Source organism: Cetorhinus maximus, chromosome 4 (genome assembly GCF_964194155.1).
Source record: "Cetorhinus maximus chromosome 4, sCetMax3.hap1.1, whole genome shotgun sequence".
Lineage (NCBI taxonomy): Eukaryota > Metazoa > Chordata > Chondrichthyes > Lamniformes > Cetorhinidae > Cetorhinus > Cetorhinus maximus.
The window spans coordinates 13,910,302-14,189,688 of record NC_135882.1 but is presented as its reverse complement, the minus strand read 5'-3'; the positions used below and the strand labels follow the sequence as shown (position 1 = coordinate 14,189,688).

The 279,387-nt window shown below is 41.0% G+C and overlaps 2 protein-coding genes across 9 annotated transcripts; one reads left to right on the top strand and one right to left on the bottom strand.

Moving 5' to 3' along the window:
- The first annotated feature begins 56,137 nt into the window (after positions 1–56,137).
- LOC144679511 (protein MTSS 1-like) lies at positions 56,138–232,502 on the top strand. 8 transcript variants are annotated; one of them, XM_078539955.1, is made up of 15 exons: positions 56,138–56,914; positions 69,751–69,812; positions 74,082–74,155; positions 173,518–173,602; positions 174,906–174,997; positions 177,121–177,195; positions 192,486–192,643; positions 206,374–206,481; positions 206,793–206,890; positions 208,664–208,871; positions 214,373–214,492; positions 215,498–215,692; positions 217,388–217,558; positions 224,293–224,455; positions 229,083–232,502. In XM_078539955.1, exons 1-15 carry the CDS (start codon positions 56,843–56,845, stop codon positions 229,823–229,825), a joined length of 2,424 nt encoding a protein of 807 aa, XP_078396081.1. In that variant the 5' UTR covers positions 56,138–56,842; the 3' UTR covers positions 229,826–232,502. The 8 variants fall into 8 exon arrangements, with proteins under 8 accessions (XP_078396081.1, XP_078396082.1, XP_078396083.1 ...); XM_078539956.1 differs by having other exon boundaries at positions 208,661–208,871; positions 214,373–214,420; XM_078539957.1 differs by having other exon boundaries at positions 208,661–208,871; positions 215,582–215,692.
- A 12,066-nt stretch (positions 232,503–244,568) lies between these two features.
- ndufb9 (NADH:ubiquinone oxidoreductase subunit B9) lies at positions 244,569–257,073 on the bottom strand. The gene is made up of 4 exons (XM_078539951.1): positions 256,864–257,073; positions 249,468–249,660; positions 248,000–248,113; positions 244,569–244,834 (listed from the first exon to the last, which is right to left on the bottom strand). The coding sequence occupies exons 1-4, from the start codon at positions 256,947–256,949 to the stop codon at positions 244,706–244,708; spliced, it is 522 nt and encodes a 173-aa protein (XP_078396077.1). The 5' UTR covers positions 256,950–257,073; the 3' UTR covers positions 244,569–244,705.
- Positions 257,074–279,387: the final 22,314 nt, after the last annotated feature.

The window sequence follows — 279,387 nt, the reverse complement described above, 5'->3', positions numbered from 1 at the left end:
ATTGGAAGTATACAGGGAATTCAGGAGCATAAGACCAACTTGTCTAATACAATTTTCTGCCAATAAATTTGTGAAGCTTTGTGCCAGAAACACAAATATATCAAATTGACTTCATTGCGACAATCCAAATTATACAATAGGCTTTGTCTGTAGAAATTCCAGTTAATTTCATCATGGTCAACATTTGCTTTCAACCAATACCACCAAAACAGACCATCGGGTAATTTATTTAATTGATAATTTGTAAAAATAAATTGTAGGTCATTGCAGTGAGAAAATTATTTGCTGCATTTTCCTACATTGATGCAATTACTGCTGTTCAAAAGCACATCAATAGCTGTAAGATGCCTTCGAGTATCTTGATGCTATATAAATGCACGGTTCTTCTTTCATTGGAGAGGAGCTTAACATGGTTGTTTTGTAAAGGTGGGACAACCTTCCAATAATGGACCTAACACTTTCATTCTTTATGTTAATTATTCATTGCCGCATTTCCTTTAGGGATCTGCACTTGGGATATGGGCAGCCCAAGCAAGGCAGCATTTATGTCCATTTCAATTTGTCCTGAAGGCATTAAGAAACAACCACAAAGTGTGGGATGGAGTCACATGTAGGCCACATCTGGTCCCTCCCTGAAGGATGCTGGTGACACAGTCTTGATGTTTGCTATTGCGACAATTTACATCTTTATTTTTTTGGTGCCAGCCCACAAATTACTGGAATATTTTATAATTTGCCACTGTGAGATATAAACTCATGACCTCTCGGTTGCTAGTCCAGTATGATCACAACTTGGCTACTACCTTGAACCCTCCCATTGTTGGCTATTTACTTTAATTGGAGAAAAGAAAATGTGAGGGCATGCAATCTTTAAAATGTGGAGAGGCATAGATAATATTAGATGTAAGGAAGCTACTTGGTCTGTGAGTACAAAAGTAGGGCACAGGTACAGATTTAGCAAACCAGAAAGGATGTTAAACATTATAAAGGATTTACATTCCCAACAGACTAGGGGGTCTGTAAAATTTGTTACAGAAACAGGAAGTAAAACCAATTAACTCCTTGAAGATTCGTGTCTTTGATCATCTGTCTTTATTATCTAAATACAGGCAGATAATTATCTAAATACAGAGCTGAGGAGAAACTTCTTTAGCCAGAGAGTGGTGAATCGATGGAATTCATTGCCACAGAAGGCTGTGGAGGCCAGGTCATTGAGTGTATTTAAGACCGAGATAGATAGGTTCTTGATTGGTAAGGGGATCAAAGGTTATGGGGAGAAGGCGGGAGAATGGAGTTGAGAAACTTATCAGCCATGATTGAATGGCAGAGCAGACTCGATGGGCCGAATGGCCTAATTTCTGTTCCTATGTCTTATGGTCTTATAAATGATCAAATACCCTATAAAACTAAGATAAAAGCAAAAAACTGCAGATGCTGGAAATCCAAAACAAAAATAAAAATACCTGGAAAAACTCAGCAGGTCTGGCAGCATCTGCAGAGAGGAATACAGTTAACGTTTCGAGTCCGTATGACTCTTCAACAGAACTAAGTAAAAATAGAAAAGGGGTGAAATATAAGTTGATTTAAGGTGGTGGGGGGGGTCGAGCTAGATAGAAGGCCAGTGATAGGTGGAGAAAGCCAAAAGATGTCATAGACAAAAGGACAAAGAGGTGTTGAAGGTGGTGATATCTAAGGAATGTGCTAATTAAGGGTAGAAAGCAGGACAAGCAAGGTACAGATAGCCCTAGTGGGGGTGGGGTGGGGTGAAGGAATCGAAAAAGGCTAAAAGGTAGAGATAAAACAATGGATGGAAATACATTTAAAAATAATCGAAATAGGTGGGAAAAGAAAAATCTATATAAATTATTGGAAAAAAAAGGTGGGGATCGGCAAGGGGGTGGGGATGGAGGAGAGAGTTCATGATCCAAAATTGTTGAACTCAATATTCAGTCCGGAAGGCTGTAAAGTGCCTAGTCGGAAGATGAGGTGCTGTTCCTCCAGTTTGCGTTGAGCTTCACTGGAACAATGCAGCAAGCCAAGGACAGACGTGGGCATGAGAGCAGGGTGGAATGTTGAAATGGCAAGTGACAGGGAGGTCTGGGACATGCGTGCGGACAGATCGAAGGTGTTCTGCAAAGCGGTCACCCAGTCTGCATTTGGTTTCTCCAATGTAGAGGAAACCGCATTGGGAGCAATGAATGCAGTAGACTAAATTGAGGGAAGTGCAAGTGAAATGCTTCTTCACTTGAAAGGAGTGTTTGGGCCCTTGGACAGTGAGGTGAGGGGAAGTAAAGGGGCAGGTGTTGCACCTTCTGCGATTGCATGGGAAGGTGCCGTGGGAGGGGGTTGAGGTGTAGGGGGTGATGGAGGAGTGGACCAGGGTGTCCCGGAGGGAACGATCCCTGCAGAATGCCGCCAGGGTGGGTGAAGGGAAGATGTGTTTGGTAGTGGAATCATGCTGGAGTTGGCAGAAATGGCTTTTAGCCTATTTCGATCCCTTCCCTTCACCCCACCCCTCCCCCACTAGGGCTATTTGTACCTTGCTTGTCCTGCTTACTGCCCTTAATTAGCACATTCCTTAGATAATATCACTACCTTCAACACCTCTTTGTCCTTTTGTCTATGACATCTTTTGGTTATCTCCACCTATCACTGGCCCTCTATCCAGCTCTACCTGTCCCACCCCTCCCCCCCTTAAACCAGCTTATATTTCACCTCTTTTCTATTTTCACTTAGTTCTGTTGAAGGGCCATATGGACTCGAAACGTTAACTGTGTTCCTCTCCGCAGATGCTGTCAGACCTGCTGAGTTTTTCCAGGTATTTTTATTTTTGTTTTACTCTATAAAACTAGATGATTCCTGTACTTCTGGGACCAAAGTGGTACACGGTAGAAGGTGAGGGGCAATTTTAAAAATTTGCCCTCTTGGCACAGTACTTTATCCGAGTAATAAATATTGGGAATTCAAGCGACAGACCTCGACCCCCCCCCCACCACACCACCACCCACCACCCCGCCCTCACCACCCCCTCAACAATTTAGCGTCTATTCATTTTAAGGGATGGAAAAATTTTGGGCAGTGCACAGCGAAATTCCTAATGTGTCCCCCTAGCAGGCCAAACACTGTATGGGGAGTGGCAATTCATAAAATTACTTCTATGATTTAAATAGAGATGTCAGAATATTGTGGAGATTTGCTTGACTATCTTTTGAGATCAAGGTAGAAATTTTGCACAACTCTATTTAAGCTGATTAAATAGATGATGAGGTCGAATCCATGAGAAATCAGAATGGCCTTGTTAGGTGTTAACAAGCCTAATTTTAAAAGGTAACTAAAGCATTTACATCTATGGAATGAAAATTGGATAGGTTCTGTAAACAGCAGATGAACTGCTCTGCCAGGTAACCACCGAGTTGGTGAAATTGCAAATTATTCCCATGAGGAGTGACATTGGGCTTGGGTAGCACCTGTTTTTTGGGCATTTCAATCTCCTTAAAGTTCGAAAATGACATCCACAGTGTGTGCACACATCTGTTGCAAAACGCACCAGATGTCTTATTAGGAAAGGAGTTACACATGCACATATATTGCATGCCAGAAGTAAGCAGAGTGGGCAGATCACAATATCAATGAGTTCATTTTGGAGTTCCTCACTCTAGCCTATGCCTTCTCTTAAACTCCCAGAGCTGAACACACATTCACCAGTGACATTTAAAGGAGTCATCAACTACTTACAGGTTAGGGGTCTGTGTTATTTCTTTCTAGCAGTTGCTACAATTTTACATGTATTGAATGCTTTTCCATACTTGTTAAATGTTTTAATAATCTCTAGGGAGTGGTCTGTCTGAGGTTGAAGTACTTTTTTGTTGACTCGAAGGCTTGTGCACAAAGCAGTTGCCTCCTGTCATGGGAGGCCTGGTAGGGCATTGCTGGCATTTAGCATGACTGGGAAAATGAGCAGAGACCACACAGAGCAGAACAAACTGCTAGAAGAGGAAGGAGGAGGAGGAGGAGGAGGGAAGAAGGGCACCTAGCCAGAAACAATATCCACAGAGGTTCATTAGAGAGCAGATTTGTTGATAATAGATTATAGGAGTCCTGTGATGTATTGGAAGCACCATTGCACACTGGTATCCAGAGTTACTTCCATGGCAGTAAGCTGAGATTACATGACATCTGTCTGAGCTTCCACTGGAGCACTCATTTGCTGGGTAGATGCTGCATGTGCTATAATGGAAGTTGCAACATCAGCTATCAGATATTGCATCATTGTTGACACCACCAGGTGTGTTGATGGAGGTGGTTGACCACATGTTCCACATCAGGGCGGGCTCCAAGCTCTGCACAAAGCCCTGTGTTAATTTGGTGCCAGGCTCCTCCATGTTCCTTCACTTTGAACACAAATTTTCTGGAAGGTATTCCAGTGCGCCAAGCCTTCTTCTGTAGCCTGCCCATAAATCATCATCTTGTTCCTCTGCACAGAACTAGTGTGTGAGCTCACCCTCCAGTGGGCTGGGGCCTGAGCTATCCTTTCTCCTGCCCTGCTGTAGAAAATTGGGCCGTGTGTCTCACCTCATGCAGATTCCACCTCTATTCTATTCTCCAAATTATGTGCAGTGTTAGTATCTGAGCTAGTGGCTGCAACTGTACAATCAAATGATGGTGTGTCTTCATCTAGAAGGACAAGGGCAGCAGATACATGGGAACGCCACCACCTGGAAGTACCCCTCCAAGACACACACCATCCTAACTTGGAAATATATTGCTGTTCGTTCAAAGTCATACCTAGTCTAGAGGCTGTGTGCATGGTCACCTACAGAGGAGCCCCCCACCACCGCCTATGAAAGCTTCACACACCACCCCCCATTATGTTTTCCCCAAATATAGGTTGAGACGCCTCCCATAACCATTACCATCCCATCTGCAGAGCAGTACAAAGCCAGACAAGCCAATGGACGTGAACTGTGAAAATGCCCTGTAGACCAAGCTGTGCATTAGTCTAATTGAGTACCCAATCCTTGTCCCTCTCTGGAGCAGGAGTACAGCGTGTGTGCCATGCATAGCCCTGTAGGATGGCCTGCTGTGCCCCAGAACTGTCTCTACTCTCTGACTCTTGACTGTGAGGTCCACAGAGTCCCAGGACTGTCACTACTCTCTCACTCCTGACTATGACCCAAGGAACATCTCTACCCTCTGACTCTTGACTGTGAGCGCAAGGAGTGTCTCTACTCTCTGACTCTGCCCTGCTGGCCCCGGACCAAGGACTTTGACTTTCAGTGAGTTCCCATTGCCCTCATGACTGAACACTACACTGTCCCCCCCATCCATTCATGAGTCTCAGTGCGATCCATCCTTCTTGTGTCATGCTAACACACAGACCTCCTTTCCTGTTCTGGAGTCTTCATGCATCCCCTCCCATTCATATGTGGTATCCCATCCACCTCCCTTGTTTGCTAGCCTTTCAGTTTCCCTTGTCGGGCTTCAGATTCCCACCCCTCGGGCTCCCCTCTGCCTGCCATTGTACCTCCTCCTCCACCCCCTTGCAAAGACTTCCTGCCATCTGCCTTCCAGCGTTCCCCCTCCCCCTCCAACCCCTTGCAATGCCTTCCTGCCCCTTTGTCCCCCATGTGTTCCAACACCTCCCCAACCCCTTGCAATGCCATTCTGCCTCTTTGTCCCTTGTGTCCATTATCCTTCCCTGCACCCCACCCCCATCCCCAACCCTGGTCAAAATGCTGGTCTCTGAATGTTCAGCTTTGCCTGAGTACTGCTGCACAGTGCTGTCCTTCAGGACATCAGAGACACCTGCCAGGAGCAGATCAACCCTACCCCAACAATCCCTAGTCCAAATACTGGTCTCTGTCTGCTGAATGTTGAGCCCTGCTTGAGTACTGCTGCACAGTGGTGTCCTTCTGGACGATGGAGGCACCCACTGGGAACAGACGAACCCGACAGCCCCAGCGATGTGACATTCCACTGCCATCACAATGAGATTGGTGCAGCACCATGGCAGGTAGGAATGTTGCACTCACCTTGTAGCCACGAGCGAAGTGAGGTCTGACCGCTGCATGCCACTCATTTTCAAATGTGATTCAGACCAGCGTGATTTCCTGCTGGCGTGACACAAGAGTGGAAGGCACCACAAAATCCCCGTGAGCAGCATATTTAATGAGCAGTCATGAGATGGTAATTAATGCAAATAGCTTTCATGCCACTAGTCAGCGGGATAATTGACCCACCATTAACCCACCATCAGGAGAATTGCAAACTGTTTTCACGCCATGGGGTTCTGATTTTCTGGCTCCCGCTAGATTCTCCACTCCCACCGGTCACGAAAACCACCGCAGGCATGATGGGAAAATTCTGCCCATAGTTGTCATGACAGAATATCTGCTATTGTGTGCAACCTGTGGGTTTGAGCCTTGTAACAGTGCAAAATGTGTGAAGGTGAGATGAAGCCTATGAATGTTAGGTCTGAGTCCTGATTGATACAGATTGTTGGTAGGTGAGTAATGGGGTGTGGGGAACTATGTAGTAGCTGAGGCTTGTGGTGCAGTGGTTAGGATATGGCATTTGAAGATGCATTCACTGGCCTTTACCATTCATAAGAGATCATTAAAATTCTTCCAGCACATATCCAGGTCCTATGCACCTTGCATTGGCCTCCATGATTACCTGTTCCCATTGCCTTCTCATCATGTTTTGGGAAGGCCACTTGCTCTCCCTGAGGATACAGAACATCTCTTCACTTTTCTACTTCATCCACCAAGGCCTCCAGTGCAGCATCCAAAAATCTAGGGGGCCAGCTCCCTGCCATGGTCACCTATTGATCTCTTCCACAGGTTAATTCAACTGCAGAATGACTCCCAGAGTCTGCAGCAGCCAGAATGCATCTCCATTCAATGAGGGCTAACCAATTTACAGTCCACGGTCTCTCAGTCTGGTGAGTTTTCCAGTGTGTTTTGTCCAGTGATAGAACTAATTATTTGTTCTGTGGCAGGCTATTACACAAAACATTAGGTTTCGAATCACAGAATGTCTTGTTGAACAACAACAACTTGCATTTACATAGCACCTTTAACATAATAAGACATCCCAAGGTGCTTCACAAAAGTGTTATCAAACAACGTATAACACTAAGCCATATAAGGAGATATTAGGGCAGGTGACCAAAGGTTTGGTTAGAGACATCGCTTTGAAGAAGCATATTAGAGGAGTAGGGGCAATGTTTAGGGAGAGTGCATCGGGCCCAGGTGGTTGAAGGCCTGCCTGCCAAAGGAGGGTCAAAGGAAATCAGGACATGATGCAAATACTGGTCAAGATTGTTGGAGAAAGGACTGAATTAAAACAATAATGTAAAGAAAACTCATTGTGCATTATGAAGGCCATGAGCATGAATTGTAGCTTTAATTCGATTTACAGTTTTGTTGTCACCATGAGACACCGAGTTGAAATTTTGCCTTATGATGTCTTGCCATTCTGCATTATCTTATATCCTAGATCCCAAGTAAGGATCTTCACCTATAAACACTATATTTGCTTCTGCTAATTCAAAGTTGTTTTCTGCATTAAAATTCTGAATCATGCAGTGATTCAAATCAAGATACTGGAATACTGCAGTGGTTTAAAAAAAGGCTCATCATCACTTTGTTCAAGGGCAACTCAGGATGGGCAATAAATGCCTGACTTGCCAATGATTCCTACATTCTGAGAATTAATATAAAAATGCAACAAAGCTTTTCAGTGCATTTTGAATTTGAATTAGCAAGTCATTCAAATGAAGCAACTTCAAATTACTAGGAATACATTGCGCTGCAGTTATCCATATGCAGTGCATTTGCCAGCATATCTGTTCCGGCTGTATAGTGGTTAAAATCACGTGGAAAGAAATCTTGTGCTTAAACATAGTTTTGTAACCCTGATGGAGATCAGCTTCCATATTGCAGACTTATTATTTTTCTCCTTGACCGGCTTGCAACTGATTCATTTGAGAACAAAGTCAGCCATTTGCAAATACACCAGCTCCAAATGCAATTACAACTCAGCATGGATTCTCCTAGGCAATGTGAAAGTGGCACTAGAATCTGGCTGGGAATCCTGGCACCCTTCCATATGACAATGTGATGAGCTTGGTCTCTACCGGTATACAATCTGTGACTGTGGAGACATGAGACAAATATTTTAACCTCTTCAAGGATTGTAGCAGCTCTTGCCCACAGTGATAAAAAAAACCTTCTTTGCAAGAAAGCCATTTTATAATGCAGTACTTTCAAAGGTGTCACCATTATGCTTACTCCAAATTGGCCCTGAACTCAAATGCAGAAGTTTCTTGCAAAGCAGAAATTGTTGCTGATGGTACCTCCCATAATATTTGGCACCAGTTACTGGCATGCATGTGATTCTGCAATGATGCTAAAATAATGATATACTGTGTTATTTTTTCTAGTTACCATCTACAGACAATCACTTGGCAAACTTGCAGCAATCACATTAGAATCAATATTCTTTCATTGAGGATACAAGGGCTCTGCAACAAAACTGAGCATCTTGGCCGCAGATGTCTGCTATGATATTCACAGAAATAAAACTCCTATCAATTCTACTGGATATAAAATGTAATCATTATAGATATATTGGAGTGATTTCCCAGAGGTAATTTCATTGCAAGGGCCCAGATGAGCATTATCTTGACCCATCAATGAAATCACAGCCTTATATTCATTATCCATAATTTTCTCTGTAAATCAGCAGACTACAGCTTGGCGATCATTTCTGGTACATTTTCCTCCAGAGAAGCGCCAACTGGAATGCACTAGGAAAAATATAAGAGTAAATAGCTATTCAAATGTTTAAATCCAAGATGCACATGTATATAAAAAAGATGTTAGGATGGAAGCACAGGCTAAATTAATTCCATTCAGCTGACAAGAACAGATTTTCAACATTTTGATGAATTCCAATTCCCTAGATTTCCTTTTCTTACTTATATTTTTGCTTCCTTTCACATCTTGGCCTCCTTTCATTCTGATTTTTTTTTTTGTCTTCTTTGACTCTGCCGATCTCCTCCTCCTACCCAATGTTAAAATCTAGACAGTGGCACAAAGGCACAAGCCAGTCAACCTAGAAACACAGAAAGTGGCCTGGTTTATCAGTAAACCTCGGTCACTTTATGAGTTTTCAGCCATACTGACTCTTTCCTTTAACTTGAAACTCAGAGATGAAAAGCCACAGCACACAAACCCATAGATTAGCAGGGTATGCTGTTTTACCTGCCTATTCATAATTCCTGTCAAATACGTTAAAAATAAGAACACTGATTAATTAAAAAGCAAAATACTGCAGATGTTGGGAATCTGAAACTAAAACAGAAAATGCAGGAAGTACCCAGTAGGTCAGGCAGCTTCTGGGGGAGCAGAGAAACAGAGTTAACGTTTCAGGTCACTTATCTTTCATCAGAACTTTCATCAAGCTGAATCATTGGGCTGAATTTTATCAGCTGAGTAGGGGACCCCGAGGTTGAGGGGAAAAGCGGGACCCGCCTGGCAATTTTACCTCAGACTGCCCCCTAATTAGCTGCCTGTGGTCCCACCACCTAATTGGGGACTGAAGGAAGGCGCTCCATGCTGCCGGCCCAATTACAGGGCCTGCAGCTCTGAAGACTCCGCAGCACCAATAGGAGAGATGGTCACTGCTGAGGAATGTAGGAGACCTCAGGATCACGGACAGATAAGTGCAAAAATGTTTAAATTCACAGGATCAAGGGTTGGAGGGGAAAGGCCTCGGGGGAAGTTTTTGGGGCTGCCTTCCCACCCATTGCCCTTTCTGTGGCCCGCGAGGCTGCCCCCCACTCTCTAGCAGCAGCCATGATTTAGCTGGCGGCCTCCCCACATGGCAGGAAGGCTGATGGCACAGTAAAATGGCCCTTAACAGGGCCTTTGGTTATGGAAATTGGCTGTCCAGTTGCTGGTGGAAGGTATTGGTTCTGTGGTTCACCAGTTCCCATTATCCTTCCCTAGTCAATCAGTTCCCTTGACGGAGAGACTAGGGGAGCAAAAAAAGACAAAATCCCAGGTTAATCAGTTGTCCCCCTAAGAGTGTTGGTTATTGAGTTTCCCTTCAACTGGTGGCTGCACTTGGCTTTAATGAGTGTCAGTGGGCTTAATAGTTGCCAAGGGGGTGCATTTGGGGGCCATAGCTGGCTTAGGGGTTGCCATTCCCGGCATGTATTTGCAGGTTGAGTCGGTGTTGAGGGAAGGGCTTCTTTTAAAGGCACTGGTTCTCTGGTTAACCAGTTCCCACTTTCCCTGCCACTTCTGGTCTCCCAGTGGCTGGTAAAATTCATCCCAATAACTCTGGCCTGAATTTCACGCTCCTCTGTCGGTGGGGGGTAGTGTAAAATAGGATGAATGGGCTTCCCGCTGGGTTCCTGCCTGCCCGACCTCTAGCAATTTTACATTGGGACGGGCAAGGCCTCGGACAAGCTGCCGGAGCTTGCCCCAATTGAGGCCCTTAAGTGACCACTTAATGGCCGTTACCCACCCAGCTTCAATTAGTAGGTTGGCAGGAGGATTTCCTAGGTGTGGGGGAATCCCAAAATTGATAAGTTTTAGATCAGGCTGGAAGGTGGGGGGGGGGGGAAAGCTTCCATCAGAAGCCCCTTTCTGACTTTGGGTACCCCACCCCTTTAAGGTCCGGTGGCCGCTGGACTCCCTTCATGCCCCCCGCCTCCCTGGCCTCTTCCCCGACACCCTAATGGACCACTATTCAGCACCCCCCCAAGGCCTTCCCTACCCTTCCTGTCCTGAGACCCTGAAAACTACCCTTTCCGTCCAGTCCTGAGACTTAGGCTCCGTCATCTTCATGAACTTCCTCTTCTGTCCACTGCAGCTACTGTCACTGCAGGGACTAGAGACCCGCTGGCCAACCAGATTGGCTGGCAGCTCTCTAAGGCGGCACTTACTCCCGAGTGAGGCATGGAAGTGCTTCTGTAGCCAATTGATGCTCATTCAACGTGAAATGGCTGTAGGGCAGGTAGAGCCGGCAGGGGTGTGTTCCCTGCCGACTCTTTGGATGTCGGGACGGGAAACCCCATCATCTGAAATATCCTGGGCTCTGTTTCTCTCTCCGCTGATGCTGCTTGACTTGCTGAGTGTTTCCAGCATTTTATGTTTTTATGCTGACTTAGTGTTGTAATTGCAGTAACAACGATGGATATCTTAAAAGAAGTGTACGACACAGTGTGAAGACAGAATGAACACAGTGAAAACTTACTCTAACTAGGTAGTGTTATACTTCTGCCATATTTTGAGGATATTCCCCGCTGTATCATGGTTTAATGGGAGAGTTCACTAGACAAGATATCAGAAGGTGCTTCAGCCCAGAGTCCAAATCCCTTAGTCCTGAAATTCCAGGAGCATAGTTGAACTGGAATTGTAGCAAACCAGTCTTGTAAAGGAGGCCTCAAACAGACATTATACACCTTTTTGCATGGGCATACTACCCTCGGCTTCTACCAAGCATCATTATGTATTCTGGCCTGAGAGCCCAGGCATCCATTAGGCTTTGAAACGCCTGAGCCCCAGGGAAAACATTGCTTGATTGACAGCTCTGATTCTTTGATCTCTTCTGTCAATTGCACAATGTTTATTTACACGAGATAAAGAGAGTTCAAGTGCTTACAGTTTCAGCTATTAAACTTTAAAGGGTTTGGATGATTGACACTTTCATCAGACGTAATAAAAATAAGTTTCTTTAAGAAAGTGGAAAGTTACCAATGATTGTATTTTTAAAGCTTTTTGTTTACAGGTACAATTGTCACTATAGCATTCATTGCTTCCATACCGTGTATAGTGGGTGAATGGGCGTGGAGGTGCCAAATCTGGGCATGGGGGACATGAGGGACAATAGGGAGTGGTTGGGGGGCATACCTTGGTATGGGAGCATGAGGGGCCATAGGGGTTGTTTGGGAGGCATATGTTAACATGGGGGCATAAGGGGACATAGCGGGTAGGTGGGGGGCATAAGGTGGCATGGAAGGGGAATAGGGAGTGTGTGGGGAATGAGTGGGTGTGAAGGATGACGCCTGGAGGGCACTTCTGTTTTTATTATAACTGGGACAAAGTCCCACAGCATTGAGGTGGGCCTTCTAAACAGCCCTCCTCTGCACCCTGGCTGCCTCTGGACTTTTCCCCCGGTCAGTTGGCCCGACTGCCGTCCGTACCTGACCCTCCAAAATGAGAACACCATCCTTGAGGGCACTTTCTCCCGAGGGGTGGGACAAGCTTGGAATTTCCTGCTTGCCAGCCACCTCAAGGATGAAAATTCAGCCCATTGAGTCCAATTCTGATCACTGCTCTTTGATGTGGATGAGAAGGCTTTCCGCAGAGCGTAGACAAAATTCATGAGAATGGTTCCGGGGATGAGGAACTTCCGTTACTGGGTAAATTGGAGAAGTTAGTGTATTCTCCTTAGAGAAGACTGAGGATAGATTTGATACAGGCGCTCAAAATCATGGGTTTAGATATAGATAATCTGTTTCCATTGGTGGAGGGTCAAGAATCAGAGGACACAGATTTAAAATGATTGGCAAAAGAGCCAAAGGCAACATGAGGAAAAGCCTTTTTACACAGCATGTGGTTATGGTCTGGAATGCGTTAGCTAAAAAGGCGGAGGTGGAAGATTCAATTGAGCCTTTCAAATAGGAATTGGGTGAGCACCTGAGGGTGAATGACTTGCAGGGCAATATGCAAAGGGCAGGGCTGTGGGACTAACTAAATTACTCATGGATGGGCTGAATAACCTTGTGCCTGCAACCATTCTATGGGTGAAATCAGGGAAGCTCCCGGGAGCAAGAAACGAGGCAGGAGAGGGCACTTAATTGTGCAGGCGGCAAAATATCAGCTTCTTGATGGCAGTTGAAAGTAGGGAAGTAAGTTGGCAGCAAATTAAAGGTGGATTGTCGTTCCCTGCGGCAAGCATCGGGAACCTATTTTTAATACATTGGCATGTCATGTATTCTCATTAAAACATAGGGTCACCAGATCAAATTGTACCTTTGTGATTAAGTTAGTAGCAAATGTGAAACATGTGCCTTCAGATTCACAACTGGTCAAAGGTGGCGTGCAGCAGGTGAAGTAGTCTTCTTGGTGGATTTGGAGTGGATAGAAGCTTGAATGGGGAACTTGGTTGGACCAGGGGAGAAGAGACTGAGCGGTTGCATTAAGCTTGGGTGGCGGCTGTCCAGGGAGGTTGGGTTGTGGAGGCCCAAAGAAGGGTCGTGGGGGACAGAGGGAGGAAGTTGGGCAACGGGGGGGGAAATGTCAATCTCTTCCGAAGGCGGTTCAAGCATGATAGAGGTGAGGTCAAGGGTGAGGCTGGCAGAGTCGAGGGTAACAGAGGGCAGGTCAAGGCTGATTGAGGGAGAGTCAAGGGTGATAGTTGGCAGGATCATGGTAATGGGGGCAGAGCCTGGATACTGGGGGGGACAGCTCGATGGTGACAGTAGTGGGGTTGTGGGTTGGGGGGGGGGGGGGGGGGTAGTGCGGGCAGCTTTAGTGAACAGAGAGTTGATCAATGGTAATGATGAGTGGCCCAAGGGTCACAGAAGACAGGGCTAGGGTGATGGAGGAAAAGTCAAAGGTGACTGAGGGAGGGTGCAGGATGCTGGCTTGCAGATCCAGGGATCCAAGTGTGGAAGACGGGGAGAGGATGGCAGCAGTTCAAATTCAAAATCCTCCTCTCAGACAAGCAGAATGATGCTACAGGTTTGCAGGGAGTGGATGCCTATCCAAGTGCTGTTTAAATATGGCACACAGGCCTTCGGCCACCATGAGGTAACGGCAGGGTTGGCAACATCTTGCCTGTTCCTGCCACACAATTGGCCATGCCCCTTAACAGTGCGTAGTAAATGGCTGGTCACCATGTGATTGCGCGTGACCAGCCGTCTCGCTTCCATGTGGAGATCCCAGTCACTCCTGGTTCCGCTGTTGGAAGACTCACTTTTGCAACAAGATTCTGCCCTATAATTCTAGTCCAAACCTGTCTCCTGCAAGCCATATTGGTACTTTGTAAGCTGGTTATTGCTGCATGGCTGAATTTATAGGTCAGAGTTCCTGCAATGCATCTTTACTGGACCACAGCCTCCTTAGGTAGAGCTCTCTGATGTATTCTCAATTGAGTGGATGCTTTGAAGACAATGGTGGAAGGATACCTCTACGTGGTTTTCTCCTTCAGTGCAGCCTTTTGTTGTCTGCCTCTCTCATTTCCTCTTCATTCTTGCTCCTCTTTATTTTACTGACATGTTGCGGTCCACTGTCTACACTGAAGGATTAACAAAGGAATGAAACGATGGCAAGCTTATTGAGCGACAAACTTCAATTGTTTATCGAAGTATAATGTAGTCAATAATTATTATAAATCGCTACATTTATTCTGCCAACAATAATTTTTGAGCAATAGAGTGGATCTGTTATTTGGCTTCAATTGAGGGGTAGGTTTGGACAATCATAAAGATGCACTGTTTAATTATTGCTATTGTGCCAGCATGCTAATTCTATCAGCACTTATACTGTCCTCTTGATAATAATATATTGGTATGTCATCATTCTCAATAACCATCAATTTAAGAAATGTTAAATATCCCGAGAGCTTGTTTGAGTGTTCAGGAGTAAGTAAAAATTAAAGTTCTATCCAAAAGAGAGCAAAGTTGCAAAAAATAGATCAGCTAGAAAAAAAACGCTGAAGAACTAACTTATACATAAAGTTAAGCTGTTTTTCTCCATAGCTTATTAATTTTACTTTCTTGCTTTTGTTTTTTACTCTTCTGTAAAAGATTCTTCCAACTACCACCATCAAATACACATTGACGAAATTCAAAGATTTTCTCAGCTAGACCTAAAGGGCCCAAAACACCTGACATCTTGGCAGAAGTGCCCAAATCTGCCTACCTATGGTGCTGATCCCACCTCTTCCCTACTGTTTGCAGGGCCAGGGTAAGGTCACTTCATTTGAATGAAGCAGGAGGGCACCTACATCACAAAGGTGCACCTCAACAGTTGTATACTGTGGCAAAGTGTGCTAGTTTGGGTGGGTGCTGACCCTTTCCCACAAACATATAATCTGTGCACCAATGGCCTCACTTGCAAGGGGGCTAAGAAATATTGAAAACATTTCCTGAGAACATAGGGACAGGACGGGTCATTCATTCCTTCGAGCTGTTCTGTTGCCATTCAATAAGATCAAGGCTGATTTGTACCATTACCCTTTCTGCTTGTCTTGTTTCTGTGACCCTAAATACCTAACAAACGTTCAGTTTTGAGATTTTCAATTGACCTAAACCAAACAGCTTTTTGGAGAAGGGAGTCCCAGATTTCCACTACCCTCTCTGTGAAGAATGGCTTCCTAATCTCATCCCTGAATGGCCAAGCTCTAATTTTAAGGTTATGTCCCATTATTCTGTATACTCCCACCTAAGGAAATAATTCCTTTCTATCTACCCTATTGATAGTGATCAAGGTTAGAACACAGGCCTGGACCAAAACAACCACAACTCAGCAGCTGATTATGCTTGCTTTCAATCAGCATAGTAGCTTATTGATGTCCCACCAGGCCTATCCTGGGAATGTCAATCCATACTCCCTCTTAGGTTATTGGACAGGTTTTGTGCCAGGCTGAGGTTCTGCCTCACAGAAGCTCTCAGGGAAGATCAAGTTAAAGTGTACCTGGGTCTCTGTCTAAGTTGTGGCATTTCCAACGCACTCCCATCAGAAATGCAATAGTACAGTCACAGATTTTCATCCACTAGATGTTCTTCTATTGCATTGTTACTCCATACTAGATTGCTAACACTGAATGCCACTGAGTGGGGAGGTTGCAGTATTGAACCTCATTGGGTATACACATCTTCAATCTTGCACTAATGTTGGAAAAGCAGGAACTACTAGCACAGGAAGTCAGTGTCCCCAGTACTACTGCCATGACGCAACATTGAGTGTGTCGTCTCCCAGGCGAGGCACCACAAGCTTCCAGCAAAAACTGGAATTAGGTGGATCCAAGGCCTGCACTCTGTTGTCAGCTGCACTCCCTTTGGGTGTAGGATGCAAGGCCTGTGCAGTTTCAGAGCCAGCAGGAAATATGGTGCATCATAAATTGGGTGAGAAGATATCCACACTCTATTCTGCCACTCACATTCCTAGCCAGCGAATATCTGAATATTACTATTTTATGTCAGAATTCAGAAAGTCAAAAGATTGATTCACTTAATATGGAGCCATACCACGCTGAGTTAATCTTCTGCTAATGCTGCCATATAATCAAAAACGCCATACTTTTATAATTTCACATTACCGACAAGGTCCACATATTGGAAATTTCATCACATGCTGTGCTCATGTTTCGAACTATTTAAGAGTTAAATAGAGATTACAATATGGAAGCAGACCGTTCAGCCCAACCAATCCTTGATGATTTATCCTTCACAGACGCTGTAGTCCTAATCGTGGATGCCCATCTTGTGCCTATATCCCTTTAATTCTTTCTCTTTCAAACTTCTAGTTAATGGGTTCAATTTTAACTCCCGGACAGGAAATTTGGAAAGGCAAGTATCATACCTGGCCAGGGGTGGCAGCAAGCAGCCTTGGTCAGTTTTAATGACCAAGCTTCATTTGCATGTCGCTTGCTAGCCAAAATATCTAGGTGGGTGGCAGGAAGCAGCGGTTTGGCCTTTAAAATCATGGGGACAGACACCTGGGGACCCATGCGAAGGGCTTCTCGTAGAAAGTGAGTGGACTGGTGGGGCTCAGCAGAGGACACATGAACATAAGAAAGAGGAGCAGGAGTAAGCCATACTCCTGAGCATTTAGACTGGACAGGACAGGCTCCTGCCATTTTCTGTCTTGGGCTTTAATGGTATATGTGCTCCCAATTGGAGTGACCAACATTTATGCAATTTATTTGCAATTTTGCGACCAATGATATACAGCTCCTCTAGCCTAGTCCACCATTCAGTAAGATCTTGGTTGATCATCTACCTCAACTCCCCTGTGACCACTATCCCATGAGCTCCCCCCACCCCCACCCCCACCCCACCATCATTCACCTGTGGTCAGAATCCAACGATGATACCAGGCCTTGGGTGGATGTCATACTGGCAGCAGCCACAGCCTTGGCGTTGCCATTCAATAGATCTGCTGGCCTCTGATTGGCTGGCAAATCTCGGCAGGAGGGCTTTTTCACCCAGAGGGTGGTGGGAGTCTGGAACTCGCTGCCTGAAAGGGTGGTTGAGTCAGAAACTCTTGTAACATTTAAGAAGTATTTAGACATGCACTTGCGTTGCCATAGCCTCCAGGGCTATGGGCCAAGCGCTGGAAAATGGGATTAGTGTAGTCAGATCTTTGTTGACCGGCACAGACATGATGGGCTGAATGGCCTCCTTTTGTGCTGTAGATGTCTATGAGCCTATGAGACTTCTGCCCTGGGGTCTTTGGCCCCAGGAAGGCGTACCGCTGTCCAGTTAAATGCCTGTGTGCGCTTAGTACAGCTGGCCTTCCCTAAAAGAGGTGACGCGGGGCTCTCACAAGCTCTCTAGCCGGCTGCAAGATCCTCGTCGCCTCCATTAAATACCACCCACAATGGCAAAGATCTGCATAAAGAATTGCAGCCTCCATAGATACAGAAACAGAGACCGATTTTTGGAAACATTGTACAGCATAGTTAAATGCAAATTTCAGACTCAACCCCAAAAGCTAAAGAAACTGCTTATGCATTTTTAAATTTCAAAACATTTTATCATACCCCTTCAAGTATCTAAAGCTCTGCCAAGGCAAATTCTGATCCAGATGGTAGAAGGTGTGTGGAAGCAATTCTAAATAGACTCACCTGCCAATTTTTTCCTCTCGCACCATGTGGGAAAGTGCCTGGGTTCTGCTAAGCAGCTGTTCCCAATGGCACAACTGATATTGTAAGTCCACCATGTTGAAAACTTGTTGGCATGAACAAGTGTTGTACCAAAGTTGGAAACTGGGATTGCATTCGTACTTCAACATGGTGCAGATGAGATATGGATCTGCGGCCAATATGTCACATATGTCAAGTTCCTGAACTGGTCTATGCAGTCCAGGTAAGTTACTGAATGCTAGGTATACCCCACAGGGTGAGGAGAAAGTATTGGGGCAATAACCTTGGGCAAGTCTTGTACATTTTCTCTAGGTGTCAGCGTGGATTAGGTGATAGCACTCTCGCCTCTGAAGGTTCAGGTTCCATCCCAGAGACTGACACTTCAGTGCAATACTAAGAGTGCTGCATTGTCGGCAGTGCCATCTTTCAGATGAAATATTAAACTAAAGCTACGCTTTCGGACAGATTTAAAATATTTCATAGCATTATTTCAAAAAAAGAGCAAGGGATTTTTCCCTGTTGTCCTTGGCCAATATTTATCCCTCGATCAATAAAAATGATTACCTGATCATTATCACATTGCTGTTTGCGTGCAGATTGGTTGCCACATTTCTTACATTATAACAATGACTATGCTTCAAAAATACAACATTGGATGTAAAGCTCTTTGGGACGTCCTAAGGTCATGAGAGGTGCTATATAAACGCAAGTCCATCTTTTGCTCTTCTTTCTACATAGATACAGCACTCCATTGGCAAAAGACTGAGAGAAAATTGCCTGTGCAGAATAGTATTCATAGAGAAATTTCTGACTTTTGCTCTGGGATCAATGTGTCTATCAATAAGATGTGTATAATAAAAAAATCTCAAGGGTTTATATAAAGGACAGCTGTATTAGATGGCATATATCCTAAAATTTTAAGAAAAATGTTAAGGATTTGATCAATATTAGAGTTTAGAAGCTGCACCTGATAACTGACATTGAAATGTTCAATAACAATTTACAGAATGTGAGCAGTGTTTATCTACAAAGCACAAAGAAGAGGGATAATCAGTTCGGACTTAGAAACAACAAGTCTTGTCTTACAAACCTACGGGAGTTCTTTGAAAAGAACAAAATTGTTTGACAAGGGCAATCCAGTGAATATAATTTATGTGGATTTCGAGGAGACATTTAACAATGTTCCACGTATAATGCTCATGGAGCTTTATGCTCATGGACATAATGGTAAGTTAACTAATTGGATGGAAAGCTTGACAAAAGGAAGCAGGTGGTGAAAAAGTTGAAAATAGACAGCTGTAACTGTTTTCTACAATAATCTTTTCTGAGTCACTTATTGTACTTGTTATTAATAAATGATACAGAAGATAATAATTGTTCTGTTACTACAAAAACCTGGAATTCCCGACCAAATAGAATCACCTTCTGAGGACATAGAGAGATAGACCAGCATCGGCCACATCCTGTCATTTAGAACTGTTACGGGCCCAGACTCATCACTGCACAGGCAGGGAATGGCCCAAATGAGATGACCCAGATAAGCCTGAAATTGACCTCTGACATTATTAACATATTGTGTATGAGCTGCCTATGCATGTTGTGCCTCCCCAGGATGCCCCTGCTTTGAAGATGCTCCTCCTGGCTCCACAGAAAGGTTTATTCGAAGATTTAAATTTAAGAAAACTTGCCTTCTTTTGGATATTGCATGGGCACCTGGAAAATCTGGGCAAAGCAGGCACATGCACATCCACTCAGAGTAGCCCAATTCGGCAGGTATCAGGCTCCATATCAACATATGCAAGGAGCCTAACTATTGGGTCCATGAATTTATTGGTGGCCTGATCACTTGTGTAGATTGGGGGCCTGCCACCCCACTGCTTAATTTGTCAGCGTTGCGCCCCTTTTATACCAGAAATATGGGTTCAATGCATACCAATTTCTTCCTCCCTTCATTCACACTTCTGTCTCTTTCCTCCTCAATTTCTGTCTCTTTCTTCTCTGCTACCCCTGCTTCTCTCCTGCTTTGCTCACTTTGTTGTGTTCTCCTGATTCACTTCTCAGTCTCCTGTTCCCTGGTTTTCCTATTTGCTCTCTCATTCTCCTCATTTGCTTTTTCCTCTATTGGAACCAATTTAATTTTGGCAAAGCCAATTCTGTTACACAATGAGGATAGTCTTTCCCTTCACCCTTAGTATGTAATCTGTGAGCTGTTCGCAAACTATGGGCAGGATTTTTCGTTTGACATGCGGGGCGGCGGTAAAATAACATGCGGTGAAATCAGGCGAGTGTCCCGGCATCACCGTGTGCCATCGCGATATTTCATAGGGCAGGCACGCAATGAAGTCCGACGCACGCCCGCCATTAACTAATGGGCCACTTAAAGCCCTTTAATCTTCAATTTATGCCGATTTTCCGGCGCCCGTGCGATCGTCGGGTTGGCAGTTGGATAGGAGTCATTTCTATTAACTTCATCCACGGATGGGATAACAGGGCTCTGTGGGGTCGTGAATCTGCTCTGTGAAGTATTTATTGGAGAAAGTTTTTAAAACTTGCCTGTGTGACCTGTAGTACTTCAGAACGCACCCCAGCAGCTTTTTCTGGACTCTTAACCTTCAGATCAGCGCCCTGCAGTTAGGAATCTTTTCCAGGCCTGCAGGTTTCAGGAAGCCTTTCCTTAGCCTGGTATGGGATCTGATCTGGCCACTGGAGGCAGCTCCTCTGAGGAGGAAGGGAGGGCTAGAAGGAGGAGGAGGACAGGAGTGCACATTCAGCCACCACGGGAGCCACCTTTGGGAGTGCAGGCACAAGGGGTGCAGGGCCAAGAGGTAGTCCAAGGCAGAAGGGGCCGCAGAAGAAGCCACTATCCTGCTGCCAGGGTATGCAGGCGGCGAAGCAGCTAGCTCAATATGTCTGAGGTGCAGTGCCGAAGGAGGCTCCGACTATCAAGGGAGACAGTGAACTATATCTGTCAGATGATTGGGCCTGAGATCTCCCCTAACTGTGTGGGCGGACACCCCATGCCAGTGGTTCTGAAAGTCACAGCTGTCCTCAACTTCTATGACTCTAGCTTCTTCTAGGGCTCGGTGGGTGATCTTTGTGGTATCTCCCAATCAGCTGTACACACTTGTGTCAAGCAAGTCACAGATGTTCTGTTCAGGCATGCATTGACCTTCATCCACTTCCGTTGGGACCAGACAAGCCAGACAGAGCAAGCAGAGGCTTCGCGGCGATTGCTGGCTTCCCCCGCGTCAAGGGTGCAATAGACTGCACAAATGTGGCCATCAAGGCGCCAGGAGAGCCCGGTGCCTTCATCAACAGGAACGGCTTCCGCTCCTTGAGCCTGCAGATAGTGTGTGATCACAGAATGCTGATTCCACAAGTCTGTGCAAGGTACCCAGTCGCCACTCTCTCCGTGGAGGACGCATCGCGCTTGGACATGTGGCTCATTGCTTCTGCGATCGTCCACGTAGACTCCTCCACCACGGAGACCAAGCCAAGCATAGCCTCATGTTTCTGCCCCAGATGCTCCAGCGCACCTGGCCGCATTTTCTGCACCTGCTGCGTCGCGGACGACTCCAGAGGCACATCATCAGGCACCGACTGAGCATGTGCTTCGTCCCCTGCAGTCCTCCGACTGTTGGCGCCATGGGCACTCTCTGTCTCTGCCAGCTCCTGCAGTGACTGTGAAGTGCCCTCACTGTGCCCCGGGACACTAGCCGATGTTCGAATTCCCACCAAGGTGCTAGTATCTGCGCTGGTGCCTGCCTCGTAGAAATGGTGTGATGCTGGTGAGACTTCAGGGCCCTCAGGTGTGAGAGGGGCCCTCTGCCGCTCCTCCTCCTGGCCCTGCTCTGATGATGCTGAAAGGAAGAACAAGGACAGTGGATCAGTTAGCGTGCACACACTGACAAACTTCATCCCTGTACCCCCGGCTCATTATGCACTCAACCTTCCATAACCAATGGCCCAGCAATGTTGCAACAATAACTACTTTAACAATTATCGGTGCAATGGCTGTTGGGAGGACACTGCGGACCTCACTGTTGGCCTTAAATACCTGGCCGTGCCACCCCAGCCTCACAGACACCAGTAGACCTGGGTGCCTGATGTCTCTCCAGCTCAAGGGCCTCTTGCTCAAAGCAGCTTAACATGGAGAGCTGTGCCTGGCCGGCTCCGGTCCTCACACACTCGGCCACATTATGAGCATTCTTCTCCTGAAAAAGAGAGAAGACCATTGATTAGGGCAAATTGCACATGGACTCTGCTCACGCACGCCACACCCCAGAGAGAGTGGGGTCTCCAGTGCCTCCTCTCCCCACTGCTGCTGATCACTCAGACAAAGATGCTAGGCCTGCTCCCCAGCCCCCCAACACCCCCTTGGACACATGCTACCTACATCACATTAGAAACCACACGGTATTTCCTCCCATAGCAAGGAGGCGCAACCACGTGCAGCATAGAGGGCATAAGATGGTTTGTTGCCACGACACCTTCAGGCTCCCCTTCCACCATCTCATCGCCCTGAATAGGACATGTCCTGGAGTTCTGAGTATGTGCCTAGATGCAGCTCCTCCAGGTTGCCCCAAAACTAGTCACGTGGGACTAAGATCAGCACATGGTGCGGGGGAGAAGATATCTCCTCCTGATCCACTCAGGCTGACCTCAGCATGGGCACTATCTGCTTGCCCACCCAGCAAAGGAAAAATGCCCTAACTGATTCAATGCAGTCACTACAGTAAGACTTGTTGGGGGGGGGCATCAGAGGGTAAGGCTACCTGCTGGGTTAAATGCCCAATGCCAACATGGTGCTCACCCTTCCAGAGCGCAACAAATCGTTGAAGTGCCTGCAGCACTGGGTCCAGGTGCACCGCACCATGTTGCGGGAGCTCACCACCTCCTCTCAGGCAAGTTTGGCCATGTGGGGGGGCCTCCTCCTCCCATCCGGGGGGAACAACAACTCCCACTGTGCTGCCACCTCAAGGAGGGCAGCAAGGCAGTCATCAGAAAAATGAGGGGCGTATTGGCTCCCTGCTGCCCTACCCTGCAGCCTGCCCTGCTCCTCTGCCCTACCCTGCAGCCTGCCCTGCTCCTCTGGCCTACCCTGCAGCCTGTCCTGCTCACCTGAACCCCTCTGCTCTGGCCTGGAACTGGCTATTGTGAGCAGCCGACAAAAGGCTGCCAGACCTTCTTTCAAACAGAGTTCCGGGTCACCATTGGACCCAGCGGTCTGTGCACGCCTGCTACCGCCTGCACACTCCCACTATCCCCGGGAGTCGGCAAATACGCTGGGAGGGCCTTAATTGGCCCGCCCTCGTAAAATGGCGGAATGGACCCGATCGCGAGCGGCAATCGGGTCCGTGCCCACTCCCACTCCCTCCTCCCCCGCCAAATGGAAAATCCTGGCCTATGTTTCACGCTAACAACAGCTTGAGAGTGAAAGATGTACAAATGTTTATAATTATCAGTTGTGATTTTAATTATCTCATGAGGTCAAAAATGGTCAACATACTTGTGAGAATACTTAACTTTTATGTTAATCAAAGCCAGTATTTGAGAACTGAAAATATTTTGATAAATTTGATGTGGTACAGGTTGGATGTGGAGTAAAATTTCCACTATTTTTCTCAAAAGAATGTCCTTTAGCCCCAACCTCAGATGTATACTCTTCATTGTCCTCTTTTCATTTCCTATGCTTATTATACGATTGAGAATCCTGGACCAAATGTTGTTAAATTGTTGATATTATTGTTGGTGTGCCCACCAAAGGCTGAATTGAGATCGACCTTTATGCTATCCACCATGGCAAGATTAAAAACACAGAGCTATACGAGCAGTGTATAATCTCATACTCAGTCCAATATATTTTAAACATTATCCCTGGTTCAGGTCAGCACAAACCCCTCAAGATGAGCAGGTGGGTGGTGGGGTGTTTGGGGTAGGGAGGTGGCTTTCTTTTAGGGTCCTACTAATTTCCCCGATTAGTTAATTACTGGGAGCTGTTCGAGAAGAGGCCAGGCGATGCTTTCATACTGTTACATCTTCTTCATTCTGTCAGGGAACCCAGAATCTCTTAATTGGTTTGAAACATTCATAGTTAGTGGTCTGGTGATATAGCACATAATGTACCACTACATTATGTCATGAAGTTGTAGGCTGTGAGTCCAGGCTGCATCTGTAATTTCTTACTTGGTAAGTTCTCACTCTCAGTCAGCCCATCTGAGCAAAGTGCTCCTCCACAGGGAAGGATAACAAATCAGATGGTGAGTCATCCCATGCATTCTCATTATACCAATGCTTCTGTTTATCTGTCCTTTTTCACATTAAAGCATCTCAACGTGTCCTACAAAGGAATTGCTTGCAGAAATTCTGTGGTTCATGTTCTGAAGACAAATGCACTAGAAAACTCAATGCGAGCAACATGCCACTAACAACGATAAAATGAATGACTGACAAAATGCATTTTGCTGGTATTAAATATTGAAGAATGAATATTGGCCAGGACTCCTCGCTGTTCTTTGAATATGACCATGAGTTTTATAATATCTCACTGAACTATTGGAATAGGTATATCAATTTAACATCACATCTAAGCGACAGTAACCCAGACAGTGCAATATTTCCTGGATACTTCACAAATTGTTGAAGGGATGGAAGATCCACAGTTGACATTAATGCAAGTTTCATAAATGAACCTTAAAATTGTAAATGTAGACCTAGAAATTTGATTGTGTCACATCCGTTTGTCAACTGATAAAAGATGTACAATCCTCCAATATGGTGGACAGGGAGCACACTCTTTGAGGGAGCAGGCATGTTATCGCTGAAGTTGATGGTATGGCTACACCCCTGCCATCCATTCTGCCAGTACCATTGTTAGTGTCACACAGCTGGCTCACTCAGGTTGCCGGCCCAAGCCCAAAAAATGCAGTCTGGAGCCAGGCTCTTGAGGCCTCAAGCTGCTTGAGGTTACTGTTATGACCAAGCCCAGAGGGATGAGTAAATTCCTCTTTCCCACTCCTGAGGTTGGCGATAACAGAGTTCGAATTTTTTTAAAAGTTGTGATTTTTCAATTCGGTATGTACTTGACCATATGTAAAGCAATATGAAGAAATAAGCCAGCCAAATCTCTTGAGTTAACAAGTAAAGGGGTAGTTTCATTGTTAAAACACATTCAGGTAAAATTAAAATACTTATTAAAAAGGTAAAAACATGACATACAAATATATATTAGCATACAAAACAAAACAAGTTACAGGGTGAAGGAGGTGTCCATAAGAAAAAAAGAAATATGCATCCTGACGTTCTTTTGGCGGTCTCGAAATTCCAGGAGTGTTGCAGCCAATGCAAGCTGGTTGTTTTTCTGGAGACAGTCTCTTTTTAATCTGTAACCCATCTTTTTCCAAAGTGGATGCTATGGTACTTGAAGCTCCTTCCAATTGAAATTCTCTATCTCTGTGATGTATTTCAAAATGTAACAGAGATAAGGTTCGAACTTGAGAATAGTAGGAAACGAGAGATGATGTTAAATTCCTCAGTCTTCTTCTGAATGTTACTGATGCCTTCTGCATATTCTTCTGCTGTAACAAAACAGATAAGCTTATAATCATAGCTTTTCACAAGTGGGGGTTCTGATATTACAACACTGGCTATCAGCACACAATGGAGGGCAATTCATATTAATGAAGGAGCTTCTATCTCCCATTGTCAGAGCTATCAATATGCCATTGAAACAGATAGGGGGTCCTTAGCATCCTCCTTGCATAATGAGCTTCGTTAGTCCTTCTTTGTTCCTGGTATCTTTTGGAGTCAGGAAGTCTGGTAGGCTATTGTCATTATGTTTTATAGAGAATCTGACAATATCAGTTGTGAAGTCCATCAGGGGAACTTCCTAGACATGTCACCTGGTAATTTGCTTTCAGAGGCTTCTAGAAACTTAGCCAATATGTAGGTCAGGTGACTTCTGCATCCATTTTAAAATACTGTCTTTGTAGTTCTAGATGTTTATTTCCTTTTTAAAAAACAATCCAAGGCATCACACCAGCCAGTGAAACTAATGATTAATATTCCACATTGCACACAACATATCGTCGCGACAGTTATCCACCATGGTTATCTAAAGTGTCATCAATAGGTCATCACATGACCAACTCCTCGGCTACAGCATCAGGAGAAATATTTTATTCCTAGGCTAGGGGAAGGCACTTGCAAGATGGCCAACCATGAACTTGTAAAAGGGTGATTCATAACTATTTCTGTTAACTCTTAGAAAGAGTTGGAATTGAGTTGTTTGATAAATTTGTTTTTTGTTCTGAATTTGGTGTTGGTGTTGGCGTTTATATTTGTAGTGAAGTGAAAAAAAAACTCAAACCAGCTGGTGTGAAGGAAGGTATTCAAATATTGGTAGCTAGGAACATGGTGATATGGATCGGAGGACAGTTGGTATATTGGGGATAGAATGGATGATTTAAGTGAAGACCTCTTTGCTCAATTGTTCTCCAAGAGTTCTGGCAGCTCGGGGCACTGATAGTCAATGCCGCTCCTGCTTCCCCCTGCCTCTGCTAAAGTTTTCATTGTTCAGGTGATGGTAAAGACAGGTCTCTCATGATGGCAAGGCGATGGAGCATGTAGCAGATGACCAAAATCTGGATACATTTTCAGGAGTGCAGCACAAAACTCTTTTGGAATGATCCAGGTAGTTGAAGTGTCGCTTCAGCACTATGACTGTTTGCTTAATCATATTTCTTGTGCCAGCATGGATTTCATTGTAGGTCTGCTCTACAGCTGTGTCCAAATTTCTGGCAGAAGTCATGACCCATGTTCAGAGGGGATTCCCTTATTGTCCAGTGGAAAGCCTATAACTTGCTGGCCTGTTTGGAATCAAGGCAGCACAGAGGACTGGTACAACATGAAATAGTCATGATTGCTTCCAGGAAACCAGGCACAGGTCCACCAGATGTACTGCCTGTGTTCACAAGCCAATTAATCTCCTTCTTTAGCCTGGCCTCCATTTTCCTTGCACCTTGGAACAATTTTCTACTTTCAAGTTGCTATTTAAATGCATGTCATTGGTGGACAAAAAATGTTTACACACAGTATCTAAAACAAAGAATTTAGCCATTTATTATACATCATAGACTAAAACTTGGATTTTCCAATATGTCCGTACTATGTCTATTTCTCATGACAGTAAATGTCATTTTAGGCACTTGCTAAGTTTTTTTTCTGGCAACTGATCATTTGCCATTCTAGTCAGCTGCTTTACCAATAATTTCCATTCAGAAATTCAGTAAATGTTCAAAGTGAATGTGAACACTTTGGTTTCTACTGCTTAGCTTGTTTCAAAGTCATTTCCTATCATCTGCTCACACTTCAGCTCATGATGATAATAATCCTGGTTAATTTTTTTCCAACTGTAATCATGCACTGGGCACAAATGCCCCTTAGCACCACACAATTACCACACGCTCCCCATCCCCAATGACCACACGAGTAGAGATCCATTAACTCAGCACACAGCTGTGGTCTGGCTTTATCAAAGGTTGTGTGAAAAATACAGTTTCAATTTTTTTCTCTCAAAAGTTTTTGACCTTTCCTAAAATAACTTGCATATTTGCAGCAAAATTAGAAATGTGTTCCTTAAAAGGTTCTTCCACATTTTGTTACATATAACATGTAAAGAAACATTTCCTTTGCTTTGTATACAGAGCATGAATTTCATAATTAACGCCAATGGTACTGCAAAACTCATAACATCTTACAAATCTGCAAACTTTAATTGAAGCTTAACATAAAGGTAAGGGTAACTGCCCTTGACATCAATGCAGCATTTGACCCAGTGTGGTATCAAGGAGCCCTAGCAAAACTGGAGTCAATGGGAATTAGGGAGAAAACTCTCCGCTGGTTGGAATCATACCTAGCATAAATGAAGATGGCTGTGGTTATTGGAGGTCAATCATCTCAGCTCCAGGACATCACTGCAGGAGTTCATCAGGGTAGTGTCCAACCATTTCAGTTGCTTCATCAATGACCTTCCCTCCATCGAAAGGTCAGAAATGGAGATGTTCGCTGATGATTGCACAATGTTCGGTACCATTCGTGACTCCTCAAATACTGAAGCAGTCCATGTCCAAATGCAGCAAGACCTGGACAATATCGAGGCTTGGGCTGACAAACAGCAAGGAACTTTCATGACACAGAAGCGATGGCCAATGATCATCTCTAACAAGAAATAATCTAGCCATCACCCCATGATATTCAATGGAATTACCATCGCTGAATCCCCCACTATCAACATCCTGGAGGTTACCATTGACCAGGAACTGAACTGGACTAGCCATATAAATACTGTGGCTACAAGAGCAAGTCATAGGCTAGGAGTCCTGCAGCGAGTAACTCACTTCCTGACTCCCCAAAGCCTGTCCACCATCTACGAGGCACAAGTCAGGAGTGTGATGGAATATTCTCCACTTGCCTGTATGTGTGCAGCTCCAACAACACTCAAGAAGTTTAACACCATCCAGGACAAAACTCCCCCCTTGATTGGCACCCCTTCCAAAAACACTCCCTCTAGCACATGTGCACAGTGGCAGCAGTGTGTACCATCTACAAGGTGCAATGCATAAACTCAACAAGGCTCCTTAGGCAGCATCTTCCAAACCCATGGCTGCTACCATCTAGAAGGACAAGGGCTGCAAATACATGGGAATGCCACCACCTGGAAGTTCCCCTCCAAGTCAGTCACCATCTGGGCTTGGAAATATATTGCCGTTCCTTCACTGTCGCTGGGTCAAAATCCTGGAACTCCCTCCCTAACAGCACTGTGGGTGTACCTACACTACAGGGACTCCAGCAGCTCAAGAAGGCAACTCACCACCACCTTCTCAAGGGCAATTAGGGATGGGCAATAAATGCTGGCCTAGCCAGCGATGCCCAGATCCCGTAAATGAATTTTTAAAATTCTAGCTGCACATAATCTTAGCACAGTGATGAACATGCTGGAGTTTCAGCACAATTTTTGCTGGAGGCTGCATTAGCTGTTTCAGGAACTTAAAGTCAGAACTGCCCAAAATGGTAAAACAATTATTTCTGGGCAATAAAGCTAAAATGATTTGTATGCAGTTTGTGGTGTTTTTGATTTGCAGTGTGATACAATATCTGACACTTGTTGAGTGTCCTTACTTATTCCCAGATTATGGCAGGCAGATGGTAAATGCCAAGCTGCTCAAATCCCAAAGGGAAACTTGAAACAACTGCCACAACTGTTTTGCAATTTGTATAAATTTCGAGATGCGTGCCTTGAATTCAGCAGCAATAAGACCACCAAGTCTTATAGGTTTCTTACAAAACTAAATTAAATCTTTATTAATAGAAGAAATAATTTTAAGTACACACATAGATCTACAAATTGCAACTATGATAATTTCAAAATCCCTTAATTAATCTAACTTCCAGTTACAATTTCATTAAGGCAACAGTAAGACACATTGATTTAAAATACCCAGGCAAAGAAATACAATACCCTGAACAATCCAATTGGAAGTGAGTTTTCTTAACTTCAGTTGTTTGTAAACAGCAGCTTGAGGCTTAGATGCTGGAGGGTTTCACACTTGTTAGATCTTAGAGTGCCTGCCCACACAACCTTCGCTCCTTTACACATATTTTCCCCTTTGAATGCAAATTCCCATTGTTTCACTATGCCTTTGGACTTTTACCTCTCTAATAATAATATCTATCATAGTACCAATTTTACCAGTAATCTTTGGGAAAAATAAATATACTGGGCAGAAATTTGCGCTGAGCAGGCAGGCGCGCACCTGACCTGCTTGAGCGTAAAATGATGCGCGATGACGTCAGACAAGCATCCTGACTTCATTGCACACTCGCACTATATTTCAGTCGAGGGTATGCGTGGGATTCGGCAGCATGGCTCGCCGACATTTAACAGGCCTATTAAGGCCATTAAAGTTATAATTGAATGACATTTTTCGCTGCCTGTTCAATCTTACGGTTGGTGGGCAGGTGAAAAGGCCAAGCGGCCTATGGATATTTTAGGAAACCCCATCCATGGGCGGGATAAGGTTTCCAACAGCAATTAAAAATTAAATAAAAATTCTAAAATTTCATTTATAACATGTCCCTGCTCATGACAGAGTCACATGAGGGGGCATGTTTTTAACATTGCTAAGTTTTTTTACTTCTGATTTTTAAAATCTTCAGCTCCCTGAGGCAGCTCTATGCCTCAGGAAGCTTTAATTATGCGCACTCACGCTCATGTGCGAACTTCCGCCCTCCTCCTGTCCCCACCCCAGCAGCGCTGAGCTTCTCAGCGCGTGTTTCATGCTGGTGGCCTGCTAACTGGCCAGCCTGCATGAAATCGATGTCGGGGCCTGATCGCAGGCAGCGGTCAGCTTCACGACTGTTGCCGGACAGGCCCATCGCGCTCGCCCAACAAGGTAAAAATCCTGGCCACTGTTTCTTAACTTCTCCTGGCTAGGTATAATATTTCACTCCCTCTTTTGAATTCAATCTAGTTTGGTTTATTTACACCTTACACCCTAAAACTTACCCCACGTTTACCTACTTAACATTTCAAACCTAGCTTATCTTCTGTTACATCAAAGCCTTCAGACCAGCTGCCTTAATTCAATTAACACACACAGGCCTCCCCCGCCCACAATAGACACAGACCCCACTATTACTCTACTTTATAATAAATTCCAACAACATTATGAAAATTATATCTTCCTGACACCAGCTCTAGACCTGTTGAAAAAATAACAATCAATCCCCACAATTTGATATTTATTGGATGAAGATTTTTCTTCTGGAGCCATTTGGCACAAAAATAGAAATCATTAATATATTTCGCAAATGAAATGTTGTCAAATCCAATTTGCGCAAGGGTGTATAATACTGTTATGTGTTATTAAGTGATTAATGAATTGTGTGGGCTTCAGGGCTTAGTGATTGCCTAAGATTTCAGCGTGACTTGGTCAATAGCCTCAATGCCACAAATCCTGTTCTTGCTTGATAATCACATTTTGTAACCATGAGACTCGCTACATGCTAATTTAAGAACTATAATACACTAACACAATCAGTTTTTGTTCCTTTTTTGATTCTGATTATTTTTAAAACATTTACTAAATTGCTTCCTATGCAATTCTTTCAACCAGAAGTGATGGTGATGTGCTATATTGCCTTAGAGTGCTCACAATTACCTATAAGGGTGATGTCATCATCTAGCAACCATGCTTCTATTGTGAACAGCCTGATGTGAACGCCCCAAATCGCCTGCAAAATGATACAGTGCAGTTTTTGAGGGTTGTCCAAAGCAGGTTGTTTGTCTTGTACCGATGTGCTCATCTTATGGCGATAAAGATGATAATGGAAATGTGAGAGCAATGTTTTTTTTTAGGGCCCGTGCAGCAGTGGGGCTCTGCATACAGCCAATGTGTACCAGAAAGTTAAAAGCAAAATACTGCGGATACTGGAAATCTGAAACAAAAACAAAAATTGCTGGAAAAACTCAGCAGGTCTGACAGCATCTGTGGAGAGGAAGACAGAGTTAACGTTTCGAGTCCGTATGACTCTTCATCAGAACTGTGTACCAGAAAGTGATGGTCTGAAATTAACTAATACATCTACCTTCCCATGTAAAATGGGTGGACAGGGTTATTGGGAGAAGTAAGATTAAAAAGAAAGTAAATTTAAAAAGCTCTGCAGGATGATTGATGAAATCATTTGATGACAATTTTTGCAAGCTTTTTTTTCCCTAGTTCTGCTTAAGTGTTCATGAATAGCTGTAGGAGTTGCTGAGACATTGTTTTTTTTTACATATGACCCAGAGTAGAATTTTCAATGAGTATTTCTCTGCCCTTCAGCTTTTCAGAGAAACAGGAGGACAATGGAGAGATGTCAGGGAGATCAGGTGCACCAGAGGTAGCCTACACACACCCACTCGGATCATTATGCCCTCATTTATAAACAGAGGTGCACATATCACAATGCTGTATTGGATGAACAGCGTCTGTGGAGGCTAAAATTAACAAGGGAAAAGACCGGGTTGTGCCACATGCTCCAAGTTGACCCAAAGACAAACTCTTTGTATGGAAAATAAGACTAGCATATGTTCAGTTACCATTATTGAATTAAATTTATTTACACCTTCCCAACAGAGCGGGCAGTAGAGAGGGCAGTCTAACAAAATGCTCAGATCTGCAATATACTACACTATTCCAATGACAGAGCACTGTTAGTGATATACAAAATCACACCAGCCCTTAAAACAAGTGAGTTGTTTAATACACCTATGGATAGCTAATGCTGTTGATGTCTCCTGTGGTGCTCTGGAATGGTCCTGAAGCAGTGTTTCCATATAAAATCAGGGAGTCAAACATGCAGCCAAAGCTACCTGCACTATTCATTGGCTGTTTGGGGGAGAATTGGCCTTCAATGACACCACTTAAAGGCAGCTGGTGTAGTTTCAGGGTCTGGCACATATAGGGTTAATGAGGGACTAAGTACAGTACTGCCCGCACAGTGATGTAAGACAGCACATGAACCACACCCAGGGTCAGCCTAGTGTTGAACAGAGCCCTGTGTACCAGCAAGAATGGAGACAGGTCCTAGCTTGTACCCTTTACTGTATATTTGTAAATAGGTCTAAGAGTCAATAAATACTTACAGTTAACCTATGTATGACTACAAAGACTTCTTCAGACCTACTTAACTGAAACCAACACCCTACAACATGGTGCCAGCTTGTGGAAAAACCCAAGACCTTGCAGAAAATGTAGAGAAAAACTAAAATGCTGGAAGCCTAAGAAAAAATTCAGGAAAGCAGTGTGACCTGAAAAGAAGTTCCAGAAGCAGAGGTGCAGAGGAAAAGTCACCGTGATAAAACTCCAAAGAAAAGTTTGGAAGCTGGAGGGAGAACTTTAAAATTCCTTACTGCAGCAGAAGACTCCACTGAATCTCCTTTGGAAGTCCAGCTTCTAGTCTCATAGTGCAGAGTTAGCAGGCGCGAGCTAAATCTTTTAAAACTTCAGATTACAGCAAGTCCTGGGCATTCTTTAAATAATTCAGAGTCAGAAGTGCAGTTTGAAAAAACCCATCGTGAAAACCTGATCCCTGAATCGGCGCCTGAACACATGGCATCCGAGCTCATTCCGAAATGGAAAAAAACAATTAATTAAATAATCCGGGAGAATCAAGATTTCTAAACTCTGCCGGGAGAAAGCAAAAACCAGGATTCAACAAATTTGTGACTTTAAAGTAAAACGCTGAGTAAGAGAACTCTGCAGCCAGTCGATCCAGGCAGCCATTGTTGGTTTTTTATTTTGTTGAGCGCAATTGCTGTTGTAGTGGAGCCCACTATAACTGGCAAGCAGGGGAATTCCTTTTGTCTCCAAGTGAACGGCAACGCCATCTTGAAATTCAAAAAGCTTTCTTAAAGCTGAACCTACACTTTTAAAAATTTAACCACGGATCAGAATTCCACACTTCCAAATCAATTCAGACTAATCCAAGGCCTAGATTAGTCACATAATTGGGGACTTTGGAGAAAAATTTCCTAATTGCAGCATCCTTGCAGGTTTAAACAAAAAGTCAGAAGCAGAGCAGGTTAACATACTGCTTTGCTCGGTAGCCCTGATTGCAGATGACATTATTTTAAGACAGGGTATCTGTGAATCATCTGCTAAATTTGAAGAAGTACTAAATTCTTTCAAACCTTATTTCAATCCCAGAAGCAATAAAATACTCAAAAGAGCTAAATTTAACAAGCGGGTCCAGGAGCCAGGAGAACCTGTCGATTCATTCATCAATGATCTGTACAGGATGGCAGAAGCTTGTGAATATGGAGGCTTAAAATCTGAACTCATCGGAGACAGAATAGTGGTAGGAGTGGTGAACGATGCACTCTCTGACCTCATGCAAGCAAAGGAAGATCTAACCCTGGAAAAGGCAATCCATCTAATTAGGCATCAGAACTCTGTGAGCAGCACAGAACCATTTTAAACAGAGAAAATAAACCATGGTGCAGAGGCCAACCCACAGTTCAGTAAGTTAAGCGACAAAGGTGCAGGGACATGCCAGGCCAGAGAAAGCAATACCCAAACTGGCCAGCAGAGCGACCATGCCAATGCTGTAGAGCAAAGTGCCCCCAGAGGTGAGATCAATGTCCTGCAATTTCAGCCCAATGCTTTCAGAGCAACAGGATTGGACATACTGCAAACTGTGCAAGATAAAAGGTCTGAATCGCACTGAAGGCCCAAAGTTCATTCAAGAGGTCGAGACTGCAAGCTCATTCTTCTTGGGTGAGGTCAAAGATCTTGGTTTCTCATTTTGGAATTCGGACATTTCAGTCAATGGCCATTTAACAAATTTTAAGTTAGACTGAGGAGGTGGTGGCATAGTGGTATTGTCACTGGACTGGTATTCTAGAGACCTAGGGTAATAATGTTCTGGGGACCTGTGTTCGAATCCCACCATGGCAGATGGTGAAATTTGAATTCAATAAAAGTCTGATGATGCTCACCAAACCATTGTTGATTTGTTATAGAAACCCATCTGGTTCACTAATGTTCTTTAGGGAAGGAAATCTGCTGTCCTTACCTGGTCTGGCCTACATGTGGTTCCAGACCCACAGCAATGTATTTGACTCTTAAAACGCCGTCTGAACAAGGACAATTAGGGATGGGCAATAAATGCTGGCCTAGCTAGCGACACCCACATCCCACGACTGAATAAAAAGAACACAGGAGCCAGTGTAACAGTCCTGTTGGACAAAGAACCATGGCTAAAAGTCTTCTGGCTATGAACAACAGACACACCAGAATCCGGAGGATTTCCAGTCATAGGTATGATTCTGGAATCACTAAGGTATGGCATGGCGGTAAACAAATCTTCGAGTTGATGTACTTCATCCATAACCAGCCTTTCTCTCCCTTCAGCAGAGATGCCTGTGTAGCTCTAGATCCTCTCAAAATGGCAGATGTCAAGACAACCACTGTCATTAATTATACAGAACTGCAAGTTCCCAAGTACTCAAACTACGAGTATCCTAACTGGGACTTGAGCTCTGAAATTACTTGTCTCTTTGCAGAGCAGGTTTGTCCACTCTCATTGCAGGTGCTGGAAAATGTTGAATGGTTGGACCAGCCAACCATCCAGGAGGTAACCATGACGCCTCCAGTGGAGGGTGTAAAAGAGAGCAACCAGCAGTCCGATGAGCCTCAACCTTTGACTCCAACGATGGAAAGCAGGACAACACTGCACCCACCAAATGTATGCTGCAACTTCCAGCCAGCATGTCAAAGCCACAAAAGATGCTGGAAGCTGGTAGATAACATACCCAGATGCCAGAACAACCTCCAAACCTACAGGAAGAACCAGCAATGTCAGAGCCTACCACTCCTTCAACATTAGTGCGAATGAGATATGCAAGACTTATAAGGCTGCCCGAATGCCTGAATCTTTGGATTCAAGGACTTGAAGGTGGGGGAGATGGGGTAGTGATAATGTAGTAATGACAATGTAAATGCATAATAGTGACAACAATGTAAGACATAAGGTAAACTATAATCACTTAAAATGCATTGGATAAAGACTTGGGGAGGTGTGGTATAAGGGTCTGGAACATATAGGCTTAATGTAGTACAGTACCATCCACACAGTGATGTAAGAGACATGACTTGCACCCGGGTCAGCCTAGCGTTGGACAGAGCCGTCTGTAGCAGCAAGCATGGAGACAGCTCCTAGCTTGTACCCCTTACTGTATATTTGTAAATAGTTCTAGGGGTCAATAAAGACTTATAGTTAACCTACAAAGATTTCTTCAGACCTACCGAACTGTAGGGTACTAAAGGTGGTGGCTATGGAAATAGTGGATGTCTTGGTTGTCATCTTCCAAATTCTGTAGATTCTGGAACAGTCCCGGCAGATTGGAGGGTGGTAAATGTAACCCCACTATTTCAAAATGGAGGGAGGGAGAAAACAGCGAATTGTAGATCGGTTAGCCTAACCTCAATAGTAGGGACAATGCTAGAGTCTATTATAAAGAATGTGATAACAGGACACTTAGGGCGGAATCTTCTGCCTGTTGAGCAGGTTGGTTGGGAGCAGAGCCAATCACCGCCCGCAATCCACTGCGTGCCGCCATTTTACGTGGGCGGGCCAATTAAGGCTCGCCCAGTGTGATGCGCGCCTGGTAGCGCTCAGCACTGTCTGTGCGGGCATGGGCGCGAAAGAGCACAGAAATCTCCCTGAGGCAGCTCCGTGCCTCAGGGAGATTAAGTTCACTTTTAATGATTGAAAAAGGGAAAGATTAAAATTATTCAGACATGTCCCCTCATGTGACAGTGTCATGTTTATGAATTGTCAAAAAAAATGTTATTTATTTAATAAAGCCTTCATGAAACTTCATCCCGCCCGTTGATGAGGTTTCATGAGAAACGTGAAGGCCGCTTGGGCTCTTTGCTTGCCCGCCAACCTTAAGGTTGGATGGGCAGCCCTGTCAATTAGTTTAACTGGTGTATTAATGGCCTTAACAGGCCTTTGACAGTTAGGTGGGCTTGCAGATTGGAATGATGCGTGGTGATGTTGGGACGCACGCCCGATGTCACCGCACGTCATTTTACACATCTGTGTGAGGGGCCCTTCCCCGCACGCCAAAGAGAAAATTCTGCCCTTAGAAAATATCATTAGACAAAGTCAACATGGATTTATGAAAGGGAAATCATGTTTGACAAACCTCCTGGAGTTCTTTGAGGCTGTAACTAGCAGGATAGATAGTGGATGTGGTGTATTTGGATTTTCAGAAAGCTTTTGATAAAATCCCACATAAGAGATTAGTGTGTAAAATTAAAGCACATGGAATTGGGGGTAATATACTGGCATGGATTGAGAATTGGTTAGCAGACAGGAAACAGAGAGTAGGAATAAATGGGTCTTTTTTGGAGTAGCAGACAGTGGCTAGTGGGGTACCGCAGAAATCAGTGCTTGGGTCCCAGCTATTAACAATATATATCAATGATTTGGGTGAGGGAGCCAAGTGTAATATTTCCAAGTTTGCTGACGACACAAAACTTGGTGGGAATGTGAGCGATGAGAAGGATGTTAAGAGGCTTCAAGACGATTGAGACAGGTTGAGTGAGTGGGCAAATACATGGCAAATGCAATATAATGTGGATATGTTGAAGTTATCCACATTGGTAGGAAAAACAGAATGGCAGAGTATTATTTAAACGGTGATAGATTGGGAAATGTTGATGTACAAAGGGACCTGGGTGTCCTTGTACACCAGTCACTGAAACCAAGCACGCAGGTGCAACAAGCAGTTCAGAAGGCAAATGGTATGCTGGTCTTCATTGCAGGAGGTCGAGTACAGGAGCAAGGATGTCTTACTACAGCCGTACAGGGCCTTGGGAAGACCACACCTGGAGTATTGTGTGTAGTTTTGGTCTCTTACCTAAGAAAAGATATACTTATCATAGAGGGAGTGCAGTGAAGGTTAATCAGACTGATTCCTGGGATGGCAGGATTGTCGTATGAGGAAAGATTGAGCCGATGAGGCCTGTATTCACTGCAGTTTAGGAGAATGAGAGATCATCTCATTGAAACATATAAAATTCTGACAAGGATGGACAGACTGGATGCAGGGATGGCATTTCCTTTGGCTGGGAGGTCTAGAACAAGGGTCACAGTCTCAGGATACAGGGTAGACCATTTAGGACTGAGATGAGAAGAAACTTCTTCACTCAGAGGGTGGTGAACCTATGGAATTCTTTACCACAGAAAGCTGTGGAGGCCAAGTCACAGAATATATTTAAGAAGGAAATAGATAGATTTCTGGACTCTAAAGGTGTCAAGGGGTATGGGGAGAATGCAGGAGTATGGCGTTGAGATACAGAATCAGCCATGACCAAATTGAATGGCGGAGCAGGCTTGAAGGGCCAAAAGACCTACTCCTGCTCCTATTTTCTGTATTTCTATGTAGCCAATACCTTACAACAGCTGGAATCTCTTAAAGAGGTGTACTCTGACTGAAAACAGAAAGGAATACTTTTGATGAAATAAATTGTTACAAAACTTGCAACCATTTCCCGATTTGTTTCTTAACACGTTAGAGGCTTTGGTCCAGGTGATGAACAGGAGAAAGGTGAACCTGTGCCTCCCCTCCAGAGATGGAGGTTGAAAGCCATCTTGGTAATAATTCTGTAATCAATGGGAAGAGGTTGCAGAGGAGATTAATGCCAAAAGTTTAGTTCCAAAATAGAAGATATTTAATCCTCATCAAACCTATCAAGGTAGGAATCCTAACTCAGCTCTCTTAGTTTCTGCTCACACTCCACCCCCTGCAGCCTCACTACTCACAATAATGCCCTGTCCTTTCACCATCTTACAAACACTGTACCATAATTTCCCTCCACCTCCTTCTCCTTACACTCCCACACTTTCCATTCTCAAAACTATTGCAACCGTCACTTTCTCACACCACACATCGTACACACAACAAACTATTTGACCATGTCAGTCAAATTCTTTAAACAACTCACAAGGTATATCATGAATTTAGAAGGATATCACCTTAGAAGGATACCTCCTTTCTTGCCAGAGAAGATCATGCACATATTGCAGCAGAGTCCTAGGGCAGGAGGAGGCTGTGACCACAGGATGTTGCACTTATCTGTACATCAACTTCCCTATGGTAGAAATATCCTGGTCATTGTGAGCTGTGAAGAGTCTTTGCCGAGGAAAGTGGCAGTGTTGGAGATGATATCACAAAAGGTTTCTTCATATCTTAAATATTGACTAAAAATGGAATTGATGATTGCGGGACTGTTGCTGTATTGAGATAGTTTATACAAAGTGCACTTGAATGACCAGTTGTCTGGGAACAATATGGCAGTGAGGAGTATTGATGATTGCTGTTGCTCCAGCTCTTTCTCCTCCCTGTGCTGCTCTTCATTCTGCTTCTGGTTTTCTTGCTGCCTGTGTGCTGATAAGAGCTGGTCCCTCAAGATAGCAAAGTTATCAAACATGCAGCAAACAACTACAAATTGCTGTGGGTATAATGCTCGACATCATGCTCATAGGGAGGATGATGTACAGATAAGTGCTACATCCTGTGGTCACAGCCTCTTCCTGCCCTAGGACTCTGTTGCAATATGTGCATGATTTTCCCTGGCAAGAAAGAAGGAGGTAACCTTCTAAGGTGATATCCTTCTAAATTCGTGATAACCTTATGAGTTGTTTAAAGAATTTTACTGACATGGTTTCCGCATCAAACCTATCAAGGTAAGAATCCTAACTCAGCTCTCTTAGTTTCTACTCACACTTCACCACCTGCCAAAACATTTTAACAGAAATCATAAATTAGTTGTAGAAGGTAGAAGCCAGGCAAGAAAAAGTGAATATCTTGACCGGTAGCCCAAAGAACAAACCAGCAGCTAACCTAGATGGAGTTGGTGAGCCCTTTAAATAGTGATGCTGACGTGGTTTTCTTACCTCTGTTAGAGTGATGAGTTATGGAGTGATTTATCATGCACTGAGGCAGGTGTGAGGGCAGCCCAATTTCAGGAGAGAGTTCTACAACAAGCTTAGGACAATTATTTAGATATTTTACAGTTTTTTAATACTTACATCTTGGATACCTACAAGTGAGCTGAATCTAATATGGTAGATGGTGCACTTTCAATATGAATAAGCATGTGCACCTACTGTGCTGGACCCGTTGATGCCCATTTTTTGTCCGTGAGAAAATAGGCAAGGCACGCTCAAATTTCTATGCCAATGTGCCTGAGAAAAATGCATTGTGGAAGATGTCTTTACCTTGTACCTGTGGAATGATAATACCCAGGATACTTCGGTGCAATCTATATCATTTGCCAACTAGGTAAAAAGCCAAAGAGACCTTTTAGTGTCATTGGAAATATTCTTTGTGTGACAGAGAGAATGTCACAGTTATCACTTTGTTTGTGGGGAATTGCAATGTCAACATGTGTCGTGACAGCCAGGCTGAAAATTTATAAATGTCAACTGTGACAATTCACTTTCTGTAGCTTTTTGTGCCACTTCCTGTGTTGTTTGATATGAGAGGGACTGATGTGCCATGGTGCTTTATTGATGCAGTAAGCCATTTCCCACGCACTCTGGGAGTGGATTTCAGAAAAATATGCATCACCAGCCTGTGATGTTCCAATCATTAATTTTAATAAATGGAAAACCACGAACTGAGGATGTGCCACATCCTGATATGCATTTAGGATATCTGCCAGAAACCACAAGACAGATAATTTCCCCTCATGAGCTATGAGGAAAACATAATAAAAAGACCAGAAACAAATCCATTGTGGTTGCTTATAATAGTTTCTGAAACACCTTCTGTCTGCCATTTGTCTTTCTGACATACTCAAAACATCCAGAGGTCAAAAATAAGATTGATGCTATTCTAACAACCACTAAAGTAAAAATATTTTTTTACAATAATATGTGGAACTTAACCTAAAAATATTCTCATTCCTGAAAACATTCCTTGATGTTTTTTTTATCTGTGTTTGTAGCTTTGACAGCATAAGCTGAGTTGGGTGTTTATTGTATATTAAGTGTATTTAACTGTATGCAGGTAACTGGGGATTCATTTGTGTCCCTATAAATAGGAACAGACTGAAAATGTGTTTGTTGGGTGAGGAGGAGCATGCTTATCTCTATAAGTAAATGCTTATTGTTGCTGAAAAGTGAAGTTTGGAGACTGAGGAAAAACATTTTCAGAGTGAAAACTATAAATCCTAATGACCATTGTGGAAATGGCAGAAAGCAAGTGTAAATTGTTGGGGTGAGTATGGTTACCCTCTGATGTTCCCCGAGTCTGTACCCTGTTGTTACCACATGGCAGATGATGTGTGCCAGGTGGATCAAATCCATGAGGGAAGCTTGATCGCGCTATCACAACCGTTTTGCAATTTGTATTTATTTCAAGATGCATGCACTGAATTCAGAAGTAACAAGTCCACCAAGACTTTGAGATTTAAAAAATAAAATTAAATTAAAATATTTATTAACAAAAAAGATTTCAAGCACATAAATAGAACTACAAATTACTACTACAATAACTCATAAAATCCCTAATTAACCTGACCCTCAGTTACACACCTTTTATGACAATGGTCCAAAAATAGATTTTAGATTTTAAACACATCCAGCAAATTAACACAATACTCTGGACAGTGGATTTCCAAATGACTTTCTCCTCCAGCTTCAGTTTCAGTAGACAGCAGGCTAATGCACAAATATTGGAGGCTTCATTAAGGCTATTTCACACACTTCCATTAGATCTCACAATGCCTTCCCCTGACACATAGCCTCATTCTCCTTTATATATGTTTTTCTTCTTTTAATGTAAATTCTATTGTTTCATAAGTCTTTGAAACTATATCTCCCACATAACAAAAACTTTCATGTTGCTACTATCAGTAAACCTTGGGAAAAGTAAACACATTCCTTAGCCTTGCTTGTCTGGTTATTTGTAAACAAATTAAAATCTCTTTCATCTATCTAAAAATGCAACTTCTCTTCACACCTTACATGCTAAGCCAGCATCCATGTTTACTCATTAGCACAACAAGCACCTAGCTTCTTTTTGTGAGTCAAAACCTGCAGTCTACCTGACTTCAAATGTAATTAAATCACACATAGACAGACCCAACTACTTACCTCCATAAACCTACTTTACAATAAACCAGAAAAATATGATGAAAATTATTATACTTTCATGACACATGTGACCAGTGGAAGAATGAACTACAGCTTTTGTGTTGTCACAAGTAAAATCAGATGTAAAGTATTTTGTGAGCTGGATGCCGATCAGTTGGATAGTGATGAAAGCTTGGACCTTCTACTAGAGTTCTTGAATGGAATCTGCAAGAAAGATGATCTATCTAAATGCCTTTTGAGGTCTGGTCAAGATTTGATAGATATTGAAACAGATGGTTATTCCATGAAAGATTGTGTAAAAGGTTGATGAAATTCAAGTTGGGGATGCCTGAATCAGTATTAGTGTTCAAATTACCTGATTGTGCTTAAGGTGTCTCATATGGACTGGCTACTGGTGCAAAATGCCGTTTTGGTGCTCAGAGAAGGAGACCTTGTTGGATCAGATGCCTCCTGCCTTAAAACAATTCCTGGGGAGAGAGTCATTTCCTTTTCATTTTACGGACCAAACGAGACATTGTGCAGTGATAAAAATAAGAGACTCAATGATTACTAGATTTTGAAGTGATTTTGAAGATACTAGACACAGGTGTCAATAGAATGGAAAGGTTAAAAGATGGGCAGAATGAAGATGAAAGTCCTTTCCTGTCAGAGTCCATGGCTGAATCATGTGGTGATAGATTTTAAATGCTGCATAAAATTTTAGCTGATCAACCAGACTACAAGTTGACAATTGCCCTTGCATTAGAAGGTCATGCAAAGAATTCACTCCAGATGGTTGAAGGGTATAGTCTCTATCAAACAGTCCATACCTGAAATTTCCAAATTGCCTTTTGTTCTGTTAGATAGACCTCCTGCTCTAGAAGCTATTACAATTAGTTCAATTTTTCTGCACATTTGAATGCTTTACATGCAGCGAGACAGGCTTTCATCAATGTTGAGGCCTTGGAAAAAGTTTGGACAGTATTGAGGCATTGTATAAGACCATTCAAGACCGGAATTTAATTCAGGAGGTTTGGTGCGTTATGAGAGAAGGTCAATGGAATGTAAAGGCCCTGGTAAGGTTGTAATGACGGTAAAACAGTAATTATCAAACATTGCAATCAAACTGTTAAGGTTCGTTCCTTACAATTAATCACAAAATCTCAGACTCTAAGCAGTTGATAGAATTAAAGAAGTCACCTTGTACCTCAAATGCTCGTGGGTGTTGTGATAAAGGTCTTGAGAACCTGAACGTGGTAGATCAATGGCTGGAAACTGGAAATGTAAATGGTTCGTTGATTCTGATACACATGACAGAGTTAACACATCCACTGACCAGCTACCCACACTGTGTACTTGGGTAACATGCATTCCAGAGGGGTTTAATGAATGGAGCGATGTGCCAAATGCAGGATGTGCAGGAAAAGTTACTGGGATGTTTAAATATTAGTTGAATGCTCAGAATGATGGCCAAGTAGTGAGGTCAATGGGGTGGAAGAGTGGAGAGTAACAGAGCACACTGCAAGTACTGATAATGAGTCGGGTCATGGCTCGTGTCAGAAAACAATCACTTACTGGAGAAAGAGCCTTCGATAGTGCAAGAGGAAGATCCCACAGTTGTACTCCTGGTACACTTATGTGCTCGTGGAGGTTATAACTTGGAATAGATTAAGTGATGAAATAAAGCCCACAGAACTGTCTTGCAAAACTAGAAGCATATGTCCTCATGACTGAAGTTTTAATGACTGTCAATTAACTTGAGGTTGAACCTATGAGACAAAACAAGAGGAATTAGATAATTGGAAAGAGATTGGAGTTTTATTGAGGTACCAGATAATGGTTAACCAGCTTTGTCACATAAATGGGTTTGTACTGAAAAGGTGCTGCATATGGAACTTGTAACGCTAAAACAAGGCTATTTGCTAGGGCTTTTGAAAAATGACTGGGTAATACAGATGTTCGTGGATTCTCCCACAGGTGAAAAGTTAATATTAAAAATCTTCTTGGTTCTATTGACCACATGTTCATGGGAGTGTAGATAAATTGGCATGAAAGCTGCCTTTTTGCAGGGCAATACTATTCAGAGAGAGAAGTGTTTCTGAAACTGCTTAGAGGCAGCAGATGCAGAAAGAAAACTATGGAAACTGAACAAATGCATCTGTGGCCTGAATGATGTGTCCAGGGTGTTTTTTTTTTTGGTGAGATCTGATTTGCTGAAAATAAGTTGTTCAGCTAAAAGCAGATCCTGTAATGTTTTATTTGTATCATAAGGAAAACTTTCAACTATCTTCATGATGCATGTTGATGATTTTTTGCAGAGTGGTAATGCAGAATTTGAGAAATATTACTGCTAATGTTAAGAGTAGAATTTATAATTGGGACTCAAGCTTGTGGAGTTGTTAAGTAAAATAGATTTGGAAGAACTTTGAACCAACAATCTTAGTTAGTGTTACTTCCACCCCAGTTAATCATCATACTAGGCCATCACAGAAAGATGAGGTTATATCTAAAAGAGGAGACGACACAATTGCTAAACTTCACTGGTCATTTTAACTAGATGTACACTAGATCAGATACTAGTTTTGATGTAGAGTTAAGTTCGGTACTACAATGAAACATCCTGAAGAAGAGAATGTTTTAAGGACAAATAAAACATAAGTATGCATTTATCCAGTTTTTTTTTAAATAAGTTCCCATCCTTGGGTGACCCGGAAGTACAGTGGGTTGAGACTTCTGGCTGTCGGTCTTCCCCAACCTTGAACCTGCCTCAAATTCCAGGGTTGGGATGATTTGCATAGAAGGGGTAAGCATGTCTGCAATTTTGGGCATTCCTGAGGCAATCTCTACTCTGGATCTCTAAAGCAATGGCCTCCTTCTGCGCCATACTATTGTCATTAATGCCTAGCTCAGGTTTGGATGCACAAAGATCAGGAATGTAAAAGAAAAATCAATTTTAATGTTGTCTTTCATAAACTGGCATTTACAGCTTTCTTGAAGTGCCCATTTCTCCAGTATTTAATCCTGGCATTTGAGCATTGTGCCAATGTACTTTGTTTTGGGGGCACTGGAGTTGGAACTGACAGGATCTCTACTGGTTGACATCAATTCCTTTTTTCCTGAAGATGTCCACTTGGAGGAATTGCACCATGTAGGAAGAAAGAGCTGGTGATTCTGTGGAACTACTTAACAAGATGCAATTCTGTAATAGACTTGGTTCTTAGGACTGTGTAATCTGCCCTCTCTTGCATGGTGGAACAGATTGTACAGTGCCAGTGCAGCAGTCAAATAATCACTTCCATGTAATTAAAAACATAAGAAATAGGAACAAGAGTAGCTATTTGGCCTCTCAAGCATGCTCCACCATTTAATAGAACCATGCTGATCTTCTACCTCAACTTTACTTTCCTGCTCACTCCCCATATCCCTTGGTTCCATGAGAGGTCAAAAATCTATCAATCTCTGTCTTAAATATAATCAATGATGGAGCTTCCACAATCTTCTAGGGCAGACAATTCCAAAGATTCACAACCCTCTGAATGCAGAGGTGTCTCCTCATCTTAATCCTAAATGATTGACCCCTTATTCTGATGCTGTGCTCTCATGTTCTAGATTCTCTAGCCAGAGGACTAAATTCTGTCAAGGCCTTTCAGAATACTGTATGTTTCAGTGAGATCCTCTCATTCTTACAAACTCTAGATACTAAAGACCTAATTTACTCACATTCTCATCATAGGACAACCCTCTCATCCCAGGAACCAATTGAGTTATCCTTTGCTATCCCACCTCCAAGACCAGTATATCTTTTCTTAGATACGGAGACCAAACTGTGCACGGTACTCCAGGTACTCACCAAATTGCTGTATAATTATAACAAAACTTTATTTTTGCACTCCAATCCCCTTGCAATAAAGGCCAATAAGCAATCTGCCTTCCTAATTGCTTGCAGGACCTGCATGCTGTGTTCTTTGTACACATACTTCCAAGTCTCTCTGAACATCAGCATTTAAAAGTTTAATGCCTTTTTGAAAAAAATTTTTTTTTTCTATTCTGATTAAGAAAGTAAATAAAGTCACACCTTCCCATATGTGCCACCTTATTGTCTGCTCACTTAGCCTTTTTACATCTCTTTTCAGCTTCTTTGTGTCCTCCTCAGAGGTTACATTCCCACCTAATTTTGTATTGTCAGCAATCTCTTCAATCAAGTCATTTAATATAGATAGTAAATAGCTGAGGACCCAGCACTAATCCATTTCTGCCATCTACTAGTCACAGTGTGACAAGTTGTAAATTTTATCCTGAGTCTCTGCTTCCTGTCTGGCAACTAATCCTCCATGCCATTACACCCCTGCCCCACCAATCCCTCACCACCGCCCCAGGCTATATGAACTCTTATCTTGCATGTTAACCTTTTTATATGGCACTTTTCAAACGGCTTTTGGAAAATCCAAGTATACTACATATACTGGTTCCCCTTTATCTACCCTACTAGTTACATCTAATTTATTACAATGTAATAAGTTTGTCAAACATGATTTCTCTTTAATAAAGCCATGTTGACTTTGATAACACAGTACATTGTTAGACTTTCTTAATAGTAGATTCCAGCGTTTTCCCAATGGTTGATGTCAGGCTAACTGGTCTATGGTTCCTTTTTTATTTTCTTTCTTCATTCTTTCCTGAATAGTGGTGTTACAGTTGCAAACTTACATCAGTTGGGGCCATTCTAGAATGTAGAAAATTTTGAAAAACCATAACCAGTTTATCCACCTTCTCTGCAGCTATCTCTTTTGGGAACCTAGGATACAGGCCATTAGGTCCTGGGTGTTTGTCAACTTTTAGTCCCTTAAGTTTCTTTAAAACCTTTTCTCTGCTGATATTAATTACTTTAAGTTTGTCACTCTATTAGCCAATTGGTAGCCTTCTATTTCTGGTACGTAATTTAGATCTTATACTGTACAGAAGTACACAATATTTGTTCAACGTCTCTGCAATTTTCTCATTCCCCAAGATAATTTCTCCTGTCTCTGCCTCTCAAGGCCCAGTGTTTAATTTAGCTACTCGCCTCCTTTTGTATGTGAGGTTTTAGAAGTATATAAAATCTGTTTTCTATATTCCTGAGTAGCTTACTAGTTTGAGAATCACCAATCACCAGCTTTTCACTTGAGAATAGCAAGTTGCCTATGGTGGTGTTGCCTGTTGCATGAGATTTGCCTGACAGCTGCCAGAAGAACTAAAATATAGAAGTAGATTTTACCCTGTTGCCATGCTTTTGCTGACTGGAGGTGCACGAGAGAGCCATCTGTTTAGATGGCAGTAGCAGCATCGTCTCATTTGCCCTACAGCACTTTGACAAAGTCAAGAGGTTCCAACAATACTAGAGTTGTATAGTGCAAGTGTAAAAAATTGCTAACCAGTTACTTAAAATGTTGCTAGATTTGGAAAATGTTTTTCTATTAAAATTCCATTGCTTAAATTTACATTGTGTAACTTTCTGAAATAGTCTGTATACATTATCTAGTTTGAAAGCAGCATACCATATATTCTCTTTATTAATCAGATTTTTGCCTCTCCTTAAACCTCCCGTTTTGTCAGGTTATGCCCTACACACCATCCAACCTGCAATTGGAGGAAATGTAGCAGTGCCATGAAAGAGTCGTAATAATCTCTCCTATTCAACTTTACATGTCTGGCAAGCATGAAGCAACTAAATAAGGTGAAAACTGGAAGTAGGAAGAAATAGCATTCCAAGCAGAGAACTTGCATGTGACAGATATTCACTTTGCTATATTTGTAAATTTGGCAACATGGGCAAAATCAACTGGGCACATGAGACTGCACCTTTCTTTGTTTATCTGTCGGTGTGTTGGTGAAGCAGAAATATAAAGTTAATGGAGGTATCATTTAAAAGAGTTCAGCTGCAAATCTGTTGTGTACCTCTGTTCCATTGGCTCATTGGGAAAATGCACCACATAGCATGATACTAAACTAATCAAACTAGAAAGGTGTTGGGTACATTACTTGGCCTCAGTTGAACTAATGGATCTCAGAAGGAATGGTGGTAAGAAACTGCAATTTGATTCGGTATCCCTGAGTTGGAAAGAAGAATATCAACCAGGGATTCCACTCCAGCTAAGTGTTGCATGATCATACTAAAAAAAAAGTTGCATTTATTTGGCATTGTATCACACATTTCAGTCTCAGAAACATCCCACATCACTTCACATACGATGAATTATTGTTTTGTTGTGTTATAATAAAGAACTTTCATTCTGTTGATTTTTGTCCTTGTTTTCAAAAGCAGTGGTTGTGAATATCTGGCACCTGGACACTTTCTGTATGGCTGTTATGTGGACAAATACAACTGCCATTTTGTACGTAGCAAAGCCCCATCAACTGTGAAATAAATGAGTTCATTTATTTTTTGACTGCAAGAGAAGGACATTGATCAGAAAATAGGGAGAACTCACCTTCCTTTAGAATACAGCCATGAGATTTTTTGCCCCTGGGACTGCAGGCATTGAAGGGGTCTCTGGCAGTGGGGTACTCTCACAGTACTGCATTAGTATGCAGAGATCTTACAGGGATTCTGTGATGCAGGACCCTTCATAGATGGTCAACCTGGCTGAATGCCCAAAGCGCTGTGGTCACAAGTAAGCCAGTGACCAGCAACTAGAGGCATTCCCTGTGTTCAAGCTCTTCTCCACTCCTCGAATGCACTCTCCATGTTCCTGCTTTCTCGGTGCTCTACTTTCATCATGTGGTTTCTCCCCTTGCTTTTGCTTTCCCCTGGCTCTCCTAAGGCATTTCCATGTTCTCTCTCTGGAATCCTGTTAAGGATGGACAGGTACTGCAGTGTGAAGTAGGCACACCCATCTCACTGATATTCTTTATATGCAACACTTTCATTATGCATATTATAATTTAGATGGGGATCTGTGATTACTAATCCACTTGAAAAGGGGTCATTTAAACAAAAATGTTTGTGAACCACTATTTTAGATTATGTGGCTGAGTCCTTAGTGGATCTTGAACTGAAATTGTTTTGGCTCCAAAATGAGTGCCTACTATTCAGCCAAGTTAACACTTGAAAATATGTTTGCAGCCATCAAATGAAGGGAAGATCAGGCTCAAATTTGATTAAGTCTATTCAGCTGTGAGGATAATATTCACAGTCTCACAGAACTTCAAATTGTCACGGGTACAAATAACCATGCAGTACATCAAACTGTATCTCGAGCATGAGTCACTACCTTTGAGAAGAGGGCGGAAACTGGAAGCAAAATGAAACAAGATTAGCTATTAAAACTATGTAGTGAAACAGGTCAGGGGTTTGACTACATCACCCATATTACATCTTTAGATTAGGTTAACCATGGTGGCTAGAACTGGGGGCTTGGCAAAATCCAGAGTGCTTGTTTTGCATTTGCACCAGGAGCCATGCCATTAGAGCTCGGACCAAATCTCCTGTGCATTGTTTCCTCCACATCCTGTAAACTACTTTCAATTCTATACACAATGTGAAGGGACAGAAAAAGAGACTTTTTTCTTTTTTTTTAAATTCCAATTTCCTGTTATGGGATACCCATCAATAAATAAAATGCATTACCTTATAAACTGGAAACTTGGGAGATTGTAGATGTATGTTGGAAAAACTCAGCAGGTCTAGCAGCATCTGTGGAGAGAGAAACAGTTAACGTTTCGAGTCCGTATCACCCTTCTTCAGAGCTCTGAAGAAGGGTCATACGGACTCGAATGTTAACTCTGTTTCTCTCTCCACAGATGCTGCTAAACCTGCTGAGTTTTTCCAGCATTTTCTGTTTTTGTTTCAGATTTCCAGCATTCGCAGTATTTTGCTTTTATCATAGATGTATGTTTCTACTTGCTCCTCACCTCCCTGAGGTAGTGTTACATCTCATTAAATTTGCCAATGAACACATTTGTGGTTGAATGATAGCTGTCCCTGAGTTAGAAAATTGCTGTGCTAGGACAAGTATTAAAACAACTTCAGCTCCTGGATTACACTGTTTTATTTCTGTCCCATCTTTAGTGTAAGAAGGTTGTTTTTGTTTAACCTGTGGGAAAATTAGGCCTCGAATGTGTGTTCAAAATAATATGTCTTCCTATTTAAAAGCCTGCTTAAAAATGTGGATGTGTAATTATTTGAAAACATCAGCCAAATTTTTCATAATTTTTAAATGCAAGGTATTAATTTCTTGAATACATGTTGGGAAAAATTGTCATTTTGTATTGTACATAGATGAAAGTGCAAAAATGGCCAAACGCAGTTATTACTGAATATTCAGATTAGGTTCTAATTTTGACTAACAATAGTTATATTTACTGTTTAAGTGCAAATTTAGAACCATATATTATCAAGAAAAATAATGTGAGAGAAATACAAGATGTGATCCCAACTTGACATAACCAAACTGTCAGTGTGTAACTGGAACAGATCACACAACTATGAAATGGCAATGAGAAGTGACAATCAATGTCATGAAAATGCATCCTGATAAATGTCATTCAGTGGTTGTGTAATCATATTTTGTGTGCTAGAAAGCATATGTGATGTCTTCATATCTAATTGATTCTTATGGGTCATAAGGTCATATGCAGTGAATTGTACTGAAAAAGATGATGTACACATGTGCATGCGTGGGAGTGTTGTCCTGAGGGGAAGAAGTCCATCTGTGGCTTCATCTTATTTTGAAAGCTTGACTTGATATATTGAGAATGGAAGTTTTATAGAAAATAAATTTTAAAAGGGCATAGTACCAAGCCATTATTGAACAGTCTGAAAGAAAGGATGCAGTGTTCAGTTCTCTTGACAGTTATGGAGCCAGTATTTCAACTGTAAAATCTACATTTCTGCATGGTGTAGATAAACAAACATGCTTTTTCTATAAATAGCAAAAACTACACAATTAAATGAAGCACACCAAAATAAAGTCTGGTAGCATGGTGATTGTTACTGAACTAATAATGCACTTGAGTACATTGTTCAAATCTCATCTTGGCAATTTCAATTTGAATTTAGTTTACAAAGTCTGTATATAAAAGGCTGATACCAGAATAAGTAACCTTAAAGTTGTGAGCGTTGTAAAAACATGACCGGTTCGTTCGTCACCTATAGGTAAGGAAACCTCCAACCCTTATCCAGTTTGGCTCGTATGTAATTCCAGCCATATATCAAAGTTGAACTGCTCTTTGAAGTGGCTGACCAAACTAGTCACTCATATCAAACTTCTCCCAGCAATAAATGCCAGTGGCATCCTCATCCCAAAAATGAATTTTAAAAACTGAACAAGCTTTCCATCCAGAGACTTCAGCTGCATTGTAAACAGTTTTTTTTTTGCTATCATTTTCTCCATCCAGGTGGACAAACAATATCTTCTTACCAATGGATTGAAATTGCCAAAGTATAGAACCATTTTTAAATGTGGTTCTGTACGATAAACGAAGGGTTAGAGGAGCAGTGCTGATCTAGCTACACAATGGATGTATCACAACCCATTTGGTCTCATCCTTGCAGAATATACAAACATACGAATTAGGAGCAGGAGTAGGCCACTTGGCCCCTCAAGCCTGCTCCGCTCCTCAATAAGATCATGGCTGATCTGAATGTAACCTCAACCCCACATTCCTACCTACCCCCAATAAACTTTCACCCCCTTGTTAATCAAGAATCTATCCAGTTCTGCCTTAAAAATATTCAAAGACTCTGCTTCCACTGCCTTTTTTAATTCATTCATGGGATGTGAGCTTCGCTGGCTGGGCTAGCATTTATTGCCCATCCCTAGTTTCCCTTGAGAAGGTGGTGGTGAGCTGCTTTCTTGAACCGCTGCAGTCCATGTGGTGTAGGTACATCCACAGTGCTGTTAGGAGCGGAGTACCAGAATTTTGACCCAAAGACAATGAAGGAACGGCAATTTATTTCCAAGTTAGGATGGTGAGTGACTTGGGGGTGAAATTCTAGGTGGTGGAGTTTCCATCTATCTGCTGCCCTTGGCCTTCCAGATGGTAGTGGTCGTGGGTTTGGAAGGTGCTGTCTAAGGACCCTAAGTGAATTCCTGCAGTGCATCTTGTAGATGGCACACAATGCTGCTACAGTGCGTACTGTGATGGAGGGGGTGAATGTTTGTGGATGTGGTGCCAATCAAGTGGGCTGCTTTGTTCTGGATGGTGTCAAGCTTCTTGAGTGTTGTGGGAGCTGCACTCATCCGGGCAAGTGGAGAGTATTCCATCACGCTCCCAACTTGTGCCTTGTAGATGGTAGACAGGTTTTGGGGAGTCAGGAGGTGAGTTACTCGTCGTAGGATTCCTAGCCTGTGACCTACTATTGTAGCTACAGTATTTATATGGCTATTCCAGTTCAGTTTCTGGTCAATGGTAACACCCAGGATGTTGATAGTGGGGAATTCAGTGACGGTCAAGGGCAATGGTTAGATTCTTTCTTGTTGGAGATAGTCAGTGCCTGACACTTGTGTGGCATGAATGTTACTTGCCACTTGTCAGCCCAAGCCTGGATACTGTCCTGGATATTTGAGGAAGAGTACCATCTTCATATTGCAGCCTCTTGTTTCTTAAATGAATTTGAGTGTTGTGGGTTTAACCACTCTTCTTGGCAATACATTCCAGTCATTGACCACCCACTTTAAAATGTACTTCCTGAGATCTGTCCTAAATTTGCTCTTTACAATCCTGAGTCTGAACATTCTTGTTCCTGCTATCCTGTTGTATTTGAAAGTATTGTTTTGAGTTTACTTTAGATATGCGATTACAATGATCTGTTGGTTTATGTTCTCTATTAGATAAATGCTTTCTATCCATTGTTTTGCATGCCGTTTGGATGTCCATTTCTCTCTTTATTCCAATCTATCGTTCATATTTTTCCTGATGTGTGCATGCTGTATCTTTAAAATTATTTTCAATAAACCTTTATCATGAATTTACCATGTTTAATTTATATCTCAATGCAATAAAAAGATACATGCATCGGAGAGGAAGCAGAAAAGAGCAGCAAAATTGATTTGATGTGTAAAGGGGAATCAGTAATGAGGAGACGTTAAAGGCAAAGTTACACAATATGTAGTAAGATGACATTATTGCTTAAAATTAAGACAGTGGGAAAAGGAGACAAAGTTAAGTTGGTGAAAAGTAGATTTAAAACCAATATTAGCAAGAACTTCTTTACTAGTAATAAATGATTGAAATAATCTGCTCAGGATCCTTTAAAATGCAGCTGAATGCCACAATTGGAAAACTAGATTTCTAGAATGGGCTTCAGTGGGCTGAGTCGCCTTTACTTTGTTTATTATGTTCATAAAAAGCAAACCCTCAGCCTTTGAATTATTTAGTTTTACTTTTATATGCAGGAGTCCAAGTATAATGCATACAAGCTTAAGAAACTAAATTTTCTGGGATTATATAGACAAGTTTCTGGCACTGTACCATAGCTCCAAGAATTCCCCTACTAACAGGCTGAAGACTGAACCAGAGAAAATCCCTGATCAAAATGGCAGCAGCTAAGAATATCGTATTAAAATGGCCATCAGTAAGCTGATCTGAGTCTCCCAGATACACAAACAAATGGAATTATGTAGATGTCTAGCTTCTGTGCAGAGTCAAGACAGCTGAGTATTGGGATTCCAGCCGTGAACTGTATAGATACTGGGTGCAAGGTAAACATGGTGTGGATGGTGAGGTCTGAGTCAGAAGAAACTTTAGAGGCTGACATAGTTGAATTGCAAAAATCAGAGAAAGGAAGAAGGGTGCTAAAGGCACTATATAAATGTAAATTAGTATAATTGCTATCTATTCTCTATTTGGTAGCTTCCCACAGTAGCATGTTTGAGATTGGGGAACTCACAGGTGCAGTCCCATTCTACCACTGTATCGCACAATACAACACATTGCATTGCCATCCAGATACTTTCTCCCAAAGTGTTGGCAGGTATATATGATTCCCAGGATGAAGAACTGGAGCCATGAGGATAGATGGGAGAGGTTGGGACTGTTTTCCTTGGATAAAAGAAGGCTGAGAGGAAACTTGATAGATGTGTTCAAGGTCCTGAGGGGTATGGACAGGGTAAATAGTGAGAAACTGTTCCCACTCAAGAGAACATCAAGAACTAGAGGGCAGAGATTCAAAATAATTGGCAAAAGGAGTAAATGTGGAGGAAATTTTTTTTCACCCAGATGGCGGTTGAAGTCTGGACCAAACTTCCTGAAAGGGTGGTGGAGGCAGGTTTGATTGAGGTATTCAAAAGGGAATTGGATTGCTACTTGAAAAGAGAGAATGTACAAGATTACAGGGATAAGGCAAGGAAGTGGGACTAGGTGAAATGCTCTTTCAGAGAGCCAGTGCAGACTCAATGGGCTGAATGGCCTCCTTCTGTACTGTAAAGATACTGTAATATACATACACAGATGAAAGAGATCAGTGAACTGCAGTATAACAATTTGATCAAAGGCTTCATAAACTGCAAGCGGGCCACCTAAACCCTTAGATTGCAGTTCTGGTGAAGGAAAATTGGCATGAAACTGTAACTCTCTCCAAAGATGCTGCTTTATTGGCTGAGTGTTTCCATTGTTCTGTTTCTCGTTTGATTTCCAGCATCCACATTTATTGCTTTTGCCAAAGTCTACTCTAGTTTAAATTCAGAGGCAAGTCAATTATTATACACAATGATACACGAACATTCTTTTATTTTCTTCAAGAATTTACCACCTTCTCATAAAAGATGTTGACCATTTCCTCGAGTACAATATCAAAGACACCCTTCTCCATCTCGTACTTTGGCCAAGTGTCCATTACTCAAACACTGATGCCAAGTTTTAATGGGCTCATTGACTAACTGGTTGAGAGATCAATCTCTACAATGTTTATATTTAAGTTGCCATTGCTTTATAATAATTAACAGAAGGAATCCTTAGCAATTTTATCCTCCCTAACCCAAGATAATTTTAGGCCAATATGCCAACTAACCCTTGAACCCAAAGTAACTCAGATCAGACTGATCATGGGACTTCCCTGGGCCATATGCTCAGCTGCTCACAAGGTAAACTTACTGATCCATCTGTTGAGCTTCTAAAGAATTTTATTTATAATGATTTATGAAGTTTAGCTGAAATTATGAACTTTAGAACCTGAAGCAATATGTTGGTCATCGGACTAAAAGGTGTATTGAATCTATGTTCTAGGGCTTGCAGTATTGCCCTTTTAAAATTATGAACATGATAAAACCTTGCTGTTTTGAATAGAAATATGCAAAACTGACCTTTCCAATAAATTTTCATTCTAGAATACTTAATGATACTTCACATCCTCTTACTAAATTAGATGTTAAGGTCTTTTGTCATAAATATATTCATCCAACTCTTTTATAACAGATTTGATGATAGCCTTTAACTCAGGTCAATACTTTCATGTTTCAAACAGCAAAGGGAATCTTTCTCATAAAACAGGAGGCATCAATTGATTTATTTTCCCCTAAAGAATATACATAAATGTTCACACATAATAATGGATAATCAAATAAGTAATAATGAAGCCACTAAATGAATTTGAGGCATTAATGTAATCATGTGGTATCAGATGCCATTCAGAAACCAGTTGTGAGCTTTACTTCGCAGTATTTACTGTCACCTGAACCCCTCCATTGGATTATTGCTTGGTAATTCATTTAGGGACAACCATTACAGGCTGTGGAACACTGACGTGTTGTAATAACATTAAATAAAACAGGAACAATTCTTTGCCATTCACAATATATAAACTCTACCATTTCATTAACTTATGTCCTAAGAGAGTGACCCAACTTCATTGCCTGATCGGCTAACACAAACAGGTTGCAAGTGAAATTATAAGGATATCCAATAATGGACAGTTTGTTTTTCCCCCCTTCTTGCTTGGTGTGGAATCACTTAATTGTTTTTGTTCTGCTTTCCACCACCACCAATACTGCCATTCAATGCATGGACGTTTAAAAAACAAAATCTACCACTAACTGTCAAGATTATATATAAATGCGCATATAATACACTACATATGCAAGGGATAGGTGAAGTGAATAACATAGATGCTAGGTAAACACATGGGGGAGAACGGAATAGGACATGTCGCTGAGGTTAAGTGAAGTTCGGGTGGGAGAAAGCTCGTGTGGAGAATAAACCCCGCATTTGGACAGACTGCTGTAAATTCAACGTAAACATATCCACATTTGATAACACAAAGCATCTGATGTGCCAGAGGACCCGTTAAGCTTACTCATTAAAGAAGGAGCAAACAGCCTTCGCCAACACTGCCCCGCCAGCCTCGCGGTGCAAGCACGAGCTTCCAAACCCACGGCTTCCTCAACGGTTTCTCCCCCCACCCACCACTCGCGCGCTCGCTCTCTCCGCCTCGCGCGGGTGGAGGCGGGGCCTCACCGTCACTCTCGCACGCGCGCACCGCAGGCTTCCCAGGAGAAGAGAGCACGCGTCACAAAGGAGCGGAGGGCAGGCGCGGGTGCTGTTGACGTCACCCCGGTGTCGCGCGCCGCCGGCGAGCGCGTGCGCGTGGCGTGGCGGGCCGAGTCGAGTCGAACCGAGCCGAGTCCAGAAGTGGCGTTTAGTCAGCCGAGGCCGCTTGGCTGGGCTCGGTGGTGGTGCTGTGGCTGTTATTTATTTTCTCTCTGTTTTAGGGGCCCCTTCTTTCTTTTCATTCCTCCCTGGTTGGCGGGTGTTTTCTTTTGTTCTTTGGTGCTCCCACCCGCTGCAGAAAGCAGCCTGTTTCCCCCGCCCCCGGGCCACCCCCTCTTCGGTGTGTTTTTTCCGCCCCCTTTTTTCTTTGCAACCTGCCGCATAATGTCGACATGATTCGTGCGGAGAACAATGGCAATTCTCGGCATTGCGAAAAGAGCAGCGGGTCTCACTCACTTCGGGGATAAACGCTGACTGTAGGGAGCAATAGTGCGTATTTTTTTTGTGTGTATTTTGCAATCGTCCAACAAACACCTTCGTAGCATTGATTTCCCTCATCATCAGCCGCCCACCCCCTTTTTTTATTCCAGATAAGGAAGGCTTTTTATTTCTAATCAGGAGGACGAACGCAACTGTTGGGTGGATTGTGAGGGAATTGTTTTGCTCTCCCTCTCCTCCCCCCCCCACCCCCCTTTCTCTCTCTCTCTCTATCGGAGCAGAGACTGTAAAGGTATTTTCATCCTCTTCGTTTGTGGAGACCAAGCTGTGTATTTTTTTTGTTTTATTCGGAAAAATGGAGGCTGTTATAGAGAAGGAATGCAGTGCGCTTGGTGGACTCTTTCAAACCATCATCGGCGACATGAAGGTTGGTGACTTTTAAAAGCAAAAATTATCCCGATCTTTGCACAGAATAGATTAAACAAGGAGTAGCGTTTGCACTTTTTTTTGCAGAAACCTGTTCTCCCTCCCCCATCCATAAGTAGGGGTTTGTGACACTGGCCAGAATATACAGAAAGTTAATTGGGGAACATTAGGCTGTTGTGATGGAGACAGCGGCATGTCCTTTCCTTTATAGGTTTCCGAGGAAATAAATGAGTTGATGAAATTTAAAAAAAATAAATTCAACAGCTATTCCTCTGAATTCGCTGTTGTCCTGGTTGCAAATGTTTTTCAACGTAAACCGTTTTGAAGACTATAATGACCAGTTTGGAAACTGCACCTGTCAAGTTTCTAATAATATAAATATACGTTGTTGGTTTTCCTTGGTACAATTAGATTTTTGCACATTCCATACATCTATAGGCAGTTCACGAATTGCTTATTTTTCGTAAACTGTTAAGGACAAGTATGTTCTAATCCGTACTGGGAGCTGGTCGGTCCTCAACGAGCATATAAACTGCAATTCTGCAAATGAATCTCACTTAGTGGCAGAGTTTGAGGGATGTGAAATTGTTTCTGCCGACCTGAGTTAACGAATTTTTATTTATGTTCAGTATTCATGTTCAGAAGTCTGGCACTTGGACTTAAACAAAATACGTATTTTATCGAAAAGAGCAGTAGTTCTTACACATTTTCAGTTAACCTCTTGTAGCTCCTAAATAAAAACCTATTTTAACTTCAAATGACTTTATGTAGCTTTGCCCAATTGATTTTAAGCAGGTTATATGTTTTGCTTTAATTCGCTTCTCAAATGAATGCTTTTTCGTAAAATCTAGTTCAACAATTTGTCGTCTTGTAGCATTCCTCTCCAGTACATGCTTTAAGCTGTTATAATTTTTAATCGATTATTTTTTCGCCGGGGTATGTGTACTCGAATAATTTTCCAATTACATTGTATACGCTGGTGCCCATGTGAAAGGAGGATGTTGTCAGTTCCTATCAAAGTGCGCCATTAGATACTGAGTTTATACAGATTTTATTGTGACCTGTTCATCTGGAATCATTTCCTGAAAAGAGGTGTATTTTTTAGCATAAAACCTTGTATTGCATAATGCAAGTTATTTTGCTGGCTTTTCAAGTGACTGTAACTAGGTTCAAATCCAGTGCAATATAATTAGTTTCATCCTTATACAAACAGTAAATTAGATACTTTTTTTTTGCGTTTTCCCCATCTTAAAAATATTGACTCCTGTTAGGTTACAAAGGTGCTGATTGCCCTTCAATACATTACTATCCTTTTGAGCCTAGAACATGCATAATTAATTAGACACTGGAGGCATCTCAAACAAATCCAGTTCATCCAGTTCTTGGTGGGTGGAGTGCATTGATGGGTGTAAGTATGTGGATGTGTAGGTGTCGACTAATTTCCCCGTCTCTAAGCAAGGAGTGCCAAGGCCAATTGTGCCACCCCTTTTACACCCTGACCGAAATCAGCTAATAGAGAGAGAGTTCAATCTGGAATCATGTCCGTATGGCACAGCTACATGGCACCTTTAGCATTTGAGTCATAGGGAGAGCAAGTACCTCTAATGAAAAGCAAACCCTCAAGATATTTTTGTTTAATAAAAAAGTTTATTTTTTACTAATTTGCTGCCTGCCGCCTCACTTGAAGGTGGTTACATCTGGTGGGGTACAGATCCAGAATACAAGAAATATGAGCAGGAGTAGATCATTTGGCCCATCGAACCTGTTCGACCATTCAACATGATAATGGCTGATCTTGGACTTCAATTCCATTTTTCCACCCGCTCCCCATATCCCAAGATTCCCTGCGAGACCAAAAATCTGTCCATCCCAGCCTTAAATGTATTCAGCAATGGAGCATCCACAACCCTCTGTCACACTCCCAACTCTTTGTACACCAATCTAGATGTTAAGTGCTAACTATTTCACCAAGCAAGACATTGCAACTAACCCAAATGCTGTCTTCATCTGTAATGCGCTTTCCAAGAGGAATCCCTTGATAAGTGGGAACCTTGATGGAATTGACTTCCTCTTGCTTAGGAATGTTGGAGCTAACAGTAGCACCTCTACTTTCATCCTCCACCCCTAACTGAGATTGTATGATCTGTAAATTGAATCTGAAGTCACCTGATCAGTATTTTGTCAATTTTAATTCCATGCACATTGAATTGGCATGGGTACCGTTTTGTGAAGCCTCTCTTGGTTGATGAGGTGTTGTTCTTGGTTCTGTCATTTTATGAAATACTGAAGCCAAAAAAGATGAAAAGATTTGAGGAATGGCATTGATTTGTACTGCCATACATTTTCTTGTGGGCAGATCAGGAAAGGTACCAATAGATGCAGTATTGCAGGTTGTCATGGAGCATCAACATGAAGTGGTGCAGTATGCATTTATGCCCTCTGTCACTCACCAATTTAATGTGTTAGCCCAGCAGCGCAGCCACATGCTGTCCCTTAAATTTGAATGGAGGAATTTTATCCACTTCCTTGGTTGTGCTGAATGAATTTTGAGCAGTTAATCTTGAGTGATGGGTGTGGAATCCTGGAACAGTTGGTGCCCTGGGTTAGACTGAACAACATGGGAATGTGAAGATTCTACTGCTGCCGGTGATGCTGTAGTGTTCCTTCTGAAAAAAAAAAACTTGCATTTAATAAATGAGGATGTTGAATTACATAAATAAGTCAATGTCTCTTTCCAGTTTTTCTTCTACTGGTCTTCAGATTGTATACCAATAGGGAGGGGTTACCTTGCTTCCAACCTGCCTCCAATATCACTCTTGAATCACCAAATAGGAGGTATGAGTCATCGCAGACGACTGCAGTCAGGATGTTTAACTTTTGCCCTCCCCTCCCTGCCCCCTGGGAGGCCACACCTTACCAACTAACTAAGTAACCAAATTCCAAGATCAGAAGTTATTGTGTATGAACTAGAATCTGCATCCTGATCCTGCTGGGTGTTGCATTTTGGAATCCTGCACAAAATTGGTTTATTTAGTGGCTTGCAGTAATGCTGGCATTTTTTAGTTTTGATGCAAAGTGGTTGTCGATGCATATCAGCGCAAAAATGGCTGTGAATCAGTAAGCTAAAAAGCAAAGTAAAGCTGTGAGGATGCTTCCAGGAGCGTGACTCTTTTTTTTTGAATTTGCAGAGAGTGGTGTATCGCTCCAGCCTTAATCTGCATTAGCTTTTGATTAAAATTAAAGTGTAGCTGTGCATGGGTGGTCTCCTGATGTGGTATGTTGTTCCCTGCAATCACTGAATGGCAGGTGGATTCACATGCGAGAGCCTGAAAATTATCAGGAAGTGCTGAATGGATATTGGGTGACTGCACAGCAGGGAGGCGAAATCAGAAGGCAGGAGGACCACCATTTATGTACTTTGTAGTGATTAGTTAGGGTGGCCTCAGAACAACAGGCTATCTGCCTGTGTCAGAAACTTAAGATAGAAAATATCAGTGCTGTTGGTGGAGGTGAGATATGAAGACACGTTTACACACAGCAAGGAACAGCCTGTTTTGGATTTGGTTTTAATTTTGAAGCCTGACCTTTCATCTGTGTTTTGAAGTGAAACTGATTTAAATGGATGAAGAACCAACCCAGATTGAAGGCACAAAACCTTGTTTGTCATTCTGTATTTGTTGTAAGTTGACTATGAAGGACTGTCATTCCATGATTTGCCAATAAGGAGAGCAGTGACCTCTAAAGTTGACCTGAATCTAATTGGATTCCATTTGTAAAATAAAATTTTGAGTTGCAAATTCTTGCAAGCCAAATGGAAGTTTCACTTAAGAATTATGGAAAAAGTTGTAATAATAAAAAAAGGGCTACTGAATAATATAAAAGCCCATGGTGTTAGTATATTAGCATGGATAGAGGATTGGCTAACTAATAGACAGAGTTGGGATAAGGGGTGGCATTTTCAGGATGGCAATCTGTAACTAGTGGAGTGCCACAGGGATCAGTGCTGGGGCCACAATTATTTACATTATATATTAATGATTTGGATGAGGGAAGCAAATGTACTCTCGCCAAGTTTGCGGATGACACAAAAATAGGTGGGAAGGCAAGTGGCAAGGATGACAGAGTCTACAGAGGAATATAGACAAGTTAAGTGAGTGGGCAAAAACTTGACAGATGGAATATAATGTAGGAAAATGTGAGGTTATACATTCTGGCAGGAAGAATAGAGGAGCTGAATATTATTTAAATGGAGAAAGACTGCAGCAAGCTGCAGCACAGAGGGATTTGGGAGTCTTTGTGCATGAATCCCAAAAAGCTAACATACAAGTTCAGCAGGTAATAGGGAAAGCAAATGGAATGTTGATCTTTATTTCAAAGGGAATGGAGTATAAAAATAGGGAAGTCTTTCTAAAAGTATAGAAGGCACGAGTTAGACAATACCTAGAATACTGTGAACAGTTTTAGTCCCATTATCTAAGGAAAGATATACTGGCATTGGAGGCGTCCAGAGGAGGTTCACTGGGTTGATCCCAGGTACGGAGGGACATTCTTATGAGAAGAGGTTGAGTAGGTTGGGCCTGTACTCATTGGAGTTTAGAAGAATGAAAGGCAACCTTATTGAAATATATAAGAATCTTAGGGGGCTTGGCAGGGAAGATGCTGAGAGGCTATTTCCCCTTGTGGGAGAGCCTAGGACCAGAGGGCACAATCTCAGAGTAAGGAGATGCCCATTTAAGACAGATTGAGAAATTTCTTCTCTGAGGGTAGTGAATCTATGGAATTCTTTACCGCAGAGGGCAGTAAAGGCTGGGTCATTAAGTATATTCAAGGCTGAGATAGACAGATTTTTAATTAGAAACAAAAACAGAATTACCTGGAAAAACTCAGCAAGTCTGGCAGCATCGGCGGAGAAGAAATCAGTTAACGTTTCGAGCCTTCATGGCCCTTCGGCAGAACTGGAGCATAGTTAGAAGAAGGGAGAAATATGTAAGGGAATCAAGGGTTATGGGGAAAAGGCAGGAAAGTAGAGTTGAGGATTATCAGATCAGCCATGATCTCATTGAATGGCAGAGCAGACTTGATGGGCCGAATGGCCTACTTCTGCTCCTATGTCTTATGGACTATAGCTTCAAACTATATTATTCAAGCTTTTGATTTGTGAAATCTTGAATTTTCCTTGCCCTTCATGGAGTTTTTCTTGTTCAATGAGCAATAGCTTTGAAAGAAATGCAGCTTTCCAAACAAATTATATTTCTTTATGCCGCTTTAGGTAAACTAATGGAATAATTAATCAGTTGCTGTCAGATGTGAAATGTATTGACTTCTTTTAAAGTAGTTTGCAAAGTTGCAGCAGTAATATTTTGTATAGTGTGGCAAATTACTAACTTTTTGTTCAATCTGGCACATTATTTGAGGGCAGGTTTTTTTTGATACTTGAGCTCCACTTACAAGTATATTTCATTCTCATGTCAAGAAGGTTTAAAGGAGGTTGTGGAATAATATTGTTTTAAGATGCCTTTTGCTGGTTCTGCAGCTGCAACTTTGAGAAGTATTCATGTATGTGTTTCCAACATTTATTTTAAAGTTCTAAATCATAGTAATTTTGATATAAGGTACTGTTTTGGGAGAGTTTTCCCCCATCTTAAACCCATGGGGGGATGTGACAGTAAAAAAATCTGTCACTCAGTGGAGTAGTGTTTTATGTGGCCCCCTAATTTTGTTTTCTGCCATTTTAATTCGACTGCAGTTAATGTGAAGAGTTTCACTTGCCAACTGGATAAACACTTGAAGGTTAAAAAAAACTGCTGTCTATGGATATGGGGAAAGAGCAGGGGAGTGGAACCACATCTCCTTTGAAGAGCAAATCTAGTTGTAGACTTCAGAGGTAGAATAATCTCTCCTATGCGCCACAGAATATTCTGTGATATATATTCTTGAAATATATTCCAATCTAATTCGGATCAATTTGTTTGGCGCTGTATATATTATGTATAGGCCATTAAACCAAGAAGACGATTTTGACAGGCAGCATGCATGTTTTCGCTGCACAAGTTGAGAAAATAACTTTCAAAATAGAGAAAGAAGTTGAATAGCTTCTGTCAGGCTTGTGGAGAATTCTAGGTCTAAGGCGGAATTAAATAAGTCTGCAACTACCAACACGCTTTGCCATCTGACCTCCTAAGTCGTGTGTTTTGAATCCAACTTGGTTATTTGAACACCCTGTGGCTTTTTTGGATGTGTTACACCATTTCAGAGTGACACTGTTAAACTGAGCACAGTAGGTTGGTGAAAACTGCTAAAAGCAGCCTGCTTACATTGAAGGGTCTCTAATTGGCAGACCTGTGACCGATATACTGCTTTGATCCACCAGATGTTGGGGAGCTCCTATAATTTAAACATAGTACAAAGCTCTGGAAAAGAGCAGCAAGCCTAAACAACCAAAACTATTTGTTCTTCAGTGTGATAACCTATTTCTGTTAGATCCATGGATAGTAACAACATTCGAGTTTCAGTAGTTTGGAGAGTTGCTGCTAGGATTTTAGCAAAATGTTATGAGCATGGAGTTTCTGTGCTCTATTTATTGTGAAAACACTGAAAAATACCGTTACAGAATATGCCATATGAAACCTTAGTTATGGCCGCAGAGGGAAATTCCAGCTAATTGTTGCATGTCCCTCACTGATTGTAGTGGCTAGAACAATGTGAGGTGATTAATTCAGGGTATTTCACAACATAGAACATAGGGGTTTTAAGTGTGTTTTTTATTTTCCTCCACAGAGTACTGATATGATAAATCTGGTTGACAAATTTGTTATTACAAATTTATGTGATAGCAAGAATAATTTCTTCTTGTGATTTGGGGAGATTAGTTCAATAATTCTTTGCAAAATAGTCCATTTTAGATCTTGTGTAATGAGGCAAAGCTAATTAGCAATTTGATAGGAATCCTCTGGGGAAGAGTGATCAGATAAGATAAAATTCACATTGAATTTGAGAGTAATATAGAAAATTTGAAACTAGAGTCTAAACTTACACTCATGTCTACGTAATGGGATGTGTTAGTTAAGGTAGGTTGGGAAATTAGATTATAAGTATGAAGTTAGAGACACGATTTTAAAAAATACTTCATAATTCTCAAATATGCAGTTCACTGGGAAACAAAATCAAGAGGAAAAGTGATTATTCATGGCTAACTTAAAAGGTTTAAGGGTAATATTCGATTAAAAGGGGTGTAATTATATATTGTCACGGTCAGAGTTTGACAATGCTTTTCTTTATGTCTATGTTCAAAAATTTTTAGTGTGTGCATTTTCTTACCCTCTGAGTGGCTCGTCCCAATTTAAATAATTTCCATCAGCAAGCTTTTGTGAATTTAAAAATAAAGTTTCTTGCCCCAGAGGTTTTAACGCGACACCTCATACATACTATCACACGCACATACGCAGTAGATACAGATGAGGGGAAAAAACAATACAATTACAAGTTGAAATGATTTCTGTTTCATAGCAGGCCTGTAGTTTGTTAGCTGAACTGGTGCTGTGGCTGGAGTGGAGGTCAGTTAAAAGCAGAGCATTCTCAGTACGCTGTGAGGTTCCTTGTAGTTGGAATGCAAGAAGGTCGGTTTTCAGGTGAACTTGAAGGTGTAACCGGTTGAGGGGAAGATTCTGCCTTTCTCTTTCAAAGCATAGTTGTTTTACCTTAGGTGTGTTGTCTTGCAACTGATTCGTTGGTTTTTCAGTTGGAATCTCATGCTATTGCTCTGGTCAGAATATCTTCTGCTTGAACTTTTTGAAAGCAGTTACAAACATGGCTGCCTAACCATGTGACCTCTACAAGTCCAGAGACCTTTTCCAAATAAGGTGGTGGGTACACATTCTGTGTTGTGGCCTTTCACACTTCTGAGCGTTTTTGAAATGAGGTACCATCACAATACAGTGAAAGGTCGATGAGACTCATTTCATTTGTCTAACTCCCATTTAATTTTGGCATCTCTGTTGTCCATGGTGAGGCAGGATGATGAATCGGCTGGTTTCATAACCCTGGTTGTTTACAGTTCATCCTGCGCAAAAGGACTTGAGTTTCACAAGTGGTTGATATTGCTCATATTTTAGTGAAACATTTGCTTGAGTTTCAAGTCTTGTCCAGAGCCGCTATTACTAAGGTCACATGATGTGTTCTCAGCTATCTTAAAGCTGTTGTGCCCATTTTAAAAAAAATATAGTTTTAAAATTTGTAATATCTTCATGCCTGTACTGGGCTTGACAATATTAAAATAATATTGCCAAGAAAAGGAGTACGCCTGAGGATTGGAAGAGTTTTAAAAACCACCAAAGAATGACCAAGAAGTTGATAGAAGGAGAAAATAGAATGAGAGTAAATTAGCAAGAAATATAAAAAAAAATTGGAAGAGCTTAAACAAGTATGTAAAAAGGGAGAGTAGCGAAAGTAAACATGGGTCCCTTAAAGGTTGAGATAGGAGAAATTATAATGGGGCGTAAGGAAATAACAGAGATGATAAATATTTTGTCTTAGTCTTCACATTAGAAAACACAAAAAACATTGCAGAAATAACAGGGAACTAAGGTTTGATGAGAGTGAGGAGTAATTAATATTAACTTAAATTTATATTAATAAAGAAAATGTTCTAGAGAAATTAATGGGACTCAAAGCCTACAAATTCCCTAGGCCTGATAGCCTTTATCTTGGGGTTCTAAAGAGGTGGCTGTAGAGATGCTGGATGCATTGTCTTTAATCCTAAAAAAAAAATCCCTAGATTACAGGCACTGTCCCATTGGATTGGAAGTTGCTTTTAAAGAAAGGGAGGAAAAAAATGGAACCAGAGGCCAGTTAACCTGTTGTCATGAAAATGCTGGAATCTATTTTTAAGATCATGTTAACAGGGCACTTAAATCCTAATATGATTAGGCAGAGTCAACATGATTTTATGGAAGGGAACTTGTGTTTCAAAACCTATTAAGAGGTTTTGAGGATATAAGTAGCAGAGTAGATAAAGGGGAACTAGTGGATGTACTATACATAGATTTCCCAAAAAATTTGATAATGTACTTGAAAGGTGTTTGCACAAAATAAGGACTTGTGGTATGTTGGCCTTTATTGAAAGGGGGCTGGAGTACAAAATTGAGGGAGTCTTGCTGCAATTGTACAGGTTTTTAGTGAGACAACACCTTGTGTATTGTGTACAGTTTTGGCCTCCATATCTTAGGAAGGATATACTTGCTTTGGAAGGAGTGAAATGCAAGTTCACTAGATTGATTCCTGAAATGAAAGGGTTGTCCTATGAGGAAGGATTGAGTCAAATGGGCTTATCATTGCTGAAACTCAAAGAATGACATGATCTCAATGAAACATACAATATCCTGAGGAGGCTTGGCAAGTGAAGATGCTGAGAGGCTGTTTCCCCTGACTGAGAGTCTAGAATTAGGACAGATGAAAAATTTCTTTACTTGGAGTGTTGTGAATCTTTGGAATTTTCTTCCCCAGTGGGCTGTAGATGTTCGGTCATTGAGGGTATTCAGGGCTGAGAATGATAGATCTTTGGACTCTAAGGGAATTGAAGGAAATAAGGTTAGGGTGGGAAAGTGGATTTGAGGAGCAACCATGATGATCTTGAAAAGGCGGAGCAGGCTTGATTGGCAGTTTGGTCCTGCTCCTTAAGCTCTTAAAACTCTGAAATAAAAGTATGAAAGAGTAATATGCTTAAATGCGTTTTAATATCCATTTGTGTTGAAGGAGATTTATTGAATGCAGGAATATGCCATGGATTCCTGATGCAGTCAGTTTTTAACTTGGATGTGGTATCAAGTGATGTTGAGCAGAGGCCAGATGGTTGCTGCTTGCTGACGTTGATAAGGAAAAAAAAATTATGGATGAATTACCACTAGAATGAGTTCATAGGAATAAGCTATTCGCCCCCTCAAACCTGTTGTAGCATTGAATTAGATTATGACTGATCTGTACCTAGACTCCATTTTGCTGGCCTTTGCTCTGTATTCCATGATATCCCTACCTAACAAAAATCTGTTGATGTCCCTAAATTCTTGTATTAGATGATATCCACAACGAGTTAACTCCTTCAAAGGGGAAAATGGATTTGTTGGCAGCATCTTTGTTGCTGTGGAAACTGGTGCTAAGGTACCAGTAAGAGTTTTTATGCTGCCATAATGCTTTAATATGGTGAAAAATAATGGTGTGAAGTTTAGAAGTTTAGGGCTGTGTATTGTTTCCCTGCCATTTTTCATATTAAAGTTTGATATGCTATCTTTTTGAACCATTGTGCTTGAATTTAGTATCAGCTGAGCATTTGAGTTCTGTTTCAATTGGGTATTAAGAATTAAATATAATTGTGAGCTTGCAATTGCACCCCCCCCCCCCCACCAATATAGCATCTCAAAGAAATCTTACATGTTCAATCCACAATGCAATGGCTTTACTAACACAAGATTAAAGCATTCACTGATGATGAACATAAACAATGAACGTTATTCAGCCTTAGTGTAGCAAAAAATGTTGTAGAGCATCAATGATGAATTCTGATTAACTGCTACCTGATCTGCACATAACAGAAGGAGGCATGTTTTATGGCAATTTGTGCTTCTCATAGTATACCTCAGATCTGCCATCCACATTTAATGAATAACTTGAGAATATAGCCTACTCTTCTGAATTAAAAGTTGCTTAATTCAAATTATCTGATCATTTGCATTTTTACCATTACATTTTCATTTGGCTCAATGTTTTGGATAATTTAACTTTTTTATGGATGGGGAAGACATTTACATTATCAGGGATAGATCTTTAGACTCTTCAGGGGTTGGTGATAGAAGAGCTTTAGGAGGCTTCCTTTGGAATTGAGTTGGTCCAAGAAGGTTTTGTCCAGAATTGTAATATAGAAACTCAGTGAACCCTTTGTTAGAGATTTGGTAATCTGATGCTTGAGCCAGGCTTCAGTATGCCTGAATAGTTAACCTGACTCATTTAATGGAACTTGGAGGTGTAGACTGTCATTCAGGACTAGGAGACCTCCCACTTAGCTCCAGGTAACCCTGCAAACTAATATCCAGTGTGAGCAATTGTACAACTACAGCTCCGGACCCTTTATCTGGCATCCCAAAATCTGGAAGCCTCGAAAACTGGCTACATTTGAAGGTGGCATTTGTTTAATAGGTGGATATCTATATACCGAATCAGGCAGCTGGAGACATTCTGTGAATCATAACTGTTTTATCGTTAAACTATAGTTCAGTACAAATGCTAGTTTCCACTCTTCCCTTCTGGATTTTCTCCCTGTCCAGAAGCAAACTCGACTACTGCGGAAAAACCCAGGTCTTAAGTACAGGCTTCAATGAGCATCACCTGCTCCAGATTTACTCTGAAGCTTGTCCTGGTTTACTCTTAAAGGGACCTGCTATTCTAATATTGTCAGCGTCCTGCGTAGCAGTTTGAATAAAACCCTTTTATTCTTTATTTTTCATTCATTATTTTATGTATTATAAGTACATGCTAGGCCAAGGACCCAAAACCCATAAAACCCCCAAATCTGGCACACATCCAGGAAGCTTATGACTGGATATGGGGCCCTGTACCTATAATTGGGAATTTGCTCGTGCTCTGCACTGGTAAACCTTGGTTAAGACTCCCTTGCACATGTTGCTTAGCTTTGACTCTTGCCAGCTTGCACCTAAGCATTCTTGGTGCGAGTTATAGAAGTGTTCCTGCAGGTGGAGAGTGTTTACTATCTCTAGATTTCTTGATTTGAAGGCTCTTGAACATGCTATTGGGCTTGTGTGTGTATACATCAAATATGGGGTGTTTTCAGAACTTTATACAACTGTGACAAAAGTCCAGACCCCTGCGATTAACAGCCAATATTCCATTAGCCTTTTTAATTATCTTTTCTACTTGTCCACTACTTGCAGTGATTACATGGGCCCCTAAAGCTCTTTGATCTTCCACAGTTCCTAGCTTCTTATCACTGAGGAACTGACTTTTTAAATAGAAGTGGAACGGCTTGCCTGAACACTCAGGATGCTGTTGAGCAGATTAGAGTAATTGGCTAATCTGTTGGTGAATGCATTTGTTGTCAGGGCCCAGTGCTAATTCAGGATCATGGGTATGTTAGAGATGTTGTATTAAAATGATTGCCATACCAATATTGAAGTGGATCCGTTCATTGTGTAGCAACAAGACCAACCATCTCCAAATCCTGAATAAACGAGATTCTTAATGTACATTAAGAAACGTAGTTTTAATTAAGCACCAGTGATTTTTGTTTAAATTTCCAGTTTATAGCTGATGATTCACTTCTGTTGCTATATAAGAACCCCAAATCCTACGAAAAAAAGTGGGAGTATTTGTGCAATAATATATGTTGATGAAGAACTCCCATTTACACTGGATGTCAAAAGTGTGCTTGCTCCCAGGTCAGGAATTGTACAGGCCAAATTTCTATTTTGTGAAAACATTGTTATTACATCAATCTTGTGCTTCAATTAGCAACGTTTTATATTAACTCAGGTGGTGCACATGCTTTTGGAGAGAGATCAAAATGGCTGACATAAATAATCAGGGCAGATATTTTCTTCAGGCCTCAGGCAGGCAGACATTTTTATTGGCTAATGTTCTGCCATGCACTTCTTTTGACACCTGCTTAATTTCGAGTTCAAGGTAATCTGACAGCAGAAAAAGCACACCTGGTTGGAAAATGCAGAAAAATCATCAGTTTGCATCATGTGTGAGAGAAGTTTAACCTCATTGGTTTACATGTAACATATAAATTGGCAGGTGTTATAAAATGCTGTTTTTTCTTTTTTCCCATAGGGGAGCTACCCAATCTGGGAAGATTTTATTAACAAAGCGGGTAAGCTACAGTCCCAACTCAGGTAAGTTAACATTTTTAAAAAAAATCTCTTCCTGCTTCCACATTAGTATTTAGAGACTAGTAGATTGAAGGTAACGCTTCTGCTTTGAATTAAAAGGCACTTGAGGGAAGGGATAGAGGGAAATTTGTGCTGTAAAATGTTTTTAAAAATATCCTGATGTTACCAGGAGATCCTCTGAGAGCTTCATGTTGTCAGAATGACAGGCTGTCAAGTTACCAACAAAGGTCAGGAACTTTGGACTTGAACTTGTAACAAAGGATTGTATTGGGAATTAGGAGTGGTCTGGCTCAAGCCTGCAGCATGTGGATGATGATCAAAAAGGCTAAAGGGGCAAACTGCATTCATGAAGACAGATGGTTTTTCCCTTAAAATTGCGGCTTGCCACAGAAAATTGATTAGAATGATAATTGCGCCAAGTCCCCCGACATTAACAAGTCATTTGGAAGGTATTATAACAGTTTAATAAAGAAAGAACTGCTTTTGTTGATTTTTTAAAGTCTTTACTTTATTCTGATGTAATTGAACTAAAGGGACTGACTTTGATTACTTTTACTATTTTTTTGGATTTTAACATAAAGTTGAGGTTTACATTGAGTGATGCAGAACTGAAATAAAACTAGTTTCACTGATTTACTGGGTGTTGTTTGATATCAGTGTTTAATATCAGTCCCTTCAAAAAAAAATTTAACTGCAGGCTTGACTGAAGACAGTCGTGGTGTGGTATTCTGTCCATTCACTTACGTTAACAATTTTTGCATCAAATCTAAATTGTTGGAATCAAAGTATTTCTGCACAGATTGTCATTTTCTAAATAAGATGAGTTTGGCTACTGCTGTTTGAATCTGTAGCAAGCCTAAACCTATTCACAATTTACATTATATGGCCCATATCGCTCTACAGCCACAATAGTTAATGGCCAACGTGTGGGAGATAGAAATGTTCGACCTGATCTGATAACGGGTTCATTCACGTACAGAATAGAAAAAGGTTTATATTCAGCACCATGGAATGTTTGTTCACATTGTATAACAAAAAGTAGGAAAGGTTAGCCAGGCTTCCTTATTTGTTCAACTCCATACAAATACAAAATTGCTGTCATCCCGTGGGGATGAAACAACAGGGATAGAATGTGTAAGAACATTATGATTGCATCAGGTACTTTGAGTTTTTCCCCATTCCCTATATATACTTCCCAAAATTTTTTGTCAGTCCTTTTTGACCCTTCCCTTCAATAACAGCATATGTTTGGACACAGTCCTTCATAGTTTTTAAGCACTGAGCCTTTTGCTTTAAATATACTCTGTGGGCGCTCTCCCGAATACTTTGCAGTTAGCATGGCGAAACTTGTCAGATGTTCCAGCAGAAGTAGAAAGTAAACTATTCAAGTTTACTTATTTTCAGGGACCGATGTTTCGGGTGACCAAGTAGATCACTTCTAGGGTTTCGCAGTGCACTAGCAGAGATTAAAGTTTTCCGAAGTAAGGCCTCAAAACTGAGTCTTGCTAGGCCCTTGCTTCTGGCTTTCAAAGTTGTGGAGGCTGGATATAGGGTGGGGGAAAAAAAGGAAGGAAAGACATTTCAGGTCAGGGGAAACTTTGGTTAGGTTTGAGGAGGAGGCTAGCTGGAATTTGGGCAGAAGAAGCTGCCCTCCTCTTTTGAATTCTGATCATTGCTCAGCTGCAGAATTTCATTTGGGAACTTCAGCTAGGTGGACAGACTTTGTTGATTTGGAAATATGTGGAATGAGGAGGAGGTACTTACCTCCTCTTCAGAGGGATTCTCACTGCTGACATTTTTTGGAGCAACTTTGGGAGCATCAGAGTGCTCAACCCAAAGAGCCCTGAGCTCTATATAAATGCAGATATTTCTGCTTCTTCCCCACCACAGAGATCAGGGATATTCCTGTTCCTATTAATTTTGTGACTTCCTAGTCTTTCTAGGACTACAAAACAATATACATGTAATGCTCAAAAATTCTGAGTTCCCCTCTAGTGAAAGCAAAGTTCAAGATTTAATATTACACTTGGATCACTTGGATTAAAGAGATGGGCTTGCATTTCTGTCCGTATCCATTCTTGGATAGAGTTATTTATATGCCTTTTTCTGTAACAACGGGCACCTCTTTGCCGAATGGGTGGGACTTGTGGAGCGGAGTATGGATCCAAGGCATTGAAACGCAGTTTCAACACTTGAGGAATTCTGCTTGATATTGGCCAACTTTTCTCTGCTTATTTCCTTACCCAATACAGTAGCAGACATTGGTGTATGCTAAGGCCAAAGTATGGCCAGCTTTACAAATGGGCTTCCATCACAAATATGTTCAATTTGAGCCATTTCTGCCTAGCCTGCCTATGTGTGACAGGTGCACAGAATTGCTGCTACCTCCAGCATTCCATACCAGAAGGGAGGAGATGTAGCCCCCCCCACCTCTGGCAGTTATAGTGTCTTGGTTTGTGAAGGAATTAACCTGACCAGATGGATTTACCTGCATCTGAAATTCACACTGTCAAATAATTGCACAAAGTTTAAATTGTGAAGGCTTAAAATGCTAATCTGCACTTTTTTATTGGCATCAAGATCATAAGCATGCCCCTTGGTATGCAATACTGTGGTATTCTGAAGCGTTTGCAGATCTTATTCTTCAGGTCTAGCTAACTATCTCATTTGAATGGAATTAACTGAGTCAGGAACTCCTTGACCCTCTTGGCAAGGTGACTCAGTTGGACAGCACTCTGGTGAGGATTCTAAAGAATACTTGGAAAGCATAAAAAAAATCACTTGGCAGTTGAATCTTCCTGAGTAAATGAATGTCAGAACAGTTTAATTCAGTTTTCTTGTGTAATTTACACTTAAAACTGTTTGTACTTGCTTCTGTACCTATCACAGATGCCACTTAGCTTGGGCATGCAGACAGAATAGTGAAAACCAAACTTTAAAGTATTTGTATCTGAAATGCTTTTGTTTCAAAAATTACCATATTGAATCTTAATATAACCTTAATCACCATACACAAGCTTTCTGCTGATAAGAAATATTAACTAGGTGAACATGTGAATAATAATTGACAGGATAAGACCTTTGGCTGATACGGCCTGTTCCATACAATTGTGATGCAATTGCAAATTACAATGCATACATTCTCCATTCCATCCAAAAGCCATGTAATCCACTGGGGGAGGTGGAAAAACAGATTAAAAACCCGGGCCCCTTAGGAAAAGAAATTTGAAAAGTTTCTCTCTGACACCCCGCCCCCCCCAACCTTTCCGATGACTGCAGTTAGTCTGGGTGACCTCTAGCTCTGATTAATGTTGCACAATACAGTGTTACTGTACAAGGTGATTTCTACCTCCATCAGAAAGAGGTCTAGCTCTTGCTTGAAGGAATTCAATGAACTGGCTTTTGCCTTAGGAACAGGCAGCCTGATCCACAGGCCTACTATTATCTGGGAAAATATGTGATTCACGCAATTCTTGGTGAACCTAAAAAGAGGTTAGTGAGTTTGACAATAGTGTGTATCTCCATGTTTTCCAGCGCAGAAATACAGCCAGGGAAAATTTTAGTGTATTTTCTTGCTGTAGCAATCTGATGAGCCTTCCCTAAACTTACCAAGGTTCTTAATCTTGCTTTGAGCAAACAAAAATGTAATTTTTTCCCCTGTGGACTTTACACTTCGAACAACTACTTAGTTATCACTCAACATTATAAGGCAGCTAATTGAACCAACTTCTATTTTTTTGCTGAACAGTTTTGATTTGAACTTCCAGTTTAGGATGACCAACTGTATATAGCTGAGTGGATTGGGATTAACTGAGAAATAGTGCAGAAATTCTTATGGATGGATGTTTCAGGTTGCTTTCTCAATTAAGATATTTAGTATCTCTATTTGTGTAAGTGGGCATTGAACTACAAACCAAAGATTGGGTGTTATATTTAGTAGCAATGATCTTCCAGCATTTCTCAAACTGGCAACTCTCTTTTAAAACTGGATTAGATGGATTACTCTGCAGTACTGGATTGGAGAACTTGGCAAGTTAGAAGCTTTTATCACAAAATTGGGTGCATGGTATATATGATTTTTCATCCATTCCTTTTAATTGATTTTGCCAAGCTCTTGTGCCCCAGCACTAAAGAGGAAAATCTAACCCCTCATATTTACTAATAATATAGAGCTGTTATTATCTTAAAAGAAGGAATCAAATAAATAAATCTCTTGGAGGCTTCATTTATTAGATAAAAAAGCAGTGTTCACGGTTATTATTTCTGTTCCAGGACAACGGTGATGGCTGCTGCTGCCTTTTTGGATGCCTTTCAGAAAGTGGCAGACATGGCTACGAATACCCGTGGTAAGTTGTCCTATGTTTAGTGGCTCCTGCAAGACTTGAAATGGCTGACTTGCTTTCCAGCTAGATTGTATTTGTATAATACTTTCAATGTGTAACCCATGAATTTAATGGTTAGGCACTGCCCTATGTCGACCTTTAAATTATAAGCTTAAAGGGCAACTAGTATAAGAATTTAATATTCTTCATATAAATTGATGTTCTGTTTTGCTTCGTTTCTGCAGCTACAGCATGGATTATTTTCTCATGATTTGCTCCAAGAAATGAACAGAACGTGTTGTAGAATAGCTGTGGTATTCAAATTATGGTTCAAAAAGACTAATATGTTATTGAAATGAAAACCAAGTACTGGAAATAATCAGCAGGCCTAGCAGCATCTGTGCAGAAAGAAACAGAGTTAATGTTTCAAATCAAATATGACACTCAGAACTGAAGGAAGATAGAAATGTGATGGGTTTTATGCTGTTGAAAGGGGGAGGGGGAAGGAAGAACTAAAGGGAAGGTCCAGGATAGGGTAGAGGGCAGGAGAAATTAAATGACAAAGATGTCATGGAACAAAGGGAGTGATAAAGGTTGTAGCTTTTTAAAAGAAACGCTTGTCCAGAGTGAGTGTGAATGGCATAATAATGAGCAGCTTTGTCCGAAAGCAAAACATGATAAACAAGATTGAGATTGGCAGGTGGCAAGAAAACAGAATCAAAATGAGGGACAGAGTTCATGGTCTGAAATTTGAACTCAATGTTACATCCAGAAGGCTGTAAAGTAAAATGTCCTCCAAAATCAGTTTATTCATAAAGTAAAACCACCTTGTGTTGTGCATAATAATAGATATTTTAACCAAAATCTATTTTCAAGCCCTCCCTGGTCTCTTCTAGACTGAAGAGCTCATTGTTTGAGCACCTGCAGTGGGTGATATTGGCAGAGGGACAACCTTGGCATATTTCTTTGTGTTGGTGTCGAAAATGAGAGTGTAATTAATGCAGTCAGTCATTTGGAGGCACTTGTTGTGGGGGGCTGGTGGTGGCAAATTGCTTGTACAGTTTTACACGGACTCATGGACCAGTGTGCTGTTTTTATTTAGCCTAGGGCTATAGGAAATTTAGATTCATGTGTAGACTTAAACTACAAAGCCAAAATTCAATATGGCAGCTTATTTCTTTCATAAAAAGACTTGGAAATTTATATTGTAGCAAAAATAATGCTGCAATTATCTAGATCCACATGGAAGATAATGGGATTTCAACATAAATACTTTCTGTTTACCCACTATAACTATGTGAGACAAATGAGTGAATGATCCTACATGGCCTCTCCTCAAAGTTACTGCTTTTACAGATAGCAATGTCCAGTCAATTAGGTTCACTGAACACAACATTAAGAAGTGACCGCACAGGCCACAAAAGCTGTTGGCCCTGATAATATCCCAGGTGTAGTGTCGAAGACCACTGTATCAGCTAGTCACTCTCCAGACAAACTATTCAGACAGAGCTGTCATAGTTGCATTCATCATGTGTGGAAGATAGCCCAGTTATATCACATCCACAAAAGACAGGATTATTCTAAGCCAGCCAAGTTATGCCTTCACCTTCTCCTGATTGTCAGTAAAGTGTGCGAAGTCATAGTAATTGTCAAGCATCATCTACACACCAATATTTTGCTATTGGCACTCCGTTTGGGTTCTTCCAGAACCAGTTGACTCCAGACCTCAGCACAGCCTTGATCCGGACATCGATGCAAGAGCTGAATACCTGGTGAAAGTAGCTGCATTCTGTCAAGGTGGCATTTAACTGAATTATATTACCATGGCACCTGGCAAAACTGAGCTCTATGGCTGTCAAAGGAAAGATTCTAATGACTGGTATCATACGTGACAAAGGAAGATGATTGTAGTAGACTTGCACTATTCATTGGAGCCCAGAACATCCAGTGCAGAGGTTTTTCAGAGAAGTGTTCTTAGTTCACTTGTTTTCAGCTGCTTCACAGGTTCTGGAGTGGAGCTATTTGCTGATAATTCTACAGTTTTCAGCTCCATTCGTAACTCCTCTAACATTGAAGCAGCCTATGTTAGCCTACAAGAGACCATAATAACATCCACACTTGGGCAGAGAACAAGCTGGAAATATTTGCACCATGTGGCATTTAGTCCACAAGTGTCTGCTACTTATAATCCAATACAACAGAGAGCCCAGCCATCTCCCTGATCTTCAATAACTCTACCAATGCTTAGTCTTCCCAATTAGTATCTTGGGAGTCACCAATAACCGGCGGTTTAACTCATAGTAACATTGTGGTTCCAAGAGCAGGGAACAGGCTGGGTACTCTGCAACAAGTGTCTCAACTCATACAAGAACACAAGAACATGAGGTAGGAGCAGGAGTCGACCATATGGCTTGTCCAGCCTATTCCTCCATTCAATACAATCATGGCTTATCTTGGGCTTCAACCCCACTTTCCTGATTGCTCCCCATATTCTTTGATTCCGAGACACCAAAAATCTGTTTACCTCAGCCTTAAAGGTAGTCAATGATGGAGCATCCACAACCATATGTGGTAGAGAATTCCAAAGGTTCACAAGCTTTTGAGTGAAGAAATTTCTCCTCATCTCAGCCCTAAATGATCAGTCCTTATCCTGAGACTGTGTCCATGTGTTCCAGATTCCCCAGCTAGCCCCTTAAGAATCTGTATGTTTCAAAGAGATCACCTTTTATTTTCCTAAACTTCAGAGAATTTTGTCTCAATGTATTTATCATTCGACAATCCTCTCATCCCAGGAACCAATCCTGTGAACCTTCGCTGTACAACCTCCAGTGCAAGTATATCCTTCCTCAAATATGGAGACCAAAACTGTGCGCACACTCCATGTGGTCTCACCAAAACCCTGTACAACTGTAACAAGACTTCTTTATCCCTGTACTCCAACCCCTTGCAAAAAGACCAACATGCCATTTGCCTTCCTAACTGCTTGCTGAACCTGCATGTGAACTGTTCCTTGTATAAGCATACCCAGGTCTCTTTGAAACTTGTGAATGTTGATATTCAAGCCTTTATTAAAAAAAAATTCTGCTTTTCAACCTCTCGCTTCCCCATATTATACTCCATCTGCCATCTCGTTGCCCCCTCACTTAACTTACCTATATCGCGTTGCAGCCTCTGTACCCTCTTCAGAACTTAAGTCTCCACCTAGCTCTTGTGTTATCAGCAAACTTGGATACATTACTCTCTCTCACTTTGTCTAAGTAATTAATATAGATTATAAATAGTCAAGGCCACAGCACTGACCCTTGTGACATTCCACTAATCACATATACTGGTTCCTTTTTATCTACCCTAATAGTTACATCCCCAAAAAACTCTTAATAAACCTGTCAAACATGATTTGCTTTCATAAAACCATGTTGACTTTGTCTGATCACATGATGATTTTCTAAGTGCATTGTTAAGACTTCCTTGACAATAGATTCCAGCACTTGCCCAACAACTGATGTCAGGCTAACTGGCCTGTGATTCCCAGTTTTCTCTCTCCCACTTTTCTTGAACAATGGTGTCATATTTGCTAACTCCCAATATCTGCTGGGACTGTTGCAGAATCTCAGGAGTTTTGGAAAATCATAGCCAGAGCATCCTCTATCTCTGCAGCTATCTCTTTTTGAACCCTCTGATGTAGGCCATCAGGCCCTAGGGGATTTGTTTATTTTAGTTCATAAGTTTCTCCAGTACTTTTTGTCTGCTGATATTAGTTTCCTCACCTCTTCTTTAACACCTTGGTTGCTCTCTTGGTATGCAGATTGTGCCTGTGAAGACAGACACAAAATATTTGTCAATATATGTGCCATTTCCTCATTCCCCATAATAATTTCCTCTGTAGCAGTTTTTAAAGCATCAGCTCTATTTAGCTGCTCTCTTTTTCATATACTTGAAAAACTCTTATTCTGTTTTTATATTTCTCATGATTTTGCTCTCATTCTATTTTTTTCCCTTGCTATCAACTTTTTGGTGGCCCTTTGCTGGTTTCTAAAACATGCTCAATTCTCAGACATGCTGCTATTTTTTAAATTTAATTCTATCCTCAGCTTCCCCAGTAAGCCACAGATGGATCTATCTTGCTGAGTTTTTGTTTTTCAATGGCATGTATTTTTGAACATTTTAAAGCGTGTCTTTAAATGTTTCTCACTGTTTATTTATGGCTATACCTTTCAGTCTATTTACCCAGTCAACCTTGGCCAGTTCTCCACTCATACCTATGCAATTGGCTTTGTTTAAGTTTAAGGTTTTTGTTTATGATTGGAGTATGTTGCTTTCAAACATAACATGGAATTCAGTTGTATTATGATCACTCGTTCCCAGTGGATCTTTTACAATGAGATTACTAATTAACTCTGCCTCATAACATGATAGTAGATCCAAAATGGCTTTATCCCTAGTTGGTTCCACAACATTTTGCTCCATGAAACTATCAAAAACATTCTGCAACTCATCTTCGAGACCAGCCTCGTCAATTTGATTGGTCCTGTCTATATGAAGATTCAAGTCCTACACAATTATTACATTGCCTTTGTTACACATTCGAACGTTTTTTGTTTAATGCTCTGTTCAACGGTATGACTACTATAAGAGGCCCTTTCAACTACTCAGTGTTTTCTGACCCTTGCTATTCTTAATCTTCACCCATACTGATGGTACTTCATGATCATCTGAGCCAGGAATTTTCCTCCGTAATGTCCTTTGATTATCCTTTACTATCAGGCTACCTTTCCACCTTTTTCATTTTGCCTGTGTTTTTGAAATGTTGTTTACCCTGGAATATTTATTTTCCAGCCTTGGTCACCGTGTAACCATGTTTCTGAAACGCCAATTAGATTTGAACCATTTATGTCAATCGTTCACCTATCTTATTGCCGATGCTTTGTGCATTCAGATAAAGAACCTTTTTAATTTAAATTTCTTACTATTATTCCTTCCATGGACCTTACCTCATGACCCCTGGAAAATTCTCCATCATCTACAAGGCTCAATTTAGGACTGTAATAGAATACTCAGTGCTCATCTAGGTGAGTACAGCTGCAACAGTACTGAAGGAGCTTGACATCATCCAAGATAAAAAAAAGTTCACTTATTTGGCCCCAGAGCCGCTGAACTCAGTATCCACCCTCCCCAGCATGTACTATTTACAGTATGCACTGCTGTAATTCACCAAACTAAATTTGACAGCACATTTCCTGCAACCATAACCGCTGATAAGGTTTAGAACGTAATGCCAATAGGAACACAGTCACCTGCAATTTCCCTTCCAAGTTGCACACCATCCTAGTGTGGATATATATTGCTGTTTATTAATTGTTGCTGGACCATAATTCTGAAAATCCCTACTGAACATCATCAGTACAGAGACTGCAGTAGTTCAAGGGGATAGCTCATTGCCACCTTGAGGCAGTTAGAAAGGAGCAATAAAATGGCTTTTCCAGCGTCGCTCAGTTCCTGAGAGCAAGTTTATTTTATTTTAAATGGACACTTGCTTCTGTATCTCTGTTGTAGCTTGTCCTTATATAATGGGTGCAGGAGCAGAAGGGCCTGGGTGTATATGTGCATAAATCATTGAAGGTGGCAGGACAGGTTGAGAAAGCGGTTAATACAACATATGGCATACTGGCCTTTATCAGTAGAGGCATAGAGTACAAAAGCAACAAAGTTATGTTAAACCTGTATGAAACACTGTTTTGGCTTCAGTTGGAACATTGTGTCCAGTTCTGGCCATGGCATTTTACAAAGGGTGTGAAGGCATTTGAGAGAGTACAGAAAAGATTCATGGGAATGGTTCCAGGGATGAGGAACTTCAGTAACGTAGAAAGATTGGAGAAATTGGAACTGTTCCTCTTGGAGAAAAGAAGGTTGAGCAGAGATGTGAGAGAGGTATTCAAAATGAGTGGTCTGGATAGAGTGGATAGGAAGAAACTGTGCCCATTGGTGGAAGATTCGAGAACCAGAAAGCACAGATTTAAGGTATTTGGCAAAAGAAGCAATGGTGACATGAAAAACTTGTTCATGCAATGAGAAGTTAGGATCTGGAAGGCACTGTTTTAGAGTGTGGTGGATGCAGGGTCAATTGAGCCTTTCAAAAAAGAATATCTGAAAACTAATTGCAGGGCAATGGAGAAAAGGCAAGATCGTGGCCCTAGGTAAATTGCTCCTTTAGAGCCAACATCGACATGATGGGTTGAATGGCCTCCTGCGCTGTAACTATTCTACAATTCTATGACGATAATGCATAGAGATGATTTTGTCACACCTACTCGCCAATATTTTGTTTGCTGACGCTCAATATAGATTTCACCAGAAATGATTTGCTTCAGATCTCATCACAGCCACAATCCAGATGTAGTTGCAAGAGTGGAGTGCAGAGGAAAGGTCAGGGTAGTTGCCATCAACAAGACATCATTTGACCACTGAAACCTAGCAAAACTGAACAGGGGTGGTCATGGGGTTTGGGGCTGTTGAGGGATTAAAGTTCAGTAGATGGAGATTTAACTGACACAAGGGAAGGTGACTGGTTGTCATTAATATTATCAACCAGTACTCACTTGGCAATAACCTGCTTACTGCTTAGTTTGGGTTCTGCCAGGATCACTGAGCTCCTGAACTCATTACAGCCTTGGTTCAAACATGGACAACAGCGCTGAACTCCAGAGGTGAGTGTGATTGTCCTTGGCATAAAGGCAACATCTGACTGAATATGGCATCAAGGAGCCTGAGCAAAACGGGAGTGAATGGGAATTGGGGGTGGGGGGGGCTCTCCACTGGTTGGAGTCATAACTAGCACAAAGGAAGATGGTTGTGGTTGTTAGAGATCAATCATCTCGGTTCCAGGACTTCACTGCAGGATTTCCTCAAGGTAGTGCCCCAGGACCAACCATCTTCAGCTGCTTCATCAATGTCCTTCCTTCCATCATAAGATCAGAAGTGGGGAAGTTTGCTTATGATTGCACAATGTTCACCATTCGCAACTCATCAGATACTGAAGCAGTCCATGCCCAAATACAGCAAGACTTAGACAATACCCAGGCTTGTGCTGACAAGTGGCAAGTAACATTTGTGCCACATAAGTGCCAGGCAATGACCATTTCCAACAAAAGAGAATCTAACCATCGCCCCTTGACATTTAGTGGCATTACCATTGCTGAATCCCCCACTATCAACATCCGGTGGTGGGGGTTACCATTGACCAGAAACTGAACTGGACTAGCCATATAAATACTGTGGCTACAAGAGCAGGTCAGAGGCTAGGAATCCTGCGGCGAGTAACTCACTTCCTAACTCCCCAAAGCCTGTCCACCATCTACAAGGCACAAGTCAAGAGTGTGATGGAATATTCTCCACTTGCCTGGATGAGTGCAGCTCCAACACTCAGGAAGGTCGACACCATTCAGGACAGAGCAGCCCACTTGATTGGTACCCCATCCACAAGCATTCACTCCCTCCACCGCTGGCACACAGTGGCAGCAGTGTGTACCATTTTACAAGATGAACTGCAGGAACTCACCAAGGCTCCTTGGACAGCTCCTTCCAAACCCACGCCTACGACCATCTAGAAGACAAGGACAGCAGGTGCATGGGAACACCACAACCTGAAAGTTCCCCTCCAAGCCACTCACTATCCTCACTTGGAAATATATCACTGTTTCTTCACTGTCAGTGGGTCAAAATCCTGGAACTCCCTTGCCAACAGCACTGGGTGTAGCCTACGTGTACTGCAGTGGTTTAAAAAGGAAGCTCACTACCACCTTCTCAAGGGTAATTAGGGATGGGCATTAAATGCTGGCCTAGTCAGTGATGCCCGCATCCCATAAATGAATATTTAAGAAAAACATTTACAGCCCCAGGGGATTATTGCCAGAGTTCCACGGGGAAGCACACTCAGGCCAATTATCTTAAGCTGCTTTAGCAATCTGTCTGCTGATAATTCCACAGTAAACTCCAGGCAAAAATACTCCAATGATGAAACAGCTCATGCCAAGCTACAACAGCACCTGGATTGCATTCAGGTTTGGGTTGATGATTGGCAGTAGCATACACACCACAAGTGCAACCTTCAGTAAGGCAGGCCTAACAGTCCTACTCAGCTCTTCAATATGACTAATATCATGCGGTTATCATTGACCAGAAGCTTAATGAGATCAGCTGTTTCAACAATGTGGCTACGGAGGTTAGCTACTGCATCGTGAGTTGCTTATCACCTAACCCTTCAAAGCTTTTCCACCATCCGTAGACTTATGTCAGGAGTTTGATGGAATATTTGTGACTCATTTGGATGGGTACAACTGCAGGATGTTCACTACCATCCAAGGTACAGCATTCTGCTTGATAAGCAACCCTGCCATTGGAGCCTATTTAGCCCCTTTGCCTGGTACACTGGCTGTAGTAGGTGTGTGAGTTCCCCCATGAATTGTAGTAACTCACCAAGCAGCATCTCCCAGCCTGAGTCCTCTATCACAAAAAGACAGAAAAGAGCAATAATATGGGAGCATAATTGCCTCCAAGTCCCACGCCGTTCTGACTTATGCTACCATTACAGCTTAGCCTTCTACAAAAGCCATGCATTCAGATGAATTTGTGATGTTTCAATTGTGTCTCGTGAATACATTGATGCCACCATTGATCTGGATCAGTTCAAGGAGAACACCACCTCAGTAACTGGTGATGGGCAGCGGCAATGTAACTTTGGCAGCATTGTTCACATCCTAAGAATTAAAATAAAATATAGTTTATATGGCCTTTTCAGTTTAGGAAAGTAATTGATTTTGGAGAATGCTACTGCAACGGACAATGTCAAATGGTTTAGGATGATTTCCTTTTTGTTTGCTTATATTTTTCGTGATGCTTGAGAATTTGTTTGACTGCCTATAAAATGAAACATAAAATGGGGATCAAAGCAAAGTCCATTGCAAGCAAAATGGTAACAGTCTAATAATTATTGTTCTGTATGTAATTTCAGTTGAAATATTCTTGTGTGCATTATAGATCTTATTGAGTGAAATATTTTCTTCTCTTCCCCTAAATAATTTGCCAGCTGAGCATACTTCAGTTGATGTGTGAGCAATTCCTTTTTTCCTTTTTAAAGATTCTGAATTTATTTTTAAGTGACATTTCCAGTCATGAGCTACAGTTAGCTAATTTTCTCCAAAAACTGCTTATGTTGTGGTTGAAACAGGTGCTAAAATTGGCCACGGTGGTTGTGGCAGCTGGATTTTTTTTGCCACCAGATTTAAAAAAAAAAATCTCTTGTGGAAGTGCTGTACTACAAAGGAGTAGCGAGCGAAAGAGGATTAATTTGAAGTATAGGATAAAGTAATAGGCAAGATCAGCAATATTAAGGGATTTCAAAGATGAGCTCGTGAAGTTTTTTTTTACTTACTTCCATTATTATCCAAAATTGAAATGAGTATTGACTGTCAAAGCTAATTGTAGTCTTTGTAGAACTTGAGCCATGGAGATCCTGACTTAGGAAAGCAAAGCTCACTGTAGATTTTTTTGACTCGCTCTATCTTGCTTAGCAAAGAACTTATTACCAAAATCCAATGTGTTGAGAGTCACTTGGGAAACAAAATAAGGTCGCAAATGGAGTAATGCAGCTGCACAAGAAGCTGTCTGCATTTGCCAGCATCCTGATTCTTTCCTTTCTGATGATTTGATAGAATCAACAGTGTACAAAACCAGGCATATGTTTCAGTGGGAGACAGTGAACCTGCGAACTGTAAGGAGACCAGTTGGAATGCACACAATTGAATTGAGTTGTGATTTGTAACCAAATTATCTGGTGCTGGCATCTATTGGCCTGATGCGTGGTATTGCATTGTATGAATACATTAAATCGTAACTGAATGGCAGTTTCAGAAATAACTGCAAAATCTTCCATATTCTGCAGTGGCTTGTTGGAGCTAATAGCCTGCCAGCCTTAGTGCTGAGAATGTTCAATACATGTGCAGTGGGATTTAAGGATTTGGTTGCTATGGGAACATGATCATGTGCCAGATTGTGGTGTTGCTGTGGGACTTGCCTTTTTTCAGTTTTTTTGTTTCTTTTGTTAGTGGTGGATTTAATTCATGTCTACAAAATTGTACAATAAGGGCCCATTCAGGGATGATGCAGAATAAACCTTTTAACTTGTAAAGCTTTTAATTGCTTTTAATTTTTTAGTTGTTGAACACCTGCATTTGGCAATCTAAGGTACTCTTGTGCCTGTAAATCAGAGTAAGGTGTGCATCAACTTCAAAATTACAAGCTGAAAGCAAATTATCATTTTGTACGCTTGAAGCTAAATGATTTGTGTTCCTATGTTTGGGCTGGAGAAAAAAGTAGAAGGCATGTGACTCTGTGATTAATTCTGTTTTCCTTGACCTTTGATAACCTGATGCTTAATCCTGGCTTACAAAATAAGGAAGTGTTATATCCTGAAGCATTGCCATTCCTTATCTTGGTGGAAAAGAAAATGCCCAAAACTAGAAACATTTGTCTTCGATTTTTTCCCCCCCTGTGACTAAGATAATTCATGTGCTCCTAGCTGAAAGGACTGATAATTTTCCAGACTTCTGTTATGCTACTCTGTAACTTAAGAGGTATACATTGACTCCTGTGATGCTTGTATGTTGGACTTCTTCAGTGGCTCCTCTCATACGGTCCCCCATAGCTGGCAGTCAAGCTCCCATAATTCTGTCACTTTTTTATGCTGCTGTTAAGGCAGACCTGTTATAAGGCCATAAGAAATAAGAGTAAGCCATTCGGCCCTTCAAGCTTGCTCTGCCATTCAGTAAGATCATGGCTGATCTGATTGTGGGCTTGCTCACCATAACCCTTGATTCCCTTGTAGATCAAAAATCTGTCTAATTCAGCCTTGAATATATTCAGTAGCACAGCCTCTAGTGTTCTCTGTGCAAGAGAATTCCAAAGACTAACAATCATCTGAAAGAAAAAATTCCTCCTCACCTCCATTTTAAATGGGTGGCCCCTTAGTTACTTACTTTGAAACTGTGCCCCCAGTTCTAGATTCCTCCTTGAGGGGAACATGCTTTCAGCATCTACCATATCAAACCCCTCAGAATCTTACATATTGCAATAAGACCACCTCTCATTCTTCTAAACTCCAATGAGCACAGGCCCAATCTGCTCAACCTTTCCTCACAAGACAACCCCTTCATCCCAGGAATCAGCCTGGCGATTGCTTCTGAACTGCTAATGAAAGTATGTCCTTCCTTAAGTAAGGAGACCAAAACTGTACACAGTATTCTAGGTGCAGTCTCCCCAGTGTCCTGTACAGTTGTAGCAGGATTTCCCTAAGTGTATACTCCAACCCCCTTGCATCCCCTCTTTGTTGAATCTTTGGGGTGGAGTGGTAAAAATGGCTTATCCTTTACAGCTCCTTAATGCACCTTTCAGAAACAATTCAAATCTCGTGTAATTAATTAATTTGAAGCTTAATAACTTTTATGTAGGAAAATGTGGTAAACATCTTGTACATAGCAAGATTCCACTAACTGGAATTAGATGAATAGTGAGTCTACCATGACTGAAGCAGTGTTGTGGGACATTTGTCTGCCAAAATGGACTTTTAGTTTAATGTACCAACAAAGAATGTCGCTTCTAAAACTATTTAGTGTCTGCTTAGTGCTCATCTTCAGTAAGACTCAATCCTTCATTTACGTGGACCCACTGTAACCTGTTGGAAAGTAAAAAAAAATTGAGTTCCAATATTGTTTCTAAAAGCTTCAATCCACAATGAAAATTTAAGTGTTTAGATCTATGAAAGGTTAGTGTTCTACAGAAGTAACATAGGCCAAATGCCTGCTCCACCATTCAGTAAGGTAATGGCTCATGTTCTACCTTAACACTACTTTCTCACTCTGTATCCCTTCATTCCCTTAGTGTCCAAAAAATGTTCTTGTGTTCTGGTAACAAAGGACTTGTACCTCATTTGCAGTGTAAATCTGAGCAGCTTCCACTGAATATCTTACCAGAAAGGCAGACATGGAGGCAGAACAGAATATCGGTAGGATATTAAGGTGTTGATTACTAAGATGTATTTTAGTGCTCAAACTACCCACGCAGTCCTCAATATATATTTATGTATTTAGTGCATCAGCATTCACTTCACCTAGATCTCCGCAGCTTCCTTTTGCTTCCTCCTGGCAAGTTGACCCAGCCAGTGGGCAATTGATCTTGTTCGAGCTGCAGGCTTGCAATTGTGGTCATACTCAGTGATAAGTGCATCAAAGCAAATTTGTAGAGCCGGTTTAAAAATAACATAGCTTGAAATACCTGGCAAATTTATTTCAATATTGCCACTAGCTATGCAATGCTTAATTCAAGAGCTGACTGCAATAGCACAGTTTAAAAGAGGCTTATTACGTGAATGCAGGCCATTTAGTCTGGGAGCATGTCTAAAACATCAAGAATCAAAACAATTGTATTTAACAAGCAGCCCCAGAAAGGCTAAAAATTACATTGGTAAATGGCTGTTTGTTGACCCTAATGGTAAAATGCTTTACTCCATTTAGTTAGTTGCGGGCATTGATCCCTGGTTTGCATTTTGGTTAATTTAACCAACCAAAGTGTCTAGTCATAAGTTGTTAGTTACAGTATTGGGATGTCTTATGTTTCATATGACAGACAAACAAATTAGTCTCACTAATTAACACCTTTTTTTGCTGCCCGTGGAGTAACACTGTTCTGTCTGGAAGAAGCTGCTTTGATATAAAAGAGAAACCCACATTTGTGCACAGGAGAAGAGAAATTATTTCTAATATTTTCAATATTTGACTTCTCAGCTTAGAATAAAAGGTAGTGGCATGATGTCAAACTGGTTTTGTTTTGAGAATTGTTGTCATTTGCACACAGTCTGTAATTTGCGCACAGTATCTAGACAGGTGTGTACTCTGGGGTCTTCCTGGTATATAAAGCCTCCTGTGTTGGGATTTGGCCCACGGCTGAAAACCTGTTTGTTCCAAGCTAGCCAAATTTACAAATGTTGAATAAAGCCTGCCATTGTCAGGTTGTAATTCTTGATTGAAAGACTGTTTGTCATGTTAAGCACACATGTGCCAGCAGCTGATCCAGCATCATGTTGGCAAAGGTTAGTATACATCAATGTAACCATTCTGTTTGGGTAAATCAGTTTACCGAAAATAAGAAAACTCTGTTTCATACTGCCACTGCTTTAATCAGATTCAGGGACCCTATTGGCCCTCTCTTAGTGGTTACACTTTTAAATCTAACTCTTAATTGAATAGCAGACTCTTCAACCCTCTCAAAATTGTCTCTTAATCTGCAGCGAGAATAAGGAACAGCAAAGATACTGGAAGTATTTCGTGCCAGTTTAATGGAATCCAGATTAAAATAGTACCAGTGTAGAAGTGCTGTAAATTATTTTTAAATTCCTGTCTGGGGATGAACATCACCATATTTCATTGTTGCTTTTTGACTTTTGCAGCACCGAAACTTAATCACGATGATAGAAAAGCAAAGTACAGCAGATGCTGGAAATCTGAAAGAAAAACTTACAATGTTGGAAATACTTAGCAGGTCACATAGTATCTGTGGAGAGAGCGTGTTCATGTTTCAGGTTAAAGAAGTTTCCTCTGAAGCATTAGTTCTGGTGATGGATATTACCCAGACATCCAATGAAGGATATTTTTTTTTAGGAGTTTTGGAGCTTCCTTAAATGAAGACAAAATGAAAATAATACCTTCTCCAAAATTAAATAAACCAAAGTATGCCTGAGTTTCTATGTCTGAAATGAAGGCTGCCATCTAACTGAAGTAGAAGTGAAATTATGTAATTTGCAAAAACACATGCAAATTGGCACAATATTTTTCATTTCATGTTTAAACGGGAAGCTAACCAGATGGTAGGTTCTGTGACTTTTGTTTCCTGTATGCTTAGAAATACAGCAGAGGGAGGAGAACGGTGTATCTGCTGCACTGATGATGTAACAATGTGCACGAGGTTCATTTTTGTGCAAGTGACATCTAAATGGATGGTGACAACCTTATCCTGAATCCTGCTGAGGCGATGGTGATTTTTGAACTTGTTTGTTTATCCCACTGATTTGTACTTATTTGAATTAGATTAAACATTTACCTGGCACTGATGCAGAGCTTGCACTGTTGTGACCTTTTTCGTATCTGCCTGCCAGGCAAGGATCACTTTAGGAAATTATTATTGTAATACCAGTTCATTGGCCAATTTTTTATATTGGATGATGGAGAACATTGTTCGCTGTACCAGAAAAGCAGCTGGCTGTGTGGAGGGCTGAGCTGCATGGACAGATACCATGGCTTCTTCTGACAAGCTACTTTGCTGTCAAAAACTGCACTGCCTTTTGAAGCCCCTGCTTTCCTGTTGCTCATGGTCTTTAGTGGCAACAGTTTGTTTAAATTATAGGCTATATGAATAAAATCTGCTTTCGTTCTGTGCAGGGTTACATTCGGGAATGGTTCTGTAAATGTCTGTACTGTTAAGGATTTCAGAAGATTGTTAAGCCCGTATCAACTTTGGTTCACTATTAACACCCTTTCCTCTGAGTCATAACGTTATGGGGTCAAGCCCCACTACAGAGATTTGAGCTGTAATTTTAGGCTGACAGTTCAGTTCAGTACTGATTGAGTGCTGCACTGTTAGCTGTGCCGTTTTTCCTAGACGTTAGATGAAATGTTGAACCTCTCATCCACAGGCAGATGCAATAGATCCCATGGCACTATTTTCAAGAAGAGCAAGGCAATTTTAACTGCTGTTTTTCTTCAAGGAACACCTAATTACCTGGTCAGCATCCCATTGTTTTTTAGGATCTGTCTCTGTGCAGTTGACTGCTGAGTTACGTTATAATAGTGATTACATTTCAAAACACATCATCGATTGTAAAGTGCTTTGGGATATTCTGAGGTTGTGAAATATACTATAGAAATGCAAGTGATATAGAATCATTTAGCTTCACCTTAGGTTAACATTTCTGAAAAACTCTTTTTTTTGATAGTGCAGCGCTTTTTCGGTACTGCACTGAAGCCTCATATTAAATTATGTGATCAAATACATGATTGGGGCTCGATTCCACTTTGGTAATGTGCTATCACTGAGCCAAGTCTGCCTGAGCAGTTACACTTTTGTCACATTGCACCCAATTCATTTTATTTTCTTCAATATGGTTCAATGTATAAAACTTTGTCACAGTTTTGTGATGCTGCTATATCTTTACTGAATATCACTGACACTTATTTTTCTGTTAAATAATGGAAGAGTGCCTTAGTAAGAGCCAACATTTTATATGGACTTTCAAGTGGGATTATCATCCCCTGAATTTTAATTGGGAGGATGAGAGCATGAAGAACAAAAGAGACAGTATCTGTGTTACATGTTCAACTTTGACTTGCGTTATGAAGTATGAAAAACCAGCTGGCTGCACACAACTAAAATGCTTCAGTCTCGTCCCTTAAATAGAAAAGGGGAGTAAATGCTCAGAGGACAGCTTTCTTTCCAAGCTGATGAGTACCATCTGTTGTGGGTTTGGAGAAATGTCTTTGGAATCTTGGCATAAGTTAAACTTGGGATAGCAAAATGCAAGCTAACACCTGCAGCCTGAAAGTGTTTTGTAATAATGTGATCGGAATCACTCAGTATTGAGATCCAAAAAGTCATCAAAAACTAGTTGTAAGATTTTTTCCTCTTGCCTTGCCAGGGCTTTGAGACATTGAATATTCAAACCACGTAGATCATGAATGCCGTAAGTTTGATCTATTATTGCTGCCCTTAGCTAATCTTTGCTGGATCTATGATCTCTATGCCCTTGGTTAGGGAAGGGGTCCCAGATTTGCATTCTTCCAAAAGCACGAGTATGTGGATGTCAAGTGAGAACGAAGTTGGGCTCATCCGTGTTTGTCATGACAGTACCTTCCAAACCTCTACCACCTGGAAGGACAAGGCCACCAGATGCATGGGAGCATCTCCATCTGCAAGTTCCCCTCCAACCACACTCCATCCTGACTTGGAACTATATTGCCCTTCCTTCACTGTCACTAGGTCAAAATCCTGGAACTCTTTTCCTAACGGCAGCACGGGTGTACCTACACCACGTGGGACTGCAGCAGTTCAAGAAGGTGGCTCACCAATACCATCTCAAGGGCAATTAGGGATGGGCAACAAATGTTGGCCTAGCCAGCGACCCCCATCTTGTGAAAGAATTATGAAAAAACAGTTAGTTTAGGTTTATGCTTAGTAGTGGCCACTTGATCAAGATATTGGAGGGTGACTGACACCCATGGAACCGTACCCCAACAGAGAATCAGTGCATTCAGGAGAGAAAAGGAGAAGAACCAGCACAATTTTAAGATAAAAACAGAATTACCTGGAAAAACTCAGCAGGTCTGGCAGCATCGGCGGAGAAGAAAAGAGTTGACGTTTCGAGTCCTCATGACCCTTCTGTTTTTGTTTTGGATTTCCAGCATCCGCAGTAGTTTTTTGTTTTTATACAATTTTAAGATATGCATCCATGAGCTCTAGTGCACAGTGGACAAGTGCATACTTAGAGGAATTCCATGTTTGTTTTCTGCCTCTTTTTAAAAAATCTAACTTTGCATGTACACTGTTGGCTTCTATTCAGTTTAAAACAAAAGTTTGTAAGCTGGGGTTGGGGGTGGGGTGGTGTGTTTCACTATATAAATATTCAGTTAGCCTCACCTGGTAAAACAGGACAATCTGCTTGAGGACTATAAGACATTCACTTTATGTAGAGGTTTTCATTTTGGTTAGTGGATTGTTTGAAACATTGAATTCCCCCTCAAAATGTTAAATTATTGTAAGCTCCTTTTATGCAGCAGTAGGTTATACCAATTTGCTACTCCACAGCTGTACTTTGGTATAGGTTCACACATATTTGGATTATCCTCCTTCCCCTTCCCTGTGCCCAATCGTAACCTGGATAAGCCATTTCTTGGGAGGCAATTTGCCCAGCCATTCTGATGCAGAGTACAGTGGGGACATTTTATTATAATATTTCTACATGAACACGGTTTCAAAACTGTACTTGGGGAAAGCCAATTATTCTGTGAGTAAGGACCTTGGAACACTTTGAAAGACCCCCCAGTTATTGAAAGTTCTATTTAGATGTTCTAACTTGTTGGGATATGGCCATAGTTATTTTGAGAACGATCATGATGGAATAAAAAGGAGAAAAACCCCAATATAGTAGTGGAGCATTTTGTAACGCAATGTACAAAGTGCTTTGTAAAGTGCAAAGTATTGGCTCCAATGGGGTACTGAAGTATAAATGCCCAGCTGTATGTTTAGCTGTGAAGTGTTATGAATATGAACTGTGGAATTTACCAATGGTAAATGATGAGCTGTTTACTACATTAATAATTTTTTCCATGTATTAACTTGGTGTCGAAATCTCGTTGGAATTCATCAATTTTGGTCATTCTGACCTGAACTCAGTGCGTTTATTTATGATTCTAAAGTTTGGTACTGATCAAGGAAATTATGCCCCTTTTATGCCCTGTTTTGATTTAAAGGGAAATGGCACCCAAACCAATAGCAAGCTAGGAAAAATGGGTGTTAAAATTGCAGTGCCTACAGGAAGTGTTTGTATGTATAATGTATCGTTAACATTCAAAATTTGGTTGGACTAGAGTGGCTAAAAATTCAATGATTTCTATGTAGGGCATGGTGGGCATCATTCAAATGTATAAGATGGTTATCCAGAAAATTTATTTATCTTGTCCACACCCACAGTAGAACAAAGCAAATTGTTTAAAGAAAATGTTTGATGTAAAGTACTTCTCTTTGCGTACCTGTTTTGTGAAACTTTCAGTGCCTCAAACGAGAAGTTAATTGATTTACTGGAATCTTTATGGTGAGACCATAACAGAAGTAGCTGTTTATAGTATTTAATTTGAAGGATTTATAACAGAAGCTTTTATCAGGTGTCATGTTTAGATTGAGGATGGCAACAGTTGAATTTGGTAGTAGCCAAAGCATAGTTCATAGTTGCATAGGCCTTGCCCTTGCCCTTATTTTGATTTGTTACTGATGTTTGTTCATTGCCACATGTTTCAACCTGGAAGGGTTGAATGGAGTGGGAGAAAGAAATCTGCCTTTCTTGTGACAGTGATTGTTAATAAGAACAATTTGGGTAGTGGGGGAAGGTAGGGTATGGTGGAAGAGAAACAGCTCAACATTTTTATATCTTCAGTCTAGTTTGGAGATGAGAGTAATGCTTACCTGCAGTTTTTTCTCCAGCTTTACAATATATTGTCCTTCAACATAAGTGGTACGTGCAGGACTGGAGTGTGTGGTGCATGTGTTGTTGCCAACTTGTGGTGGTGGCGGCAGCAGCAGCAGGGTGAAGAGGGGTTTGGTAGAGAAAAAGAACAAAGTAAGGTTGAGGGGAACCCAAAAACAAAGTTATCATGTCTTGGGGGGTGGGGTGTGTGGGGAGGGGGCTTATGGTTGGGGTTGGGTGGAGGGGAGAGGATGGCTTGGGAAGGGTTGGGGACCATGGCATGGGGGTGGAGAGGAGCCACAGCATAGGAGGGGTTGGAGGAGGAGAATGGGATGGAGGGGTGGTGGGATGTGGATGGCATAAGGAGGAAGAGTGGGATGGGTGTGGCTTGGGAATGGTAGAATGCATGGGATGGAAATTTAAAGCACTATTGCAATGCCAACGGTGGGGGTGTTGCTGTTCCCGAGCAAAGATGGAGTGTCTGTGATTTATTTTCTAAAGCTGGTGGCATTAATGTCCAGAAGTTGGAAAAAGTGTGTGTGTGCGTGGGTTACTAGAATCACTTAAGCGACTGCCAGCTCGGTCAACAGTCCAGCATTGGTTGCCTACAACAGTCAGGATTACAGCAGGACTGAACTGCAAAATTACCCCTGGAAACGTATTTAGTGAAGCCGAGATTCTCTGTGACTGCTGGTGACTTTGTGAATCACCGCTGCCTTGTGTTTAGTTCGGGCGTAACTGATCCTGTTGAATTTTAATCAGACAATTTTCAATATGTCAGCTGAGGGACTGCTGCCGGGAGGGTGGGGTGGCCAGGGTTAGTATTGAAATATGGTGAGATAGGGGTGGTGTGGGAGGGAGGGGATGATATAGGAAGGATGGAATGGCATGATTTGCAGATGGCATGGCTGGTGTGGGAGGGAGGAGGTGGCATTAAAACAAATAAAAATAAATTTTTAAAAATTAGGTATAAAAAAAAAGTGGTAAAGATGGAAAAGAGTGCTCATGGTCTGAAGTTGAACTCAATACTAAGCCCGGAAGGCTGTAAAGTACCTAACTGGAAGAAGAGGAGCTGTTCTTCCACTTTTCTTTGGGCTTCATTGGAACATTGCAGCAGACCAAGGGCGGACCTGCGGGCATGAGCGCAAGATGGTGTGTTGAAATGGCAAGTGACAGGAAGGTCTGGGTCATGCTTGTGGACTGAGCGAACGTGTTCCGCAAAGCGCTCACCTGGTCTGTTTTTAGTCTCCCCAATGTAGGGGAGACTGTACTGGGATCAGCAAATACAGTAGATTAAATTGAAGGAGGATCAAGTGAAGCACTGCTTCACCTGAAAGGAGTATTTGGGCCCTTGGACGATGAGGGGGCAGGTGTTGAACCTTCTGCGATTGCGTGTGAAGGGGATGAGGAGTTGGGGGTGATGGAGGAGTGAACTGGGGTGTTTCTTTTATTATTCTTTCATAGGATGTGGGTGTCGCTGGCAAAGCCAGCATTTATTGCCCATCCCAAATTGCCCTTGTTCAGAGGGCAGTTAAGAGTCAACCATGTTGCTGTGGATCTGGAGTCACATGTAGGCCAGACCAGGTAAGGATGGCAGATTTCCTCCCCTAAAGGACATTAGTGAACCAGATGGGTTTTTACAACAATCAGCAATGGTTTTGTGGTCATCATCAGACTTTTAGTTCCAGATTTTTAGTGAATTCAAATTTCACCACCTGCCATGGTGGGATCTGAACCTGGGTCCCTGGAGCAATGCCCTGGGTCTCTGAAATATTAGCCCAGTGATAATACCACTATGCCTCCACCTCCCCATGTCACAGAGGGAGCGGTCCCTATGGAATGCTGACAGAAGCAGTGGGGGGGCACGGCGAGGGGAAGATGTGTTTGGTGGTGGCAGCATGCTGGAGTTGGTGCAAATGGCAGAGGATGATCCTTTGAATGCAGTAGCTGGTGGGGTGAAAAGTGAGGACAAGGGGAACCCTATCATGGTTCTGGGAGGGTGGGGAAGGGGTGAGGGCAGAGGTGTGGAAGATGGACAGGACACTGTTGAGGGCTCTGCCAACCACAGTGGATGGGGGGTCCCCTCAGTTAAGGAAAAAGGAAGACATGTCAGAAGTGCCGTTTTGGAAGATAGCATAATCGGAACAGATGCGACAGAGGCGGAGGAACTGAGAGAATGGGATGGAGTCCTTAAAGGAAGTAGGGTGTGAGGAGCTGTAGTTGACGTAGCTGTGGGAGTTAATGGGTTTGTAATGAATATTGGTGGATAGTTATCAGCAGAAATGGAGACAGAGTTCAAGGAAGGGAAGGGGAGTGTCAGAGATATGGACCATGTGAAAGTGAAAAGGGGGTGGAAATTGGAAGTGCAATTGATAAATGTTTCTAGGTCCAGGCGAGAGCATGAAGCGGCACCGATACACTCGTCAATGTACCGAAAAGAGTTGTGGGAAGGGGTCCTGAGTAAGGCTGGAACAAGGAATGTTCCACATACCCCACAAAAAGACCGGCATAACTGGGGCCCATGCGGGTACCGTATTACTACTTCAGAGCTAAAGAGAAGTACGAATGTCGATATTACACTGTAAGGGAGGTGGAGCAAAATTGAAGGCCAGGGATAGTTGGGAGCACAGGAGAGATTGACAAATGTCATGGACACAAGAACAAGGGAGTGTTAATGGTAGTGGTAAGGGCTGAAGACGGTGCTGATAGTGGCATAAAGGTAAGATAGCAGAATGTGTTAATAGCCGAACAAGGGCCAGCGCTCTGAAAGCTTGAGACAAGTTAAAGGAGAAATTGTTCAGTGAGAGAACAATTCAGCCAGACAGAAGAGAGTGGCGGTGGATGGGGATTGTTCGGGTCTCTGTTCAAGGAAGAAGTGGAGAGCCCTCAAACCGTTCTGATGGGGGATGGAGGTGTAGAGGGACTGGACGTCCATAGTGAAGAGGAGGTGGTTAGGGCCAGGAAACTGGAAATTGTTGATACGATGTGGGGCATCAGAGGAATTGTGTAGTTATCTATTTTTATTTATTTATTTTTCTTGTTATTTTTATATAATAATTTTTTAAAATCCTTTTTAAAATCCCGTTGCACTTTCAGAGTGCTGATAACCTTGTTCGGCCATGAACTCTTTCTGCTATCTTAGCTTTATACCGCTATCAGTACCACCTTTGGTCTTTACCACTACCATTAACACTCCCTCTGCCTTGTGCTCATGACACCTTTATCAATCTCTCCTGAACTCCTACCTATCCCTGAACTTATATTTTGCTCCACCTGCACCCTCTGTCAAACAGTATAAAATCCATCACATTTCTACTTCTCTCTAGCTCTGAAGAAGAGTCATACGGACTTAAAACGTTAACTTTGTTTCTCTCTCCACAGGTGCTGCCAGACCTGCTGAGTTTTTCCAGCATTTTCTGTTTTATTTCAGATTTCCAGCATCCAGTGTTTTGTTTTTAGCTTTATTTTTTTCCTTTTTGTTATGTACAATTTCAATATAATGATGGTGGTAACATCAGATATGAATGGCAATGATCAATTTCAAACAGACTCTTTTAAAAAAAAAAGGACTAAACGATATTACAAAGATGCCTAGAATGGGGAAGATGCCTAGAAGGGGGGGAATGTTGTAGCTGCAAGAATGTAATTTTCTATTCCAGGTTTGAATGAAGCCCTGACAATTAAACTGGTGTAATATTGTCCTTACAGCATGTTTTTGGGCATTGCTGGTTGTTTGTGTTCCTCCCTTCATGCATTCAACCTTGATAATCCTCGCCCCCGCACCCCATGCAGTTAACTCTTCCACTGAGTTAGCAAAATTACTCATACAGCAACTGTTGGGGCAGCTGGAATGCTCTTTTTTTACTCAACACCATAAACCAATTCTGCAATTTTTAAGCCAGTTTGTAAATAGTCCTGTGTCTGGGAATATGTTGATGATATAACGATGATGGCTGTGAAATTTGTTCCTCCAAGTTTCTTTGTAACAGCTCTTCTTCCAGTGTGGAGCAGCAAAAAAAAAAATTATCGTGGTAGGAAATAACATGAGTTACTGGGAGGCCATCATAATTAAACAGCTGTTTGAACAGTCACCCTGTTATGACAGTACAGCACCATATTCAGATGTTCATCATAGACATTAACTCAATCATGGACCCTTCAGCTGTGGTAGTCACTGCAGTGTCACACCACTTCATACAAAAATAACTGTCATAATAAAAATATATATAGCTATGTTATTTGACGCCCGCTTGTCTTTGCATCATGTATTGCATGCTGCTGCTATAACTGCATTTATTAATATAAAAGCAAAATGTACTTAGATGACAGTCGAAGATGCTCACATTTATAATGTATCAAATGGTTGTAATGTTAATCCCACATATGATGATGCCTGAATGTTATTGTTGAATCATGCTGTAGTAATTATGGTTTTATTTAGTGTGCAATATATCTTTAAGAATAATACGTGTTGGGCAAGATCACATGATCTGTAGTAACCAATCGGAGAGTAGCATGGGCCACCTCAGCAGCCAGTGTAGAGATAGAGTTGCTGCTGAGTGTATTGTAAATAAACTTAATGTTTCCATCCAAGAAGTGTCTGCAGATCAACTCTATCATTAATAGTACAACTTGGCCACCCTACATGTAATCAAAATAACTTGACAATCTGGTTAACAAGATTTAGGATGTGTTTTGGCCTTCAGGGTAACAAGGTTGCATCATAGGAAACTTGGCTGCTCACAAAGTATGAGGGCTTTCTCAACATGGGCGAATAGGGGACTGAAAACTTTGTTATTCTATGTTACTTTTTTATTGTTGAAGACTTGAAGGTAGTTTAGGTACAGAAAATATGGGACTGGCAGATACAGTCTGGTTCATAGAGGATCATTGGGATGCAGACTACTTGGGCAGCAGTTATCCAAATAGCACCCTGCAGCAGATTGCATGAGTGGCACAAAATTAATTATTTGAACATCCTGATCTGCCTCCAGAATTGGAGTCAGCAACCTTCTTAAGATGCTGAAGGAACTCTGTGAATAGGGGAGCGTACGACCCTAAGAATGAGGAGAAATAATTGGGAAATTCTCACTCAAAGGCACAACCTCTTTCTTTTTTTTCCTCCTAAACTCAGGAAATTGAGTAAAACTCCAAAACAGCATCTGACTTTTGCTGAATTACTCAACTTCTAATTTGAATATTGTTATCTTTAACAATATCCCATTCCTAATCAGCTGTTTACCCTGGAACACACATTCCTGATAACACAGTACATAACTGCAGAAATATCCAAGGCTAACCACGTAGTGCAAAGCTTAAGCTCAAGGCTGTGCGTCACATGTTGTATGCTGTAGCTGTATTAATTAATGTAAAAGATCACTGTTGAGATATGAGTGTCAAAATTGCTTACATATCATATTGTAATCTTTTGATGTGCGAATATGCCGATTTGGAGCAAGATACTCACCAATTTGCTATAGCTTAGAAGATCCAAAAAATATTATTTGCCTGAACTCTGACTGAATTTTTCCAACTTGTGGCAGATACTTTTGGTACAAGACTATATCACATTCCTCTTTCCACTTAATGAAAGACTTGTTAGAAAAGGATGTGCTTAAACAGCCCGAAAGAGGTGTCTGGTAACGGACATTACCAGTTAGCTAATATAGATTTTCCTTCAAGCACTCTTTTAATATGTATCCTTGATTTGCCTAATTCATATTGTTGTTCTTGGTGCAGTACAAACTTTGTGGTATTCGCATCTGTAAATCTTCAACTTAGTTAACTTTATTTACGTAAACTTGGATTTACACAAATTGCTGTTTGATGTAAATGGTAATGTTTCCCTTTCTTGCTCACTTTTTCACTCCATTACTTTGCAATTCTTTTAACATAGTATCCTAACTTTAAATATAGAAAAATTTGTTTTCAGTATAGGAAATAGTGCATCAGAATAGGTGAAACTCTTGCTGTAGAGTTCAATAAATTTGCAAAGATGAGAGAGAAACTGCCTAGCTTTGCTTCATGTTTTCTTCTGCTGAGATATAATTCATGGGTGTCAGCAGCATTTCAGTATTTCACCCAAATAGTTGTTCAGTGTCTTAGGTGAACCTAAACTGAGTTGTGTTTTGGCAAGCTATCCAGTCTGACTATTATCTGGAGCTACAGTTAACATATGCGCATATTGCAAAGAGGCATACAATCAAGAACAGGAGCCTTAACTTTTCCCCCCTCCTCTGTAGCCCAGCTGCGTCAGCCTGTCACGAGATCAACAAGTTCAGCACACTGGGATTAACCTCAAACTTTCTTGGTCTGTGCGACTGTGTGCATTGTGCAATTATGGGTAAATCATCCGAACTGAAGTGGTTTGCATAATAATGCAAGTTTTTTGTGAGTGCTTTATGTCAACAGGTGCACTTGTTGCAACACTCTCCTGTTTGAAGATGCAAGAGAGGGGATGAAATTTGAAATTAATGTGAGCCTCCAACTAATGCAGGGCTGCAATGAACAAAACCAATAGAATGTTGAACTATCCAGCTAGAGGAGTAGAGTATATGAGATCTTGGATGGTATGGTAAAGATGGATGGTCAGGAAAATTATTCTAAATTGAGTGAGATGGGGGCTTGTACTCAAACTCAAAGTTTCTGATTGCAAATCTTTTCAACATGTGGGATTAACTTGTGGTTAGAGGAGTAGAAGCAAAAACCTTGGAACCACTTCAGAAATGATGGTTAGCTGCAGCAGTGGGGAGCAGGGAGATTTTTGGCTCTTTCTAAATTTGATTCACTGTGACTTGATTAGAAAATTGAGATTGAGAGGGATCAGTACACATCTGCAATTGGCTTCTACTGTGGACCATACACTTACTTTCTTTGCTGTTTATACCATAAGTGCCATTTCAAATGGAGGTCAATTACAAATAATTTGCAATGCATAGCTTAACCAGGAAGTTCCCAGGTTGAACCCCGGAATGCATTGCATTAGGTCAGGGTGGAGCTTTCAAATTTACCTCAGTGCCTTTCAAGTGAAAGGGGGAAGGGGATAACCTGACCATTCCCAACACTGCTGCTGGATATGGACCTTTGCAAATGTTGGGTGGGGATGTGATCAACTTTTGCTCTGATGGCACGAATAATCTCCCAGCGTACACTGTTCACTAAGAATGGTCATTTGGGTAAAATAACCAGAATACAACTCCATTTGTGCAACCCTATCCCAGCCAAGTATCCATGCCTTCAACAATAGGGAGGGATGAAAAATTCTCAGTGCCATAAAACAGCAGGTGGGCTTACTTAATTGGAAAGGTGATGTGTACACTGCTTGCAAAAGAATGCAGTCCAGAGAGATGTTTTGTTTTGGGCTAGAGCTAAATTAGTAAAAGCATTCAGTGAACCCTGAAAGGCTGTGTCGTCACGGAGATGGGTGGAGCTTAAGGTTCTCTGATTTCAATTTGTCTGTTCGCTTTGAGAGAAGGTTAGTTGCAGTTTGGACCTGATCTGGTTTGCACCTGAGAAATCCTGGGGGCTGTTGGCAGGCGCCGGGCAGTTAGGGGTCAGAGAAGTCCTGGTGAGCTCACAATGTGGCGGGAGGTATTTTTTCTATTCATTCACGGGATGTGGGCTTTGTTAGCTGGGCCAGCTTTTATTTCCCATCCTTAGTTGTCTTTGAGAAGGTGGTGGTGAGTTGCCTTATTGAACCGCTGCAGCCCATGTTAGGTCTCAGAAGAAGCCCTGGGAGCCATTTATAGCTCGGTGCAGCTGGGAGACTGAATTTCAGGGAAACGCAGGAGTTGTGCCAGCTTAGTGAAGCTAGTGGTCTGCAAAAGAGTTCCAAGTGTGCTGGTAATTAGAGGCGAGAATGCAGCTTTGTGAATACCATGGAACGCAGTCTCAGGAAGAGAGATTGAACCATTGGGAGGTGAACAGGCACTGAGGCAGTCCAAGTTGGAGCTGCTTTTGAGGAAATTCAGAGACTAGGTTTTTGGAAGCGAGTTGAAATCCTTCATGAGGGAGATAGTTTTAACAATAGTGTGACTCTGTGTTCACTGACGCCTGTGTGGGTTGCTGAGAAATTCATGGGATCTGTTTTGGTCGCATGTGTCATTTAATGTGTAGTGTGATGTGTTCGACCATAGTTTGCCTGCTAATTCATATTTAACCTCGTTAATTCTGAATGAAGATAGTTATTGTAAATTTTTATTTTGCTTGCTTCATGCAGTAAAGTTTGTTTTTGTTTAAAACAGTGGAATCTTATAGCTTTATTCTTCTAGCGGGTAACTGGGCTTTCAACCTTTGTCTACTTTTAACAAAAAGTCACTGGTCCTTAACCGGATTGTGACATATAACACTGAGTTGCATAATTATGATGAAGCTCAGAAGAACATGCAGCACCTTCAAATTGCAATAAATGCAAAATCTAATCCACTGATCTTGCTTTTTCACTTAGATATATCAATTTTCTAACAAATATCGTAAAAACACAAACTTTGTGGTTTATCTGAAAAGAAAGGCGTACATTTATATAGTACCTGGGGCACCTCAAAGCACTTCACAGCCAATGATCTACTTTTGAAATGTCGTCACTGCTGTAATGTCGGAAGCATGGAAGTGGATTTATGCACAGCAGGATCCCACAAATGGCAATGAAATGAAGGATCATATATCTGTTTTACTTGTTGAGTGAGGGCATAAATATTGGCTGGGACACGGGGGATATTCCACTGCTTTTCAGAATACTGCAGTGGGATATTTTGCAACCACCTGTAAGGACAGGCGGGGCTTCAGTTTAACACCTCATCTGAAAGATGGTGCCTCTGACAGTGCATCACTCCATACTGTACAAGAGCACAAGCCTAGAGTATGTGCTCAGGTGTCTGGAGGGGGCTTGAACCCACAACCTTCGGACCAGGTTGAGAGTGGTATCACTGAATCCAGTCTTGGCACAACTCAAGACGATTGTGATGTGACCCCAGAGATGAATTACACTCCCTGCCCGTGGGTTGGATTTTTTTATTTGCTGAATTATGAATATCTGGAGACTCTTGTCCTAAGGGGATCATATTAAGATTGTATAAACTGTCATGGGGGAGAACTTCCCTTATCAGTCGTCTGAGTTAGATTTAAACACTTTCCCCAGATGTTAAGGAGCTGTCTGCTGATGTATTGTGCGATTTAGTCTCCGACTAAGATTAGGACTTTCAGATTTGCACAAAACTTTGCAAAGTAACTGCTTTCACGCAGGTGAGCACAGCGGATGCTTTCAGTTTTTCTTGCAATTTGCTAAGTATGCTTAAAATCAAAAGTTAGTGCCAGTGCAAGAAAGGATGTGCTACTGCACATAATACCTGAAATCTATTGTGGTCAAACACAATTGTGAGATTGCCAGGTCATTTAGAAATGAGACAATCTTAGATTTCCAGTAATATTTACACATTTGTGTACTCATGTGACACTCTTCTTAAACTAATTTCTCTCAATCTCCTTTATCAACCTGGACAGTGTGAGACCGTGAACTGTAAACTATCTTAAGTTTCACGGCTCACATAATCTGTTGTCTAAAAACAACTCTATGTATTGAACACAAAAACAAAAATACCTGGAAAAACTCAGCAGGTCTGGCAGCATCTGCAGAGAGGAGCACAGTTAACGTTTCGAGTCCGAATGACCCTTCAACAGAACTAAGTAAAAATAGAAGAGAGGTGAAATATAAGCTGGTTTAAGGGGGGGGTGGGACAAGTAGAGTTGGATAAAGGGCCAGTGCCTTTATCCAGCTCTACTTGTGCCAACCCCCCCCCCCCCCCCCCCCCCCCCCCAAAACCAGTTTATATTTCACCTCTCTTCTATTTTTACTTAGTTCTGTTGAAGGGTCATTCGGACTCGAAACGTTAACTGTGCTCCTCTCTGCAGATGCTACCAGACCTGCTGAGTTTTTCCAGGTGTTTTTGTTTTGGATTTCCAGCATCCGCAGTTTTTTGCTTTTATCTATTTATTGAACAGTTTGGGGGAAAAAAACTTTATTTTTGACATCACATTTGCTTCCATATATTCACATCACATTTGATGACAATTTATCATTTCCAAACCCACCTAACATTTTTCTTCTGTAAAATATAAGTAATATTCATGAAAGATGTTTGCTCCACTCTGGACAGTTTCTGAAAAGTTAATTGGACAGGATTCATAGAATAGTTAGTGTTGAAAGAGACCATTCGGCCTGTCATTGCGCTGGATGAATGTATTTTGGATTATGGGCTAAAGTGCCTTGCCTTAAGTGTATGCCTGCCACATTTATGAAAACTGAATTTAACCATGGAATATTTATTAACTTTCAGGCTACTACACAGGCTATTATTGTTGGGGGTATTAGGTGACTTTCAGTTTCAAAATGTTTCTTCAACTAGTTCTGAAGTTCTTAAGCCCGTTATTTATTGCTATTGTTTGGAGCTGTACAGTATTGCTTCTGTATAAATGTAACCACATTGTAATCATTGTACTGTGCAGTCTTTTAAATTAGAGTTAAAGTGTAGAGGCCTCCATATATTAAAATTGCCTTTAAAAACACTATTTGGTTAAAATGCAACCAAAATGTGGCATTTTGGCAAAAATGCACTATGTATCAACATTCAGTTTTAATAGGCAAAATTGCTTTTGCCTAAACAAACAACTTTAGCACATTTTTACCGTGTGTGTGCATTCTGTTTGTGTTAGTGAGTGCCAACTTCACACCTCATTTGGTGTGTAGCAATGATGATTCAAGATAGCAAAATCAGTACATGGACAACTAGGTAAAATCAGCATTTTTTTCTCATGTTGAAATGTTGAAATCATTGAAACACAAAATAAATTTGTAACTATTCATCTGAGTGCTTTTAAATTGGCTGAGCTGATGTGAATTTTCACACAATTATGTGACTCCTTTACAAGATCACAAAGCCGGCTTAAATCCTTTCAGCAGCCAGGACTCCCTCTGGTGTGAGTTCATCTAGGAAGGACCGCATTTAAAGATCTCTCCCTTGACCTGCATTACCAAGCAACACCAAAAAACGTGTATTTATGTAAGGGCCTTATGTGTAGTAAAATATCCCAAGGCACTTCACAGGAACATTATCAATTGAGATCTTATACCTAGCACATTGGGGGTTTTTAGGAAGGTGACCAAAAGCTCAGACAGGTGGGTTTTGCCATGGAAAAAAACTAGAAATTGAAAAGGGAGAGTGCAAATAATGGCCTTTGTTAGCTAACCTGGCAGTTGATATGCCTGTTGGAGTTGGGTAAACTGAACAGATAATGATTTTCCAAGAATTGAAAGTTGTGTTAGCAGGAGTTGGTGGATAGTTATCAGGAGGACCAAGGACTTCGGCCAATTTTGATTCTCCTTTCTAGGGAAGCTGAGGCCAGATCGGAGAGACAGTAGCAGAGTGGTAATGCCACTAGACTAGTAATCTAGAAGCCCGGGTATGGGTTTAAATCCCATCACGGCAGCTGGTGGAAATTAAATTCAATTAATAAATCTTGAAAGTAAAGCTAGTTTCAGCAGTGGTAACCATGAAAGCTATTGTCTTTTCATTGCCTGTTGTAAAACCCATCTGTTTCACGAATGTCCTTTCGAGAAGGAAATCTGCCGTCCTTACCTGGTCTGGCCTATATGTGATTCCAGACCCACAAATGTGGTTGATTCGTAACTGCCCTCTGCAATGGCCTAGCAAGTCACTTAGTTCTAGGTCAATTAAGGATGAGCAACAAATGCTGGCCTTGCCAGCGACACCCGCATCCCATGAAAAAATAAAGGGTTTAAAGCATTTTGTAGTTGCACCTATATTGTTGCTTCGTACAAATAATTGTTGTTCTAGTCTAATAGGGTATTTCAGTAGCATTTCTATACAATTTATGCATGTGTAAGGAGAAACTGGAGTTGGTAATTTCAGATGAGACTGATGAAAACAGTATTCTGAAGCTAAATATCTTTATACGTCACGTGCATTTAATGACCTTGTCTTCGGTGATTTAAAAAAAAAATAAGTTTGTCTGTGTGCCAAGAAATTGGTGCATAGTTGAACAGTGGTATTTGCATTCAGAGAGAAGACAGGTGCTGCACCCCAGGAGCCAGCATTTCTGAAGAGCAAATCATTAACCATCTGCTCATAACTAGAGCTGTGAACCAAGCAATAAAAGTACTACACATTATTGATGGAGTGCAGCATCTTTATTTTTTTTAGACTGCGTTATCCATGCAGCATGTTTCTTTTATGCCCAGACTACAGTATGTCAACATAGAGAACGTAAAGCACTTTTATGTTGTTTAGTTCCCTAGAGAGCTGCATTCAGACAGTCACAACCTCTGGGCACCAGTCTCCCATATTTTGTTCCTTAATACTGCTGTCATGCTTGTTGGAGGTTGCTTCTCAATGTGACTGGCATGTGAGAACTGGGAAATGTCATGACTACTATTCCAGCGAGCTATTTTGCAACAAAACCCCAATTTCAGTTTTCTCAAATTTGTACTGAACCAGATTACGTCTGTCAATGATTTTTTTAAAAATTGTGTATAATAGACTCATAACTATATAGCAAATGTGTTTTCACTTCCCATTGGTCAAACAGTAGCTTTTTTGCTCTGCATAAATATGTGCCTCTGGTTTAAGCACTGAAATTACTGGAAAATAGTCACTAAGTATTTCATCAGAACTTTTAAACATTTTGGCATTGGCCGTGTTAATAATTTAGTAGCTTAGAACATAAACCAACTTTAAACATAATCAATCCAACAGTACTATGTGAGGCTAGGTATTGAGAGACAAAATCACTGATGATCTCACATGTTGGCGCGCACACATTTGCAAGGAATCTGAAAATTTACAGTATCTGTGAAATTGTCAATGCCTGATAACATCTGCATCTCGAGAATCAAGTTACTTTTATGTTTGAGTACCGTCAAATGCAGGAATTCAATGGACCTGCCTTTGGCTGCATCCTATAAATGCAAAAATACCTATAGTATTTTTGTGGTTCATTGAAGTTGGGGTTGGGAATAGGAGAAAACACATTATTGGTAATTGCACAAACTAATCATTTTATTTCCCTCAGGTAGAGCGAGAAAGGAAGCCTAGACTGCTTTTGGAAAGGGTTTTTTTAAAAAAAAGTGTTTAATGCAATATTTTACATGAAAATAAGCTGCAGCGTAACAGCTTTATAGGGATGTTGCCCTAATTGTATAGGTCAGCAAATGAGAATGATTACGTTTAATACAGAACTTAGCAGTTTTGCTTATCGTAATGCTCCCCTGAAGTTTGCAGAAGAAATTGGTGATCCAACGATTTGTTTACTTTCAAAATGTATGGGCACGAATCTCAATAATCCAATAAGCAATTAACTGGAAATTAAATCGCAGAATTGTTATGGCACTGAAGGAGGCCATTTGGCCCATTGTGTCTGCACCAGCTCTCTAAATTAGCATTATAACTCAGTGCAGTTCTCCTGCCTTTTCCCAGTACCCTTGCACATTGTTTCTATTCAAATAATCATCTAATGCCCTCTTGAATGCCTCGATTGAACCTGCCTCCACCAGACTCCTAGGCAGTTCATTCCAGACTCAAACCATGTACTGTGCGAGAAAGTTTTTTTCCCTCAAATCACATGTGCTTTTACAAATCACTTTTTAAATCTGTGCCCTCTCGTTCTTGATCATTTTATGAGTGGGAACAGTTTCTCCCTATCCAGCCCCCTCATGATTTTGAACGCCTCTATCAAATCTCCTCTTAGTCTTCTCCCCTTCAAGGAGAACAGTCCCAACCCCTCGAATCTGTCTTCATAACTGAAATTTCTCATCCCTGGAACAATTCTTGTAAACCTCTTCTGCGCACTCTCCAATGCATTCGCATCTTTCCTGGATGTGGTGCGCAGAACTATACACACTACTCCAGCTGAGGTCTAACTAGTGTCTTATATAAGCTCAGCATAACCTCCTTGCTCTTGTACTCTATGCTCCTCTTGATAAAGCCCAGGATACTGTATGCTTTATTAACTGCTCTCTCCACCTGCCCTGCTACCTTCAGTGATCTATGCACATATACACCCAGGTCCCTCTGCTCCTGCACCCCTTAAGAATTGTACCTCTTATTTTATATTGTTCTTTATGTTCGTCCTACCAAAATGCATCACCTCACACTTCTCCGCATTGAACTTCATTTGCCTCCTATCTGTCCACTCCACCAACTTGTCTATGTTCTTTTGAAGTTCTACATTGCCCTCCTCACAGTTTATAATGCTTCCAAGTTTCGTATTGTCTGCAAACTTTGAAATTGTCCCCTGCGCACCAAGATCTAGATCATTACTATATATCAGGAAAAGCAAGGGTCCCAATACTGATTCCTGGAGAACTCCACTACAAACCTCCTTCAGCCCAAAAAATATCCATTGGTCATTACTCTGTTTCCTATTACTCAGCCAATTTTGTATCCACATTGCTACTGTCCCTTTTGTTCCATGAGCTATAACTTGTCCCTCAAGTCTGTGTGGCATTGTATTGAATGCCTTCTGAAAGTCCATGTACACGACATCAACAGCATTACTCTCATCTAACCTACCTCTTCAAAAAAACTCCATGTTAGTTCAACATAATTTCCCCTTTAGAAATCCATGCTGGCACTTCCTAATCAACCTATATTTTTCCATGCGACTACTAATTCTATCTCAAATAATTCTTTCTAGAAGCTTCCCCACCACTGAAGCTAAACTGACAGGTTGTAATTGCTTATTCTTGCAACCTCTTTTGAACAAGGGCGTAATGTTTGCAATTCTCCAGTCCTCTTGCACCTCCCCAGAGTCTAGGGAAGACTGAAAGATTATGGCCAGTGCCCCTATTATTTCCACTCGTTCTTTCTTCAGTATCCTTGGACGCATCCACTCCTGGTGCCTTGTCAACCTTAAGTACTGAGAGTTTATCTAACACTTCCTCCTTATCAATTTTGAACCCTTCTAGTGACAGAGTTTCCTCCTCTGTCACTGGTCTTGGAAGCATCTGCTGTCTTGGTAGACAGATGCAAAGTATTCATTTAACACCTCAGCCATGCCCCTTTCCTCCATGTGTAAATCTCCCCATTGGCCTCTAATTGGCCCTACTCCTTTTACCATGCTCTTACTACTTATGTGTCGATAGAAGACTTTGGGATTCCCCTTTTATGTTGGCTGCCAGCCTTTTCTCATAATTCCTCTTTGCTTCTCTTATTTGCTTCTTCAACCTCCCCCCCGGCCTCCCTCTGAGCCTTCTGTATTCTGCTTGGTTCTCAGTTGTATTTTCTACCTGACACCTGTCATAAGCATGCTTTTTCTTCTTCTTCTTAATTTCTATCTCCCTTTTCATCCAGGGAGCTCTGGATTTGTTTGCTCTACCTTTCCCTTTTGAGGGAATATACCTTGACAGTGCCTGAACCATTCCTTCTTTTGAAGGTAGCCCATTGTTCAGCTACAGTTTTCCCACCAACCTTTGGTTCCAGCCTATCCGGTCCAACTCCGTTCTTGCTCCTATTGAAGTCTGCTCCCCCTCAGTTAATTATTCTTACTCTGGATTGCATATTGTCCTTTTCTACCATTATCCTAAACCTTATGATACAATGACCATTGTCTCCTAAATGTTCCCCCACTAATTCATGATCTACTTGGCCCACTTCATTTCCAAGAACCAGGTTCAACATTGCATCCTTTCTTGTTGGACTGGACACATGCTGCTGTAGAAAATTCTCCTGATCACAATCTGGGAACTCTTGCTCCTCTCCACCCTTTACACTACCACTGTCCCAGTCTACATTCTGGTAATCCCCCATTATAAGTACTCTACAATGTTTTCATCTTTCTAATTTCCCTGCAGATTTGTTCCTCCACATCTGCATCTACATAGTATTAAAGAATTATGGAAACCACTGACGCCCAGTTTGAGTTCTGCCAGGACCATTCTGCTCAGACCTTGTTACAGCCTTGGACCAAGCATGTACAAAGGAGGTGAAAGTGACAGCACTTGACCAAGTGTGACATCAAGCAGTCCTAATAAAATTGAAATCAGGGAGAAAACTCTTCACTGTCTGGAGTCATAGGAACACAAAGGAAGATGGTTGTCGGAAACTAATCCAGTTAGCCCTTAGACTACAATGCATGAGTTTCTCGGGCAGTGTACTCAACCCAGCCATCTTTAGCTGCATCAGTAATGACCGTCTCACTGTCAGAAGGTCAGATATGGGGATGCTCGCTGATGATTGCATGTTCAGTTACATTAGCACCTCCTTGGGTACTAATCTAGTCTGCTTGTATGCAACAAGACCTGGATAGTATTCACCTTGGGCTGATAAGTGACAAGTAACTTTTGTGCCACACAAGTGCCAGGCAGTGACCATCTCCAACAAGAGAGAGTCTAACCACTTCTCTTTTGACATTCAACAGCATTATCATCATCGGATGCCCTCCTGGTCATGTGTAGGCCCATTATCAACATTCTGGGGGTGGGGAATGGTCACCATTGACCAGAAACTTTACTGGAGCAGCCTCATAAATACTGTGGCTACAGGAGCTGGTCAAAGGTTGCATATCCTGTAGCAGGTAACTCCCCTCCTGACTCCCTGAAGCCTGTCCACCATTCACAAGGGACAAATGAGGAGTGTGGTGGAATAGTCTCCACTATCCTGGGGCCTGGATGACTATTTCAATGCATTACTGGCTGGTCTGTCACAATCTATGTAAACCTGAGGTCATCCAAAACTCTGCTCGTGCCAGTTCCATTCCCCTGTCACTCTTGTGCTCATTTGCCTACATTGGCTCCTGGGCAAGCAACATTTGGATTTTATAAACTTATCCTTGTTTTCAGATCCCTCTATGACCTTGTACCTCCCTACCTCTGTTTTCTCTTCCGACCCCACAACCCTCTTGAGATATCTGCACTGCTCTAATTTGGGCCTCTTGAGTATCCCCTCTTTCAATTGTTCTACCGTTGGCGGCTACATATTCATTTGCTTTGGTCCCAAGCTCTGGAATACCTTTCCTGCTCCTTTCTGCCTCACTTCCTTTGTTTAAGACGCTCCTTAAAACCTATCTCTTGGGTCAGATGACCAAAACCGTGTTGAAATATCTCCTTACATGGCTCGATGTTGTACTTTTTTATTAATGCACTTCTAAGCGCCTTGGGACGTTTCATTACATTAAAGGCACTGTATAACTATGTGCTGTTGTTGAGTCTTCAACAACACTCAGCTTGACACCATTTTGGACAATGCAGCCCACTTGATTGGCAGCTTTTTGAACATTCACTCCCTCCACCACCGCACAATGTGCCTGCAGTGTGTTCCAATTACAAGTTGCACTGCAGCAGCTTGCCAAGGCTTCTTTGACCACACCTCCCAAACCCTTGACCTCTACCACCTAGAACGACAAGGGCAGCTGGCTCATGGGAACACCACTACCTGCAAGTTCCCTTTCAAACCACACACCGTTCTGACTCAGGGAACTATCATCATTCCTTCATTGTGACTGGCTAACAGTACTGTGAGAGTATCTACACCATGTGGACTGCAGTAATTCACTACCATTTTCCAAGGACAGTTAGGAAGACAAGACTTGCCAGTGCCACCCACATCCTGTGAATGAATTTTTAAACAAAGTGTGGCATTACTTAATCATTACTTTCAGATTTACTTATCCTTCCCTCTTAATGTTTTCAACCAGAGTATTCTCCTGAACTAAGGCATAGGTCCTGCTAACTAGGTGCCCCAATTTAAGAAAAAGAACTGTGGTAGGAGGGAAATGAGATTGAGGCCAGAACATGGGCTTAAAGGGTCTTCCCTACTAATTTGAGCTGAAACCATTTGAAAGATGGTTTAGCAAATGGAAACTGCAACGCCTTGGTAACCTGTCATGGCATCTTATTAGTATCTGGTGAGGCATGAAGTGTATGTTACATTTGACCTAGAAATCAATGGTGCTGTTAACAGAGCTACCCAAAAGAAAATGGCTGTTGAACTACTATTCCATACCAACAGATGCTGATACTTAGATCTTTAACCTAAATAATCCTCTCAGTGAATACTTGACTGTTGCAAATTTAAATTTCCTATTTTGAATATTCACAGTTGTTGCTTCTATAAATTGAGAGAATCAGCATTCCTTTTATAAGTAATCTAAGGAAAGGAAATTTATTTCCTGTTCAGATTGAGATGTAATGGAAGGGGGTGGGGGAGAACTGCATAATTTGCAGTATACTAATGATGACTTTGAAGCCTTAAGCCCTTAAAGGCATTTGATTAACTGTAGGAATAATGAAGGAGCTGCTTCCCCTCTTCCCTCCGTTGGGAGAGCTGCTTTGAGCGCAGTTTGGAAGTACCGCTCAACATATATGTGATGGTGTTATATTTCCATTTAACAAATCGTATGTTTTTTCACAAATGGCATGTTTATAGATTTAAGACCAATGTGGAATAAAATATCTTGGTAAAATGTGGTAAATTGGGTCAATACTTTTTAAGAACTTTTTCATTACATATTATGAATATTATATAAATATATTTTTATATATATGTAAATCTCAATATCTAGAGCTGATAAATCAGTTATGCAGCTACGATAGTCGGTCAGCTATACATTTGATTGGTTATAACTGTTGATAAGACTGTGATGGCCCAACTTATGTTAAGAAAACATCAAGTACAGGAAACGACCAGCAAGTCAGTCCGCATCTATGGAAAGAACAAAAGTTTGCATTTCATGTTCAGGAAAAGGGTCTGGATCGTAATATAGACTTATCTGTTCTCATCATAAATGCTGACTGATCCGGTCTCTATTTCTCAACATGTCAGATTTCTGCTTCAGACCAGCACCTGCAGTGTTTTGCTTTATACAGCTGTATTCGGTTGCATTCAGTTTAGACTTTTGGAGCCGAATTTTTGCCTGGATGCAGAGGTGCATTTGGCTACAGGAATGGCCACACTTTTTTTGGGAGGAAATCCAATTTTCCTCTGGCCTTTTTGCGGGCTAGGAATGGCTAGTATGCAGGACGCACACCCACCCCTGCTGAGATCTGGTTCCCCATTTTAAATGAGCGACGAAAATCAGATTTCCTCTCACATACCATTTTTGCCTGATGTTATGGGGTTTTGGAAGCCCAATAAAAGCAAGCTAGACTTGAGAGTTTGTGAAGAAAATGGAAAACCTGCTGAGCAGTTGGCAACATCCCGAAAGGTAAGTGTACAATGTTTTCACACTGTCAAATGTCACACTTCGGTGCTATATTGTAATGTAGATGTGTTTTTAATGCAATGATTCATCATAAGGATCTGTCCTGCAAAGGTAGCCTTTACATTAATCCTGTGGTGAGTAACTTGCCACTTGACTCCCCAAAGCCTGTCTACAATCTTCAAGGCACAAGTCAGGAGTGTGATGGAATACTTTCCACTCGCTTGGATGAGTGCAGCTCCAACAACCCTCAAGAAGCTTGACGCCATCCAGGACAAAGCAGCCTGCTTGATTGGCACCCCATCCACAAACATTCACTCCCTCCAGTACAGATGCACAGTAGCAGCACTGTGCACCATCTACAAGATGCATTGCAGGAACTCACCAAGGTTGCTTAGACAGCACCTTCCAAACCCATGACCACTACCATCTAGAAGGGCAAGTGCAGCAGACACAAGCCACTCACCTTCCTGACTTGGAAATATATTGTCGCTGGGTCAAAATGCTGGAACTCTCTCCCTAACATCACTGTGGGTGTACCTACACCACATGGACCGCAATGGTTTTAGAAGGCAGCTCACCACCACCTTCTTGAGGGCAATTAGGGATGAGCAATAAATGCTGACCTAGGCACCGAAGCGCTCATCCCTTGAATGAATAAAAAAAAATCGGCATTATGTAATTGTTCACATGCATGATGCTACTTTCTCCATTTAAAAGGTACTGTAATACAGTGAAAAATGTTACAAAATTCCCTGTCAGCCTGTGCTGTCATCTTTTGTACTGTGATTTATGTGGAGTGACAGCTTTGGCTGATTTTTTTTAAGAAGCCCTGCTTTTAACACTTGAAAAAATCGATCTACCAGTTCCCATAAATTGATTGACAGGGACTCTGCTTTGAAATTGAAATGAGCACTTTCTGTTCTTTCCATCTTGGAGTACTCTATTATTTGGACAGCTGTAAGCATTATGAATGCTTGGCTGAGCTTCAAGTAGGGATGTGTTTCAGCACATTAAATGTTCCATTCATCTGAAGTTTTTCAGACTTTAACAGATTGTGGCGTTGATATTATTTTGAGTTTGTTTAAACTTAAAAATGCAAGCTAATGGGATTACAAGTATTACAAGGTTTTTTTTCCACATGAATGGAATGCATTTATTTTTTCTCTGGATCAATGATAGTATGTTTGATGGAGGCTTTTATTATTTGGTGAGAAGTTTAATTTTTCCAAGGGCTGTAAAATATTTTCCATTGATATTGCATGGAATCTATATATACGTAGTGGACACTGGGTGAGTGGTTATGAAGGACAAATGGGAGCGCGTGTGGGGGGTGTATGGGATGGCTGGGGATCGGTGGGTGAGTGAGGTTTAGGAGGTCTTAACCATGCTAAAGCAAATAAATTCCACAATAATTTAAAATATCTTAGGTGGTAGCAATTAATTGGAAGTACTGGAGCCATGCTGCTGTCACTGAGAAACAAAGCAGGACTTTTCAGCAGCCTACCTCGACTCCTCCAGCGCTGGTTCACGGCTCGCAAACTGCGCTGCGAACCCAAACCCTGCAGAAAAGAGACAAAAATCTCAAAGTCGCACATCAGTCGGGAGTGCAGTTTGCGAACCACAAAATGGCCAGAGTCGCAAAATGTGCACAAGGAGAAATTATAGCCCTTGCTCTGTACTCTCAACCAGGCATACAAGCTTTTCAAAGTCATTTTTGGTTTTTTTGGGGATACACTAAACTTATTATCTGGTACTGTGTTTAATACAGTTTTAAAAAAATACTTTTTGCTCATTGCATGTAGATTTCCATGTACCATAATACAGGAAGATGTTTGGTTTCATTAATTTGCGCTCTCCCTAGTGTAGTGCTCTGCAGGCTGCTGCTTTGTTTAAATGTGTGACCTACATACTGGAAAATTGGCTGGTTGCTAGATGCTCTCACTGTTTCTTCAGAGACTAACTTGGGGAAAAATATCTAATGGGCAATTTTATCCATTTCAAGCTATATTTAAATACTTCCAATTAATTGCTTCTATCTAAGATATTTTAAATTATTGTGACATTGATTTGCTTTAGCATGATCTGAAAATTTTGAGATCAAAAGCTTGCATTTTGGCCCTGAGCTGTTAAATATTGCCAAAGTATGTAGTGGTCTTGCTTTTTTCTGCTGCCTGATGCCAGCACCTGTGTTTTTTCTCTTGCACTCTTCTCCCCCTACATGCACCCACCATTTCCAATACTGTCAAAAGCACAAATCTAGTCTAATTTTGTTTTGTGAAGCTTTGAATGCAAGAAGCATGAAACATGTATACAGAATTAACCCTCCTCAAGCTCAGCTGTTTTTTTTAAACCTGTTCCATTTTTACTTTAGTTTACCCCTCTGAGGTGTATTGTTTTTATGAGCAGTGCAAATTTAATTGCAGAACACTTTTTTTTCTGTTAAAATGAGTGGCAACCAGAGTACATATCCAATTGCACACTTCAAAGATTACAGGATAGTAATTGTGGCCAGAGGGCTGTGGGGCGTTGAAGCCATTTGGATCACACCACTTGCAGTCAGCTGAAATTAACTAATAGACCTGGAATTGAACCTCATTTCTTGGTGTATAAGGTTAAAGATCACAGCAGGATTGAATCAATGTATCCATTGCTCCATTAGGGAGTTGGAGAAAAGTACTCTTTGGAATCTATAGATTAACATGTGTAAATTAAACTTCCTTCGTAACATGTATTATTAGAATTTTATATGCATTGGACAGTTGAGCTGTTTGTCAGTGAGGGTTTTCTTCTTTGGGTAAATGTTTAGATCTCTTGGCTAGTTGTGGATGATAGAATTGGTATAGCCCATGAGGGGCCATAGGCACTTCTTTGTTCACTGCAATTCTGCGCACTGCTGTTGTTCTTCGCTCTCCAGTTTCTGATCAAATCCAGTCGTCCTCCGTGGCCTGATGTTTCTTAATGTTTCACCTTCTTTTGTCACCAACACTGGACTCTCACCTCTCCTCCTCCAGTGGTCTTACTTTCTCATTTTCAGTTTCTCCAGTTCAGCTAAATGACAATGAGATGCTTTACTCTGATTTTCCTGTGGACAAATTCATTGGCTTTTCATCTTGTCCAGCTGATTCTAAGGATCCTTCGCCAGCTGTAATCCTGTTCTCATCAGTCTTACTGAGGGTTGAGTTGCTTTTCAGATTCTGAAAATCAGATCAGATTCAGATGAATAAAAGCAATAAAAGTTAAGAGTAACCATTCATTCTCCATTTTAAATTTTCTTCTTGATCACATGTCAGCAAAAATAATTTAGAGATAACTGCTGCCACAACAGTTTATTGCTAATACCCTCAAAAATGAGATCTAGAACTTAATACAAATACAATTTTAAAAAAAAGTCACAAATATAGCCACCCCATTTCTGATCGCTCCAATTCCAATAATTCTTGCTCTTTGCTTTTCTCCTCCCCTCAAGGTCTAGTAAACCCAAGAATGGATGTGAATGACCTGCTTCCTAACGTTCATAACCAGACAACTATAGCACAGAATCACTCATGCTGTTATGTGGCTCAGCCTCCAGCATGACACATGCAATGAGTGCAATTGTACTGTGAAGACAATCTGGCTGAACAAACCACTTGCATTTGTATAGTGTTTTCAACATAGAAAACATCCCAAAAAAATGCAAGCATACTGGCTGGGACCCCAGCAGCTATATGGTAAAAGCATCAATCTCCCTGCACCTCATTGTTCCCCCTCCCACTCTACAGTAGCCCAAAGCCACGTAACTTACTGATCATCAACTCCAGCCTTCATTCCAACTGTGCTGCCTCCTGCTCACAAGCATGTTCTTTTTTGTTCCCCGTAAAAACGGTAATGATCCCTTCCAATTTCCTGCCTTCAACCTTGAGGCCTGTTGACATCCCTATCTGTTGCTGCCTGCTGCAGTCTGAATGTTTTTGCTGGCTTCTCTCAGTCCCACTAACATGGACAAATGTCTGTGTGAACGTAGTCCTGTAATTATGCAGAATCTTTGTTCAGATAGAACCACTGACCCCTCAAATCAAATCAGAGAACCATATAACCACAGAGTAATCATATTATCTCTGATGTCATTTTGAATGGCAAGTCACAGAAATTCCCCCCTCATTCTGCCAAAAGAAAATTGTGATTTGCAACAATTACTCAAGTGTATTTTACAGCCCTTAAAAATTAGTTGTGAAAAGCAATTTGGGAAATTTGTCCATAAACCTGACTGCAACAATACATTCTATTCTCCCCCCACCCCACAAAGAATGCAATAAGCTACATGATCCTCTGAGCATTCTTAAATTCTGAATAAAACCTCATCTTCAAAGCCCTCATTACCCACTCTGATCGCTGGTTCTCCATATTTGGAGGTTGAATGATCTGGCCTGTGGTTAGGAAGGAAAATAAATACGTGCAGGATTCAGTTACTGCTGTCAAGGGCTGCGTTTCCCAGGAACCGGCTAGAACCAGTAAGTTTGTTCAGCATGTGAACATTCTTCTCGATACTGCTAATGGCGACCCCAATCTGTGTTTATAGGAGTGTGTTCTGATGAAGGGCTATTTTAGCGATGCCATGTTTCTGCACATCCTTTCCATCCTCCTGCCCCCCCGCCCCTGGGCAGCCCCCTGCGTCTGCTGCCGCAAAGCTTCTGCAGTCACCAATAACCCATAGACTCTAGAAATGTGGCCTAAGGTACCTGCTGGGATTGCATTGGTGAGTGGACTGCTGGTTGAAAATACTAATAATGGTACAAATTTCAATGCTTGTTTTGTTCATGAATACCGCAGCCTACTTCAACAGACATTCTTGATTTTGAGGTTAATAGCTCCACAGATCAATGCTATGAGCTCTGTCAACAGGATCTCTTGAAGTGAGCACATATACCATACTCTTACATAGCTAGACATGGTATTGTTGGTGAGCATATTTGGCTAGATTCATGGAAGACTTGCAGTTGGCAAATCAATGTGTAAATGGGCTGTTTTAGTTCCAGGTGATCTTGCCTTTGAGGGCAGCATGTCTGAGACAAATTATGTAAAAAGAAAAAAGCTTCCTTGGGTCCCACAGGTCTCCGATTATCAGTGGAAAGTCTTGTGAATATGCAAGAAAACTGCTAACTGCAACGTGGATAATTGATCCCCCACTGCATATTCATCTATAAGGTAATTGGTAAAAGAACCAGAGGGGAGATGAGAAATTTAGATGCGCTGAGTTCTTATGATCTGGAATGCATTGCCTGCAAAATGGTGGAAGCAGATTCAGTAGCAAGTTTCAAAAGGGAAATAGATAAATACTAGGAAAGCAAAAAATTGCAAGGCTATGTGTGAAGATGTGGGGAGAGGGACTAACATGACAGCTCTTGCAAAGAGGTATGATGGGGGAGAATGACTTCCTTCTGTGCTAAACATTCTGTGTAATTGACTACTGTAGATTTAGCATTACCAAGTATAACTTTAAATTCTTCTTTGTACTCTTCAAATTTCATTTAGTATCTTCAAATGTGCCTATTACATTACTCACTATTTGAAAGATTTGATTTAAACAGTGGAAAACAGAAATGCTGAGAAGTTTATGGGACATTTTTGGTTCAAAATTATGGGTAAATACTACCTCCGATAACCTAAAACTTAAGTTATTTCCAAGTCTAGAAGGAGAACTAAATATATCTGGAACTGCGATATAATTAACTTACCATTATCAAGTTAGTGTCATTTTCAAGCATTCATCTATTTCAGTGTTTCCCAGGTGGACAAGCACCCATTAATGTCGAGCCCTCATGATGTACTATAATTTCGATGGTCACAAGACTTTGTTTTATATGTATTTGTCATTGAAAGTTACAGTAAGAATTCTTACACACTTAGTTGTATTTTGGAGGCTGTACAGTGCAAGGGCACTGCACCCTAAAATTTGTTTTTGAGCAGTCTGTCGATTCCACCAAAATAAAAAATACCTAGTGTTGTCATTAATATTAGGAATTTTCTATTCCAGAAAGCAGTGGAGGCTGAGTCATTGAACATATTGTTGGAGAATTTTTTGATCTACAAGGGAGTCCAGGGTTATGGGGTCAGACAGGAAAGTGAAGTTTAGACCATGATCAGATCAGCCATGATCTTATTGAATAGTGGAGCAGGCCTACTGTTGCTCTTATTTCTTATGTTCTTAAGTTACTAGAGTTGATTTGTGCAAGATGTGATTGTGTTGAGCAGATGACTGAGCATTCTTCTGCCTGGCTGCAAATGATGTGCCAATAATTGCAGTGAAATGAACATGGCTGCCTTTCAGGCAAATATAACATAATTTATCATGGCTGTCAGAATGATCAAATCATTGTTTTTTTCCCCTGTGTTGAGAGATATTTCAGCCTTAAACTTGGCTTGTCAAATTGGTGAAGATTTGTCATAAACATGCACCACAAACCTCAAATGCAGTTGAATTTTGCTTAAGTGTCACATTTACAAGAGTTTCTACATTTTTGGTTGGGAAATGTTTGGAGTACTTAGCAATAAATGCATATGTTTTTATCAATCCCATTTTTGTCTTTTTTTGTGATGACCGAGGACTTAATTCACATGACAGATGAAGTAGACTAATTTTGTATTTATGTTGACTGCCCATGTGGCAGCCTTTTATATGCATTTGGCATTTGAAATTCCTTATTTTTGACATTAGGGATGAAGGGAAATTTGATGCAGAAATTTGTACTTAAAAAAAAATGCTTTTGAGTGTTTTATGCATCAATGATCCTGTTATTTTCAATGTGTGCTATTGATTTTGAACCTTTATTATCCTTGCAAAAGGTTGAAAAAGATGGGGGAATGTTCTCTATGGTTTTTTCTACCTTATCCCTTCCCCAAACACCATCAAGCGCATTACCAAATCCCAAGAGACCACATTTTGGGATGGGGTGATATGGACCACAAATCAGTCTATCTAATCAGTTGTCGCTGTGATTGATGTGGCCTAAAGTCAGATAACGCTATCCAAATCTGAATCGTCCTTCTACAGCAGCAAATTAGACCGATGCCTGTCATGTAGCACTCCTAAAATAGAGTGCAGGAGCTGTGTGAGATTGATATTTTCAGTATCATGCTGGTGGATTTGTATATTTAACTTGAAGAGCAAGAATGTAAGGCCCGTACAAAATTCCTGATGATCACACAGGATGAATTTTGGTTACCATCTGGGGTCCATTCTAATGACGCAGAAGTCTATGTTTGAATTGTATTGCTGTGTGGAAAAAACTGTCGGTTCTGTTTGGGAGCTTTTATTGCAAGAGACCTGTTGCTTTCTGCCATTAAACGAGCATCCAGAGACTTTGTGCAGTGGCTCTGCACCATGAACCCAGTCTGGTTTAGTAGAGCAGTACTTTCTACATGTGGAGTAGCCTGCAGTCCATTTACATTTAGCATAGTTGACAAATGGGATCGGTGTAATTCTGGTCGTATTGGTGATATACTCTCAGGAACCGGTGCTGGCTACTGCAACATGTCAAAATGTAAAAGATTAAACCATTTGTTTATGTAAATTCTGATGGTAGCAATTATATGTTCATTGTATGAAGGTCACCATTACATAAATTGTATATATGTATAAAATAGAAAACAATTTTTTTCTTCCAAACAAATTCATGATTGTTGCTAATTTCACATGGTAAGGTGGCACAGGGCTTGGGTTTGAAATCCTGCAGGTTGCAAGAGGGTGATAAAGAATTCTACAGTCTCAAAATCTTGGAGGTTGGTGTGTTTGGTAGGGTTGAACAGAGGATAAATTAGCACCAGAGATTCTGTGGAGTGTTGATTTCCGTGCAGGGAGGAGAAAGTGTGTGATTGCATATTTGCAGCTTAACAAAAGAGTAAAATTCAAAGGAGCTCTAAACTTGGTAGTAAATGGAGCCAAGGAGGTTGCAGTGGAGAGAGAGCGAGCACACAAATTGGAAAAGCCTTTTCGTGTGTCCTATCCAGGAGTGTAAGAAATGACCCTGCAGTTAAGGAGAACTAATTAAGTGTTGGATGGATTTGGCCTCATTGTCAGCATTTGTTGAGGAAAAAATTAATCTTTGTGATGAAGGGGGAACATAAGCTTCTTTACCACCTAATAGAACTCTCATTTATCCTCTATTAGGGGTCAGTGGAAGTGGCCACGGATGTCAATAAATAAGGTCAGAGAGCATTTACATATTGTCCTTGTGATCTGAAGTACAGAAATGGCAGTGTTTGTGCACCAGCTCCCAGCATTTATATGGTTAAAAAAGAATCCTTTGTCTTTTTGGCAAATTCTTGAACCTATAAAAATTGGTTCAGCCTGTGGTTTCACTTTGACTAGAACTGCCGAAGCACTAAACATAAAACTGTAGGGTGGAGACATCACAGGTAAGAGATGGTAACTGCACATCAGACTTAAAATAGTGTGAAATCGTTGTGCATCTGAAGACTTGGAATTCAGTGTCCTACAGAAGGGCATTGAATAAGATCAAGATGTTGTAATTCAGCCATTGCATTGCACAAAATGTGTATTGAGAAAGCACTTTATGGATGTTGAATGAATGATGAGCAAAAGAATGGTGAAGGATTAGATTGTGACTGGAATTTTTAAAAAAAACAATTAAGTGCACCCAAAGTGTGCATTTTTCTCCACCCAAAGTGTTTGGTGAACTACTCAAGGTGAGGATTATTAATGTTAAAGAATGAAACATTTATTTCACTTTTGGCATCCAGTGACTGAACAGGCATAACGTGAGCAGCTGCTAAGTTGAGCTTTCTTTGTTCTGATTGAACTATGATTTTCAGCCTCCTGCCTGACCTCAAGAGGCCCTTACTATACCAATGTGTCGTTTCTACTTTTCACAAAATTCATCCTTTGCCTCTGAGATTTAGTTTGTGCCCAACTTAATTTTGTGTTTTAGACCCCTGTCCAAGGCTGCCAAAACTATTTTCGCATGGGATCCTCCTGGTCAATTAGCCAGAATTAGCAACAATCATGAATTTGTTTGGAAGAAAAAAATTTTCTATTTTATACATATATACAGTTTATGTAATGGTGACCTTCATACAATGAACATATACTTGCTACCATCAGAATTTACATAAACAAAGAATTTGCATATCTTCCATAAATTGTCTTGAATGTGGTTGTGATTGGAAGGATTCTATTCCAAGCACTGCTGGGGGAGAGGACAAAGATAAGAGAAAGTAGGACAGTAACAAAACGTAACATTTCTGGAGCAAAGTAGAAGCTTACTTCTCCAACAGCATTTGAAAAGTGGCAAACTGATGGCTGTTGTTCTTTCCCCTGGTTTCCACTTATTTGTCCAATCAGAAAGTCATAATGTTTTTTAAAGCAGCAGAATTGACAAGATGATCAGCCATTGAGAATGTGCTTAATGGCTAATTGAAGTTCCACATAAGTTACATTTCTCCTGCTCCATAGAGGTTTCCTACTCCATAGAGGTTTATTGTGCCATTTCAATTGCAGATTATAGTGTTTGACGTAATATGTACAAAACTTTGTGTATAACCAGATTGAAATCTGGACACTGTGCAGGCATAACTGCTGTTTGTTGTGGCTTAGGCACAACCGCACTTACTGGAAAATATTATGAATGACCCAGAAAATGACATTTCAGCATAGGTGACCAGACTGTTCGCAACCAGGGTATTTGACCCTGAACTGAGCTTCCAACCATGTATTTGCATTATCACTTATTTTCACCTCTAACAATGCCCAACTTCACCCAGTGTTGGCTTATCTGATCCTGAAACCCTTGGTTCATGCCTTTGTTACGTTCAGACTTGACTATCACAATGCACACCTGGTCTCCCCCATTCTAACCTTCATAAACTTGGTCATCAAAAACTTTGCTGCTCGTGTCCTAACTTGCACCAAACTCATTCACCTATTGCCTTTGAGCTCACTGACCTACATTGGCTCCTTGGCAAGCAATGTCTTGATGTTAAAATTGTCATCCTTCCTTTGGAATTCCTCCATGGCCTCTCGCTTTCTTATTGCTAATAGCCTCCAGCCCCACAACCCTCAAGATATCAGCATTCGTATAATTCTGGTCTGTTGAGCGTCCCTGATTTTAATATCTCACCAATGGTAGTCATGCCTTCAGTTGCCTCTTCGACCTTTTAGGAGAATTTCCTTTTATAAGCTTCCACAAATTCTTTCCACATTACTAAGTCATGTGTGTAGCAGCTTCTGGACATAGGGAGCATTATTTAGATATTTTGCTGTCTTAATGATCCAAAGTAACTGAAGATTATGAACCAGTAAGCATTATAAGAAATGGCATTTCAGTACTTTTAGATTACTTTGGATCTCGGAGGTGTTCAGAGCATATGAGTCCAATTTGCTTCTCCCGCCACCCTGGAAAAATGGTTTATTTTTTTAAATTATAGATATAAGGTCAAGAATTAATATCTGAACATTGTATTCTACAAATTATGTAGTTTGGGTTTAAATTTAATCCTGATAATTGGGTTTTAAGCCTAAAGTCCTACTGTGGCTAATATTTGCATAATAATAGCACTTGACGAAGGTGGACCAATATAACTGTTTAAGATTACATTTATACTTAGCTACAGAATCAATTCCACTATGGCACAACTTGAAACTATGTACCCTGGCTATAAATCAGGTGCTCAGGATCCTCAGAGTTCTGTTAATTTGTACTTAAATACTTTGTTAGCTCAGGCAGTAACATCCAGACTCCTGAAACATTTTTTTAAAAGTGCACTTGTGTTTACAAGGAACATGCTGATACTTCTTAAGCCAGGCATGATATGACTCAAGAATATAGTCCTGCAGTGTCAAGACAGGTGGAGTTAGTTGGCCCCTCTAAGGAGGTCTTGCACTGTTGTGCTAGAATCAAGTTGGGGTCTACTTTCAAATTATTATTTCAATTGTCATTTTAAAAGTGAAATTGCTTTATAGCAGCAGAAGTTACCAAACTCCCATTTTTTTTGCTGCTGGCAAACCATTACATGTGCCAAGCACATCTTGTCCTGTTGCTTTCTTGGCGCCTCTGGTAAGAAATATGTACTTTTAACCCAAGTCAGTGCTTTACTGAGGTGCTGACTCAGTGGCAGGAATGTGCAAGGTGGGGATAAAGTGGAATTTGCCTAAAGGCAGCCAGGTCCAGATATGCTCTTGCTGCAGGCTTCACTGCTGTGCTGCTGCATAAGAAACCTAACTCTACATTCTTTTTGCCAAGTGTGCAGGCATTGTACAGAACTGGCTAGAGGGTACCACCATCCTGAGATTGCAGTACTGTCTGTCTCCCTTTTTGCCATGCCACTGGTTCTGGGCACTGATTCTGCATGGCCACTTATCAGGAGAGTGAACTTAATGGTAGCAGTGAGACTAGGGAAGCCCGAATCAATCCTTTTCTGCACCCAGCTTGCTTCTGTGGTATGAATCTTAAGATTTGCTTGTCTTATGAGGAGAGATTGAGCACTTTAGGCCTATTCTTGCTAGAGTTTAGAAGGATGAGAGGAGATCTAATTGAGGTATATAAGATGCTAAAGGGGATAGACAAAGTAGACGTGGAGCAGATGTTTCCCCTTGTGGGGCATTCTAGAACGAGAGGCCATAGTTTTAGGCTAAGGGGTGGTAGATTTAAGTCAGAGATGAGGAGGAATTACTTTTCTCAAAGGGTTGTGAATCTGTGGAATTCACTATCTCAGAGTGCAGTGGATGCCAGGACGCTGAATAAATTTAAGGAGGAGATAAACAGATTTTTAGTTTGTAACGGGTTGAAAGGTTATGGGGAGAGGGTGGGAAATTGGAGTTGAGGCCAAAATGAGATCAGCCATGATCGTAATGAATGGCGGGGCAGGCTTGAGGGGCTGAATTGCCTACTCCTGCTCCTAGTTCTTATGTTCTTACGTTATGTTCTTATTACTTGGAAGAAGCACAGTCTACATGGAAATTTCCAGTGGAGGCTTCCATTACCAGATGCCCCAGTAATTTGCCAGAGCTTTCAGGGTGCATTATGTGGTTGTAAACCATCCCCTATGTATTGCACATGTTGCTGGTATAATCCTCCACCCAAACTGCCATCTGCAAGCTCTGTTATACATGGCACCCAATGTCTGACCTAAGACATGATGCTCTACAGGCATCAGCTTGCAAAATCCAGACTCAGGAGGCCCTTATTCCCAGCCTATTTAGCCAAACTGTACAGTACTCTTATGATTCACCCAGTGCATTTCTTTCTGGTTAATTCTTTTGTTGCCCTTGGGTAGACATCTTTAATCAGTTCCTTGAGAAGGACAAAGTGGTGTGTGCTGTGAAATATTGGTAAGGGTTGCATGTTCTCTCTCAAGTACATCTAGAGGATGAAAGTGCAATGGTTTCCTTTTGGCAAATTCCTAAGTCATGCATGCTTTAAGTTGCATGTGTGCTCTGCTCCATTTGCTTTAAGTAACTGTATTTTGCATCAAGCTCACTATCAAGCAGCTCTTGTTTAATGCAAGTATTTTAAACATTTGTGGATCATACAGAAATCTTGTTTTTACATGTGCTGTTCAGTCACTTCATTCATAGCCTAATGACTGAAGCAGATAGTTGTTCAGTGTTTACTTATATAGATTGATTTTGTTCTTGCTAAGTACAAACTATTGAGGTACCCAGGAATGTGGACTCCCAACTAATAGCCCTGCATTGATGCTGATGTCAAGTGTTTTGGTCTTGTTTGCCACAAAGGTTTGGTTTGCTATTCTGTCAGTAGGGACTTTCCTAGATCATGTGAGCATTCCTGGCAAGTTGTCTAGTGACATTAACAAATGGTGATGTCCACTGCCTCAGCTGCATTAATGTATGCAAAGATGATATGCGAATTTCTGGCTAATGTGTTGGGATGGGAAATGACTGGTGTTTTTGGAACATCCTGAGGTCGTGAAAGGTGCTATCTGAAATGGGAGACCTTGTAGCTTGAACTAAATGCTTATTTACTAGTTGCTGCAATTGGACACTTTTGATTAAGTGATAGTTGTGCCAACAAATCTTAATTGTCGAAAGTATCCTTTTAGTTGGCAACTGCAGCTACAAGTACTATTTTTAGTTAATGAAATAGGAATCTTCTAGGAATGCTTATTACACAAACTGCAGCTGTTGAGCATTCTCAAGTCCCCAAGGCATCCATGAAATCTATGGTAATGCACTTTCAAGTCTCTGTTGCTGAATGCTATGTACAAAATTTTCAGTATGAGAGTTATATACAAAGTGAAGCTGATTTTAAAAATGATATTGATTCTCAAACTTTGTTCCCCCCCAGATTTAAGGTGTACTGAAACATAAGACTTAACTGCACTAATAGTTGTCTTCTAACATGCTGCTTTCTACCTTCGATCTCGCTGCTGTACACCATTTCAATGTAATTCATTACTTTATGCTTTGACTTAATTTGAGGCAAATCTCTTTTGTTATTTTGTTGTTTCGCTTTTGTCTTGCTCTTTTCCACTTCTCTTTCCTTCTATCCGAGGTCAGTACTTAATTCTTCAGCAGTACATGTGTAATTTTAATTGAGGTTTTAGTTCAGATTTTTAAAAAATTGTTCATGGGATGTGGGTGACATTTGCTAGGCCAGCATTTATTGCCCACCCTCAATTGCTCTTGAAGGGCATGTTCACGTGAACTTTGATTAGTATTCCCAGCAGCAATTTCATATTTGTGGCCATGCACTTTTGAAGCATTCCTAACATGGAATCTCCATATGAAGCTTTTGTGCCTTTTTATATGGTGTTTCTTTGTTGGGACAAGCATTGTGACACACATTCGACCAAACTATTGATTGTGCTTTGTATGTTTTGTAAAACAGCAGCAGACCATAAACTCATATTTTGGTTCTAAATTTTCTTAAAGGATCTGACAATGACCAATTTTGCTGGCTTATCCTTTTTTGGGAGATAAAAATGTTTAATATCTTTATGATCAATACTTCCGTATTATCCATGATTAGGAACATTTTTGTTGCAGAGTAGAGAGCAGCTAGAGTTGTAAACCAATCTTTTTCCTTGCTGTGGGTTAGATGGTGTAACAGAGTGCATGCAGTCACAACCAAAACAAGAATAGACGTTTCACAACACGATAGTTGGTAAGAGCAAAGAAAGATTTGGAGAAATGTGTTTAAAGTGTAATGTTCAGGTGCCTGCATCAGCAACACTGGTCCAACGATTGGTGGGCTAATTTTAATGGGCAGGCATTCTTTGAATGGCAAGTACCTGAAAAATCACTGTAGCCATCCCATCGAAATTTCATTTTGATAGGTAGATAGTAAATTTTGAACTGTTAATTGTGTAAAATTAAAATACCTAATTTTTAAGTTACAAGGTTCTGTTTTTACAAGTCTTTTACAAGTATTTACAAGCCTTCGATAGGAGCTATACAAAGTTGAAAGTTGCACTAATTGTACTGTACCATGCTCCAGAGAGAGACATTTTTAAGAGCAGTTGGTAACGTTGTAGAAAATATATAGCATTGCTTATTTAGAAATAAAAAAACCTTGCATTTTAAATTATCCCCAGAACATCACCTTCACTTCAAGTTTCTAACCTTGACTGCACTACTATGGGGAAATATTCAGTGGAGGTCAGATGGCTTCCTGCAGAGAAGTGGGGGGAAAAAAAGGACCAAGTATGCTGTTGGCCATTTCAAAATTTATTCTTCCATCAATATTATCTCATTGCTATTTATGGAACAAATTGGCTGCTGCATTTTCCTACATTGTGACACTGATTACACTGTAAAAGTACTTCACTGGCTGTGAAGTGTTTTGAGTGTCCTAAAAGTGGTAAAAGCACTAAATAAATACAGGTGCATTTATCAGTGCATAAATGGGAATGGAGTTTAGTGCCCTTGACTTTTTTTTCCCAAGGAGCAGCCCCAAGGTTTTTATTTCAAAAGCACCCAAACCCCTACAAAATCCAGCAATTTGTATTACACAAAGATATGTACTTTTAAGTATATTGGTGCCATTTTATACATGTACTGTAGTTTGACACAATGAAAAAGGGGCAAAATACTTGACGTCTGTACAGAAAATAAGCTATTGCTGTAGAAAATGCCTCATACAAGGGTATTACAATGTCTGGGATCAGCAATGTTGAGCATCATGGAGTTATCACACTTGGCTATTTCACTCGTGGAAGTGTGAAGAAGTGGCGCAAACTGTTTCATAAAAAAAGTGAAATGTTTCCCTTGGCTGCAGGAGATGTGGTTACAGGATTTTGAAAGGAATAATTTAGTACTTGATGCATAAGCATGCTTTCCATTTGTGCTTTTCATTGTCACATGGAGGGCAAAATAGTCATGAGTATTATAAGTTCTGTAAGCACAGGGTGTATATATAGAATTCTATTTCCCTCATCTCCAAAGCTGTTGATGGAGTTAATGTGGCACACTGGGTAGCATCCCTGCCTCGGAGCCAGAAGCTCCAGGTCCGAGTCCCATTTCAAGACTTGATGGCCACGAGAGGTGCGTTCATAACACGGCCAAATAGGTTAATTATCGATCTGTAAATCCTTCCAATGCACCTATGGCAGATGGTAAATGGGAGAGTCTTCTGGTCAGCCAGGCTTGATGGAGAGTAGCGCCCCTAAAGCTATAGCCTCTGGTGGTGACAGGCTAGCGACTTGTTGAGGAAAAACTAGCTATAGAAACAGACGTGAGTTCGTGCTTTGTCTGCCTCCTGCATCACTAGATGCAGGAAAGCCTCGAAATAAGGTTGTTTTAATTTGGTGTTAAAGGTAATGCTGTCCAACAAATTGTGTGCTGCACTAGCTCTCGAGTAGTTGATCCTTCTGGCATTCAAAGCAGATTGGGAACTGGCAGGATTTAAAAATAAAATTGCGGTCTTAAACTCATTTGCAGGTCACACTGTGGACATTTAAATTTGGTGCAGGTGTTACTGTGAAATTTAAGATTTTTCATTAAAGCTTTTACAACAACCATAAAAGTTATTTGAATATCAGATTAGTGATGGGAAATTTAAAAATCCATCCTTGCCCATGCCTGAATTCAGTTCTGAGATAATCTTGTTTCTGTCCTTCAGCTTGCATTATTTATTTTTTATTTTTTTATTTTTAAAATTTTTTTATTTTTATCTATTTTTTTTTGGCCAATGATAAGCTTGTAATGACACCTGAACTAAAGCTCACGGTTCCTCCAGTAATGATCTTTATACAAATATTCCGACTGTACAACTTCAGATGGTCATGCTGAGCGCGGTTACCATGGCAGCCATGTCCCATAATGCAGCTGCCTGAAACATAGAAAACACATCTCCAACCCTGCCCGATTGTTAATTAAAAAAAAACATGCACTTTTGTTATGCTTACTGCCAACTCAAATATTGTGTATCCTTGAAGTTTTTGGTGAAATTGATTTGCATCTCAAGGTTTGTTTAGGGGAAGAAGAGTGATAACTAAAGTGGCAATTCTCTGGTCTTTTACTACAACTAACTAGTTAGCAAACTGCTGTGTCATACACTTGAGATTTCTTTTAAAAAATCCCTTCACCCAGGAGCATCAGCAGTAATTTCCAAACAGGCAATTTTGATCTTGTTTGGTTTCAGTTCACAAGAATAGCAAAGAATGTTTTTGAAACCTCCCCACACTTGGGGAGTTGCAGGTTTCTTTGTTGATGTTACGTTGGATACCCCATTATTGGCCTCATGTCTACGTGCAGAAATCCTATTGTAATACATTCCTAATTATAATTCAGCTTCAGTATGGAGCCTTTTACCAAAGCAACTTTTCCAGACAGCCAATCTCTTAATGGTTCTGATAAATCATAATCAGAAGTTTATTTGTACAGTTAGTGAGGTTCCTAATGTGTATCTGGTGCATCACTGATGTGCAGCACACTTGTCAAGAGTTCGAATAAAGGGAGAAAATTCATTCTGTATCTTCCGCACAGTGTGAGATAGCTTAGAGGATTCTGTTGTGATGCGATGCATGGTGTAAAACCCATAGGATCAGTGCCATTGTGCCAGTCCATTTAAATCCAGCTCATGGTGTTTTGCTCCTCATGTCAGAGTCCTTATGGTCAATGTTTGAGACAGCAGGTTAGATTCTGAGATAGGGCTACTAGTGCAAACCCAAACACACAAGAAGGTTGGATGAAAGAATCCTTTGTAGAGGTCATTGTGCTCAATTTTCCAGTCATTAGAATTAATGACTAGAAAATCAGGAGCGGCACAAATCAGGCACGTTGACCTCCAAAACCAAGTTTTTCAATCATCTGTTCCCTGGTGAGGAAGCTCTATGCCAGTTTCCCCATCCTGCAAAATTATCTCTGCTATATTTAGCCCCTACATGGTACTAAATTTGACTGACATTCTGTTGTCTAAGCGGTCTGTCAGGGTTCTTGTTCTCCTATTTAGGTTCCCAGAAAATATATCGGCCTGACCATTTCAGGGCAACAATTCACAAAATGTATGATATCTTTTTGTTAAAAAAACCTTAATGCCAGCACATGGATTATCAGGGTAATGGAAATAATTTACTCCAAAAGAGGGGGCAGGTGTCCACTCAGACATTTTGTAGTTTCCCAAAAGACAGAAGGATGATGCCTAAATTTATCAAGTAATAAATTTAAGATGGTTATGTTACCACAAATTATCCCAGCCTAGGGAATTGGTTGGCTGTCATAGGCATAAAGGATGGGTGCTCCTATGTTGCCGTATGGAAACAACATAGAAAAGTTATTAAAGGTTAGTTTCATGTAGCAAAATGTTCAAAGCACTCTTGTTCAACTTCTCAAAAATTGTTATTTTCATAAAGTAACTGCCTGGCATGTTTGACAATGTAACATTATCTAGAATTGCCCAAACAGACAGACATAGAAATTAGAAGCAGGAGGACACAATTCGGCCTCGAGAGCCTGCTCTGCCACATGATAAGATCATGGCTGATCTGATTATGGCCTCTACTTTCCTGTCTACTCCCTTTGACTCCCTTGTCAATTAAGAATCTACCTAACTCTGCCTTAAATATACTCAGTGACCCTGCCTTCCACTGTTCAGTGGGGAAGAGAATTCCATAGACTAATGATCCTCAGAAGAATTTTCTCCTCATCTCAGTCTTAAAAGGGAGACCCCTTATATTTAAACTGTGCCCCCAAGTTATGGTCACTCCCATAAGGGGAAACATCCTTTCAGCACCCACCCCCTGTCAAGTCTTCTCAGGATCTTGTGTTTCAATAAGATCACCTCTCATTCTTCTAAACTCCAATGGATACAGGCCCCCAACCAGTCCAACTTTTCCTCATAAAACAACCCCTTCATCCTGAAACAGTCAAGTGAATCTTCTCTTAACTGCTAATGCAATTATATCCTTTTTAAGTAAGGAGACCAAAACTGTGTACACTACTCTAGGTGTGGTCTCACCAACATCCTGTGCAACTGTAGCAAAACTTCTCTACTTCAATATTCCAGTCCCCTTGCAATAAAGAACAACATTCCATTTGCCTGTCTAATCACTTGTTGCACCTGCGTACTAACTTTTTCTGATTGATAAATTAGGGCACCCAGATCCCTCTTTACGGGAGAGTTCCGCAATCTCGTATCCATATCTGGATGGTTAGTTCACCAGAGACCCTTGCCTGACAACTGCTAGCGTGGCTGTGTGCAAGTCCTCAGAGTTTAAGGAGAGAAATTTGGTTAATTACAAGAGGTACAGCTACAACCCAAGTAGGAGCTAATATTCTTAGGGACATTGTTTTGGAGGATCTGATACTAACCCTTTCAGCCTTCAGCCCAGTTGCTACTAATTGGCATCTGACATTCCCTGTGCAGGAAGGGATGTTATTCTCAGTTTAAAAATTATTGAAGAATTTTATGTCTTTGTAGTTTAAATAGCAAGCTTATATGGCCACTTCAGCTAAATGTGCACTGCATGTGGTTTTCCAAACCTGTAGGAATTGGCATTAGTCCTGGTGCTGCAATATACAGCAGATTCTCTTGTTAGTCTAAGATAACACCAGGAGGTGGATAGGGCAGAGGAAGAGAGGACCATGGTGGATAGCTTTAAAAAAAGCTACAAGAAGTCCATTTAATTTTGTTCTGCTTTCTCTTGCTGAAAATACTGGCTCAAATTGGGGTCATTACATTGGTCATCTAATATGCGCAGGTGATACTCTTGATGTACAAGCCTAGCAAGTAATGGAAAGTTTAATTAGTTGTGTGTATTGTATTGAAGGCATATATCTTGGCCCAAACTCTGCACAATTTCCAGCAAGAGTCTGGCTAACTTCTGTTAACTTCTTTATTCTCTAAACTACAGGCCAGTTGTAATTGAGCTGCTGCCCCAGCTGACCAGGGTTTAAGCCTGAATGGATTAGGGTTTCCTAATCTGTGTGCGCCAGTTCCACACTGTACAGTGTAGTTACTAACAGAGCCAGTTGGGGGAATGATGGGGCTGACAACCCCCGCCGCCAACCTGTGGAAGCAAAGTCGGTGTGGAACCACCAACCCACTCCATGCTGGGCCGCTCTCGCAGCTGAGGGCGGGCTAAACAAGGGCTGCGTGGAACTTCTGCCCTTCACTGGGGAGGATGTCCCGCCCTCAGGAGCTGCCAGCCAATCGGATTGTCCATCAGTCCCAGTTGTGCCAAGAGCATGTTAGTGGCTGCTGCCAGGACTGCAAGAGGAGGAGGAAGGAGGCCCATGGATTTCCGGAAACAGGTAAGTCCGGGGTCTTGGTCAAGGAGGGTTAGGTCAGGGAGGCGGGTGGGGCGTGGGTTTAAGGTGGCGGGTGGGTAGGAAGGAAGGGGAGGTTCCATCCTGTGGGGCCGTTGCCTGATGGGCCAAGGGCAGCCCCCAAAGATAGAACCCCTACTTTCTTCCTGCCCTTTTGAAAAGATTATTTTTAAAAATCCGGCTGCCACCCGTCTGACTGCCCTTGCTAAATGTTTTATGGTGTGGGCAGCAAATTATCGGGGTCAAACAGGCTTGGTAACAAGCCTAATTGCCCCTTGATTAGCTACTTCAATACAGTGGGTAAGCCATTAATTTTGGCACCTGCCAACCCCCCCGACATTATGGGCATGAGCTTGGGACATGGGTGGGGGAGGTGGTGGGATGGGCACCCATCCTATTTTACATGCCCCTCCCCTGCTGAAAACACATCTGGCGGGGGCATGTAAAACGCAGCCCATGGTGTGTAATTGGGGATTTTAATTTTCCAAGCATTCATTGGTCAAATGGTGATGCACCTGGTATTGAGAACAGCACACCCGAGAGATTTGTAATAAATGATTGATCTACCTTTCTATTTATTCGTGTGACATACATGCCTTACTTTTGTGTTGGGGAAAAAAATCAAATTGGGTAAGGGTCACAGGCAAGGACAAATCCAACCTGAGAGAAAAAAATTATTTACTGACTTAAAGATGATGGTTCTCAGAAGAACAGGGATACACAACAAGCTCAACTAAAGGCAGTGCAAGCTGCAAAGAGAGCAGCAAAAATGTCTTTGAAGCAGAAGGTAGTTGATAACTAGCAGCAATAATAAAATAGCCTTTTTAGCCATGTTAGGAGCCAGATGAAACATAAGGATTTTATAAGGCCATTGGTGTATTTCACGGGGCAGATTTGGGTAGCATCTCAGTAGATGGCAGAGGTTGTCCTGACGTCATGAAAGGCACAACATAAATGCAAACCTCTTTCCTGTCTGCCTGCGTAAATGATGTGTTATGCATGTGTGTCAGGTGAACACCAATCTGGTTTGCACAATTGAGTATTTAAGGTTGTAGTATATGAATCTTAAGGTTTCCAACCAAAACTGTGACTCTATATCAAAATCAAGTAGAGTATTGGAATATATAGCCAGGACAATCCAAAACAAAGCAAAAAGCATGATGCTGTTTTTGTACAGATCTGTACTGGAATGTTGTGTCTAGTTTTGGTCCCCTCATGGTCGGTGATGTAGAGTTCCAGGAAAATGCTTGGAAGAAGGCCACTAAATTAATACCTAGCTTAAAGGTCCTTGGTTGACACTATAACTGCTTGAGAGCTGAGATTTTTACACAAGACTTGCTGGTCTTTTCCTATTTGTTGCTTTATATTCATATAGCTCCTTCAAGCCTCTTGCAGTCAAGTGTGGAAAAGCCCTGGTTTAATTTTTAATTCATTTTATGGTGCTTGTTTGTAACACTTAGAGAGTCCTCAAACAGAGCCAATTCAGTATGGGTGAGCGTTATACATTTTGTCAAATAATAGCTTGTGATCATGGTGACAAGTCTACTGGAAGACGAGTGCCAGTGGTTTTTTTTTTAAAAATTCATTTGTGGATAAATGTTGAGTATACTTAAGACTCCTGGAACTTTAAATTTTGATGTTTAAAGTAGTCAGCTAGAGCTAAGAACTGATTAAACCCTGAATGAATTTGGGGGAATGCGGTTAAAAGGAGGGTTGTTTAAAGCCAAGCAGCACTTTAAAAAAAGAATATTTGCCATTAGCTAACAATTGACCACAAAAATGTACAATTTTTAACCATAAATGCAAGATTTTTTAAAATCCCTATTTGATTTGAACTACTGTACTGTAAAGTCCTTTAGGAAAGGCTTATTGTATGATAAAATGTTGTAGCGTTGTTGTATGGCTGTTATCCACAATTGTCTTAAGTTACAGAAAAACTGAAGTTCAGTCTTCTGTTTTACATAATTGACATAATACCAAAAAGCAGCATTAAATAAGGTTAATTATTGTTTGACACTGTTAACGGGCTTCATTTGTTGAGCAGAAAAAAATGGTTTTAACTCGCAAGAATGAATTGTCAAGTCTCTGAAGGACATGTGAGAGCATCTGTTTGTCACATTTGAAGTACTTAATCATTTGCCCTCTTTGGGTTTTTGTTCAGGGTCAAATTGCTGCATATTTAATGTTTTAAATAGAGCGAGAAAATACTACCCCAAACATAGAGAAATTGACTTAAATATGTTTGCAATTCAATGTCTCAAGTCTTTCCATGGTACTTGAATGTTTTGTGGGGTAGTTTATTCACAGGCTGAACTGCCACCAGCATAGTTTATTTTAATGTTGTCAGTCTGCAAATAGATCTTGTACTTAAGTGTGCTGTTATAACACTCCAGTCATGAAGGTTTATTTTTTTAAAAACATGACCAAACAATGTTTCAAGGATAGAACAAAAAGGACTTTTAGGCTCCATCTTCGAGCAACAAATGAAGATGACCTTGTGCTTTGCAAAGCTAACTCCTGGCTGTGATTGGTGTCACATTACGATGGAAATGCCTCCTCAGTGGTATCGGGTCAAACAGGGTAGCATTTAAATAATAGTGTTAGCAAGGAACGGTGATTGTACTGCCCACTCATATCTGGCTGGCTGTCTTTGAAGGGCAATGACTTGATGAGAGAAAAGAAGCTTGCGTTCAGTCAATTGGAAATTCGAGGCCAATGAAGTTGTCCTGCATTTTTTAAGAACTGGCTGTGATATGCAATGCAAGCAACGTAGGACCATCTTTGCCAGGTGGTCATGATGTGCAGCACTTGAGGTGCAAGACCACCTTTACTTGGTGGATATGATCAGTACCATTGATTTCTGCAAAATCTCTCAAGTTGTGCTGGAGGTTATGGATTGGGGTAGTGTAAAAATCAGGTCATGCTGATGCCAAATTTAGTGCAGTACAAGACTATTATAATATCTGTGCTGACCTGATTTGTCTAATTTTTAATAGATTTAAATTATAACCAGGGAAAGAAGTATCAATGGTAGTAATTCTAAACCTATAAAGTTCCATCCGTGTTAGCCAGTTTTTTTGGGTAGATTAGTTAAATAACTGCAGAAACCACAGATTATTGGCAAAAGACTGCCCATGTGGTCTAATTCTGGAAGAAATTAAGTGTATCCTTTGATTAGCACTAGAAAGCAAAGTGATTCCTGACGCACTTGATCATTTACATGGATTTCTTACATCGAATGAGCTTAGAAGAAGTCCTATTAAGTGGGCATTCCTGTCTCTCAACTGATGAAACATTGAATACTTTTGATATTTTTGGCTTGGGAAATTTTAGTCTGGCTCACCTCATTGCATGGACATATTGCAACCATCCAAATTGCTTATAACTAGTGAATATTATGTTAGGTGGAGCAAAGGAACATAACAGTTACGCAATGGTGTAACTCTGAAACGGGTGTTTTATCCTTCCTATTCAAGCAATTCTTGCTCTTGGGCATCTTCATAAGCAAAACATTAATAACCTGCTGCTTTCAGGATTTGAGGTAGTATTCAACCCATTGTTTGCGTTGGAAACCACACTGAAAGACACTGAAGCCTTTTGGTGAAACAGATCTGTGATATACTGCAGGCTAGTTTGACCAACAGGAGGGAAGAAAACAGAGCAGCAGCAAATTAGCTTAGCTGCCACCAACCTGCCTCTCTTATCAAGGCATGCTTTTCCATATGCCTTATGGATGGTTTTAACAAGACTTGCCAACAATCTTTAACATTTTTAATAAGTTGCTTCTTTCTTTAAGGTCAGTATTAGAAAAGTGAGGACAAGAGTAATTTTGGTCTTGTTAAAAATACTAAAGTTGAAAGATAAGGATGGATGTGTTCGATTGCCACTGTCATAAGATTGTGGAATTTTCCAGCTATCTGCACTGGGTAGGAACTCCGCTTAGGGAAAGAATAGAAAATAAATATTTCACCAAAAAGTTGGCTTATTAGTTTGATGGTGGTAAACCATAGAAAAGTTACAGCACAGAAGGAGGCCATTCGGCCCATCTTGTCCATGCCAGCCTGAGGACACCCAGGTGCCCTTTCTAATCCCACCTTCCTGCACCCGGCTCATAGCCCTGCAGCTTACAGTTCTTCCTCATGTCCTCCCTACACCTTCTGCCACTTACCTTGAATCTATGTCCCCTGGTTCTAGAATTCTCCATCAAGGGAAACAATTTTATCCTGTCCACTCTATCTATTCCCCTCATAATTTTGTACACCTCAATCAAGTCACCTCTCAGCCGCCTTTGTTCTAAGGAGAATAACCCCAACCTATCCAATCTCTCCTCGTAGCTACACTTTTCTAACCCTGGCCACATTCTTGTAAACCTCCTCTGCACTCTCTCCAGAGCTATTACGTCCTTCCTGTAATGTGGTGACCAGAACTGCACACAATACTTCAGTTGTGGCCTCACCAGTGTTTTATACAATTCCAACATTATATCCTTACTTTTATACTCTATACCTCTGCCAGTGAAGGAGAGCATTCCATATGCCTTCTTTACAACCATGCCTACTTGAACTGCTGCCTTCAGGGACCTGTGTACTTGTACGCCAAGATCTCTCACTTCATCTACCCCTCTTAGTATATTCCCATTTATTGTGTAATCCCTGTAACTGTTTGACCTCCCTAAATGTATGACCTCACACTTCTCTATGTAAAAATCTATCTGCCACTTTATCGCCCACTCCACCAACCCATCTATATCGTTTTGGAGATTTTGGCTATCCTCGACACTATCCACTATTCGGCCAATCTTTGTGTCATCTGCAAATTTCCCAATCGTGCCCCCCACGTTCACACCCAAATTGTTAATATATAACACAAACAGCAAGGGTACCAATGCCGAGCCCTGTGGAACACCACTTGAGACAACTTTCACTCGCGAGGACATCCATCGACCATTACCCTTTGTTTCCTGTTACAAAGCCAACCTTTTATCCAGTTTGCCACATTACCCTGAATCCCATGGGCTTTTACTTTCCTGACCAATCTGCCATGTGGGACCTTGTCAAATGCCTTGTTAAAATCCATGTACACAACATCAACTAGCTTCATCAACCCTTCTTGTCACTTCCTCAAAGAATTCAATCAAATTTGTGAGGCAAGACCTTCCCTTAACAAATCCATGCTGACCATCCCTGACTAGTCCATGCCTTTCCACATGACAGTTAATCCTATCTCTCAAGATTGATTTTACTAATTTGCTCACCGCCGATGTAAGACTAACTGGCCTATAATTGTTTGGCAGAATTACTTTCTTCTCACCTGATGACCGCATGTAGGTAAATGAGATTAATGATGATTTGTTCATTCTCAACAGAACTTTACTACAAATTGTAATTATAGAGTGCCTTTAAAGTTTAGAAAGATGTCCAAGGTCTTTCACAATTGAAATAGATAGGAAAATGGATCTTGAGATATGAAAGAGAGGTTAGGAAGCATAAAAGGCTAGTTGAAAATAAGTTGTCTTTCTATAGTGCCTTATGTGTGTTAGATCTCCCAAAAGTGCATCAGAGCAAATAAATTACCTTTTGAAATGTAGTCACTTGTTATGTATGCAAATACATCAGCCGAATCCCGCAAACAGTGAGATGAATGATCAATATAACTGATTTTGAGTTAAATGCTCACAATAAATCATTTTGTTCCAAATAATATTGTGGGATCTTCTACATCCACTTGAAAACTCAGGCCATTGGTTTACTGCCTTATCCAACAGATGGCACCTCCAACAATGCATTAATCCCTCAATTCTGCACTAAAGTGTCATCATAGATTATATGATCAAGTGCTGGACTGGGGCTTGAATTCATGACCTCACTAAGGTGTGTGTGCTGCTGTTGACCCAAGTTGGAATTTGCGGGGATTGTTTTTAAGAAATCTTTTAAAAAAGTTGAGAAAAGTGCAGCTTGGGGGTAGGTGTTCTAGAGAGTGAGGGTCATGGTAACAAAGCTATGCTGCCAGTGGTAGTGTGAAGTGAACACTGAGGACTGAAAAGTATGGGGTAGGAGGTGAGCTGTCATTAAAGATAGAGTGGGGCAATGATAGAGTTGGGCAATACAGTGGATTTTGAAGATGAGAATAAGGACTTGGGGTGTAAGGAGCTAATGTAGGTCAGTGAGCGTGGGGGTGTTTGGCACCTGGAGCTTAATACAGGATAGCATATGGCAGTGAATCTTTAACAATTTGGAGTTTGCACAGGCTGGTTGGCCAGAAAGGCCAGAATTGAAATAATCAAGATATGACAAAAACAAGGATCAAGATTTTAGCCATGGCAGTGCTGAAGGTTGGTGGTAGGCGGTGTTGTGAAGCTGGTAGCATGCAGTTGGTGATTGATGGAACGTTGCATTTGAAGCTGAGCTAAGGTTCAAACAGGACACCAAGATTTTATATGGTCTGTTTTAGCTTTGGCTTTGAGGATGGAATCAGTGGAATCAGAGGCAACAGTGTGATTTTTTGGTCCCTGCCATAAGTTCGACTACTGTATTCTATTGAGGTGAAGGATGAATGACATGTTAATCACAGAGACATCAGTGATTTTGACCAGGGCCAACTTGATGCTGTAGGCAGAGGGGAAGCTGGTCAGCAGTGATTTTAGAGAGTTTTGCAGAGATATGCACAGAGTCACAAGATGCTATTGAGAACCTTGGAGAGGAAAGGGAGTTCAGACAATGGAATGGTTAGAGCATATGTTAAATCACTTTTACACTGATAATTGGGCTCACAGAGAACTGCAGTCTGAGCATTACTCTTTTAGTGCTGCACATGCGCTGTCAGTCCTTGTTAGAGGTTCTGGAGAAAAGATTCCATGCTGCTGACCTGTTAGGAACCTGGTATTCTGTTGGAAGGAATTTGGCTCATTTTCTATTAGAATGTTGCTGGGCAAATCTGCAAATGATAATTTAGGAATATGAAAGGTTTCTCTTTCCTAGCCCCTTTTCATCTTTACTACAGTAAGATAACTGAGTTTTTTAAAAATTCATTTATGGGATGTGGGTGTCGCTGGCTAGGCCAGCATTTATTGCCCATCCTTAGTTACCCTTGAGAAGGCTATGGTGAGATGTTGTCTTGAACCGCTGCTGTCCATATGGTATAGGTACACCTACAGTGCTGTTAGGGAAAGAGCTCCAGGATTTTGACTCAGCAACAGTGAAGGAATGGTAATATATTTCCCAGTCAGGATGACGATGGCTTGGAGGGAAACTTCCAGGTGGTGGTGTTCCCATGTATCTGCTGTCCTTGTCCTTCTAGATAGTAGTGGTTGTGGGTTTGGAAGGTGCTGTCTAAGGAGCCTTGGAGAGTTCCTACAGTGCATCTTGTTGCTTCTGTGCGTCGGTGGTGGAGGGAGTGAATGTTTGTGGATGTGGTGCCTATCAAGTGGACTGCTTTGTCCTGGATGGTGTCAAGCTTTGTGTTGGAGCTGCACTCATCCAGGCAAGTGGGAGAGCATTCCATCACGCTCATGACTTGTGCATTGAAGATTATAGACAGGCTTTGGGGAGTTAGGAGGTGAATTACTCGCAGCAGGATTCCTAGCCTTTGACCTGTGGCACAGTTATTGCTTCAGAGTATTGCATTATGGAGTGATTGGGTTCATCTCAAATTCTTAACACAGGAGCTTCTAATCTGAGTTGAAGCAGTGGAAAAATATAGATTGGAACCCAGATGCTTCCTCACAGGCAAGGTGGGAAGATTTCAAAGTTCTTTATGCTGGTGGTCCTATCGCTGACATTTATGCTTATGATTGGCAGAGTTAGGAAATAGTCCACTTATTTTTCAGTCTAAAAATCACATGGTAATACTTTATGAATGCTTAATGTATTCACAGTTGCTCTGTGATATTAACCTTCTGTGATGTAACCTATCCAAGAGTTAACCCCCTTCTTTAAACATGCAAAGGAATTTAGTATAAAAGGATTATCTGTTCATATAATAAAACTGTTCTGTATAACTTCCAATCTCTCAGAACTAACATTGGACCATCCATAGCAGAAGTGGATAAAACAAATATTTAATTCCCCATAATTTATTTGCATACTTCAAAGAGTCAGTTTACATGCAGGTCAATTATTTCTGCCTGCCATTAGAAAAACTCTTTTTGTAAAAAGCTAGGATGCCAGAGCATATACACACAAGGAGTTTTATTGTCTGATGTTGACATTAAGGATTTGGTGGTACCAGATGAAGCTCATTTTTCACTACCTCTGAATTATTGAAGAGGTTTCACTACATCGGCAATCTCCCTTTTCCATTCTAAGTTCCCAAATGAGGTATCTTTTACATGACCACTTGAAGATATAGGTTAAAAAAATGTATTTCTATCCTCTTTAGATTTGTTGCAATTTTAATCTCCTAATGAGCAGCTCCTCCAAAGGTGTTTTAATGATGACGTGGACGTTATAAGCCAGCTTTATATTTGGCCTAAAAAACCATTTCAGAATCCTGGCAGGTAGTAATGAGTCATAAAAAGAACCTTTACAGTTACTGCATGTTCAAGTGAGCTTCACATTAATTAGTGATTGAATAGCTTGAAGGATATCTTCAACAGTGAATGGCATTCATTTCATATTACAAGCTTGTTTTCTTCCCATTGCGTGCATCTACAAAATAATGTTGAAAAACCATTCAGGCTTAAGCTGAAAATTGTTTTTTTCCTTAACCACAATAAAAGAGTTAGAGATTATGGGGTGAAGGGAGAGCACAAAGGCTTATGGTCCTAACTGTTAACTCTTCTCTTAGGATCAGGAAACAACATTTTGGATTTAGAATGGATACAACATAGAAGGAGGCCATTCAACCTGTCATGTCTATGTTGGCTCCATTTAAGAGCAACTGAGCTAGTCTCACTTCTCCCACACCATTTTCCTGCACCGCTGCAAACCTTTTCTATTCAGATAATTATCCAGTTCCCTTTTGAAAGCCATGATTGAATATGCCCCCACCACACTCTTGGGCAATGCGTTCCAGATCCTAACCACTCGCTGCACAAGAGGTTACTCAGCATGTTGACTCTGGTTCTTTTGCTACTCACCTTAAATCTGTGCCCTGTGGTTCTCATCTCTTCCAATGGAAACAGTTTATCCCCTGTGCAGGCTCTTCATGATTTTGAACACATCTGTCAAATCTCCTCTCAACCTTCTTTAAGGAGAACAGCCCCAGCTTTACCAACCTATTCACTTAACTAAAGTCTCATCCCTAGCACCATTCTCACACACATTTTCTGCACCCTCTCCAAAGCCTTCACATCCTTCCTAAAGTGTGCTCAGAATTTGACATAATGCTCCAGTGTTTTATAAAAGTTCACCATAACTTCCATGCTTTAGCATTTTATGCCCCTATCTACAAAGCCCAAGAACCAGTATGCTTTACTAGCCATTTTTTCAACCTGATTTGCCACCTTCAGCGATCAGTGCACATATACGTCAGGTCTCTCTGCTCCTGCATCCCCTTGAGAATTGTATCCTTTATATTGTCTGTCCTTGTTCTTCCTACCAAATGTATCTCTTCATGACCACCGCCATGCCCTCATCAACCCACCCTGTTACCTCATCAAAAAAATCAAATCAAATTAGTTGAAAACATTTGTCCTTAACAAATCCGTGCTGGATTAATTAATCCACATTTGTTCAAGTGACATAAATTTTCCCTTTACTATTGTTTCTAAAAGGCACCCCACCACAAACTAGCTGAGTTGCTCTTGGAGCTGATTTGGATACTATAGGCTGAATGGCCTCCATCTATATTGCATCCATTCTATAATTCTGTGGTACTTCAGTAGGTTAAGTCTATTATGGATATTTCTGTTGTCCATTTGTCTTAGCCCTTTTTCCACAAAGTTCCAGAAGGAGACATTTAATCAATCTATTGTTTCTTGTGCACCAGACAGGTGAGTGCCACTTTTAGCTCGGCTTCGAAGAAATGCTTATGAAAAGTTAATTCAATTGGGTATGCTCCTTTAATTTATCTGAGGCAAAATGTATTCACTTGTTCAGTTATTGCCTATGAAGGAGGGGAAGAATTTGTTGGCTCCAGTGTTCCCACTTTGCTTGTCAGTGAGCCTGCTTTAGGTTGTGGCTGTCGGTGCTAAAGGGCTCTATAGTACTTTGCCAACTCAGTATTTCTTTCCCATCTCATTCTACAGTATGATGGGGCACTACCATGACTCTGCGTGTCCTTCCTCTCTCCATTTACATTATCGTTTGCTCATTTTCCTCAGTAGTTTATTGCTCCAAGGTGTCCATTTGATCTGCCCCAAACACATGCTCCCAACTAATCCTTAAGAGCCCTGAAAAACCAGCATAAAGAACTTCTAGTGCAATTTCTCTCACTTTCTATCCTAGTCATAATCACTTTTGTGAATACCAACCCTGAATTAGACCTCATAATTCTTTGCTGCTTTGATGTTCTGATCATAGTATGTCATTTCTCACTTTCTGATTTTTTTTCAAGTTCATGGCTGATTAGCTAATTGTTCCTGAGGCACTTTTTGAGGTACTAGTTTGCTGTAACATTGCTTATTTTATTGTGTTAGTAGGTGCCGTTTTTAAAATTTTCCTTTATTTGCTTGGATTTTTCTCTCCTGGATTTTGAGCTATTGCTATCTAACTTCAAAAATAAAGTTTTTATAAATGATTTCCTGGAAAGATGAGGATTTGTGAATGTTACAACATCATTTATCAAAAGGTTTAATGAAAAGTATCAGAAATCGTGGTGGTGTTTCCAGGCATTGAAGAGTCATGTGGGATTACATTCACTCACTGTTGCACATCTTTTGGTCTGTAGCAACACAATACTGAGGCAGTTTTCAATTTTAATTTGAAGCGGAACTGATTAACTTTGATGCCACCTTGTGTACAGGTTAGTTTTACATTTATAATTGAAGTTTACAGTGCTGATTTACATATTTTTGCTAATTCACTGGCCATGTCACATCTTAATTAGCCACATGGGAAGTGGCTGCAGGTTGTGTAGAAAGTGACAGTGTTGCGACATCAAAGCCAGAAAGAGCTAATCACAGAAGCTTCCTGCTGCATTGCAGTGTGTCTGCGTCATAACTATGAATAGCAATACAGTGCAGCTCACTAAAATACACATTGATTTTTTGAGTTGGAAATACACACTAAACTAAGATGTGCATTTAACTGATTTTTTTTGACTGCAACCATTTTATTATTGTGCTTTGTGCTGTCTCTAATCTTCACAGTTATCTTACTTCCTTAATTGTTCTCTGCTTTGCAGTGTATTAAGTGATGTTTTATGCCTGACACAATTAGGGATTTAAATAAGCTGCTGAGCAGAATCTGTGATGAGTGTACAGTAACCAGCTGGAGTGAAAGGAGAGAGAGAGAGTAATGTTGACATAATTTACTTGATGTGGGGAGAGTTTTGGCATGCATAATCAGGTCCACTTTGTGAAACCATAGCAGCTAATGCTATTATCTGCTGTTTAACCAAGTGGCTTTCATTTCATTAGAGTGGGATTTGATAATCAACAAGAATGATACATGCAAGTTCAATTAATATATATTTTTAAAATGCTTTTGCATGGTTCCAAACCTGTAGAAGTAAGTGATGAGAGCATTAAGGTTTAGAATTGACAAACTAAGTTATGAGGAAATTAATACAAAGCAGAATGTTCTGTAGTCATTCAGCGTGTATCTGCTCTTGGCAGTTACTCATTTGAGTTTAAAAATATTGACCAATTTTAAGTTCAACCGCTATTGCAAATAAACACAAACCCATGGAGGAAGGTTTCCTTTGTTTGCTTTTAGTAATTGCACAAGAACTAACGGAAGAAATTCCCTCTTTGCCAACCTGGTAAACTTAAATGGATTTGCAATCTGCAATGGTAAATGTAATTCATAACTTTTCTGATTTTTGACAACTTCTGCTAAATGTATCCATTGCATGCTGTGTGATTTTAATTTACTTGTGTGACTTGTTACAATGCACAGGATATTAAAATTACAAGGTAATGCTTGTTTATGTTATCTTTAATATCACAAAAGAATATCAGATTTTAACACTCATCTGTTGAATGCACCTTGCTTTTGGAAAGCAATCTGAACTCAGTTGCCCAAACAGGCGCCTCTCTGAGCGTTTAAGGTCTCTGGCTGTCAAGTAAGTGTACAAGGTTGATGCAAGAATTTTGCGTATCAAAAAATGTTAAGAAATCAGCTCCCTGGTCCGTTTCTCCGTCCTGTCAACCACTGTGTATGTGTGTGCTTTTTGAAAATTCAATTGATTACCCTTCAAAATCTTTTCCAGCAGCTGGCCTTTGTGTAATAACCGAAGTTTGATGTTAACTGTTGTGTGGAAGTGAAAATGATGTGAGATGGAAATAACCGGGAGTGGCTGTGCTTTTGACATGCCTGCTGTGAAAAGGCACCTTTAGTTTGTGGAAATAGGATTAGATTTAAAAGAAAATTTACCTGATTTTAATCCAAATGAACCGAGCACAAGCAGTTGAATGAAGGTGACCTTTGCCCCTGAGAATGGTTTTGAGACCGGACAATTCAGATTGTATTGGTTTAAACTTGGTGTTTTCAGTAGTTAAATTGAAGAAGAATTTACCATAAGTAAACAACTGCACTCGATGACTAAAACAAAAACAAAAATACCTGGAAAAACTCAGCAGTTCTGGCAGCATCTGTGGAGAGGAGTCCGCATGACTCTTCAACAGAACTAAGGAAAAATAGAAAAGGGGTGAAATATAAGCTGGTTTGGGGGAGGGGGGCGGGGGGGGGCATGCGGTCTTGAAACGTTAACTGTGCTCCTCTCCACAGATGCTGCCAGACCTGCTGAGTTTTTCCAGGTATTTTTGTTTTTGATTTCCAGCATCCGCAGTTTTTTGCTTTTATTTTGTACTCGATGATTGTTCTGCTTTCCTTCAGTGTTGGTCATCCATATCAGACTGCCTCTTTGAGTCCACATAAAGCAGAAACTAGTAAGCAGAGCACGTATTGCTGAATATAGCATGAGCAACATGCATGTTTTTATTCAACATCCCTCTGTTTACGAGTGCTTTAAGCATGCTCCTGTTTAAAATTAGAGTTCTGGATGTTTAAAGTGTCTCTGGGTGGAGCATCTGTTGAATGTGCAATAACATGGATTTGCCAAAGTAATGTTTCATTTAACGATAAACACTTTGCCCACTTGCAATACAAATATTTAGAACTCATATTTTAAGCCAGACCACACCAAGTGCTAGTGAGAATAATGCGTGTTGAAAATAGCACTAACCATTTTTTATATATTCAATGCACGATCCACTCATTGGACAGCAAGCACATTTTATGAGCGCTTTGCATAATCGCGGGCAGCCAACATTGAGGCTTGGGTGGGTGGAGCAAGGTAGAGCATCAGCAATTAATCTAGCATGAGTACAGCTATAATCCCACTAATCTGATAAATACAACCAAACACCCTATTGCCTATCGTTATGACAACAGCCGGTGTTAATTACTACGCAAACCAAATCCCAGAGGGAAACGTGGCCTAAAGGCAGGCCGTAACCTTTTCTTTGTATTCTGAAACTGAGAAGTAGACATACCGATCTCAGCAGTCAGAGGTCTAGTAACACTTTTGGGATTTTAAAATTTAAAAGTAGAAATTTTATTAACAAAAATAAAAGAAAACTTAAAGACACAAGATTACAATTACACAATTAAGCTTAAGCTTACAAAACATTCCCCCATCAAAACGTTCTACCTGGTTAAACCCACAAGTAAACACCTTCCAGGTAACACTCCATTATAGATTGTTTAAATATGAAATCCAGTAATATTACACAATGCAAACTGCTGCAGCTTCAATTAAGGTGTACCCTCTTCCATACTGCAGTGGAATCCTCTTCAGAATAAAACTGCTTGCTGCAACCCCAGACTTTATGGCTTGACTGGATAAGTGAGTCAAACTGCACCATCTCCCAGCCCAGTGCTTCAGCTACCTCAAACAGCTCCAGCTATCTCCAGCCATCTCCAGCTCAACAGCCATTTCCACAGTAACTCTAATATACCTTTGTTCCCTTTCATCATCATCCTATTGTTCTCACACCCCTTTGAAACCCAAACCCTTCCAAATATAAGATCTTTCATGTTACCATCTTGTCTTTGCTTTTGGGTCAATAAATATCATAGCCCCACTACTTGTTTACCCTTGAACTCCTGCAAGATGCAAACATTTTCTTGTTACCTCTGACTCCCCTTTGATATTCAAACAAACTCTCAACTTGTCTAAAAATGCGAATATTAGATCTAACCTATTTACTTGTACCTCAACTTAACACCTCTCTCCTTTTCATGTTTCCTAACCCCCATACAACCTGACTCCTATTAAACTCTTGCCCAGCTTAATTAAATCTCACATACCCAGCCTTCTTAATAGAACAGCACAATATTCCCCAGTCCATTCTCACACTATTATATTCATACAAAACCACACAGTTACTTTGCAGGGACACCAAAATCATTACTAGCAAATGATTATTATTAAGCAGTCCTTCAAAATGGAGGATGACTTGCTTCCACATCAACACAGTGGGTTCTGAAATGGCTGGTAAATCCAATGTGCAATCTGAAGACTTTATCACATGATAGACAGGTGGGTGCTTGAAGGGTTGGTTAGGTGGGTTGTTTGGAGGTTTGTGCACTTCCCTCTGACACCTTGACTTTGCCTCTGCAATTTCCTGATGAAGTCTCTTAATGTGTTTGGTGCCTTCCTGAATGAGCCTTCTCCATTTAGATCGGTCACATGCCAGGGCCGCCTCTGAGTTGGTGAGTATGTTTGACTGCTTCATGGATGCTTTGAGGACACCCCTAAACCCCACTGTCTTCCTGAGGGCCTCCTTCCACAACCAAGTTCTGAGTTGTTTCGGGAGTATGGTGCCAGGTATACAAACCACATGTCCTACCCAGCAGAGCAAGTTGTAAGTGATTAGTGCCTTGATTCTGGGCAAGTTGGCTTGGGAGAGTTGGCTGCTGTTGGACTGCCACCATGCTACTGGATTTGGAGAATCTTGCAAAGACACTGCTGTTGTCCTCTAGCAAATGATTACTACAAATGATAGGCACTAAAATCCAGTTCCTCTGGAGAATAGTAAGCATTTGTATAGATGGAATGTATTGCAGGACCTTTTGATTTACAGAAAATAAACCACCTGTATTGATACAAATGTAACGGCACCCCATAAATTACAGGTTTCCATCTGTCTTTGGAAATTGGGCATAATATTTGAGTTAACTTTTAATTCAGATTTCCTTCAATCAGTTCTCGCATGGTCGGCAAGTGAACATTACTGGATGGGAGTGATTCGAAGTCATGACTGTTTTTCTTAATTGTCAATCATCTGGATAGCGCACCTGGCATAAATGAGTGGTTTACTGATTTAAAAGTTTTACATAGGCATCTAACTTTAGAAATATTGCCCTAATTTATACTACTGAGTACTTCAAAGCTAGAGTGAAATCAAAAAGCACCTTTACACACAGGGTGGTGGAAATTAGAAACTCTTCCCTAAAAGCCTGTGGACGTTAAGTCAGTTGAAATTCTCAAGTTTGACATTCACCAAATTTTATTTGATAAAGGTATCGTAATGTGAGATGACTGCAAAATGTAAATTTTATGATTGTTATTTAACGAATGCCCTCCAAACTTTGAGTAGATATTAGTGTAACATAAGCGTCTTTTGACAGAAATTTCCTATTTGGAATATTGTATGCAAAGTGAGTTGTTTGGAGCCTGGAGTTTACCTCTATAAAAAGCCTAGTCATGATCTAGTCATTGTTACATAAGAAGCCTTTAAAAAGGATTAAAATTATGGTCTGCAAGTTTCACTATAAGTGGCAATTGATGTTTTGAAGCATATAATAAAATGTATTGAAGCAAATTAAAACTGACTTTTCTCATGGGGATGTGAAAAAATGTAATCTTTATGAAGTTTAATCGAGATGAAGTCCCACTGCCAGACCCTGCCAAGATAAATTAGGTGGTTTGTGCAGCTTAAAAGTGATAATGTATAAAGTGCAGTGTTTGGATCAGGTTACTATATAACATAGCTTAAAGGCAAAATAAAAAGATGATTTCTTTCAGATTGAAACTGAACAGTTTCCTCTGATGAGGGATTGTACTCTTTAAATTGGTGCAATGTTAAGTTTTGAATCTGATTTATGGAAGGTGAGCAATTAATTGGATGCTGTATACTTGATACCCTGCCTTTGTTGGGAGCTAAGATTGCTGCATTATGGATTAGGTAGTCCTGTAAGACATTTATCTTCAATCGTACTCTGGACTGGCACATCTGGAAATTTGGAGAATGTTATTTAAACAACCATCAAAATAATGTTTGTCAGTAATCCCATAGTATGCTTGATTTATGCATGTATGTACATATGCAGTATGTATGATTTTCCTGCATTGTACAGGATTTAGACTTTCACATTAAAAATGTAATTATGAATTTCCATTCATTGTGACAAGAATGTATGCTATGGGCTTGTTATCTACAGGAACGCACTGCTTTTCAAAAAGAGCTTTGAAAACTTAACTGTCATTTTGCAATTTTTTGCACTGGGAATGGAAATACTATAAGTGTGCTACTGCACACCCAATGACACAATTGCCCTGGATCAAAAGTTCTCTACTAAGTACGAGAACTGCAAGATTAATTCTTTTCCTTTAACGACTGGAAAAGCTTACATCCTTGTGCTATTTAATAAAGTAGATTCTGAAATGTTGGTTTGATTGTTGAAGTGCACAGCTGCATATGTGGCAATTATAATGAAAGATCGCAAAGTTCAGCACAAATTGATCTTTTAATAACATCCTCGGTTTCAAGGGTATTTGGCAAAAGAAGTGAAAATAATGAACGGGATGGTCTTTATTTAGTCAGCTTTGCAACACAAAAGGACATTTGTCACTGTAGGCTCAAAGTCATTTCCTGGAGGGTATTCACAGTCAGTTTGAATTGATAATTTGAATGTTTGAATTTCAGGACAAGGGTTGATTGTCACTTACCGGAATGAACGAACTTCCACTGCAGTTGTACATCTGAACTTTTCACCAAATGATCATTCCACTGATATTTGATCAGCATTCAATAATCTTGTACTGTGGTAATTTATACTCAGCCCCAGTTTTATCCAAACGTAGGACTGAATACTGACGGTCACGGGACTGATGGACTATTCATTATTGCTTTAACACTTAACAAAGACTTTCTTGTTCCTCCTCTTGAGGTCCCCAGAATCACAGATGTTAATCTTCAGCTAATTCTACAATTATAGAGTGGTTATAATGGGGGACTAATTATCTGTATATAGACTGAGATAGTAGTAGTATGAAGGGCGAGTTCCTAGAGTGTGTTCAGGAAAATTTTCTACAGTAGTATGTTTCCAGTCCAACAAGAAAGGAAAGCACTGCTAGACCTGGTTCTTGGGAATGAGGCAAATCAAGTCGATCAAGTGTCAGAAGGAGAATGTTTAGGGGACAGTGATCATTTCACCATAAGGTTTAGGTTGTCTACGGAAAAGGGCAAAGAACAATCCAGAGTAAGAATAATTAACTGGGGGCAAGCCAACTTGTGAGGTAAGAATGGACCTTGACTAGATAAATTGGAATAAAAGGTTGACAGGAAAAATAGTGACTGAACAACGGGCTACCTTTAAAGAAGAGCGTGTTCAGGCACAGTCAAGGTATATTCCTATGAAGGAGAAAGGTAGGGCAAATAAATCTAGAGCTCCCTGGATCACAAAAGCGATAGAGATCAAGATGAAGAAAAAGTGTGCTAATGACAGATGTTAGGTGGATAATACAACTGAGAAACAGGCTGAATAAAGAAGATTCAGAGAGGAAGTAAAAAAGAAAGAGGGAGCATGAAAAGGGACTGGCAGCTAACATAAAAGAGAATCCCTTGGCCATTATAGGCATATAAAAGTAAAATAGTTGTAAAAGGGTAGGGCTGATTAGGGACCAAAATGGCGATTTATGACCAATTCTGGGGAAAAGAAATAAGGGACACCACTGGGAGGGGGATATTCTGATGAGTCCAGGGGAGTCGTATCACCACAAACCAACCCCCGCCGACCCTTCTTTTCCCTCCCCGAACCCCCCCGACTACCTCCTTCATGCCTCCCTGGATTCCTCCTTCCCCTCAGGCTTCCCTGACACCATCTCATTTGGCCTTTTTAGCCTCCCCTCCCCTTGAGGCCTGCCAGGCATCTTCCTGGACCTGTGCCAGACCACCTGCCTCCCTCACCCCAACCACAACTACCCACCCATCGGAGCCAGGAGGAGAGTGGTGTCGGTGTTGGCACTAGTGCTGCTGTTCTGTTGTGGTTGTGTCTGCGCATGCGTACTGTGCCGGCTCTGGATTGCGGTTGCGCAGACACCAGCAGTGATCAGACAGTAGCAAGAGGAGGCCTTGAGCAGTTTCCTCCCTCACTGCCCAGAGAACTCGGAAAAATTATGTCCCAGGAAGCCCACCCTCAGGACATGGGACATCAAGTCAAATCCGCTGACAACCCTGGAAAATCCAGATCAGTTGGTCACCCTGGATTTATGCATGGAGGACATAGTGGAGGTATTAAATGAATACTTTGCAACAGTCTTTACTACAAAAGATGCTGCTGTGCAGGTCATGGTGCAAGAGGAGGTAACTCAGACACTTGAAGGATTTAAAGCTGATAAGGCGGAATGTATTAGATAGGCTGTCTGTATTTAAAGTTGAGAAGGCACCAGGGCCTGATGAGATGTGTCCAAGGATACTGAGGGAAGTGAGAGTGGAAATTGTGCAGGCACCAGCCATAATTTTCCTGTCTTCCTTAGACTCGGGGATGGTGCTAGAGGACTGGGGAATTGCAAATGTTACACTCTTGTTCAAAAAAAGGCGCAAAGATAAACCCAGCAACTTCATGCCAGCCAGTTCAACTTCAGTGGTGGGGAAGCTTCTAGAAACAATAATTCAGGTCAAAATTCTTAGTTACTTGGGCAAATGCGGCTTAATTAAGGAAAGCCAGCACAGAGTTGTTGAGGGCAAACCATGTTTAACTAGCTGGAGTTCTTTGGAGATAAGAGAGGGCTGATGAGGGTAATGCTGTTCATGTGGTGTACATGGATTTCTAAGAGGCATTTGATGCAGTGCAGCACAGCAGACTTGTGAGCAAAGTTACAGCTCATGGAATAAAAGAGACAGTAGCAACATGGGATACGAATTTGGCTGAGTGACAGGAAACGAAGAGTAGTGTTTAATGGATGTTTTTCGGGCTAGAGGAAGGTTTTTAGTGAAGTTCCCCAGGAGTCCTTGTTGGGACTTTTGCTCTTTCTGATATGTGTTCATGACCTCGACGGGGCATAATTTCAAAATTTATGGATGATACGAAACTTGGAAGCATTATGAACTGTGAGAAGGATAGTGTAGAACTTCGGGCTAAGTGAGCGTGTAAGAACATTAGTGTGGAAAAATCTGAAGTTATCCACTTTGGTAGGAAAAACAAAAATGCAAAGCTTTTCTTAAATAGTGAGAGATTGGGAAGTGTTGATGCCCAAAAGGACCTTTGGTGTCCTTGCTCACAAGTCACAGAAAGCTAACATGCTGATGCAACAAGCAATTAAAAAGGCAAATGGTATGTTAGCCTTTATGGCTAGAGGATTTGGGTACAGGAGTAAAGTATTGCTGCAGTTGTACAGAGCCTTGGTGAGGCCGCACTTGAAGTATTGTGTGCCGTTTTGTTCTCCTTACCTAAGGAAGGATATAGAGGGAGTGCAACAAAGGTTCACCAGACTGATTCCTACCTTGGCAGGATTGTCTTTTGAGGAGAGATTGAGGAGACTGGGCCTTTATTCTATGGAATTTAGAAGAATGAGAGGAACTTCATTGAGATGTATAAAATTCTTATAGGGCTCGACACAGTAGATGTAGGAAGGATGTTTTCCCTGACTGGGGGCGGGGCCTAGAACTAGGGGACACAGTCTCAGAATAAGAGGTAGGCAATTTAGGACTGAGATGAGGAATTTCTTCGCTCATAAGGAGGTGAATCTTTGAAATTCTCTACCACAGAGGGCTGTGAAGGTTCAGTCATCAAGTACGTTCTAGACAGATGGATAGATTTCTCATTCTTAAAGTTATCAAGCGATATGGGGATAGTATGGGAAAATGACTGAGGTAGATCAGCAATGGTCTAGTTAAATGGCGGAGTTGAATGGATTTAAGGTAATTGGCAAAAGAAGTAATGGAGACATGGGAAACTTTTTTCACGTAGCGAGTGGTTCGGATCTGGAATGTGTTGCCTGAGTGTGTGGTGGAGGCAGGTTCAAGGAATTAAAGAGGTAAGTGGATTATTACCTGTAAGGCAAGAATGTGTAGGGTTATGGGGAGAATTGCTCAGTGAATTGCTCATTCACACAGCTGGTGTAGAAGGGACGGGCCTCCTGGCAGCCTCCTTTGCTGTAATAATTCTCTGATTCGCTCCAAATGATATCAAGAAATGGCTGAAGGCATTGGGTACTGACAAGGCTATGGGCCTTGACAACATCACAGCAATAATACTGAAGGCTTGTGCTCCAGGACTAGCCACGCCCGAGCTGTTCCAGCACATCCACAACACTGGCATCTGCCCAACAATGTAGAAAACTGCCCAGGCATTTCCTGTCCAACAAAAGCAGGACAAATCCAACCGGCCAATTACCGCCCCATCAGACTACTCTTGATCGTTAAAGTGATGGAAGGTGTCATCGACAGTGCTATCAAGTGGCACTTTGACAGCAATTACCTGTTCACTGGTGCTCAGTTTGGGTTCTGTTAGGGCCACTCAGCTTCTGACCTCAGTACAGCCTTGGTCCAAACGTGGATGAAAGAGCTGAATTCAAAACTGGAGGTGATGACTGCCCTTGACATCAAAGCAGCATTTGACCAAGTGTGGCATTAAGGAGCCCTGGCAAAATTGAAGTCAACAGGAATCGGAGAAAACTCTCCACCGGTTAGCGTCACACCTAGTACCAAGGAAGATGGTTGTGGTTGTTGAAAACCAAACAGCTCAGTCCCAGGACTTCGCTGCAGGAGTTCCTCAGGATAGTGTCTGAGGCCCAACCATCTTAAGCTGTTTAACGAACGTCTTTCCCGCCATCATAAGGTCGGAATCGGGATGTTCGCTGATATCAAGATGTTCGATACCATTTGTTACTCATAAAATGAAGCAGTCTATGCCCATATGGAGCACCACCTGGACAATATTAAAGCTTGGGCTTAGAAGTGGAAAGTAACATTAGTGCCCTACAAATGCTAGGCAATGACCATCTCCAACAAGAGAGAGTTTAACCATCTCCCCTTGACAGTGGGGAATTTAATGATGGAAATGTTGTTGAATGTCAACATCCTGGGGGTTACTATTGACCAGAGACTGAACTAGCCATATAATACTGTGGCTGCAAAAGCAGGTCAGAGACGGTGAATTCTGCAGCGAGTCACTCACCACCTGACTCCCTGAAAGCATGTCCACTGTTTAAGAGACACAAGTTAAGATTGTTATGGAATATTTTTCATTTGCTTGGATTAATGCAGTTCCAACAACACTCAAAGCTCAACATAATCTAGGAGAAAGCAGCTGCCTTAATTGGCACCCCACCCCACAATTTAAACATTCACTCCCTCCCCCATTGATGCACAGTGTGTACCATATACAGATGCACTGCAGCAACTCACCTTCTCCATCAAAAGCTCCTTTTGACAGCACCTTCCAATCCCACAACCCCCACCACCTAAATGAAATGGGGCAGCAGGAGCACAAAAACACCGCCACATGCAAGTTCCCTTCCAAGATTCTCACCTGGAGCAGGCAATGGTGTAGTGATATTGTCGCTGGACTAGTAATCCAGAGACCCAGGGTAATGCTCTAGGGACCCGGTTCGAATCCCGATGGTGGAATTTGAATTCAATAAAAAGCTGGAATTAAAAGTCTAACGATGACCATGAAACTTTGTAAAAGCTCATCTGGTTCACTAATGTCCTTTCACTAATTCATTGTCTGGTCCAATTCTGGCTCACTAAAAGGAAAAGCAGGGAAGGAAATCTGCCTGGCCTACATGTGACTCCAGATCCACAGCAATGTGGTTGACTCTTAAATGCCCTCGGAGCAAGGGCAATTCGGGATGGGCAATAAATGCTGGCCCAGCCAATGACACCCACATCCAATGAATAAAAAAAAAATCCTGACTTGGAACTATAACACCATTTCTTCACTGTTGCTGGGTCAAAAACCTGGAACTGCCTTCCTAACTGGACTGCAGCGGTTCAGGAAGGTGGCTCACTATCACCTCTCGAGGGCAATTAGGAAGTGACGCCCACGCCCACATCCCATGAAAGAATTTTAAAATGTAACAGTTTAAGCTAGCATTGCATTATATGCAATGCTCCCATGTTTCTCTGGTGTTCAAACTGGAAACTGAGCAAGCACCTGCATCATTGTTCAGATGTAACTTTCAAGACAGATGAATTCTACTGTCAACAAGTCTTATCCTTGTAACTTGTAAAAGGAAAAATTATACAAACCTGCCTTCTTTTACTGTCATAGAATGCTATCCTACTGTGTGCCAATCTTAGCATGGTGACAAAAACATGGATTATAGGTTAATAATAATGCATTATTTGTTGATGTTATCAAAGCCAGTTATTTGATTTAATTTGAATACTGATCATTGCTTATATTACTAGGGACTCACTGCCACTTCCTTTCAGGATGTTGTTCCTTGTTGTATTTTGAGCTTTAAACTTCAAGGGAAATGAAAAATGCTTCACATGGAAACAAAAAAATCCACTAATTTAAAAAAAAAGAAAATGTGTATGGAAAATTAAAGTGACCTGAGGTTCTGATTGACATTAAATTGAAGCTATTGCAATAATATTCGATGGCAGTGAGTAAAGTATGTCAAATGTTACCATGTTCTTAAGAAGTCAATATTGAGGCAAAATAATGAGGGAACCCTGTCACTTTATATATCATTGGTGTGACAATGCTTAAGGCATTATGTGCAGTTCTAGTTGTTGCAGTACAAAAATAAAATTACAGTTATCGAAAAGATATAGAAGAGCACAACCAGAATGACTGTGGGATGGAGAGATTGAATTATGATGAGCAACTGTATAAATAGAAGAGAAGATTGAGAGGTGTTAAGATTGATGTTTTTAGGACAGTAAAGGGATTATATAATGTAGATGATGTCCAGCTATTTTATCACCCAAAACAATTTAACTGTAGAAGCCTAAAAGCTTGAAGGAGGGTGAATTGAAAACTAATCTGTGGAAACATTATTTTATTAGATGAGTGATAAATCTATGGAACAGGCTTTTTGGACACTATGGTGGAAGCAGGTAATATTGCGTAATTTGAATGCAAATTAGAAAGATTTCTTTCAGGAAATATATTTTGTGATATAGTTTTAGTAATTGAGATGAGTGCAGCCTTCTTGGGAGGAAGAGGTGACTTTGTACTTTTGGATCCTAAACACTTTACAAATGAGGGTTTCCATTGCCTCAAGTCTGGATATATTGTAGACCAACGGATAGAGATTGATTAACATGGTTAGATAACACTGCTATTATTGTCATACAACTACCAGAATGGTAGAAGGCAAATGAGATGGACGATGGTCTTTTCACATCTAGAAATTCTGAATGTCCTATGAGCTTCGTGGAGATTAATTGCTGCAAACTCTGCAGTGCTGCACATCCTTTTAATGTACAATCCCATTGGATTTCATTGCAGTGAATCTGCAGCTTCAATTTAAATTGCATTCCTTCCTTTACTTCCTTTGCTACATTAATTTAAGTTCTGCTTAATTTGAAGCAAGAGCTGTTTTTACTATTCCATTGGATTGCAAAACAAAGCAACATTACACTGTGTGCTTTACTCTCGCAATTATAAGGAGCTGCCTACCTCATTTTCTTTAATTTTTCAGTGCAGCTTCATTCCTCCTGATTTTCAGGTTATTTTGCTTAGACAAAATGAGTCTGCTTCTCCAGATGTTGCCAATCTCATTGTCACTGAGGCATGTTTTTTATCATAGCATAAGCATGTTGTTGATCATGTTCATGTCATTACCTTGGGAATCTGGTTTGGGGTGGGAATGGGAGGGCCAGGGTGCATGTGGGATAGGAATGCACAGCTGCACTTTGGTCACAGTTCACCCATATTCAAAATGGGAATATTATTGGTAAGAATTATACTTCACTTTATATTTATTTTTAAAAATAAGGTTGGTAGTAGAAATTAAGTTCTGGAGATCTTGATTTAGGAATGCCAGATTAAAAAGAAGAATACTGATCTAACTTAGGCTATATTAATTCGGTTCAAAAGAAAAGTGACCTTTACATTGTCAGAATGTCATAAAGCACTTCACAGCCATTGAATTGTGTTTCAAAGGTTATCACTGCATAGAAAGAAAAAACTTTATATGGTGTCTTGCCCAATCTCAGGATGTCTCAGAAGTGCTTTACAGCTATTGAAGTACTTTTTAGAAGTGTAGTCACTGTTGTATGTGGTGAAATGCAGCAAAGTTCCACAAACAGAAATAAGCATTGCTGAAAAAAAGAGACATGCTGTCAAAAATGTTTTGCCTTGAACTCATCAGGACAGATTCACAAGAATACCAGTTGTGTAAAGGGAACAACAATTTATACTGCATGAGAAGAGAGCACTGATTGGTCAGCAAGTGGACTTTGATTGGTAGAGGCATTGCCATGGAGAATGCACGAGGGAACAGTTAGCTGCCAAGCTTTTGTTTAAATTCAAACCAGCCAGGTCAACTCTGGTCAAAGCATTGCCATCAGGAATGAACCAGAGAATAGCTGTCCCCCAAGCTTTTGTTTAGTTGAAAAAGATGCAGTACATTGTGGTTGGTTGACTTTTGTTATATTATAGATTAACCTAAGTATGCTGATATTGTGCTGTAGCATAAGTGACCTCTTCGTGTGTTTCAGTGCATATATGGAGCTCTGTTCCTCCTCCAGATAGCGTTTGTTGTTGGACTACTGGCAAGAGTGTCTGCTTCATAACGTTGAGAACATTTTATATAAATCAATTGCATTTTCACTTTAAAACTGGGGTTTCAAACTGGATTGGAGTTAAATTTCAAGTGGTATAAGATAATCTCTAGGGAAGGCCTTGTATTACTTAGCTTCAGTGTGCTTGAGTGATAGCTAGGGACCTTGCACCTTCGGTATTACTGCCACTTTTGCATAAATTAGGCATCTGAAGTTTTAATTTTGGTGCAAGTTTGGCAGAATAACTATGCTGTGAATAATGCAATAATTGCAATGCAAAAAATACTTGGATAATGAAGTACTGTTGTGATTTGGTTCACAAATTTATTGTAATGCTTTTTATTGATGTATTTTATGGTTTAAATCCACCATTGAGAGAATAAAACAAAGGGATGCTGCTTAGAATATCTCCATTTTGCATTTCAGAATAATTAGGATCTCCTATCCTGGAATTATATTTGGCTTGACTAATCCACATAGACCAAAAATGAAAACTACTGTATGTCAATAAAACCTAATGTTAAAATATGCCACCATATTGAGACTTGTACTGCATCACGTGCAGCATTTTAAAAACATATAGTTTGCCAAAGGATTTCAGTTCCTCTTACTATGTGTCCAGTAATATTAGTTTTAAATGAGAATGTGAAGTAACAGAGGCTGGAATCTCGCTGGTGCTTTGCTGTATAGATGTTGGCTGCGTTGAGTGCTGTTGTGAATGGTGACATTCACATAATAGACTTCTTGTGTACAGTATAGCCAGTCTCACTGGAGAGATTACATTTAGTGCATTTTGATTAGCTCCTCAGAGTGGTACATTTCCAAAACTGGGTGACAGCAGTTGCCTACAAATGAGTTTTGAGTGACAATGATTCAGAACAAAACTACTTGCTAGAATGCTGGGCTATTGCCACAACCTCAATGTTAACTTCTAGTGATTTGATTGCCACTTTTTAGCAGAATTGCAGATCAGTTATTTTCTCTGCAAAATGTTTTTTTTAAAGTTCTTTGTGTAACTGAACCTTTTCTTAAACCCTATTTCATATATATCTTTTCAATTTGATGGCAGGTAAAAACATGAACTTCTGGTACGATTTTTGCAGTTAAGTAATCCAAGAAAATTTATGCTGAAAGAGGCCCCTTGGTATTTGGTGGGTTTTTTTCTATGCATGTTAAAATGAATTTGTGCTTGTAGTCCAAATCCTAGATTTCGACAGAGGCAAATGCACTATTTTCTTTTAGCTGAATCATTCAGCATTGGTCAAGTATAACTGATATGCGGTTGGTTATTGAGGGGAAAAAAAACTCCCACTGATTGATTTTCAATTTGACTTGGGGTAGGGCTGTTGAGTAGATTTTTATCTCGCTGATGCAAATGCATGAAAAGTATCACCTATAATGCTAATAATAAGCAGAAGAAATACACGTCACTAAATTTGAACATTGAAAAATGCATAACAGCCTAGTAATTGTCTGAAAGAGAAGAGATGCATTAATGTTTTGAGTGGCATCACTCAACAGAACTGTCTATACCTAACTTGAGGAGACACCAGTTGTGAACTTCATTTAGTTCATCTGAATGATCCCACCATTTTTGAAGTCCATATGAACATAACTGGACATTTTTAATCATGAATTAAACATAGCAATAAATAGCATTAGTGCTATATGTAACTAGCTTAGCATCTCTTCTTTCCTTGAAATATCTTGAGACGAATATTATTGAAGTTAACTAGGTCAATTCTCAGCAGGGCAGGATAAGAATTTTAGGCAGGGTTGAATGGAAAAGAACCAGGCAAAATGTATTTATGCATTTTGATATGGTGACCTGAAAATAATGTGTTCAGAAGGGAATAAATAGATTTTTAAAAAATTACCACCATGAAGATTTTGAACATTTGTTTTACTTTTGTATTTAAAATTGTTAGTAAATATTGCACAAGTAGGCTTGTGATGCTTTTTTTCAATGACCTACATGAGGGAAATGAGGATCAGAGAATGGCAGGAAGAGACAGAGAAAAAACCTAAATGCACCAACAATCAAGGCTAGATGTCACAAAGATAAAGACAAAACTAAAGGCTCTGTATCTGAATGCGTGTAACATTCATAACAAAGTAAACAAATTGACAGTGCAGTAAATAAATATGACCTGGTGGCTGCAGGATGGCAGTGATTGTGAGTCCTGAATGTTAAGGGATATATGATACTCCAGAAGATAGGAAGCTAGTTAAAGGTGGAGGGGTAGCACTGTTAATCAAGGAAGGCATTTGTGCAATAGTTCTAAATGACCTTGGTTCAGGAAATCAGGATGCAGAATCGGCTTGGGTGGAGATGAGGAATAGTAGGGGAAAGAAGCCATTAGTGGGAGTGGTCTCCAGGCCCTCTAACAGTAATCACGATGTAGGGCAAAGTTTACAAGAAATATTGGGTACTTGTGATAAAGGAATGGCAATAATCACTGGTGATTTCAATTTACATATAAACTGGAAAAATCAGATTGGCAGTAGTAGCCTGGATGAAGAGTTTATAGAATGCTTTCGAGAGAGTTTCTTATAGCATCATGATCTGGAACCAATCAGAGAGCAAGTTATATTAGACTTGGTATTGTGTAATGTGACAGGTTTTATTAATAACCTCAGAGTAAAGGCACCCCTAGGTAGCAATGACCACAATGTAATTGAATTTTTACATCCAGTTTGAAAGGGAGAAGAATCTAAGACTAGTATTTTAAACCACCTCTGAGGTTGCTTAATGGCCTAGTTCTGCTCCTATTTCATATGTCCGTACATATCGACAATTAAGTAAAAAATGAAGTAGTTGAGAGGAGAAATATTGAGGGGGTTTGATGGCTATTTTCTGTAGAAGCAATGACCTTCTACACTATTTGAGCATTATCAACCAAATGTAACAGATGTAGGCACATTTTAATTTTGAACTTAATTTTTCCCATTTCCTCAAGGCACTGGCTCTTGGTGAGCCGTATTTCCATTGATGTTGGAACCCGCAAGTGCTTTGCTCAAATTCCTTCATGTGTGTACTTGTGTGGTGACTTTCGATAGGTTATTAGATTCTGGGTGGGAGTAAAATAATCGCAGCCAAGTCTAATTTTGACTTCACCTGCTGTTGACACGTACACTGTATTTCACAGCAGAGATGACTGGATACCAAATAGCATCCCTACTTCTTTTCCTCTTTCCGTCTCCCTCTGCCTCTTTTTCCACTTCCCTATCTCTTTCCATTGCTTCATTTCTTACTCTCTCTTCCTTTCCACAAAAAGAACTTGGGAGCTCAGTTGTTGTAGTGACCACAATTAAATTGAATTGGGGGTTGGGGGAGGAGAACATTTGTCTGTTGCAATTGTGCATGTCTCTGCTTTTGCACCAGATCCATATGGAACAGTAGTTTAATATTGCTGAACATGTTGATACCGAGTTTTGTTTCCTGAATTGACATGAAATTTTTCATGCTTCAAGTTAAGGGGTGACTGATACAATGAGCAACTGTCTATTCTCCAAAGTACAGGCACAAACTAAGTGCAGCAGCGAGGGCAGCTGAATAACAACATCTTGTGGAGGCATTTCACAACAGGTGCTTTTCTAATTCCATGTTGCATGTTGCAGTTTTCATTAGCAGCTGAAAGTGAAGCATTCCACTGGGTTTCTGAAATAATTCTCAATTTCTGTGCTGCAGATTAGTCCATGATTTTATAGGGAATATCTATAAGAACCTCTTAAATGGGGATCTTTTACTCATCCCTACTAATTTTTAAAAATTCATTCATGGGATGTGGGCTTCGCTGGCCAGGCCAGCATTTATTGCCCATCCCTAGTTGCCCTTGAGAAGGTGGCGGTGAGCTGCCTTCTTGAACCACTACAGTCCATATGGGTACACCCACAGTGCTGTTAGGAAGGGAGTTCCAGGATTTTGACCCAGCGACAGTGAAGGAACGGCGATATATTTCCAAGTCGGGATGGTGAGCAACTTGGATGGGAACTCCTAGGTGGTGGTGTTCCCATCTATCTCCCGCCCTATCCTAGGTGGTAGTGGTCATGGGTTTGGAAGGTGCTGTCTAAGGTGGCTTGGCGAATTCCTACAATACATCTTGTAGATGGTACACACTGCTGCTACTGTGCGTTGGTGGTGGAGGGAGTGAATGTTTGTGGATGTGGTGCCAATCAAGCAGACTGTTTTTTGTCCTGGACGGTGTCCAGCTTCTTCAGTGTTGCAGGAGCTGCACTCACCTAGGCAAGTGGGGAATATTCCATCACACTCCTTACTTGTGCCATGCAGATGGTGGAGGGGCTTTAGGGAGCCAGGAGGTGAGTTACTCGTCGCAGGATTCCTAGCCTCTGACCTGCTCTTATAGCCGTAGTGTTTATACGGCTAGTCCAGTTCAGTTTCTGGTCAATGGTAAGCCCCCAGGATGTTGATAGTGGGGGATTCAGTGATGCTAATGCCATTGAACATCAAAGGGCGATGGTTGGATTCTCTCTTGTTGGAGATAGTCATTGCCTGACACTTGTGTGGCGCGAATGTTACTTGCCACTCGTTAGCCCAAGCCTGGATATTGTCCAGGTCTTGCTGCATTTGGACATGGACTACTTCAGTATCTGAGGAGTCGCGAATGGTGCTGAATATTGTGCAACCATCAGCAAGCATCCCCACTTCTGACCTTACTATGGAAGGAAGGTTGTTGATGAAGCAGCTGAAGATGGTTGGGCCGAGAACACTACCCTGAGGAACTCCTACAGTGATGTCCTGAGGCTGAGATGACTGACCAACAACCACAGCCATCTTCCTTTGTGCTAGGTATGACTCCAACCAGTGGAGAGTTTCCCCCTGATTCCCATTGACTCCAGTTTTGCAAGGGCTCCTTGATGCCACGCTCGGTCAAATGCTGCCTTGATGTCAAGGGCAGTCACTCTCACCTCACCTCGGGAGTTCAGCTCTTTTGTCCATGTTTGAACCAAGGCTGTAATGAGGTCAGGAGCTGAGTGGCCCTGGCAGAATCCAAACTAGGCATGAATGAGCAGGTTATTGCTAAGCAAGTGCTGCTTGATAGCACTGTCGATGACCCCTTCCATTACATTACTGATGATCGAGAGTAGACTGATGGGGTGGTAATTGGCCAGGTTGGATTTGTCTTGCTTTTTGTGTACAGGACATACCTGGGCTATTTTCCACATAGCTGAGTAGATGCCAGTGTTGTAGCTGCACTGGAACAGCTTGGCTAGGGACTCGGCAAGTTCTGGAGCACAAGCCTTCAGCACTATTGCTCGAATATTATCAGGGCCCATAGCCTTTGCAGTATCCAGTGCATTCAGCCGTTTCTTGATATCACATGAAGTGAATCGAATTGGCTGAAGACTGGCATATGTAATGCTGGGGACCTCTGGAGGTTGTCGAGATGGATCATCCACTGGGCACTTCTGGCTGAAGATTGTAGCGAATGCTTCAGGCTTATCTTTTGCACTGCTGTGCTGGGCTCCTCCATTGAGAATGAGGATATTTGTGGAGCCACCTCGTCCAGTGAGTTGTTTAATTGTCCACCGCCATTCACGACTGGATGTGGCAGGACTGCAGAGCTTAGATCTGTTGCGTTGGTTGTGGGATCGCTTATCTCTGTCAGTCACTTGCTGTTTATGCTGCTTGGCACGCAAGTAGTCCTGTTTTATAGCTTCACCAGGCTGACACCACACTTTTAGGTATGCCTGGTGCTGCACTTGTCATGCCCTCCTCCACTCTTCTTCTTTGAACCAGGGTTGATCCCCTGGCTTGACTGTAATGGTAGAGTGGGATATGACAAGCCATGAGGTTACAGATTGTGTTTGAGTACAATTCTGCTGCTGCTGATGGCCCACAGCACCTCATGGATGCCCAGTCTTGAGTTGCTAGATCTGTTTGAAATCTACCCCATTTAGCACGGTGGTAGTGCCACACAACACGATGGAGGGTATCCTCAGTGTGAAGGCGGGACTTCGTCTCCACAATGACTGTGCGGTGGTCACTCCTACCGACACTGTCATGGACAGATGCATCTGTGGCAGGCAGGTTGGTGTGGATGAGGCCAAGTATGTTTTTCCCTCTTGTTGGTTCCCTCACCACCTGCCACAGACCCAGTCTAGCAGCTATGTCATTTAGGACTTGGCCAGCTCGGTCAGTCATGGTGCTACAGAGCCACTCTCGGTGATGGATATTGAAGTCCCCCACCCAGAGTACATTCTGCACCCTTACCACCCTCAGTGCTTCCTTCAAGCGATGTTCAACATGGAGGAGCACTAAGCTAAGAAAACCTTGCTTTTTATCTCTTACATTTCTACATATTTATAGGTAACATCATATTTGCATTAATGACACCAATCTTTTCCTATCCATCACCAACCTTAGTTCTACTTGCCAGGTCAATGAACCAAAAATACCTTCAACCAAATTTTGTCTGGACCAAAGGTAATCTACTCAATTCTTGCCAGAAACTCCCCAAAAATGCTGATTCTGTCCTTGTCCCTTGATAATTAATGAAGTTAAACTTGATGAAACACGCCTTTTCTGTCTATCACCAAGACTGCCAAATACTAACAGTATTGTTGCCTCTGTCCCAATTTTTTTTTTGTCTATTCGTTCATTGGATGTGGGCGTCGTTGGCTAGGTTGGCATTTATTTCCCATCCCTAATTGCCCTTGAGAATTCCAATAAACTCCAACTACTACAGCTCTTCGCTATCTGCATTCTGGACCATATGAAGTTTTGCTCAATAATCAACCCATCCATGAGGTTCTCCATTGACTTCCCAAAACCAACATAATATCTTTAAAAATTTTAATTGCCATGGACAGATGCCTACGAGGTTTTGTTCCGCCACATCTCTGTAACCTTCCCTATATTTTATTCTTGCTCATTTTTCCTGAGGCTGTATTATGCCTACTGCAATCTCCATTTTTGCTCTTTTCCATCATTGATATTGGAGCTTTCAATCAGCGCTGTAATCTCTATCAAACCCTCCCCATTGCCCTACATAACACTCTCTGCCTTTTAAAAGCCTCTCCAAGACCAGCACTTCTCCAAATCCCATGTCAGTTTTGAATATTTTTCCCCCACAACCCTGCCTGTGAAACACCTTTGCATGTCTTGCTATTTAAGTTGCTAAATAAAAGCAAGTTGTTAGCTTCTCTTTGGTTCCAAATTCCCCCTTTGGTTCCAGATCACTCCCCTAAAGGCCATCTCTCATGTACATTATTAGTCTTCTCCACCACACCCACATGACCATTCTTTATTTGTTAGCCTAAATAGTCAACCCAGTGAATGGCAATAGCTTATTGAGTAGCTTATTCAAGCTCTGAAGCTGCTATGGATTCATCCAATCCTGTTGTCAACCGAAGTCCACACTGCCCACTTAGCAGCAGGGGTGGAAACTCGAGCTTCTTTTATTTTCCCTTTTTCCCAATCCAAGAATACTGACACCAATTGTAATGACCCACCTGCTGCCCTGGGTGAGGACAGCTAACTCTGAGCAGAACTCCAGATCATTGGTCTGTATGGCATGGTATTATAGCAGAAGGTAAAGATTTATTGGTGCACTGGAGAGTTATCTTTGAGGACTAATTCTAAGCTTCTTTTATTTAATACCAGGAAGCATTCCACACTCAACAAAGAAAGCCTTACATATTGAAATGTAGTAATTATGATGTAAGCAAACTGTAGTGTTTGAAAATGGTCCTTTCATCTGTGTATATGCACGCATTCTCAACACCTGATGGGCTCTAAGTGTTTTTTAATCCAGATTTTAAAAAGCATTTGGACTCCTTGGCTTTATAAGTAGCTAGGCTAAACCTTTATAAGTCAGTGATTAGGACTTATTGTGCCTGATTCTGATCACCACACTTTTAAAATGCCAAGGCTTTGGATAGGGTGCAGAGGAGATTTGTTAGAATAGTACTGAAGACAGAGGACTCCAGTTATATGGAGAGACGAGAGAAGCTGGGAATGTTTTCCTTGGAACTGACAGAATAGATTAAGGGGAGATTTGAGGGGCAGTAGGGTTTTGATAAGAATTAGTAAGAAGCTGTTAGGCAGGCTGAAGTGTCAGTGATCAGAGGATTTTAAAAAATTCATTCATGGGATGTGGGCATCACTGATTAGGCCAGCATTCATTGCCCTTGCTCAGAGGGCATTGAAGAGTCAACCTCATTGCTGTGGGTCTGGAGTCACTTGTAGGCCAGACCAGGTAAGGACAGCAGATTTCCTTCTCTAAAGGACATTAGTGAACCAGGTGGGTTTTTACAACAATCGGCAATGGTCTCATGGTCACCATTAGACTTCTTCTACTTCCAGCTTTTTATTGAATTCAAATTCCATCATCTGCCGTGGCGGGATTCAAACCCGGGTCCTCGGAGCATTACCCCGGGACTCTACATTACTAGTCCAGCAACAATACCACCACGCCATTGCCTCCCTTCCAATATCAATTTAAGATAACTGGATAAGAGCTAGGGGTGAGATGAGGAGAAATTTTAAAACTGAGTTATGCATTTCCTGGAAGGATAGTAAAAGCAGATTCAGTGGTAACTTGCAAAAGGAACTTGGATAAATACTTGAAGGAGAGAAAATTATACAGTTGGGGAAAGAGCAGAGGAGTGCGGCTAGTTGGATAGCTCTTTCCAAGAGCTGTCGCAAACTTGATGGGCGAATGGCAGCCTCCTGTGCTGTAATATTTGATGATTTTATAAAATTAGCAGGTGGTTGGAATATTGACCCACTTTCTTTCTAACACTACCTCAAAGATGACCTAAATAGCTTGCAATTCCCAAAGCATTCCTCTTTCTTTGATGTTAACTAGAATGGTATTTTTTATTTTTAAATAAAAGTCAATAGAGATGATGTTATGATTCAGCGTTAAGCATACTGCAATTTTCAATTCTAAACATGAGGCAAATCCAGAGTCAAATCCAGTTCAAATTGAGGAGATGAAAGTTGTCACTTCGTATTTGCTGTAAATATCTTGGGGATTAGACTTTGACGCAGTTCCTATGGGTGTTTGGTAGGGGTGGGTCATTGATGGAGCAGAACCTTGCTTTTGTAGTTGTATGATTCGAACTGAATATAATCCTTTATGGGCACAGTCTGTCTTTTTGCAAATGAAGGGAAACTATTGTGGTGCATTTGATTTATTTGCATTCTTGTATATTCCAAGATTTGCAATATCCTAACTCGCAGCAAGCCCCATTCCCTCAATACTTCTTTGCTTGCTGACCTACATTGTCTCCTAGTCCAGCACTGATTCAGTTCTTCCTGTGTTCAAAACCCTCCACGGCCTTGCTTGTCCTATTCCCTCTAACCTCCTCCAATCTTCAGAGATCTGTGTTCCTCCAACTATGGCCCCTTACATTGTCAGCGGTGGCTCAGTTGGTAGCACTCTTGCCTCTGAATCATAAGGTTTTGGGTTCAAGTCCTACTGTAGGACTAGAGTACAAAAATCTACGCCGACACTCCAGTGTCGGAGGTGTCGTCTTTCAGATGTGATGTTAAATTGAGTCTCTATTAGCCTGCACAGATGAATGTAAAAAATCACATGGCACCATTTCGAAGAAGAGCAGGGCAGTTATTCCCGGTGTCTTGGCAAATATTTATATCTCAATCAACATCATAAAAAAACAGATTATCTGGTCATTATCACATTGCTGTTTGAGGGATTTCTGTGTGCATATTGGCTAGTGTGTTATCTGCATTTCAACAGTGACTACATGTCAAAAAGTACATCAATGGCCATACCGTAAAGTGCTTTGAGAAGTCCAGTAGTAAGAATTTCTGCATAAATCCAAGTTTTTTTCTTTTTCTCTTGTGCTTTCCCAATTTCCTTCGTTCCATCTTTTGAAGTCTGTGCCTTCAGCCAACGACACTCTTAAGCTTTGGAATTCCCTTCCTAAACTTTGCCACCTCCTCACCTTGCCCTCCTCTTCTAAGATATCACTTATAACCTACTTCTTTGACCAATTTCTCCATCAACTATCCTAATGTGTCCTCTTTTGGTTTGTTGTCAGATTTTGCTTATTAATGCTTCTATGCATGTGGTGGGAATGTTGAGTTGAGGTTGCAGTCAGATCAGCCGTTATCTTATTGAATGGCGGAGCAGGCTCGAGGGGTCGAGTGGCCTACCCCTCCTAATTCATACGTTTGAACGTACTGTAGAGCGCATTGGGACATTTTACAATGTTAAAGGTGTAATATAAATGCAAATGGTTCATTCAGTTTCTGCAAGGATACTTCTTGCAAACTTCTAATTCTCATACTTGAGCTATATGAATTATTTTTGTGTAGAAATCCTGTTGCTCTGTAGTAAGGAACAGTTTAGAGTAAATGAGTGGCTGTTGTCTCTACTGTTGTCGGGTAGCCCTTTTCCCAGCAATTCAAGTTTATTTTTATCAAGGAGACAGCTATTGAAAGTTCTGGAAGTTTAAAATAGAATTACTAAAAGTGATCTCATTTGCTTATCAGCTGCACCTAGATTGTTCACTGTCATTAATGTCCGACCTTTCCTTGATGGAGTGATGAAGATTTATAATGACTGTAATGATGCATTTTGAGGTGGTTTTTCCTGGCTGAGGTTCCTCATTAGTTAAGAAGCTTCAGCTGAAACTGGCCCAGTATCTGCTGTTCATAGATGCTGGGTTCCAGCTGACTCTAAAGAGAAAAAAGTTGGTCCTCAATCATTTGCAAACACTGATCCCTCTCAGCTATATCATATGAGACTTTTGACGCAGATGGCTGGCAAAACTAGATATGACGCATTTAATTGCTGCAGTTAAACTTCAGTGTTCTTTAAACACCAAAGCACATTTTGTTTGTCTTGATAATGAAAAATTTCTAACTTTGTAGATAATTGCATTTCCTGCCCTCTTAACTTCGCATTTAAGTGAGTTTAATGCTCTGGTGGGCCCACCTTGTATTGTTTGGTATGCTTTATTTGATAAAGCTAGTTAAACCCATTAACAAACAAGGTAGGTGGATGGTAGAATACATTTCATACTGATGTGGGATCAACTTCACCTTGTGTGCAAAGGCTTTCTTGAGATTATAAACAGAACATGCAGAAAATATTCAAGTCAGGTAGCATCCGTGGAGAGTAAACAGAGTTAATTGGTTGAATTTTCCTGCATGTTTCGGGAATTCGATATCAGGATCATATGCGGCTCCAAAGCCCACACTTGTCAAGGTTCCCTCCAGCGCAACTTTACATGAGGCAGGCCCCTAATTGGCTGCCTCTGTGTTCACCAACCAATTAAGGACTGTGGGCACTCTCAAGCCATGCAGGCCAGTGCTTCTGGCCCTCTCACTGGGCTATTGGCAGATGCACCGATTGAGGTGGGCGAGGCTGAGGTAGAAAGTTGAGCACTAGGACATCTCTATGGAGGCTCTTTTGGAAGCCAGCTGAAATTTTAAGTTAAAGGAAGTCCGAACAACTGTGTTCTATCAGCATGGAGGGAAAACCCCTCTATGGTTTGGTTTTGGCTGCGTTGGGGAGCTGTCCCAATTTTCTGCCTACTTCTCGACCCCTTCACTCAAAGTCTGCCTCTATGGTGCTGGGAAAATTCTGGTCAATTTCCCCTTTCCCTGCCTGTGTACTTGCTTTAAACCTGTTACACCTGTAACATCTTTTTCAATTCTGCCTACAGGTCACCAACCTGAATGTTGCACCTGTTTCTTTGCCCATAACTGCTGCCTGACTTGTTAAGTAATTTCCGGCATTTTGTGTTTATATTTCAGATTTTGGGCACCCACAGAATTTTGCCTTTCTGTAGACTATTGTGTTGTTAGTTAAATGATTACAGTATTGTCTTCACAAACTGTTATCAGCTGAACCATTGGAGATGATGACTTGGTGCTTCACTTCTCCAAGATCATCTCAAAATATTAAATCCTAGTTGACCATTTTTAGAACTGTACTGTATTAGCATAATCCATTTGTAGAGATTGAAATACTAAAACAGAATTCTATGCTCGCGTGCAGTCTTCTTTGAATGTGGTTCTAACTCTATGTGCAAAACACTATCATGCTTACAATTATTTTCCCTAATGTCTGGCAAAGTGCCTTAAACTCAACATTTTTATATATATTGCTCCACCGTGTGCGCTTTTGGCTTCCATCAAAATGATTCCAGTGCAGGGTCTTAGGCACTGTAGGCTGGGAAGATCATGTAGTTTGCACACTGTTGAGTGAGAATGTAACCTCCTCTTCCACCTTTCCTCCATTAAAAATGATGCATTATTAATTTTAAGAAGGGTCAAGTGCCTTTAATCAACAAAGAAATCTGCCCTGAATGTGTGTAGTATGTTTTTCTTCAAAATTAGTTATTTTCTTATGAACACAATGTACAGATTTCCTTTGCTATTTGTTCTACTGTTGGCGATTAAGATTGAGGAACAGTAAGGGAAACCTTTTTCAAAAAGCTCCATTTCATATTGTGTTACCTTCCCGGAGCAACCAGAGATGCATAATAAATACTGGCTTTACCTACGATGCCCACATCCCGAGAGTGAATTTTAAAAAAATCATAAAAGTTGGTCAATAAAATATGATATCATCTCACATTAAGTCTATTTCTGTCATTTAAGGTGTTGGGCCTTAAATTGTTCCTGTTCTTTCCTCATGATGTCCTCAGCTCACTGATTACTCTTCAGATTTTTTGTGGTTATTTTCAGTTTGGCAAAGCTTTTAACAGTAAAGGATATTGTTCCAGTAAATGTAGATGCGGGGAAAAATATCCAATGTGTTATGAAGGCACATTTGTGGATAAAGATCATACCTGGATTTTTTAAAGAAGGCTGTCACAACTACTTAATATTGTCGTAATTGTGTCTTTTATGATTTGTGATGGAATTGTAATATCAGCACTGTGCAGGCTACTCATTTTCACTTTTAACCTTACCTTTATAAACTAGTCTTTCCATAGCTGGAAGGTACAATAAAATACAAATGCAGTCTTCTGGAATATTTAGAATTTTCTGGCAAAATTCAAGTTGAAGTTTCATAACTATGCTTTTCTTGGTGTTTTGTGGAGTGAGTTGATATTACTTTAACTCCAGATGATCATTGTTTTGAAATTGTTGAATGCAGCAACCAGGTAAAGAGATTTATAATTTGTAAAGGAAATGGACAGTCTATTAACTGAACTGGTAAAGTTGGGTGGATTGGTAATGTTAGTGGATCTAGCACCATCTGCTGGATGTACTTGCTGTCTAAATTGTACTTACTTTTTAAACTTTGCCTAAAGTTAAGGTGCATATATTTCACTTAGATGTGCGTAAACTTACTTCCCTGGTGGTATACTGGGTAGATGCATTGTGTGGTGTGGTACTAAGGTATCTCAACTGAAAAGTCACTAGTTCAATCCTGCTCTGCAGTGAGGTGGTTGATCTCAGCCAGGGCAGCAAATGCTGTACTTCATGTGCCCTTAGAACCTAAACAAATTGGCTGAGATTCCTAATCCTGATCGTTAGCCCATGAATTGTTCCAGAAATTTGTGGGTGAAGATGAGATTAAACTTGTTTATCCTGCCCTCTACAAATGAATAACCAACCAGAAGAAGAGTTGAAATCATAGTAGTGCATTCAAGGTGACATTGGACTTGAGTGCCCTGGTGAGAAGAATTAAGACTCTGTCAACAAAAGTAGTGTGAACCTGAATATTTTGCAGTGCAGTGCTTACTAACTGGCAGTGATTGAGTGAAGTAACATTCATTAGTATTCCTCAAACTGGAAGATATTGGGATGTGTCTATACCATAGATTTAGTAACCGAGTTGAGAGAGCGCGCAGTGTGAAATTCTTCTGAGTAAGAAGGCTCACAGTGGTTGAGTTTGACACTACAGTTCAGTTCATAGTGTCAAACTGGGTTGAAAAGGTGGTTGAGATCATTTTTACCTCCTGAACGTTTTATAAATGTAACTGGAGTTCTTTGGAGTTTTAGTAACTTAGGATAGGAGATACCTTACAGATAATGTCCAAGACACCACCATTACCATCCCTGGGTATGTCCTGTCCCACCAGCAGGACAGGCCCAGCAGAGGTGGTGGCACAGTGGTATACAGTCGGGAGGGAGTTCTCAACATCAACTCTGGACCCTGTGAAGTCTCATGGCATCAGGTTAAACATGGGCAAGGAAACCTCTTGCTAACTACCATGTACCTCCCTACCTCAGCTGATGAGTCAGTGCTCCACCATATTGAAAACCGCTTTGAGGAAACACTGGAGGAGGAGGCTCCACAAATATCCCCATTCTCAATGATGGAGGAGCCCAGCACATCAGTACAAAAGTTAAGGCTGAAGCATTCGCTACAATCTTCAATCAGAAGTGCCCAGTGGATGCTCCATCTCGACCACCTCCGGAGGTCTCCAGCATTACAGATGCCAGTCTTCAGCCAATTCGATTCACTCCATGTGATATCAAGAAATGGCTGGAGGCACTGGATATTGCAAAGGCTACGGACCCTGACAATATTCTGGCAATAGTACTGAAGACCTGAGCTCCAGAACTTGCCACGCCCCTAGCCAAGCTGTTCCAGTACAGCTACGACACTGGCTGGCATCTACCCGGCTATGTGGAAAATTGCCCAGGTATGTTCTGTACACAAAAAGCAGGACAAACCCAACCTGTCCAAGTACCACCCCATCAGTCTACTCACCGTCATCAGTAAAATAATGGAAGGGGTCATCAACAGTGCTATCAAATGGCATTTGCTTAGCGATAACCTGCTCACTGATGCCCAGTTTGGGCCCCGCCAGAGCCACTCAGCTTCTGACTTTATTACAGCCTTGGTTCAAACATGGACAAAAGAGCTGAACTCCCGAGGTGAGGTGAGAGTGATTGCCCTTGACATCAAGGCCACATTTGACTGAGTGTGGCATCAAGGAGCCTTAGGAAAACTCGAGTCAATGGGAATCAGGGGTAAACTCTCTGCTGGTTGGAGTCATACCTAGCACAAAGGAAGATGGTTGTTAGTCATCTCACAGAAGTTCCTCACGGTAGTGTTCTTGGCCCATGCATCATCTTCAGCTGCTTCATCAATGACCTTCCTTCCATCACAAGGTCAGAAGTGGGTTGTTCGCTGATGATTGCAAAATGTTCACCATCATTCGCGACTCCTCATACTGAAGCAGTCCATGTCCAAATGCAGCAAGACCTGGACAATATCCAGGCTTGGGCTGACATGTAGCAAGTAACATTTGTGCCACACAAATGTCAGGCAATGACCATCTCTAACAAGAGAGCATCCAACTATTGCCCTTTGATGTTCATTGGCATTACCATCACTGAATCCCTCACTATCAACGTCCTGGGGGGGTGGTTACCATTGACCAGAAACTGAACTAGACTAGCTATATAAATAGTGTGGCAACAAGAGCAACTTAGAGGCTAGGAATCATGCAACGAGTAACCCACCTCCTGACTCCCCAAAGCTGTTCACCATCTACAAGACGCAAGCAAGGTGTGTGATGGAATACTCCCCATTTTCCTGGATGAGCGTAGCTCCCACAACAGTCAAGAAGCTTGACACCATCCAGGACAAAGCAGCCCGCTTGATTGGCACAAACATTCACTCCCTCCACCACCAACGCACAGTAGCAGCAGTGTGTACCATCTACAAGATGCACCAAGGCTCCTTCAGCAGCACCTTCTACACCCATGACCACTACCAACTGGAAGGACAAGGGCAGCAGATAGATGAGAACGCCGCCACCTGGAAGTTCCCCTCCAAGTCACTCACCATCCTGACTTGGAAATATATTGCTGTTCATTCACAGCAACTGGGTCAAAATCCTGGAACTCCCTTCCTAACATCACTGTGGGTGCACCTACACCACATGGACTGCAGCAGTTCAAGAAGGCAGCTCACCGCCACCTCCTTGAGGGCAATTAGGGATGGGCAATAAATGCTGGCCGAGCCAGCGAAGCTCACATTCCATGCGTGAATAAATAAAAAAAATAGGAGTAGGACCTTTAGCTGCTTGAGCCCGTTTGTTTAATTCGACCATTGCTGACCTGTGCCTTAACTCCATTCCTTGGTTCCATATCTTTTAATATCCTTATCTAACAAAAATCTATCAGTCTCAGTTTTGAAATCTTCCATTGACCTAGCCTCAATAGCTGTCAGGTTATTGCCACTGCCACCTGCAGTTAAATTTTACCTGCTTTGAGTTGTGGTGCATATGCGTATAGCCACACAGTTTGAATCTGGTAGCTGCAGTGTGAATGCAACATTAATAATGTTCTTGGTATTCCTATTGGTAAATTATCCTTATTGCACTTTTATGTAGAGAAACTGCTTCAGGAAGAAGTAGATCTATCTGTTAGCTTTGATTCCTGGAATCTCTCCATTTGTGCACCTGATGGCAGACAGAAAGAAAGGCCAGTGCTGGGGTTTCTCATGATGTAATGGTGCACCCACCTCTTCAGGTGGTCTTTCTTCATTCACCATACAACCTTGCTTTGTATTGAAGATTGCTTTTGCCAGAAACATAAAATTTAGCTTGTTTGAAGCCAATTGTGGTGAGACGTGTTCTGGCTACAAATTTAAGCATGGACAAGCTATAAAATGCAAAGTGCAGAGGCCCCAAATGTTACAATCCAACTTAACTGCTACATATTTTGGCCTTTCGATACTGACTTTAGTTTATTTATCACTGCAAATAAATGTGCTTTACAATTATGTACAAGGAGGCATCCATAATTGTTGCTTTCTAATGTGTGTTTATGTTCCTTGTACTTTTTCATTTTCATTTTGAGGGTATATTTTAATTTAGTTATTTTGTATGAAAAGAAATACAAGTAAGCAGCTGAACTAAAGCAGGATTTGGCTATGCACTAAAAAAGTGTTAATAATTCAAGTTGACTTTAAATTAGAACGAGTAAATTTTATTTTGTTTTGGTGGTGGGGAAGCAAGAGTACATTAGTGAAAAAGATGATGTTGAACAGCCTTTAATTCTGTTTTAAAACTGCTCTGCAGATAACATATTGTGTAACTTAAATTTAGAAACATTGATTAAAAAATACTAAAATGACTGGATAGCTGTAAAGACTTTTAATGATTCTCTTCCCTTCCCTCATTAGGTGCAACCAGAGAAATTGGTTCAGCATTAACCAGAATGTGTATGAGACACAGAAGCATAGAATCTAAACTTCGTCAGTTCTCAGCGTAAGTTATTTTGCTTTTGTAAATGTTGAATAATGAGTGTACAGTGTGGAATAATTATGGATTATTTATTTTAATTAGTTCAAAATCTACTTAGACTGATTATAATCTTGAAAGTGAGCTGACCAAATTAGACAGTTACTTATTTGGAAGCCCAGTTTTCAGGAAAATGTAAGGGCTCATTTAGCTGACCCAATTCATTTTCCATTTTTTGCTTTCAATCTGCCAAGTGACATCAAACTACATTTTTAAATTTCTGGTTAGACACCGAATTGGGTTACCTCAGTTCATTTCTGAACAACTTTTTCTGGAGAATTATGTTATACGAGCAATGCATTAGAAATATTTAAAGAAATCTTTGCTTAATCAAGTTCAGTGCACTATTTTTTTAATGTTGCAAGTTAAAATCAATTTTTAAAAAAATAATTTGAAATGACAGCATATTGGTTGCCTTTCCATTACATGGCTTCTCTTTAAATGCATTTACAATATACAAGATTTTTTTGCATTCTTTCAGATTTGAAAAGAATGTCTCATTGTTATGACTGATGCAGTTGTTAAAGTGGAGTTGTTTAAAAATCCCAGAGGGAAACTTTAAACAACTGTCATAACCTATAATTTTAAGTGTTATGTTTGAGATGCGACTCCAAATTCAGGAATCAGACCATCAGTTCTTGAGGTTTTACATTAAACTAATTGAAACATTTTATTAATTTACACAGGTTAAAAAATATATATACATGGCTACAAATTACTACTATCATAACTTTTAACAAATTCCCAAACTAATCTCCATTAAGGCAACAACAACCCGTAGACTTAACCAAACACCAGGCAAAGCATTTTCACCGTACGAATTCAAAATGAAGTTCTTTTCACTGTGGAGCCAGTTGGAGGCTTGCAGCTGCCTGCACACCCGAAAACTGCTGAAGCTATAACTACCACCACTGATTGAATTCAAATTCTCATCGTCTCATCAGCCTCTTTGAACTCCACCTTTTAACAATTAAACTCCTTTCATAGTACCAATTTTATTAGTAATATAAACATATTGCTTGGTATCTGTTAGATAGGCGTCAAGTTTTCACCCCACTTCTTGAATGTTCTAGTCAAAAAATGCAAATGCACGCTATCTCTCTTCCATATCAAAACTAGGACCTATCAAAGCACCCAGTCTAGCTGGCTTTAATCCAATTAAGACACACTCACAGAATAAACCTCTATTTTAAAAGAAAAATGCTTTCCAAAATATTATATACATTAATAGCTTCATGACACTCATCATAACATTATTTGGTTAACTTAGAGCTCTGATCGATTGCCTGATAAATCCACTTCAGGATCAGATGGAAGAATGGAAGAAAGTCGCCAACCAGCTGGACAAGGATCATGCAAAAGGTACACTTAACCAAGTTCTCCTAGTTTTAAAATATGTTGTAAATGCCTCTGGTCAAACAAATGTAAAAGAGCTTTATTTATTTAAGAGAATCTAGTCTCATTTACTGTAAAGATATTGTTTTGAAAATAGAAACATAAAATTGACTCCCTTTATTCAGGTTAGCCAAAATGACACATGTTATAGAGCTATCACATCTGTTACCGTAACAAAAACAGAATTACCTGGAAAAACTCAGCAGGTCTGGCAGCATCGGCGGAGAAGAAATCAGTTAACGTTTCGAGCCTTCATGGCCCTTCGGCAGAACTGAAGCATAGTTAGAAGAAGGGAGAAATATAAATTGGTTTAAGGGGGTGGGGGGGGGGGTGTGGGGAGAGAGAGACATTGAGGGTGTGGTGATTGTGGAGATGAGCAGATAATCAAAAGATGTCACAGACAAAAGAGTCAAAGAGGTGTTGAAGGTGGTGATATTTGTCTGAGAAAAGTGCTAATTAAGAATGTAAGACAGGATATTCAAAGTACAGCTCTAGTGGGGGTGGGGTGGAAAGACTAACAAGGTTTTAGTTTAGATTTAAAAATAATGGAAATAGGTGGGGAAAGAAGAATCTATATAAATTATTGAAAAAAAAAAGCGGGGGGCGGGGGAAGAAACGGGATGGGGGGAGGGGGAGTTTAAGATCTAAAGTTGTTGAATTCAATATTCAGCCCGGAAGGCTGTAAAGTGCCTAGTCGGAAGATGAGGTGCTGTTCCTCCAGTTTGCGTTGGGCTTCACTGGAACAATGCAGCAAGCCAAGGACAGACATGTGGGCAAGAGAACAGGGTGGAGTGTTAAAATGGCAAGCGACAGGGAGGTTTGGGTCTTTCTTGCGGACAGATTGCAAGACCCAAACCTCCCTGTCGCTTGCCATTTTAACACTCCACCCTGTTCTCTTGCCCACATGTCTGTCCTTGGCTTGCTGCATTGTTCCAGTGAAGCCCAACGCAAACTGGAGGAACAGCACCTCATCTTCCGACTAGGCACTTTACAGCCTTCCGGGCTGAATATTGAATTCAACAACTTTAGATCTTAAACTCCCCCTCCCCCCATCCCCACCCCGTTTCTTCCCCCCCCTCCCCCCGCTTTTTTTTCCAATAATTTATATAGATTCTTCTTTCCCCACCTATTTCCATTATTTTTAAATCTAAACTAAAACCTTGTTAGTCTTTCCACCCCACCCCCACTAGAGCTGTACTTTGAATATCCTGTCTTCCATTCTTAATTAGCACTTTTCTCAGACAAATATCACCACCTTCAACACCTCTTTGACTCTTTTGTCTGTGACATCTTTTGATTATCTGCTCATCTCCACAATCACCACACCCTCAATGTCTCTCTCTTTCCCCCCCCACCCGCCCCACTAAACCAATTTATATTTCTCCCCTCTTCTAACTATGCTTCAGTTCTGCCGAAGGGCCATGAAGGCTCGAAACGTTAACTGATTTCTTCTCCACCGATGCTGCCAGACCTGCTGAGTTTTTCCAGGTAATTCTGTTTTTGTTTTGGATTTCCAGCATCCGCAGTAGCTTTTAGCTTTTTGTTGTTACCGTAACATGTTGTTTCGGGGGAATGTTACAGATTGCAGGTGGTCAGGAAGGCGCAGATGCGCAGAACTTACCCTATTTGTATGCAGATCAACTGACCTGGTCGTCCCTACATCCCTCCAACTCTGTATGTCACTTACCTCCTTTAAGACACTTCTTAAAACTCACCTCTTGGACCAAGCCTTTTGGCATTGGGCCTAATATCTCCTTATGCAACTTGGTGTCATATTTAGGTTGTAATGTCCCTGTGAAGCACTTGGGACGTTTTATTATGTCAAGGCTGTATATAAATATGAGCTGCTGTTGTTGCTTTAGATTGAAATAATGCTACTTCGCTTGAAACTATTGTATCAATTTTATGCACTAGGCAGATCAATCGATTTGGTATTAATGCCAAAAACACTTTTATATTTACTATAAAGCAGTGTGCACTGTTTCTAACATGTACTACTGCAGGAGATGTGTACCAATAAATAAATTACTGTAATAGGGAATGCAGTATAGAATAACATAGACCTTGACAGAAGTTTTCTTTACTTAAAGAATATAAAAAAGCTCGGCAAGAAATCAAGAAAAAATCATCTGATACATTGAAACTTCAGAAGAAGGCAAAGAAAGGTACGTTATCTCAAAATGCACATTTGCATTATTGTTTCTTATTTCTCTATAGTTCAATGTAAATATTTTACCAGTGGGTTTATCTCATTAACCGTATAAGTTTTGAACCTATTTTTCCTGCACGGCTGTACAGTGCATTGATAACAAGTTATGGATATTGTAGTCCAGTAGTCCAATTCATATTAACCCAGCCAGAGGTAGACAGGAAGAATATATTGACTCACTACAGCTGTTTATGACAATAAAAATGAACTGTTGATTTGAGTAATACATGAGAGTCCAGGCATGTAATTATTGGTTTCAGGCAACATTACATATTCATTTCTGTGACCTAATAATACAGTATTATTTGACTTACACATTGTACCTTTTCTTTAAAAGGACTGACAGAGGTTTTTTTTAATGCAGACATTAGCTTGTGCTTTGCGCCAAATAGACATTCTATTTCTCCCTGAGATTAATTGACATACACCACTAGAGGAAAAAAAAACTACAAGTACTGAGCAAGCTAATTTGCACTCTATATTTCTCCTTCTAGGAAGATAAATCTGTGCTGTCAGCGTAAATGTAGGAGACCTGATGCTATCAGTGCTATGGCTTCTTGAATCCCAGGAAATCTAAGTAGTTTACGAGGTTATCTCTCCAAGGGACCAAATCAAAGCAGCAAACTTTTATCTCCATTATTATCACAAAGTTAATTACAGATGAGAAAGACCATACATTTCTCCAAGCTTATTCTTCTGCAGGAACCTGCAGTCAACTATCAAAGTATTTAATGATTATTTGAATAATTCCTATGTTCATGCTACCATACATGGAAGACCCTTTTCTTTTTCTCATGCTAATCTGCCCTCATCTGCACCATTAGTTAATGTTTGGTGTTTTAAGAAGTTTACAGCAGCAGGCTCTTGCAAATTGGTATTTGTATAATGTCTCCCATCTTGAATTATTTTTATTGGCAATCTGGTCCACAATGAAGGAAGCAAATTTCAGCACCCACATGTTGGAAAGAATCCTTTGATGACTTGCATTTTTCTTCATTTATCATCTTCCATATTCCTTAGGAGTTAGTCCTGGTCTGAATTTATTCTCTGAAAAACTTTTATTGAGCATTTCATTTCAGTATCAGAGACTTGGTCCTATCTAAGTGGCGTATTGCTCCTGTGTCATAAATGAGCCCTGATCATGTGCTAAAGCATCAGCCATTGAGTTCAAATCACTTCTTTATGAATGCAACATCTCTTTTAAATATAGATTACACTAACATAATCCAGAATTCGCAGGAGACAATTTTAGAACATTTTTAAAAAGATTTTTGTTTTTGGGTCATATCCAATTTAACAGTTTGTTTCATAGCAGACTGAAATTAATGAAACAACTAATTGCTATAAACTTATCATGGAAGTTGGTTCGCTATAACTGCATTCTTTCAAGAAAGAATTAATTTGTGAATGAAGAATGCCTATTATTTAAAATAATTCAATTAAAACTGATTTTAGTTATATTTTGGGTCACTGCACATTTATGATCACGGTGTAATTTATGGCACAGATGAAGAAATTAGGCCATAGCAGCAAATGATCATGCCACGGATTTCCACTAGCATTCTAATTCTAAAATTATTGCAAATAAAATTTTTAGTCATGCACAAAGTCCAAGTCCCTTGAATTCTTTGTCATAATTCTCCAGAGTTTTTAATAAACACTTCCTGTTACTTATTATGACAGCATTCCTACATGCTTTGTTGCACACAATTGGTTGCTTTTCCTAAAGCCAACTTTAGAGTTGTGCTTACTTTGCTCAATACTAAATGCTATTTATTGAAAGACGAACAATTGTGATTATGTTAAATATTAAAGTTTCAGTTTGTCACAGCTGTCCCATATCTTGGCTAGTTATTTTCTCAAATGTATCTTTTTTTTTAAAAAAAATGAAGCACTTCAGCATAACACAAATCTTCATAAGAATAAAAGTTTTGCATGAAAGATATTAATCTATGATTAAAATATTCATTCAGAATCTTAAATCAATACAGGAGCATTGGGAAATACATTTTATGATGCAAAGCTGTCCCATACATTTTGGCCATACTTGAATTTTTTGTCAGAAAATTATTTACCAACCGTAAGCCCCAGCATATTGCATCCTCTTAAAATGCACGTGTGTTTGACAGTGTAGGATACAATACTCAACGGCCTTGGATGCTGTTCAATTCTGATTCTTAACCCAGTCTCACTGGATGTTAATGTTGCAGCATAACTATCTGGTCTCTAGCGCATTAGAAGAAAACTGAACACACTTAATTTGGTAAATATCAGTTTACTGAGTTCTTTAGTCTGACCTGTGCAGATGTATTATGGACATAACCAGCTTATAATGTTTGCCCCTGTTTGAGATATATTGAATCTAGTAACAGTAGTTGCCTACCTTCATGACTGACAACAACTATGTTTACAAAAACTTTGATTGTGGTAAAGGTGGGGGGACAAGAAAAATCACAGATTTGAGCACTCCATTTGAAGCAAGCACATTGGAAATCAATGTATTTTTGACATGTATTTTAATTCTGAAAAGTCAACATTGTGGAGTTATTAACTTTTAAAGCAGATCCTTCTGTAGGTTGTTTTTGTTCAATACTCCATGATTTATATGCTGGTAAGTGCTGTTTGTGGAATAAGTTACATATTAAACTATTCCTTCTCCCAAACTGGATGAAGTTGCAGTTTAAAGACAGTATCCTCCTTTCCTAAGAGCCATTCACCATTCAGTCTCCCATTTGAGGTGACATTCTCTGATACCAGTTTCACTTATGTATCCGGTTCTTTTTTCTCCCATGGTGAGATGAATCTTGCACATTTAGAACAAAAGTCACAATACTTTTCAGTCGATGATGTTTGGCATGTACAGAATTAGTTGAGATTGCGTTTATAAACTCTGAATCCTAAATGCTTACTTGATTGCTTCATGTCTCTTATAATAATTCAAATTGACAATTGTGCACAGCAGATTTTATGCTTCCTAAAACAAAAGCCATTGTACCTTTCCTTTACCTCCCTTCTCCTTGACCTCTGCATTGACTTTCCCTAAGACAAGACACATTTTAAATTTCCGTATGGACAATTCTGTGGATTATTAGCAGTTTGGCAGTTTCAAGTCTGCTTAATCTGCCTGAGTAGTAAATGAGTTCACCAGGATAAATCTGATTAACTGGATTGGTTGTTTTTCTCTTTGCTGGAATAATTGTGGACTAACAAAGTAGCTTTCGTTATTGTTGAACTTGTGTAGACTTAGACTGCTCCCTTAATGAGCCTTAACTCTGAAAGCATATTTACTAGCCTTGATATCCAGGTAAGTTTTTGTTACAAAAGGCTGTGCTCACAGAAGCATTTTAATAGCTGTTAACTGTTGGAATTATTCTATGCCTTCCTAGGATCTCTCACCAGCCTTCAGCAAAGAAATGACCATCATAACCTCAGATTTCATTTTAAGTTTAAACTGTTAAGTCCCTTGGTAGTACAGGACATGAATATTGCTGAAAAGATAGGTATGTTGCTGAAACGTTTCGTCTTGTGCTCATCGGAACAAACACGAGTGCCTAATTTCAAGCAGTCACAACTATTTTTATACTACAGGAGAAAAGGGTACTGACTGGCTGAGGTCAGTGGAGAAAGCAACAGGGAACTATAGGCTGCCCAAGCTCCCTGGTAATTCAAAAAAGACACAAGGCTTTAACATATTTCTTTTGTTCACAGAGAATGGGGTCCCTGCATATGAATGCATACTACTTCTAGCAAGCGTAAATGAGCCACATTACGAGCTCGACTGATTATCGTAAATTGGTTGTTAGTGTAGCTATTAGCACACTCAGGATTGTTGAGCAAGTGATGCCCAATCGTGGAATCACATCTAACAGTAGACATTTTGTTTTGGGCTTTGCAAGCGTGGGCTGGCTGAGTATGACCTCTACTCTGCCTATTATAAACACCAAAGGAGCATGCTCTTTGGTCCAATCGCTGAGACGTATGGCCTGTGCCTGGCAATGAAATTAATGTACAACATTGCTCAATCTGGTAGGCAGAACATCTTTTTGGACTGACAGCAGTGTCTTGTTAATAGAAAGCACCACTTGCGTAGCCACTGCAGTAGTAGCAGCATGAAACGGCTTCCTTAACCTGTTCAGATTTTTGAGATGCTTCGCCGTTCCAGGGTAATTTGAGGTAGACTGGGCACTTTTTTCAGGTTTGAAGTGGTGGCCTTTGGCCTATATATGAGTTTGCACGATACACAGCGAATGATGGTATGATCAGGATAGCCATTGTTCCTCAAGATAGCTTTGATGTGACCTACTTCTGCATTGAGCTTTCAAGGTGAGCAAATGGCTAGGACCCTATTTACAAGATCATTGATAATGCCTGTCTTATAGCGTGTGGAGCCATATGATAGATAGGTTCTTGATTGGTAAGGGGATCAAAGGTTACGGGGAGAAGGCAGGAGAATGGGTTGGGAAACTTATCAGCCATGATTGAATGGCGCAGCAGACTCGATGGGCCGAATGGCCTAATTTCTGCTCCTATGTCTTATGAATCCCAACATGATGTATATTGACTGATGAAGCTACATGTGCGGTGGATGGTAGCGAAGAACCCATCAGTGGATTTCTCAACTAGCACCTGGAGGCAATATAGACATGCTGCCATTTTCTGAACCTATATCTATTGAATTTATGAACTTAGCAACTTACGCCAAGTTCCATTTTCATGACACCATATTTGCCCAAATAAATGATTTAGCCATGGAATCTCCTCTAGATCGAGCGCTTGCTAACATTTTCGTCAGTTTCCACGAAAAATGCATTTTTGATGGAATGAGTGCTAACCCACTACCCTGTACATATTTCCGATATGTAGATGATATGTTCGCGATCTTTGAATCTGCAGCCACGTGTCAGGACTTTCTTACACACTAATATGCTCCTTCTTGCGCTCAAATTCACTTTTGAGATGGCCTAGTCTAATGCGCTCCTTTTCTTTGGCAGTCTAGTTGAGAAATCCGCTAATGACTCCTCCACGACTCTCTTCTGCCACCCTACCTTCACTGGAGTAGCACTAGAATTCTTGTTTTGGGCTCCGGAGAGCATGTTTCAAAAGGTTCTCCTTTAGCCACTTCTCTCAATTCATGATAGTGATGAATGTTTCCCTGTTGGTTTGGGAGCATAGGAGGTTAATCTTCAAACAGTCTAGGTGGCATGTCAAGCACTTGAAGTTTTTGGTAGCGATGCTGGTATTGAAGCATATTCTGCTGTATATTCATGGCACTTTGCCTTTGGATAGATACTATTTGATCAACAACTGAAGAACAGGAACTCCTGTACATTCTTTGAGGACATAAAATCATTCGTGATGGTGAAAAGATGTTCTATCACTTTGCTATCCATCCACAAAAATAGAAGGATCAATGCTAACGTAATACGAGGAATTTTCTTCAAATTGCATGGTCAGAAATCAATCTGTTTGCATTCCCATTCATGCTTTTATTATTCAGCTTTGATTCTTGGGGAACTGGCATTTATTTTTATTCTGCAAAAAGAAGTTACTGTCGTAGCAGGAGGGTCATATCCTGTGGCCAAAGCCAGAATATTTCTGGCAATATGGTTATTGTACAACTGTTGACTTCTAAACTGAAGTCTTCCCGTGTTGGTAGTTGAGTGGTGTTCCCCAGGGATCTGTAAAAAGGCTTCCACTTTCCATCCTATATATCAAACTTGGATGAAGGAATAGTACGTATATATTGAACATTTTTTAAAAAAAGTATTTTCATGGAATGTGGGCATTGCTGTCAAGGCCAGCATTTTTAATTTAACAAAAAAAATCCAGGAATAATTTGTAAACAGCAGGGGTGAGACTCCACAGTTCTAGCAGTTCCTCTTCTGGGTCTCCAAAATTGGGTGGCATTGCAGGAATAGAAATCTCATCATGAAAAAGGTCCTTACATTGTTTAAACTTTCTGTAACAAATCTGATCGTGCTTGTTCTGGCTGTTTGAAATAGCTGTCCGTTTAATCTAACTTGGCTATTCTTTACCCATGACCCTGCAAAATTTTCTTTTTATGGAATAATTCCAGTACCTTTTGGAAAGTTAATATTAAATCTGTTTCTATCATACCGTTAGGTAGCAAATTCAAAATTAGAACTCTCTGCTTATATGTTTTTTGCCCCTCTTCTCCCACTCTTCTTTTTTGCCAGCTATCATAAATCTGTGCCCCCTGCTAGGAACCCTTTTGCCGGTGGAAACAGTTTCTCCTTGGTTACACTATCCAAACTCTTCATAATTTTGAGCACCTCTATTAAATATCTCCATAATCTTCTCTGCTCTAAGACGATCAACCCCAGCTTCTCTGGTGTCTCCATGTAACTGAAGTTGAAGCTCCCCATGCCTGGTACCATTCTGGTAAATCTCCCCTGCACTTTTCCACAGCCTTAATATCCTTCCTAAAGTGTGGTGCCTGGAATACGCCATCTGAGGACTGTGAAGTTTTAGCCTAACTTCCATGCTATACAACTTTAAAGGAAAAATTCTCAGTTGATCAGTAAGAATTGTAAAGTATAACTGGAATAAAATATAATAGGCATCAGCCATTGTGTTTAATTTCTGCAGTTCTATATTTTCTGATCTTTTTAGGGGAAACTTTGATTAATTAACAATTGCAACTTCTAATATTGTACTGATATAAATTTAACCTTTTTTTAAAACTTGCAGTTTACACAAGTCTTTTGATAAATTTGAAAAATGTGTGGTTTTGAAAATATTAACCTGTAGTGAGTATTGGTCATGTGAAGTGTCCTTTCATTTACAAGAAAATAACAGAGCTTTTATTTATTTACACTAATATGTTTGTATTACATTTTTGTACATTTACATCGCCAAAATTTATACTGAACAAGCTGATTTAAAAGTGTATAAATGGCTATAAAGTGAATATTTACTTTGTTTAAAGTCAGCCTCTTGCATAGCAAATCTACAATATGACACGCTAGTGCTGAAATAAATTTCCATCAACTCTACTAATTTTCTGCTTTACAAATTTTAAAATAAATTCAAATAATAGGATAAGCATGTTACAAAACTTAGCCATAAATTAGGCTTATTGTAAATAGTGATTTGTGTTTATGGATGATTCATTTTTGACATTATCTTGTTAACACCTTGCATATAATTTTTCCTATAATTTTTCCTATGTGGACTCTTACCTTGTTAAATTAATGTCACTCAACTGTTGGTATCAATTGTTGTTTACCAAGATACTTGTGACGAAGTGACTGGCCTAAAACACCATGATTAGGTATATCACTAATACAATGCAGCCATAAGATTGATTGACATTTTAATTGCGCTATTAACTGTGAACTATCAGATTGTAAACTAATATACCATGAGTGACTAACTTCCAATCTTGTAGGACAGTGTAACCAAGCACATAATATTGCTGACTCAAGTTACGTTTATCTTGTAGTTCTGATGAAATAAAGTATGGGTTGCATATACATTTATTAATTGGCACAGAAGTGGATGCAGATATTGTGCATAACGCCATGAAGATTAGTTTGACTTAATTTTTTTTCCTTTTTGTATCAAATTTTGCTGTGCCATATCTTCTGCTAGCTGATGTTTTTGGTAAGTTGAGCTCTACCCTGCTGGCTGGTGATTAAAACTTTTTGTGGGATACATGTGTTTAAATGATATTCACCAGTAACTGCCAGTCTGTTTCTTCCCTTTGCCTCTCTCCTCTTCTCTCCTCCTCCCAACATGAAAAAGCCTTTGACTATCTCAATGTTCTTATACTGGCACCTTTGTTTTGAAATGAATAAATGAGTGGCACACTGTGCAATACCTGTTCTTTTGTACCACGATTAGAAATAAATCTGATGCAGTGAAAGAAGTACTTTAATCTGCAATGTGATTGAAAACTATTTGAAAACTATTGCCTAGAAAACATTTGCATTGTAGCAATACTTAGGGAAGTTGGGTACTTTTGGGATTAAATAACACCAGAAGTTTTATAATTAATAGGCCAAAATTCTATTACTACAATATGTAAAGGATTATGATGGTGAAAGATATGACTCTCCCTATGAATTTTGTATTGACTAAAGTTGACTCTGAAGTTTTCAAGGAGGGATTTGGTAAAAACCCAAATGAATTTTATTTTATTTGAGTATGATGCTTTCCTTAAGAATTAAAACTTGCATTCATGTTCACCAGCTCATAACAGTTGTGAAATCTGAAAAAATGTGATTTAATCAGCTGTTAGATTGCTATTACTCATATGTTTATCACTAGCTGCTGGATCATTTTGATGCAAATTATTAATTCTACTCAATCATGTATAACTACTTGTAACAAATGACTCATCAATCAGCAAAAAACTTAAATTGAACTTTTTTATATATATGTACGATATTCAGATTTTCAAGCTGTAAATTATACAATATCATAGCTTAATCATATGTATAAGTGTGGTCATGTCCACTTCAAATTTCAAACCTCAATATCTTCCAAACCCACAACCTCTGACTAGAAGGACGAGCGCAGCAGATGCATGGGAACACCACCACCTGGAAGTTCCCCTCCAAGTCTCTCACCATCCTGACCTGGAACTGTATCGCCGTTCCTTCACTATCGCTGGGTCTAAATCTTGGAACTCCCCTCCTAACAGCACTGTGGCTGTTTGTGCAACACATCGACTGCAGTGTACAACACATCGACTGCAGTGAAAGCAGCACATACCACCTTCTCAAAGGCATTTAGGGATGGGCAATAAATGCTGGCAAGCCAACGACACCCACGTCCCATGAATGAATATAAAACAAATTGTATTCTATTACAACACCTTGATCATTTTGAGTTCCGAAGGGAGCCTATCTACTAGAAGCACATCTTTGAAATTCAGGCACACCCTGCTCATGATTTTGAAACTATTAATGTGCGTACCTAAATTTTTGGTGTGCTCTTCTGACCAGCAAAGCTTCCAGAGAGTAAAGTTACAGACCCATCTTCTCCAAATCCTCCACACCACAACTCAAAAAGTAGTATAACATTCAAAAATTGTTTCAGCGCTTTAACGGTTAGCTCAAAAATGGCATTGGGAAAGATTTGGAAGCCGTCAACCCATAATTGACAAATCTTCCATCCCTCTAGCTATCCTTTCTCAAAGGGACTCTGAATAATAGGCCTAAGGGAACTTTCGTTTTACGAAATCAGTACATTCTTGTCACCGGAAGAGAGATGTGAGCCTACAAACCTTTCAAGAGTCAGCAATCTGACTTAAGGGAGGAAAATATAGGTACTATAGGCCATAAATTGGAAGGAATATGAAACCTAATCAAACATATTGTATACAAAAAGCGTAAAGTTGCTGGAATGCCTACTCCTATTTTCTAATGGCAGATTTTTAAAAATAACAATTTAAATAAAAGGTGGCAAATTAATTTAATTACCAAAGGCCTAATAAGCCACAATGAGGATAAGAAACATTTGCAGGCCTTGTATTGAACAATATTGAAACAAGGACAGAATGGATTAAAAACTGTCTATCATCCTTTATTTATGTGCTCTCGTCCTGGAGTGGAACTTGAACTCATCATAAAACAGCTACAACTTTAATTTATATCATGCCTTTAGCATAGAAAGCACTGCAAGGGACTTCACCAGAATCATGCTCAAACAAAAATTGATGCAAAGACAAAGAGATATTATGAGTAGTGGCTCAAAGAAGTCCAGATTTTAAGGCCTGGATACCTGAAGGGTATGACCACTAATAGTGGTATCAGGTAAAGGGAGTATGGGTTGTACAAGACCCAGGTTTGGAGGAACACAGAGGCAAAGTGCCACCACTAAACCAAGGTTGACACCTCAATGCTAGAATATCTATCATAAGAAATACTTTTAAGTCTCTAGAAGTTATGCTAAGCCTTTGCAGCGCACTGGCTGTCCACGTGTAGTGTGTGTTTACTTTTGATCATGTGACACAAAAAAGGCATAGATATTCCAGATATAAAGGGGACAGGCTATGATGAAAGCTTATGCTTTATAGTCTAGAAAGGTCAAACACAAACCCCATCAAAGTATATAAAAACAGAAAATGCTGGAAAAACTCAGCAGGCCTGACAGCATTTGTGGAGAGAGAAACAGAAGTATCTCCAATTTCAAATGGTAGACAGGTAAACCCAAATTATTTAAGGGGACACCAAGAAAATAGAACCAAGAGACAAAAATGGGAATGAATGATAAAATTTAGAACAAGTATCAGGAAAATTACTTTAGTCAACAAGAAATGTTTGGAATAATCTACCAAGTAAAACAAAATAGATTATATCATGTAATGCTATTCAAAATACAATTAGTTACTATGGTGCAAAAGCTAATGCACTAGAGTGATGAGCTCCAATGGACAGAAAGTTCTTTTCTCATCTGACTTTTATGGCATTTTCCCCTTGCCATTGTTTTCCCCTTTCAAGGCACTAACCTTGCTTGGGTATAGTTGCATAAGTGCCAACCAATGACTTTTGTACTGTACCATGTCCATTATTCATGCCTGACCTTGCGTCTCAGCAAGCTGTTTGAAACATCACAGCCACCTCTGTCTGAACATTATAACATAAGAAATAGGAGCAGGAGTTGGCCATTCAGCCCTCTGTCATTCATTGAGATCATGACTGATCATCTTCAACAATATTTTCCTGCACTATCCCCGTATCCCTTGATGTATTTAAAATATAGAAATCTATTAATCTCTGTCTTGAACGTACTCAACGACTGAACCTCCACAGCCCTCTGGGGCAGAAAATTCCAAAGATTCATCACCTCTGAGTGAAGAAATTCCTCCTGATCTCATTCTTAAATGGGCTGCCCCTTAGCCAGAGACTGTGTCCCCTGGTTCTAGACCCTCCAGCCAGGAGAAATATTCTTCCTGCATCTACCTTGTTAAGCCCTGTAAGAATTTTGTAAGTTTGAATGAGATCACACCTCATTCTTCTAAACTCCAGAGAATAAAGGCCCAGCCTATTTAGTCTTTCCTAATAGGACAGTCCCTCCATCCCAGGAATTAGTTTGGTGAACCTTTGTTGCACTCCCTCTATGGCAAGTATATCTTTCCTTGGGTAAGGAGACCAAAATGGCACATGCTATTCCAGGTGTGGTCTCACCAAGGCTCTATATAATTGCAGAAAGACATTTTTACTCCTATACTCAAATCCTCTTGCAATAAAGGCCAACATAACATTTACCTACTTGCTTGCTGTACTTGCCTGTTAGCTTTCAGTGACTCATATGCAGGAACACCCAAGTCTCTTTGAAGTACAACACTTCCCAACCCCTCCTAACCTCACATTTCTCCACATTGTATTCCATCTGCCAAATTTTGACCACTCATTTAGCCTCTACAAATCCCCTTGAAGCATCTTTGCATCCTCCTCACAACTCCTACTTCCACCTAGTCTTGTGTCATCTGCAAACTTGGAAATATTACATTTAATTCCCACATCCAAATCATTGATATAGATTGTGAATAGCTGGGACCCAAGCATTGATCCTTGCGATACCCAACTAGTCACATTCTGCCAACCTGAAAATGATTAGTTTATTTCTACTCTGTTTTCTGTCCATTAACCAGTTCTCAATCCATACCAGTATATTCCCCCACCCCAATCCCATGTGCTCTAATTTTGTTTAAGAGCCTCTTGTGCGGGATCTCATCAAAAGCTTTCTGAAAATCTAAATATACCACATCCACCGGTCCCCCCCTTATCTATTCTGCTAGTTACATCCTCAAAAAACTCGTAACAGCTTTGTTAAACATGATTTCCCTTTCATAAATCCATGTTGACTCTGCCCAATCCTACAATTATTTTCTTAAGTGTCCTGTTATCACGTCCTTTATTATAGATTCTAGCATTTTCCTTCTGAATGATGTTAGGCTAACAGGTCTATAATTCCCCATTTTCTCTCTCCCTCCTTTCTTAAATAGTGGGGTTACATTTGCCATGTTCCAATCTTCAGGAACCATTCGAGGATCTGCAATTTCCTTCAACTGACACCTGCATATGCATTTCTCAGAAGTTGAGTAACAATGAGTAATGAGAACTCGATTAAATTTCACCTTCCAAACAGCAGCGCTGAGACCAAATGTGGTGCTGCTTCTGTCAGTGGGACTGAGATTAGCTAGTTTCAAACATCAATCTGTTTGGACCTTTTTTTATATTTTGAATTTTGTTGTAATTTCCACAAAATACAAAATGCTTTTGATATAACATCACACACCACAAGGACTTCAGACTTAGGCAGAGGAGAAATGACATTTGAGTTTGCATATTATGTATGTGCTGAAATAATTTAAAGGGACTTGATTTCAAATTTTCTGATATGAATAGTGAATTCTACATATTCTGACAGATGTTACAAAGCTGACAGCCAAAGTTTTTGCTTAGTCTATACTCGCCTTTCATTATATAAGCATCTTGTGTTATGGAAAATTGAGAAGTAAAATATTCCAGAAAAGGCAACACAGGGAAGATAATTCTACAATATCAAAACTATTAATGTTTACATCATTTAATGATTTATGTAAATAAAAGACTACAACATGACCTAATGACTTACTTTCAAAGCTTTTAGAAGAGCATGTTTTATTGATGATCGTAGAATTACAACTTTTACAAACCATCACCCAATTTACAAATGTCGATGAGCACCAGAAATGTTTAATATCTTAATGTTTAAAACAAAGGTCTGTCAAGCATGAATATTGGAACTGAGAGGAATCTGTAACTTTACTGTGCTGTGATAATCTGAGGAAGAGAGGATTTTTTTTGCGGAGGAATAGCGTTAGTATGGAAAGTATTCTCGTTAGCATCATAATCCTTTACAAATCTTCCTACCTCTTCTGTCTGACAAATTTACTTTTCCAATGGACAGCATACAACACCACCAATCTTATTTTTTTTCAGCTCAGCCAATTCAGAAGTAAATGTATTTTCACTATATATTTGTCATTCAACCAAATCATTTTGCTGTTACGACCAGGTTGAGTGGGATTGCTCTGAACCCATCTCCACTTAGATTGGTTCTACGAGGCAAAGGGAGCTGAAACACCCCTGTACCTGCCGTTTATGTTTTCCTATTTTTCTCCCCCCCACCCCCCACCCGCCCCCAAAGTAAACGTCTGTGTATAGTAGCCGTGTTTGTGGTTAATTGTTTCTACTGCACTATCTCAATGTTCTGTGAGTGGATGTGCACTGAAGTATTATTGTGAATTATAGAGGCACCATAATTTGTAACATTAAATTAAGCATGTTAATAATGTCTTGTCCTAGTTTTTCACTATGTATTTACTTAAAACATTGGATGTTCTTTTGGTGTTTAGCGATGGATTATGGGTTGGGAAGGGGGCACCAATTTGCATTTTTAAAAGTGTTATAGTCTGGTCCGTGATCAGTTTAAATGCGCTTTCATTTCTCAGTAAGAAATCAGAAATTGGATTATTCATGTTATGAAGGATGATATTTGTGTAACTGAATGTATTAGATCTTTTACTGAAAAGGTCTCCAGGTCCATTATCCTTCCTTATTTGCTGAATGTCTTAGAATATTTGAATGCAAACAAATGCTTTGTCTCCTGAAATGGCAAGGTGAGTAGCACAGAATTGGACATTTATTTCTGCCAGTGTAGACTCTTTCAGGTCCACTGGAATATGTTATCTAAATATTATTTTATCAATTTTATGCATTGTAAAAAAAAAAATTGTAGGGTTCAGGGAGGGTCAAGAAAAGCTTCCTTTGATCCAGTGTGAAGACAAATAGTTGGTTGCAACGTACGTGAAAGAATTAAATCAATTACTTTTGGCTGCATAGAAAACCAGAAAATCTGATTAAACATTTACAATGTACAGGATTTGAGAATCAAATTTCTAGCAGTCGTTTGGTCATAAAATTTCTATCTGCATATTTCACTTCTAAACAAAAAAATTTGTTTTGTTTATTTGGAGAGGGTGGTAAATCTTGCTCCTTTTTTGGTATGAAATACCAAAATACATTTTATTTTAATACTTTGTTCCCAGAATAGCTCCAAGTGAAGGGTGTTTCAGTTTCAATTTTGGGACTGAAGGAAAGAAGGAAAAGCTAGTCGAGGGCAAATGGCACCAATTAATTCAACTTCCCAGTGAGCAGTGTATATTTTCTTGGTCTGTGGTACCTTACTAAAATGCTGTTTGTGGTCTACATAACAAAAAGAATTGTTCACAGGCTGCAAATTTAAAGAAGAAATGGAAAGGACTGAGTGCCTGATAGCCTAACTTATTTATAAATCTTAGTACCAAGTCTAAACACTCTAGTGCAAGCAGGAATCTTGCAAAGCACAAAATTGTAGGAGAATAGAAAATTATAAATTGAACTGTCAATCTGCCCATAACAACGTCTATCAAGTTGTAAACTATTTTCACAAGATTGCTTGTACATCTTCGATTTTTCTTCTAGCATAGTACCTGAAATTTAAAGAAGAATTTTCACTTTACAAAATCAAAACTGCTCATTTACTCAAGTAATTTTGTTAAGCCATACAGACCAAGAAGGAATAAACGCAGAAAATGCTGGAAATACTCAGGTCAGACAGCACCTGTGGAGAGAGAAAAAGATTTAACCTTTCAGGTCAATGACCTTTCATCAGAACTGGGAAAAGTTAGAGATTTTAAGCAAGGGTGAGTAGGATAAGGACAAAAGGAAAGTCTGTGATAGGGTGGCACACAGGAGATATTGATTGACAGAAGAGTTAGTCCTACAGGACCAAAAGTGAATGGTGATAGGGCAAGAAAAACAAAAGAGATGCCTAGAGCAGATGTGCTACTGTCTGAAAGCAGAAATGAGAGAAAAACTGAAACATGCAAAGAAAAGGATACAAAATGGGTTGAAATTGTTGACCTTGGAAAGACCCAGATTTCATCACAAATCTATGCTGATTTAGTTTTTAAAATAAGTACTGCAGAATCTGGAAATATGAAACAGAACTAGTAACTGCTAAAAATCTTTATGTTTGTCAACATGTGCAGAAAAAGAACAGACGAGGAAACATTTTAGATGTGGACTTGATCAAAACTCATGTCTCTATTCCTGAAACATTAACCTGACCTGCTGAGTATTCAGAGGATTTTTTGGTTTTGTTAATATGTTGGGAGGGCAAAGAGAGAAAAAAATAAAAGCCATTAGTTCATTTGTTTGAAATTGATCATTATTTCCATCTTTTCAGGAAAAGGAGACATTCAACCCCAGTTGGACAGTGCTTTGCAAGATGTAAATGATAAATATCTTCTGCTTGAAGAGACAGAAAAACAAGCTGTCCGTAGAGCCCTCATTGAAGAACGCAGTCGTTTCTGTGCTTTTGTTTCCATGCTACGACCTGTGGTTGTAAGTTTGTTTTTTTGTTCCACTCAACCAGAAAGGATGTTATCCTAAATGCTATAAATATTACTAAAAGGAACTAGAGATCTGTTGCATTGGGTGGGCGCTTCACTCATTTTACCCCATTACTTGGATTCTAAATCTGTTGTCTATTTCTGCTGGAAACAAAATTATATTCACCAGTGTGCTACAGCTTTGTGCGCTATGGTTTTGTGCATGCTTAATTAAAAGCACTTGCATTTATATATCACCATTCACAACCTTAGTATGTCCCGTAGCACTTTACAGCCAATGAAGTGCATTTGAACCATTATGACGTGGCAGAGGATGTATGCCTGGCGGATCGAATCCACGAGGGAAACTTGATCACACTATCGCAATGCTTTTGCAATTTGTATTTATTTCGAGATGCGTGCCCTGAATTCAGAAGCAATAAGCCCGCTGAGACTTCAGAGATTTTTTAAAAACTAAATTAAACATTTATTAACAAAAGAAAAGATTTCAAGCACATATATATGTCTACAAATGACTACTGTAATAATTCCTAAAACCCCTAATTAATCTGGCTACCAGTTACACTCCCTTTAAGGCAACGGTAATAAATTTTAAACAGATTCCAGCAAATTAACACAATACCCTGGACAGTGGAATTCAAAGTGGCTTTTCCCAGCTTCGGTTTCTGTAGAGAGCAGGCTTAATGCACAAATGCTGGTGGCTTGTCAAACTTCTGGTAGATCTTACAACGCCTTCCTTGACACACAGCCTCATTTCATTTTATACATGTTTCTCCCTTTAATGTGTAAATTCCATTGTCCATATGCCTTTAGAACTTTACTTTCTCATAACATAAATCTTTTCATGTTACCACTATATATTTTCAGTAACCCTTGAGAAAATTAAACTCATTCCTTATCTTGCTTGTCTGGCTGTTTATAAACACTGAGATTCCTTTGAAAACCAAATTCTTCTTCTTCTATCTACAAATGCAAATTCCCTTCACACCTTACATGCTAAGACCTCAACCATGTTTACTCATTAACATATTAGACATTTCTACACCTCACCTCCTTTGATAACTTCAACCTGCAGTCTGCTTGGCTACAAGATGTACTTAAATCTCACACACACAAACAATCCAAACCCCACTATTAACCTACTTTTACAATAAATCACAGTAATATTATGATAATTATTATACTTTAGTGACTGAATTCTTAATCACTGTTCTAATGTAGGGAAACACAGCAGCAATGAGATACAGTGTGACCAGATATCTTGTTTTAGTAAAAAGATGAAAACAAAATACTGCGGATGCTGGAAATCTGAAACAAAATCAAAAATAGCTGGAAAAACTCAGCAGATCTGACAGCATCTGTGGAGAGGAACACAGTTAACGTTTCGAGTTAAGGAAATATAGAAATGTGGTGAAATATAAGCTGGTTGAGGGGGGTGGGACAGGTAGAGCTGGATAGAAGGCCAGTGATAGGTGGAGGCAAAGAAGAGATTGCCAAAGATGCCATAGACAAAAGGACAAAGGGGTGTTGACGGTGGTGATATTATCTAAGGAATGTGCTAATGGTGACATTAAGGGTAGAAAGCAGGACAAACAAGTGACAGATGGCCCTAGTGGGGGTGGGGTGGAGGGAAGGGATCGAAATGGGCTAAAAGGTGGAGATAGAACAATAGATCGAAATGAATTTAAAAATAGGAGGGAAAAGAAAAATATATTTAAAAAAATATAAATTATTAGAAAAGGGGGGATCGGAAAGGGGGTGGGGATGGAGGAGAGAGAGTTCATGATCTGAAGTTGTTGAACTCAATGTTAAGTCTGGAAGGCTGTAGAGTGCCTAGTCGGAAGATGAGGTGCTGTTCCTCCAGTTTGCGTTGAACTTCACTGGAACATTGCAGCAGGTCAAGGTCTGTCCAACCTCCACCTATCACTGGCCTTCTATCCAGCTCTACCTGCCCCACCCCCCTCAACCAGTTTATATTTCACCACATTTCTCTTTCTTTAGTTCTGATGAAAATTCATACGGATTCGAAACATTAACTGTGTTCCTCTCCACAGATGCTGTCAGACCTGCTGAGTTTTTCCAGCTATTTTTGTTTTTGTGTCTGTTTTAGTAATATTGGATGAGGGATAACTATTAGCCAGGATGCAGCAACTTAACCTGTTCTTCTTCACAACTGCCTTTGGGATATTTTGCACCCGCTTGAGAGAGTAAACTGGGCCTTGGTTTAATGCCTTATCCAAACAATGGCATCTCTGATAGTGCAGCGCACTCTCAGTAATGTACTGAGATGTTAGTGTGGAACATATGCACAACTTCTGAGGTGGGCCTTGAACCCCCGCCTACTGACTAGGAGTCAGAGTGCTACTACTGATCTATGGCTGAAACCTTATAGAAAAATAGCCATAACAAAATACAGTATAACTGTTTTCTGTCATTTGTTAAGTATTAATCTCACCAGGCTTTTAAAACTCCCTGAAGTTCTTTGTACCACACTAAAAAACTGCTTTGTGTAATGGAAATGCTAAGTGGCCAGCTTAAAAAGTTGATAGTGTATAGGTTAAAAACTCAATTATTTGCTATCATAGAGAAGACTAGCTTTTCTCACCTCTGTACAGTAACCAAAACAACACTGCCAACTGCTCCTCTAAACTTTGAATAAACTATTTCTTCACACCTACTCTTCCTTTATCAGTTCTGCTGGCAAAATTACTTGATCTTCCAGTTTACTGATATTCCATGCACCTTTCTGCAGCTCCAGCAGTGAAGCTTGCCCAGACTCCAAGTGTCAGCCAGAAATGCTCCCAATGCCTATCACTAAATTGGGAGCTAGGCATTGGGAGCATTTCTGGCTGACTCTCTGGTCACCCACCTGCAAGAGCCATATCCACTTTTAATTTTACTGGACTCTAAATTGCTTAACCTATCCTCCCAATCTGTAATCTATTTGTGTTTTCTCAGACTGGGTTAAGTGCAAAAAATTAACTTATTTCCTGTAATGAGTTCAGCCCCAGTTCTGCAGTGCTTTCAGCTGAGAGGAAGACTTCAAAGTCAGTACAGACTGTGCTTGTTTATGTGCATTTGTGCAGATGAGAATGTATTTAAACAGGCAGATCTTCAAGCCAAGATTAGTGTCACAGAAGCTAGCAAATAGGATTGCTGGACATAAGGATACACCTTTAGCGATTGATTCTGTTCAAGGACTGGAGGATGGCCATGGCTGACATCCGGAGTGGCTTTGGCTGACTTTCTTTACACTGTCAAAGGCAGATGGGTGAGTCAGCTGCAAGGCAACAGACCAACTGTGCAGCACTAACTGCTCTTGCCAGCAGGATAAATGGAGGGGAATGAAAATTAGCACTTGCTTGTCCTTGAAAATGGTTGAGAAGATGGACAATTGAGGTTCTACTGTATATCCAAATGGTTGTTGCAATTTATTTACTAAATTTGCAGAAGGCAGGGTTGGGTGAATTATGCATCGCAATAGTGTGATACCGAAGTTGAAATGTTCACTTGTGCCTCCCTTTTAGGTCAGGTTGACAACTACTGGTACTTTTAAGAAAATAACTTGAATCTAAACATCACATGCAAAACTGGTGTGTCTGTTATTGATTTAGTTTTATTCAGCTAGGAGAAGTAATGAACTAAAATCATTCAATGGAATATAACTGAATATCCGGCATTAAAGGGGGGACCTGATAAATTCCATGTAAATAAGCATTGAATATTAATATTATATAGAGCTGTTTCTCCTGAGTGAAATGAACACTTCTATATAGTTCTATACGCTGTCTAATACTAAATGTTTACAATTTGTGTTTTCTGCCTTCACCATTCCTTCAGAAAAGATGCTTTATACCTTTACAAAGAAATTCCTTGTTTTGCAAATCACAAAAGCATTGAGCTACCTTAACTCTAAATGTAGTCTACTTTTCATTCAAACTGCTTAATTAACATTATCTGATAATTCAAATATTTTTAAGCAGAAAAATGACTTGATCATAAATAGTAAAAGTGTACTGGTTTAGTTATCGCGTCATAGCTCAAATGATTATTGAGCATGGCACTGATTTTTAAATACATTTAAATTTACCACTGATCTATGGGAAGAGAATTGCTCCAATTTCATATATTGATGCATGATGCCACCAGGTTATGAGAGAACACAAAGCTAATCCAGCCTTGAAGGTTTGTGTTATAAGGAAAGATTGGAGGTACTTGGGCTAAAGTTGTACTTTTCAACCTTGAAAGAAGGCATCTGAAGGATAAACTTGGAGGTATGCAATGGTACAAAAAATGGAAAATTTATGTTAATTGCAAGAATAAGACAAAGGGATGGTTTCAAGCTAGTAAAATGCAAATTCAGGATTGATATCTGGAAACTCTTCACCCTGAAGAGTTATCAATACATGGCACCTACACTTCCAGATAGAGTCCTAAAAGCAAACGCCCAGAAATCAGTTAAGAAACAATTGGATTCTGTTATGTGGTGACTTTTGAGTCCTTCTGGATGAATGAGCTAAGTTGAGGTGAATGGCTTTGCTTATTTAAAATTATCTGAGAGATGTGGAGTGTACCATTTCCCAGTTAAATGTAAAATCAAACCAAATATCCTTTCATATCAAATCATTTGGAACAGCGGCACTAGAGCTTCTGTAGTTTAAGCATGAGACTGCAGTTCTTCAGCATCCATTATGACACCCACATATGACATAAATATTAAAACCGCTCAAACACATTATACCTACCATACATCAAAAATCTAATCTTGATAACTTGCCCTAGGCTTCACTTCATGGTTTATTTTCATCTGACTCCCTTGTTCTTTCCCCCTGGTAACATGTGGGTCAGGTGCTATTCGTTTAATTTGCTGTGCCCGTTTAATTTGCTTTGCCCACTTAATTTCCATGAGCTCTTGCTTCGTAAGTTGCTGTTAACAGATGATTGAAATGGCACAGTTTCCACTACAAGGCAACGGGGCAGAGTGAGCTGAGCAAACAACTGCATATTTCCTTGACCAATCAGAATGAAGAATTGTGAATGAACAGTGATGAGCCTAAACCAAGAAGCGCAAGTTGGAATAGTGAAATCAATATCAAATCAAATACAGAACGAGAAGTTAGAGAGGAAAAGAAAGGTTGGGTTGAGAGAGGAAAAAAAAGAGACAAAGAAAAAATAAGCTAAATTTTAAGTTTAAAAAACATTTTTTAATCTCTAACAACAATTAGGTAAAGTAGTGGGACTCCACGATTGTCAAAGTTCAATTTCAATGCCAGACAGGTTGTTTAACAGTAATAATATTTGTCTCACCATTAAAAAGGGTACTTAGACTGAAATAGGCAAACCCTAACTTTTTGTGGTGATTTTAGTCCATATCTATGGCCCAAGTACAGGAACTTTGTCAAATGTTGAATACATTTGAACAGGGAGCCAGACAGTAAAATGCCATTTCCATGCAACTTACAGCAGAGTAGCATATTACAGACAGTAAGTTCCGTATTTTGTATGTTTAACTGTGCATCTGTACTATCTAAAGTCGCTGTTCGATTTACGCATAAATAATAGTGCTCTTAGCCTCACTTTTTTTAACAGTAAATTGTAATCCATTCTCTTCTCTCAAAAAAAGGACCTCTGCTGCAACCGAAGTGCACCCTTCACTGTATCAATTTGATAGTTCTTCATTTTGCACATCATTGGCCTCAATGAGACTGCCAGTTTTTCCGCCGTGTGTTTGTCCTGGAAATTGGATTGGGATTGTCCAAAAATATTTTGTGTTGGAGCTTTAGTTAACAGGAGAATTTCATCTCATCAATCTGAACTGGTTTTGATGCTGGGCTCCGGAGGTCAAGCACTAGTACCAAACCCACTGCAATCATTCATTTATATAAAGAAAAAATTATTAATTTTAATGTACTTAATTCCCATTTTTTATTAACAAGTCTATATTAGTCAAGTGTGGGGTTAGTAGCTATCACTTTGGGAGCTTCCACTGGCAGTCCACATAGACAACATGCATATCTATCATGCTAGTGATCTCTGCAAAAAAGTAAAATATATTATTCAGACATGTTAAACTCTTCACAAATCCATGCTGACTCTCTTTGAGTAGCTCATACTTGTCGAAGAGTCCAACATTCTTGTCTCTGATGGACTTCAGTAGTTTTCCCATAACTGATGTTAAATTGAAGGGTCTGTTGTCACCTGGTTTCTCCACCCCTCCCCCTCTCATGATGGACTGATATTTGCAATCTCCCAATCTATAAGTACAATTCCTGAATGTCGAGAGATTTGGAAAATTATGACTAATGCACCTGCAATTTCTTTTAGCTTTTTTTAAACACTCTGGACTGGAAACCATCAGGTCTAGGAGATGTGTCCATCTTAAGACCTATTATTTCCTCCATTACTTTTTTAAAAATTAAATTGTATACGCCCAGTTCAAATTCTACAAGCAGCACTCGGCCTCATCCGTCTTATTCTGGAAGTATACGTATGAGCTGAATAACGGGAGAGATGAAAGCAGCTATTCTTGATATCAAAGTAGCATTCATCAAGTATGGTTCCTAGTAAAACTGCAATTACTGGGGGGAGTTAAAGGGAAAACCCTCCATGACTGGAGTAATGCCTGGAGCAAAGGATGTTGATGGTAATTGTCGAAAGGTGATCATTACAGCTTCAGGATCTTTCGACGGGAATTCTTCAGGAAAGTATTTTTGATCCAACTGTCTTTATTTGCTTCATCAATGAAATCTTCTAATTTCTGTGGGGATGTTCGCTGAAGATTCCAGTGTTCAGCTCTGTTTTTAGCTCCTCCAATAGCCGCTTTCCCTTTGTTATCAAAGATGACTCTGCATAGAGTCATCTCTTGTGCATTCTAACGTGACTGTCGAGTCCAATTGCAGACCTGCATAGCTTTCCCGGGACGGGCAGGGATGAATTGTCTAATTTTGTTGCTGGGACTGCACAGTCTTCCTAGCTTGCCTTATGTCATTAGCTGCCTTCATTCTTTACCGTTCGAAGGAAATAATGCCACTACTGAAGATTGCTGCCCAGGTAGTTCTCTCTCGGCATTTTTCTCCCAGTCTGTGGTGGACATGCCACATGTCCTGGGGTTTACCTTCAAGAATTCCTTGAACCTTAATCTTGGCCCACCTCACAGGTGTCCATGTTTAAGTTGTGAATATATGACCGCCTTGAGGATTTTGTCATCAGTGATACGTCCTGCATGTTCACTCCACCTGAGCTGGGTTCTGATGATATGTGCTTCAATTCCAGATATTTCTGCTTTTTGAAGTACCTTGGTGTTGGGCATTTTGTCCTCCTATTTGATGCCCATGATATTCCAAATGCATTTCAGTTGGGGCCTGTCGAACTACCTACCTGAGGTTGGTGGTTGTGGCTGGTGGAGTATCTGTTTTCCTTAAGATGATGGTTAGCCCATAGTCATCAGCTGCTTTTGAGAAACAGACCATGATCCTTTGAAGACCATGCTCACAGTGTGACAGAAAGGCACAATCATCAGCAAATGGCAATTCCCATATCACCATCTCTGATACCTTAGTTGAGGATGTTATGATATGGCAGTTGGTATTTACCAGGCTGACCAAATCGCAAAGGAAACTTGGCCAGGCTATCACAACCATTTTGCAATTTGTATTTATTATGAGAAGGTATGTTCACTGAAGTCAGGAGCAAAGAGTCCACTACCACCTTTGGAGATTTTAAAGATTAAATTAAAACATTATTAACAAAAGAAAAGAAAACTTAAACACATGAGATTACAGTTGTACAGCTAAACTTAATCTTATAACAGTTCCTAAAAGATTTCTACTTAGATTCTTAATCAATAAAACATACAGGAATATTAGCACAAGCACCCACTCTTGCTGTAAGGGAGGTGTTTCACAGCTCTTCTCTCCTCCTCACTCAACAATAGACTTCCAAGGTTTTTAACAAAACCTTGCTCTCTGGAACAAGCAAACACCTATCTGGGGTGGCTAGAGGCTGCTTTTTCACACAGTCCACCTTCACGATCTCACATGGCCACTCCCCATTTGGCTTTACATCTTTCTTTAAATATATTTTCTCCTTTTGATCTGTAAATCCCATTGTTTCACCCTTTCTTTGCAAGTTACTTTTCCCAGAATGTAAAAATCCTTCATGTCATTATGGCCAGTAAGTTCGGGAAAAATAAACTTAAGAACTTGGCCTTATCTATTTTGCCAGTTGTAAAACATCTTATCCTGTCCCTTTTGAATTCAAACAACCTCTCAACTTATCTACAAATGCAAATATTAGCTCTAACCTATTTACCTATCTTTCTTAGCTCATCATGTCCATTTCAAAATGCGTGTTTTACACTTAACCCCTATGATGTTTCAAACCGTGTAGTCTGACCATCTTTAGTTTAATTAAATTAGTCACATACACATACAGCCCACACAAGCCTGCTTTAAAGTATCCCACAGTAATATTAGGAAAAAATAATATTTCCTTTACAAAGATTTCAGTCATCTCAGGTTGAAGAGATTGCCATCTGCTCTGAATTGGATGTGTATTTCATCAACATTTCCATTAAATGCAGCAGGAAGCATGGCAGCAAAGAATACACTGAAGAGTACAGGGGCTGTGCCAAACCCCTGCTCCACATCAACAACAAAAACAGAATTACCTGCTCCACATCGCTTGTTATGTCAAAGGGATCAGTGTATTTACCACAGTCAGTGATTCTGGTCATCATTCCATCATGAAACTGCTATACCAGTTTTACAACTCTATAAGCATATCCAAGTTTGGCTAAGACTTTCCACATGGCTTCTCTCTATTTACTGTGTCAAAGGGCTTTGTCAGGTCAACAATGTCACAATAGAGTCCCATCTGTTGTTCACAGCATTTCTCTTGTATTTGTTGAAGGGTGAAGATAATGTTGTATGTGCCTCTGTTTTTCTTGAACCCGTTTGACTTTCTGACAATACACATTCCACTATGTGGCTTACCATCGGTTGAGTAGAACTTTTGCTAAAACCTCACTGACTATCACAAGCAGCAAATTTCCTGTGTAGTTGTCACACAGATTTTTGTCCTTTTCCTTTGTGCAAGTGAACAATCATGGCATCCTTGAACTCCTGAAGAGTGGTTTGCTGATCCCACATTCTGTAATATAACTGTGAGTTTGATGGCTAGCTGGGGTTCCTCCAGATTTGTCAATTTCTTCTAGGATCCCATCTGAGCCTGGAGCTTTCTTTGAGATAAATATAGGAACTTAGGAGTAGGAGTAGGCCATTCAGCCCTTAGAGCTTGCTCTGCCATACGAAAAGATCATGGCTGATCTGGGTGTGGTCTCAACTCCACTTTACAGTCTGCTCCCTATATCCATTGACTCCCTTGTCTATCAAGAATCTATCTAATTCAGCCTTCAATAAATTCAATGACCCAGCCTCCACAGCTTTCTGGGGAAGGGAATTCTACATACGAACCGACCCTCTTAGAGAAAAGAATTTCCCCTCATCTCCATTTTAAAAGGGGGACCTCTTATTCTTAAACTGAGTCGCCTAGTTCTAGCCTCCCCCACAAGATAAACCATCCTCCCTGTATCCACCCTATCAAGTCCCCTCAGGATCTTATATCAATAAGACCACCTCTCATCCTTCCAAACTTCACTGGGTATAGGCACAACCTATTCAACCTTTCTTCATAAGTATAGCCCTTCATCCCAGGAATGAGTTGAGTGAACCTTCTCTGAACTGCTTCTAACACAATTCTATCCTTTTTCAAGTAAGGGGACCAGAACTGTACACAGTACTCCAGATGTGGTCTCATCAAGGTCTTGTACAGCTGCAGTAAAACTTTGCTACTTTTATATTCCATTCCCCTTGCAATAAACACAATATTCCATTTGCCTTCCTTATCACTTGCAGTACCTGCATACTAACTTTTTGTGATTCATGTACCAGGGCACCCAGATTCCTCTGTACCACTGATCTCTCATCATTTAAATGGTGTACTGCTTTTCTGTTTTTCCTGCCAATGTAGACAAGTTCACATTTTCCCACATTATATTCTGTCTGCCGAATTTTTGCCCACTCATTTAACCCATCTATATCCCTTTGCAGACTCTCTACCTCCTCTTGACAACTTACTTTCCACCTATCTTGATATCATTGACAAATTTAGCGACCACTCATTCAGTCCCTACATTCAAGTCATCGATATAGATTGTAAACAGTTGAGGCCCTGGCACTGATTCCTGTGGCACTCTACTTGTTACATCTTGCCAACCCAAAAATAACCCATTTGTACCTACTCTGTTTCCTGTAAGCTAATCAATCTTCTGTCCATGCTAATATGTTACCTCCTACACTATGTGCTCTTATCTTGTGCAGTAACCTTTGATATGTAGGGCTCTACTGATTTTGTCAACTTCCACAACAAAGGGTTTGCTGTCCAGGGTTTTACATTTGGGCCAGCCTGGAAGCTTGACTATAGCTGCCCCATTTACAGTGGACGGATGGTTAAGCACACCCCTAGTGCTCAGCCTACTGCTCTTTGATAACTGTCCTGTCTGTCAGGAGAGATTCCCTGTCAGCACTGAGAACAGGTGAGTGGTCACTTGAGGGAGGACCTTGCACAGTCTTCAGGGTTTTATAAAAACCCCTCATGTCATACTGATCAGCATAGACTTGAAGCTCTCTGGCTTGTTTGACCCACCATGTGTCTTGCACCCTTTTGCTTTCGCTCTCCTGGAGTGATTTCTTAGCAGATGTATCTTCGTTTCCAGTCATGCTGCATATGCTGCATGTATCTGTATCAGTTCCTTCATTTTATCATTTCCAGTGAACCTATCTTGCTGGTTTCTTTTCTGTGTACCCATCATTGGCGGTTTCCTTAAGTATTAATTTGAAGGTGTTCCTTTAATTAATTTGACCATGTTACTTAAACATCATCACTTGGATTTTCTTCGGAGGACAGCTGTTCCTCACGTCTGAACCTGTCAGTTTCTGCAAATCTAACTTTTTTGGGGGTCTCGTGCATGTTGACCACCTTTTTAGTGAGGCATTGAATTTAATCTTGGTGCGTGGCATCTGGTGGTTTGTAGAGCACTCCACTCCCCTCATAACACTGGTGATCATAACATCTTTTATGTGGCTCTGTTGATGATAAAGTCAGTCTGATGTCAGTGTTTGGACCTTGGGTGCATCCCAGTGTTTTTGTAATCTGCCTGCTGTCTAAAGGTGGTGTTGGTAAATGACATATTCCAGCAGGTGCCAGGACTCAGGAGAAGCATGCCATCGCTGTTGCATTTCCCACATGCTGATTCTCTAGGACACCATCTCCAGCCTGTTAATCAGCACTTACCCTTGCATTGTGATGAGCTTGTCCTTTTTTGGAGTATTTGCAATACCTCTGTCCATGTCCTGCTAGAATTTGTCTGTTACATTTTCAGGACTACTCATTGTTGGATTGTGTGCCCTGATGATTGCTACGTACTTCATGAGAGAAAGGCTCAGAATCATGGGACAATCATTTATGCCCCTAGGGAGAGTATCCAAACTTTTTGCAATGTCAGACTTGATATAAATATGACACCTGCAATCGGCCTCTCACTCCTTGGCTTGATTATCCAGAAGAATGGGTAGTCTGCTGATAGCTCTGTTAACTGGTCCTCCTCTGTTTGGTGCTAAAAGCAGCAATGTCCATATTGTTTCACGGTACCTCCTTGCCAACCAGAGCAAGGAGGTCAGGAACTGTTGTCTTCATCCAGTAGAGTTCATACATTTCAAGAAGCTAAATAGAGTTCCTGTTTCTTCTTTTTGTCTCACCTACAATATACTGTAGTATGTAGGAGAACACTAAAGGAGTGCATTTCAGGATATAACGGGAAGGAGTCAATGAAGTATACACACAAGAAACACCTGTGTGTACGTTGATTACAATGGAAATGGATTGTGCTCGGCCAGCTCCACACTCTTTGTCTTGCACATCTATTCCCAGTGGTTTGACAAGTCAAGATAACTGGAGCTGTGGTTGATTGCAGTGGATGATCTGTAGTACCTTCTGCGCCCATGCGATGAACTGTATGAACAGCAGTCCACACAACTGTGCTCTGATGCTTTCGGTACCAGTAAAGGAATACCATTTCCTCTGCTTTATCTGTCAATGCAGTTTTCTTTGTGCACTTGGAAAAAGGGTTGGTGGAGATGGACACCAGCCCATATCCTACCCTCACTTTGTTTGGCCTGCGAATCAACAGTTATCGGAGTGTGGCCGCTGCCTTGCAAAAGTAGCTACGTGGAGCCATAGGTGAGCTGGGTGGCCTAGGACCAGGTGCAGTTATCCATCCAGCTGTGAAGTAGCATGCGGCTGACTCCTGTAAAACAGACACCTCTGACATGCACCCCTTCAATAATGAAACAGCCATTACCAGCTACAGCAGGAGTGGATAGCATCCATGCTTGGGCAGGCAACATGTGCACAGGTAGTAAATATCTTGAAGACAAATCCCAGCCATCTTCCACCAACCTTCAGTAGCATCCCAATTATAGTAGAATCCTCGCCATCAACATACAGGGGGCGAGGCGCAGAGTGGTAGCGTCACTGTTGACTAGAAGCTTAACGGGACCAGCCATATTAACTAGACCAGAGAAGAGGCTGGATAGTTTGCGATGAGTAGCTCACTACCTGAACCCTCAAAGCATCTCTGTCATCCACAGAACATAAATCAGGAATGTCATAGATTACTCACCACTTGCGTGGTTGGGTGCATCCACAGTAATGCTCGAGGTTCAATAACATTCAGGACAGGACAAACTGATTTGATCCATGCCCCTACCCCAATGGGCTCGAGTTCCACATGTTCAATCTTTACGGCATAATTTGATGCAGTATGTAGCTTCTACGGGAAGCACTGCAGAGATTTATCAAGGTTATTTTGACAAAACTGTTAAAAGATGTCTGGATATGCATCTCGAGCGCTGTAACCTGCAGGGTTGTGGACCAAATGCTGGAAAGTGGGATTAGGCTGGGTGGCAAGTTTTTTGGCTGGCGCGGATGAGGAGGCCAAGTGCCTGTTTCTGTGCCGTAAACTTTATATGATTCTATAATACTTCACTCCCCTTCAACATCTATCACTAAGGAGGGCGGGGGCTGTGATGATGTTTGAATTCCATTGCCTCCAGATTCGCCTCCATGTCGTACACCATCCTGATTTGGACATTCATCATCCAACCTTTACTATTGCTAGATCAATGTCCAACCTTTACTATTGCTAGATCAATATTCCTCAAATTCCTTGCTGAACATCATTCTGGGAGCACCATTGTCACAAGGACTGCAGTGGTTCAAGCAGAAAGCAACCTTAACAGGTAAACATGGAGAATGCAATTAAACCTAGCATTGTCCACACACTGAGGGAAAAAAATAAAATAAAGAATAAAAGATTACTGTAAAGTTGACTTTGCTAAATTGTGGCTAATCATGAAATTAACCTATTATTCCATGACCGATTTATGCAAGCATTAACATTAGTGAACAGCATATTAACCATATGAGGGCATTATCTTCTAAAGAAGTCATATTTAGGAAGTACTGAAATGTGAATTGTTGATGATAGATAGTGTTCAGTGATTCAGACTAGTTTTGGCATACTAGACAATGTCATCACCTTTTGAAGTGACCCTATATAAATTTTGTTTTTTTTTTAATAAGTAAGTACTATATCTCTCTTAGGAGGAAGAAATGTCAATGCTGGGAGAAGTAACCCATCTGCAGACTATTGCAGATGACCTGACTAACCTGACGATGGATCCTCACAAACTGCCGACAGCCAGTGAACAGGTCAGTGAGTCAAGAGCCCATGAAATTCTGGAGATTTTTCCTTGAAGTTCATCATTGTAATTGTGCTTTTATAAAATGTATTTTGAGAAGTCATGACTTGAGTGATTTACATATATTCAGGAGCTTCATGTGTCAGTAACAAATAATGATCATTCTGTGTATTTTGTCAGTGTGTGGCAATGTTGCAATGAAAAGGGTCAAATTGCAAGTTTGCTACCTACATTGTAAAATGTATAAACTATGATTTATCTAACATGTAATTTTTGAAGCACGTTTTTCTTATGTTGTCAATTACATAATTTTTGTTCCAGGTGATTATTGACCTGAAGGGCTCTGATTATAACTGGACATACCAAACCCCTCCATCTTCTCCAAGCACCACTATGTCCAGGAAGTCCAGTGTCTGCAGGTATGTGAATGTACAGACTATGACTAGTTGTACCTGTGCAGTATGATTTTACAGTGCAGATTAAGAGATTGTGTCAAAATTTGTGCCTGACTTGTGCCACATTGCAGTCAATTGTGTACATGCATTTTGCCCACAAGTTTGGCTTGTTTTCTCTGTGAAAGAGAGGCATGTCTCCTGTTTAAATGTAAAAGAGGTGTATTGGTATTTTTAATAACTGTAGCATTTCAAGAGCAATTTGTATGTTTAAAAATATTGAAGTGTATAGAAAAACATTTGCAGCTGCTGGTTAGAATTTGATTAGACATCTCCATCGCAGATTAGATTTATTTTTATATAGCTGCCTACCATGCCTGTGGCAGCTCTCTGAAAGCTATCCACTTGGTAGTATTTCTTTACCCATTCACTATTAAATATTTATTTCTCACTTGTATGAAAAGCCAATTGAACTATGTTATCACGGGATTTCATGATAAACAACTGTACAGGAGTAACATCCTGCCTTGTACATTGCTGTTAGACATTTTGCTAACCTTGATTAACATTCCAAATGAAGTTTCATCTCACGTTATCTCAGGCCCTGAATTTCACGTGGAACATGACAATTATTCATTCTTGTGAACCATTTAATTAAGGGTGTAAACAACCTCAAGCCACCTTCATGAGGTTCAAATACTGAACATTCTGCTTAGGATCCATTAGAATTCTTCATTTACTGCATGTTTCCTTTGGAGGAGATTTAAATTATATTTAACTTTCTAAAAGCCAGGGAATTCATTTCAGTCCTATGTGCAATGTCTCGGAATCCGAAACTGTATAAATCCAGAGAATGTTTGTTGGCTTTTTGAGCTGTGATATCAACTCACTGTAACTGGATTTCCCTTACCCCACCCAGTAAGAGTAATTGTAAAATGTGTTTCAAAATGTGTTTAAACTGCATAGGACGGTTAGCAATGGCTTTGGTGGGCCCCTGATCTCAATTTGAGATTTATAGTGAAGCTAGCAAAATGAGGTTTAGCGAGTTTGAATATGTGTAAGCGTTTTACAGAAAGTGCTTTGTCATTTTGTTTGTTCCCAGTCAACCTTCACTTGACCTATCGAATACTGAAATATCCCATTGCAGCTTTTAAATTATAATTTTTTTATCTCATAATATCCAAAATATGTTTTGTTTTTAAATATAATGTAATAAAATAAGTGGATTGTAAGACTGAAGAATATTTGAAAATTAAGCTAAAATAATAATTTTGTTTTTTGATGCAAAGGGCCAAACACCAACGTATTTTATGATTGCAGAAAAATAAATGTTTCCCAATGTGATAGTGTACCTTCCTGTCCTGTGTCTGACTGATTCTGTTGATCACTGTTGGAAAAAGCTCCCATTCTTTGTGACGTATAGTAGCTGTTGGCATGCTGTGTTTGCATTCATGTCATAAATATTCTTATTTTTGCTCCAAACTAGAAGAAAGTTTGCAAGGTCTATTGCTGTCTTTAGTTCATTGGATGGACACATTGCTAATTAAAAAATAATGTGGTAACATTGTCAAAGAAATACTGTTGTAGGCTGAAGGAATCAGCTAGCATGCCAGGTATAATGAATGCCCAACAATTTGCTTTTTCTTTCTGCACCAGTGGCACAATTCCTATTTATTTTACTTCCTTGATGTGTTTTTGTGGCTTAACAGTGAATGGCTGTTGCTTCTGATATGTGGAGCCTGAGTGTTTAATTGTACATGGTCTTCCCCTTCCTGCCCTCCCTTTTGTCTCTCTTAGCAGTCTGAACAGCGTTAACAGTAGTGACTCCAGATCCAGTGGATCCCACTCTCACTCACCCACTTCACACTATCGCTACCGCAGCTCCAACCAGCCCCAACAGGTTCCAATGAGGCTGTCCAGTGTGTCATCCCATGACTCTGGCTTCATGTCCCAGGATGCATTCCAGTCAAAGTCCCCTTCCCCAATGCCACCAGAAGGAACCAATCAGGTACGTGAAATTGTATAGAATGTCAACTCCCTGAGCTATGCAGTTTTTGAATATTAAAAATCTAGCATTACAGGCTATATTAATGTAATACTGTGAACCCAATGAATCGTTTGAGGGCTACAATTGCATTCTCAACCAGGATGAAATATAATATATTTCAGACGAATATTTTTAAAAAACTATACATTTCTCAAACTTTAAAATATGGTTAACAATGGAAAACTTGAAGAAATTTAGCAAGGCTAGATAAAATTGGTTGTAGTTTAAAATCTGCAAATTTCTCTGCATTCAAATGATTAAAGATTGCTCCCACTTGCAGTGCAAGGAGGGTATCCAGTTGTCGTGGTCCATGAAGGTACCAATGACATAGGCAGAACAAGGCAAGAGGTTCTACATAGTCAGTATGAGAAGCTAGGTACCAAATTAAGAAGCAGGGCCTCCATAGGTAATCAACTCTGGATTATTACCTGAGCCATGTGCAAATTGACACAGGGGAAATAAGATTAGAGAGATTAATGTGTGGCTCAAAGACTGGTGTGGGAGAAGTGGATTCCAGTTCATTGCACACTAGCACCAGTACTGGGGAAAATGGGGGCTGCACTGATGGGACAGTCTACACCAGAACCGTGCTGGGGCCTGTGTTCTTGCAAATGGCATAACCAGGGAAGTAGAGAGGGCTTCAAACTAAATAATGGGGGGGGTGAGGAATCAAGCTTAGGTTGATGTAACAAATCAAGGGGTAGATTCAAGGCAGGAGGCCACACTAGTAACATGGAAAATGAGGATCATGGAATAGCAGGAACGGACAGAGAGATTAAAAACTAAGAATACACCAATAGTGAAGACTAGATGTTACAAAGATATCAAAAAGACAAAACTAAAGGCTCTGTATCTGAATGCACGAAGCAATCATAACAAGTAAATGAATTGATGGAGCACATTGAAATAAATAAATGTGACCTGATAGCGAATACAGAGATGTGGCTACAGGATGACAAGGATTGGGTCCTGAATATTGAGGGGTATATGATCAAGAAGAATAGGAAGCTAGGTAAAGGTGGAGGGGTAGCACTGTTGATTAAGGATGGCATTGGTGCAACAGTTAGAAATGACCTTGGTTCAGGAGATCAGGATGTAGAATTGGTTTGGGTGGAGATGAGGAATAGTAGAGGAAAGAAGTCACTAGTGGAAATGGTCTACAGGCCCCCTAACAGTAAGCACGATGTAGGACAAAGTATACAAGAAGAAATATTGGGTGTGTGTGATAAAGGGATAGTACTAATGATGGATGATTTTAATCTATATATAAACTGGAAAAATCAGATTGACAGTAGTAGCCAGAATGAGGAGTTCATAGAATTCTTTTGAGAGAGTTTTTTCAGAGCAGCACATTCTGGAACCAGCCAGAGAGCAGGTTATGTTAGACTTGGTATTGTGTAATGTGACAGGATTAATTAATGACCTCAGAGTGAAGGCATGCCAAGGTAGCAGTGGCCACAATATGATTGAATTTTTACATCCAGTTTGAAAGGGAGAAGAGTCTAAGACTAGTACTTTAAACTTAAATAAGGGCAGCTATGTAGGCATGAAAGCTGAGCTAGCTGAAGTGAACTGGGAGACTATGAAAGGGGATAGATCAATAGAGAAGCAATGGCAGACATTTAAGGGGATATTTCAGAATACTCAGGCCTGAATTTTTCAGTCGGGTGGGCTCAGCGGGAGCGGGCGGGGGCGATCACGGAGCCGACTGCCGCCCGCGATCGGCTCCACGCCACCATTTTACGCAGGCGAGCCAATTAAGGCCTGCCCAGTGTAAGACACGAGCGATAGAGCACTACCTGTGTGGGCGGGGGGAGGAGGGAGAATTAGGGCCAGCGCTTTTCCACACATGCACACGAAAGAGCACTTCAATCTCCCTGAGGCATGGAGCCTCAGGAAGATTGAAGCGCTTTTTGAAAAAAATAAATAAATGGATTAAAAATTTATTTAAACACATCCCCTCATGAGATGGGACATGTTTTTAGATTTGAGAAATTTTTTATTTAATTAATAAAAGCTTTAGGAAACCTCATTCTGCTTGTGGGTGAGGTTTCTTAAAAAAATGTAAAGGCCGCTTGGCCTTTTCGCCTACCCGCCAACCGTAAAGTTGGACGGGCAGCATAACAATTACATTAATTAATTAATTCGTTAATGGCCTTAATAGGCCTGTCAGTTACCAGTGGGCGCGCGCCGACTCTAGTGCGTGCCTGCCAAACGAAACCTCGCGAGACAGCGCGATGATGTCGGGACATGTGTCCAGCATCATCATATGTCATTTTACGTGCCAGCGTGTCGGGCCTGCCCCCGCACACCGACTGAAAAATTCAGCCCTCAGAATAAGAATATTCCTATCTATAAAGAAAAATTCTAAGGGGAGGACCCATGATCCGTGGTTAAACTAAAGAAGTTAAGGAAAGCATCAAACTTAAGGAAAGCGCGTATAGCTGTGCAAAGATGAACGACAGGCCAGATGATTTGTCAGAATATAAAGAACGGCACAATGACTAAAAGGTTAATCAGGAGAAAGAAATTAGAGTATGAGTGGAAGCTAGCTAATGTAAAAATGGATAACAAGAGCTTCTACAGAAATTTAAAGAAGAAAAGAGTAAGTAGAGTGAGTGTTGGCCCTCTAGAGAGTGAGAATGGGGAAGAATGAAAAAGCACAGTATTACTTAAATGGAAAACGGCTTCAGAATTCCGAGGTGCAGAGGGATCTAGGTGTTCTAGTGCGTGAGTCACAACAAGTTAGTATGCAGTTACAGCAAGTAATTAAGAAGGCTAATGGAATGCTATCCTTTATTACGAGAGGAACTGAACGTAAAGCCAGGATGTTATGCTTCAGTTATACAGGGCATTGGTGCGGCCACATCTCGAATTTTGTGTGCAGTTTTGGTCTCCTTATTTAAGGAAGGATGTAAATGTGTTGGATGCAGTTCAGAGGAGGTTTACTAGATTGATACCTGGAATGAGCAGGTTGTTTTATGAGGGAAGGTTAGACAGACTGGGCTTGTTTCCACTGGAGTTTAGAAGAGTGAGGGGTAACTTGATAGAAGTCTATAAGGTCCTGAATGGTATTGACAAGGTGGGCGTGGAAAGGATGTTTCCTCTTGTGGGTGAATCCAGAATAAGGGGGCACTGTTTTAAAATTAGGGGTTGCCCTTTTAGGACAGAGATGAGGAGAAATTTTTTATGAGGTTTGTGTGACTTTGGAACTCTCTGCCTCAGAAGGTGGTGGAGGCAGGATCATTGAGTATTTTTGAGGAGGTAGACAGATTCTTGTTAGCCAAGGGAATCAGAGGTTATTGGGGATAGATGGGAATGTGGAATCAACACAAATGGATCAGCCATGATCTTATCAAATGATGAAGCAGGCTCGAGGGCCCGAATGGCCTACTTCTGCTCCTATTTTGCATGTTCGTATTGTCTTATGCTTACTAGTGTTATAAAAATAGATGTTTTTAAAGTATGTCAGAAAAAGAAAGGAGTGGTGTCATATGAACTCTGCAAGTTTTCATGAACATGCATGTGAATGTTGCTGTTTGTTCCTTTAAAATTATTAGTGGTAGTTAAGTAGCAAGACCAACTAGGGCAGTCTAAGAAAAATAGAACTGTTAATGATCTCAGTTGTAAATGTTACTTATGTAAGCTTGTTAAAAGCTCAACAGTCAAATTCTAGGAAGAAAATTGACTGCTCCTATTATTATCATCCCATTCTTATGTCTTGTTACTTTCTGCAGTATAGATCTTGAACCATTGTCAATAACTCTGCTTCTAAACATTATTTGGTGTAAGCATATGCCCATAAGTTCCCAGTTCATTAATTTAGCTGATGTACTATTCAGCTGTTTCACCCATTCATAGCACTTCTCCACATAATCTTCTAGGTATTAAATGCCATTCAAGTTGTTACAAATTTTAACTAATTGACTTGCAACGGTTCAATGATGGCATAGGATTTAGCCTTCATATAAACTCCAAAATTAACACTCATCTGTTTTAAGATATTTATCTTTATTTTAAAAGCTAGAAACTCATGTTACAATAAGATCATGTCTGTTGTAATACTCTGCTTTAGAATTTAATTGTCATAGTCATAAGCATTGGTATGGTTATATTACGCCTTTCACAACCTCAGGACATTCCAAAGCACATGAAGGACAATGAAGTGTTCAGTGTTGTAATGCGGAAAACACAGCAGCCAATTGGTAACATGCTATACAGTTGTCACTAAAATTATGGCATAGTGGGCATTGCCATCCAATGTGAAGTTCTTGTTTTCCTTTTACTATTTTTTTTTGTTTTGTTTCCTTTAATTGTGTCTCATATTTTCAGTGATGTTTATACTGGTGCCAGAGTGTACTCAGACTTAGTAAGATTGAATTTAAAACAAAAAAAATGCTGGAAATATTCAGCAAGTCCAGCAGTATCTTTGAAGGGAGAAATTGAGTTAACATTTCAGGTTGATGACCTTCCATCAGAGCTGGGTTAAGTTGGAAATGTAACAGGCTTTAAGCAGTGAAAGTGGGAGGGCAGGAAGAAAATAAGAGAGTGTCTGTGATAGGTTGGAAGACAGGAGAGATAAAATAGCAAACAAGTTGGTGGTGCAGGGCCAAAGAGTGGTGATGGGACAGGTAAAGAAACAAAAGATGTCTAGAGGACGTGTGAATGGCAGAATGAAGAAGATCTTCCATCTGAAAGCAAAAATAAAGGAAAACGAGAGTAAAACCGAAACCTGTAAAGAAAAAGGAGACTAAATAGGGCACAGATTACAGTCTGAAATTATTGAACTCAGTATTGAGTCCAGAAGACTGTAGAGTGCCTAATCACAAGATGAGGTGCCGTTCTTCAAGCTTACGTTGAGCTTCATTGGAACACTACAAGATACCAAGGAGAGGGAGGTCAGCCAGACAGCAAGGTGGAGAATTAAAAAGACAGGTGACCAGCAGCTCGGGGTCACTGAACGAATACCTTTGCGAGAGTGAAACTACAGTACAATCACTAATTTATAGTGGGGCTTCTTTTTGCATGATGATTACTATTCTTTATTTTGTAGTGTAACATTGCTTGTTTCTCAGTTTGTATGCAGTCATTGGTTTAAGTGGGAGTAGAAATAGAGATGCTAAGTATAATCACCACATTAATTATGCTGATTGCTAACTATTACAAGCATAGCACTTTTTCTCATTAACCAGGCTCGCTGATCTAATTGCCTTGTTAATTAGAAACCAGATTCCTCAACAAAATTGAATTGTTGTGTTCTGTACATTAGCATGGTTGAACTTTCTTGTCTTTGTTTCCTTGCAATTATTTGATGGAGTTAATTGTTGTTGAAAGTGTTTTGTGGCAAGTTGGCCCTAATATAGTGCTTTTCTTCCCTGCTTTTATTTTTCCTCTTCCTTTTCTTCCCTCCCCACCTCTTCCTCTCGCCTCTTTCCCCCATTCACCATATTGGTGTGCTGCAGAATTCGTCAAGCTCTGCCTCCTCTGAAGCATCTGAAACCTGCCAATCAGTGAGTGAGTGCAGTTCACCCACTTCCGTAAGCTCGGGTTCTACCATGGGAGCATGGGCATCAACAGAAAAGGTGATAAATCTTACATGTTCTGTCAATGTCCCGTGTGTGAATCTACAAAATGAGGAGCCAGGAAATATTTCTATTATTAGTATTCCAGGCGGTTTCATATTTTTTAATCTGTTAATTCCCATCAAGTTTGTTTCTGGATTATTAATGCAGAATTAATTGTGCATAAAATTGAAGTGTTCTGAAATCACACACTGCTAAGGGCTCAGTTAAATAAAGCCCTTACTGGTGTGGTATTGAACCATATAGACGTAGATTAGATCCATTAGTTGGGATTATGCTGGGGATACAGCTAAATATCTTAATGCCATTGATCGAGGGAGGTGTGTGTATGTGTGCGTGGGTAGGTAGGGATGCCCAGCTAGATTGGGATCAGTCGTTGTTGTAATTTTTTTCCTCTTCAAATAAATTGCTGGCACTTACTGTCTGAACTCTCTCTTGAATATATGTTTGGTTGAGGTACTAGAGGACCATCAGCTTCTGAGCAAGCGTACCCCAACAAAGGACTAGTGTTTTCAGGAGAGGATGGGAGGAAGAGCTGAATTTAAAAAAAAAACACCAGCTGCTAACTTTGTAATCTTGTAAACCTGAACTAAAGAGGGGTACATTTGCATCTTTAACTTAATGATGGAAAGCTGTCGGTGTGAATGGATCCTGTACTGTAAAAGAATACCTGAGCACAATACCTTTAGCAGAGTTATGGGAAAATACTAAAATGCCCCAATTTGTGATATTTGTAGTTATTTGATGGTCTTGAATTTTCTTAATAAAAATGCTTATATTTCTGAGTTACTTTTGCTTTAAATTGAATGCTTACTTGAAGTACAAGAATAATCCCTGTGAGCTTGTTTTGGGCTGGATGTTTGTAATAATTTGTGAAGATTGTTCCCAATTCATTGATACTTCTTCCATTGACTTTGTATTTTGGTTATTGTGACATTCTTCATAATCATTTTTATTCCATTTTGTGTATTTTTGTTTTGTTTTGCTTTTTCTGTTTATTTGCAGTTGACAAATGGGTTTGATCACTTCAGTTCATCTAGTGAACCATACCTTGCCTCAGTTGGTACACGTTTTCTCCCACATTTTCAGCCCTCTTCCCGACCCTGTTCCAGACCTTGTTCAGCCGCTCTCCCAGTTTATCCTCATTATTATACCATTGGGCCTGGCATGTTTCCATCATCCAAAGTTCCTAGCTGGAAGGTTTGTGCTCCTCTTGTCTTTTTTTTGAAGTAACTTTTGAAAATATGTTTCCTACAACAGCTTTCTCATGTTTCTAAAAATGTAATGACAATTTGTAATGACCTATGACAATTTGTATTTTTTCCAAAATAAAGTGGAGATAAATCAGTAAAGATAAATGGCAGTATTTAGAATTAATTTATATTGCTGCTTGCATAACAGCTTGTTCAATTAGTAAAGCCATGATGATATCGCATTGTGATGACTCATGCATGCACACCGCACCAAACTCTTGCATTTCTATCATGCCTAATCAGGTCCGCAAGATGCTGCTTCACATAGGATTAGGCCATTCGGCCCCTCAAGCATGATCTGCCATTCAGTAAGATCGTGGTTGTCTGATTCTGGTCTCAACTCCACTTTCCTGTTTTCCTGCCATAACCCTTGACTCCATTGTCTATCAAAAATCTATCTAACTCACTCCAGTGCTTTCTGGGAAGAGAATTCCATACACTCTCAATCATCTTAGGAAAAAGATTCTCCTCTTCTACATCTTAAAAGGGAGACCTCTTATTCATAAACTGTGTCCCCTAGTTTTCGTCTGCCTCACACCCTCCCTGTATCCATCCTGTCAAGGCCCCTTAGGATCTTGTATTTAAATAGGATCACCTCTCATTCTTCTAAAGCCTAACATATAGGTACAGGCCCAACTTGTTCAACCTTTCTTCATAAGATAAGCCGTTCATCCCAGGAATGAGTCGAGTGAACCTTCTCTTAACTTCTAACTTCTTTCAAATAAGGAAATTAAAAATGTACACAGTTCTCCAGATGTGGTTTCACCAAGGCCCTGTACAGGTGCAGTAAAACTTCCCTACTTTTACATTCCACTCCCCTTGCAATAAACAGAACATTCCATTTTCCTTCCTAATCACTTGCTAAACCTGCATACTAACTTTTTGTGATTTCATCCACCAGGACAGCCAGATCTCTCTCTACCACAGAGTTCTTCTGTGATTCGCATCCAATAAATTTCTACTCGGCCTCTTTGGCTCCCTCCTCAACTCCCCCTTTATACTCTCCCTCCCTTTTAACATAAAAAGGACTACTGCGCTGAAGCAGTTGTGTATTACAGTAATTTCTTAGAACTGTAGCTGCAACTATCTTCCCTAATCATCTTTTCTCTATCATCCTTTGACTAAGATTTTGGCCATCTGCCCTAATATTATTTTATATTGCTTGGTGTCAAATTTTGATTTTTACTGCTCCTGTGAAGCACCTTGGAATGTTTTATTACTTCAAAAATGCTATGAAAATACAAGTTTCTGTTGCTACTAAAGCATTTTGGACAGTTGCAAACTATGGTTTTCATATTTTCCCTTTTCTTGCATAATTCCATTAAATTATCTCCCATTTTTTCCTGAGTTCTCTTCTCCCCTGCCCCAGCCTACAGTGTCCCAAAAATAATTCCTTGTCTAAGAAAGCAACCTGTTTCCAGGCTGCCAGATCCATTCGGCTAAACTAGTGAAGTTAGCCATAGGTGATACTGCTTCCATCTTGCTTTTATTTACACACATACAAACCCCAGTGGAGAAACGTCTGTTTGACTTCTTTATCACTCGAGGGTGCAGTGCTTTGGAGCTTTTGATTTGATATTCGTGTAAAAGTAGAAAAATGCAGATATTTACATTTTTAAATACTTAACTGTATTTTAATTAGGACTGGGCCAGACCAGGTCCCTACGATCAGCCAGGAGTAAATACCTTACCAAGGCGTAAAGACTCAGAGCAGCGACGAGATGCTGAAGCAAAGACTCCATCTATTGGCCAGAATGTACAAATAGAGGAGGCACAGAGAACTAGAAGTATGACTGTCTCTACTACAGCAAGGGTAATAACTATTATATTGCCAATCTAATATGAATTCTGTGCTCATTATTGGAGATATGTACTTGAGAGAGCCATTTAAAGTCCCCCAATTGGGGACAGAATGTACATGTCATGTTCTTACCATTGCACATTTTTTCTATTAGGCCAGCACTTATTACCCATCCCTCATTGCCCTTGTTCAGAGAGTATTTAAGAGTCAACCACATTGCTGTGGGCCTGGAGTCACATGTAGGCCAGGCCAGCAGATTTCCTTCCCTTAAGGACATTACTGAATCAGATGGGTTTTTACAACAATTGACAATGGTTTCACGGTCATCATTAGACTTTTAATTCCAGATTTTTATTGAATTCGAATTCTACCATCTGCCGTGGCAGGATTCGAACCCAGATCCCCAGAGCGTTACCCTTGGTCTCTGGATTACTAGTCCAGTGACTAGTAATCCACTACACCATCACCTCCCTGCTAATATGAAATATTTGATTCCTGTTGGCTTTATAGAATAGGCACGGTTAATACTGGATATGTTTTTACATTGTGCTGTTAATCATTTAGTAGCCTTTACAGCAAATTCGACTTGGAAGTTTATTTTAAGTGGTTTAATTTTGATAGTATGATTTTGACACTATGATTTTGATGGTGCAGCAATTAATTTTATATCCGAAAAGGGTGTCATTGAGAAAATGTTGGAATCTATTGTAAAGGATGTAATAGAGCATTTAGAAATACATAAATCTAATCAAGCAAAGTCAGTATGGCTTCATGAAGGGGAAATCATGCCTAACAAATTTATTCAAATTCTTTGAGGAGGTAACAAGCAGGATAGATAAAGGGGAACCAGTGGATGTAAGATATTTGGATTTCCAAAAAGCATTCAATAAGGTACCGCAAATAAGGCTACTTATTAAGATAAGAGCCCATGGTGTTGAGGGTAGTATATTGAGGGATCTGGGTAGAGTGTCCTCTGCAGTCACCGTTGCCGTGAAGCAGTCTGGGAAGAGTGTCCTCTGCAGTCACCGTCACTGTGAAGCAGTCTGGGAAGAGTGTCCTCTGCAGTCACTGTCGCTGTGAAGTAATCTGGGAAGAGTGTCCTCTGCAGTCACCGTTGCCGTGAAGCAGCCTGGGAAGAGTCTCTTCTGCGGTCACCATCGCCGTGAAGCAGTTTGGGAAGAGTGTCCTTTCCAGTCACCATCGCTGAGTTTTTAAAAAAAAATTGACATCACAGGAAAACCGTAAGTTCATTGGTTGTAAGTAACTGCTAGTTTGAACTACCTATTCTAAGTTGATTTCAGATTAAAGGTGACTACTGGAGCACAGGATCGGAGGCCTAGCACTTCAGATTCAACTCAGCAGAGAGCGCGAGTTCCAATTGATTTTAATAAGTGTATTTTGAATCTCTATTCTAACTTGCTTTCTGATTAAAGGTAAATAGGAGAAATATTTTACAGTTTAATAAACTAAATACCAGTAGGAAATTTAAAAACAAATTGGAAAAACTAATTAAATAAAATAGAGATGCAGGACCAGGCGATGTGTTGTAGTTGCATGATGTGGGAGCTGGTGGACCCCATTGTGGTTCCTAATGACCACATCTATAGCAAATATTGGTTGTTCGAGGAACTCCAGCTCAGAGTTGATGAGCTGGAGTCTGAGCTTCGGACACTGTGACACATTAGAGAGGGGGAGAGTTACCTGGACGCTGTGTTTCAGGAGACAGTCACACCCCTTAGATTAACTACCTTAAATTTGACCAGTGGCCAGGGACAGGAGGGTGTGACTGAGTGAGGCAGGTAGAGGGATCCAGGCAGTAGCACTGTAGGAGCCTTAGCCCTTGCCCTTGTCCAACAGGCTCGAGATTCTTGCTCCCTGTGTGGGCGAGAGCGGGGACTGTAGGGAGGATGTGCAAACTGACCATAGCACCGTGGTACAAAGCCATTCAAGTGGGGGGAGTAAAGAGAAATGTCATTGTAATTGCGGAAAATATAGTTAGGGGAATAGATACCGTTCTCTGTGGCCGGGATCTAGAGTCCCAAAGGCTATGTTGCCTACCTGGTGCCAGGGTTAAGGATATCTCACCTGGGCTGCAGAGGAACTTGGAGTAGGAGGGGAAAAATCCAGTTGTCGTGGTCCACGTAGGTACCAATGATATAGGTAGAACGAGGAATGAGGTTCTGCTGAGGGAATACGAGCAGCTAGGGGCTAAATTTAAAAAGCAGAACCAAAAAGGTAATAATCTCTGGATTACTACCTGAGCCACGAGCTAATTGGCACAGGGTCAATAAGATTAAAGAGGTAGATACGTGGCTCAAAGATTGGTGTGGGAGAAATGGGTTGGAATTCATGGGACATTGGCACCAGTATTGAGGAAAGAGGGAGCTATTCCGTTCGGACGGGCTCCACTTGAATCATGATGGGACCAGTGTCCTGGCGAATTGAATAACTAGGGTTGTAGATAGGGCTTTAAACTAAATAGTTGGGGGAAGGGTTCAGTTGCATGGAAATACAAAAAAAATCAAAGTTTAAGGAGAGGGTAAGAGCGCAGGTTAGTGACGAGGCTGATTGTTACCAAAAAGTAAAAGGAAGGGACAGTGTGTATGAACACCATATTGCACCAAAGAATCATATAAAAGTAGGGAAAATTGACAATAGGGCAAACTTAAAGGCTTTGTATTTGAATGCGCGTAGCATTCGGAATAAAACTAATGAGTTAACAGTGCAAATAGAGATAAATAGGTATGATTTGGTGGCGATTACTGAGACGTGGTTACAGGGAGAACAGGTTTGGGAGTTGAATATCCAAGGGTACTCAGTGTTTCGGAATGATAGGCAGGAAGGAAAAGGAGGCGGTGTAGCTTTGTTAGTAAAGGAAGGGATCAGTGCTATAGTGAGGAATGACGTAGGCACTGGAGAGCAAGACGTAGAGTCAGTCTGGGTAGAAATAAGAAATAGCAAGGGAAAGAAGTCCCTGGTGGGAGTAATCTATAGGTCCCCAAACAGTAGTTCAGCAGTAGGGCACAGTATAAACCAGGAAATACTGGGAGCATGTAAGAATGGTACTGCAATAATCATGGGTGATTTTAATATGCATATAGACTGGACTAATCAAATTGGCAAGGGTAGCCTCGAGGGAGAGTTCATAGAGTGTATTAGAGATTGTTTCTTGGAGCAATATGTTGTGGAACCAACCAGGGAGCAGGCTATTCTGGATTTGGTTTTGTGTAATGAGATGGGATTAATTAATGATCTCATAGTAAAGGATCCTCTAGGGAAGAGTGATCATAGCATGCTAGAATTTCAAGTTCAGTTTGAGAGCGAGAAACTTGAGTCCCATACTCGTGTTCTGGAGTTAAACAAAGGTAACTACAAATGCACGAGAGCAGATTTTATCCTAGTGGACTGGGCAGGAAGACTACAAGGTAGGATAGTCGATGAATAATGGCAGATATTTAAGGAGATATTCAATTCTTCCCAAGTAAAATATATTCCAAAGAGGAAGAAAGATGTTAAGAGGGGGAGAAAGCATCCATGGCTAAGCAAGGAAGTTAAAGATAACATAAAGGCAAAAACTAAGGCATACCAAATTGCAAAGGTCAGTGGCAGGCTGGAAGATTGGGAAACTTTTAAAGATCAACAAAGGGTTACTAAAAAAAAATAAAAAGAACAAAGGTAAATTATGAAAGAAAACTAGTGCAAAATGTAAAAACTGATAGCAAAAGTTTCAAATATATAAAAGGAAAGAGAATAGCTAAAGTGACTGTTGGTCCCTTGGAGGATGAGACTGGGGAGTTAATAGTGGGGAACGCAGAAATGGCAGAGATGCTAAATCAATATTTTGCCTCACTTTTCATGGTGGAGGACACTAGTACCATCCCAATAGCAACAGGTAGTGCAGAGGGTATAGAAAAGGAGGAACTTAGAACAATCACCTTCACTAGAGAAAACGCACTGAGCAAACTATTGGGATTAAAGGGTGACAAGTCCCTAGGATCTGATGGCCTACATCCCAGGGTCTTAAAGGAAGTGGCAGCAAATATAGTGGATGCATTGGCTATAATATTCCAACATTCCCTGGATTCTGAAAAGGTTCCAGAGGATTGGAAAAATGCTAATGCTCTTATTCAAAAAGTGGGGGAGGAGGCAGAAAGTAGGAAACTATACAGACCAGTTAGTTTAACGTCTGTCGTTGGGAAATTGTTGGAATCCATTATTAAGGAAGTAGTAATGGGGCATTTGGAAAGTCAAAATGCAATCCATCAGAGTCAGCATGGCTTTATGAAGAGTAAATCGTGTTTGACTAATTTGCTGGAGTTCTTTGAAGGTGTGACAAGCAAAGTGGATAATGGGGATCCTGTAGATGTAGTATATCTGGACTTCCAGAAGGCCTTTGATAAGGTGCCGCACAAAAGATTAATACACAAGATAAGATCACACGGACTTAGGGGTAATATATTAGTTTGCACAGAGGATTGGCTAACCAACAGAAAGTAGAGAGTCGGGATAAATGGGTCTCTTTCAGGATGGCAAGCTGTAACTAGTGGGGTGCCACAGGGTTCGGTCCTTGGGCCCCAACTATTTACAATCATATTAATAACTTGGATTCAGGGATAGAAGGTACTATAGCTAAATTTGCAGATTACACCAAAATAGATGGGAAAGTAAGTTACAATGAAGAAATAAGAAATTTACAAATAGATATGGACAGGTTAGGTGAATGGGCCAAAATTTGGCAGATGGAGTTTAACGTGGATAAGTGTGAGGTTATCTATTTTGGTCGGAAGAATAAAAAGGCGACTTATTATTTAAATGGAGAGAAACTTCAGAATGCTTCAGTGCAGAGGGATCTGGGTGTCCTCGTGCATGTATCGTTGAAAACTGGTATGCAGGTACAGCAGGTAATAAAGAAGGCAAATGGAATTTTGGCATTTATTGCTAAAGGAATAGAGCGTAAAAATAGGGAAGTGTTGTTGCAACTGTACAAGGCATTGGTGAGACCGCATCTGGAGTACTGTGCACAGTTTTGGTTCCCTTACTTGAGGAACGATGTAGTTGCATTGGAGGCGGTTCAGAGGAGGTTCACTAGATTGATTCCAGAGATGCGGGGCTTGTCTTATGAGGAGAGATTGAGCAGTTTAGGCCTATACCCGCTAGAGTTTAGAAGGATGAGAGGAGATCTAATTGAGGTATGTAAGATGCTAAAGGGGATAGACAAAGTAGACGTGGAGCAGATGTTTCCCCTTATGGGGAATTCTAGAATGAGAGGCCATAGTTTTAGGCTAAGGGGTGGTAGATTTAAATCAGAGATGAGGAGGAATTATTTTTCTCAAAGGGCCGTGAATCTGTGGAATTCGCTACCTCAGAGTGCAGTGGATGCCGGGACACTGAGTGAATTTGAGGAGATAGACAGATATTTAATTAGTAACTGGTTGAAAGGTTATGGGAAGAGGGCGGGAAATTGGAGTTGAGGCCGAAATGAGATCAGCCATGATCGTTTTGAATGGCGGGGCAGGTTGGAGGGGCTGAATTGCCTACTCTTCCTAGTTCCTATGTTATTAGCATGGATGGAGGATTGGCTAACTAATAGAAGACAGAGTTGGGATAAGAGGGGCGTTTTTGGGATGGCAACCTGTAACTAGTGGAGTGCAACAGGAATCAGTGCCTCAATTATTTACAATATATATTAATGACTTAGATGAGGGAAGTAAATGTACTCTTGCCAAGTTTGCGGATGACACAAAAATAGGTGGGAAGGCAAGTGGTGAGGATGACACAAAGAGTCTACAGAGGGATATAAACAGGTTAAGTGATTGGGCAAAAACTAGGCAGATGGAATATAATGTGGAAAAATGTGAGATTATTGCACTTTGGCAGGAAGAATAGAGGAGATGAATATCATTTAAATGGAGAAAGACAACAGAAAGCTGCAGCACAGAGGGATTTGGGAGTCCTTGTGCATGAATCCCAAAAAGTTAACATTCAAGATCAACCGGTAATAGGGAAGGCAAATGGAATGTTGGCCTTTATTTCAAAGGGAATGGAGTATAAAAAGTCTTGCTGAAAGAATACAATGCACTAATTAGACCAAACCTAGAATACTGTGAACAATTTTGGTCCCTTTATCTAAGGAAAGATATACTGGCATTGGAGGCAGTCTAGAGAAGGTTCACTAGGTTGATCCTGGGTATGGAGGGGTTTTCTTATGAGGAGAGGTTGAGTAGGTTGGGTCTGTACTCATTGGAGTTTAGAAGAATGAGAGGCGATCTTTTTGAAACATATAAGATTCTTAGTGGGCTTGACAGGGTAGATGCTGAGAGGTTATTTCCCCTTGTGGGAGAGTCTAGTACCAGAGGGCAAAATCTCAGTAAGGGGGTGCCCATTTATAACAGATGAGGAGAAATTTCTTCTGAGGGTAGTGAATCTGTGGAATTCCTTACCGCAGAGGGCTGTAGAAGCTAGGCAGGAAAGTGGAGCTGAGGATTATCAGATCAGCCATGATCTCATTGAATGGCGGAGCAGACTCGATGGGCCGAATGACATACTCCTGCTCCTACGTCTTGTGGGTGAATTCATGAACAAATTACTTCTAGGATGAGCCTAGAACAAGCCTAAGGACATCAGTTTTAAGTATGAGAAACTATTGTTTTCCTAATTTTGATTTGAGTGCTAAATATGGTTGGATTAGATCATAGCGGTAATATTAGTGCAGTCGTAACTTACTGTGGATTGCATGTATTTGGCAGCAGGGGGAGGAGGCAGAAACTCATGAAGAACTGGCACTGGCCCTCAGCAGAGGTCTTCAGCTGGATACTCAGAGGAGCAGTAGGGATTCCTTGCAGTGCTCCAGTGGATACAGCACACAGACAACCACACCATGCTGCTCTGAGGACACAATCCCTTCGCAAGGTAAATGTGACCATGCTTCTTGTAACTTTTTTTTGGCTCAGTATCTGGATCCTTGCAATGCTCTGACACTATAATGGCCACAACGAACTTAAATGAAAAGGAGGCCTAGTAGTATGTAAAGCTGTATTATACCCTGTGCTCAATTTCCAATTCCTTGTGAATTTCATATGAGTTACCAGAATATAAGTCAACTTGGCATATAAGGTGACCCCATTTTTCCAGCTCCAAAAATCTTTTTTTTGCCTATACTCGGCGTGTAAATCACATTTCCCTCCTTTTCAGCCACTACGTTATACTCGTATCAGTAGTCAGCCTCAATTTTTCACCCCACAGATGCATGTTTTACTTGTATATTATAACTGGGCGCAAGGGATAGAATGGTTACAGAACAGGAGGAAGCCCATTCAGCCCATTATGTCTGTGTTGGCCCTTTGAAGGAGCAATTCACCTAGTGCCACTCTCTTGCCTTTTTACCATTGCCCTGAAAATTTCCCCTTTACAGATAATTATCTCTTTTGAATTCCTCAGTTGAAACTGCATTCCAGTTCCTAACCATTCTCTGCATTAGAAAGCTTTTTCTCATGTTGTCATTGCTTCTTTTGCCAAATATCTTAAATTTGTGCTCTCTGGTCCTCAAGCCTGCCACCACTGGGAACAGTTATCTAAACTGTCCAGACCCGTCATGATTTTGAAAACCTCTCAGATCTCCGCTCAACCTTCTTTTCTCCAAGGAGAACAGTTTCAACTTGTCCAATCTTTCTATGTAACTTATCCCTGTTCCTCATCCCTGAAACCATTTTAATAAATCTTCCCTGCACTTCAAATGCCTTCACATCCTTTGTAAAGTGTGGTGGCCAGAACTGGACATACTGTTCCAGTTGAGGCCAAAACAGTATTTTATACAGATTTAACATAACTTTGTTGCTTTTGTACTCTCTGCCTCTATTAGTAAAGCCCAGTATGCTTTATGCTTTATTAACCGTTCTCTGAGTCTGTCCTACCACCTTCAGTGATTTATGCACATATACACCCAGGTCCCTCTGCACCTGCACCCATTATATAAGGACAAGCTACAACAGAGAAAGAGAAGCAAGTGCCCATTTAAAATTAAATAAATAAATTTGCTCTTAGGAACTGGGCAATGCTGAAAAAGCCAATTTATTGCTCCTCTCTAGCTGTCTCAAGGTGGCAATGAGGTATCCCCTTGAACGACTACAGTCTTTGTACTGATGGTGTTCAGTAGGAAATCCAGAACCATAATCCAACAACAACTAATAAACAGTCCACACTAGGATGGTGCGCAACTTGGAGGGGAAATTGCAGGTGACTGTGTTCCTCTGGTTCTAGACCACCTCAGTGGTAAAGGTCACAGGAAATGTGCTATCAAATTTAGTTTGGTGAATTACAGCAGTGCATACTGTAAATAGTACATACTAGAGATACAGTGCACCAGTAGTGGAGGAGGTGGATACTGGGTTCAGCGGCTCTGGGGTCAAAGAAGTGGACTGTTTTATCTTGGATTATGTCAACCTCCTTCAGCACCATAACAGTGGACTCACCTAGATGAGCACTGAGTATTCCATTACAGTCCTAACTTGAGCCTTGTAGATGATGATGAATCTTTGAAGGATCATACGGCAAGATCCATGCAGGGAATAGTAGTAAAAAAAATGAAAATAAAGCACTTCATCTGAATGCACGGAGCAGCTGTAATAAGATAGAACATAATATTCCAGGGTACCCAACATTTCAAAAAGACAGGCAGAATGGACAAGGAGGAAGGGTACCCCTAATGGATGACTGAAGGACATTACTGAGGAAAGATCATGAAGTAGAACCAGTAATCTCCGGAGATTAAGAATAGCAAGTGTCCGAAAACAGGGTGTAGTTTATAGGCCCCTCACAGTAGTCATACTATTGAACAAGGCATTAAACAAGAAATTATTTGAGTTATCAAAGGCAATGTAATGATTGTGTGGGACTTGAATCTTCATGTAGACAGAGCCAATCAAATTGGCAAGGGTGATCTTGGAGATGAGTTTGTAGAATGTTCTCGTGACAGTTTCATGGAGCAATACATTGTGGAACCAACTATGAATAAAGCTATTTTAGATTTACTATTGTTTAATGAGGCAGAGTTAATTAGTAATCTCACAGTAAAAAAAATCCACTAGGAACTAGTGATCATAATACAATCGAATTCCATGTTACGTTTGAAAGCGATATACTCCAATCATAAACAAGAATCTTAAACTTAAACAACGCCAGTTACATGATTATGAGCTGTTATGACACAGCAATTGGTAAAGGCTGAGTTGTTTAAATCCCAGAGGGAAACTTGAACAACTGTCATAACCTATATTTTAATTGGTATATTTGAGATGCAGCTCTGAATTCAGGACTAAAACCACCAAGCCTCAAGAGATTTTTTTATATAAAACTAAATTAAACATTTATTAATTTAACAACTATTTAAACACATATACACAAGTCTACAAATTACTATCATAACTTTTAAACAAATCCCCAAATTAATCACTCCCTGGTAAATCTTCATCAGTTGTTGGGAAAGTGTTGGAATCTATTATTAAGGAAGTTTTAACAATGCACTTAGAACATTGTAGTGGAATCAGACAAAGTCAACATGGTTTTATGAAAGGACAATCACATTTGACAAATTTTTGTTTTTTAAGGATATCATAGGGTAGATAAAGGGGAACCAGTAAATGTAGTATTACCTGAATTTTCAAAAGGCATTCAATAAAATGCCACACAAAAGGTTAATAAGCAAAATAAGGGCTCGTGGAGTTGAGGGTAATATATTAGCATGGATAGAGGACTAGTGGAGTGCCACAAGGATCAGTCCTGTGGTCTCAGCTATTCGTAATCTATATTAATTACTTAAACAAAATGAGAGAGAGCAATGTATCTAAGTTTGCTGATGATACAAGAGCTCAGTAACAATCTAAGTTGAGGACACAGGCTGCAAAGAGATGTAGACAAGATAAGTGAGTGAGCAACAAGATGGCAGATTAAGTATAATGTGGAGAAGTGTGAGGTTATTCGCTTCGGTCATTTAGAATAGAAAAGCAGAATATTTTTTAAAAGGCATGAAAGTTCTAAATGTTGATCAAGCAGCTGATACAGGTTGTGTTGCGAAGATGTGCATGAGTTTAAGGTAAGCCCACTCCTGTGTCGGATGCTGATGACATTTCAAAATGGCAACCACCCACACCCAGGCCAACATATCACTTTTTTTATTCGGCATATAAGTCGAACCCTGTTTTGGAGATATTTCTCAAGGCTCCTAAGGTCAACTTATATGCCGGTATCTATGGTATTCTTGCTGTACAAACATCAATTGTGTTTACACTTATATTTAGTATCAGATTTCTACCATATGGTGGTGGTTGCTAACTGATGTGGTTGGAGTTGATAAGGAGGCATATCCATTGGAAACAAAGAGATGTATTGATTAAGTTGATAGCACTTTATACCTTGGATGGCTACAAATAAAGCTAGAAATCTTTTGAGAAGGCTTATGTAGAAAACTGATTAAAACTGGGCACTGAAACAAAAAACAAAGGCTTTACATTCATTCAAGTTTAAACATAACTTGCATTATTTTGGTCACCTTTATCTAGTTAACTAAAAAGTTTGCAAAATGACCTTGGATTTGATTGGCACCTACACTTCAGTTAAGAACTTACAAGTGTTGCAATTCAAGTTGTTGTATTGGAAACGTATGTTTTCTCTATTGAAAGCTCTCATTTTTAGTCATGAAAGGACCAGTGTCATCAACAACCCAATCGCAAAGCAATTTAAATCCACTGGAATAAGTGGTGTGGTAGCATCTTTGATTCCCATCCAAATAATAGTTGGGTAATTGAACTCCTCAAGTAATCAAGGAGAACCTTTCATGATTTCTGAGATGCCTTCATATATAGCTTACACTGGCACCTCACCTTGGTAGAAGAAATAAATACAATTCCCTGTCTTTGAGTTGCCCCATCAGATGACTGAAACATCATTCAGCAGTAGTATAAAAACAATAGAGCAATGTCTCCATTACACCACCTTTTGCCACATTCCCCTTAAGTCCCATTCAAGCATATGTGTAGCAGTAATCCTCACTTGTTTATAGGCAGTCTGTTTTGCTACATTGATGTAACTGGTAATTTACTATTTTGTGCCATTTTTTTGAACAACAGATCATACGTAGTTAGACAATTGCTTATGACAACTCATTTGAATTTGCTTTGAAAGGCACTGTTATCAGATTTGTTCAACTGACTTAAATGTAAAGGTAACAGTATTGGTCAATGAAACACCAAATCTTATTTCTGTCGGGTTTTTTTTTTCACTGTTCAAGGCCTTCAATTCAAGCCTCTTACAAATAAGTGATCACTTGAATGTAATTGTTTTCCTATTGAAGATAGCACATTTATGGCTGTGTATTTGTGCTGACTGCCACTTTGATTCCTGGTTCTTTAATTAAAAGGCTCAGGAGAAAAAAGCCAGGCATTTCCCAATTGGCAGAGCTATTATAGGATTTTACTGCAATGCAGAGTCAATTCAATTTCGTAAGTTTCAAAAATCAAGTTTTTTTTTTAAATTTTCTATTCAGTTTCAGATTATGACTACTTCTCAGTTAGTGGTGATCAGGATATTGAACAGACGGAGTTTGACAAGTCCTCCACAATTCCACGAAATAGCGATATTAGCCAGTCCTATCGTCGAATGTTCCAGGCGAAACGTCCTGCATCCACAGCAGGCTTACCAACAAACAGCGGACCGGTGATGATGACACCAGGAGTTGCTACAATCAGACGGACGCCTTCAACCAAACCATCAGTCCGAAGAGGGACTATAGGAGGAGGCCCAATACCAATTAAGACTCCGGTGATTCCTGTTAAAACACCAACTGTGCCTGATGTAAGTAGCTTGTCAGGTGTGCAGCCTGGGCCAGAGGAATGCCCAGAGCAGGGTTCTGAAGCTGCAGAAAGCCTGCAGGTCTCTCCAAAGAAAAGCAGTATATCATCAACTGCTTGCACACAGGCACCTGTCGTTCCTCCAGTGCTTTCCCAATCCGCTAGCCCCACAGACGAAGAGAAGCAGTCTGTGATGAGCCAACAGATGATGACAGAAGTTGGAGCATCCAGCTTGGGTATCACACTGGCAGCTGCATCTGTGGATCAATCTTGTACCGGTACAGCTTTGACCCTGCAGGAGTTGGATACAGCAGGTGAGCATTCCACAGTTGATGCTGCAGAGCCCCCTCAAGGTGAAGATATGCTGAGCGCCATCCGACGTGGGGTGAAACTGAGGAAAACAACAACTAATGACCGTTCGGCCCCAAGGTTTTCATAAATGTATAAATTGTATCGTAGAGATGACGGTAGAGGTCTCTGACTTGGAGAAATCTATTCTGTTGTAATCTCAATAACATACCACCATGTATTTTATTTGAGAGGCTTATGAGAGAGGAGACTGGTGGAATAAAGAGAAAAGGCAGTGGGGGGGGAAATAGTGGGGGCGGGGAATCTTTACTAGTTGCATTACGTTTTGGATTTTATGGTCTGTAAATATGAAAACTGTTTTCTGTTGTAGCTGCTTTTTAGTTTACCTGTTGCTTTTTTACCCTCCCTTCTGCCAAACCAGAAGGTGCCAAATCATATCTGACATGCTATCGATTTCATTGTAATTTGCTAGAGCACAACATGATAAAGGTTTTTTTAAATTCTGGAATGAATAATTTTGTTTAAAAGACTATTGTGTAAGGTGTTCATCAGCTGAAAACTGATGAAGAGTGCACTGAATTAATGGTGCATAGAGAAAATGAAAGTTTTAATTTATTGGATTTTATCCATGTTACAAGATTTATTTCTATAGGATGGAGCGATAAGCAGCATCACACAGTATTAACTTTAGTTACTGTCTGTACAGTAATTTGAAGGAATTTAACAGACTACCAGCTAACAATTTAAGCAATACAGTGCAATTAGGGCAAAATGAGTCGGCGAGGATTTAATGTTTAGTCGTAAATTAGAGTGCCATGACAGTGACCGTCCTTACAAAATGGATGTTTTTACACTGATAGTTAAGCATATTGTAGTTTTCTAGTGCTTAATGTTGATCCTATTGAAATGAGCCATATCCAGTTGCACAACTTATAATTTCATATGCTGTTTAGACATTGCTTTCTGTTAAATTTAACTGTCCACAGAAATGAGCTTGTTTGTATGCACGTGACCAGATGTTATTTCTTTATACCTGCAGCAGTTCATATGCTTTCTTTACCTTTCCCTTTTCCCCTCTATTTTTCTAATTTTAAATATAACTTTTAGGCTAATGCAATGGGAAGTATGCGAAATAAAGTAGTAACACACCTTTTAAAAACTGAGGTAGCAGGGAGTTCTCTAGTTAACAATGCCTTTTTCTCAAATTTTCTTCTTTTTAAAAAAAGAAATAGATTAACCCAGCAGGCTGGGGTAAGTAAAAACCCATATAGTGCAACTTTAAGAAAAGTAAGCAAAATCTTCATGCTATGACAGAGCAGTAGCCATAGAATTACAGCTCAGGTCTTACCCCTTGTGCAAATGTACGTTCTTTTAAAAATACTTTCAGGGGCTTGTTTGTTATGTATTGCAGTTCTTGATTCATATCAAACTTGTAATAATTAAATACAGAAAATCATAAAATAAGAGTGTACGAGCATTGTGTATAGTTGCCACCTCCTGTATGCATGATTAATTCTTCAATATATATTTAGCATTTCTGGTAAACTTAAGCCCTAACCGTTACGTCAGTTTTGTATTTTAGTAATCATGCTGACTAATAATGGCTGGTTTAAGTCATGTAGTTTTCAATAAATGCTTAATGTCACCTTCAACTGTACTCTCTATCTCCTCTTCATTCCCAATGCCCTAAGGTGTCAGCACGAGGTGATAGCAAGTATGTTAAGTTTTTGGAATACAGTTTGCTTCTCTTTTAAGTGTTAACCACTTAACGCATTTAAATGCAAGTGTTTTTAATCCCAGACTTGCAGATATTTTTGCATATCTTTGACACTTCAGGAGTCACAAACGACTGAAAATGAAATAATTTCCATCAAGCACTGAGTATACAAGGACATTCTAGAGGTTCTAAACATGAAGCCGCTGTTTGTATTCAATAAACTGATGTGAAGCTGTTTTTGATTTTTGTAAGAAAAGTTGGGCAAACCAGCAATTGGAAGTTTCATGGTTGCAACATGCTTAATAAACAAGCCCCTGGCTAGAAAATAGCATTATCTTTGTAGTGCGCGTGGTGATTCTGATACTAAAACAAAACAGGTGAGACAGGAATAGTTGATATACAGTAGTAACTCCAGCTGATGCAGATTGCAGATGATGCTAATAGTTGATGGTTACTTAATAGCTCTTAAAAAAATCATAGAGACACAATTGTAATTGTTCAGTTCTATAAAAATGTAGGAAAACTTTTAAATAAGAGGTAGTATGTGAAGTAGATTCTAACATTCATCACATATCTTGCATCTCTTCATGGAGTTAAATATTAAATAATGTTGCCAAAATTTTAATAATATGTAAACTGACAGAATTGTTTTTGAAATAGTAAAAATTTGATGTGTTTTGCATATTGTAAAAGCAGGTTATCACACTGAAACTAGAATTGTTTCTAATGGTAAATTATTGTGGTTTTGTTCCTGGTTTGTATTGAGAGTTGACCTCTCCATGTGCAGTTTTTTTGTTTGACCGGTGTAAATATAACAATCTATAATTTTTGTGTCACCCTCTTCTGTGTAATGATTGCTTCAGCCCACATTAAAGAAATGTAAAAAAAAACTCCATTTTGTAATGACGTATTTGTGTTCATAATTTAAATTATCTAAGTTGTACTAAAATTGAAAAGTAATTTGCTCTCATACTTATGTTCTGATGTCAGAATTTGCATGTAGTTTGCAATAGGTCTTGGCAAACAAGGCATTCTTGGCCAACTCCTTGCAGGTCTTCTGTATTTACATAATTAAATTTGATGGCATAAACATCAGTTTGTTTGTCCATTTTTTAAAATGTATTCTTTCATGGGTTGTGAGCATCACTAGCAAGGCCAGCATTTGTTGCCCATCCCTAATTGTCCTTGAGAAGGCAATGGTGAGCTGCCGCCTTGAACCGCTGTAGCCCATGTGCAACAGTGCTGTTAGGGAGTTCCAGGATTTTGACCCAGTGACAATTAAGGAACGGTGATATAGTTGTAAGTCAGGATTGTGCAGGAGGGGAGCTTGCAGGTGGCGGTGTTCCCATGCATCTGCTGTCCTTGTCCTTCTAAATGATAGAGGTCGTGAGTTTGGAAGGTGCTGTCAAAGGAGCTTTGGTGAGTTGCTGCAATGTATCTTGTATATGGTACAAACTGCTGCCACTGTGATGGAGTGAGTGAATGTTTTTGTTGGTGGATGGGTTGCTGATCGAGCAGGCTGCTTTGTCCTGGATGGTGTCGAGCTTCTTAAGTGTTGTTGAAGTAACACTCATCCAGGCAAGTGGAATGTATTCCTTCACATCCTGACTTGTGCCTTGTGGACAGACTTTGGGGAGTCAGGAAGTGAGTTACTCGTCGCAGGATTCCCAGCCTCTGAGCTTTTGTAGCCACAGTATTTATATGGCTGGTGCAGTTCTGTTTCTGATCAGTGATAACCCACAGATTTTGTGCTGATTCCCTCACTGATGTTAATGCCATTAAGGGGATCTGTTAGCTCATTTGGCTAGGCGGCTAGCATGTGGGTCAGATTAGTGCCATTAGCACAGGGTTTGATCCCTAGTCCAGCTGAGGCAGACTCGGAGCCTGCCTCTTCTCCCTACCCATAGTAAAAATCATAGCACCCTGTGGTTTGTCTATTAATCGTCAAGAATCTGCCTTCATGCAGAGAACTCAAGAAGAAGCAGCAGAATGCCATTGACTGTCAAGGGGAGATGATTAGATTCTCTCTTGTTGGAGATGGTCATTACCTGCCACTTGTGTGGTGTTAATATTACTTGCCACATATTAGTCCAAGCCTGAATGTTGTCCAGGTCTTGCTGCATATGGACATGGACAGCTTCAGTATTTGAGGAGTCGTGAGTGGTATTCAACATTTCTGATCATCAGTATAATATTGAAAATTATTTATTGTGCACTTTATGATAACTGCACTTGTGTAATTGGCTGAACTGCTGTACTTTCTAGGCCACATCTTGCTACATGCTATGGTGGCAACAGAGCACACTAACCAAAACAATCATGGTAGCTTTCTACAGCTACAAATAAAATTTGTGGTTTTATTAAGGTATAATTTGGGAGTGGATGGTATAACAAATCAGTGTGCTGTTTTACCTTTAGGTCTTGGTTTGAAATCATCCTCAAATGGATTTGATTGTTTTGTGTAAAGTGAGGTAATTGTGTAATAAAGGGCAGCTGTAACAATTATTCTTAACATTAACTTGGGGAGGTGGCAGAGGTACTATCTTCTGTAGTGATTTATGTTCAACAAATGATTTTTAGTTCAACATTTGAACCCAATGATGCAAATGTGATAGTTCCCCTGGCAGCAGGATATAAAATATTGTCACTGATGTTCCGATCTCTCTTTTCAGAATAATGCAGTTAATTGAGATAAAGCTGTGTCTAAGTTTCTTGGTGTGAACATGAGGGCATACTCAATTGTTGGAAAATATTGTGCTATTTGTGTTACTCCATGTTTGATTATCTAATGGCCCACTTACAATGCTCTGACTCATCTAGTGTGGAGTTAACACTAGAGGGAGAATTTGCATGGGAATTTCCACTAATCTTCTGTACTTTGGAGAAAGATCAGTAGAATGCTCTGAGAAATGACGGAACAGCCGGTTACACCCATTTCCTCGAGTATCTGCAGAAGTTATAACAGTAGAACACCCATGGAATGTATGGCCCACATCAATTACTGACCCACCACTGAATTCCAGCATGCTAGTCAGCCACATCTGATATGTTAAATTTTGCCTTTTGCTTCTCACCTATGTGTCAATGTTAAATGCAGAAATATTTTTCATCACCAGTAATTAAATGGGCTAAAAGATTTTTCAAAAAACAGTACTTGTTTGCAGCATTATCTGGATTAGATGATGCAAGATAAATATCAAGCTGAGACGAAAAGTAAAACAAAAATAAGAATACCTGGAAAAACTCAGCAGTGAATGTTCATTATAGGAGGCCTAACTTTCACTATGTAATTGAACATCGAATGAACAAAGGAGTTTGGCATTGACTTAAGACTGAAGATTACTGATCTGAAAATGTTCCTTCAGAGGTTATATTGAAGACGTAATTAAGATCACAGAACATAATTTATTGTTGAACAGTATCATCTGATTAATTCCAACCTCAAGTTTCTAGTATCAAATTTTTCTACACAAGGCAATGCAATGTAGTTTGTGATGCATTGCCTAAAATTTATAGCACAGAAATAAGCCATTTAGCTCAAATGGACTGCTGGTGTTTATGATTCACATGAGCTTCCTCCCACTCTGCTTCATCTACCTCGAACTGCATATTCTTCTGTTCCTTTCTCCTTTATGTGCTTAAATTGGTTCTCATACATTTACTGGAGTGTTAGCTTTGGTGCAGATATTGATGTATCATGATTATTAATTTAAATCATCACCAACAGAGTTTATTTTATATAAACAGGGAGTCTCACCATTCAATCTTTTTCAAAAGAAATTGTGTTGACTTTAAGCAAATACAACTGGAGAAACAAACACTTCAGAAAAGCAATGTTTATCATGAAGTCCCAGAATTCATTGAATCGAGCCTGACTAACATGTCCAATACTCCCTTTCCAGCTTAATAGACATAGATTCACCATTGTGTTTGAGTGAAAGTGATTAATGGCTTTGAATACTTCATCATTTAAGAAAATCTGACACGCTAATTATTGAAAGGCCTGAGGCTTCCCACATATAAAGTAGAAAACATTTATGGAATGCTCACCTGAGCTGCTGGAATTGCTTCTCCTGAGTACGAACAAAAACCTGGAAGTGAATAACTGGATGATGCAATGATTTAGACTGGTTGTTCACCTCTGGATCCTTACAGCAAGTAAACTGAAGTATGAGCTGAATCTGAACCCAATGTAAACTGAGCTTGGACAGGCTCATTGCCATTCATAATGGGCCTGGGCACACAGCACAAAACTGTCCTGAATAATCTTACTCAGGCAACAGGATAGTTGGTGTACAAAGTGGCTGATGCAAAAGAAGTGTAGCTGGGGGCTTTACTCGGCATCTGACTATTATACCCGAGATAAGGATGATTGATGTTGACACTTGTGTCTGAAATAGGAAAACTTCTGTTCTCCAATACAAACATTCTTTGACTTAATAATGACTACAAATATGAAAGTAAAACGGGAAAGCAGCTGTGCGCTAATTTACTTCTCTTGCTCCATGGAGATTGGTATATCCAGTGTACCATTTTCTTCAATTATCAATACTTATAAACAAAAATGAAACAAGACGATGCTGATCCTAGATTTTTTTTCTTTAAAACATTTGTGAACATAACTTCAGGTTAACAAATGGATTATTTTGGTTTAAAAAAAATTCCAACGATTCCAACACAATAACCACCTGATATTCCAACAATTGCATATCTTGACAAACAAGCTGTAGGTTAGCTTTAGTCCAAAGGACTTCTACTTTCAGAATGGGTTGCTATTCTAGTAAAGTGGCATGATTTTTATGAATGATTTCACGCATGTTTTTCAATTAGCTTTTTAGCTTTGATGTAAGCTTTGGTTGATGCAAATAGGCATGTTGGATTTTTGGGCCTCAACAAGGTAAATAGCTTTGTTATAACGATTTGTGGATTGAATTGCATCTAGATCACGTTAACTGTATCCCCGGGATTTATTCTAAAAGCAGTAAAATCAGAATTGTATTATAAGATTGTTTTACAAATATATGAAACACAAAAGAAAACACTTAACAGTACGGGAACTTAAAGGATGTACATTCATGTTTGACTTTCTATTTACAATACATAGTATATATATTGGAGCTGTAGGAACTTCAGCTTTTAAATAGTTCCAGTAGTCCATTGTGTGAAATGAACAATGGCTGTTGCTTAAAGTATTACTTGGGGTTTCTGAATAGAAAATGTTTTTATTTTCAAATGTATCCCACAATGCTATCTCAGATTGCAATCGCCGGTACCTTACACAAAAATCACTGAACTCTGATTCATTATTTAGACATTCCTTGAACAATCTTGTATAAAATATTTAATGGCTTATTAAAACAAAGAGGTGTTTGAACTGCTTTCTTTTCAGTAGTGCCAGGAGCTTAATTCTAGTTTTAGGACTCCAATGAGCTATCTTAACTCATTTCATATTTTTGCTATGACAACAAATATCCAAACTTCTAGCTAATTAGTGCATACCTTGAAGCTCTGTAGTCCATTATCAAGTCTAAAATCAATGTTTCATTAATTTGTATACATAAAATTATTGACACTAACAGGTCTTGTGTTCTGATTTAGAACATAGGTAGCATAAAATGACTGTCAACAGTCAATAACACAATAACTTTATTTTGAGATTCAGAAAAGTCTCAGAGAGTACAATTAAAACATGAGGATCGTTAAGGAGCATGCAAGACCAACTTTGAACTGAGTGGCTTTTACAGAGGTCAAACACATTGTGGGTTTGGAGTAGGCCAGGATGACAGATTTCCTTCCCAAAGGGCATTTCAAATTCTATGACCGAGACTAGCTTTATAATTCCAGATTTATTAATTTATATTCCACCAGTTGCAATGGTGGGATTTGAACCCATATCCCTAGAGTATTATAAAAGCAAAAAACTACGGAAGCTGGAAATCCAAAACAAAAATAAAAATACCTGGAAAAACTCAGCAGCTCTGACAGCATCTGTGAAGAGGAACATAGTTAACGTTTCGAGTCAACAGTTCTGTTGAAGAGTCATACGGACTCGAAACGTTAACTGTGTTCCCTAGAGTATTAGCCTGGGCCACTGGATTGCCAATCAAGTGACATTACACCACCATCTACCCCTGTTACAAAGGCTTTAATTGCATGGTGGGACAAGTAATGACTGTTGCTGTGTAGTGAATGGTTGCTGAGCCTAAAGAGCAAATAGCTCTGTAGGGCTACTAGGAAAAATAATAGGATGCAGTCACTTGCAGGTATAGGGTTAGAATTCCTGCTGGGTAGAAGGTTTGGATTTGGTGTTTTCGTGGTTCTTCCATTGGATTATGGCAATGATCTGGAGACTGTACACAGTTTTAGAATGGTAATTTTTTTTAATTTTGGGGAAAAAATTGCCAAAGCTACATGGGCCATAAGTGGGTAAAGGGGTAAAAAAGGTGACAGACCAAAATTACCCATGTTATGAAGTTTGTGGCAGAATGAGGGAAATGCTGACCCAAACTCCGATGATCCTCTGTGGGATGACTGGTAACATGCTGTTTCGTTGAGTGCGTGCAAGGAGAGCAGTTGAAGCCACTCATGCCACAAGATGATAATATTACATGCGTGTCAGAAGATCACAGCCATATCGACCCTCGTTGCTAATCTGTCGGACCAGGAATACACGCAGAAAATACTGTGCCATGAGGAACGTGATGAGGTAGGTGTAGTCAACAGCACCACATGTTTAATTGATAGTGTAAGATTACATCACAACATAGGAATAAGAGTTGATTATTCAGTTCTTCCCACCGGTTCCGCCATTTACTTAGATCATAACTGATCTGTATCTTGACTTCAGCTACCAACGTGGTTTCATATCCTTAATACCATTATCTGTTGCTCCATGATACCGCCGCCTTTTGAGTTTATTGAAATAAAATTCTACAATGATCAGTGTAAAAGGAAGCTAACAATTCATTAAATCATCAGAGACCTTTCATAAAGCTGTTTCTGTCCAAACTACGTGGAGCCACTTCAGACGCTAGAACTGGTAACTTTAAAAAATGATTTTAATTCAAATGATTTTCGGTTTTTTTGTACAAGATATTACCTGTTTTATTTATATATTAACTGGGGAACAGGGAGCAAAATCTTCAAATTTGTTAATTCCAATGACCAGCACTCAGAAGACTATAGGGAGGTTAGCGATATGGGTAGGCAGAGACTAAGTCATGTGTATAATGAGAGCATTCTGAAGGTGTAAACGAAAAAAGACCCGGAGTTCCAATGCATAATTTCATGGAAATGCAACTACACGTAGATGAAACAATCGAGTTCTAAATGCATTGAGTACAAGTGTAAAGTAATGAGTGATTATATATAGTTCTATCCGTCCCATTATTTTAAAAAAGGCATTCAAGCCACAGGGGGGGAGTAAGGAAGATACTTACCAGGAGACGCGGGGTATTGGAAGTACTTCCACTGGATCAGAAACACTTCCTAAATAAATCTCCCCTGTACTCTCTCCAAGACCTTGCCACCCTTCCAAAAATGTGGGGCCCACAATTGGATACGATACTCCAACTGAGGCCAAACTAATGATTTTTATAACGGTTTAGCATAACTTCCTTGCTTTCGTACTGATTCTATTTGATAGGTCAGCACCCCATATGCTTTTTAGTGGCTTTTTTAACGTGTTCTGTCAACTTCAAAGATTTGTGTAGGAGCCCCGCCCGGTCTCTATTTCTGCACTCTCTTTAAAATTGTACATGGAATGAAATGACACGCCATTTCAATATTCTGAAAATTGGATAAATAATTGAAGCAGAATGTGATGTAGGACCATGGTGAGAGTGTAGGGCAGGGAAATTAGTTTTGATTACACTTGCAGAACCAGCACCCACAGAATGGGCTAAATAGTATATTTCTGTGCTATAGATGTCCCTGGTTTATGGAAAAGGGAGCACAATTTTTGTCCCAGATTGTGGTAACCTGCTGTCTATAAGCAATAGTGCTACCAGAATACAGCAGTGCATTATTTACCCAAACATTTATAGAATATAACAGCTTCAAAAGTAAAATCTACTTCATTAAATGATGAATTGTACTTTTGGGTTTATAAAAATGTACAGCTGCATATCTGAGCTCCCCCTTATGGACAGGAAACACATTACGTATTGGCAGAAAAACAAACTGGAAACATATCTAAACATACATCCTGCACTCACTTTGAGATGTGTGTAGGACAGAAGCTTGATCCAGAAAGGAATAGCAATTTCACGAAAAGCAAGAGATTTCACAGTGATGAGATATCCCAGGGCCCTTCACGATAAGTTAAAAACAAAAAACTGCGGATGCTGGGAATCCAAAACAAAAACAGAAATACCTGGAAAAACTCAGCAGGTCTGGCAGCATCGGCGGAGAAGAGCAAAGTTAACGTTTCGAGTCCTCATGACCCTTCAACGGAACTAAGTAGAAATAGGAAAGGGGTGAAATATAAGCTGGTTTAAGGGGCGGGGGGGGTGGGGTAGGGGGGTGAAGAAAGGGGGGGGCGTTGTTGGGACAAGCAAGCAGTGATAGGAGGAGATAACCAAAAGATGTCACAGACAAAAGAACAAAGAATGTTGAAGGTAGTGATATTATCTAAAAGAATGTGCTAATTAAGAGTGGAGAGCAGGACAAGCAAGGTAGCTCTAGTGGGGGTGGGGTGAAAAAAAACCATGGGTGGAATACATTTAAAAATAATGGAAATAGGTGGGAAAAGAAAAATCTATATAAATTATTGGAAAAAAAACAAAAGGGAGGGGGAAGAAACGGAAAGGGGGTGGGGATGGAGGAGGGAGTTCAAGATCTAAAGTTGTTGAACTCAATATTCAGTCCAGAAGGCTGTAAAGTGCCTAGGCGGAAGATGAGGTGCTGTTCCTCCAGTTTGCGTTGAGCTTCACTGGAACAATGCAGCAAGCCAAGGACAGACATGTGGGCAAGAGAGCAGGGTGGAGTGTTAAAATGGCAAGCGACAGGGAGGTTTGGGTCTTTCTTGCGGACAGACCGCAGGTGTTCTGCAAAGCGGTCGCCCAGTTTGCGTTTGGTCTCTCCAATGTAGAGGAGACCGCATTGGGAGCAACGAATGCAGTAGACTAAGTTAGGGGAAACGCAAGTGAAATGCTGCTTCACTTGAAAGTGGTGTTTGGGCTCTTGGACGGTGAGGAGAGAGGAAGTGAAGGGGCAGGTGTTGCATATTTTGCATTTGCATGGGGAGGTGCAGTAGGTGGGGGTTGAGGAGGAGGGGGAGATGGAGGAGTGGACTAGGGTGTCACAGAGGGAACGATCCCTACAGAATGCCGTCAGGGGGGGTGAAGGGAAGATGTGTTTGGTGATGGCATCATGCTGGAGTTGGCGGAAATGGTGGAGGATGATCCTTTGAATGCGGAGGCTGGTGGGGTGATAAGTGAGGACAAGGGGGACCCTATCATGTTTCTGGGAGGGAGGAGAAGGCGTGAGGGTGGATGCACGGGAGATGGGCCGGACACGGTTGAGGGCCCTGTCAACTACAGTGGGTGGAAAACCTCGGTTAAGGAAGGAGGACATGTCAGAGGAACTGTTTTTGAAGGTAGCATCTTCAGAACAGATGTGACGGAGGCGAAGGAACTGAGAGAATGGGATGGGGTCCTTACAGGAAGCGGGGTGTGAGGAGCTGTAGTTGAGGTAGCTGTGGGAGTCGGTAGGCTTGTAATGGATATTGGTGGACAGTCTATCACCAGAAATTGAGGCAGAGAGGTCAAGGAAGGGAAGGGAAGTGTCAGAGATGGACCATGTGAAAATGATGGAGGGGTGGAGATTGGAAGCAAAATTAATAAATTTTTTCCAGGTCTCGACGAGAGCATGAAGCAGCACTGAAGTAATCATCGATGTACCGGAGAAAGAGTTGTGGGAGGGGGCCGGAGTAGGACTGGAACAAGGAATGTTCCACATACCCCATAAAGAGACAGGCATAGCTGGGGCCCATGCGGGTACCCATAGCCACACTTTTTATTTGGAGGAAGTGAGAGGAGTTAAAGGAGAAATTGTTCAGTGTGAGAACAAGTTCAGCCAGACGGAGGAGAGTAGTGGTGGATGGGGATTGTTCGGGCCTCTGCTCGAGGAAGAAGCTGAAAACCCTCAGACCATCCCGGTGGGGAATGGAGGTGTAGAGGGATTGGACATCCATGGTGAAGAGGAGGCGGTTGGGGCCAGGGAACTGGAAATTGTTGATGTGATATAAGGTGTCAGAGGGATCACAGATGTAGGTGGGAAGGGACTGGACAAGGGGAGAGAGAAGGGAGTCAAGATAGTGAGAAATGAGTTCCGTGGGGCAGGAACAGGCTGACATGATCGGTCTGCCGGGACAGTCCTGTTTGTGGATTTTGGGTAGGAGGTAGAAATGAGCCATCCGAGGTTGGGCGACAATAAGGTTTGAAGCTGTGGAAGGAAGATCTCCAGAGGAGATGAGGTCAGTGACAGTCCTGGAAACAATGGCTTGATGTTCAGTGGTGGGGTCATGGTCCAGGGAGAGCTCGGACGGCTCGCTTCTACCTCCTACCCAAAATCCACAAACAGGACTGTCACTGCCACCGGGATGGTCTGAGGGCCCTCAGCTTCTTCCTTGAACAGAGGCCCGAACAATCCCCATCCACCGCTACTCTCCTCCGTCTGCCTGAACTTGTTCTCACACTGAACAATTTCTCCTTTAACCCCTCTCATTTCCTCCAAATAAAAGGTGTGGCTATGGGTACTCGCATGGGCCCCAGGTATGCCTGTCTCTTTATGGGGTATGTGGAACATTCCTTGTTCCAGTCCTACTCCAGCCCCCTTCCACAACTCTTTCTCTGGTATATCGATGATTACTTCGGTGCTGCTTCATGCTCTCGTTGGGACCTGGAAAAATTTATTAATTTTGCTTCCAATCTCCACCCCTCCATCATTTTCACATGGTCCACCTCTGACACTTCCGTTCCCTTCCTTGACCTCTCTGTCTCAATTTCTGGTGATAGACTGTCCACCAATATCCATTACAAGCCTACCGACTCCCACAGCTACCTCGACTACAGCTCCTTACACCCCGCTTCCTATAAGGACCCCATCCCATTCTCTCAGTTCCTTCGCCTCCGTCGCATCTGTTCTGACGATGCTACCTTCAAAAACAGTTCCTCTGACATGTCCTCCTTCTTCCTTAACCGAGGTTTTCCACCCACGGTGGTTGACAGGGCCCTCAACCGTGTCCGGCTCATCTCCCACGCATCCACCCTCACGCCTTCTCCTCCCTCCCAGAAACATGATAGGGTCCCCCTTGTCCTCACTTATCACCCCACCAGCCTCCGCATTCAAAGGATTATCCTCCGCCATTTCCGCCAACTCCAGCATGATGCCACCACCAAACACATCTTCCCTTCACCCCCCCCGGCGGCATTCCATAGAGATCGTTCCCTCCGTGACACCCTGGTCCACTCCTCCATCACCCCCTCCTCCTCAACCCCCACCTATGGCACCTCCCCATGCAAACACAAAATATGCAATACCTGCCCCTTCACTTCCTCTCTCCTCACCGTCCAAGGGCCCAAACACTTTCAAGTGAAGCAGCATTTCACTTGCATTTCCCCCAACTTAGTTTACTGCATTCGTTGCTCCTAATGCGGTTTCCTCTACATTGGAGAGACCAAATGCAGACTGGGTGACCGCTTTGCAGAACACCTTCGGCCTGTCTGCAAGCATGACCCAGACCTCCCCGTCGCTTGCCATTTTAACACTCCACCCTGCTCTCTTGCCCACATGTCTGTCCTTGACTTGCTGCATTGTTCCAGTGAAGCTCAACGCAAACTGGAGGAACAGCACCTCATCTTCCGACTAGGCACTTTACAGCCTTCTGGACTGAATATTGAGTTCAACAACTTTAGATCTTGAACTCCCTCCTCCATCCTCCCTCCCTTTTGTTTTTTTTCCAATAATTTATATAGATTTTTCTTTCCCCACCTATTTCCATTATTTTTAAATGTATTCCACCCATGGTTTTTTTCACCCCACCCCCACTAGAGCTACCTTGCATGTCCTGCTCTCCATTCTTAATTAGCACATTCTTTTAGATAATATCACCACCTTCAACATTCTTTGTTCTTTTGTCTGTGACATCTTTTGGTTATCTCCTCCTAACACTGCTTGCTTGTCCCAACAACCTCCCCCCCCACCCCCCTTAAACCAACATATATTTCACCCCTTTCCTATTTCTTAGTTCTGTTGAAGGGTCATGAGGACTCGAAACGTCAACTTTGCTCTTCTCCGCCGATGCTGCCAGACCTGCTGAGTTTTTCCAGGTATTTCTGTTTTTGTTTCCCTTCACAATAAGCACTGTTGGACAGATGGCTGGAAAGTTGGTTAAAGAGGTAGATTGGAAGGCATCTTTGGATAGGAGAGAGAGGTGGAGAGGTTTTGGGATGGAATTCCAGAGCTTGGGATGGAGGCAGCTGAAGGCGCAGCCACCAATGGTGGAGTGATGAAAAGTGCGGATGCATAAGAGGTGAAAATTGGAGGAGTGCAGAGATTGGGACGTTTGGAAGGCTGGAGATTAAAGAAATAAGGGGGTGGAGGTCATGGAGAAATTTTGAGTTAGACGTTGTTTGCCACTCATTTTCCTTTGTTATCTTAGAATAACTCTTGATTTGGACAAGTCCAGTGAGAGCATAAGGGGGCTGGTTTTACATTTAGGGACATGATGGGTGTATAGAATGCATCTGCTCTGTGCCTGTTGTGACCATCCAGTCCAAGGCCTGGGTTTCAGATACGCGCTGCATGTGCCAAATAGATGCTCTGAAATTGCTCGCTGGTTATGTTATGAAAGATGGGGAATTAACTCATTTTCAGAAGCTGTGACAAATGTGTGTGTGTGTGGGGGGTGGGGGTGGGGCTAGGAATGGGGAGAAGTGCACTCAAATTCCCTGGTGGGTGACAAGTCAGGAAGGAAGGGGTGGATGGTGGTAGACCACTAAAACGTAGAAAACAGACGATTTTTAAAAAAAAAAGAACAGCAGCAGCAATATTTAAGGTTAAGGATAAAAAGAATGGGAAACACTGATGTAAACTGTAAAGATCCTTCATTTTAAGTGAGTTTCTTTGGGGTAGTGCAAAATGAAAACAAATGTTTATTTTCAGCTATTTATTAGGCTTCATTAAGTTTACAGAAACATTTCAAAACAGTGTTTACACCAACTCTCGATAAATAATCTGCTGTTGACAACACTGGGACCACTTTTTCTATCTGTTATCCATTCTGCCTTTTTATGTTGGGCGTTCACGGGGTCTTGTGACAATGTTCCACCACAGTGGAGGTAGGTCACCCTCCTTATAAGCAGGGGGCAGAGCCTCACTCTCAGGATTATCAGTCACTTCCTTCTGCAGCTGCTTCACCTACAGTGGGAAAGAAAATAAAAGTTACCATGCAGATACCCTTCTCTTCCTTCTACACTATCAGGATCAAGTAATTCTAAAATGCAGTTTTAACTTGCTTGCAATGATTTGACTTCCAGTTTGGGTCTAAATCCATACTTTGGGTTAAAATTAGAACCCTGCACACTCACTGTAAATCATGACTGACATTTTTGTTTATGTCCATGGCCAGACTGTAGTTACATTTTTGCTTAAATGTGTCAATCAATTTTTATTACAGACTTTTAAACAAAAATTGCTCCATCTGCTTATCAAATCACATGGTTTAGTGTCTCAAAGGTTGAGAATTATTGCAACACCCACCTTGAGGAGTGGTTTTCAGTGCTTGTATCAGTGTTAAACATCCCCATCAGGACATGCAATGGAATGTCAAACAGTGCCATTGAGTGGTGGGATAAATATTTCTTTACTAACTAAATTTCTGATCATTCACGCAACGAGAGGAGAAAAGACATAGGAGTGGATAATTGTGGTCAAATTGGCTCATGTGTTTCCCTACATTACAACACTGACTATATCTCAGAATACGTAATCGGCTGTAAAGTGCTTTGGGATGTCATGAAATTGAAATACTAGTCTATCTTTTATATAGGAATTACAAGACTGATAGAGGCTGTTTGGCCCAAACTGTCCACTTTGATGTTTAACCTTCACAGACAGTCATCCCAATTTTATGTGGCTGTTATGTTCCCATATTCTTCACATTCCTTCAAATCTAATCTATTCTTAATTATTTTCATGGTGTCTGCTTTAGTCACTAACTCCAATACCGCATATCAGAGCCTCACAACTCAGATGTAATATTAAACAAAGATTTAGGACAGCAAACAGAGGAAGCTTTTTACACTATGTCCTCTTATTCTAGATCCTAATTACCAGAAAGTCTCTCTACCCCATTGGCTAGCCCCATTATAATTTGAGATGCCTATATCAAACCACTCTGCATAATTCTTCTTTAGTCATAGAGGTCTACAGCACAGAAAAAGGCCCTTCGGGCCATCGAGTCTGCGCTGGTCAAACAAGTACCTAACTATTCTAATCCCATTTTCCAGAACTAGGCCCATCGCCTTGTATGCCATGGCATCGCAAGTGCACATCCAAATACTTCTTAAATGTTATGAGGGTTTCTGCCTCTACCACCCTTTCAGGCAGTGAGTTCCAGATTCCCACCACCCTCCGGGTGAAAAAATTCTTCCTCTCATCCCCTCTAAACATCCTGCCCCTTACCTTAAATCTATGCCCCCTGGTTATTAATCCCTCCACCAAGGGGAAAACTTCCTTGTCTACCCTATCTATACCCCTCCATAATTTTATACATCTCAATCATGTCCCTCCTCTGCTCCTGGGAAAATAACCCCAGTCTATCCAATCTCTCCTCATAACAAACTCTCCAGCCCAGGCAACATCCTGGTAAGTCTCCTCTGCACTCTGTCTAACCCTATAATGCAGATTCCTGAACTGCACGCAATACTCTAGCTGTGGCCTAACCAGCGTTTTATACAGTTCCAGCAAAACCTCCCTGCTCTTATATTCTATGCCTCGGCTAAAAAAGGCAAGTATCCCATATGCCTTCTTAACCACCTTATCTACCTGTCCCGCTACCTTATGGGACCGATGGACAAGCACACCAAGGTCCCTCTGATCCTCGGTACTTCCCAGGGTCCTACCATTCATCGTGTATTCCCGTGCCTTGTTTTGTCCTGCCCAAGTGCATCACCTCACACTGATCCGGATTAAATTCCATTTGCCACTGATCAGTCCAGCTGACCAGCCTGTCTTTATCCTCCTGTAATTGAAGGCTATCCTCTTCACTATTTACCACCCCACCAATTTTCGTGTCATCCGCGAACTTACTGATCAACCCTCTTACCATCAAGTCTAAATCATTTATATATACCACAAACAGCAAGGGACCCAATGCCGACCCCTGTGGAATCCCACTGGACACAGGCATCCAGTCACAAAAACACCCCTTGACCATCACCCTCTGCTTCCTGCCACTCAGCCAATTCTGGATCCAATTTGCCAAATTGCCTTGGATCCCATGGGCTCTTACCTTCGTTATCAGTCTCCCATGCGGGACCTTATCAAATGCCTTGCTGAAGTCCAAGTAGACTACGTCAAATGCATTGCCCTCATCTATACAACTGGTCACCTCTTCGAAAAATTCAATCCAATTGGTCAGACATGACCTCCCCTTAACAAAACCATGCTGACTGTCCTTGATTAACCCCTGCCTCTCCAAGTGTGGATTAATTCTGTCCCTCAGAATTGCTTCCAATAGTTTCCCCACTACTGAGGTTAGACTGACTGGCCTGTAGTTCCCTGGTTTATCCCTTCCTCCCTTCTTGAATAACGTACCAATGTTGACCAGGTCAGCCAATGGGGGCAGGTGATGGTGTTGGAAAAGGAGCTCACCCCACACTCTTCTGCAAGAGGAGCAATCTGGAGGATTGGAGAATACAGGTCCTCCACGAAGCAACCAGATTACTGTAGCCACATCCATATAACAGTAAAAGTTGATTTCTATTCATTGTGTTTCTGATCAGAGTACTTCTAATAATCAAAAGACATCACTTCACCAAAATATTCTGAAAGCATTTTGTACAGGTGATATGCCAGGAATAAGAGAATATTACAGCACGTCTATTTGATATCTATTTCGCAAGCTGCCTCTGCTAATCTGCTTGTTCACCATACTCTTTAACATTCCTCTTTTAAAAAGGAATTCGATACTTGATTGTAAAAGAATTTAGGAAACTTCTTTATGCTGATCTGTGCCAGAGAATGCCATATCCCAACCAATTAAAGCATTTTTCTAAGCAACAGTATTTTTAAATAGAAATATATTAAATTAAATTGTTACAACTATTTTCCACAATTTTTTTTACAAGCAGATGCTGGTAAACTTCCACACATCCACTACAATATCTTGCTGTTGATTAATATGTTTGATTACATGGATGATTTGCCAACCACACAATACTGCAGGGCCTCTAAAAATGCTGCAGATTGTATTTTTCAATGAAATTATTTTTAAGCGAATGGAAAGCCGATAGCTAAGATACTTGGAACTATTATAGTATAAATGCAGTATTACGAACACCACAATGGGTTTGTATCCACCTCTTTATCCCAACTCTGGAGACGCAGCTTCTTCCATTGCTCTCGCTTGGCAAAGTAATCTGGATACATTGCTTTCTCAGACGGATGCCAGTAATCCAGATAGGACTCAGGTGTCTAGCAAAAATAGAGGAAAACATATCTTAAATAAATTTAAAAGTCAGGGTTTGAAGAATAGCCTCACAGTAAAATAAACTTTTTTGATTTTTGCACATCAGTAAAAGAGCATCAATAACTTTGGGGAGTAAGTTGATGAGAAATCTTAAAGTCACCCATTAGATATATCAAAGCAGGATACAGCTAAGTGCTAAAACACTTAGCACTTGTTTCCATCAAAACTTATGTCAATAAATTTAAAATTCTTGCTTATAACCCAGAATCAGGTTACCTCACAGACTGAAGGCACCAAGACTATAGACTTCTCCCCAAACTTCTTAAAAACTTCCAAGTAGCTCAAAAATCAGAAAAAAGCATACAAAGCCCTGGATAGATCAGTGTGGTCAGCAGTAAGCAAGCAGATGGGACAATCCAGGTCTGTGCTGAGTTAGGAAATCACAGTCAGTATATCAGTGGAATTGCTAAATTAACACCAGTTTCACCAGACTGTAGACATAAAAAAAAAACTGATCATCCTCCCACAATCCCTGGAAGCAAGCATTTGCAGAAACTGGTTAAGGACAGAGTTTCATTCTGAGAACAATAAAAAAAAACTTAAGGCAGCTAACAGATCAGCCAAGAGGTTAATTGGAGAGGAGGACTGTTGGTAATTGTGGTAGCAATAGGAAAAGCTTTTTCAACTATGAAGAGTCAGAGGGCTGTCAAAGACATTATTGAGGTGTTGAAAGATGTGCAAAGGCAGGTTAGGAAGTACTCGCATTGTACAGTGGATAGACTAAATGAGTACTTTGTCTCTATCTTCACTCAAAGATGATGCTGGAACTAAATTGTGCTCTTATCAGTAAAAAAAAAAGTATTAAAATAGAAGAAAACACACTGTTTAGAATGAAGAACTTTTAAATGGATAGAGTTGCTGGCTTGGATGATGCCCACCAAGGGTTCTTTTAGGAGATTGGGCAGGAGCTATGCCAGCCCCTTGCCTGAATCTTTAATAGTTTGCTGGAATCTAGGCTCTTCCAGGAGACTCATGTTGCTCTAATCTCAAAAGGGGATAAAGGCAGACCTGGGTAACTATGGACCTATTAACTCAACATGGATAAGATGCCTATGGGAATCATTAGGGATGCAATATATCACAGACAGAGAAGGCCATATCAGGGTTATCTAACAGAGTCTGAAAAAGGTCATGCATTACCAATTTGATTGTATTTTTTTTTGAAGAATTCTCCAGGATATTGAATGAAGGAAACCTGTTAGACATAGTTTAATTAGACTTTAAAAAAGCATTTAATAAGCAGCCTCTTATGAGGCTATCTATAATGCATTGGTTTTATATATGGATTTCACCTCTCACCTTGTAGCAATCGTATCTCTCATAGGATGTGCCTCCTGGTGAATCAGGGAAAATATAGGGCTGCGGATGCTGCATTGTCCAGAATTCCTCCTCACCAGCTTTCAGCAGCTTTGTAGCCTTTATCATATCCTTATCATCTTTATGTTCATCAAATCTTGCTCGCAGCATACAGGCATAAAAACGGTATTTGTCCCTAATTAGGAACAAAGTAAATATCACAAATCAGTGGTATTTTGTGTTAACTCCAGGAACAGTCCCTTCACAATTCATTCCAACAATTTTGCACTCTTAAATGAATTAAAATGGTGGCAGGTGTAATCAAATATTACTATTATGACCTTTTCCTTGTTTCAGTTACCAAAAAGATTTGTCTCTAGCTAGTGTTAGAAGGCAAAATGCTAAACACCAGTCTTTCATTGTGCCTCTCTGGATCTCAATGGATAAAGGTGCTACAAAATGAACATTTTTTGGAAAAATTTAATTATTTGGTCCACTAGTGATGAGTTTGTTTATTTTCTCTCTGCAGATGTAGAATGAGGTTTAGGTTTAACAAGCTCAGCAGCCTGTTATGTAAACAATGTGACTTGCCTTCTTGAACTCAAGTCATAATTAGCTTTGAACAAATACATGTTATTTTTCATGCAAGAATATTCTGCTTAATGCTAAAAGCCATTAGGTGCGCCCCCAGTATCTGCTTCCCCCATGTAATATTGGTTTCTGTATGTGAAGCGGATGGCCTAAAGTATGCCCTATGCTAATGCTGCCATTCGATACAGAGACAAGTGAAGTGCTCTGTGCTCCAAATAAGGTAACACGAGTACAGTACATACTGGTAGAGCAATGTTAAGTCATTCAAGAGGCAGCTGGATGTTGAACTTAGAGGAGGGGGATTGTAGGTTTAAAAGGAAGGATAAGTTAGGCAGGCAGCCGCTTCAACAGTACTTAACCCTGATAAAACCAGAAGACATAACACTAGGGATTTGTGGAGCAAGGAAGCAGGCATTCATCCCAAAATCAAAAGCCCAGATTTTGAAAGATGTTCTGCATTTAGTGAACTTTGACTGCAAAGTTATCTCTAAGATGGTGGCATTTTAGCAAGGTTACTTTTCCTTCATGGAATATCACAAGTAAAGTGTTACTGGTTAAACAGAAACCTATATACAATAGCAATTGCAGTGGTGTTTCATCAAATTTATTCAAGTCCCTTTACAAGATTAAATTTCAAATAGAAATCATACACTGTTCAAATCAATTTATCCTTCAACAGTGCTCTCCTACAAGAGGCCATTATGCATCACTGCTCAATACCAAGCTCAATCCTACCCATATTCAACATTCTGCAGAAACAGGAACCTAAGCTCACCATCCTAGAATATTAAAACTAACAGCCAGCACAGACTCAGTAGGCTGAATGGCTCCCTCTGAGCTACACTATTCTGTGAACTGGCTTTTGTAATTTGAATGGAAAATAAATGCCAGACACAAAAGGAAGCAGCACCTCGAAGGCAACTTCCAACAAGAGAACAATTGTGGGAACTCCATTTGGGAGGGGGTGGCAAGAGGCTGTAGCAAAGAACATTGGTAGACCGAGACTAGTGATTGAGCCATCATAGGTAAATTATGATTATTGTTCTAATTATGCAAGAAAATGTTTCTTCTCATCTTTTACATTCTTCAAAAAAAATTTCAGTCTTAAGGGGCATGGAGATCAAATGTAACGATTCGTCCATTACACTGATAAAATCGTGGCAATGTCTGAGAATGTAGCGTGAAACTATCAGCAAAATGTTGGATAAGTTTGGTTGAGAGGAAGGGATCACTGATGGGAAGGAATAGAGCGAGTGGGAGAGAGAGTCAGAGCAATGGAGAGCCAAATTACTATGAAAAGAGTCAAAGTATAAGCTACTGCTAGCACTGTACTGCAATCTGGAGTAAACTAGATGGTCATGATCATCATACTTTGGTAAATTGTTTCAACATATATAGTGTTAGGTTCTGTCAAACGCTTTTGGGATGTCAATAATGATAAATGATTTGAAGTATTCAACTCTTGAATACAAAAGGCATAAGAACCATAGTAGCTGGCCACAATAATTCCTGCACCATTCAATTACTATGGCATCAAGCCAACCTAGCAAAATGGGTACTATAGCAAAATAAGAACCAAGGAGAACACCTTGACTCAAATCATATCTGACACAAAGGAAGTTGGTTACTGGAGGCCAATTGTTGCAGGCCTGGGATACCATTGCAGAAGTACCTCAGTGAAATATTCTTAACCCAACACTTAGCAGTGACTTTCCTTCCAATACAAGTATGGAAGGAGGGCTGTTGACAATTGGATACTGTTCAGCTCTATTCACAATGAAGTAGCCCACAGTACCCCTCTGTCATCTATATCCAACTTAGGCTGATAAATGGCAGGTAATATTCATGCCACACAATTATCAAGTAATGATTATCTCCAAGAAAATGCCTAATTATCCATCCAGCCTTCAACTGTCACCCCTCTCCAACTGACTAGAGGTTAACTGGACCAGCCAGATCAGTAAAGTGATGAGAGCAGGGGAGAGGCCATGACCCTGCAACAAGTGCCTCACCAAGTCTTTCCACCACCAACAAAGCTTTAGTTGTGTGTGTTGCACTCCTCACCATTTGCTTGGCTGGATGCAATTGCATTTGTCGTCAAGAGAGTACACCACCAACCAGGACAGAACAGTCTACATCGCTGGCACCTCTACCACTAGACTCAATATTTAGTCCCTTCATCACCGGCACAGTGTGCTATAATTGTGTCATCTGCAGGATGCGCTGCAGCAATTCGTCAAAATTATTTCAACACCACCTCCCAGCCCTGCAACCTCTACCACCTAGAATGACAAGGGATGATATCGAAGGAACACAATCACCTTCAAGTTCATCTCCAAGTCACGAACCATCCCGAGTCAACATTGTGAAATTGTCTGAATACCATCACCACAAGAACTGCTGTGGTTCAAAGTAGCACCATGTAATCACCTCCTCAGAGCAAATAGGAACAGCCTATGAATCAAGCAGCATTGCCCACATCCCCAAGAACAAATATATAAAATATAACAACTTGAGCAACAAACAGGATTATCAGTGGGACTATCAATCTAAACGCTATACTGGTGTTCATGGATAAATTCATAACTTTCAAAGTAATAATTTAAGAGTTAACAAAGGTTTGATAACTTCACAAAGTTCCAGTGAATGAGCAATAGCGTGGCAGTTAGTTTAGTACCAGGAAATACTTTTCATAGAAGAGGAGTCAAGAAAAATAACAGAAGCAAGTTTGCAGACAAACACTGAGGATGAAAAGAAGCATACCCAATAGACATCTTAGTCTTCAGGGGTGTACCACATTTTGAAAGGATAAACAAAGGGTGCAATGTTTTTTTTTAAATTCATTCACAGGATGTGGGCTTCACTGGCTGGGCCAGCATTTATTGCCCATCCCTAGCTGCCCTTGAGAAAGTGCTGGTGAGCTGCCTTCTTGAACCGCTGCAGTCTATGTGGTGTAGGTACACACACAGTGCTGTTAGGAAGAGAGTTCCAGGATTTTGACCCAGTGACAGCGAAGGAACGGTGATGTATTTCCAAGTCAGGATGATGTGTGACTTGGAGGGGAACTTCCAGGTGGTGGTGTTCCCATCTATCTGCTGTCTTTGTCCTTCTAGGCGGTAGTGGTCATGGGTTTAGAAGGTGCTGTCTAAGGAGCTTTGGCGAATTCAGTGCATCTTGTAGATGGTGCACACTGCTGTGTCGGTGGTGGAGGGAGTGAATGTTTGTGGATGTGGTGCCAATCAAGTGGACTGCTTTGTCCTGGACGGTGTCCAGCTTCTTCAGTGTTGTAGCAGCTGCACTCATCCAGGCAAGTGGAGTATTTCATCACACTCCTTAATCGTGCCTTGTAGATGGTGGACAGGCTTGGGGAGTCAGAAGGCAAGTTACTCATTGCACGATTCCTAGCTTGTGACCTACTCTTGTAGCCGCAGTGTTTATATGGCTAGTCCAGTTCAGTTTCTGGTCAATGGTAACCCCCAGGATGTTGATAGTGGGGGATTCAGTAATGGTAATGCCATTGAACATCAAGGGGCAATGGTTGGATTTTCTCTTGTTGGAGATGGTCATTGCCTGACACTTGTGGTGGTGCGAATGTTACTTGCCACTCGTCAGCCCAAGCCTGGACATTGTCCAGGTCTTGCTGCATTTGGACATGGACTGCTTCAGTATCTGAGGAGCCATGAATGTTGGTGAACATCCCCACTTCTGATCTTAAGATGGAAGAAAGGTCATTGATGAAGTAGCTGAAGATGGTTGAGCCTAGGATAAATATATGCTTTGAATGAAAACACCGCCTCCAAAAGGAAGGCTTGCTGAAACCTTAATTACTTAAGTCAAAAGGAAGACCCTGTATCAGGTGCAAAACCAGGACGTTAACAATGTACCAAGGAAAAGATGAAATGTCAGATATTGCTTCATATTCCTATTAAAAAAACTATTTTTCAATAATATATACTACTGTGGTACCAATTCTGCACACAACTCATTAACTCAACATTCATTATTTTGCTTGCATATTAAATCAATACATTTCACTTGTTCTATAAATACTTCTACACGTGTGTGATTTATTGTATTAAAGTGACCTAATAGTCACTTTAACATAGTAACCCCTCTCCCTCAAGGCCCAATTAGTACAAGAAATATAGATTCAGATGTCATTTTTCAGCATAAAGGCAAATTCTGACATCACACCAAGGCGGCAAGTCTTTTAATGCTATACTTTGGTACTGTTGTTGCTAGGAGCAAGATTGCCCCCAAAAAGGTAATCTCATATTTATAACAATGCAGTGACACAAAATAAATTCATCTGGTGCAAGTGCTAGCCCAAGAGTGTAACATGCTCTGACCCAAATTTTTAATTCCTCTCTGGCCACGGGGGAGGTACCAGAGGACTGGAGAACAGCTAATGTGGTTCTACTATTTAAGAAAGGTTGTTGAGATAAGCCAGAGAACTACAGACCAGTGAGTCTCACATCAGTGGTAGGGAAACTATTGGAGAAAACTCTGAAGAAGAGAATCTATCTTCACTTGGAGAGGCAAGGTTTGATCAGGGATAGTCAGCATGGCTTTGTCAGAGGGAGGTCATGCCTAACAAATTTGATTGAATTTTTTGAGGAGGTGACCAGGTGTGTAGATGAGGGTAGTGCAGTTGATGTAGTTTATATGGATTTCAACAAAGCCTTTGACAAGGTCCCACATGGAAGATTTATAAAGAAGGCAAATGCACATGGGATACGGGGTAATTTGATAAGGTTGATTCAAAATTGGCTTAGTTGTAGGAGTCAGAGGGTGATGACAGAAGGATGCTTTAGTGACTGGAAGCCAGTGTCCAGTGGTGTACCACAGGGATCTGTGCTCAGTCCCCTATTATTTGTCATTTATATAAACGACATAGATGACCAAGTGGGGGGTAGGATTAGTAAGTTTGCGGATGAGACAAAGATTGGTCGGGTGGTTAACAGTGAGGTTAAGTGTCTTGGGCTACAGGAAGATATAGACGGGATGGTCAAATGGGCAGATAAGTAGCAGATGGAATTTAACCCTGAAAAGTGTGAGGTGATACGCTTTGGAAGGAGTAATTTGACAAGGAAATATTCAATGAACGGCATGACACTAGGAAGTTCTGAGGAACAAAGGGACCTTGGCGTGTGTGTTCCTAGATCTCTGAAGGCAGAGGGGCATGTTAGTGGGTGGTGAAAAAGGCATGTGGGACACTTGCATTTATCAATAAAGGCATAGATTCCAAAAGTAGGGAGGTCATGTTGGAGTTGTATAGAACCTTGGTGAGGCCACAGCTGGAGGACTGTGTGCCGTTCTGGTCGCCACATTATAGGAAGGATGTGATTGCACTGGAGGGGATGCAGAGGAGATTCACCAGGATGTTGCCTGGAATTAAATATTTAAGTTACGAAGAGAGGTTGGATAGATTTGGGTGGTTTTCGTTGGAGCAGAGAAGACTGAGGGGTGACCAGATCGAGGTGTACAAGATTATGAGGGGCGTGAATAGGGAGCAGCTGTTCCCCTTAGTTGAAGGGTCAGTCACGAGGGGGCATTAGTTCAAGGTGAGGGGCAGGAGGTTTGGGGGGGGGGAATGTGAGGAAAAACTTTTTTACCAAGAGGGTGGTGACGGTCTGGAATGCACTGCCTGGGAGGGTGATGGAGGCAGGTTGCCTCACATCCTTTAAAAAGTACCTGGATGAGCACTTGGCACGTCATAACATTCAAGGCTATGGGCCAAGTGCTGGTAAATGGGATTAGGTGGGTAGGTCAGGTGTTTCTCACATGTCAGTGCAGACTTGATGGGCCTCTTCTGCAATGAGATTCTGTGATTTACAATGGAAACGTTTGCCTCATTTTTAAACAAAACCTCACATAAATAGACACAGGTCACATCAGATGAAGATCCATAGCCAAGAATTTGATTTTCATAAAAGCTTGGAAACCAAGTCTTGGTGAAGTTTCCTCCTTCCTCAAAATATTAACCAACTTTATCAATGTCAACCAGTGTATTTATTCCAGTATGTTGATGTTATTTCTGATTTAATACACTTACAAAAAATTCTTAATTCTCACACTGAAATCAGTTTATTAACTCTTAATAGTTTATAAGTTGTCTCTTTATAAAGGCATTCCTTGCAATAAATCAGATAATCTTAGAAGGAGACTTCATGGGCAATGTACATTCTGCTCAGGTGAATTAATGACCTTTAAAGGCTTCAAGCACTAATTGTTAAAAGCAATTCAGTTCGGTGTTGGAACCGTGAAGATGGGAAAATGTTTTGTGGTTTCAAATTTAGGTTAATGCTTTAAAATAAAACTCATTTGTAATAACGTTATGGCAGCTGGAAACTAAAAAGCAAAAGCTGCAAAGACAGTACATCATGCAGCAGCTGTGAAGAGAGAAATGGCGTTAACATTTCAGGTCGAAGATCCTTCTTCAGAACACCCCCGCCCCCCTTTCTCCCCACAGATGCAGGCTGCCTGACCTGCTGAGCGTATACAACCTTTTCTGTTTACGATTTCCAGTATTCAGAGTATTTTTCGACTGACAGTTGCAATTTATTAAACAAGCATATGAACACAATTATTTTTTGATTTACAAGCATTTATGCATTTCGTCCTATTGCACCAGATCAGTTAAATGGTAATTAAAATATTAAAACAAACCATCTCGTTAATGCACTTCAACTGTGAATCGACGACCAAAGCACCAACTGCAAGTCTGTCAATCCAGCTTCAACACCACCAGTTTCTCTAACTCTGAATCCCCATCATTGCATTGACTCAAGGGAGATAAAGACCGAACCTGAAAATGCACCAGGATTCCAAATGCCGCAGGGCCCGTTTGTAAAGTCGAAGTACTTTCTGCTGGTGCGTCAAATAAGCTGCCATCCTTCGAACCGTCCTTTCCCGTCACCTTCCCCTCCGGAGAACCATGTGCCGGCGGAAGACGGCCAGTGCCGGGAGGGATGACGGGAAGACGGAGGACCACAGACTGCCAGCGCCGGGAGGGCTGACGGGAAGGCGGACGACCGCCCCCCGACGCCGCCGGGAGGAATGACGGAGGACCGCCAGTGCCGGAAAGAATGACGGGAAGGCGGAGGACCGAATCACCAGGGCCACAGAACCAGCTATGTTGACGTTTAAAGTCAGCTGGAAGTGAAAGGCTTCTTCAACTGCCACTCCAATATTATCATCGATTTGTTTAATTTTGATGCCTGGGTTTCTCGCTAATAAATCCATGTCATAAACTCTCCCGCCGCAGGGATAAACGAAACGGATTTAGCAATGTAAACACTAGGGACTGGCAGCCTCACAGAATCCCCCCCCCCCATCCCCACCCCGTTTCTCCCCCCTCCAACCCCGTTTCTCCCCCTTTTCAATAATTTATATAGATTCTTCTTTTCCCACCTATTTCCATTATTTTTAAATCTAAAACTAAAACTTTGTTAGTCCTTCCACCCCAGCCCCACTAGAGCTGTACCTTGAGTATCCTGCCATCCATTCTTAATTAGCACTTTTCTTAGATAATATCACCACCTTCAACACCTCTTTGATCCTTTTGTCTGTGACATCTTTTGATTATCTGCTCCTATCACTGCTTGCTTATCCCCACAATCACCCCACCCTCAACTTCTCTCTCCCCCCACCCCCCCACCTTAGACCAGCTTATATTTCACCTCTCTCCTAACTATACTCAGTTCTGCCGAAGGGTCGTGAGGACTCGAAACGTTAACTGATTTCTTCTCCACTGATGCTGCCAGACCTGCTGAGTTTTTCCAGGTAATTCTGTTTTTGTTTTGGATTTCCAGCATCCGCAGTAGCTTTTAGCTTTTTGTTTTTATCACAGAATATATGTCCAGTATCCACAGTCACTGACACTGGTTAGTGATTCTTACTGGTAACTTGAGATGCTTGCATTTAATTCCTAGTCATGTCATTGCTCAGTCTCAAAAAGAATGTTTTTGCTGCCCACCCCCTGGCAATACCTGAAGGCTCCAGTGATGTCTTTTTAAACTTTGCAAAAGACATTAATCCCTAAAAAAAATCCCATCAAAGGACCTCCCAAATGGATTTGGTTGCAACCTCAACGGGAAATTCAGCAAAACACGTCAGTGGGCCAGAATGCCCCAAAAGAGAAAAAAAAACTTGCATCTATATAGCGTCTTTCCCAACAACGACTTGTCTTTAATGTAGTTAAAATCCAAAGCGTTTCACAGGGTGTTATCAAACAAAAAATTAATTTGCTCAGGACATAAAGCATTTACAGCAAATGAAGTAGTTTTTGAAGGGCAGTCACTTCTTATGCCGGACAATCTCTATTACTGATGTCCATTGTTTTATACCAGACAATCTCTATTACTGATGTCCATGGAGGAATAGATACTGTCCAGAACTTAGGGCCTACAGCTGAAGGTATGGCTTCCAGTTGAACTGGAGTGGTATTGGGGGTGTGGGGTGTTGCGGGGTATGGTGAAGGAAATCAAGGACATGCAAGAGTCCAGAATTGGAGGAAGGCAAAATTCTCAAGGGTTGTAGGGCTGGAGGAGATTACAGAGATAGGGAGGCGAAGGCCTTGGAGGGGTTTGAACACAAGTATGAGAGTGTTAAATCTGATGTGCTGCTGGACCAGGAGTCAATGTAGCTCGGCATGTAGAGGCATGATGGGTACGAGTTAGGACATGGCCAGCAGAATTTTGGATGAGCTCAATTTTACAGATGGTTGAGTGGCTGGCCAGTGAGCAATAGCAATAATCGAGTCTGGAGGTTACTATAGCGTGGATGAGAGTTTACACAGCAGATAGACTGTGGCATGTGTGGAGACAGGCAATATTACGGAAGTTGAAGTTGGTGGTTGGTGATGGAGAAGAAACGGGGCTGGAAACTCAGTTTAGGGTCAAATAGGATACTGCAGTTGCAAATAGTCTGGTTCGTTCTCAGACAGTGGATAGAGAGGAGGATGGAATTGGAATGTGCATCAGAGGGAGTTGAGGAGAAAACTGCGTTTGGGCATTGAGGGGAGAAGAGGAGAAGAATGCTTCCACATGAACACTGGTAACCCAATAAACAATGTAATGATTATACAATTCCACGCAGCGTGCCAATACCTATCCATCATAGTTCACATTTACACTATGGAAAGTGAGGGAAAATTTCCCAACATATTGGCAGCTTTCTGCTATAAACTAGTATTTATGCAGTTTAGGTTTTAAAAAATACCTGCACCCCACTGCATATCATAGACCGATAATCAGGACTAAGTTTGAATTGTCAACAAAATTAGTGCATTGCTGCAGCTGCTAATATTCTAGGTTGGTATACATGTAAGTTCCAGGATTGTTCTGAACCCCAAATGCTAGCACATTGCCCATAATAGGAATTGGGAGATCGCCTTGTCCTATGTACTCCATTCATCACTGTTTTAGACTGAAAGTCCTTAGGGTTGCCAACTGTGATTAAATGGAGGTTTCATCACATGACTTGCCCCCCACCCTTCAGCCATTAGTCCGCCAACATATCCATCCTTTTGGCGTACTGCATTCCTATGCCAATTGGAAAGCAACAAGACTCATTAACCAATTGGATGATGCTTGACGGTCAGCCAAACAGCAATTTTTTCCCCAATCTGATGATTTTTCTCCAGGGTTGGACATAAGTGTCCTGGAAATTGATCTTCAATTCCTGGAGATTCCTGGAGGTTTGGCAACAAGCTCTGCAGCACCTATTTGAGGTAAAGCAGTTAAATAGGCACATTCTATTTTGCTAATGTTTCTGACCTGGAACAAGCCGTGAGCTGCACACTTAGATATTTTCATCCTTGTTGTGGAAAAAGAAAGATTTGTGGGCTTATGGATTTCTTGTGCAATTTAGCATCAGGACATAACATGGACCCCCCGCCCGGCCATTTGCACTCATTCGGGAACTGGAGGTTCACAATGGTGCAGCGAGCGCCCCGGGCACGTGCGGCGGTCTTCGCGGGAATCCGGGCCACGTTCCACTGTCGGAACCATGGCGCCAAATTTGAATCGCGGACGGTTAAGGAGGTTTGGGCGGCACCGCCTGGCGTCGCCTTCGTCGTGAAAGGGTAGAAAGCAACCGGCGTTTCTGCGCCACCTTCTGCTGCCTGAATACAATAGGCTCCTCCAAATGGCCGGAGTAAGACCAGGGTTAAACCTGCTGACATTTACTTGGACCCTAGCCTATATATGTGTATATATATTATAAATGGGTGAAGTATTTACAGCCAAGAGGAGACCCAACAACCCCCCCACCCGCAAAAAAAGAGAGAAAGTTGTGTTCATGTAGCGCTCTTCACGACCAAAGGGCTTTGCAGCCAGTTAAGTCGTTTTGAAGTGTAGTCCCTGCTACCTTGCAGGAAGCTTGTGCGCAGCAAGCTCCCGCAAATAGCAAATGCCATAATGACCAGATAATCTGCTTTTAAAATGTTAATTGAAGGATCAATATTGAAGGATGAATATTGAAGGATAACTCCCCTGCTCTTCTTCAGAGTAGTGTCATGGGATCTTTTCCGTCTGCCTAAGGGAACAGACGACCTCAAGTTTAAGGTCTCACCTGAAAAAGAAGGCACTTCTGACAGTGCACCACTGGCTCAGAGGACCAACCTTAATTTTTGTCCTCAAATCCCGTAGTGAGACTGGAACCCACAACATTCTGACCATGAAGTGCGTGATACATTTACATGATACCCTGGACACCAATGGGACCCTCTAACATATGGCTGCAGTTCCAGGGCACTCTAATCAGTAAGGTTGCTAACTTGAGTTGCACGTATCTTTGGAGGTTTCATCACCTCCCCCGCCCCCGCCCGCCCATCCCCACCATGTCTGCACCATTGGTCCTTAACTTCAATCAGGCCTTATAACTATATCTCCAATATTTTTTTTAATAACTAATTAGCAAAATCGTTTAAAGTCTTTTTTTTGACAGGGTGCAATCTTATTAACACCCCATGATCTTTTTCCAGGATTGCTTGCAACAGTGCCCTTCTATCAATGTTGGATTCCTGAAGTCACCAAGATAGTTCTGGAGGGTTGACAACCCTACCCTATCAGTCTGAGATGGTTATCCATGTTAAAAACAAAAAGCTACTGCGGATGCTGGAAATCCAAAACAAAAACAGAATTACCTGGAAAAACTCAGCAGGTCTGGCAGCATCGGTGGAGAAGAAAAGAGTTGACGTTTCGAGTCCAACATGACCCTTCAACAGAACTGAAGTATAGTTAGGAGAGGGGTGAAATATAAGCTGGTTTAAGGTGGGGGGCGGAGGGAGAGAAGTTGAGGGTGGGGTGGTTGTGGGGACAAGCAAGCAGTGATAGGAGCAGATAATCAAAAGATGTCACAGACAAAAGGATCAAAGAGGTGTTGAAGGTGGTGATATCTAAGAAAAGTGCTAATTAAGAATGGATGGCAGGACACTCAAGGTACAGCTCTAGTGGGGGTGGGGTGGAAAGACTGACAAGGTATTAGTTGTAGATTTAAAAATAATGGAAATAGGTGGGAAAAGAAGAATCTATATAAATTATTGAAAAAAAAAACAAAAAAAAGGGAGGGGGAAGAAACGGGGTGGGGAGGGGGAGTTTAAGATCTAAAGTTAAGATCAACTTTAGATCTTAAACTCCCCCTCCCCACCCCGTTTCTTCCCCCTCCCTTTTGTTTTTTTTTGTTTTTTTTCTTTTTTTTTTTCAATAATTTATATAGATTCTTCTTTTCCCACCTATTTCCATTATTTTTAAATCTACAACTAATACCTTGTCAGTCTTTCCACCCCAGCCCCACTAGAGCTGTACCTTGAGTGTCCTGCCATCCATTCTTAATTAGCACTTTTCTTAGATAATATCACCACCTTCAACACCTCTTTGATCCTTTTGTCTGTGACATCTTTTGATTATCTGCTCCTATCACTGCTTGCTTGTCCCCACAACCACCCCACCCTCAACTTCTCTCCCTCCGCCCCCCCCCCCACCTTAAACCAGCTTATATTTCACCCCTCTCCTAACTATACTTCAGTTCTGTTGAAGGGTCATGTTGGACTCGAAACGTCAACTCTTTTCTTCTCCACCGATGCTGCCAGACCTGCTGAGTTTTTCCAGGTAATTCTGTTCTTGTTTTGGTTATCCATGTTGCTTGATTCTTGGCTGGTGGAAGCGAGTTCTACTACTCACCACACCTTTCAATTAAATAGGACACCAAAAGGGGCATGCTTTGGTGTATGGGTAGTGGTCTACACCCTGAAGAGCAACAGACTTCAGATGTAACAAAAAGTTTGAAAAATAAGTTTCCAAAGTGACTCGGAGGCTGAGAGGACCACAGAGGCATTTAAAATTACTGCTTCTATGAACCAAAAAAGCCAGATTTCTGACCTGATTCCTGACTTTCGTTGTGAGTTCTGTATTGATGTATAGGCTGAACCACTTCATATAACTGCAACCTGCAAGGGGCATCTCTTTGTTGAAATCCTGTTGATGTAACTCTCCAATGTTTTAGCTGTTTAATATGTTGCAATGATACTGATCTAAAGATCAGACATTAATATTTTTAAAGACACCTGTGGTGTTGCTCAGCACAGATAGGGAGACATGTTAATATAAGTTAATTAGAAATAGGAGCAGGCGAAGACGGTATGGCCTGTCGAGCCTGCTCTGCCATTCAGTAAGATCATATGTGATCTTGGGGTTCAACTCCAATTTCCCGCCTGCTCCCTTGATTCCCTGAGACTAAAAATCTGTTTACCTCAGCCTTAAATATATGCTATTTTATAATAACAGGTGCGTTGCAGCATGTAATGCACATACATTATTTTGTTGTGTTTATGGTGTTCTGTTCCTTTAATGTAATAAATTTTAGTTGCGACAAACCAACCCAGACAAAGATTAGTCAGGGGTTAATTGTTGTTGGTGACAAAAGTTTTTTCAGAATTGAAGAAAGGTTAATGTGATCAGGAGGTACGCATTAAATGTAAACTCACTTTACAAAAAGCTAGATGGCATCACAAATGCAATTGTGGGTAACAACATGTATATTAGCAGAGGTAAAAGGGCAATACTCAAATAGGATGTAGATGGTAACAAGGGAATAAAATTTTCAGCAGCATGGTTTCTGAGAGGTCGGGTGCCTCGAGAGCAGTCTGCAGCCGGATTCGAAGTTACATCATCTGATGTTTTAAAGAGAGCTACTCCAAGAATGATATTACCAGAGCAGGCTAGCAGGGAGAATAACCTTATTCGAGGGTGCGCATGTCAACAATTTTTGTTTTCTAAGAAAGACTGCTATTTTCTTCTGTTGATGCGTTAACAGGGCAAAAGTCAGTGGGCTAAACAATGAGAGGCGAAGGTTAATATGAGGAATGTTTTTATCTGGTGCAGATACACCCACAGTGCTACTGTCAAGCCAGTACTTCTTACTTCCCCTCTTAAGTTCAGCTTTTTGTCCGTGTTTGGAGCAAGGCTGTAATGAGGTCAGGAGCCGAATGGCCCTGGCGGAACACAAACTGAGCATTAGTGAGCAGGCTATTGCTGTAAGAGCCACTGGATAGCTGTTATGACACAGCAGTTGGTAAAGGCCGAATTATTTAAATCCCAGAGGGAAACTTGAAATAACTTTCATAACCTATATTTTCAATTGGCATGTTTGAGATGCAGCTCTGAATTCAGGAATAAGACCACCTAGCCTCAAGAGGTTTTTTTTTATATAAAACTAAATTAAACATTTATTAATTTACAACAAATTAAACACATGCACATGTCTACAAATTACTACCATAATAACTTTTAAACAAATCCCCAAATTAATCACTCCTGGGTAAATCTCCACCAAGGCAACAATAACCCGTAGACTTTAAACAGATACCAGGCAAAGCACATTTGACCATATTAATTCAAAATTAGGTTCCTTGCAATTTAGTTCCTTTGCAGACACAGTTGGAGGTTTACAAGCTGGTTAGATCTTAAATGCCTCTACCATACACACAATCTCCTTTCCCCCTTTATACCTAGCTTCCCCTTTTGAATGTAAATTTTCTATGGTATCACTAGGCTTTTAACTTCACATCTTCTAACAATAATGTTTTCATCCCACTAATTTTATTAGTAATATAAACTCATTGCTTAGTGTCTCCCAGCTAGGTGCAAGATTTTACTCCCGCTCTTGAAGCTTTATTCAACAAATGCAAATGTACACTTTACCTTTTAACTTCCTTACTGTTTACCCAATTAACATCTCAAACTACTATACATCAAAGCACCCAGACTAGCTGGCTTTAATCCAATTAAGACACACACAGTCAAACACATAGACACAGACCCCACTACAATTCCATTTTAAAAATAATTTCCAATAACATTAGAGACATTAATATCTCTTCATGCCAATAGCATGGTTGACAACATCTATCACTTTGCTGATGACTGAGAGGAGGCTGATGGGGCAGTAATTGGCTGGATTGGATTTGTCCTGTTTTTTTGTAGACAGGACATAAGGGGGTAGATGCTGTACTGAAACAATATAGTGTGGATCAGAGAAAGAGAAATCGGAACATTTTCTTTATAGTGAGAGATTCGAAGCTCTGAAGGAGCAAAGGGATTTTGGTATCCATGTACACTAAAGCACTAAAAGTTAGTGTGCAGGTATAAAGCTTAATCAAAAAGGCTAATAGAATGATGGTCCTTATCTCAGGGGGGCTGGAATACAAAAATGAAGAAGTGATTCTTTAGTTATAGGTATTGCTCAGACTCCCACCTGTAGTACTGTGTTCAGTTTTGAGAACTAAACCTCAGGAAAGACGTATTGATTTTAAAAAGGGCATAACGGAGATTCACTAGAATAATACCAAAGCTTAGAGGGTTAAATCATGAAGACAGGTTGTGTAAATTGGTTTGTATTCCCTTAATGTTAGAAGGTTAAGTAGGTGACCTAATCAAGGTTTTTAAAATGGTAAAGGGATTCAATAGCTTAGAATCAGAAAATATATTTCATTTGCTGGAAAAATAAGAGGGCATAATCTTAAAATTAGAGCTGGGGCATTTAGGCATTACAGAATCACAAAGTCACAAAATCACAGAATAGTTACAGCACAGAAGGAGGCCATTCGACCTGATGTGTCGGTGCTGGCGCTCCAAAGAAGCAATTCATCTAGTGCCACTCCCTTGCCTTCTCCCTGTAGCTTTACATATTCTTCCTTTTCAGATAATAATCCAATTCACTCTTGAATGCCTCGATTGAACCTGCCTCCACCACATTCTCAGGCTGTGCATTCCAGATCCTAACCATTTGCTGCATGAAAAAGTTTTCCCTCTTGTCACCATTGCTTTTTTTGCAATTACCTTAAATCTGTGTCCTCTTGTTCTCAATCTTTCCACCAATGGGAACAATTTTCCCTATCTACCTTCTTCCCTAGAATTGCCAGCTCGCATTCGAACGCAGGACTCCGAAGAGCCACCCTTGATGCCAGAGGACCCCTCTCCGAACCGGACACAAGCGCAGATACCAGCAGCTTGGTGGACATTAGATTGTCGGCGCATCTTCAGGAGGCCTATGGTCCTCTCTATCATCGCCCTTGTGTGCAGTTGATTGCACCCTGGATGCGGTGGACACCAGCACTCACTGCAAGCCCTCTGGCTTGCTCAACCCAGCTGGCCTCGTCCGCATGGAAATGAATAAATGTCATTACCTGCCTGAACAGAGCATCAGTCACCAACTTGACGCAGCTGTGGACAGCTGATTGGGACACTCCACAAAGACCCCCCACTGAGCCCTGGAAAGAGTTGGAGGCGTAGAAGTTGAGGGTCACTGTGACCTTCAGAGCCACTGGCATGGGGAGTCCACCTGCACAGTTGGAGGTGATCTTAGGCCCAATCATCTGACAAATGAAGGTCACAGCCTCCCTGGAGAGGCAGAGTCTCCTTTGGCATTGCACCTTGGACATGTTGAGGTAGCTGCATTGCTGCCTGTAAACCCTGGCAACAGGATAGTGGTGTCTTCTGTGGCCACTTCTGCCTTGGACTACATGCTAGCCCTGCGCCCCTTGTGCCTGTGTCTCTCCCCCCACAGGCCACTCCCCCGGAAGCTGCATAGGGATACCTGGCCTTTTCTCCCTTCTGCCCCTCTCTTCCTCCTCAGAGGAGGTGTCACCAGCGGAGGTCACAATCCCCATTGCCAGGGTAACAGGAAGCTGTCTGGTGCCTGGAAGGGTCCACACAGTCAAAATCCCCTGGGGACCTTGGAGGTACCAACAAGTCCTGAAATGAAGCCTGGAAATGCTAAGACTGAAGCTCAGAACAGGGATGAAGCTATCAAGCTCAAATAAGCAACCAGCAGCAAACTATCTCCTAAATTCTTCACTACTCACAATGGCAATGCTGCAGACCCATTCTATCCCACGCTTGGATGAAGTTTTGTTAAAAGTGGGCTGCCCGCCTGCCCGTTTTGCCTGTGCGACGGGTGCAAAATCATGCAGGCAACATAAAATCAAGCACAATTGGCTTTTTAATGGCCTTAAGTGGCACTTTAATTGTTAGCGGGTGTGGCTCCTGTACCCATGCATGCCCGCCGACCTGAAGATTGCTTGCGTGCAGGATGATGTTGGGACACTCGCCCGATGACATCTCACTTTATTTCACGTCCATTTGGGTTAGGAGCGCGCCCGCACATGAAATGTAAAACCCTGGCCTATATTTCATAAACCTTTATTCTTTAAATCCAAAAATCTTAACAGACCACTTCCCATTCTGTTTTTAATCCCACCCTATACTTTCCAGGATATTTCGGGTTCTTTCACTTCTCCTGGGACCAAACCAAAGTGTGCCACAGCTCTCAAGAATTCACTTTAATTCTCTTCAGTTTTGCAATCTGGCACTTAGACTTCTAGGACTCTTTCTCTCTGTGAGGATTCCACTACCAATCTCTTCCTCTAGATTTACAAGACAGACCTGACAATTTTAATTTTTCATGAATTTGGACATTTATTCCAAGCGTGGCCCCGACTTGCAATTCCTAACTAGTGACTCCAGATCAGGAACACTCCAGAACCCTGCATCCTGTGTGGTCCCTGGAAGATATCAGTGATCTGAGACCTGCTGAGGATGTACGCGTCATGGGTGCTTCTGGAGTATCTAGCACACATTTGCATGATTGGTTTGTTATGGTCGCAGACCAGCTGAACGTTGAGAGAGTGGAAGTCTTTGTGGTTCACATACTGGACTGCTTGTTGCCAGGGAGATTTAAGAGCCATGTGGGTGCAGCCGATGGCACCCTGCACCTGTGGGAATCGGAAATCTGAGTAAATCCCAGCACTCTTGCTTCCTGGCTTGCCTGATTCATGTCGAAATTGACAAAGGAGTCTGCCTTGGCAAAAAGGACATCCATAACCCTCTAGATGCATTTGTGCTGGAGGCTTGCCAGACCCCACAAAGTCCCCAGTGGAGCCCTGGAAGGAGCCACTGCCATAGAAATTGAGTGCGGCGGTAATTTTAACTGTCAATGGCAGTAGATGCTCTCTGAAGGTGGCATATGTGGGTGACCAGTTCCCTTGACATGTGCAGGCATTGACGACACTGGTTCTTGCTCATCTGCAGGTTGCACACACACCGTCTGTAGACTCTAGGTCTAGCCTATGAACAGCGGCACTGTGGGGTTCATCCTCTGCATGCAGAAGAGGCCGTGCCGCCCCTTGGTCTTCAGGGTTCTGCTCCTCCCTTTGGTGAGCCAGGCACCTCTGTCGCATTCTTCTCCTTCTTTCCCCTGCCTATAAGGCAGACAGTAAGATCACCAGACTCCATGTTCCTGATGATCTCCTCACTGCGGTATCAAAGAAAGAGACACAAGGGTCAGCAGTTCTCTCCTAAGGACCACTCTTGGTCAAGTCATCACCTGTGGCTGCTTCTCAAGGTCCCTTAACACATGCCAGAGAGTCCAGGCCATCGCATGGATGCCCACTGTATAATCTGCATGATGGCTCACCATGCCCACACCACATGACTGAGTGGCAGCAGCTTTGGCCACTCAGCTGCATTCTGAACTCTCATCTCATGCACAGGCATTTTCCTAACCTGGACCCCAAACTTTGCGGTTTGCTTGTACCATGAGGGTGACTTTTCAATGTCAACTGAAACATAATGCAAAGAACTAGGAGCGCACCCCTCTGTCGGTGTTCGATGGCCACCTTTCCCAACAGGATCTTCAGGCTTGCCCAGTTGTGCTATGGTTGTGCAGCATCATAGCACTAATTCGAGGGGTTAACTGTAGAGGAGCAGTCATTGGCTCTGTGAGGAATTAGTGCTGCTTGAGTGGGCACAGTTGCTTGACTAGGCTGACTCCAAGCATGTCAATTGAGCTCAAGCTACATGCTCTCAGCTGCGGTGGAGTGCTCATCTTTGACATGCTTTGCCATTAGCCCAGCCGTTTACTTCTCCCACCCCACCCCCATCTGCATGTGCTTGTACTCAAACTTCAGTCAGTGCCATGACGACCGCCCCTCGTCCTCCCGGCACTATCGCCCTCGCCCCCAGGTTGCCTTCTAACCCTTCCCCCTTTGCCCTGTTACCCTTGCCCCGATGCCACAAACCAGCCATGAAGAAGCCACTGCGGAGACTTGCCTATGGCTCCCCCTGAATCCATGGAGCCGCTGGGGCCATCGCGAGCACTGCGCAAAATTGCGTGCACTCACCTCCGCGTTCCCCTTGAAGTTGAGTTCACCAGGATCATGCCTTTTAAAGGCAGTTGTAAATCACACCTTCGTGAAATCATGCTGACGTGGGATTTAAATTTGACGTGGGGGGATGATTCTGATGTGTGGCCAAAATAATTAGATGTTATTTTATTGAAATTAAGTTCCTGGCGTTCGATGGTGGGAAACACAGCCTGCCATTGACAGTGGTAGGGGACCTTAACATCCCGAATTTATGTTGTCCGGAAACATGTTTAGGGCCTTCTCGCGAGATTTCCTGATCTCACAAACAAACACACCCACCACGAACAGGGGTGGAAAATCTTGACCCAAGAAACCTTTGAATGCCCGAGGCTGTGTAATTTGGCAAGTGGGGTGGGGTTGGATGAGTGTGATTCAGTGCGGCACCTGAGAAAAGTGGCAGAGCTTTGAACATTTTGCACATATTGGTTTATGGAACACTGGCAAGGAGAGCATTGTCATAGTCAAGTTTTGAGGTAATAAAGGAATGTACATTAATTTTAGTGGTGGAGTGGCTGAAATCGAGGTGGAGGTAAGAGTGGGAAATGTTGCAGAGTTGAAATTGATGACTGATCAGAATTTTGGAATGAATCAACAATCACTGCCCTCTCTGTGGTTTCCCTCCAGAATATCTGATCGCTTGTGAACAAGGCACTTGCCATCTATAACCTCATTGTGGATGACTACATTGATATCATGGCTTTGTCTGAAACTTGATTCACAAGTGCTGACACTATACTGAAGCCTCACTGCCTGACAATACTGTCCTGCCCAAGTAGTCATGGTGACAGCATGGCCCTAATCACCAAATCACACCTTCGTCTCTCTCGCTAGTCTGGCATCTTCTCCCTTGAGCACCACGTTTCTCTCCAATTGTTTAAATGTCTTGTTCTTTACAGGCTCCTGAGGTTGTTGACAACCTATAGCTATGATATTCTATATCTGTCTGAATGTAACATAGTACAATAGTAATAGAACAGACTGCTTATTTGGAGTAGGGTATTTTATATGCTCTTTTAATAAAAATGAAAATCAACAAAATAACAAATTAATCGGGCGGGTGGTTGTGACAGCTCCTTAAAGGGGCACTGTAACAAAAACAAAACTTCAAAGGAAACTTACATAATCAAATTAAAATGTTGTTCCCTGGGCTGGGGTGTTTTATATGGGGATGCAGTAATTGTAATTTCTCTAACAATCACAGGAAAGTACTTGACCTTGTTTTCTATGCTGGTTTTAGGTTGGTTCTGAATTTAAAGGAGAAAAAGGCAAAACTCAATCAAAGTTAGGTGGAACTGCAAAAATAAAACAAAAGCATTATGAAAACACTTCAAGGGCCAATAAGAGCACTGCATCAGGTAGGTGAAGTCCTAAAAACCTTCCAGTTTTCACAGAACATTTTCAAAAGGCCTTTGATGTTATTGCATCTGCATTAAGCAATTCAGGTCTGCATTCCCATTTGTTATTGGCAGTGCTTTGTTGGAGACCTGAATTATTGTTCATTAGGTCCCAGAAGTGCCCTGTCCATTATGTTGGTGAAAGCTAGAAAAGATATCCAGGGCCCTTGCCTGAATAGATGCTAGGCATATGCAAATATGAGGCCCAGTGGCTGTTTGAATTAGCCTTTCTCTGCTGCATTCAGGAAAATGTGGTCTACATGTGACCAAAGCAGCAAGTCTTAAAGTGTTGCCTCCAATAAACATTTCAAAAATACTTGAACACAGAGCTGAAAGGTTCAGGAGTGCTAGTGCCCATGTTAGCTAAACTGCATTGTTTCCAAATCCTACTCAGTCCCCAATCAACCTCCTCCATCTCCACTGATTGTTTTGTCCATCGACCACCACATCCTACCCTTCTGCCACTCCTGGATCTATCTGAGAGCCTCTGCCAATAATGCAGTGGCAAATATTTAACTCCTTTTTAGCGGTGAGCTGCCTGAAGACTCTAAGTAACTCACCTCCTGATTCCCCAAAGCCTGTCCACCATCTATAGGACACGTCAGGAGTGTGATGGAATACTCTCCACTTGCCTGGATGAGTGCAGTTCCAACAACACTCAAGAAGTTCGACACCATCCAGGACAAAGCAGCCTGCTTGATTGGCACCCCATCCACCACCTTCAACATTGACACTCTCCAACACCGATGCTCTGTGGCAGCATTGTGTACCATCTACAAAATGCACTGCACCAACACACCAAGGCTTCTTGGACAGCACCTTCCACCCCACTCTTTACCACTGAGAAGGACGAGGGCAGCAGATGCATGGGAACACCACCACCTGCAAGTTCCCCTCCAAGCCATACACCACCCTGACTTGGAACTATATCACTGTTCCTTCACTGCCGCTGGGTCAAAATCCTGGAACTCCCTCCCTAACAGCACTGTGGGTGTACCTACACCACATGGACTGCAGCGGTTCAAGAAGGCAACTTACCATCACCTTTTCAAGGGCAATTAGGGATGAGCAATAAATTCTGGTCTGGCCAGTAACGTCCACGTCCAGTGAAAGAATAGAAAAAAGTTGTTTGAAGCTTGCCATCCTCATGTAAATGAGGCTTGAAGCCCAATATTAGGCATGCATCAGTAAGGTCTACCTGTCAGGTTTATCAAATCTCAGGGAAAGATTTAAGGGACACTTGACATGGTGGAGAGCCTGTAAGAGTGGTGGGATGGGTGCATGTGTACCAAGTCCAACACACGTGCAGAATCAACAGAGAATATACTGGGCCCAACTATTGCACAGAAACAGCAGAAGAAAGTGCAGGATCTGACGCTTCAGCTGAGATTAGAAGAGAATGTTTGAAGCCTGACACATGCGCAGAAACACCGGGACAAACACATCCCAAGATGGCCTGATGTGGGACAAAAGCCCTGATTAAAGGATGATCCCAGAAAATCTGAAATAGTTGGTCACCCTGCTACCTGTTCTGGTACAGAGATTGTTTCCTGTGCCCAGTTCGCACTGGCTGGCTGGGGAAAGCTAATTTCTAGATCAGCATTGCCCCTTTCTTCCATCTCCATCCACGGTGCTGTAATGCTGTTTTTCCTTAGAGTGTGGCATTCAGCCTGAAAAAGGAGAACCCTTCTTTCCAGGATATCCTGCAACAGCATCTCCAAACCTGCTTCATTGCATAGACCAGTTCTGCTGCTGATCTTCCATTTGTCCCAGCTTTCTATAGCAGGACAGCTTTAAGAGAAATAAACTCTTTGAAATATCCTGACCCTGGACATGTCCAGATATATATTCCCAGATTGAAAATCAGTGGCTGTGGCGCCACTTTATTTGCACATATATAAAAAGGTGAAAGTTTGAAGATTAGAAAAAATAATTTTGGGAACAAAGAGGTCAAGATAAATGGCCAACAGCTGGATCAGGTATCATAATTTAAGTACTTGGGAAGCATCTTGTCAGAAGGTGGTTACTGCCACAAAGACAAAGACCTAGAATAGCAATGGCGAAAAATGCATTCTCCAAACATGAAGAATTGCTCAGCATTAGAATGAGTAGAGATCTTAAATAATGAGCTACCAAGACTGATTTGGAGTGTCTTATCGTAAGGGGCTGAAATGTGAACTTTGATAAAAGCAACCATCCAAAGACGAGAAAGTTGTGAAATGTGGTTCTGGAGAAGTATGGAATGGTTAGTTGGAGGGAACACAAGAACAATGAAGAAGTTCTCAAGATGGTGAAGGAAAAAAGATTGTCAGTGAATGTTATCAAGAAAAGGTTGGATTGGCTATATTCTAAGGCATAAGAACTTGATGAAGGAGGTGATTGAAGGATTAGAGGGATGTAGACTAAGATGGAGAAAGAGAATGATGATGTTAGATAACTTGAGTTTGCAACAGGTAGGCTCCTATGAGCAACTGAAGAGGAGAGTGCAAGCCTGTAAAATATAGATGAATGAGCAGAGGATCTGCTTTTAGGCAGATCACTATAATTTAAATTAATTTGTCACAACAGTTGTTAAATTTCCTAACTTGAACTGAGTCCTGTTGTCTTCTTCTCAACTCCTCCTGCAAAAGCTTACTCATACACATGACTCAGTGATTCTAATGTCTGAGCTCAACTGTTTAAAAATGAAATTTTGTCAGTCTCCATCACCAGTGTGAAGTGATTCATGGGAAGAAGAATTAAGAGAGGTAATATAAACTAATAGTACAATTTTAAAGGGGTACAGAAACAGCAAGACCTGGGCTGTACTTTGAAGTGTTGAAGTCTTTTGAAGATGGCTGGACAATTTCAGAAGGGTGTTGAAAAGGCATATGAGATGCTTGGCTTTATAAATAGAGACAGATGGCAGAATTTTAATGATGCAGGCTTATTCGCAGCATGGTGGGATAAGTACTGGTGGCATGTCAGGAACCCTTTGTCAAAGGCTGTGCCTCTTTAACTCAGCTAGAACATGGCCATCATGCTTCTGGGTTGCCCAAATAGCCACAGAGTGTGAGTATGACAACGATCTGTGCTCTATCAAAAGAAAGATTTCTACTTAACTGGATTCTGGTAGGGGTTAGAATGGCTGAATCCTACATTGCTTCCTGAGGCTTCAGCAACCACAAGTATAGAAAGGAGACATTGGGAGGCTGACCCCCACCCCCACACCCCCCACCCACCACCCCACCAAGACTCTGACTCTTCCCTGGAGCCCTGCTACAGAACCTGAGGGACGGAAGTAAAGTGCTGTTTTCTGTGGACAGAAGAGGTCAGCTTCTCAAATTGAGCAGGCGTTGGAAGTGGCTGAGGAAGTGAGTAACAGAAATGTGGTCCCTCGAACCTGGATATTTGCCAGAAGAGTTTCAATGACCTCATGAGGGCAGGAAAGGAGAGTAGTTTCCCACTTTCAGTTGCCAACCCCCACACTCTGACTTCTCCAGGATTCTCCTGCGCATCACTCTTCAGACCAGCACACCTTGCAGCTCCACTTATTCCTCTCTTTCCAGGCTCCTCCTCACATCCCCATCTGAACAGCCAACACTTGCTCTCCTCTTATCGACATCTTGCACCCATCTCTCACAGTCACCTTCCACAAATGTTGTCATTGTGCCCTTTCTACACAAGCCATTTCTCACACGACCCTCTGCTTTCTCTCCATGCAGAAAAGAGCACACATCTCCAGGGATTTGCAGAGAAGGAGTGGCCTTCCAGTGATAGCCATATTGACGGCCACGAGCCATGCATGCCCACCTATTTCACTGTGAGAAGGATGTCTTGTTCCAGGATGCCGCAGATGTCAACAACGGGCTGCCATGAAAGCCTGATCATCATGAGGCACTGGTACTCAGACATGTCAAGAAAGCTGATCATTTGCCTGTAGCCCCTGTATTGGTGGTAATGTCCCCTTCAAGCTGCAGCTCTGTGTCCATCTCCTCAGTTCTATGGAGTGGCATTTGGCTGAGGAGGAGGCAGTTTATGCTGCTGCTGGTATTGCTCCTGCTGCTTCTGATGCTTTTTGTGTTGCTGGTGGTGCTCTTGTTTCCTCATCAGAGATCCAGAGTAAAGCTGTATAAGCTGCTTTGATTCTGCAGTGAAGTCTGACAGCAGGGAAGATCAGATCAAGGTGAATAAAGTCCAGTGTAGGTGAACTGACTTCTAAGAAGTTGGGAATCATTTGTGAAGCATTGAAAGCAGACTCTCAGAATAACTGTTGTGAATACAAGCCCTTCACAAAGGTAGGGCAGTATCTATGAAGCTTCACTGTCTAAAGGCTTTCATGCCTGTCAGTTTCAGTAATCAATGGCTCCCCGCAGTCCTCTCACTTTGTTGGCCCTGGCAATATTCACACAGCTTGGGAAACCCATTCGCTAAGCCAAAATCCAGGATTAATAACTGAATTCATTGATTATTTAAATATTTAAATGACTGATCCCACAACTCCAGGGAGTTTCCCGGTCACCTCCAAAAGTGCCCCAGTGAAAGCCGGAAGTGGGCGGTATCACGTTGAGTATTCGATCCACTTGCATTTTTAGAGATTTAACCCTCTGCACCTGATCTTGTGCCCTCACCGCCTTTGGCAGTTGAGATTCTGCCCATAGAGTGCAGCAGCAAGTAAGTTGTGCTAAATCTCTACAAAACATTGAATGGGCCCAAATTGAAATATTGTGACCAATTCTCATCACCATACTTTAGGAAGGATATCAAGGCCTTAGAGAGGATGCAGCAGGTATTTACTGGAAAGGAGCGAGACATAAACAACATCAGTTACATGGATAAATGAGGCTGATCTCATTAAAGCAGAGAAAATTAAGCGTAGATTTGATAGAGGTGTTCAAGGAGCCAGGCACATGAAGGTTTATCACGATCACCTTGACAGCGGTCCTTGCCATGCTTTCAGGCTGTAGTTGTGGCTGTAGTAGATGGCAGATTGCAGTGAGGATATTCTTCCTGAAGTGCAGATATATCACACATTGTTCCTCTCTGAGATTCAGACAGGAGAATTACTTACTGAACACTCTGGGTGGATATGGCCTCCTGCTGAGAACTCTGCTCCCCTCTTACCCATTACCACCAGCCTGCGCCACCACTCCAACCCCCCCACACCCTTCCAGCAGTCTGTCATTTTTTGCATGTCCTATGTTCATTCTCCAAGCTATGCTATATTCCAAGGAGAATGCCTACCAGTGCATCCATGTCTGGAAGAAATCAACCATCAACTAACCTGCAAGTAGTTGATGATCCCTTTAAATAACGCTGGTGGTGGGGAAGGTTCTTTCTGCTGCTGAACACCTGTTCAGCTCTGTGAGATTAAGAGAGAGTGTTAGCTTGAATGTTGAGCTCCAAATTGGCACCAGTAGAGCCAAATCAGCTTTTTATGCTGATTTGGCGTCATGATCTGCCTGTTTTGCATATTCCCGGCAGCTGCTCAGTGCGCACATGCTATCTTTCTCACCAATGTGATAATTGTAAATTAAGTGGGTGTTTAATTGTATTCAGGTGGAGGGAATTAATTGGGAACTCATTCTGTGCTCATATATGTGTGTGTATCTTATGTGTGTATATATATATATATATATTATATATACGTATATATTCTAAATATATATAAGAGCAGGCTGAAACTTTGTTTGTTGGATTGAAGGTGCATGGTACAGTAAATAATGTTTGCCTCTGTAAATAAAAGCTTGTGCGTATGAAGACTATGCTCCAGTTCTTTCCTTTACCACCTGGTTATCTGAGCACAATATCGCAACTGGCATGATTCGCTCCTAAAGTGTGCGCGCATGCAACGGATGCCATTTTGGAGCTCCAAGGCCACTCACAGAGCCCAATAAAAGGAGAAGTTATGCCAATTTCTCACCCAATGCCTCAATTTATAAACTCCAAGATCCCACATGCTTTTATTAACTGCCTTATTAACCTGTCCTGCCACCTCCAAAGATTTACACACTCCCAGTTCTCTTTTAAAATTGTATCATTTAGCTTTAATTGAATCTCTTCACTCTTCCTACCAAAATGTATAACCTCACACTTTTCTGTGTTGTGTTTCATTTGCCATGTTTCTGCCCACTCCACCAGTCTGTTTATGCCTTCTTGAAGTCTATTACCATCTCCCTCACTGTTTACTACAGTTCCAGGTTTGTGTCTGCTGCAAGTTTTATAATTGTGCCCTTGAAAAAACAGGAAAAGAAAAAAATTACTGGGCTGTGGGAAAAGAGCAGTGGAGTGGGACTAATTGAACAGTTCTTTTAAAGAGACAAAATTGCCTGAATGGCCTCCTTCTGTGTTGTATCATTCTATGATTGTCAGTCTGAGCCTGTAGCTCTTCTAACCCAGTCTGTCATTCTGTTGTCTTCTGACTCCTTATTCCTGTAACTCTTCATGGGATAAAGTCATGTCTTTTATAGCTGAACATCACAGCTATCTAAAGAAATGGGGTACAGTTTCTGTTGCAATTCGTCCAAAATTGGCCAGCAAAAAAAGATTGAGGAGGTTCAAGTACAGTTAAATCTTTTTATGATAGCTTGCACTGGTTTGAAGACATCACCTTGGAGGCTGGCCCCACTTCAAAACTGGTCACGCCCTCAGATCAAATTAATGAGCATGGTGAATTTCAGCCAATTGCACCAGTATTATAGCCCTTAGAAGAGGCTCTCAAAATTAAGCCTTTTTAGGTGCAAGGGTCCCTATTAAAAGTTTTTAAATTTGAAAAAACATTTAATTTGATACAAAGTTACTGCTGTATACTAATGAAACTAGTAAATGGCTCTGTATAGCGTTCTTTAAAGTCATTTTTGGTCATTTAAAATCAAATTACTCACAGGTGGTCGACGAGACTCTTATTAAAATGCTGTGTGATAAATCCATTTTCAGCTGTATTAATTTAATATTACTTTTAAATATATCAAACAATATTTTAATGCAAGGACAAAAAATAAACAATTACATTATATTATATTATAATGCACTGATTCATGGTAGATTTTACATTTGTGATTATGTAAATATTCCTCAGCAGAAAGTTAAACCATCATTTCACTTCAGAAAAGCAATCCGATTCTGAATGCAATTTGCATCCACACTGCTGATTGTGGCAAAACTGGAAATGTTTATCTCACCTCATCACTTAAGGATTTGTTTCGGCTTTTACTTACTTTTGTGATTATGCCTCTTCTGGGATTTGGTACTTTCTTCAGTGATGCTAGATGGTGGGGTCGGGGACTGTTTCCCACTGTGAAGGCCAACGGGAAATCCCGCGGAATCTTGTGCGCCTGTTGGCCTTAAATATGCATCCAGGGGTTTCCTGACATTTAGCGCAGAAGAGCGGGCTGGATGGCACACACTCAGCCGTCATATCTGGGCACCATATTTAAGAGGTGCCTGGACATCCTTACTGTCATCACTACCTTTTGAGATGTCAGGAAGGGGAGGTGAAGGTCCAGCACCCAAGTTCAGTGACGTTTCCCTGCGTGTCCTCCTCAACCATGTCATTGTCAGGAAGGATGTACTTTACCTGGCTGATGGGAGGAGGAGGCCAAGCAGGGAAACTAACCCTGCATTGGTGCAGGTGGTGGATGCTGTAAGTGCCCAGGCTGTCCAGCGCAGCTCAGCCATACAATGCTGGAAAAGGATGGATGACCTCATTCACTCCACCAGGGTAAGTAAAGCTTCAGCTGCTCACACTAACCACAACGAAAGCAATGAATGTCAGGGTACAAGGGCCTCAGTGGCAACGGCATAGTCATGCCTCAAGCCCCACTGCAGTGCCTACACTCTGTGGTGGAGTGACCACTGTGCCTTCTTCATCCTTCCACATACAGAGATCAAATGCTGTATGGAAAGTGGGGGGGAATGGTCTCAGGCACAGAAGGCACCAGCAGGCTCCCGCAAATCAGATGCCTCTCTAATCCTTATCCTTGCATGTTGATGGGCTCAGCGCTCTGGAGGGAGCTGGCCCACAACCCTTCTGGACAATGTGCAGAGCATTAATGCCATGCCACACTATCCAGTGGGTTATCGCTAAGAGTGGAAGAATGAGAAAAGAATGTGAAATTGCTATGAACAAACAGATGCAACATACTGTTGCTCTCAAAACCATCTTTACTGTTGTCTTTGAGTAGAGAAATTGAGGCACAACTGGCGAGGACGGGAGGGGCGCCCACATCTAAGGGCTGTCATGGAGTTTGAAGAGTGTGGAGCAGGAAAGCGTAATTGGTGATGGGGAGCTTGGACTTGGGCCTCTACCCAGTAAGGATCCATCCATGGTATAGAAACCTGAGGACCAAGTGTGCCTCCATGTTGGAGGCAGCTAATGTTGGCACACGCTCTCTCCTCTCTCAGTTACAGGTGCCACCAGAAAGAGCCATGGCCCAAGGCAGAGTACTCCCTGTCAGGCCTCAGAAGCCCTAGCCCGGAGAGGAGCCAGGAGATAGGAGAAGAGGAGAGATGTTCACCTGTACAGGCATCACAGTAGACATTTGCATCTTGTAACCATCCCAGAGACACACACCTCGGTGGGCTAGCGTAGGAAGGCTCTCAGACTCTGGTAGTCACCACCCAGATACTTGTTCACAGCAGGAGGAGGTAGGGTCAGCTGAGCTCACCGGTACCCGGAGGACTGCTGGGGGAGAGGGATCTGTGAGGTCCAAGTCCAATGACGGCCCTCTGGAATGGTGGAGAGTCAGCAGGAGGCAGAGCAACATCAGGCAGAAGTGTTGTAGGCCCTCAACTGGGTGGCATGTGAGTTGGAGGTGTCTATCTGCCTGCTGGCTGATGAAGTGGCACAGCATGTGCATGCATCGAGGTTCCATGGGAAGGGTGGCAGACTCCATGGAGATCCTAGTCTAGCAGGTCCTGCCGGAGATGCGCGCAGAGCTGCACTACACCGTGGTAACCATAGGGGAGCTTCTGCAGTTGGCACATGAGATAGGAACAGGGCACCTCGATCTCCCTCCAGGTGCCCCTTCCCTTCAAGGAGTCAGGCTGGGGCCCTTAGGCACCCTAAGGGAGAAGAAGAAGACTGGACACACTTGGGTCATCCACTCAGGAATCTCAGAGGTTATCTGGACCTTCCAAAACCGCTCTGGCTGTGACCCCTTCAACCTCGTCCTCTGTCACCGCAGAGGACAGCCAAAGGAAGCTGGGGCCCACCAGGCCTCGGCTCTCCAGAGGACGGCCGCCATAGTCATCC

What these genes read in the sequence shown, in the direction of transcription:
- LOC144679511 (XM_078539952.1), top strand. Translation starts at nt 56,843, where the DNA reads ATGGAGGCTGTTATAGAGAAGGAATGCAGTGCGCTTGGTGGACTCTTT. An exon ending in TCAGAAGAAGGCAAAGAAAG is followed by an intron (nt 177,196 to 192,485) that starts GTACGTTATCTC and finishes CCATCTTTTCAG; the next exon opens with GAAAAGGAGACATTCAACCC. An exon ending in CATGGGCATCAACAGAAAAG is followed by an intron (nt 214,493 to 215,497) that starts GTGATAAATCTT and finishes GTTTATTTGCAG; the next exon opens with TTGACAAATGGGTTTGATCA.
- ndufb9 (XM_078539951.1), bottom strand. Translation starts at nt 256,949, where the DNA reads ATGGCAGCTTATTTGACGCACCAGCAGAAAGTACTTCGACTTTACAAA. An exon ending in GAATCCTGGTGCATTTTCAG is followed by an intron (nt 249,661 to 256,863) that starts GTTCGGTCTTTA and finishes GTTCCTAATTAG; the next exon opens with GGACAAATACCGTTTTTATG. An exon ending in AGAGATACGATTGCTACAAG is followed by an intron (nt 248,114 to 249,467) that starts GTGAGAGGTGAA and finishes TATTTTTGCTAG; the next exon opens with ACACCTGAGTCCTATCTGGA.